The following is a 282,214-nucleotide window of genomic DNA, read 5'->3' as shown; positions in this document are numbered from 1 at the left end:
ACCAGTACAGTACAGTACAGTGGTAGGCTTGATTACCAACAATGACGAGACGGCCTACAGGGAGGAGGTGAGGGCCCTCAAAGTGTGGTGTCAGGAAAATAACCTCACACTCAACGTCAACAAAACAAAGGAGATGATTGTGGACAGCAGAGGGAGCACCCCCCTATCCACATCGACGGGACAGTAGTGGAGAGGGTAGTAAGTTTTAAGTTCCTCGGTGTACTCATCACGGACAAACTGAATTGGTCCACCCACACAGACAGCATCGTGAAGAAGGCGCAGCAGCGCCTCTTCAACCTCAGGAGGCTGAAGAAATTCGGCTTGTCACCAAAAGCACTGACAAACTTCTACAGATGCACAATCGAGAGCATCCTGTCGGGCTGTATCACCGCCTGGTACGGCAACTGCTCCGCCCACAACCGTAAGGCTCTCCAGAGGGTAGTGAGGTCTGCACAACGCATCACCGGGGGTGACACCACCCGACACCTACACCACCCAATGTCACAAGAAGGCCATAAAGATCATCAAGGACAACAACCACCCGAGCCACTGCCTGTTCACCCCGCTATCATCCAAAAGGCGAGGTCAGTACAGGTGCATCAAAGCAAGGACCGAGAGACTGGAAAAACAGCTTCTATCTCAAGGCCATCAGACTGTTAAACAGCCACCACTAACATTGAGCTGCTGCTGCCAACATACTGACTCAACTCCAGCCACTTTAATAATGGAAATTGATGGGAGAAAAAATGTATCACTAGCCACTTTAAACAATGCCACTTAATATAATGTTTACATATCCTACATTACTCATCTCATATGATATGTATATGTATATACTGTACTCTATATCATCTACTGCATCTTGCCATCTTTATGTAATACATGTATCACTAGCCACTTTAAACTATGCCACTTTATGCTTATATACCCTACATTACTCATCTCATATGTATATACTGTACTCTATACCATCTACTGCATCTTGCCTATGCCGTTCTGTACCATCACTCATTCATATATCTTTATGTACATATTCTTTATCCCTTTACAGTTGTGTGTATAAGGTGGTAGTTGTGGAATTGTTAAGTTAGATTACTCGTTACTTATTACTGCAATGTCGGAACTAGAAGCACATGCATTTCACTACACTCGCATTAACATCTGCTAACCATATGTATGTGACAAATACATTTGATTTGATTTGAGTAGGTGGTGGTGTATGCACCTAAAAGTTTGCAATCCGTCAACCAAATCCTAAAGACGAAATGTAATTTTAGTTCATTCGTAACACCATCAGAAGAGCAGCTAATGACGGGTCCATCTTGGCCCTACTCCAAGGAGGAGGGTTTTCAAGGGCAAAATAATCCCCAGCCGCTCGCGCTCGTAAAGGGAAGTAGAGCAGGCAACGGCCCAACCACATGAACAAACCACAGGGTAGAAACGGGACGAGGAAAACGCCTGAGAGTTATAGAGTTGGGAGTAACAGATAGCTGTCTGGGGCTCTGTTGAAAATATAAGAAATGAAATACCATTGTTGTGAAGGGTCGTGACACCCCTTACAGGACTCCAATTGCTTCCAATTACCCTAGGCCACACACCCCTTTCCACCACACCTGTTCCCCTCCCTAATCACCTCTCCTTTTTCACTCCTCTGTTTCCCATATGAGCAGCATGCTCCTTCTGCCACCCTAGTAATGGTTAATGCTTGGTGATGCCACATGCTGTTCCTTACTTTGGGCATGATATGCTGAAGTAAGAGCCCTTTGTTATAATACTGTTTGTAGAATGTAAGTCCAAAATAATATATACTTGTCCTATGTTATATCCCTTTGTATATTCATTCCCTCAGTTTGCTAATGATGTTAAGCCCATATTCATCTGGTACTACTTTATGATTCATGCACCTTTTATTGAACTATACTGAGTGATCTCAAGCTCGATGGAGAGGGTTCTTCATCAATTGAGTTGAGTTGCCTTTAGCTTGTCGACAGGGATGTGCAGTCAGGCTAGGCACTGCTTACCTTGTGAAAAAAAGCTGTTAAGAAAATTGTCATTAAAAAAATACTAATAAAAATCTCAATAATTCTGAACGTTTTTATGCTCTAAAACGGCATCAAAACCTCAGGAAAGGTCAGCAGCTAAAACAAGTGAACTTACGCAATGCTAAAAGGTAAAGGAAAACCCCTGAGATGTTGAAGGACATTATTAGAACAACGCGCTACCTAGGGAAACAAGATATCATTTTGCAGTAACGATGAGAGCACAAGCTCGTGTGATCGTGGCAACTATGTGGAGTTACTGTATGCCTTTGCTGAAAAAGACGAAAGGTTAGCTAGACACTTGGAGACTTCCACCAAGTGTCTAGTGTTTTCGGGTACATCAAACAGAATGGTTTGATTGAAGCCGTCAGTGACGTGATTAGAAAGGACATTGATGATTAATGCAGCCCCATTTGTTGCAGTAGAGGAGGCCATAGATGATACCGGTGGCGATATTAGCACGTAAATCTTACAAAATGGGATGCATGCCAGAAAAGCAACTAAACAATACTAAATAATATATTAATTGCACTATAATGGTGACAAATGGTGCCCACAAACTGTTAGGGCCTACATAAAGATGTCCCAACAGCAGAGCTTTCTCTTCAGCACCATGGAGTGAATCCTTACCACCACTACGCCTGGCTATCAGCGGAGCCTTGTCTGGCAGCGAAACAGTTCATTCAGCCTCATTTACTGCCTTTTTAAAAACAACTGATGTGGCTGACTTGCTTAATCAAATGTGGTTTCAACTGACAATTGAGGTGTACAAACTATGGCGAAGGAAATGATGATCTGATAAGAGGCAATCTGTAATTTCGATTAAGATATTAATGAGCAAGCTAGGACGAACGTAGTCAATTTAATTATGTGTTCAGCCCTTTTGAAATGTACAGCGACAGACTTCAGAACATGGACTGTTCTTACAGTATTCTCCCTGAACACCAAGTCCGAATCATAGGATGAATAAAGGGGGCATATAAGCAGACAATGAAAGCTCTTACAATATTTGATGATATACAATCTTTAAAACAGTCTATAGGCTACATGTGCACCACCAAGTCAGAACAGTAGGCTAAGTAATGAGGGGGAAAGGGACCAAATTATTAGGGTGAGGCACATGGGCTACTAACAGCTTACTACACATACACTTAGTATTAATTTCTTAGCTACAGTATATATATCTCCCTGACATGTTACATCATTTATGCAGCAGCATACAAGACATTTTTGGACTCACCTTGTTGTGCTGTGGTCACTTGAACGGGAAGGTGGCCCGGCGGTCCTTCTTGTGGGCAAATTTTGTCATCAAAGTCTGGCATTCTTAGGCCACCCGAGTGGCACAGTGGTCTTAGGCACTGCATCGCAGTGCTTCTTTTATTTATATATTATATTTAACCTTTATTTAACTAGGCAAGTCAGTTAAGAACAAATTCTTATTTACAATGACGTTCTGGCAAAAGGCCTCCTGCGGGGACAGGCCTGGGATTAGAAATAACAAATAAAATAAAAATATAGGACAAAACATCACGACAAGAGAGACAACACAACCCTACACAAAGAGAAACCTAAGACAAGAACATAGCATGGCAGCAACACAACATGACAACAACATGGCAGCAACACAACATGGCAGCAGCACAAAGTGCAAGAAAGTAGAGACAACAATACATCACGCAAAGCAGCCACAACTGTAAGATAAAACTGTCCAGTTTGAGAGTTTGTTTGCAGCTTGTTCCAGTTGCTAGCTGCAGCGAACTGAAAAGACGAGCGACCGGGGATGTGTGTGCTCTGTGGACCTTTTAACAGAATGTGACTGGCAGAACGGGTATTGAATGTGGAGGATGAGGGCTGCAGTAAATATCTCAGATAGGGGGGAGTGAGGCCTAAGAGGGTTTTATCAACCAGTGGGTCTTGTGACAGGTATACAAAGATGACCAGTTTACAGAGGTGTATAGAGTGCAGTGATTTGTCCTATAAGGAGCAAATCTGATGGCCGAATGGTAAAGAACATCTAGGTGCTCGAGAGCACCCCTTCCTGACGATCTATAAATTACATCTCTGTAATCTAGCATATGTAGGATGGTCAACTGAATCATGGTTAGTTTGGCAGCTGGGGTGAAAGTGGACCGGATTACGATATAGGAAACCAAGTCTAGATTTAACCTTAACCTGCAGCTTTGATATGTGCTGAGAGAAGGACAGTGTACCGTCTAGCCATACTCCCAGGTACTTATATGAGGAGACTACCTCAAACTCTAAACCCTCAGAGGTAGTAATCCCACTTGTGGGAAGGGGGGCATTCTTCTTACCTAACCACATGAACTTTGTTTTGGAGTTGTTCAGAACAGGGTTAAGTTCAGAGAAAGCTTGTTGGACACTAAGAAAGCTTTCTTGTAGAGCGTTTAACACAAAATCCAGGGAGGGGCCAGCTGAGTATAAGACTGTATAATCTGCAAATACATGGATGAGAGAGCTTCCTACTGCCTGTGCTATGTTGTTAATGTAAATCGAGAAGAGTGTGGGGCCTAGGATCGAGCCTTTCGGTACTCCCTTGGTGACAGGCAGTGGCTGAGACAGCAGATGTTCTGACTTTATAGACTGCACTCTTTGAGAGAGGTAGACAGCAAACCAGACCAAAGACCCCTCAGAGACATTAATACTTCTTAGCCGGCTCACAAGAATGGAATGGTCTACCGTATCAAGAGCTTTGGTCAAGTCAATAAAAACCAGAGATAATAATATAGACATCAAGAAAGCCACTCAGTTTATTATCAAAAGTGCTGGAAAAACTTGTCAATAAACATACAAAAAAGGCATATAACAGTTAGGATCAGCTTGATCTCCCCTTTAAATAAAGTATGCACCGTGGCTGCCTTCCAAGCCGGTGGTGTCACTACAGATCCCGGGCTGTGTCGCAGCCGGCCGCCACCAGGAGACCCATGAGCGGGCACACAGTTGACCCTGCTTTGTTTGGGTTAATTGGAGGGTTTGGTCAGCTGGGACGTCCTTGTCCCATCACGTTCTAGCGACTCCTTGTGGTGGCCAGGCACATGCACACTGACTTCGGTCGCCAGCTGTTCAGTGTTTCCTCCGACACATTGGTGCAGCTGTGTCAAGAGGCGTTCCCAGTTCCGAGTTTCCAGTTGTTTTGAACTCAACGTAAACTGGATTGACAGCATGGCCAATGTATTCAAACTTTTCTTGCCCATGGTGTTGCATTTGAATGTTTATCCTTTTAAGCTTGGAAAAGAGACCCTTAAACCCAGACTTGGACCACACACCCACTCCACTGAATAGCAGGCTAGTGATTGCTTTGCTTGTTCGGTCTTGAGTCTCTTTTCTACCATAGCACGGTGAGGTGTAACCGGTCAGTTTAGCCCCCAAAAAAAGTGAACGTTAGATGTAGTAAACAAGAGAGCAAGCTGGCAATTCCACCGTTGGTGGAAGAGTGTCACGTTCTGACCATCGTTCGTATGTGTTTTCCTTGTTTTAGTGTTGGTCAGGACGTGAGCTGGGTGGGCATTCTATGTTGGATGTCTTGTTTGTCTATTTCTATGTCTGGCCTGATATGGTTCTCAATCAGAGGCAGGTGTTAGTCATTGTCTCTGATTGGGAACCATATTTAGGTAGCCTGGGTTTGACTGTGTTTTTGTGGGTGATTGTTCCTGTCTCTGTGTTTGCACCAGATAGGACTGTTTAGGTTTTCATATTTCATTATTTTGTAGTTTATTCATGTATAGTTTTTCCTTTATTAAACAAACATGAATCATCACAACGCTGCATTTTGGTCCGACTCTCCTTCACCACAAGAGAACCGTTACAAAGAGCCTGTAGCAGCTGGCTTCCTAGCATCATTGAGCTGCCTACGTAAGAGCGAGGGGGTTTGAGTGCCTACCTCAGGTGGGGTAGCAGTGGCTATAATTTGATGAACCGGGGAGTCAGGTTGGGCCGTGGTCAAGCCACTGTTACCCTTTCTATGTCCCTAATTCATGGAAAAAGGCCTGCTAACCCAGTAGTGCCTGCTGCGAATTATCCTTGACAGGTGTGAGCTAGCTTATTAGATGCCTCGCAGCTAATGGCTAGCTGAAGTGAGCACTGTGTACAGTATAAACAATATAGCTGTGGGGCTAGTGTAGGTGTTAGCTAGCTTGCAACCAGCTCATGGGCAAATGTTGTTATAGCTAGTACAGTGGTAGCCAAAGGGAACTGCGTGGATACTCATCTTTGGGTAGAACATCTCCCACGACTGTAATAGTGAGAGGCTAAACCAGTCAGTCCAGTCTAGTCAATGAAAACAAGTGAACGTAGGTTGTATTACACAAGGGTGCTGGCAATGATACCATTCAAGGTAGAGAACTCGTTCCACATTAGGGAACTCAATCCGAATTAGCTAGCAATGCTTCTGCTACCGTATGGGCAGGTAAGGAGCTAGCCGAGTTAGCTTGGGCTTAGCAGTTTTAGCTAACCATGTCTATAGTAGACACTATCTACCACACAAGACTTACAGTAGAAAATCAATTCTGCTAGAATGAGTATGAGGCATCAATCAATCACTGAATCAATCATGATATACCATACCCTCACACCAATGGGCTGCTTCAGGCTCAGTACTTACTCTGCTACTGTAGCTGTAGCCAGCAGTACCTTGGCCAGACATCCAACTGGCTCCTAACGTCCCAGCAGGGAGTCTTGTTAAAACCAAATTTGAAAAAATCAATTTGCGCATTCCAGTGGCCTTGGTGGACCCGGCGCTAAAGAGATATTTAAATGAGAATTTGACTGTCTGTTCTCATTATAACAGCTGGATGCGATGCAAGTCCGACCACGATGTCTGGCGTCCTCGAAAAATCAACTCCCTCACTGCACACTCAGAGAAACAAAACACGACTCCCCTGTGCTCGTAAAGTGTGTTGATTTGCCTAAAAGCTGAATTTAGTATCTCTGAGTTGCACGCCAATAACTTTAACGGACTCACTAAATAGTCTGGAATTCGAGGCAAGCCATCATTCTGTGGCTTTTATTTGGTTCACCCCATTTAGTTTTGTCCCCAGCTGCTGAGTCAAGCTGTATCTGGAGTTTGAGAACGCATTTGACAACAATCCAACAAGCACAAGATTTGCAACTGCGAGACATTGATGTAGAACCTTTGATGACTCGACCTCCGTGACTGTTCTGTTCAGAATGGTGGATTATCGGCCACCTATTGTTCAGTTGTAGCTGAATGTGTTTTCAACCCAGTTCCCATTGTTGATAGGCCTATTAGATGCTTCAAGCTCGGACCCTGTTATTTAGGCAGCCTAGCCAGGGCATTGGATTCAGGTTGAGGTTGCTATGGTATCACAAACACAGGATTTGTTTTAGGGCTTGTCTTCAAGTCTTCCCTTTTGTATTTCCACCCAACATCAAACGACACTAATGGAACTGTAATTACACGTTTCGGTTTGTATTTGGTCAACTTTGCCTAATTTGATATGATTAAGCCCCCTGCCTTGAATAACACAATCTCAGTCTTCTCATCTCACATCTCACTCATCTCTTACCAAACACTACTTGTAAATGGATCTATCTGTATTCCTCCAACCAGGCCTGAACGGAAGTATGCACACACCTTATACTGCAGGTAAATTGCACAGTAAGGCACAGCTGTATTTGGTATGCAGCTTCCTCATCCCGTAGTCATTCAGTGTGTCACTTCTAGCTCTACAGTAAGCTTTAGAAAGCAAGTGGAATAAAACAGGAGTGGAATAAAACAGGAGTGGAATAAAACAGGAGTGGAATAAAACAGGAGGCATGACTTGATGAAATCAATGAAATCATGTCTGTTTTGAGTGTATGGAGATCTTGTGTTATTAATGGGATTCCTTTAGAATAATACAATATTTAAATGATGCATGAATAGAAGTGAGGATTATGCTCATTCAAAGCGAACCATGCAAAGGAATGTTGTTATTCCCTCAGATATCCGTTCTGTCAAGTGTGAGATGTACAATTTATATCCATGTGACTGTAATAGCATGCTTTTGTCCAGATTGAAATGGCCATGCCTGCAGACATTCTGTAGACATAGTCATTTACACCGATGATCGGATGCCCCCATTCTCAAGGCACAAGGCGAGACCCAAATGCAGACACAGGAGGCAGATGGTTGGAGTCTTACTATGTTTGTTAATCCAAAGGGGTAGGCAAGAGAATGGTCGTGGACAGGCAAAAAGGTCAAAACAAGATCAGATTCCAGGAGGTGCAGAGTGGCAGCCCGGCTCGTGGTCGAGGCAGGCAGAATGGTACAAAGTCCAGAAACAGGCAAGGGTCAAAACCCGGGAGGACTAGAAAAGGGAGAATGCAAAAAGCAGGAGAACGGGGAAAACGCTGGTTGACTTGGAAAACTGGCACCGAGAGATACACTGGGGAAAATAAGCAACACCTGGAGGGGGTGGAGACAATGACAAGGACAGGTGAAACAGATCAGGGTGTGACAACCATATATTTTTACTAACACTGTGGTTCATACAGAATGGATGCCAGGCATTTTAAACATAGTTCTAGAAAAAAGCAATGATTGTAGTTTTTAGCACGAGAATCGTACATTTAAAAGTTTCAAACTAGCTACCCACTAACCTCCGTCCTATCCCTGCATACACACACGTGTGCAGAGAGAGGGGGAACAAAGGACTGCAATACAATAAAAAGCAAGTTTGCTGTAGTAATGTCTCTATGACACTGGCACATGTTGTAATCAATGTTATTGTGTGAGTCAGTACATAATGAAATCATCCGAGGGCCCTTAGTTGGACAGTAATCAAAGGGTTAACATGTACAGTGCATTTGGAAAGTATTCAGACCCCTTCCCTTTTTCCACATTATGCCTTATTATAAAATGGATTCAATATTTTCAATCTACACACAATACCCCATAATGACAAAGCGAAAACTGTTTTTTTGTTTGCAAATTTATAAAAAATAAAAAAACAGAAATACCTAATTTACTTAAGAATTCAGACCCTTTGCTATGAGACTCGAAATTGAGCTCAGGTGCACCCTGTTTCCTTTGATCATCATTGAGATGTTTCTACAACTTGATTGGAGTCCAATTGTGGTAGATTAAATTGATTGGTCATGATTTGGAAAGGCACAAACCTGTCTATATAAGGTCCCACAGTTGACAGTGCATGTCAGAGCAAAAACCAAGCCATGAGATCGAAGGAATTGTCCGTAGAGCGCTGAGACAGGATTGTGTCGAAGCACAGTTCTGGGGAAGGATACCAAAACATGTCCGCAGCATTGAAGGTCCCCAAGAACACAGTGGCCTCCATCATTCCTAAATGAAAGAAGTTTGGAACCACCGAGACTCTTCCTAGAGCTGGCTGCCCAGCCAAACTGAGCAATCGGAGGAGAAGGGCCTTGGTCAGGGAGGTAACCAAGAACCAGATGGTAATTCTGACAGAGCTCCAGAGTTCCTCTGTGGAGATGGGAGAACCATCCAGAAGGACAACCATATCTACAGCACTCCACCAATCAGGCCTTTATGTTAGAGTGGCCAGACGGAAGACACGCCTCAGTAAAAGGGACCTGACAGTCGGCTTGGAGTTTGCCAAAAGGCACCTAAAGGACTCTCAGACCATGAGAAACAACATTCTCTCGTCTGATGAAACCAAGATTGAACTCTTTGGCCTGAATGCCAAGTCCATGTCTAAAGGAAACCTGGCACCCTACGGTGAAGCATGGCGGTGGCAGCATCATGCTGTGGGGATGTTTTTCAGTGGCAGGGACTGGGAGACTAGCCAGGATTGAGGGAGAGATGAACGGAGCAAAGTACAGAGAAATCATTGATTAAAAACTGCTCTAGAGTGCTCAGGACCTCAGACTGGGGCGAGGGTTCACCTTCCAACAGGACAACGACCCTAAGCACACAGCCAAAACAGCGCAGGAGTGGCTTCGGGACAAGTGTTTGAATGTCCTTGAGTGGCCCAGCCAGAGTCCGGACTTGAACCCGATCGAACATCTCTGGAGAGACCTGAAAATAGCTGTGCAGCGACGCTCTCCATCCAACTTGACAGAGCTTGAGAAGATCTGCATAGAAGAATGGGAGAAACTCCCCAAGCTTGTAGCATCATACCCAAGACTTGAGGCTGCAATTGCTGCCAAAGGTCCTTCAGCAAAGTACTGAGTAAAGGCTCTGAATTCTTATGTGAATGTGGTATTTCGTTGTATCTTTTTAAAATATATTTTCCAAAATAACTAAAAAACATTTTTTTGCTATGTCATTATTGGGTATTGTGTGTAGATTGATGAATGGGGAAAAAAACATATAATCCATTTTAGATTAAGGCTGTAACGTGACAAAAAGTCAATGGGTCTGAATACTTTCCAAATTCCCTGTATTTTCCTGGTAAGAGTCAGCCTTCTGCTTTTCAGAGGAATCTCTTCCTGGCATATGTGTTGATGACTATAACACTTAAGATACCGGGCCATGAATGAGTGACAGTGTTCCCTCTATCACCCGTGCATCAATCTGAATATGACATGATCAAACGACTTCAGAGTAGGTGAGGACCCATATATTGTATATAAGAAGGTCTCTTTCAGAGCCGTAGATGCAGCCTACTATGTATGGCATTTGTCTGTTTCTCCCCTGCACTCGAGTATTACAGTATGCCACCCTCTGGCCAGCTGACCTCAGACACAGGTTGGCATGGCGACAGGAGAGAGGTCTGCCTTTCGTGTGTGTGTGTAGTAGCTGGGCATGCTCTCTCTCTCTCTCTGTCTGTCTTTATACCGCTGACTGTGTTAGCGAGGTTACTTTGGCTGTTCCCAGGGCTGCAGATAGACTGTAGAGGAGAGGGTGTCTGTGAGATCAAACGGGAGGCCCTGACAGTGATGAGAAGCCAGGCAAATTAAGAGCGAGCTGTGCAGATCTATTACCAGAGAGAGGCAAGACGGCATGTAGAGTGTCTTATGCCGGTCTGCCTGCCGCAACTACAACAAGAAAAGGAAGCCGTTGCCTTTTAACTCCACTGACTGGGGCCAGGATTAGTAGCTGTGTTTTGGTGTGTCTACTCGGCCTTGTGTGACTCAGTGCTTTGAATCTTCTCACAGGTTCATCTCAAAGTGAGGGGTGTTGTTCACACAAGGTGGAATTGTGCACATAGCACTTTTACTGGAGCAACACGAACAGTTTAGGTGAATTTAGGTAACACCCACATTAAATAATATTACAGTTTACTATAGAAAGCTACAGTACTTAACGTGTAATTCTGTAGTTAACTGTGGTATACTTTAGAATACTGTACTACACAATGTAGTATCCTTCGATCATGTGTAGTACTTACTATGGAATTGTGTAGTGTATTGTAGAACACTGTAATAAATACTTCAGTACAGTCGTGGCCAAAAGTTTAGAGAATGACACAAATATTAATTTCCACAAAGTTTGCTCCTTCAGTGTCTTTAGATATTTTGGTCAGATGTTACTGTGGAATACTGAATTATAATTACAAGCATTTCATAAGTGTCAAAGGCTTTTATTGACAATTCCATGAGGTTGATGCAAAGACTCAATATTTGCAGTGTTGACCCTTCTTTTTCAAGACATCTGCAATCCGCCTTGGCATGCTGTCAATTAACTTCTGGGTCACATCCTGATGGCAGCCCATTCTTGCATAATTGATGCTTGGAGTTTGTCAGAATTTGTGGCTTTTTGTTTGTCCACCCGCCTTTTGAGGATTGACCACAAGTTCTCAATGGGATTAAGGTCTGGGGAGTTTCCTGGCCATGGACCAAAAATATTGATGTTTTGTTCCCCGAGCCACTTAGTTATCACTTTTGCCTTATGGCAAGGTGCTCCATCATGCTGGAAAAGGCATTGTTCATCACCAAACTGTTCCTGGATGGTTGGGAGAAGTTGCTCTCGGAGGATGTGTTGGTACCATTCTTTATTCATGGCTGTGTTCTTAGGCAAAATTGTGAGTGAGCCCACTCCCTTGGCTGAGAAGCAACCCATGAATGGTCTCAGGATGCTTTACTGTTGGCATGACACAGGACTGATGGTAGCGCTCACCTTGTCTTCTCCGGACAAGCATTTTTCCGGATGCCCCAAACAATCGGAAAGGGGATTCATCAGAGAAAATGACTTTACCGCAGTCCTCAGCAGTCCAATCCCTGTACCTTTTGCAGAATATCAGTCTGTCCCTGATGTTTTTCCTGGAGAGAAGTGGCTTCTTTACTGCCCTTCTTGACACCAGGCCATCCTCCAAAAGTCTTTGCCTCACTGCCTGCTGCCATTCCTGAGCAAGCTCTGTACTGGTGGTGCCCCGATCCTGCAGCTGAATCAACTTTAGGAGACGGTCCTGCCGCTTGCTGGACTTTCTTGGGCGCCCTGAAGCCTTCTTCACAACAATTGAACTGCTCTCCTTGAAGTTTTTGATTATCTGATAAATGGTTGATTTAGGTGCAATCTTACTGTCAGCAATATCCTTGCCTGTGAAGCCCTTTTTGAGCAAAGCAAGGATGACGGCACGTGTTTCCTTGCAGGTAACCATGGTTGACAGAGGAAGAACAGTGATTCCAAGCACCTCCCTCCTTTTGAAGCTTCCAGTCTGTTATTTGAACTCATTCAGCATGCCAGAGTGATCTCCAGCCTTGTCCTCATCAACACTCACACCTGTATTAACGAGAGAATCACTGACATGATGTCAGCTGGTCCTTTTGTGGCAGGACTGAAATGCAGTGGAAATATTTTGGGGGATTCAGTTCATTTGCATGGCAAAGAGGGACTTTGCAATTAATTGTAATTCATCTGATCACTCTTCATAACGTTCTGGAGTATATGGAAATTGCCATCATACAAACTGAGGCAGCAGACTTTGTGAAATTAATATTTGTGTCATTCTCTAAACGTTTGGCCACAACTGTATACTACTGTCCGCAAAAACACTAAAGTAATTAGTGTATTTAATTTACATATACCCTGCCCATTCTCCTCCCCCATATCCCAATTTGTGCCACCCATAAGTGAGAAGCCTACATGCCAAGTATAGATCATATATTGTTTTCAGACCTTAGTCATACCTACCTACCTACTGGCTATGAAAAAATGTATCTTTGAGTATTTTGTCCAGTAGGTTTTCTCAAGGAGACAGCCCCACTGCTATGCCAACTATAATAAAACAAAAAATATACAGTAAATACTACAGTAATGTCTGCAAAAATACTACAGTAAATACTACAGTATACTACAGTTCGCAACAACGGAAATAATGACTATAGAATATATTTTACAACAGTATTTATACTATAGTAAACTGTAAATACTACAGTCATGTCCACAATGCTATGAAGTATGCAAAAACACTACAGTGAAAACGATTATATTTATACCACGTGGGATAATTAATCCGAACTTTAGCTCCGTCTGAATAGAATAAACTTTATCTTTAAACCTTTCATTTCTCTCAGGGAAAAGAAGAATCCGCGATTTAGGGTCCACAGTTGGCTCCAGTGATGAAACCGTCATTTTACTTACACTTTGATGTTTCCTTCATTCATTGGCTTGGCTGCAGTCAGACTGACTGAAGTACACGATGCCATCTTTTTGTGTTGTCTAATTAACTGTAATTGCTTATTTTGTAGCCGGGCTTGTATCAACTGCATCGCCTTGTAATAAGATAAATTGTGTGGATGGTCTGAGGACTAGCGACGCCAGAGAGAAGACACTCCCGCTGTCACTCACAGCCTTAGCATGTACAACTGCCGCCGGCTGCCTTGTTATTACGCCCACCGCTCATTACTGGAGGAAGACTCCTCCAAGGAAGATGAAGTCATTTCTTTTACAGGAAGGAATTTGATCTCCACGCTGTCGGGCTGAAATATTTCAGTATTGTTTTGTTGATGTGTCTGTCTGCTGTGTAGACTACGCTTTGGTTCGAGGTTCTTGAGCGCTATGCATGTGATATGTTTAAAGGTCTTGGTACTAATACAGTATCTTCATACAGTCATACAGTTTTGACATATTTATTTGATAACGATTGGATTTCAAGTTCATATTAATAACTGACCATATCATGAGTGACGATGATCTAATTTATCTCGTTTATTTCTCCAGGGACTTGTGACATTATCTCAGAGGTTACGATTTCATTACCATGGAATATTCCAACCTTATTCTCCTGGAATTCTTTGAATGGCCCTCGGTCAGACCCCTCAGTGTGTTGTGGTGAATGGCAGGCAGCCTTTGACGATGGGCCAAAGGCAGATCTCTCTGGGAGAGGAGAGTAAATTACAGGCCAGAACAGGCCCTAATGAGACCCGGGGGGTCTGGGTGACCCCAGCAGGCGCGAGCCCAGCAAGGCTCAAGGTGTGTCGCTAGTACTCCCTCTTCTCTCTGTCCCGGGCAGCCAGGGCCGTGCAACACAGCGCCGCTCTTCTGGGTAATTAATCATACAGCTGATCTGGAGTCAGCCACTCTAATGACAGGCCTTGCCTCCAGCGCTGTTAGCATCTTCCCTCTCCGTGCAGCCTGGTGCCAGTAGGTCTACTCTGAACACTAGCTCGGATCAGGTTTCAGCCCAATGGGAGACACACTGACACTGCTACTGCCCTGTAACCTGAATCTGGCAGTCCACCACAGACTGATCAATGTAGAACATTACTACAGTACCCATAGAGGCATTGTCATTGTGATGCATTAGGGAGTCTGTATATTATATAACTGGTGAAAATGTTGTGGTCGGAGGAGGGGTACGCTAAATGAAGGATAAAGTTGTGGCTGCCTTTGCATTCCCCATGTAATGCACTACAATTTGACCAGAGCCCTACAGCCCTTTGTCTTGATAACAAATAAGCAGGCATACCATACTGATTTGGTCGTGCACTTCAGTCCATCTTTGACAGAGTTATTTATAACCTCTCAGATGTATTATGAGCAAAGTGACTTTCCATGTCAAATGGTATATGTATTAGTGAAGCCCTAATCCTCTTGTCCAGAGCCATGTCATTATCCAGCCATGAATCTCCATCTTGTCTCTTCAAACACTTGACGATGTCTGCTCTGCTTCCAACATTCCTGAAGTGGCTGCTGCAGTAAGGATTCAACCAATTACTCAACAAAAGCTGCTGTCTTTCCAGTACAAGTATGGCTGGATTGTCGAAGATAACACTCACCTTTAGATTTCAATGGAACTCGGGCGATCATTTGACCACTGTCAAACTGATAGGATATGTTGATTGTAGATGACTTGACCTAAATATGAATATGTATATATTTGTATATATATATATATGGTATATACAGTACCTGTCAAAGGTTTGGACACACCTACTCATTCAAGGGTTTCTACCTTGTAGAAAAAATAGTGAAGAGATCAAAACTATGAAATTACTCACTCTTACTTACTCACACTCTTGGCTTTCTCTCAACCAGCTTCATGAGGTAGTCACCTGGAATGCATTTCAATTAACAGGTGTGCCTTGATAAAAGTTAATTTGTGGAATTTCTTTCCTTCTTAATGTGTTTGAGCCAATGTTGTGATAAGGTAGGGTTGGTATACAGAAGATAACCCTATTTGGTAAAAAAAACAGGTTCATATTATGGCAAGAACAGCTCAAATAAGCAAAGAGAAACGACACTCCATTACTTTAAGACATGAAGTCAGTCAATTCTGAACATTTCAACGTTTAAAGTTTCTTCAAGTGCAGTCGCAAAAACCATTAAGTTCTATTATGAAACTGGCTCTCATGAGGACCGACACAGGAAAGGAATTACCCAGAGTTACCTCTGCCTCAGAGGGCAAGTTCATTAGAGTTACCAGGCTCTGAAATTGCTGCCAAAATAAATGCTTCACAGAGTTCAACTAACAGACACATGTCAACATCAACTTTGAGGAGACTGCGTGAATCTGGCCTTCATGGTCCAATTGCTGCAAAGAAACTACTACAAAATAACACCAATAAGAAGAAGATATTTACTTGGGCCAAGAAACACAAGCAATGGACATTAGACTGGTGGAAATATGTCCTTTAGTCTGATGAGTACAAATGTTTTATTTTTGGTTCCAACCACATGAACGGATTATCTCTGCATGTGTGGTTCCCACCGTGACGCATGGAGGAGGAGTTGTGATATGTGGGGGTGATTTTCTGGTGACACTGTCTGTGATTGATTTAGAATTCAAGGCACACTTAATCAGCATGGCTACCACAGCATTCTGTAGCGATACGCCATCTTATCTGGTTTGCGCTAGGACTATCATTTGTTTTTCAACAGGACAATGACCCAAAACACACCTCCAGGCTATGTAAAGGCTATTTGACCAAGAAGGAGAGTGATGGAGTGCTGCATCAGATGACCTGGCCTCCACAATCACCCAACCTCAACCCAATTGAGATGGTTTGGGATGAATTGGACGGCAGAGTGAAGGAAAAGTGTTCAGCATATCTGACAACTCTTTCAAGACTGTTGGATAAGCATTCCCGGTGAAGCTGGTTGAGATAATGCCAAGAGTGTGCAAAGCTGTCATCAAGGCTACTTTGAAGAATCTATTTAACACCTTTTTTGTTGGTTACTACATGATTCCATATGTGTTATTTCATCGTTTCGATGTCTTCACTATTATTCTACAATGTAGAAAATAGTAAAAAATAATAATAATTAGAACCTTGAATGAGTAGGTGTCCAAACTGTTGACTGGTACTGTATACATATAAACATTTAAATTAGTAAAGGCCTATGAGTCCAACTCACTTGAAGTGCCCACTCAAGTCTCTAGACGGACAAGGATTTGTGGCCTGTGAGAGTCACCATAGAGGATTAAAGGAAGCCCACACCTTGTCTTTTCTCTCTGCATTCCCCCTCAGGATTTCTCTTGTATTCATCATAAGAGGCCTTGAGAACCCCTGGCATTACTGGCAACCAGGAGTGGAGCCAGCAGGCCTAGTCTTTATGACGTTTCATTAGTCGTCCCATCCACACATCATAATCCCCGTTTATCAGAGAGGTTCTCTGGAGCCGAGTAGGGAACCCTACAAATTAGCAAGAGGCACCATTGAGGAAGTGCACTGGCAGACTGGAGATCAGGAGACTAATGTATAGCCTTTTTCCTCTAAGCTCCTGTCTTTGTCCTTTGATAGGGGAACATGTGATATCAATTATCATTACCATTGTAGGTTTTTTTTGTCAGGAGCCCTGTTCTAGGTCCTCCCATTATCATCCTCTCGCAATGTCTTTTAAGTATCACAGATTGCCTCCTCGGCTATCAGACGTGCAGTCATTGTTATCTTTCAAAGGAAGAGCTTTTCTCCTCTGAGTGAATCCAGTTGTCTCTCACAGCAACATTACTGCTAGTGTAGACTAGGAGGTTCATTAAAGGTTTAAAGGCATCAAAGACTTCCCCTTTGCAATCCTTTAAAAGGCCATGAAGACCCATTTTAAAACACGTTATTTTTTGTCTCATCCTAAATATCAAGCAGCTCCCAACATGGTTATATGACATGGAGATTTTTGGGGGGATTAAGTTTCCTTGGGTTCATACCAAAATAGGTTTAAATATTTTGTGGATTTACTTAGTAAATATTATAAAATAATTGTCATTGTATAGTATTAGTACATGTCATGTACATGTCATGCATGTGCATGTGAGTCAGCATTTGTTGCACTTAAATATGTGAGTAGAAGTTCTTACCCTGAGGGAATATACAGTAGTTCTACATTGTGTCTGTCCCCCTGGCTGTTAAGGCATAGTCTGAAGACCTTAGTCAACAGGGTCCAGTGCCCAGACTAAAACTTCATTTAGATGTCAGGTTTAATAAACAAACAGAAATGTTTGCACTAAATTAATGTCAGAAGGTACATTTACACAGGTGGATGTTTGCTGCAAACTGACAACTTTTACAGGGGTGTTTTCACCTTGGTGGAAACAAGAAAAACCATCTCGGCTACTGAAGACACTGCGCCAATTCAAATCAATCCACCTTTATTTAATCAGGTCCATTCATTGAGAAACAGCTCTCATTTTCAGTAACGACCTGGCAGAGCCAAGGCAAAAGAGACAGAGACAGACACGTCGACAGACTTCCAGTGGATAACATGGTGACCACAGGCTGCTGAGTAAGCGTGTAAATATCATTGGTTGGGTGACTGGGGTGGCTTTGGGGTCTGTGGATGGTGTTCTCTCTGCGGCTGCCACAAGTGTGACCCCCCCCCCCTTCTCTCCTCCCATCTACAGAGTCTCTCAAGTCTCTCTATTGCTCTCTAATTGCCACTTAAGCACTGTTCCCTGAAGTGATGATGCCCCCTTAAAATCCACAAAATGCATGGCTATGGCTCAAACCAGAGGGAATGTGTCTAGAGTTTTCTTGACACGCTGTGCATGGAAAGTTGAGGGGATTTGAGGGGACCTCTTCACAAATCCATTTTTTTTAGAATGAGCCCATGGCAATCCAAGTGTGAAGTTATAGTGAAATAAACTTTGCATGTCTTCAAATCTTCTATAATGTAAACCTTTAGGCCAAGGGGTTCGATGTTGGAGCCTGGCCCTACTGATGGAGTTAGTATGTTTGTTTACATCAGAGTCCAAACGCAAGCTGAGATCTACCGCTCAGTATTTTTGGTTGTTGAACATATCTTTAAAAAAACGTACGCTTATGCAGCATTAAACAAACAGTTCTGTAGCAATGAGGTTTGTGCAGTAGGCTATAGGCCCAATACATTAACACTGCATATTGGCTTGAATTGCCCGGCCAATATTGTTCTTCTCAGACCATTTAGAAATTATATTAAAAAAAAAAAAATTGTAGGTATATGATCACGCTGGTAATAGATAATTGGTTGTATTATTTGTGAGGCACAGCTGAGTGAGCATAATAATTAGCTTATTTATTTTTACTGGACTGATGAACTGCATTTGATGGTCAGTCTGGGGGGAGGGAGGGAACAGCGGTGAGACTGCCTCTCATCCGACTTACTGTCTCTCTGCTCATTCAGTCTTCTGGCTGATGGCGAAACTCAAGTCGCACTGCGTTATTTCTGCCTCATGCACCAATATATACAGTGCATTCGGGAAGTATTCAGACCCCTTGACTTTTTCCACATTTTGTTAAGTTACAGCCTTATTCTAAAATGGATTAAATTGTTTTTTCTCCTCATCAATCTGCACACAATACCCATAATGCCAAACAAAAACAGGTTTTTAGAAATGTTTGAAAATTCATAAAAAATAAATAACTGAAATATGACATTTACATAAGTATTCATACCCTTTACTCAGTACTTTGTTGAAGAACCTTTGGCAGCGATTACAGCTTTGAGTCTTCTTGGGTATGATGCTACGTATAAGTTTAGCACACGTTTTTGGGAAGTTAATCCCATTCTTCTCTGCAGTTCCACTCCAGTTCTGTCTGGTTGGATGGGTAGCATCAATGCACAGCTATTTTGATGTTCGATCGGGTTCAAGTCCGGGCTCTGGCTGGGCCACTCAAGGACGTTCAGAGACTTGTCCCGAAGCCACTCCTGCGTTGTCTTGGCTGTGTGCTTAGGGTCGTTGTCCTGTTGGAGCGTGAAACTTTGCCCCAGTCTGAGGTCTTGAGCACTCTGGAACAGGTTTTCATCAAAACACATTTTATTTGTCGCTTGAGCCGAATAAAACACCTTACTGAGAAATGCTTACTTACAACCCTTAAACAACAATGCAGTTTTAAGAAAAAATACATGTTAAGTAAAAAATAGATAAGTAAGAAATAAAAGTAACAAATAATTAAATAGCAGCAGTAAAATAACAATAGCGAGGATATATACAGTGAGTACCGTTACAGAGTCAATGTGCACAGGTTAGTCGAGGTAATTGAGGTAATATGTACATGTAGGTAGAATTAAAGTGACTATGCATAGATAATAAACCGAGAATATCAGCAGCGTAAAATAGGGGGGCAATGCAAATAGTCTGGGTAGCCATTTGATTAGCTGTTCAGGAGTCTTATGGCTTAGGGGTAGGAACCTAGACATGGCGTTCCGGTAGAACAGTCTATGACTAGGGTGGCTGGAGTCTTTGACAATTTTTAGGGCCTTCCTCTGACACAGCCTGGTGTATAGGTCCTGGATGGCAGGAAGCTTGGCCCCAGTGATGTACTGGGCCATACGCACTACCCTCTGAGGTGCCTTGCGGTCAGAAGCCGAGCAAATGCCGTACCAGGCAGTGATGCAACCCGTCAGGATGCTCTTGATGGTGCGGCTGTAGAACATTTTGAGGATCTGAGGACCCATGACAAATATTTTCAGTCTCCTGAGGGGGAATGGGTTTTGTCGTGCCCTCTTCACTACTGTCTTAGTGTGCTTGGACCATGTTAGTTTGTTGGTGATGTGGACACCAAGGAACTTGAAGCTCCACTTCAGCCCTGTCGATGACAATGGGGGTGTGCTCGGTTCTCCTTTTCCTATAGTCTACAATCATCTCCATTGTCTTGATCACGTTGAGGGAGAGGTTATTGTCCTGGCAGCACATGGCCAGGTCTCTGACCTCCTCCCTATAGGCTGTGTCATCATTGTCATGCAGTCATGAGAGAACGGGGAGTACAGGAGGGGACTGAGCACACACCCCTGAGGTGCCCCCATGTTGAGGATTAGCGTGGCAGATGTGTTGTTACCTACCCTTACCACCTGGGGGCGTTCCATCAGGAAGTCCAGGATCCAGTTGCAGAGGGAGGTGTTTCGTCCAAGGGTCCTTAGCTTAGTGATGAGCTTTGAGGGTACTATGGTGTTGAATGCTGAGCTGTAGTCAATGAATAGCATTCTCACATACAGTTGAAGTTGGAAGTTTACATACACTTAGGAAGTTTACATACACTTAACAAACTATAGTTTTGGCAAGTTGGTTAAGACATCTATTTTGTGCATGACACAAGTCATTTTTCCAACCATTTTTTACAGACAGATTATTTAACTTACAATGAGTTATATCACAATTCCTGTGGGTCAGACGTTTACATACACTAAGTTGACTGTGCCTTTAAACAGCTTGGAAAATTCCAGAAAATTATGTCATGGCTTTAGAAGCTTCTGATATGCTAATTGACATTATTTTAGTCAATTGGAGATACCTGTGGATGTATTTCAAGGCCTACCTTCAAACTCAGTGCCTCTTTGCTTGACATAATGGGAAAATCAAAAGAAATCAGCCAAGACCTCAGAAAAAATAATTGTAGACCTCCAAGTCTGGTTCATCCTTTGGGAGCAATTTACAAATGCCTGAAGGTACCACGTTAATCTGTACAAACAATAGTACGCAAGTATAAACACCTTGGGACCACGTAGCCGTTATACTGCTCAGGAAGGAGACGCGTTCTGTCTCCTAGAGATGAACGTACTTTGGTGCGAAATGTGCAAATCAATCCCAGAACAACAGCAAAGGACCTTGTGAAGATGCTGCAGGAAACTGGTAAAAAAGTATCTATATCCACAGTAAAATGAGTCCTATATCGACATAACCTGAAAGGCCGCTCAGCAAGGAAGAAGTCAATGCTCCAAAACCGCCATAAAAAATCTTGAATACGGTTTGCAACTGCACACGGGGACAAAGATCGTACATTTTGGAGAAATGTCCTCTGGTCTGATGAAACAAAAATAGAACTGTTTGGCTGTAATGACCATCATTATGTTTGGAGGAAAAAGGGGGAGGCCTCCAAACCGAAGAACACCATCTCAACAGTGAAGCACGTGGATCGCAGCATCATGTTGTGGGGCTGCTTCGCTGCAGGAGGGACTGGTGCACTTCACAAAATAGATGCCATCATGAGGGGGGAAATTATGTGGATATATTGAAGCAACATCTCAAGACATCAGTTAGGAAGTTAAAGCTTGGTCGCAAATGGGTTTTCCAAATGGGCAATCACCCCAAGCATACTTCCAAAGTTGTGGCAAAATGGCTTAAGGACAACAAAGTCAAGGTATTGGAGTGGCCATCACAAAGCCCTGACCTCAATCCTATAGAAAATGTGTGGGCAGAACTGAAATAGCGTGTGCGAGCAAGGATGCCTACAAACCTGACACCGTTACACCAGCTCTGTCAGGAGGAATGGGACAAAATTCACCCAGCTTATTGTGGGAAGCTTGTGGAAGGCTACCAAAAACATTTGACCCAAGTTAAACAATTTAAAGGCAATGCTACCAAATACTAATTAAGTGTATGTAAACTTCTGACCCACTGGGAATGTCATGAAAGCTGAAATAAATCTAACATTTCACATTCTTAAAATAAAGTGGTGATGCAAACTGACCAAAGACAGGGACTTTTTACTAGGATTAAATGTCTGGAATTGTGAAAAACTGTGTTTTTAAATGTATTTGGCTAAGGTGTATGTTAACTTCCGACTTCAAATGTAGGTGTTCCTTTTGTCCAGGTGGGAAATGGCAGAGTGGAGTGCAATAGAGATTGCATCATCTGTGGCCTTCTATTAGGACATTTAAACCAGTGGAGGCTGGTGGGAGGACCTATAGGAGTATGGGGTTGTTGTAATGGCTGGAATGGAATTCATTGAACGGAGTCAAACGTGGTTTCTATATATTTGAGGTCTTCGATATCATTCCATTAATTCCATGCCAGTCGTTACGCTGAGCTCGTCCTCCTATAGCTCCTTCCTCCAGCCTCCTCTGATGTAAAGGCCTTAATCAGAGTTACAGTGCTGTATTTGATCTGTGGATGTGCTAACACCAGCTTCCTTCTTTTGCACAAGTGGAGTGAGCTTGGAAAAACTGAACATTTGTCCGAACTCCGAATCAAATATGCTTCCCAAAAATAACATGGTCACTGTGGTAGAACGTTTATTTTGATCTTCTGCATTTATCAAAGTCCCATCAGGTTGCCTGATTTCAGATATGTCCATGTAAACTAGATTATTCGGGAAATTGTTATTTTTTGCAAAGCATGTTGCCATTTGAATCAAACTATTATATTAATCGGACTATTCACAATAATCATAATATTGTGTGCACGTAACGTACTCATTGTCAGTCAGCCATGGGAACAGGTATGGCTCAGTGTAAGAAGGTGTATAATGGCCATCTTCTCAAGGAACTGGTTTTGCCACTGTGCCGGATGGTAGCGAATGCTTACTGAAGCGGTACATCTTTCGACCATCTGGATGGTGGAATGCTAATAGTCGTCAGTATATCAGTTGGCGAGTGATCTCTTACTCATATCTCTGGAAAAAATAGCAAAGCAAGATGATGTTGATGTTTGTGGTCTTCCTCACGGAATAGTTTCTGTAAATAGCTTTGCTGGTTCTAATTTGGAATTCTCTGTCTGGACTGTATCTTCTCAGAAGTGTTTGTGTAAAACAAATGGCCCAATTACTAACTTGGCTCGGCACTGTTCGCAATAGACATTCCTGGTGTTTCTTGTCATCATCCCTCAGTAAGAAGCCTCTTAGTAAACAAGTTTATTTGGATGGGAAGCACCTGTGGGCCAGGGATGGGATTAGGAGTCATCTCCGACTCCAAAGATAGTTGTTCTTACCTGATAGGTAAATGCTCTGTGTTATTAAGAGGGCTTCCTTCACCTGCACACAGGCGCCACTCAACGTGTCAACGCTGCGCGGCGCGGCTAGCCATTCCTGTCCCGTTAATCAGTAGGGTCTCTACTCTCTGAGGGTTGTCATAGACATGGGCTTGCGCTGCACCTCTCATCATTCCATAGAGGCTGTGGGAAAGAAACGTCACGTTCTTCCACACGCTATTTTACTCGTCACGTTCTTTTTGGATTCAGCCCTCGTTGTGAAAACATGTACGTACGTGCCCTATCAAGAGAAATAACCGTTAAGGTTGTTTGCTATGCATGGTTTTCATCAAAACCACTCACATGCCACTTGGGAGATGTTTTTGAGCTGTTGCAAACCACACGCGTAAGGCTAAGCCACCACAAACGGAGCTGAAACCAAGGTATTGGCAGGAGAGGTATCGAGAGTGCCTTGTTTGTAATTGTGGAAAAAAAATACTGTCATTTAGTGTCACCGCAGGAAGGCATTTTTGTTGTTGTTGCATATATCAGCAGTGAGAGTAATGGTTGGGGGGTCTTGGCATCTTTACTCAGTGTTTTATTTTTATATAACAGTCATACTTGTTTTTGCAATGTAATGAGTCTTGTATGAGGTGACCACAGGCACAGTTTGTGAGGTTGTTATATATGCAGGAAGAAAAGACCACACACACTCTTAATCAGCAGTTGGGCATCTGGTTAGATATGTCAATATTTATCACCACAATGTCATCTTTATACAATTTTCAATTCTTCAATACAGTCATCTCCAGAATGCATGGTTATTCACTCTGGGCTTCTGCATTCATATCCACCTCTGTCACAGCCTCTGACTGCATTGTGACAGACACGTTCAGGTCTGCCTGACAAGTGTTTCCATATAGAGAGTTGAAACAGCACATTACTGTGATAATGAAAGCCAGTCCTTTAATCTCCGACATAATCAATCTATTTTATTTTATTTTTAAGGACAATAGTGGCGTGACGGAGATGGACAGGAAGATGGGTCATACGCGAAATGAGTGTCTTTTGTGGCCCTTTATTTTAAGTGGAAAATTGTGCACAATGGGGGGGGGGGGGGGGGGGGGGGGGGCTTGGGAAAAGCAACCCTCATGTCGAGTCAATGACTCGTGACTGATAGCCTAATTGTCACAGGCACCATCTATCATATGAAAAGGGAGAATCAAAACATTGTAAGAACAGAGCAATCTACGTGTTGGTGATAACACTGTGGAATAAGAGGATCTTTCCTCTTAATGGAGGCGATAAATCATCATTCTGGTTGTGATTCGACATCTCAAATGTATAATTGTTCTCATTCGCATCGGGAAGATTCTTATTCTAGTTTGACAGAAAATGAAAGGCATTCATTAAAGAACTTTGGACTATTTGGATTTCTGATGTAATTCAAAATGCCAAACCTTGAGGTTGTGACTCTTTTTTTAAACTTAATTTTTTTTTTTTTTTTACAGCAGACCCTGAGATTTCTGGGTTATCTTATCATTAGAGCTGCTGTGTGAGAGGGTATTTTCTCACAGCTCACCAGACTGTAAAACCGGAGGTTAATTGATATTGCCTTTGGGTGAAAGGGTCACTTCTTTTACCCAAAACATATCCCTTTTGGCAGTTTCGAGTTCTCAGAGATTTGTTTTGACCTCTTTCTCTTTTAGAGGAAGCGGGTGAGTGTCCTCAGGTAACGGTGAATGATCTTGCCCCAAGTCTTTTCACATGAATAGGCACCTTCAAAATAACCACACTACCGTAGCTGTTGGGGCAGAGAAGTTCTTTTGAAGTCCGGTAATGTACACCAACCCCTCCCAATTCCTCTCTGCTTTATTTATGGTATTTGTTTCAAGCACAGATGAGAAGAAAGTGTTTTTAGTTCATTCATATTCTGAGAGAAAAGGATGGTAGAGAAAACATTTGTATTTGTTCAAGGGGCAATCAGCAGTTGCTGCATCCATTATTTTATTTTTTACGGTAAAATGATATGTACACATTGATTCGTGATGAATATAACTTAGAAATGCCTCATGAGCTTAGTTTAACTATCGTACCCCATCAGAACCCAAATATAAGCTTGTAACAAGCTGCTTGTTCTACTCCAATGTTTGTTAACAAAGCACATGTAAACAAACACTATGGGCTCTATTCAATCCGCATCGGGAAAGTTCAGCTTTACAGCGTGGTTGAAATTTAAAGGCAATGTTCTTGCTTTAGTGGAGACTTCATTCCTAATAAATGTTGCCTATGTCGGCTCAATCGGAAATGGGCATCACGTTTCCACTGCAGAATCCGTAACCCTTCAGTTGTACAGATTGAATAGAGCCTTATAGCCTCAAAACGTGGTTAAAACTATCATTTTGATATCAAGGATGGTCAGTTGCTGCAGGCTCGGTTATTGTTTCAACTGCTGATTGGCCCTTTAAAGGGTTAGACAATGGCCCTGGGTGAACTGGGTTATGTTGGGTGGAGGAAGTATTGAGGTTTTCTATCAGCTCTTCGAGTCCTTTCTTCCCTCCCCATCTGACAGCTGGTTCATCATTGTTAATAGACACCAAAGTGCTACATGTTGTTTGTCTTCAGATAGCGGCAGACCTGTGACTGCACAACTTTTTGAAGTGTGTCATCGAACTTTAAAAGCTGCATACTGTTCCTGTTGGCAGACGAAGAGAGATAGTCATGTGTAAGTAATGGCCTGCATTAGATCCAGCGTTGTTTAACCCAATGGCTCACACTGCCGGACAACAGCCGCCGAGAGGAGAAAATCCAACACATTTACACCTCCCCGAGATGTCAAGTTGTCTCCTCTTTCTTGTGGATTTATAGGCTTAAGCGAATGAGCTTGTGTGTAGCCCCCTCTTTGTCTGGTGTAAGTCAGTCTTTAGCGTAGAAACAAATGGGAACATGATGTGTTTCACGGGGGAAGAGGTGGTATCAAAAGTAAGCAGCCCCCAGTCTATTAAGCCCTGTAAACTGTCCAAAGCACCATGGAGACGCACGGTAAATGGGTTTCTGCTGCTTCCTTTCAAAAAGCCACGAGGATGAATAGATGTGACATAATTGGCCAGAATATTGAACATCAGGAGATTTGAGTATTTAGTATTTATTAGGATTCCCCAAAGATGAGAAATTTGACTACTCCCCCCCCCCCCCCCCCCCCTTATTTATCGTATTTAATTTTGTCTGGCACAAAAGCCAGACATGACATTTGTATGCTTTTTAGTTGATGCTCTGAACTGAATGCATCTATCTAGAAAGGCTGGTATGTCGGGATGTCTAGGAGGCCCAGTTTGAAGCATTGCCTGCCTGAATCAGACCTGTCTGCAGCTGTAGAGGACTGGGCTTGGACACTCATTCATAGTCTATGAAATGGGCCTTCATTAGATTTCATTATTTTATGTTATAGGCCTATGTGATTGGTACGTAGGCCTATATTATTTGACGGGATCTGATATTTAGTGTATGACTATGCCAGGTGGTGTGGTTCTTTGCAACCTGGATGCATGTAGAGGTACGCTAGGCTTCATAATGACCTGTTTTGTATAAAAATTGTTTACAGACTGTTAAAAACCTTTGGCGACACCGACCTTGGCAGTTTTTGCATCATGAATAATTTTGGGGGTGTTGTAAAAAAGCCTGCGGACATTTTCTTGTTTTTTTTCTGGACATGAGGAATATGCTAATTATGTTGATGTTGTTGAAAATACAAGGTTGTCGGTAAAAGAGGACCGCGGGCTCATTTTCAACATTTTAACTAAGTCCAAATATATATATATATATAAATATAAAAATGTGGTTTGTTTAGGCTCTCGGTGCATGAATATTTGCCATTGCAGGTAACGTTGAAATCTCATTTGTAGTAGTTGGCTTGAGGTTATACCGAAACAACATTTTTTTTTTCAAACCAGGTAGGACTGAAGCACTGGAATTTGTTGAATCTGTAATTTGTTATGACACTTACCTGAGAGGCCTTCAGTGGGCTTAATCTGGACAGACTTTGAGGCAACATTGTGGTGGTTGTGTGTTTGCTGGGATAGCAGTCTGCTGTTAGTGGATTAGTTTGCATGTTCACAGGAAATTGACAAGAATAGTCTTCACATATAACTTTCCACCAGACATTAAATCATTAAAGCGAAATACTTTCCATTCTTTAATTACTGCTATCAAGGTAATCCGCTTCAGTAACACAAGAATCACATGAAATCCTGCTGTCATGTTAAATCAACATGCGTCTGAGTCAAGCTGAGATTCATCAAAGGAATATCTCTGTGACTGAGTGGCAGAAGTAACCTGTGGTTAATGCCAGGATAATATTTTGGAACATACAATATCACAGTCCTGCACTTGTGTGAATCATCAGCTCTTTCAAGCCAGCAAAACACGGTGTCGCGTTTTAGCGTTAAGAGTCTGAAGCAAAGCATCTATTTACCTTCCCTGGCTTACAAGGCTATAGTTGAGGTTAGGTTGGCTGTGGTGTCTTCCCACACGCGCGCAAACACACACACACACACACACACACACAGCTGGTTACAGTCCGGTGTGGCAGGCTCACCTTGGTTTGCCTTTCCTCCGCCCCCTTCACTGTAAATCAGAGGTTGGATTTACGACAGAGGCCAGTCACTCCGTTCATCATCACTTTCCTCTTTGTCTCTCTCTCCCGTATGTTACTATAGGGTACTCAAGGATATTCCCTTTTAATGTCCACCTTATTCTTTTATTATGTTGGAATATCAGGGCAGTCTAGTAATCTTATGATTACCCCCCCCCCCCCCAGCACAAAGTCTGTTGGACAACAATAGAAGTTCGATTTGAATGAATTGGAAAGAATTGGACGGAGGGAGTTTAAGCACACAGATTGTATTGATAGAGACAGCATGCTGCGTATCCTTGTCATTGCGGCTGTGACCAAATTCGTGTTTCCAGATGAGAAATCCATCCCCATATCTGTGGTAGGCTGTCAATTTCTGTCTGGCAAAGAGGCAAGCATCTTCTGAATGAGTCCAATAAAGATTTTAAATATTATGCTTTTGGCAGAGATCAAGATATTTGGTTAGATAATTAGGGGGGAAAATTCAAAATTCAAAATTCATTTTATATAGTCTGTCTATAATACATCTGCAGTTCCCAGGCAATGTGGTAAACTGCCTTGTAAGCAATGTATTGGAAATGGACATAATCACTATTAGACTACACATAAAGTCAAATAGATGTTGATCCTTAAGCTTTTACACTCATGGGAATTGGCCTATATGGCTAAATTGAAATGTTTCTTACAGAGGAAATTTGAACTGCATAAGCATGGTAGCAAATGAAAGGAAACCGTTTGGAGCTATGGGGGAAATGATTAGGACAAAGTTGAGGACAAAGCAGTTCACCTGAAACAAGACTAAATCCAAACATTATATCACTTTCTGCCGCATTTGTTGATAACGACATCTGAAAATACCCTGGGTACGTCCAATAACAAGATAACAGTATTCCTGGCAAATGTGGGGCAGATGCAACATATGACCAACAAAAAAAATGGTTTGAGTGAGAGGACTACCTGGTGTCTCCACAGTTCCTAAATCATTTCAATGCACTTTTATGACTCAAAGAAGAGTCTTCAACTATAAGGTGTTTTTTGAGCTCTCCAAGCTGTGCCGTTGAGGAACTAGAGCAGGCACACTTCCAGTTGTTTTGTTTGGAACACAACCCTGCATCCCTGCCATTACACAATAACTATTGTTGTTTACGCAATCCAAAAATTGACCATTATAAATCAGAATCTGGGTCAGGTGGGCATCATTTGAAAGCTTGTTCGATTGCCAATGCGACTAGCTAAGTTATACAATACAGTATTAGGCTTTCAAAAGGCAATTCAGAGAAACAGATCATTTTGGTGCGCATAGAATGGAGACATGAGTTAATTCAGGTGTGTGTGTTCTGCGGCAAATTTTCTTCACACTTAGACAAACAGGCTCATTCTGTTCAGAACAACCCAGGGTATGACGCCATGTCATCTTGTAACTGTACATCAAACATAGTGATTATTAAGGTTGACACTGTTTATGACACAAGTTTTATATGGAAATGTAAAGTGCACATTTGGCTTGCTAGTATGACATCAAAGCGGTATTTATTATAATCTTGAACGTCTCATATTTCCAAATACATCTAGTCCTCTTAATTTATAGCATTTCACTCAGACACCAAAACATTTGCAAAAGTTGCCTAATTAGCGGAGGGATGGGGGCATCTTCTTGTCGCGTGAGGTGCTCAAGTTCAGAACGGCCGCAGGTCAAAACCCATACAGCGCAGTGAAGCGCAGAGCTCTGACATCATTTATAGAATGTTACTGTACAGCCACTGTGTTCCAATTGATGTACTTATCAGTGCCCAAATCTGCCATTTTCAACACATACAGTACGGGTATTGGTGTAAAGACCTACGGTAAATGCTATCAGCTAGCTTTTACTTGAAGATTTAAATCATTTCTGTCTCTGACCAGCCTTTGGGTAAACCCACAACAGTAAAGATGTTTGACTGTTCCTGTCTGTTTGTGTGCTGACCCCGCAGACAGCCGTCTGCTCTTCAGACACCTATTCCTGTCTGTTTGTGTGCTGACCCCGCAGACAGCCGTCTGCTCTTCAGACGCCTGTTCCTGTCTGTTTGTGTGCTGACCCCGCAGACAGCCGTCTGCTCTTCAGACGCCTGTTCCTGTCTGTTTGTGTGCTGACCCCGCAGACAGCCGTCTGCTCTTCAGACGCCTGTTCCTGTCTGTTTGTGTGCTGACCCCGCAGACAGCCGTCTGCTCTTCAGACGCCTGTTCCTGTCTGCTTGTGTGCTGACCCCGCAGACAGCCGTCTGCTCTTCAGACGCCTGTTCCTGTCTGTTTGTGTGCTGACCCCGCAGACAGCCGTCTGCTCTTCAGACGCCTGTTCCTGTCTGTTTGTGTGCTGACCCCGCAGACAGCCGTCTGCTCTTCAGACACCTGTTCCTGTCTGCTTGTGTGCTGACCCCGCAGACAGCCGTCTGCTCTTCAGACACCTGTTCCTGTCTGTTTGTGTGCTGACCCCGCAGACAGCCGTCTGCTCTTCAGACGCCTGTTCCTGTCTGTTTGTGTGCTGACCCCGCAGACAGCCGTCTGCTCTTCAGACGCCTGTTCCTGTCTGTTTGTGTGCTGACCCCGCAGACAGCCGTCTGCTCTTCAGACGCCTGTTCCTCTGTGAGCCCCTGTGTGTGACACCGGACATCATTCCTGTTGGATCTTCACGTCTGTAATTTTCAAACGTGGCAGTCAGGCTGCTAGTAAAAATACACAGCTGCTAGTACCGGGTCATCTATGTTAATGCGGTAAACCACTTTTGCAATATCACTGACCCAAAAACAAAATGACCAGGATGTTATGTTAAAATGGTTATGCACTTATCGTACTTATTAACATCTTAACACATTGCTTGTCTTTTTGAAGTCTAAAAGCGGAAATATTGTTCTCGCACAAGTGCCATCTCCTGGAAGTGCAAAATCGTCACAGGTTATCTCTAATGAGTCACCACAGTTAATTTGCATCAGGGCACATTAATTGGTACATCCCATTCAGCCATATCAACAGGAAGTTGTTGTGTGACACACACACATTATATCCAATAAGGTTAAATCTCCTGAATTATTCCTGTTCACGGGACGGAGACCATATTTATTGTCACGCCACTAATGGACAGTGAGGAGGTGGAAGTGCAGTTTTAATTACTTATCATCTGTGCATCCTGTTTTCCCATCAAATCAACATCTTCAGTCCTTTGATGCCGACGTCAGAGGGCCAAAGATGGCAGTGTATCCACAGGTTGTGGGGCGACAATCTCCCTTCCTCGCCTCACCAGTTATGATCTTCATCGTTTAAATGAAAGAGATCTGTGGTGATGTCCTTATTCATACAGTAGTTTATATTACATACACTTATATTGCTTACAGGTGAGTACGTTCTTGGAAAAGAACAGCCTAGCAACATCCTCATTCAGTAATAGGTATGGTAATAGAGTAACCCCTACCCATAATATCTACATATGTTACACCTGCTTTGGGTGCAACCAAATGAAGTCATGAGAGACTGGGACTTTGTGCACTTGAACCCTTCAACTCCATTAAAGAGATGTGGGTTGCAGTTGAATGTTATTACAGTCGATGAACACGCCAAAGGCTCCATCAAGAAGAAAGGTTCTAGGTGAGCAAGTGGACTATGCTGATGGTTATCTTTAGGTTTCATACTGTAGATGTTTAATGATTTGCATTGCAATCGCTTGTGTGTGTGTGTGTGTGTGTGTGTGTGTGTGTGTGTGTGTGTGTGTGTGTGTGTGTGTGTGTGTGTGTGTGTGTGTGTGTGTGTGTGTGTGTGTGTGTGTGTGTGTGTGTGTGTGTGTGTGTGTGTGTGTGTGTGTGTGTGTGTGTGTGTGTGTGTGTGTGTGTGTGTGTGTGATCACAGATCCAATATCACTATCAACAGGTTTGTGTCGTGAATTACTCATCAGCATTATGAAGCTCTCTGCTTCTGAAAGACTACATCCCATAAAAAAAACATACAGTATATAGAACCACGTCTTGTCCTCAACATCCAGGTCAAGGAGAAACACAGGTTTGAGTGTGTGAGTTTAAAAGTACATACTTTACCAAACACAATGCCCATTTGACATAAACGTTTTGGTGTTTTTCTAACTCTGTTTGTTAGCAAACCTCCAGTTACTTAACTACTCTTCACGAGGGGGTATTTGAGGTAGTCTGCAAACATTCACACTGTTGAGTAGAGGCGAATTGCTATTTCATTGTATTGCACTGCAAAAGAGGATTCACGCTGAATGTTTGCAGATTCGTTATGAGTGTATACCAGCAATATGTACTAAAAAGGGTTCCCTTTTCCTTTAGAAATTTATATCAAATAGCAAGGCCCTTGTTTTGAAACTCTAAAGATGCCAACTCTTTCCCTCAAAGAATTAGCTGTTATACTGTATGTCTAGTGGGTCATTTAGAGTTTTCTCCTCACCATAATAATATGAGATTCCATCCACCGATGTTTTGGGTCTTCCCCACCACCGTTGATGGTCTCGACAAAAAGCAAGAGGAAGCCTCTCTAGTGCTAGCTGATGCACATGTATGGGAAGAGGACAATTGCAAACTGTATAGCCTGTGCTTTGAAATGCCTACCCCTCTGCTTTGTCACGCTTGACACCTTGAAGTAAATACTTAAACTCTGCAGTTCCTCGTTACCTATAAGGTGGGGGAACACAAAGAAAGTCGAATGCTTCATACCGAATCAACAAATACTTGACAGGGATGGATGTTTTGTGTACTATGAAATGGGAATGCTGAAGTATGTTAATGCAATGCCTCTTTAAAATGTAATTAATTTGTTCTAGCATCAGGCAAAGCTTGTACCCACGGTACACTTGTGGTCTGGACAGGCATGATGACACTATCACCACACATCACTCATACCTCCCTGCAAGTTCAGGGTTCAACATCAGAGTTCACTCGGCTATCTGACTAAGCTGGGAGTTTAGAACCAAGCCTCCATTTGTTAGTTAGGACATACAGTTCTTCTGCTCAAGATGACCAGGCCAAAGGGAGTGTGGTGAGGCTCTCAGGTCATCTACAAGTCCATGCTAGGTAAAGCTCCGCCTTATCTCAGTTCACTGGTCACGATGGCAACACCCACCCGTAGCACGCGCTCCAGCAGGTGTATCTCACTGATCATCCCTAAAGCCAACACCTCATTTGGCCGCCTTTCGTTCCAGTTCTCTGCTGCCTGTGACTGAAACGAATTGCAAAAATCGCTGAAGTTGGAGACTTTTATCTCCCTCACCAACTTCAAACATCTGATATCTGAGCAGCTAACCGATCGCTGCAACTGTACATAGTCTATCAGTAAATAGCCCACCCGTTTTTACCTACCTCATCCCCATACTGTTTTTATTTATTTACTTTTCTGCTCTTTTGCACACCAATATCTCTACCTGTACATGACCATCTGATCATTTATCATTCCAGTGTTAATCTGCAAAATTGTAATTCCTGTCTCAGCCTCCAGTATTTATGCTGCAGTAGTTTATGTGTCGGGGGGCTGGGGTCAGTTTGTTATATCTGGAGTACTTCTCCTGTCCTATTCGGTGTCCTGTGTGAATCTAAGTGTGCGTTCTCTAATTCTCTCCTTCTCTCTTTCTTTCTCTCTCTCGGAGGACCTGAGCCCTAGGACCATGCCCCAGGACTACCTGACATGATGACTCCTTGCTGTCCCCAGTCCACCTGGCCATGCTGCTGTTCCAGTTTCAACTGACCTGAGCCCTAGGACCATGCCCCAGGACTACCTGACATGATGACTCCTTGCTGTCCCCAGTCTACCTGGCCATGCTGCTGCTCCAGTTTCAACTTCCACCTGACTGTGCTGCTGCTCTAGTTTCAACTGTTCTGCCTTATTATTATTCGACCATGCTGGTCATTTATGAACATTGAACATCTTGACCATGTTCTGTTATAATCTCCACCCGGCACAGCCAGAAGAGGACTGGCCACCCCACATAGCCTGGTTCCTCTCTAGGTTTCTTCCTAGGTATTGGCCTTTCTAGGGAGTTTTTCCTAGCCACCGTGCTTCTACACCTGCATTGCTTGCTGTTTGGGGTTTTAGGCTGGGTTTCTGTACAGCACTTTGAGATATCAGCTGATGTACGAAGGGCTATATAAATAAATTTGATTTGATTTGATTAATTATCCGCCTACCTCCTCATGCCTTTTGCACACAATGTATATAGACTCTCTTTTTTTTCTTTTTCTACTGTGTTATTGACTTGTTAATTGTTTACTCCATGTGTAACTCTGTGTTGTCTGTTCACACTGCTATGCTTTATCTTGGCCAGGTCGCAGTTGCAAATGAGAACTTGTTCTCAACTAGCCTACCTGGTTAAATAAAGGTGAAATAAAATAAAATAAAAAAGTCACTCTCTAAAACAGCCACATGGAAGGCATGAGTAGCAACGGGGTGGGTTCTAGTGTACATCAAATTATACAGCTCACTACAGTGGTAGATGTTTGATGTTGGGATTTGTAACATTAAGGAACGTATCACAGTGATTCCCATATAGCCTAATACATTATTTCCATAATAAGTAGTGTTTTAGACCTGTAGCAATATGCATCGATAGTTATAAATGTGGTGTATACCTTGCGTCATGTACCTTGCAGTAGGTCATGTTTTGGAATTGGTCAGACTAACGGAACAGCCAATATCAATCATTTGACTGCATCATTTAAATTCCATTTTCCCTTGGTAGGTCACTAAACGAGGAAATGATTGCATGCAATTACAAACCATGTACTGTTATAATCTCCAACCTGCACAGCCAGAAGAGGACTGGCCACCCCTCAGAGCCTGGTTCCTCTCTAGGTTTCTCTATGGCACTTTGTGACATTGGCTGATGCAAAAAGGGCTTTATAGATACATTTGATTTGATGCAATATTGTGCAAATTATCTCATAAGACAATAAAATATTTTAACACTCTTTATTTCAAATAAAAATATAAATTTATATCAGAATCTATATAAAGTTGTATAAATCACAGTGTTAATACATTTACAATAATGTGATAACAGCATAGAGAGAGCACCTTCTCCTCGAATAGTTGTTGTGACCAAAAATAATTAAGTGCCATTATCTATAAGTTATGTACAATACAGTAATTTACCGTAACAATCATATATCTCAAGTTCCATAGAGAAACAATCACAACTACTCTGCTATTTTTGAGTGACAAAAATCAGAAGACCAAAACAAAACGGGTCTTGTCAGAAATCACATCAGTCCTCCAGTCAGACTTTTCTGAAAGGCTACCGAAACCCACGGATTGCCGCTGATTCAAAGTCTTTGGCAAGTGTGCAGACTTCGAGATGCCTTGCCGTTGTGCTCCCCTCTCTGTGTTCTGCAGGACAAGCCGTCTCCACAGTCACACCGTTGAAATATCTCCAAACCGTGTGTGCCTTTCCTTTGGTGTTTGGTGCAGACCTGACCATCTTTCAACACTGGCTTGCAGATCTTGGACCAGAAGTGACGCGCGCAGCAAAGTCCCTCTGTGCAATCCGAAGACCTCAGGCAGCGCTTTCCTTCCAGACCTGAACAAATAAGTAAACTACATGAGCATATTGTTGGCTTGGTGTATAACAAGACATATATCACCCGGAGTCCATTCACCACGGTAAACATCATAACTGATTTGTTTACATACTTTTTGGGGTTTGTGAAAGATATTGCGTGGGCAACTTGGAGTTCAGTTCCACTGTAGAGTTTTTCTCGGGTGTATTGCTGGGTGGCACTATGTCCTCCATTCGGATGTGCTGAACCATGTCAGGATCGCTGGGTAAACACACACCTAGGAAGGTAACAAGAAGATCAAACATGAGATGATGTGCTTGAAATTACACTAAGTCCTTTCAACAAGTGTGTTGAATTGCTTCAATTCAACTGACTACACTTCTCTTCAAAAGTTCAAAGCAGCGAGGAGTGGCTTCAGACACATCTTCTAAGGCTCTATTGAACAGATTTGACGGTGTAATTTAACATGAAAGAGCTGGGACTTGTAGGCTACTCACCATTGCTGCACTGGTTGCCCGGGCAGCACATAGTGTCCCGGATACAGCGCTTCCTGCGCCTCTTGCACGGGAGACATGCGCCTCGGGACACAAAGCATAAACCATGGTCACCGCACTCCTCGTCCGTGGAGCAACTCAAAGACTGAAAGAAGAGAGGTAGATGATTCATGTATGCATTTAACTTTTAGAATAGTATCCAATTTAAATAATAGGCATATTGACGATGGTAAACTGTTCATTTTAACGGAGGGAATCTATGGTCCATTTTTAAACCTCCAATTTCAACACAGTGTATAGCCTACTTTGATCAATATAAAATAGTTAACTTTTATGATAAATTGATGCTGGGCTTACCTGTATGGTATCAATTGCCATATTTTGGGTCCCGCTGTCAAATGAAAAGTCGGCTGGGCTCGCGCTTATCGGGTGACTCAGACCCGCCACTAAAGGTATGTTCTTGATGGCATTTGAGTTGAGAAGCACGGATCCAGCGCATGCAGAATCAAAGTATCCGACCAGCATGTAAAAGATAGCGGAATAACCGAATGGCAGCATCATTGCCATTGTAGAAATGGTTGTTGTATGTACAAATGGTACCAATTCCAAGATGCAATAGTAGCCTACAACTCGAGGGCAGATAGGTGTACTAGTAGGAGGAGTAAACTACCACTGTAATCCTAGGATTCCTGATGCAAGATTTATACATGCCGAGTTGTTTGCATCCCGCCCCCAGCCATGTGTAACAAAGGGGTGGATGACATTTCAAAGGGCTCTAATCATGATGCATCCCACAGCAAGTACCCATTGGCCGGGAATCCTATTCCAAAACATGTCAAGAATGTTTGTGTACAATGACTGTCAATGACTCGTCACGAGATGACAGACCGACACATTTTTCCTCAAATGGACACGTTACCCCTATTACCGTTATGCAGCTACAGTCTTTCATTTGACTCATATTTTGTTGCACATTATCAGCATCTGGTCACATTTACTGATAACACTGGTCATTTGCAGCCTATTTTATCCCAGAAAGGTGTCACTGGTTGCACTTAAATCGGTATTTCGAGATGATGAACATAATGGGGGCTACATTGTGTATATTGAGTAGTTTTTCGTTTTAAGCCTACTGTTAATAAATGTTTATACCTTTTTATAACGGAGGTCTATCAGGGGTCATCAAATGCCTCTGCAAATAGTGGCTCTTACTGACGCCAGGCGCCCCGTGGTTTTCTAATGGGTGATCATTAAAGACATTTACTCCCCATTAGCGGCATTTGATCCGTAATTGTAATGGCAGAACTTTGAAATGCACTTGATTTGAAAAAAAAGTGGCGGGGATCAAAGGGGAATATGCAAATCGTGGAGAATGAAAAGTTTACTGAATTACTTATAAATATGGGTTGATTGGCACCCCGCGATAAAGAATTCACATCGGTCTCTCTTTCACATCGGTCTCTCTGAATTTCTTATGTAGCCTGTAAAACAATTAGACACAGAAGTAGGCATATTCCCTTCCCCTCAGATAAAGCTGTTGTCAGCATAATTACCCCTACAGCAGCTCTCGTGATGATGTAGCCTATTGTGCAAATTCCAACATTGTGGCATGATAATTAAGTTTCAATACATCTGTAAAGAGTATTGTAAAAACTGTTGCTTGATATCGGGTTATGAAAGAAAGCCTGTCCAGTTTTTAAAACTAGCCTGCTCTTAAATTAGGAATAGTGGATTAGAAAAATATTTGCAATATCCCAAAACATCCCATTTGAAATAAGTTTAAAAAGGGGAAAATTAACAACATCTTTAAAATACTATAGGGACTTATATCATGATTGAATATAATAAAAACATTTATTAAATTTGTATTTTAAAGTGATTAAAATATTTTTCAAATCTTAACCATAGCCTAAATAACCGAACTAGATAATTGAGTGAAGTATTCAGGAACAAAATACGATTTAACCGTTTCAAAGTGCATGTTTGCCAAATAGCCTAGGCAAAGCCTCTGAAATAAATGTCTTTGATGTTGTTGACAAAGGTTAGTTAGGCTTTAATAGGCCACCAGAAGACAAACGTTCAATACACTTCATTTGACGTCAATTGGCAGCATTCATCCCGATTCGTTGGTCTTTAGGCTTTGTTTTAATTGTACATCCAAAGCCTACAGTGGTGTAAAATTAAGCTTGTGTGAAGGCCCCTTTGATGAGGACAGATCAAACAGTCCTGAACCCCCATGTCTTAATCAGACTCCGGCAGCTATGGCGTTTTTACAAACAGTCCGTTTGCTCGGCTTTTAGCGGGTTACTCAGCAAATTCATTTGGTAGGATGCCAGGTCTGTTTTGAAATACCTGGTTGCGGCCTTCATGCTACAATAGACCCTCACTAGTTAGCCCATGTCCCTAAAGTGTTAAACAAACGCATAATCAGTTTGTGTTCTATTTAAATAATAAACGGGCAGAAAATGTACTTTATAGTTTAGTTAGATAAGGTAATCTTTCGCCTGGAGGGTCAGGTGTTCAGAAAGCTCCCTCCTGTGGTCAGAGTGGTTATCAAAGGAAGTAATAACAGTCTACTGAACATGTAATTCTATCAAATAAGCTGCCTTGTAGTTACCGACCCAGTACAAAATACCAGCACAGATCGGGGAGTAAGTAACCAGAGAACAGCTTCACCAAATGAAATGAGGAGCATCATCTTTCATATTGATTGAAAGTGACATTTTATTGTAAGAAAACGGCATATAAATAGATGGACCATAAAAAAGCAGCAAGCCAAGTAATGACGACCGGTTAAGTTGTTTGATCTTGTCATGCAGCATGAAAACAAATATTGAAGATATCTTTTGGACGCCATCGATTTTAAGGCACTTTCAATAATGCCAAAAGCGATGTAATGATGTTCAGAACTGGGGTGAGCGACTTCAGTAATTCAGTGGATGATGGTGATAACATGAAAAGATCATTCAAGCTTGAGAAAATATGTCGAGATTTAATTTGACAAAACATATCCCAAATATTCAAATTAAATAATAAAAGTATAACCTATTTATACATATATATATTTTTTTTTTTAAATCAGCACTAAATATTGATGTACAGAAATATTTACTTCTGGTCCTAAAATAAATAATATTCATTTGTTTTCAAGCGCAATATAAAAGTTAGAAATTATGGTAATATATGTGAGGCCTGTAGAATATAGCAGCCATCTTGCCTTTCATTTAGAAATTCTAATGTTCTAAGGTCCATTTTGATGGGAAATTAATCATGTGAATAGCAGAATAATCTCTGTATGACAGACTGATTGTATTTAGCCATGTATCAAAGTCCACTTGCCGCCTCCCTTTAAATTGTCAGTGTATTGACATCATTTACATGGGATACAGCTTTTGTCAAGTTGACATCAAAAGTAGATTATTTAGCCTTTTAGCTAACCCTTATCCTAACCCTTTTCTTAACTTCAACCTAATTCTCCTAACCTGCTATGTTAATTATCCTAACATGCTGAGTTAGTTCTGCTAAACCTACAGCGAAAAGTACATTTTGACAAAAGCTGTGTCCCTTCTAGACAAAACCCCTGCTGTGTCCCTCTCTGGTAAGCCTGGTTTTGTACAAGTACCAGTTTGCCCTCTAGTGGTATAATCTGTTCTTTGCTGTTACCCCACTCAATGGTTGGATCCTTCCTTTGCACTCCCGAAGGTCAATCTCCGAGCCCCCGGGGAAATCTAATTAGCATAATTCTAAAATCCCCATAAAAAAATCTGTCATGTTTAAACTAGAGATATCTGGGTTTTTCTTTTTTTGCATCGGATGCGTCTCAATCCACCTCATCTGCTTCATCATGTGGATTGAGACGCATATGTCGCACTACCTCATCTGCTGAAAGGTCACAGAGCTAGAGCTATGTTTGTCAGACCATGAGACATCCCAAAAATCGCTCTGCTCACAAAATCGTCTGTAGGGTCCGAATGGTTTGGCCTACAAACTATTATAACCCCTCTATGGAAATATGAGACTCTCGAGGATGCCCACAGGAATCACAAGACTTGTCTGAAGGTCCCTGGTACCAGTAAAAAATAATAAATAATAATAATGGAAGTACTGTGTTTATGTAGACTGTTTAGTGCCAAAAATATGGGGTTAAATACATGTTTAAAGAACAATTATTGTATGTTTCCAGATCTCTCATATCTCTCAGATATTAGGATAGACACTTCAGAACAAACTTCCTTTAGAATTTTTATTTTTTGGGGGGCTATCTGTTGTTCCTGTAGTGAATCTGTTATTCAATGCGTTTGTAATGGGCTAATAGCAGTAAGGCCAAATAACATGTTTAATCAAATGATTATATATTTTTATATACTGCAAGGGGTCTTAAAATTCTAAATCAAATAGCTCCTATTGGTGATCCTTGGTGTGACCTTCTTAAAACAATTCCATATAGCTTAGTAGAATCCCCCCCCCCCCCTTTTTAAATATATATTTTCCGCACTATTAGGTTTAATAATACTGTGAAATTGTGAAAATGACGATAATGCCCTTTTAGTGTAAGAGCTGAAATTTCAGCCTGTTCTGGTGGGATGGAGTTTTGGCATGCCTGGTGACATCACTAGGTGGTAATTTAGTTAATAGGTTTGTAACTGTCTTATTGGTCTCTCTCCCAATATAAGCTAGTTTTCAGTTTTCCCCTCCCCACTCAGACCACTCCCAGACAGTCCTAGCTAAGTTCTTGCTTGAGAATGTGAGCTTTGCTAAGAAGCTATTTTTATAATTTTTTACAATTTTAATTTAAAACAACCAGAGTAAGGTACCTAATTGTTACCCAGAAATTATTTGATATTGAGATTTTAAAAAACGGCTGCATGTGACCTTTAATAAATAACTAAATGGTAATAAACTGAAAATTCCTATATGTCCTTGCAATTTCTTAACACTGTAGGGCTTTAGAAAATATTTGAATGGTGAAGGGAAGGCCCAAGTAGTTTTTATCAATCAAACAACTTTGCGCTTATAAATTGTGTAATTACATGTGTGTAATTGAAAGTGGCGTGTGTGTGTGTTTTTTTCCCAATGGAATACAGTATGCATAATAGACAATATATCATCTTTATGTGTTGTGATCATGTGTAACATCCAAATGTATAATATGATACAAAGGAACTTGTAAAAAATAACATTTTGATTATTGATGACAAGTGTTGAAAAGAGTCAACAACCCCCCCCTCCCCCGGTTGGAATTGTGGTCCATAAATGCTACAACAGTGAGCAGGAATCTCTCCCTCTCAGTCCCAATCCACTCGGTATCACAAGTAATCACTGAAAACACTGGTATTGTAAGTGCTAACAGCCACAACAAATACATAAACCTAAATATACAAATGTGTGACAAGAATAAATCAAAAACCTCTCCATGAGGGGATCCAGTGGGGGGGAATGGTTGACGATGATGCTGAGAGACTTTTGTCGTTCTAAAACATTAGTCCCAATGCCACCTCGGAGGAGAGTGGAGCAACATTGGTGAAGGCATCTTGGTGACCCAAAGCGGTACGACTGCCCCATTCACTGTCACTGTCCGTTCACAGCATCATCAACTGTCTGTCTCTCTGTTCTCTGCTGCCAAACCCTTGAAAGGCATCCCCAGAAAAGTCAATTATGAGGCAGGACTAGGGAGCTACTGGAGAGGCTACTACACATGGAGGGTGGCGTTAAAAATCTGTATCCCAGCCAGACATGTCATCTGGAGGAGGGTCATCGTTGTCCTCTGGGAAACTGTCAAAGTTGCTTGTGTCAGTTGAAGACGAGACCTGATAGAGAAGAGGAGGGGCTGGATTAATTGCATGTAATGGTTTAATAAAGGAAGTCATGCTAACACTGGCATGCTCTTCAGATGCATCATTTTAACATGAAACCAACACGTCTTTTTACTTACTTCAGGGATGATTGGAGGAGTCAGGGTTCCTTTCCTCAACCCTTCCCAGTTAAAGCCTTCAAACCATCTGAGTTTCAAAGAGAGAAACAGATAACTCTGTTTAAAAAAACATATTTGCTGTTGTTTTTTTCAGTCTAAAGTGCAATCATGGCCATTAGCCAGGCAGGGTAAAGTACTTAATTGACTTACTTGTGCTTTTGGATATCTTTGACTCCATTTTTCAAGTTTCCAAGTCTTTCTGAAGGATTGTCCCTGCATAGTTTCTTAATCAAATTGGCAGCATTTTTGGTGATCTTCTTTGGAAATTCAATCATGTCGATTCCTCTCAGAATTATGTTGTATGTCTTCATTGGATCTGGCCCTGAGAATGGTGGGCTGAAGAAGAAGCAGGAGCATTCATTTAAAACAAATATGTGGTACTTTAACCCTACATCTAGATGTGGGTGGGGTTGCAGGTATGAGAGACAGAGCAGGCATTCCCTCTGATCCCAGTCACTTATTCTATTGGATATACAATAAAATCTCCTACAGCCATATCCACAAACATCCTCCCTCACCTTCCAGTCAGGAGTTCGTACATGAGGATTCCCAATGACCAGTAGTCAGCGGAGATGTCATGCCCCTTGTTCAGGATGATCTCAGGTGCCACATACTCTGGGGTCCCGCAGAAAGTCCATGTCTTTTTCCCAAACCCAATCTTCTTGGCAAAGCCAAAGTCCACCTGTGAAGAGACAGGAGCGCGCCAATGAGATCTCATTGACCGAACACCCTTTCCAGCAGTTGCCGTGGGTCTTGAGCCATATTATTATACTGCAGGTGTGAAGGTGTCCTCAGGTCTCTGTCCACTCACCAGCTTGGCATAGCCTCTGTGATCCAGGATGAGGTTCTCGGGTTTGAGATCTCGGTAGATGATCCCTTTGGAATGCAGGTAAGCGAAGGCCTCCACCACACAGGCCGTGTAGAACCGCGCGGTCGGGTCTTCAAATGAACCTCTGCAATGTGGAAGACAACATTCACGCAAGTCAGAAGGATGAAGGCAGAGGGGAAAGCAAGGCGACATGGTATCATTTGAAAGTGAATTGGTTGAGAGATGCATTTCCCATACCTGTCCCTAAGTATGGTCCAGAGCTCTCCCCCAAGGCAAGCCTCCATCAACATGTAAAGATACTTGGCATCTTTGAATGTCCTATACAGCCTGAAACACACATCGAGAACATGTCAACTGTAAATTGGGTCCTTTTCTTGAGGATAATGAAGTAGTCTATCGGAAGAGATATCAGTAGAGACACCTGGCTGAGATATCTCTACATCTAGCTAGTATCGGACATCTCTACATATACAGTGCCTTCCAAAAGTATGCATACCTTCAGAAAGTATTCATACCCCTTGACTTATTCCATGTTTTGTTGTTACAGGCTGAATACTTTTTTAAAACACACAATACCCCATAATTATAAAGTGAACATTTTTGCAAATGTATTGAACCTGAAATACAGAAATAGCTCATTTACATAAGTATTCAAACCCCTGAGTCAATACATGTTAGAATCAACTTTGGCAGAGATTACAGCTGTGAGTATTTCTGGGTAAGTCTCTAAGAGCTTCGCACCCCTGGAGTGTACAATATTTACACGTGATTCTATTTAACATTCACATCGACGGGGATGTAGTGGAGTGGGTCGAGAGCTTCAAGTTCCCTCTGTGTCCACATCACTAAGGACCTGTCATGGTCCAAACACACCAACACAGTCATGAAGAGGGTATGACAATGCCTCTTCCCCCTCCGGAGGCTGAAAAGATTTGGCATGAGCCCTCAGATCCTCAAAAAGTTCTATAGTTGCACCATTGAGAGCTTGAATGGCTGCATCACCGCTTGGTATGGCAACTACAGAGGCGCTACAGAGGGTAATGCGTACGGCCCAGTGCATCACTGGGGGCAAGCTCCCTGCCATCCAAGACCTCTATACCAGGTGGTGTCAGAGAAAGGTCCTACAAATTGTAAAAGACTCCAGCCACCCAAGTCATAGACTGTTCTCTCTGCTTCTGCATGGCCAGCGGTACCGGAGCGCCAAGTCTGGGACCAGAAGGCTCCTGGACAGTTATACCCCAAAGCCATGAGACTGCTGAAGAAAGCTAATGTAATGGATACCCAGACTATTTACATTGGTGCTATTTTTTTGCACTGGCTCCATGCACACTCACTGGACTCTACTCACACACACTACACTGACACACACACACACACACACACACACACACACACACACACACACACACACACACACACACATACACACACACACACACACACACACACACACACACACACACACACACACACACACACACACACACACACACACACACACACACACACACACACACACACACACACACACACACACACACACACACACACACACACACACACACACACACACACACACACATACTACACTGACACACACACACACACACACACACACACACACACACACACACACACACACACACACACACACACACACACACACACACACACACACACACACACACACACACACACACACACACACACACACACATACTACACTGACACACACACACACACACACACACACACACACACACACACACACACACACACACACACACACACACACACACACACACACACACACACACACACACACACACACACACACACACACACACACACACACACACATTATTTATCCTGATTGCCTAGTCTCTTTTACAACCTACTTACAGTACACGTACATACTATATTACCTCAACTACCTCGTACCCCTGCACATTGACTTGGTACCGGTACTCCTTGTATATAGCCTTGTTATCATACTTTTTTTGTGTTACTATTGCCTTTAGTTTTTCTTATTTGCAAATTTGTATACATTTTTCATACTTTTTAACTGTATTGTTGGGAAAGGGCATGTGAGTAAGCATTTCACAGTAAAGTCTACACCTGTTGTATTCAGCACGTGACAGCACGTTTTAGGTTATTGTCCTGCGGAAAGGTGAATTTGTCTCCCAGGGTCTTGTGGAAAGCAGACTGAAATAAGTTTTCCTCTAGGATTTTGTCTGTGCTTAGCTTTATACTGTTTTATTTTCATCCCCCCAAAAAACTTGAGTCCCTGCCGATGACAAGCATACCTACAACATCATGCAGTCACCACCATGCGAAAACCTCCCTGATCTTTGTGGTTGAATCTGTCTTTGAAATACACTCCTCGATTGAGGAACTGTACAGATGTATTGTGTGGGGTACAGAGATTATGTTGTCATTCAAAAATCATGTTAAACACTATAATTGCACACACAGTGAGTCCATGCAACTTATTATGTGACTTGTTACCCAAATCTTTTCTCCTGAACATTATTTAGTCTTTCCATAACATACTTATTGACTGGCAATTTGTAAAAGAAAAAATCTAAAAACATAATTCCACTTTGACATGATGTATTTTGTGTAGGCAAGTGACACAAAATCTCAATCGAATCCATTTTTAATTCAGGATGTAACACAAGCAAATGTGGACAAAGTCAAGGGGTGTGAATCATTTCTGAAGGCACTGTATGTAGCTACCTGACGATGAAGTCTGAGTGGGCCTCCTGCATGATCTGCTTCTCGGAGCGGATGTGCTCCTGTTGCCGAGTGTCCACGATGTGCCTCTTCTTCAGGATCTTCATCGCAAACGTTTTGATCTCATCGCTTTTCAGCTGCACCTGCAGGACACAGACGACAAAAGATACAGAGCATCTCAAGGTCAACGACCACTAAAAGCGAAGATGTAAACATGTCCTGGCTTGTGCAGATCAAGTCGTAGTCGAGCCATTTTTAACACTTGTTCTGGGACCCAGTAATAGCAGATGAGTCATGGGTCTATTCGTAACTCCGGAGGACCTGAAAATAGTTTGACTGGGAGAAGACATTCTTCACATTGCCTATGTCAGGGAGCACCTACATTTCCAGGGTCATTTAATCCCTGGGATGTCTAGCAATGGATTGCACTACAGTGAACACGATGACTGGAGGCAGGCGAAAGGCCACTCGTTTCTACTGAGGATGCCGCAGTGCCGAAAATAGGACAGGGCAGGGGATTCCTCTTTAGGCCGAGTTGCTGGGCTTTTCCTTTGCCGCAACTCTTGAGACCCCACTGGTCCGCATTGCTCCATTCTAGCACTCACTTGATCAACCCTCACTTGCTTTGTCTATCTGTTTACATGCTTTCGAGTCTTTTATGTGTCAGTTTAAGTGTATATTCATTTTTATTGATACAATTCAAATTGTGCATTGCAATATACAGATAGCTGGAAACACTTTTGAGTAAATGAGGGATACAAATTATATTGAAGGCAGGTGCTTCCACACAGATGTGGTTCCTGAGTTAATTAAGGAATTAACATCCCATCTTGCTTAGGGTCATGTATAAAAATGGCCAGTTGCCCATTATTTTGGATACTATGGCTAGAAGAAGATATCTCAGTGACTTTGAAGAGGGGATTCAAATGAGCATAAGGGGGTGTTCTGGCAGCTCATGGTGGCACAGTGCTTTATGTTGGCGTTTCCTTTATTTTGGCAGTTACCTGTACAATGAGTCAAAAGTGTTTTCTATATTCATTCAACATATAAATGTGTGTTTTGTGTGTAATTATAAATCAATCAATGTTACAACTAGATATACTTGAAGTCTTGGCCTAGATTTGATGCAGTTAATCTCACAATTCTATTAGGCCTGTACTACAAGCAGACTAAAGTTGGAAAGTTTCAGAGAACTCCTATGCTATGTAACACTGTGGGTCACATGGCAGGGCTCCATTACCTCTTCTGCCCCTCATAGTGGAAAGTGACTTCAAATAGCCCAAAGACATTCTTGCTACCTGACCTGAGACCGCTCCGTTACAGGACAAGAAGACCACGGATCTTCCCTGTCCTTTATCTCCCAATTAAGTTCAACGTCTCTTTTACTCTTTATTCCCCGCCAATGGTTTATAATGAAATAGGACAATGTGTCTCGAGAACTGTCTGGAAATGTAGAGCGCCAAAAACAAGGTATTCGACGATACAACGATGTCTGCATCTAATGACCTTCCCTAGAGAATGAAATCACTCGACTACAGTAATCGTGTTCACTCTTGAGGACCTCCTAGCAATTTTACCACCATGGAAAAACGGACGTTGTCATCCATGGGCAACCTTGACTATTCAGTCTACCCAGTTGATACAGTATGCCTGGGGATTGGGAGTGAAACAGTGTACAAAAGAGAGAAAGATGTTATCAACATATAAGTACATACAGACATCAGTACATACTTTATTTAAACATCCTACCAGCTCCACACGTCCGAAGCCTCCGACCCCCAACGTGTCAATGATGTTGAAGTCCACCAGCTTCAGGTTGCAGAAGAAGGCATTTTCCGCTTCATATCTACATTTTTTGAAGTGGAAAAAGGGAAACTTCTTAGAAGTCTGGATGGAGTAGGAGGCGATAAGTAATGACAATGGCGGGGAGGGAGCCGGGAGACTGTTCTGGCGCTCCCTCTCTTTCCGCACTGGGATAGGTAAGATCAACTCACGCATCTTGTCCACACCGTGGTCTGACCAAGTAGTGAAAAACAATCAATCAACTGGAGCCCTCTGATAATAGTCAATAATATGGTCAATAGAACAGAATTATGTGCCTTGCAAGACACAGTTGTTGATCTGTTGCCTCACCAACACTTTCTACACAGCATCTGTAAGAGTTCTTTCTCGAAAGTGGAGTTAAGGCGCCATTTCCAGTTCACATTTCGAGGATTCGAATATAGTGTTATCTGGGTGTGGAAGATTGGTGAATTAGCCAGATCTTCAGATTTTGTCTGCGTGTATCGCAGTCCAAGTACGCTTTCTCAGAGTCCTCTGGGTGTGTTGAGTTCCGAGTCCAGCAATTACAACCCTCAAGGTAGAAATCCTTACTTTGAAGAAACCACCCAGAGTTTTTGCAAACAAAACATAGAAAATAAACAGGCATTCAGGTAGAGGTAACCTTCTAAAAGTTCAATCCAAGAAAGATCAATCCAACACTGGAACAACTCTGCAGATAGTCAATGAATTAACTTTACAGTACATCCACTTAGACCACAAGGTAGGGAGAGACTAAAGCTTTGAATCCAGACTGCAGGACAGCGACTAAGGTGGGTGTCCGTGTCAAAACAAAAAGCCAAGTGTACTCGGCTCCAAGTACCAGTGACTACAAATACTGCCTGGCTGATCCCACTGGTATTAATAGCATTTGGACATTGCTTGAGGTTCACCCAGTTAGCATAGCTCTCACACCCCTGCCATACTGCCAAACTGAGCCTCCATCATCTGCAAGGCCTTACACCTCACTTATAAACTTGGAATGCAGATCACACCTCCATATTAAAGAACCATTATGGACAGGATTTGGTCCCTCACTGAGCTGAAGTGGAGAGTGTCATTTTACTGATTCCCTGTTAACTACAGTCATGAAGGATGGTATTCAATTCAGCTAATTGGTGAATGAGTGAATATAATAATCCTGTATGGTTGTATGGAAAATCTGACAGATAAGCAGGCCTGAAAATATCCTGTGAACAAGGCTATCAGGTTGTTTCCCAGACATCTGAGCTACTGAGTGATCCCCCAGAATCTGTTTTGGGACATGTAACTGAGTGTCTGCATTATCTGTCCCATATGCTGAGAATTATCGGCCATCTTCAATGTGAGTTTGAGGTGAACAAAACAGGAAGCACCCATGTCATTTTAGTAGTACGAACTCACAGCACACCCTCTTTATCACAGATCTTACCCCACTGCATCAAACTATGCTGGTGGGATGTGAGTCTCCAAAGATGGGGAGAGGGGTGTTGCTACTAGCCATGTCTGTAACAAACTTAATGTTATCCATGGATATAGGTGTCACCTTAATGCTTTCTGGCAGTGCGTAGAAACTGACACCAGCCAATCAGAGAGGACCATTATGGGGGACTGTCAGGGAGCAAAGAACCGCATCGACTAAGCCTTGACTGAGGCCAAAGTCACATTACCAAACGCACATCAGCTGATCCCCCATCGGACTGAAGTCTGGTGGCCCACCGTTGAAGCCCTACGTATTAGGACGAACCATAGGTTCAGGGTTTATAGGTCTACTCTCAACTATGACTGTAGACGGGTGTAAAAACTTTACTAAACGCCACACAATAATTATAAACTTTTACAAGACCAAAGATCTAGTCAATGTCTATATAAATGCTCAACTCATGTAAATGGTATTTTTTTACAGTTTCTATGTGTCCTATTCGTAATTGTTGAGTGTATAGCCTAGTGTTTTTGTTTTCTGATTCTATAGTAACGGCTTAAACACACATCTCCCCCACCCCCTCATTTGTGGCCCTCGGACTTGTCGTGGAGTCCATTTCACCAATCAACTCTCCCGAGGCCTTAAGAGGAAAAGGTTTACAGATGGGGTGTCACATGATGTAATTGGTGAGCTGCTGACAGAAGCTATGCTGAATGATGCCTCCAGTAGACCAGACTGTCAGAGGCCTCAGCGGTGTGGTGATTTTCCACTAGGTCATTCTTCAATCCCATTCGTTTGTCCTAGGGTAGCCCATGACTCTGAGAAGCATTTGGGACGTTTAGGTTAACAGTGACCTTCTCATGAAGCAAGACTGTGAATGTAAAAATCAGATCGAGTTCTAGACACTTAAACCTTATGTATTTTGTTTCACAGCCCATATGAGGCATTAGTAGCCTCCTGACTTAAGTCAAGTGACTTTCTTATGTAAGTGTACAAGCCTATACACAACGCCATGTAGCCTACAATGCTTGTAGGCATTGTAGGCTAGAAAAGTACTAGAAAATATGTGTCTTCAAACCACAACATTCCACCGTATGGATAATGGATACTACAGCTACACAATGTCCTGTTATGAGACACACTTATATGAAAATTTGGGTGGAAAGAAAATCCTTACCATCCAATCAAATTTCTCTCGGCTACGCCCCCGGCCCCTCAAAATACCAGAGCTGCTGCTGAAAAGCGGGCTCACGGCAAAACATTCCTCCATTCTGACATGACTACTTCCAATATCTGCACTATTGCTGCCGTGGCAGCTGTCAAAATATCTGCTAAGTCCCAACCTGGGGCTGGATGAGGCCGCTCACCTCAGGGGTCAATGCACAACTAAGACCAACCCATAGGGGTTTGACCCCCCACCTGTTTCACAATACAGCCACCACAGGGGCAGAGATAACCAAAAAATATCCCGATAGAAGTGGGCTACCAGGTGTTAATGCACAATGCAGCAATTTGACACGATTATGTCCCCTTGACCTGAAGACCTGACAAGTCAAGCCTAGGTCAGTTCAACTTGGTGTTATCCTTGTCTCATTGTGTTTCCTTCATTTAGGCTACCTTGCATCTTATATTTTAATCGTGTATCCTTTGATGTTGTGAACTTCTGATGATCTTAAACTATTTGACTCGAACCATGTACTCGTAATTGTACCTTCAATTTAATTTGCCCAATTTTCTATTAAACTAATATTAAAGCTGCACTATGCAGAAATCGCTCCGCCATTCCCTGATTGCTAAAGTTCTAATCGTTTTAATTTCAGTTTATGTGACAAAACAAAGCACGAATAGTCTAGACTAGAGACTGTACCATCTAAACCACTGTGAAATATATTTTCCTTACCAAAAAATATAGTATTTTCAGCTGTTTGAAGCTGGTGTACAAAACTGAAAGTCAACGACGCAAAAAACAAAACTTAAGAACGGGAAGCATAGAAATACATAGAAGATCTACCGCTTCTTAGACTTGCTTTCAATGAGAATGACAGATCTATAGCTCATATTTCTATGTGAATTTGGTTGGGTCACCAAAAAGATACATGTTGCAGCTTTGCCACCATTAAATGACTACTGTACAGCTAATTGAGCTCCATATATGTGCAGTTCTGTTGTGATCGTGTAGCCGTAAATGTCATGGCCTTGGGATGCTTCTGGTTCCTGGTTCCATTCTCAGAGCTAAGCACGAGGTCTAACAGTCAAACATAAATGCTTTACTACAGCGCTGACCTGCCATCAATCTCATCTTTGTTCCCTGCCAGTCATATGGCAGTAATGGCAACTGGTGATCTGTGGGAGAGCTCACTTCCCATAACTCATGTCCACAAGAATAACCGGGATAACATTCAAGTATGGTTGTCTTTTAGGTTGAACACGGTCAATGTAGGAGTATCTAAAACCTAACATCTCGGACAAATCATGCATTGCACATTTTTTGTCTAATTGTTTTGCAATATAAATTCTGTTGATCCTCCAAAATGGGCCAAATGCTAACTTTTATGCAAAAGTATGAGCGACACATAATATTCAGCCTAATGAGAGGCCACACTATATCCATATAAAGTTGCCTATTCCTTATTTGGAAGTGCAGCATTTACAATATGTGGTTTCCTGTCATTGTTCCAAAGCATAATTAACCTTGTGAATGCACTGGTACTATTCTTGAGCTGTCAAAGAGACACTGCCTAGGCTAGAACTAAAGGCCAAACACAAAAATAAACTCCTCTTGCCTAAGTGTCTCTCAATATAGTCTTTCAGCAGTCAACAGGTCACAAACCCATTGGATTTACCAATAACATTACAGATACTTTATTGAAGACAATTGTACCGCTCTCTGAAAGAATGTAATTATAAAATAAGAAAACATCATGAAAAGTTTAATTAGGCTCATGAAAATCAAGAGACAGTAGGACACATCTCCACAACAAAACAGGGAGACTGAAAGGAGTTTAAGAACTCTCTATCCTTGAGAAGTCAATCACACACACAAGTGGAAACTGCAAGGTCAACGCTTCTGGCCTGGCTGCCCTGCACTCTTAAGACTGTGTCACACGAAGCAATTTGGACTAAATTTCTGTTACAAATGCAAATCGAAAATGACATAATCTCACGCAAATTTGCTGATACATGAAGCAATTCAAACACAATTGAAATTGCATGCAACATCCAATCCTGTCATACATCATATCATGGTTTTATAAATAATTTTTTTATCAAACCGGTTGGTAATTGTAACAGTATTGATATAGACAACATGCTGGATGTACAATTTAGCTAGCTAGCCAAAACGTTGCCTATTTGAATTTCTTTTTTTTCTCAAGCTAGCTGGCTAGCGTTAGTTTCCCATGCTAGCAACGAGATAAGCTAGCTAGCTAGTGCAGTTCATGTTGGACAATTTCAGTTGAACTGTACAGCGAAAGGTCTGGGTTCACTTGTAAAATGCCAGACCATGTACATAAACCATGACTAGACATGATGTCTAGAATTTTTTATTTACGTTTCCCATGTCTCGTCTGTCACAGTTTATATCAGCACTGACAGCTGTGTTGACATGACTACAGAACGATATGACGAGTCATGTCAACTTTCTTCTGCTCATTGATTGGACAATGCATTCAGTCAGTTGCAGGAAATAGGATAGATTTGTATCTCTTGCGGTCCAATACAACTAGGTTGCAGGCATTTTTGTGAGGGTGACACCGAAGCAACCCAGATGCAACTTCGTTTCAAGCAACATCAATTGCATCCAGATTGCTTTGTGTGACATCAGATTTAGATTTTTTTTTTCCAAAATGGTTCTTCGGCTGTCCCCATAGGATAACCCTTTTTGGTTCCATGTATAACCCTTTGGGGTCCATGTAAAACCCAAAAGGGTTCTACCTGCAACCAAAAAGGGTTCTTCAAAGGGTTCTCCTACGGGGATAGCCGAACCTTTAAGGTTCTAGATGGAACCTTTTTTTCTACCGACTGTCTTCCACTGACTGTCCACAGAGAAAATAAACGTGTTTACAGGGACCTAGCTGTAACAGCTGGCCCGGAGTTCTCCCACCCTCTAAGGTTTATAAACATAGGCCCTGTTTCGCCGAGGTAGGCAGAAAAATAAGAAAGGAGACCAGGGAGAAGGCACAGTAGCCTACAGCCAGGGAACATAGGGAACCCTAGGGGCACGGAGGAGGCAGGTAGTGGGGCAGGGGATACCAGCCTGAACCCAAGTCCTACAGCCCTCCCAGTCCCCCTTGTGGTGCCACCTTTGGTGTGAGAGACCCTTGGGGTGTAAGATACTGTACAGTTTCAGCCTCTGGGCACATTGTGTCCCCATGGTGGGGGATATAGTCTTCCCTTTGCATAGAGTAAGCCCTTCTGGCTTGATCTGCGGGCTGGATCTGATCTGCGGGCTAACTGATGGAATTGCTGGAGCTGGAGTAGGAGCGAGTGTATTACTCTACAAGGAACATCTGTCAACCCGCAGCTTGACATCAGTTTGTTGACATATTCATGTTTCTACTGTAGATGTCAATGTTACCAAGACAGCATAATACATCATTGAGAACTACACTTATTTAACATGGGAAGCGCTTGCTACCACGACTGCAAATTGTAACTCCAGACCCCAAAAGGAGGAAATTAAAGATTTCCTCTCCTGTTGTTTCCTTCAGATAAGGCTTTATTTTTAGGCGTTTTTGCGTGCTCCTCATAAATCAGAAAACCTAAAATAGAGTTTGTTTTCCCAGAAACAACACAAAGCCCATTTTAACAACTACAGGTCTCTTAGTAACTAATGAACGTCAGTAGACCCCATGGACACAAATAGAGTCTGGTCTCTATCCTTGAAAAGTCAATCATACACAAGTGGAAACCACAAGATCAACGCACAAAGCTTATTGTGAGTTCTGTATATTTCATTGACCCAACCGAACCGTGAATTACATGCTCTCTATACTCCAGCCCATTGATATGCAAGAGGACTGATGAAGGCATGAGAGGCCTGTCTGTCTCTATTGTGAATACATTGTGCATCAAGATGCACACAAAGGTAAAAGTGACTGTTGTTACTATACCATGACAACAACAGTTGCTAGTGATAGAGGGATCACAAAAGGATATTGACGGGTAAGCACATTGATATATCTCCTTAGTTACTAGTCTATGGACTGTTTCATTGTCAATAAAAATATATCTCAATTCAAGAGTTGTCCATGTGTGACTGTGAACAGGCTCAAACATCAATGAAGCATTTCCTGTAGTAAGGATCACTAAACATTAGAGGGGGCTCTTGCAACATTTTCAAATGACAGTAGAAAGGCAATACAGAGAGTGCTTTAGCCTACAATACAAATTAATTGTACATTCATAATGAATCCTGTTGTGATGTTATGCAGAAGATGGCAGAGGAATAAGGCATGTGATACAATACACTAGGATCTACAGTACATCCACATTACAGATTTAGTCAAACACACACACACACACACACACACACACACACACACACACACACACACACACACACACACACACACACACACACACACACACACACACAGACCCCTGGAGATGGAGGGCATGACACATACAGATGTCGAATCACAATTTGACCCGATTCGTCGCCGTAGGAAAATAATCCTGCAGGAGGATTTGAATATCTGAATAAAAATGTTGAATCACCACCAGGGGGCAGCTGGAAGCGGTGTTAGTGTACAATGCACACCGTACCTAAACACAGCACAAAATAAACTTCCCTTTTTCAAGACCCTGTCTTTCAAAGATAATTCAATAAAAAATAATAATAACTTCACAGATCTTCATTGCAGAGGGTTTAAACACTGTTTCCCATGCTTGTTCAACGAACCATAAACCAATGAACATGCACCTGTGGAACGGTCGTTAAGACACTAACAGCAATTAAGGTCACAGTTAGGACACTAAAAGAGCCCTTTCTACTGACTCTGAAAAACACCAAAAGAAAGATGGCTAGGGTCCCTGCTCATATGCGTGAACGTGCCTTAGGCATGCTGTAAGGAGGCATGAGGACTGCAGATGTGGCCAGGGTAATAAATTGCAATGTCCGTACTGTTGAACACTTTTTTGGTTACTACATGATTCCATATGTGTTAATTCATAGTTTTGATGTCTTCTCTATTATTCTATGTATGTAGAAAATAGTAAAAATAATGAAAAACCCTTGAATGAGTAGGTGTGTCCAAGCTTTTGACTGGTACTGTACTTCAGCAGCAAAAACCAGACAGTGGAATGTTTACAAACTCCATTATGCGAATAATATGTGACCCGATTCAGGAAACTAGGCGTATGTCGCAAGTCATTATCTTTATTAAAATGCATTTTTTTACAGAAATGCCTTCTCAAACATTTGAACTTTCATGTGCCTTAATAGCAAATGTGTATGCCATCTGTAAATACGAATAAAATGGTTAAATTGCGAGCCTTGGTTAAGCCACAGAAAAAGTGAGCAACCTTCCCACTAGCCATGATTGGCTGAGATAATGAGTGGGCTGGACATGCCGAGGGAGGAGTTCAGATTGGTCTGCCATATAGATGGCTTCTGTCTATTTGAGCTTGTCAGTCTGTGTTGGTAATCCTGATGAATGTGGCTTTAAAACAATGTATTGTGCTGTGGAGCTGCATAAGTGCTGCTCTCCACTTTCTGGAGGATCAAGTTTTGAAATCAGAGGAATTAGAGTATTATAGCTAAAGAGATTACATCTTCAAATTAAGGGCAACCGTGGTATGACATTCCTGACAGGGAGAAACATCCATCATGCATGATGATGTATACAGGTAAGATAGTCCATATCTACATTTTCAGATATTACCCATTTCTAATTTTGATAGAAAGTGGTTTAATTTCAAGCTAAAGTGTACTATTAGCTAGCTAGCTAAAGTTAGCTGGCTGGCTCCCTAACTGAGATTATTATATGTTTACCAGAGCCATTTGCTTTTCTAGTTAGAGCCTAATGTTAGCTAGCTAACATTGAACCTGGTTGGTTAGCTACCAGCACTGTGGCATTGTTGGCACCGTTCATTGTTGTTTAACTAACTAACGTTAGCTGGCTGGCTCGTTAGCTAACGTTACGTGACGTGTGCACAACAACCGTTGAATATGGCCAGTGTCAGTAAACGGCTGCAAAAAAGCGTAATGAAATTGTTGCCAGCAGAGCTGGTTAGGCTGTTTTCATGTTATCCAGAGGTAAACAAATCATCGGCCAGAGCGTCAAGTGTGCGCTCCGAGAGCAAAACAGGGTGGGGCTAAATCTTAAGAGGGTGTGAATGATGCTGAATGGTGTAGACAAATAAGAGCTCTTCATTAGATACCGAATCATTCAAAGGCCATTTTCTCGAAAGTGAGTTTATAAGTTGATCAACTTTCAAAGCATAATTACTTTCCCATTGTTCCTCAAATGCAGTGTATGATATACCATTTTGTAGCTCTTAGTCTATACCTTTTTCCAATGTAAAAAACACAATTACAAATGTTGTTACATAAGACTGAATCCAGGTGGTGAGTCACATATGTGCTGGTACAAGGATCAGTTTTCAAGATCAGTATGTATTATGATCCTACTTACTAACAAGCTACGAGGTGTTTTATTCCACAATTGTAAATATGTTCTAAGGTCAGTGAAATACAAACCAATGTGTATTTTCGAATTAAATATGTAAGCTAAAGAAGAATAACTAAAACTGAATTACTATTATCAGATGGATTATTCACATTCCTCATATTCCCACCAATCAGTAAATCATGAAAGCATTCTAAACCCCAGAGCTCAGTAATTGTAGTGGGGACTAGGGTAGGATTCAATATGTAACAAAGCCATTGGGTTGGATAAAGTTTCTCTTTCCTGAAAGCCGGTGCAGCTGAGATCAAATGAGCAGATCAAATGAGACACTAATTAATTTTATGCATAGACTAAAACCTCATCAAGCAGAACATATCCACAACAATCAAGAAAAAAACAGGTTTTGCAATGGCTAGTGGTGTTCAGCGTTAATGAGGGGTGTAGTGTGTGTGTGTGTGGAGGAAAGCAGGGGTAGTTTGGTACTACTGTAATGACGTGTGTTTGAAACATTTGTGTGTGTGTGTGTGTGTGTGCGTGTGCGCGTGTGTGTGTGTGTGCATTCATGTACTTTGAGAGAGGTGTAAGGAGTGTTTAGAGCAATTGAGGTGTGTGCACGCATGCGTGCATGTGTGTGCACGACTACATGTGTGATGCATACATCAATACAAAGGAGTGATATAGTTCATAATGAAATTCAGTTATGAATTTGAGTTGTACAGTACTTTATAAAGAGTATAAAGAGTAAGATACTTACTTGGCTTTGGCCCCTGCATCCTCATAGCCTTTGTTTGAGACATCTTCCAGGCCCCCAATCAAGTGTTTAAATGAGCTGCGAGAGATCAGAGTAACACTAATCATTAACTTGCTCAATACCTTGAACACCAGGTCACATATGCTGTTATTGTCACAGATCCGCATTGAGTTCAGTATTGTTAATGCACGGAACATAGGGGGGGCAGCAAATCACCTAAAACAACTGTCACAAAAATCTATCTAGGAAAAGTGCCTTGAGAAGAGTGAGTTAACATTAACACGATGATGTTGAGACAATGTTTAAGAATCAGTGAACATCATTCAGCCTTGTGCTGTGAGACCAGTGCAAATCAAGAGCATTACGTTAGGGTGGCTTCCATTTCGGTTTCAAATTAATCACACCATACGTTCAGTTGAAAATGTAAAAGAAAATACTAAGTATTACGACTGAGAAGATACTGTTCTTGAATGGTGCTTACCCTCCCCATCAGCTAAAGTGTTGATTATAATCTGAGAAAAGACTCTACAGACTAGATTGTTATTATTATGAGACTATGGATCGAGTCTAAGACGGCGCTTCAATGGATAGCAGCCGTCTTACGGACTCCTGACCAATTCTGCTATTTTATGTAATTTTTATCGCTCATCTTAACGTTTTTTTTTGTACATAATGTCTCTGCCATAATTTCCTATGACCAAAAATAGCGTCTGGACATCAGAACACTAACTTCGATATGGACGTAATTTTGTACTTCAACAAGTCGGCAGCTATGGACTTTCTGCATACTCTGGGCCAGGCCCTAATCCCCAGGACACGAAAGAGGAAGCGGCAGCGAAAGAGATGCAGGCGAACCAGCATCCTGACCAGAGTACATTAGCGAGCAAATCGACTGCCATTTCCCTCTGCTCTGTTGGTGAACATGCAATCCCTTGAGAACAAATTGCATGAGCTCCATTTCTAGTCTATCCTATCGATCCGACACTCCCAAAAAATCCAATGTTTCTCAGTCGTGGCTGAACAAAAACATACATCTTTCTGTTTTTTTTCTATGCATTGTCAAGACCCGGAACGGTAGACTCGGGTAGGACGAAGGGAAGAGTGGCGTGTCTCTAATGTTAAGGAACTCTTGAGATCTTGCTCGCCTGAGGTAGAGTACCTCATGATAAGCTGCAGACCACACTATTTACCAACAGTTTTCATCTACATTTCTCATAGCTGTCTATTTACCACCACAAACCGATGCTGGCACTAATACCTCACTCAACAAGTTGTATAGGGCCATAAGAAAATAAACATTCAGAGGTGGCATTTCTGGTGGCCAAATATATTTTTTATGAGCATGTCACCTGTGCAACTAGAAGCAACGTGCACAGAAATGCATTGAAAGCCCTCCCTCGCCCTTTCTTTGACAAATCAGACCATAACTCTATCTTCCTGCTTCCTGCTTACAAGCAAAAACTCATACTGGAAGTACAAGCTCAATAAGGAAGTGGTCCAATGAAGCAGATGCTAAGCTACAGGATTGTTTCGGTCATACAGACTGGAATATGTTCCGGGACTCATCCAATAACATTGAGGAGTTTACCACATAATTCAATGGCTTCAGTAGCCTTTTTCTGCAGTCAATGACCAAAAGTGCCCTCTTTGGCTTCATGGGTGGAATGTTATTAATATTTTTCATAATTTCATAATTTATAAAGATTTTTTTTTTTTACGAAAATCCGGTGTTTCTATGTTAAAAAGTTTGGTTATATTTCAATCTTCTGTGATGTATAGAAAGTGTACTATTGAGATGCAAACTCAAAATATTATACATTTTAACTCTATATCTGACATGGTACAGATGTCTTACTTTTTTAAGCCCATAACCATGTGTGTGAGTTGTATACCTTTGTTTCAAAGTAGATTTGTTAAAGACTACCAATTACATGCAGCATCCGCACTGAGCTAATGGCTAAAGCTGCCTATTTGAAGGAGTGGGACACTAATCCAGACACTTATAAGAAATCCCGCTATGACCTCTGACAAGCCATCAAACAGGCAAAGCAGGACTAAGATCAGGACTAAGATCAAATCCTACTACACCGTTTCTTATGCTCGATGGATGTGACAGGGCTTATAAACTATCACGGATTACAAAGGGAAACCCAACTGCGAGCTGCCCAGCCACGAGAGCCAAGCAGACAAGCTAAATGCCTTCCACGCACACTTCGAGGCAAGGAACACTGAACCATGCATGAGAACCCCAGCAGTTCCAGACAACTGTATGATTTCGATCTCTGTAAACAGGTCAACATTCCCAAGGCCGAGGGGCCAGACGGAATACCAGGACGCGTACTCTGAGCATGCGCTGACAAACTGACAAGTGTCTGCAATTACATTTTCAATCAATCCCTGACATGGTCTGTAATAACGACTTGTTTCAAACAGACCACCAAAGTCCCTGGGCCCAAGATGGCAGGTAACCTGCCTAAATGCTTTGAAAGGCTGGTCATGGCTCACATTAATTAGATTATCGGATACCCTCGACCGACTCCAATTTGCTTACCACCCCAACAGATCCACAGATGACACAATCTCTACTGCACTCCACACTGCCTTCACCCACCCGGACAAAAGGAATACCTATGTAAGAATGCTGTTCATTGACTACAGCTCAGCATTCAACACCATAGTCCCCTCCAAGCTAATTTCCAAGCTCAGGACCATTGGGACTGAACAGCTCCCTCTGCAACTGTATCGTGGACTTCCTGATGTTCCCGCCCGCAGGCAGTGATGGTAGAAAAAAACACATCCGCCACACTGGCCATCAATAGGGGGGCCACTTAGGGGTTTGTGCTTAGTCCCCTACTGTACTCCCTGTTCACCCACAACTTTGTGGCTGTGCAGGACTCCAACACCATCATCAAGTTTGCTGACAACACAGCAGTGGTAGGTCTGATCACTGACAACGATGAGGTAGCCTATAGGGAGGCAGTGGTGGAAAAAGTACCCAATTGTCATACTTGAGCAAAAGTATAGATACCTTTAATAGAAAGTTACTCAAGTAAAAGTGAAAGTCACCCAGTAAAATATCACATGAGTAAAATACTAAAATGATTTTGCTCTAAATATACATGCAAGTAAAAGTATGAATAATTAAAATTTCCTTATATTAAGTAAAGTAGACGGCACAATTTTATTGTTTATAAAATTAACAGATAACCAGGGGCACACACAAACATCATGTACAAAAGATACATTTGTGTTTAGTGAGTCCGCCAGATCAGAGGCTGCAGGGATGACGACGTGTTCTCTTGATAAATCTGTGAATTGGACCATTTTCCTGTCCTGCTAAGCATTCAAAATACAGCGAGTACTTTTGGGTGTCAGGTAAAATGTATGGAGTAAAAAGTACATTATTTTCTTTAGGAATGTAGTGACATAAAAGTAAAAGCTGTCAAAAACATAAATAGTAAAAGAAAGTATAGATACCCCCAAAACCTACTTAAGTTGTATTTTAAAGCATTTTAACTTAAGTACTTTACACCACTGTAGGTAGGTTAGAGACCTGTCCCTCAACATCAACAAGACGAAAGAGCTGATTGTGGATTACAGGAAATGGAGGGGCGAGCACACCCCCATCCACATCGATGGGACTGTAGTGGAACGGGTCGATTGCTTCAAGTTCTTCTGTGTTTCCATCACTAAGGAATTAACATGGCCCACACACACACCCAGTTGTGTGTGTGGGCCAAACCATAAGACTGCTAAACAAGCTAATCAAATGGCTAGCCGGACTACCTGCATTTTGCTTTTTTTTTACTAAGTCTCTTTCACTGACTCTATGCACACACACAGGACTCATACTTACACTGACACGGCGACACGTAAAGTAGCAGTCAAAAGTTTGGATAGACTACTGGGGTTTGTTTTTGTTAAACCATTTTTTACATTGTAGAATAATACTGGACACATCAAAACTACGAAATAACACATATGGAATCATATAGTAACCAAAAAGTGTAATATTTGAGATTCTTCAAAGTAGCCACCCTTTGCCTTGATGACAGCTTGGCATACTGTTGTCATTCTCTCAACCAGCTTCATGAGGTAGTCACCTGGAATGCATTTCAATTAACAGGTGTGCCTTCTTTTTTTGGGGGGGGGATTTTACCCCTTTTTCTCCACAATTTCATGGTATCCAATTGTTGTAGTAGCTACTATCTTGTCTCATCGCTACAACTCCCGTACGGGCTCGGGAGAGACGAAGGTTGAAAGTCATGCGTCCACCGATACACAACCCAACCAGCCGTACTGCTTCTTAACACAGCGCGCATCCAACGCGATGAGACAAGGACATCCCTACCGACCAAGCCCTCCCTAACCCGGACGACGCTAGGCCAATTGTGCGTCGCCCCACAGACCTCCCGGTCGCGGCCAGTTGCGACAGAGCCTGGGCGCGAACCCAGGGACTCTGATGGCACAGCTGGCGCTGCAGTACAGCGCCCTTAACCACTGCGCCACCCGGGAGGCCACAGGTGTGCCTTCTTAAAAGTTAATTGTGGGAATTCTTTCCTTCTTAATGTGTTTGAGCCAATCAGTTGTGTTGTGACAAGGTAGGGGTGGTGTACAGAAGATAGCCCTATTTGGTAAAAGACCAAGTCCATATTATGGCAAGAACAGCTCAAATAAGCAAAGAGAAACGACAGCCCATCATTACTTTAAGACATGAAGGTCAGTCAATCCGTAACTTGAAAGTTTCTTCAAGTCATGTCGCAAAAAAAATCAAGCGCTGTGATGAAACTGGCTCTCATGAGGCCCGCCACAGGAAAGGAAAACCCAGAGTTACCTCTGCTGCAGAGGACAAGTTCATTAGAATTACCAGCCTCAGCAATTGCAGCCCAAATAAATGTTCATGTGACATACACATCTCAACATCAATTGTTCAGAGGAGACTACGTGAATCAGGCCTTCATGGTCAAATTGCTGCAAAGAAACCACTACTAAATGACACCAATAAGAAGAAGAGACTGAGTTGGGCCAAGAAACACGAGCAATGGACATTAGACCGGTGGAAATCTGTCCTTTGGTCTGATGAGTCCAAGTTTTTGATTTTTGGTTCCAACCGCCGAGTCTTTGTGAGACGCAGAGTAGGTGAACGGATGATCTCCGCATGTGTGGTTCCCACCATGAAGCATGGAGGAGGAGATATGATGGTGTGGGGGTGCTTTGCTGGTGACACTGTCTATGATTTATTTAGAATTCAAGGCACACTTAACTAGCATGGCTACCACAGCATTTTGCAGCAATACGTCATCCCATCTGGTTTGCCTTTCGTGGGACCTATCGTTTGTTTTTCAACAGGACAAAGACCCGAAACACACCTCAAGGCTGTGTGAGGGCTCTTTGACCAAGAAGGAGAGTGATGGAGTGCTGCATCAGATGACCTGGCCTCCACAATCACCCGACCTCAACCAAATTGAGATGGTTTTGGATGAGTTGGACCGCAGAGTGAAGGAAAAGCAGCCAGCAAGTGGTCCGCATACAGTATGTGGGAACTCCCTCAAGACTTTTGGAAAAGTATTCCTCATGTGTCACGCCTTGGTCATTGTATTTTCGTTATATATTTGGTCAGGCCAGGGTGTGACAGGGGTTTATGTTATTGTATTTCGTATTGGGGTTTGTAGTATTTGGGATCGCGGCTGATTAGGGGTGTTGTATAGGCTTGGCTGCCTGAGGCGGTTCTCAATCAGAGTCAGGTGATTCACGTTGTCTCTGATTGGGAACCGTATTTAGGTAGCCTGAGTTCGCTTTGTATTTCGTGGGTGATTGTTCCTGTCTCTGTGTAGTTTCACCAGATAGGCTGTAGTTAGGTTTCACGTTCCGTTTGTTGTTTTGTATTTAATAGTTATTTCATGTATCGTCATTTTTCTCATTAAAATATCATGATTAACCACCACGCTGCATTTCGGTCCGACTCTCCTTCAACAAACGAAGAAAGCCGTTACATCATGAAGCTGGTTGAGAGAATGCCAAGAGTGTGCAAAGCTGTCATCAAGGCAACGCGTGGCTACTTTGAGGAATCTCAAATATAAAATATATTTGGATTTGTTTAACTATTTTTTTGGTTACTACATGATTCCATATGTGTTATATCATAGTTTTGATGTCTTCACTGTTATTCTACAATATAGATTGTTAAAATAGTAAAAATAAAGAAAAACTCTTGAATGAGAAGCTGTGTCAAAAGTTTGACTGGTACTGTACGTACACCCACATAACATGCGCACACATGCATACAGTATTGACGCCACACACACACACACACACACACACACACACACACACACACACACACACACACACACACACACACACACACACACACACACACACACACACACACACACACACACGCACACGCACACACACTGCTGCTACAGCTGTCTATTATATATCCTGTTGCCTAGTCACTTTACCCCTACCTATATTTAGATAGATACCTCAATTACCTTGAGCTAATGCACATCGACTCGGTACTGGTACACCCTGTTATATTTCTTCAAAATCAATGTTTAAAAAATCTTAAATTGTACTCGGTCACATGCTTTGTAAACAACAGGTGTAGACTAACAGTGAAATGCTTACTTACGGGCCCTTCCCAACAATGCAGAGAGAAAGAAAATGGAGAAATAATAGAAAAGTCAAACACGTAATAATAAACACAATGAGTAACGATAACTTGACTATATACACAGGGTACCAGTACCGGGTCCATGTGCAGGTGTACGAGGTCATTGAGATAGATATGTCCATACAGTATAACTAGGAATAAAGTGACAGAAAACAAACAGTAGCAGTAGCATATGTGATGAGACAAAACAAGTCAGTATAAAAAGGGTCAATGCAGATAATCCGGTGCAGATAGTACTGGTTATTGTTATTTGTTATTCACTGTGTATTTATTCCTCGTGTCACTACTTCTATTATTCTACTTTTAAAAAAATATACATCATCTTTGCATTGTTGAAAAAGGACCAGTAAGTAAGAGTTTCACTCTCAGTCTACATCTGTTGTTTACGAAGCACGTGACAAATAATATATGATTTTTGGTTGATTTTATTCTATGCAATCGAGAATCTCTACTGCACTCCACACTGCCTTCACCCACCCGGACAAAAGGAATACCTATGTAAGAATGCTGTTCATTGACTACAGCTCAGCATTCAACACCATAGTCCCCTCCAAGCTAATTTCCAAGCTCAGGACCATTGGGACTGAACAGCTCCCTCTGCAACTGTATCGTGGACTTCCTGATGTTCCCGCCCGCAGGCAGTGATGGTAGAAAAAAACACATCCGCCACACTGGCCATCAATAGGGGGGCCACTTAGGGGTTTGTGCTTAGTCCCCTACTGTACTCCCTGTTCACCCACAACTTTGTGGCTGTGCAGGACTCCAACACCATCATCAAGTTTGCTGACAACACAGCAGTGGTAGGTCTGATCACTGACAACGATGAGGTAGCCTATAGGGAGGCAGTGGTGGAAAAAGTACCCAATTGTCATACTTGAGCAAAAGTATAGATACCTTTAATAGAAAGTTACTCAAGTAAAAGTGAAAGTCACCCAGTAAAATATCACATGAGTAAAATACTAAAATGATTTTGCTCTAAATATACATGCAAGTAAAAGTATGAATAATTAAAATTTCCTTATATTAAGTAAAGTAGACGGCACAATTTTATTGTTTATAAAATTAACAGATAACCAGGGGCACACACAAACATCATGTACAAAAGATACATTTGTGTTTAGTGAGTCCGCCAGATCAGAGGCTGCAGGGATGACGATGTGTTCTCTTGATAAATCTGTGAATTGGACCATTTTCCTGTCCTGCTAAGCATTCAAAATACAGCGAGTACTTTTGGGTGTCAGGTAAAATGTATGGAGTAAAAAGTACATTATTTTCTTTAGGAATGTAGTGACATAAAAGTAAAAGCTGTCAAAAACATAAATAGTAAAAGAAAGTATAGATACCCCCAAAACCTACTTAAGTTGTATTTTAAAGCATTTTAACTTAAGTACTTTACACCACTGTAGGTAGGTTAGAGACCTGTCCCTCAACATCAACAAGACGAAAGAGCTGATTGTGGATTACAGGAAATGGAGGGGCGAGCACACCCCCATCCACATCGATGGGACTGTAGTGGAACGGGTCGATTGCTTCAAGTTCTTCTGTGTTTCCATCACTAAGGAATTAACATGGCCCACACACACACCCAGTTGTGTGTGTGGGCCAAACCATAAGACTGCTAAACAAGCTAATCAAATGGCTAGCCGGACTACCTGCATTTTGCTTTTTTTTTACTAAGTCTCTTTCACTGACTCTATGCACACACACAGGACTCATACTTACACTGACACGGCGACACGTAAAGTAGCAGTCAAAAGTTTGGATAGACTACTGGGGTTTGTTTTTGTTAAACCATTTTTTACATTGTAGAATAATACTGGACACATCAAAACTACGAAATAACACATATGGAATCATATAGTAACCAAAAAGTGTAATATTTGAGATTCTTCAAAGTAGCCACCCTTTGCCTTGATGACAGCTTGGCATACTGTTGTCATTCTCTCAACCAGCTTCATGAGGTAGTCACCTGGAATGCATTTCAATTAACAGGTGTGCCTTCTTTTTTTGGGGGGGGGATTTTACCCCTTTTTCTCCACAATTTCATGGTATCCAATTGTTGTAGTAGCTACTATCTTGTCTCATCGCTACAACTCCCGTACGGGCTCGGGAGAGACGAAGGTTGAAAGTCATGCGTCCACCGATACACAACCCAACCAGCCGTACTGCTTCTTAACACAGCGCGCATCCAACGCGATGAGACAAGGACATCCCTACCGACCAAGCCCTCCCTAACCCGGACGACGCTAGGCCAATTGTGCGTCGCCCCACAGACCTCCCGGTCGCGGCCAGTTGCGACAGAGCCTGGGCGCGAACCCAGGGACTCTGATGGCACAGCTGGCGCTGCAGTACAGCGCCCTTAACCACTGCGCCACCCGGGAGGCCACAGGTGTGCCTTCTTAAAAGTTAATTGTGGGAATTCTTTCCTTCTTAATGTGTTTGAGCCAATCAGTTGTGTTGTGACAAGGTAGGGGTGGTGTACAGAAGATAGCCCTATTTGGTAAAAGACCAAGTCCATATTATGGCAAGAACAGCTCAAATAAGCAAAGAGAAACGACAGCCCATCATTACTTTAAGACATGAAGGTCAGTCAATCCGTAACTTGAAAGTTTCTTCAAGTCATGTCGCAAAAAAAATCAAGCGCTGTGATGAAACTGGCTCTCATGAGGCCCGCCACAGGAAAGGAAAACCCAGAGTTACCTCTGCTGCAGAGGACAAGTTCATTAGAATTACCAGCCTCAGCAATTGCAGCCCAAATAAATGTTCATGTGACATACACATCTCAACATCAATTGTTCAGAGGAGACTACGTGAATCAGGCCTTCATGGTCAAATTGCTGCAAAGAAACCACTACTAAATGACACCAATAAGAAGAAGAGACTGAGTTGGGCCAAGAAACACGAGCAATGGACATTAGACCGGTGGAAATCTGTCCTTTGGTCTGATGAGTCCAAGTTTTTGATTTTTGGTTCCAACCGCCGAGTCTTTGTGAGACGCAGAGTAGGTGAACGGATGATCTCCGCATGTGTGGTTCCCACCATGAAGCATGGAGGAGGAGATATGATGGTGTGGGGGTGCTTTGCTGGTGACACTGTCTATGATTTATTTAGAATTCAAGGCACACTTAACTAGCATGGCTACCACAGCATTTTGCAGCAATACGTCATCCCATCTGGTTTGCCTTTCGTGGGACCTATCGTTTGTTTTTCAACAGGACAAAGACCCGAAACACACCTCAAGGCTGTGTGAGGGCTCTTTGACCAAGAAGGAGAGTGATGGAGTGCTGCATCAGATGACCTGGCCTCCACAATCACCCGACCTCAACCAAATTGAGATGGTTTTGGATGAGTTGGACCGCAGAGTGAAGGAAAAGCAGCCAGCAAGTGGTCCGCATACAGTATGTGGGAACTCCCTCAAGACTTTTGGAAAAGTATTCCTCATGTGTCACGCCTTGGTCATTGTATTTTCGTTATATATTTGGTCAGGCCAGGGTGTGACAGGGGTTTATGTTATTGTATTTCGTATTGGGGTTTGTAGTATTTGGGATCGCGGCTGATTAGGGGTGTTGTATAGGCTTGGCTGCCTGAGGCGGTTCTCAATCAGAGTCAGGTGATTCACGTTGTCTCTGATTGGGAACCGTATTTAGGTAGCCTGAGTTCGCTTTGTATTTCGTGGGTGATTGTTCCTGTCTCTGTGTAGTTTCACCAGATAGGCTGTAGTTAGGTTTCACGTTCCGTTTGTTGTTTTGTATTTAATAGTTATTTCATGTATCGTCATTTTTCTCATTAAAATATCATGATTAACCACCACGCTGCATTTCGGTCCGACTCTCCTTCAACAAACGAAGAAAGCCGTTACATCATGAAGCTGGTTGAGAGAATGCCAAGAGTGTGCAAAGCTGTCATCAAGGCAACGCGTGGCTACTTTGAGGAATCTCAAATATAAAATATATTTGGATTTGTTTAACTATTTTTTTGGTTACTACATGATTCCATATGTGTTATATCATAGTTTTGATGTCTTCACTGTTATTCTACAATATAGATTGTTAAAATAGTAAAAATAAAGAAAAACTCTTGAATGAGAAGCTGTGTCAAAAGTTTGACTGGTACTGTACGTACACCCACATAACATGCGCACACATGCATACAGTATTGACGCCACACACACACACACACACACACACACACACACACACACACACACACGCACACGCACACACACTGCTGCTACAGCTGTCTATTATATATCCTGTTGCCTAGTCACTTTACCCCTACCTATATTTAGATAGATACCTCAATTACCTTGAGCTAATGCACATCGACTCGGTACTGGTACACCCTGTTATATTTCTTCAAAATCAATGTTTAAAAAATCTTAAATTGTACTCGGTCACATGCTTTGTAAACAACAGGTGTAGACTAACAGTGAAATGCTTACTTACGGGCCCTTCCCAACAATGCAGAGAGAAAGAAAATGGAGAAATAATAGAAAAGTCAAACACGTAATAATAAACACAATGAGTAACGATAACTTGACTATATACACAGGGTACCAGTACCGGGTCCATGTGCAGGTGTACGAGGTCATTGAGATAGATATGTCCATACAGTATAACTAGGAATAAAGTGACAGAAAACAAACAGTAGCAGTAGCATATGTGATGAGACAAAACAAGTCAGTATAAAAAGGGTCAATGCAGATAATCCGGTGCAGATAGTACTGGTTATTGTTATTTGTTATTCACTGTGTATTTATTCCTCGTGTCACTACTTCTATTATTCTACTTAAAAAAATATATACATCATCTTTGCATTGTTGAAAAAGGACCAGTAAGTAAGAGTTTCACTCTCAGTCTACATCTGTTGTTTACGAAGCACGTGACAAATAATATATGATTTTTGGTTGATTTTATTCTATGCAATCGAGAATTCATTTTGATGAAAGCATTTTGATGAAACCTCTCACACGGATGAGATGCATAGGAGGAGAGCAGACGTGCTTGTCTTAGATTGATTGAGGAAATGCATTAGAACAATCAACAGATCTGACTGTCCAAAACTAGATTGAATTGACGTTTCATTTCTTTTCTTTACGAAATCAAGAACATATGTCCGCTGGCATGCTTTGAACATTCAAAAGACAATCCTAAATGTACTGTCACGCACAAGATATGATGGATGTTAGCTGTTCTGGAGAATAAATATTGTCATCAATGATACTGTCAAGATTAACCAGGCAGACGGGTTGTCTGCAATCACATTTGTTTCCCTGACAAGGTATGGTAAATCATTGTCTTTTTAGAGATGCAATCTTCTATTGTTTATTTGAGTTTGTACATAAACCGTAAGCTCTAAAAACACTATTGACTTACAATTTAGTATGGAGTTGGCAATTTTAAAGTAATGACACATTACTGTCAAAATGTGATAATAGAATACATTTAAACATGATAAAAATAGAAACGACTGACAGATAAACCCTGATATCATAGCTGAGACTTTCTCTTATCTCTTATAGACGAAAAACAAGCTAAAGAAGTATACAAATGTCTGGTTATGTAAAAAATTACCAGATTATGATGGAGCGTCATCAAAATTGATCATTTTTCCCATTTAGCATATTCAGGTTTTTGTCATTAAGGGTCCTTCTGTGCTGTTTTTAGCCATCTGTTTCAAAGCGCCTGAAACCATTAGAGGGGCTAAGAGGGGTCAGATTACCACCCTGCATTTCAGTGAGAGGGGGCAGGTTGGAGGAGCGGCCATTTAAATGTGACACATCTGAGCTCTGTCTGTGGAGAGTTGCTTCTGGGTCATTTTCTCCCAGCAGGCAACAATGCTGAAAAGCGCCTGTCTGGGCCCTCGGGCACTGAGAGGCAGCCTCATGTTCCAGAGCAGAATAGAATGTGCACAGAATGTGCCCCCAATCACTACACATATAGATCGGTATACTGTATACCTCAGGAGTTATTTCCGAGGTTTATAAGTCTGCTCTCACCGGGGTTAGATTCAGGTGTCAGACTGGTACAGCTCTTTACAAGGATCTTTGATTGATCGTTTCACACAATCAACATTATGTACGGTAAGTGGTAGAGAATAACCGACGTCCAGTGAGGTTAGCCAAGAACTGTCACAACCTCCTGACAGTCGTGACCTCATTATGTGTCTAGGCGGAAGGAATTTATTATCATTTCATGACTGGAAAAACAAATATGACCCACGATAGCCAATGGCAGCGCATTTTGAAGTGTGAACTGCGTTGCTCTAACTATAGAGTTCACACCCACTTAAAGTTGCATTCTTAGTGTGCCTCTCCTACAAAAGCCCATATATAAGTTGTCCACTTGCACTGGATAAGGCCGACTTGCCATAATAAATGTGTTTGATATTAGTAATGCAGAAGAGATAAAAAAAGTTTATAGCCTAGACTTATCGTAAAGTTTATAGACTACGCCAGATAGCTATATGTAGCAGCCCGAGCAAATCCAACTCCTAAACTACACTACTAACAGACGCCACTGTGAAGAGCCAGACAGAGGAGTAAAAAAAGTAGGCTAGTTTCATTAAGCCTGATATACAGTATGTTCCTCCATTAGCACATCTGAGGAGACTGAATCAACTCAGTTGACTCTCCCTGACCACCCTGTCCAAGTGTATGTTTGGTACCAGGTCGGCATCTCTATATAGTGCACTACCCTATGGGCACTGGTCAAAAGTAGTGCACTATATAGGGAATCGGGTGCTATTTCAGACAACCTCCCAGAATCCCAATCCACAACAGTGGTCATGTCATTACATGCACGACAACGGCATGATGGCGGAGGGAGCACAGCGTGGCAGCCAAAACAAGCCCTCTTTAACAGACTCAGCCATAAAGCTTTCAGGCGGCCAACATGATCAAATGAATGGTGGATCTCCCGCAGAGAGCGAATAGAAAATGTTCCTCTCTTGCCTCCAGCGTTTGTGTGCTGCGTTCGCCTTTTTTTAGCCCTGCCTCTGGTTCTGACAGAGACACACAGAGACCCAGACCCACACAGCGCTCATGAGGTCTATGGGGAGTGGAAGAGAACAGGCTTTCTACCATGCAGTGCACAGTGCTCTATCCCCAGTCCCACTGTTTTACCATGCTGCTTGTCATTCAAAACAGGAACTATTCTCTATGTTCTTTGTATGGTGTTATGTCATGATATAGTTGTAAAAACGTTTGAAATGTGGGGAAGATATTTGTTTTTGGATTCAGAATAAATTGCATAATACTGATGAGTGATGAATGATCTATTATCAATGATATGGATCAACACAACAAACCTTTGTTAAAACATACCAATCCTATAATAGTCATGCTACTGTGATGTGGTTCATGCTCTGCACTACAATTGCTTTTTTTTATGGCAGTAAAAGGTTAATCAACTTACAACAAACTGCACACATTTAAAAGTAAACCTTTAGACGACACAGGGTAATACTCACTCTCTGTCAATGACCAGGCAGGTGACGGCATCAGCAGCAATGACATTAGCCGTCCTGATGTCCTCTCTGTGGGGACACAAATTGAAAACAAATCAGTCAAACACATCCCCCAAAGAAACTAATGTAGGACACTAAACGTACGTTTTAATATATACGCCATTTAGCAGACGCCTTTATCCAAAGCAACCTACAATCATCCATGCATATATATTACATACACTACCAGTCAAAAGTTTGGGGTCATTAAGAAAAGTCCTTGTTTTTGAAAGAAAAGCAGATTTTTTTTGTCTGTTAAAATAACATCAAATTGATCAGAAATACAGTGTAGACATTGTTAATGTTGTAAATGACTATTGAAGCTGGAAACCACAGATTTTTAATGGAATATCTATATAGGCGTACAGAGGCCCATTATCAGCAACCATCACTCCTGTGTTCCAATTGCACGTTGTTAACTAATCCAAATTTATAATTTTAAAAGGCTAATTGATCATAGAAATCCCCTTTGCAATTATGTTAGCAAAACTGAAAACTGTTGTCCTGATTAAAAAAGCAATAAAACTGGCCTTCTTTAGACTTGTTGAGCAGAAACAAAGAACTTTCTTCCGAAACTCATCAATCTATTCTCATTCTTAGAAATTAAGGCTATTCCATGCGATAAATTGCCAAGAAACTGAAGATCTCGTACAACGCTGAGAACTACTCCCTTCACAGCACAGCGCAAACTGGCTCTAACCAGAATAGAAAGAGGAGTGGGAGGCCCAATTGCACAATGTCACATTCTGATTTAATTAACTTTTCCATCACACAATCCTTTCTAACACAGAAACAAATCAAGAATAAGAGATGATAGTAACAACCATACTCTCTACAGCTGTCTACATCATCATCAAATCCCCGTCACTGCAACCTGAAGAAGTGTCTTCCAAATCACTTGAATCTGCAAACGACTCTGAATCAGTGGTTTCCATAATGACCTGCGATCATTCTGTGAAAACGTCCACACACACACTCTCTCTCTCACTAATGCACGGCGTTAGTGGCTTTGTAGAGACAAAGAGAACAATGGGACCACTTCCCTAGACTATTAGATCAAGTTCCCATTAGTAGATTCATGTAACGTATATCACAGCAATGAATGGTGGATGACCAGATGATTTCATCATGAAATAAAATAGCACAACAGTAGCCGGTCACCTTGATAGTAATGCCATACAGTATACTGCATCTCTATGTGTTACAGGCATCCCTGTAAATGACATGAATTCAGTATGATTGTGTAACAGCAGTATCTACAATGCATTATGGAATAAACTGTCCTCCATGTGTCGTAGGTTACTCAGACACCCCATCCGATACCCCATCTTCCATGAAATCAGCTGCCTGCCCTGAGCTGTCCAGTCCAGGCTGTCTCCATGGGCCATGCCAGTGAGACCAGGTGTGTGCTTTTAGAGTAGAGGGGATGGGCATCATCTAATTTGACAGAACTATCTGGTGACAGGAGGAGCAAGTGTGAGGGGAGAGGGACGGGTAGATGAATACGATAGGAAATCTATCCATCCAGCCCAACTATTACATTTGAGCCCCCTAATAGACAGACCAGGGAAAACAGCTGTGATTTTCACCCCTGCTCATGGATGAAGCAACAGTTCCCTGGATATCACAAGAACACCTGGGGATTCTGAAGATGCAGGCTGAGCTGTCCATTTCACACGGATATGTCACTTACAGCAATACAGCATTAATTCCAGTTGCTACTATTGGACCACCCAACTAGCCGTATACTTTCATTTCAGTGTTTTGTTACACAGCTGACACGTGTAAGCAGATATCTCCCGTTGAGGGAGCAGGATGCCATTCTTCAAGCCAATTAGCACATATTATGGCAGGGAGATGGAAACATCTACGGCAGACTATGGACCTGCTATATCACTAGATATCTCCCAGTAAAATGAAAGGAGAGCTTTCTAGACATGCCACTCTTCAAACCAATTGCCACATATCATGGCAGGGACAGATAAACATGGAAGGTAGCCACACTGGGACTGTTATCGCACCACATATACTGCATCAAATAACTACTATATATATGAGAGAGAGAGAGAGAGAGAGAGAGAGAGAGAGAGAGAGAGAGAGAGAGAGAGAGAGAGAGAGAGAGAGAGAGAGAGAGAGAGAGAGAGATGGAATGAATATTGAGCCAGGCACAGCATCAGTAGACCATGCCTCCATCAATGCCAATCACAACCAGTGAGAGAGCAGCTTGGAGAAAAGGTTATGGTTGTCAGTCTCAATGGAAACGTGTGCACAGTACAAAGACTTGGGGGAAATAAAATGCCATAGGCATTTAACACCTCGGTTTATCACAAACCAGCCAAGATCATCCATGTGTGGCTCTGTTGGTATAGCATGGTGCTTGCAATGCCAGGGTTGTGGGTTCAATTCCCATGAGGGACGAGTGTGAAAAAAATGTATGCAGTTGCTCTGGATAAGAGTGTCTGCTATATTACTGAAATGTAGATTAGGAGAGATGGCAGACTTCTGGGGGGGGCTTTGTTAAGCAGCAGAGAGCTGCCTAACCCTGGTGACATTTACAGCTCGGCAGCTAAAAGGCTCTTATAATGAATTGAGCACTGCTTGGTGTACAACATCTTTGGGCAAAGTTCAGGCATGTGTGCGTACCCATGTATGGCTGAGAGAGAGAAAGAAAGATGTTTGTGGGTGTGTGTGTCGCGAGAGAGAACGGTATTTACGTGACAATTATTCCTGAGTCCTGACATCTCCCTAATAGCCAATAATTAGCCTTAATGTGAGGGAACAAGGTGTTTTGTGTTGGGCAGATATGAAAGTGCACTTAGCATACAGCCTCCTTCACATCAAAGCCAGTAAGCCACTCAAACCTTTTTAACCACAAGGACTATTGTGCTGTCCTGTCTGTAGTCAATTCTTCACGGCTCCATCATCTCCTCCCCCAAAACCATGCTAACAGGGCTAGCATGCAAATATCGCTTGGGTAAACAGCGGCACCAACTTTTTTTTAAAGCCGTGATTGATTTGCTTGACATAGTAATGGAGAAGATGTGTATTTATTAGGGACCCCTTTACGAGTTTCATTATTTTATTGTCTACATTATTCAGTAGAACAACATGAAACTGTTTACACCTTCGGGTCTCATCTTTATCACCCTTTAGTTGGACTTTTTATCATTCATGTTTTATTCATTACGGAGAAAACAACAGGAGCGTGCTAATTAGGACAGAGGAGAGGGGGACAGATCACACAGAGAGAGAGAGAGAGAGAGAGAGGCAGATGAGGAACACACATTTTGGAGATGTGGCGCCGTTCAAAGTCTAACTAATACACCGCCATAGCTTGTTAAAGCCTAGCTCTTCATGGTTGTGACACCGGTGAGCATCAAAGCAGAGTATAACAAGATCCCTCTTCCTTTGTTTGCTGTGGAAAACAGAAGCAAGAATTTGAATGCTATTAACTCAGGAGAGGAAACTCCAGTGAGATGCAAGACATCTATTGCGTTTCCAATTATATGAACAATATTTCAATGATGAGTCGAGCAACAAAACAAATCTAGCTTTTAAAAAAATATATTTTGCTGTTTTTTGCTGTTTATTATCCATGATCTATTTATTTTTAACCTTTATTTAACTAGGCAAGTCAGTTAAGAACAAATTCTTATTTTCAATGACGGCCTAGGAACAGTGGGTTAACTGCCTGTTCAGGGGCAGTACCTTGTCAGCTCAGGGGTTTGAACTTGCAACATTCCGGTTACTAGTCCAACGCTCTAACCACTAGGCTACCCTGATTCATAAAAAATAAAAATAAATCCTTTATGAGATTCATTATTTTATTACCCACATTATTCAGTAGAACAATAAGAAACTGTTACACCTCCGGGTCTTATCTTTATCACCTATTAGTTTAACTTGTTTTTTTTCTTCGTGTTTTATTCATTATGAAAAACAACAGGATGTGTACCATTGATATACAGTACCACTGTACCACCACCATACAGTTTACAGTGCCTTCAGAAAGTATTCACACCCCTTGACTTTTTCCACATTTTATTGTGTCACAGCTTGAATTTAAAATGGATTGAATTGAGATGTTGCGTCATTGGCCTATACACAATACCCCTTAATGTTAGTGGAACTGTTTACCATTTTTATTTATTTATTATAAATTAGTAAAAAATGAAAGCTGAAATGGCTTGAGTCAATAAGTATTCAACCCCTTTGTTATGGCAAGCCTAAATAAGTTCAGAAGTAAAAATGTGCTTAACAAGTCACATAATAAGTTGCATGGACTAACTTTGTGGGCAGTAATAGTGTTTAACATGATTTTTGAATGACAACCTCATCTCTGTACCTCCCATTTACAATGCAATCGGAAAGTATACAGACCCCTTGACTTTTTCCACATTTTACAGCCTATTTTCAGGTCTCTCCCGAGATGTTCGATCTGGTTCAAGTCCAGGCTCTGGCTGGGCCACTCAAGGACATACAGAGACTTGTCCCGGAGCCACTCCTTCATTGTCTTGGCTTTGGGTCGTTCTCATCAAGGATCTCCCTGTACTTTGCCCCGTTCATCTTTCCCTCGATCCTGACTAGTCTCGCAGTCCCTGCCGCTGAAAAACATCCCCACAGCATGATTCTGCCACCACCATGCTTCACCGTAGGGATGGTGCCAGGTTTCCTCCAGACGTGACGCTAGGTATTCAAGCCAAAGAGTGGCCTAGTTACAGTTTTGACTTAAATCGGCTTGAAATCTATGGCAAGACTGGAAAATGGCTGTCTAGCAACAACCAACTTGATAGAGCTTGAAGAATTAAAAAAATTATAATGTGGAAATATTGTACAATGCAGGTGTGCAAAGCTCTTAGAGACTTACATAGCTGTAATCGCTGACAAAGTTGATTTTAACATGTATTGACTAAGTGGTGTGAATACTTGTGTAAATGAGATATTTCTGTATTTCATTCTCAATACATTTGCAAAAATGTCTAAAAACACGAGAGAACACCAGGAGGCACTGTCACTCTCAATCATAGCCTGACACTGTCACCTTTCTCTCCTCTCTCGTCTCCTCTAATTTGAGCTGGGAGCAGGTCACTGTGCCACAAAGCCACTGTGCCGATCTCTGACTGCCTCCAGTCAGCCAATCAGAACAGCCCCTAGACTCACTACTGACTTTGCCCTGACTACCTCTCTCCCAATGGGCTACGCGACTCCAAGAATCAAAACGCTCCGTCAGTGGTCATAGCCTCCTCTAAACCCATCATATAGCTTAATCCCTGATGTATTTCATTATTGAATTTGGCCAGTTGAGAACAAATTTTAATTTACAACTGCGACCTGGCAAAGATAAAGCAAAGTAGTGCAACAAAAACAACAACACATAGTTACTCATAAACAAACGTACAGTCAATAACACAATAGAAAAATCTATGTACAGGGTGTGCAAATGTAGAAGATTAGGGAGGTAAGGCAATAAATAGGCAATAGAGGCAAAATAATCACAAATTAGCATTAACACTGGAGTGACAGTTGTGCAGATGATAATGTGCAAGTAGAGATACTGGGGTGCAAAAGAGCACGAAGATAAATCACAATATGGGGATGAGGTAGTTGGGTGTGCTATTTACAGATTGGCTGTGTACAGGTACAGTGATCGGTAAACTGCTCTGACAGGTGATGCTTAAAGTTAGAGAGGGAGATATAAGCCTCAGTGATTTTTGCAATTCGTTCCAGTCATTGGCAGCAGAGAACTGGAAGGAAAGTCGTCAATGTAAGCATTGGCTTTGGGGATGACCAGTGAAATATATGGTACCTGCCGGAGCGCGTACTTCGGGTGGGTGCTGCTATGGTGACCAGTGAGCTGAGATAAGGCGGGGCTTTACCTAGCAAAGACTTATAGATGACCTGGAGCCAGTGGGTTTGGCGACGAATATGTAGCAAGGGCCAGCCAACGAGAGCATACAGGTCGCAGTGGTGTGTAGTATATGGGCTTTGGTGACAAACCGGATGGCACTGTGATAGACTACATCCAGTTTGCTGAATAGAGTGTTGGAGGCTATTTTGTAAGTGACATCGCCATGGATCAGAAAGATATTCCGTTTTACGAGGGTATGTTTGGCAGCATGAGTGAAGGAAACTTTGTTGCAAAATAGGAAGCCGATTCTAGATTAAATTTTTTGATTGGCGATGCTTAATGTGAGTCTAGAAGGAGAGTTTACAGTCTAACCAGACACCTAGGTATTTGTAGTTGTCCACATATTCGAAGTCAAAACCAGAGTAGTGATGCTCATCAGGCGAGGGAGTGCGGGGCAGCAATTGGTTCAAGAGCATGTATTTAGTTTTACTTGCATTTATAAGCAGTTTGAGGCCAGGGAAGGAGTGTTGAATGGCATTGAAGCTCGTTTGGAGGTTAGTTAACACAGTGTCCAAAGAATGGCAAGATATATACAGAATGGTGTCATCTGCGTAGAGGTGGATCACAGAACCACCAGCACCCTGTGGCACCCCCATAGAGACTGTCAGAGGTCCGGACAACAGGTCCTCTGATTTGACACACTGAACTCTATCAGAGAAGCAGTTGGTGAACCAGGAAAGGCAGTCATTTAAGAAGGCCATTGAGTCTGCCGATAAGAATGCGGTGATTGACAGAGTCGAAAGCCTTGGCCAGGTCGATGAAGATGGCTGCACAGTACTGTCTTTTATCGATGGCGGTTATGATATCGTTTAGGACCTTGAGCGTGGCTCAGGTGCACCTATGACCAGCTCCGAAACCAGACTGCATAGTGGAGAAGATATGGTGGGATTCTAAATGGTCGGTGATCTGTTTGTTACCTTGGCTTTCGAAGATTTTTAGAAAGGCAGGGCAGGATGGATATAGGTCGATAACAGTTTGGGTGTAGAGTGTCTCCCACTTTGAAGAGGGGGATGACTGCGGTAGCTTTTCAATCTTTGGGGATCTCAGACGATATGAAAGAGAGGTTGAACAGGCTAGTAATAGGGGTTGCAACAATTTTGCCTGATAATTTTTAGAAAGACAGGGTCCAGATTGTCTTGCCCAGCTGATTTGTAGGGCTTGGGCAAGTTGCTGCAGGGGTGCAGGGCTGTTGGCCAGGGTAAGGGTAGCCGGTGCAAAGCATGGCCAGCCGTAGAAAAATGCTTATTGAAATGATCGATTATCATATATTTATTGGTGGTGACAGTGTTAACTATCGTCAGTGCAGTGGGCAGCTGGGAGGAAGTGCTCCTACTCCATGAACTTACAGTGTCCCAAAACGTTTTGGAATTAGTGCTACAGATTGCAAATTTCTGTTTGAAAAAGCTAGCCTTTGTTTTCCTAACTGACTGTGTATATTGGTTCCTGACTTCCCTGAAAGGTTGCATATTGCGGGGGCTATTCAATGCTAATGCAGAACACCACAGGATGTTTTTGTCCTGGGCAAGGGCAGTCAAGTCTGGGGTGAACCAAGGGCTATATCTGTTCTTAGTTCTACATTTTTTAATGTGGCATGCTTATTTAAGATGGTGAGGAAAGCACTTTGAAAGAACAACCAGGCATCCTCTACTGACAGGATGATGTCAATATCCTTCCAGGATACCTGGTCCAGGTCGATTAGAAAGGCCTGCTCACTGAAGTGTTTTAGGGAGCATTTGACAGTGATGAGGTGGTCGTTTGTACGCAGACCCATTACGGACCCAGGCAATGAGGCAGTGATTGCTGAAATCCTGGTTGAAGACAGCAGAGGTGCATTTTGAGGGCAAGTTGGTCAGGATGATATCTAAGAGGGTGCCCATGGTTACGGATTTAGGGGTGTACCTGGTAGGTTAATTGATCATTTGTGTGAGATTGAGGGCATCTATCTTAGATTGTAGGATGGCCGGGCTGTTAAGAATATCCCAGTTGAGGTCACCTAACAGGACAAACTCTGAAGATAGATGGGGGGGCAATCAATTCACATATGGTGTCCAGGGCACAGCTGGGGTCTGAGTAGGGTCTATAACACGTGGCAACAGTGAGAGACTTGTTTCTGGAATGGTGGATTGGTAGGAGCTCAAATTGTTTGGGCACAGACCTGGATAGTATGACAGAACTCTGCAGGCTATCTCTGCAATAGATTGCAACTCCACCCCCTTTGGCAGTTCTATCTTGTCGGAAAATGTTGTAGTTGGTGATGGAAATTTCAGGATTTTTGGTGGTCTTCCTAAGCCAGGATACAGACACAGCTAGGACATCAGGGTTGGCGGAGTGTGCTAAAGCAGTGAATAAAACAAACTTAGGGAGCAGGCTTCTGATGTTAACATGCATGAAACCAAGGCTTACAGTTACAGAAGTCAACTAATGAGAGCGCCTGGGGAATGGGAGTGGTGCTGGGGGCTGCAGGGCCAGGGTTAACCTCTACATCACCAGAGGAACAGAGGAGGAGTAGGATAAGGGTATGGCTAAAGGCTATAAGAACTGTCCGTCTAGTGCGTTCGGAACAGAGAGTAAACGATTTCAGATTTCTGGGCGTGGAAGAATAGATTCAAGGCATAATGTACAGACAAGGGTATGGTAGGATGTGAGTACAGTGGAGGTAAACCTAGGCATTGAGTGACGATGAGAGAGGTTTTGTCTCTAGAGGCACCAGTGGAACAAAAGGGCTATCTAAGGGAGACACGGCAATTCAGACAGCTAGCGGGCCGAGGCTAGCAGAAGGGCCTTCAGCGATGTCACAACGGAAGAGCCTGTTGAAACCACCTCAGACGGTTACGTCAGCAGACCAGTCGTGATGGATCGGGGGGGCTCTGTGTCGGAAGTAAAGGGTCCAGGTCAAATGGGAAAAGAGGTATTGTAGCCCAAGAATTAGCTGGTAGACCTCTTTGGCTAGCCGGGAGATGGGCTTTACTGGAGGCTAGCTCAAGGCTAACTGGTGCTTCGGGACAGAGACGTTAGCCAGGAGTAGCCATTCGGATAGCAGCTAGCTAGATGCGATGATCCGGTGTAAAGGTTCAGGACTTGCAGTAGGAATCCGGAGATATGGTAGAGAAAAAGGATATCGCGCTATCGCTCTGTGCAGAATGGCAGGTTGAGGCTGGCTGGTGTCCGAGTTAATGGTGAAGAACACTAGCAGTGGCTAACTAGTAGCTAGTAGCTGGTTAGCTGCTGATGGGGGTTCCGGTTCTAAAGTATAAAAATAGCAGATCCGTACCACATTGGGTGAGGCGGGTTGCAGGAGAGTATATTCAGTCCGTACATGGAAAGTGAGATTAAAATATACACAAGAAAAAAAAGAGGAAAATGATATTTACAAGGGAGAAGACAAAACACATGTCCGACTGCTACGCCATCTTGTATAACTGTCCTCACACCACACTGACTCAATGACTGACTGACTGAGTGAAAGAAGGAGCCCCAGGTCTTCATTGATAGACTGTTCTAATCAGTGTGATAGCTGCTGCTTTCTACACCTTAGGACCAATGACCTAAATAGCATTGTTCCACAGCTATAAAAGTACAGAGAAGAATGGCTGGACAACAAGTAGCTGTCATGCTAAGGGAAAAGCTTTTCTTAGGTTAACACAGTGAGATGAAACCATTACAAACAAAGAGTATAAACACAATTTGAGGAAGCATTTTTCCTTTTGTCTTTCATCTGTACATCTCACATAAAGTAGGCACTCCCAGTTAGGGGGAGTGATGAGCTCTACAGCAGTCTCACAACTAAATCGCTGGTTGAAAACTGTTTTCTGCCCCTCCCAAAAGATAGAATTTGTAGATAATTGGCCCTCTTTCTGGGATTCACCCACAAACAGGACCAAGCCTGGCTTGCTGAGGAGTGACGGACTCCATCCTAGCTGGAGGGGTGCTCTCATCGTATCTACCAACATAGACAGGGCTCTAACTCCTCTAGCTCCACAATGAAATAGGGTGCAGGCCAGGCTACAGGCTGTTAGCCAGCCTGCCAGCTTAGTGGAGTCTGCCACTAGCACAGTCAGTGTAGTCAGCTCAGCTATCCCCATCGAGACCGTATCTGTGCCTCGACCTGGGTTGGGCAAAACTAAACATGGCGGTGTTTGCCTTAGCAATCTCACTAGGATAAAGACCTCCTCCATTCCGGTCATTATTGAAAGAGATCGTGATACCTCACATCTCAAAATAGGGCTACTTAATGTTAGATCCCTTACTTTAAAGGCAATTATAGTCAATGAACTAATCACTGATCATAATCTTGATGTGATTGGCCGGACTGAAACATGGCTTAAGCCTGATGAATTTACTGTGTTAAATGAGGCCTCACCTCCTGGTTACACTAGTGACCATATCCCACGTGCATTCCGCAAAGGCGGAGGTGTTGCCAACATGTACGATAGCAAATTTCAATTTACAAAAAAAAAAATGACGTTTTCGTCTTTTGAGCTTCTAGTCATGAAATCTATGCAGCCTCAATCACTTTTTATAGCTACTGTTTACAGGCCTCCGGACCATATACAGCGTTCCCCATTGAGTTCCCCGAATTCCTATCAGAGCTTGTAGTCATAGCAGATAATATTCAAATTTTTGGTGACTATAATATTCACATGGAAAAGTCCACAGACCCACTCCAAAAGGCTTTCGGAGCATCAAAAGTCGTGCTATAAATTCACAGACAACACAAAGATTCCTTGATGCCCTTCCAGACTCCCTCTGCCTACCCAAGGACGTCAGAGGACAAAAATAGGTTAACCACCTAACTGAGGAACACAATTTAACCTTGCCCAATACCCTAGATGCAGTTGCACCCCTAAAAACTAAAAACATTTCTCATAAGAAACTAGCTCCCCGGTATACAGAAAATACCTGAGCTCTGTAGCAAGCTTCCAGAAAATTGGAACGGAAATGGCACCACACCAAACTGGAACTCTTCCGACTAGCTTGGAAAGACAGTACCGTGCAGTATCGATGAGCCCTTACTGCTGCTCGATCATCCTATTTTTCCAACTTAATTGTTAGCAAAGCTAACTAAAAATCAGCATTCCACAAGTGAGGATGGCTTTCACTTCAGCAGTAATAAATTCATGAACTTCTTTGAGGAAAAGCTGATTATTAGAAAGCAAATTACGGATTCCTCTTTAAATCTGCGAATTCCTTCAAAGCCCAGTTGTCCTGAGTCTGCACAACTCTGCCAGGACCTAGGATCAAGAGAGACACTCAAGTGTTTTATTGACACAATGATGAAAATAATCATGGCCTCTAAACATTCAAGCTACATACTGGACCCTATTCCAACTAAACTACTGAAAGAGCTGCTTCCTGTGCTTGGCCCTCCTATGTTGAACATAGGACGGTTCTCTATCCACTGGATGTGTACCAAACTCACTAAAAGTGGCAGTAATAAAGCCTCTCTTGAAAAAGCCAAACCTTGACCCAGAAAATATTTAAAACTATCGGCCTATATTGAATCTTCCATTCCTCTCAACATTTTTAGAAAAGGCTATTGCGCAGCAACTCACTGCCTTCCTGAAGATAAACAATGTATACGAAATGGCTTCAGTCTGGATTTAGACCCCATCAAAGCACTGAGACTGCACTTGTGAAGGTGGTAAATGGCAACAGACCGAGGTTCTGCATCTGTCCTCGTGCTCCTAGACCTTAGTGCTGCTTTTGATACCATCAATCACCACATTCTTTTGGAGAGATTGGAAACCCAAATTGGTCTACATGGACAAGTTCTGGCCTGGTTTAGATCTTATCTGTCAGAAATATATCAGTTTGTCTCTGTGAATGGTTTGTCCTCTGACAAATCAACTGTAAATTTCGGTGTTCCTCGAGGGTCCGTTTTAGGACCACTATTGTTTTCAATATATATTTTACCTCTTGGGGATGTCATTCGAAAACATAATGTTAACTTTCACTGCTATGCGGATGACACACAGCTGTACATTTCAATGAAACGTGGTGAAGCCCCAAAATTGCCCTCGCTTAGAAGCCTGTGTTTCAGACATAAGGAAGTGGATGGCTGCAAACTTTCTACTTTTAAACTCGGACAAAACAGAGATGCTTATTCTAGATCCCAAGAAACAAAGAGATCTTCTGTTTTGAATCTGACAATTAATCTTAATGGTTGTACAGTCGTCTCAAATAAAACTGTGAAGGACCTCGGTGTTACTCTGGACCCTGATCTCTCTTTTGATGTACATATCAAGACTGTTTCAAGGACAGCTTTTTACCATATACGTAACATTGCAAAAATCAGAAATTTTCTGTCCAAAAATGATGCAGAAAAATTAATCCATGCTTTTGTTACTTCTAGGTTAGACTACTGCAATGTTCTACTTTCCGGCTAACTGGATAAAGCACTAAATAAACTTCAGTTAGTGCTAAATACGGCTGCTAGAATCCTGACTAGAACCAAAACATTTGATCATATTACTCCAGTGCTAGCCTCCCTACACTTGCTTCCTGTCAAGGCAAGGGCTGATTTCAAGGTTTTACTGCTAACCTACAAAGCATTACATGGGCTTGCTCCTACCTTTCTCTCTGATTTGGTCCTGCCGTACATACCTACACGTACGCTACGGTCACAAGACACAGGCCTCCTAATTGTCCCTAGAATTTCTAAGCAAACAGCTGGAGGCAGGGCTTTCTCCTATGGAGCTCCATTTTTATGGAATGGTCTGCCTACCCATGTGAGAGACGCAAACTCCGCAACAAAGCCTCCTTCACTCACGCCGCCAAGCTTACCCTAGTAAAACTGACTATCCTACCGATCCTCGACTTCGGCGATGTCATCTACAAAATGGCTTCCAACACTCTACTCAGCAAACTGGATGCAGTCTATCACAGTGCCATCTGTTTTGTCACTAAAGCATCTTATACCACCCACCACTGCGACTTGTATGCTCTAGTCGGCTGGCCCTCGCTACATATTCGTCGCCAGACCCACTGGCTCCAGGTCATCTACAAGTCCATGCTAGGTAAAGCTCCGCCTTATCTCAGCTCACTGGTCACGATGGCAACACCCATCCGTAGCACGCGCTCCAGCAGGTGTATCTCACTGATCATCCCTAAAGCCAGTACTCTGCTGCCTGTGACTGGAACGAATTGCAAAAATCGCTGAAGTTGGAGACTTTTATCTCCCTCACCAACTTCAAACATCAGCTATCTGAGCAGCTAACCAATCGCTGCAGCTGTACATAGTCTATTGGTAAATAGCCCACCCATTTTCACCTACCTCATCCCCATACTGTTTTTATTTATTTACTTTTCTGCTCTTTTGCACACCAATATCTCTACCTGTACATGACCATCTGATCATTTATCACTCCAGTGTTAATCTGCAAAATTGTAATTATTTGCCTACCTCCTCATGCCTTTTGCACACATTGTATATAGACCCTCCTTTGTTTTCTACTGTGTTATTGACTTGTTAATTGTTTACTCCATGTGTAACTCTTTGTTGTATGCTCACACTGCTATGCTTTATCTTGGCCAGGTCGCAGTTGCAAATGAGAACTTGTTCTCAACTAGCCTACCTGGTTAAATAAAGGTGTTCTCAACTAGCCTACCTGGTTAAATAAAGGTGAAATAAAAAAATATAAAAAAAATAAACCTTTAAGTCTTTACTGAAGACTCTTCTCTTCAGTGGGTCATTTGATTGAGTGTAGTCTGGCCCAGGAGTGTGACGGTGAACGGAAAGCCTCTGGAGCAACGAACCGCCCTTGCGGTCTCTGCCTGGTCAGTTCCCCTCTTTCCACTGGGATTCTCTGCCTCTAACCCTATTACAGGGGCTGAGTCACTGGCTTACTGGTGCACTTTATGTCGTCCCTAGGAGGGGTGTGTCACTTCAGTGGGTTGAGTCACTGATGTGATCTTCCTGTCTGGGTTGGTGCCCCCCTTGGGTTGTGCCGTGGTGGAAATCTTTGTGGGCTATACTCGGCCTTGTCTCAGGATGGTAAGTTGGTGGTTGAAGATATCCCTCTAGTGGGTGGGGTTATATCCTTCCTGTTTGGCCATGTCCGGGGGTATCATCGGATGGGGCCACATTGTCTCCTGACCCCTCCTGTCTCAGCCTCCAGTATTTATGCTGCAGTAGTTTGTGTGTCGGAGTACTTCTCCTGTCTTATCCGGTGTCCTGTGTGAATTTAAGTATGCTCTCTCTAATTTTCTCTTTCTCTCTTTCTTTCTCTCTCTCGGAGGAGCCCTAGGACCATGCCTCAGGACTACCTGGCATGATGACTGTCCCCAGTCCACCTGGCCGTGCTGCTGCTCCAGTTTCAACTGTTCTGCCTGCGGCTATGAAATCCTGACCTGTTCACCGGACGTGCTACCTGTCCCAGACCTATTATTTGACCAGGCTTGTCATTTATGAACATTTGAACATCTGGGCCATGTTCTGCCAGAAGAGGACTGGCCACCCCTCATAGCCTGGTTACTCTCTAGAAAGGTTTTGGCCTTTCTAGGGAGTTTTTCCTAGCCAACGTGCTTCAACACCTGCATTGCTTGCTGTTTGGGGTTTTAGGCTGGGTTTCTGTACAGCACTTTGAGATATCAGCTGATGTACGAAGGGCTATATAAATAAATTTGATCTTGATTTGATGATACCTGCATAACTTTACATCAAATGTGATGCAGTACTTCATAATACACACCACTTGATCAACTGATCTGACTTTTTCCATACGACCTCTCTTCCACAATACAATCTCTCCAGCAATAGTGCCTCCCTCCATGGCCTCTAACAGGTTAACAATATGCAACAGCGGGGGAATTGTAATATGTGAAAAGCTGAACTTTGGGGTGACTTTCCCTTAAGTGTGATCTGAGAGAGGCTGCTGACTGTTCGGACACGGTGGGGCTCTTCACTATGATAGACACACAGTGTGGTGGCCTGATCACCTCTTCACTCTTATCCGAACCCTCTTTCTCAAACCCTCCCTCTCTCTCTCTTTTACTCTCTACCTTCCACTTGGTCCCGATGAAGTGATCTTGGACTGAATGTGCAGAATGGGGTGTTACATACCGGTATGACATATTCCAATCACTTACATACTATATCTGGAGGAGATTGGAAAGAAGTAGGTTTCACTCAGTATTGAACAATTTTATGGCCTTTTCAGAAATGAATCAACATACCCCTGCAGGGCTTTCTCCCCAAACCAGTCTCCTTTGCCCAGGGCTCGCAGGTACACAGGCATGTCATTGGGCAAATCCTCCCTGGTGACATTAACCTGTCAGAAAAGAGATCAGCAGTCATTCAATGCTTTAATAGAGGGGCCTCATTCCGAAACCCACACGGAAGGGGAAAGACAGCTTAAAATAGCAACAATTCCGATTTAACGGCAGGGAGTTCCATCACAAATTGAGCATATACCCTCAGGAGGATAAGATCACCTCTTAATGACATTGAACTAACCTCTACTGTAATCACCATTGCAGACATTCCTTGGCTAGCCCCACTGACGCCATGCACCTCTGCCGTTAATACATGCACCTCTCTTCATAAAATGGAATGGTTGGTCTACATGATGTTGATGGTGTCCTCCCTCACCTTGCCCTTGCTGATGATGAAGAAGGTGTCTCCTCTGGCTCCTTGTCTGACGATGTACTCCCCGTCCCCGTAGTGCGTCTGTAAGGAGAGGAAGAGAAGTGTCACTCAGCACCGCCCTGAACTGGACGAAGAGGTCTGGCTGAGGACAGGCCTCTGTCAGGCACGCAACTACCATGTTGAATCACCGCCAGTTGCCCCAATGCAGAATAGCAGTTAGGAAAATCAAATCACTGTGTACACAGACCATGTGCTGACAAATGAGACCAAAGAAGACAAGAATGACATCAATATCAGTTTGTGATGTTAAAAATGATACATTCTCTTTTTTCTGACTGAAACAGCCTGCATTTATCAGACTGGGACTGAAACATAGATATAGGGCTGCTGCTGCATCACATCAGACCTTGGCAGCAGGGCTCCTATGTGAAGTGTTTCCCTTTCAAGCAGTGACATGTTTCTGATCATTACCCCCCCCCCCCCCCCTTCCCTCTGCTCAGATGTGTTCAGATGAAGAAGGAAGGAGAGACATTTTAACATCTACTGCTGGGTGATAAGTAAAATCAACTATGAGCCTTTTCATTTCATGTTCTGTTAACATATCATTTATGTTGTCATTCATTCTCCCCCTGACGGGTACTATTGTGTATCACTGAGCAGTTCTAAAAGACCAATCAGGGACTACCCTCAGAGTTCCCTTCCGGACATTTCATTTGGGTTATTTTAATCTCGCACCTTGAAAGTACATCTTGGAGAACGTAAATCTGCTCTTAGACGTCAAGGTTTCACCTCGCCAGCTGCGAGACGCTTCATAGAACAGTAGAACATTCTATGAATGAATTGCGTTGCGTCTTGATTGAAAAAGTATACCCACCACTTAGGGGAGGTAACTATGACAACAAATGACTCCAAAGAGAAGTGTGGATATATACATTACATTCTGTATCTCCACACGGTTTGAATGAAGAATAGATCCTATAAGCCACATTTAGACTGTTATAAGAACACTGTCCATATCAGATGTTGCATAACGTTTATGAGTTGGCCCCACATATTTATGAATGGCTTTGTCTGATGTACATTGTGGGGGCTATCTCATGAATTGATGTGAGGTATTTAGATGAGCGAACACCTGCGCCGATTGATTTGTGAGTTGGCCTTCGTGCACCGCTCCCCTACCCTATGTTTCTGTATCTCTTCGCGACTAATTTGTATACAGATAGACCAGAAAAGCCACGTCCCTGATTGGCCGATGAGTGGCCACCCTGATTAGAAGCACCTGCTGCTCAACTGTATTGCTTTACAAATGCTGTTTTGAATGAAAATAAATTGTACCTAGACACTGAAGAAGGCTGTAAAGGCGAAACGTCTGCGTGATCGATCCATGACGCAGTAAAAAAGAAAAGAAAAAAAGAAAGTAATGAATAATGAAGTAAGCTTTATGCAATATATTTCCGGAGTGCGAACTCATTACACCTCTTTGTAGGCCGGGGAGGAAGAAAAGCACACAGCAACAGCTCAGAGTCAGGTCCCCCAGGCTATAGGACTCCAGACATGGCTTAGCTGCTCTTTTCCCACTGTTCGGTTGTGGCAGGAAGTCAACTGAGCTCCTATACAGGTAGCACTAGATTAAGCAGACTTTGGTGGAAGGTATAATGAAACACAGTAGGGATGATTGTGTTCAAATAAAAGTACATTAGCCCTGATAGATAAATAGGTCTGAGGTTAAGAGTAGATAATAGCAGGTTTTTATGGATTGGTAATAACCAGTAACTTTGACTTTTCATGCATCAAGAAGAAAGAGATCAACTGGAGCTCGAAGCCTCCATATTCATTTAAAATAGACAGCAGAACCATTTCAATAAAGGAAGGGAAGGGTCATAAATCGGAAATGAGATTCCTTGGTATAATGGGCAGGCTTATCAAGGGGAAATCATGGCCTGTAGTTTATGTATCATCACTATGCATAAAATAATTTATGTAAATAATAAATAGATTGCATTATTTCCAATCTTTTGTATTCAATGATGATTGACAGGTTGTGGTAACATTCCTTTTTCATTCCTCTTTAGTTTAGCATGTGACCCGTCTGCCACCCATCGATTGGTGATACAGGTGTAGCATCTTAATTTGAGCCAGTTTGCTAAAGCAGGAAAATAATCCCGCAGCAAAAGGAAATGTGAATTATTGTGTGGATTAATGGACTTTCACAAGCCTTCTTAAACATCAAATACACCACAAGTTTTACATTTCCTGCAATGCAAGAAAGTTCTCCTGCAACCGTGCGATCAAATGTTGATTCTACATCTGTAGCTGCTTAATTACCCTCACACATCAGATGGAAAACAGTGAACTATTGACATGCTCTGCTCTGTATGGGCCAGAACAGAACAGTGTGGGAACGGGGAATGGCCGCCCACTCCCCTAGCTGACCAAGCCCAGATGTCTGGAATTAAAAATAAACCTCTACTCCCAATTCAACTGCTGCCTGCTTGGACACACATCCATCGTATGATTCTGGGGGGTTTGATACCACCATGATTCATATCTGCATTGTTAACATTCTTGATACTGTACAGTTTCTTCATACCAGGCACCATGGTACTGTGTATACTATATGTTCCTACATACCAGGCACCATGGTACTGTGTATACTATATGTTTCTTCATACCAGGCACCATGGTACTGTGTATACTATATGTTCCTACATACCAGGCACCATGGTACTGTGTATACTATATGTTTCTTCATACCAGGCACCATGGTACTGTGTATACTATATGTTTCTTCATACCAGGCACCATGGTACTGTGTATACTATATGTTTCTTCATACCAGGCACCATGGTACTGTGTATACTATATGTTCCTACATACCAGGCACCATGGTACTGTGTATACTATATGTTTCTTCATACCAGGCACCATGGTACTGTGTATACTATATGTTCCTACATACCAGGCACCATGGTACTGTGTATACTATATGTTCCTACATACCAGGCACCATGGTACTGTGTATACTATATGTTTCTCCAGCTCTGGAATGACTGTACAGTAAACGATGTTAAACAAACACAGCTCACCAATTTATTTTTTAGAGTAAAGAGTGTTTATCCTAGTCAGTATTTATTTACCAGTTAGAGTAGGTCGAGAGGATCAGTCATCAGCAGTGACAAAGGGGAACTGTCTTTCAACAGCGCTTTCTAGTTTATTTCTCTGCTTTAGTATATTTTTAGGCTTGGAAGAAAATGGCAACAGAATTCATTGAAACTGCATGGGAAAAATCCATGAAGACGGAGAAGAACAAAAATCAATAGCTAATTTAAAGGGAACATTACTTTTTGGGCTGACCCAGACTTTGTTTTTCTTTCTCCCAAATTGAAATAAACCCCCTGTGTCTAGAGCGGTTTCTGCTAAGGAATGGGCATTCCAATGAGTAGTAAACTCAGCAAAAAAAGAAACGTCCTCTCACTGTCAACTGCATTTATTTTCAGCAACCTTAACATGTGCAAATATTTGTATGAACATAACAAGATTCAACAACTGAGACAAAAACTGAACAAGTTCCACAGACGTGTGACTAACAGAAACTGAATAATGTGTCCCTGAACAAAGGGGGGGTCAAAATCAAAAGTTACAGTCAGTATCTGGTGTGGCCACCAGCTGCATTAAGTACTGCAGTGCATCTCCTCCTCATGGACTGCATCAGATTTGGCAGTTCTTGCTGTGAGATGTTACCCCACTCTTCCACCAAGGCACCTGCAAGTTCCCGGACATTTCTGGGGGGAATGGCCCTAGCCCTCTCCCTCCGATCCAACAGGTCCCAGACGTGCTCAATGGGATTGAGATCCGGGCTCTTCGCTGGCCATAGCAGAACACTGACATTCCTGTCTCGCAGAAAATCATGCACAGAACGAGCAGTACGACCATCACCCCTGGTGAGACAAAACCGTGACTCGTCAGTGAAGAGCACTTTTTGCCAGTCCTGTCTGGTCCAGCGACGGTGGGTTTGTGCCCGTAGGCGACGTTGTTGCCGGTGATGTCTGGTGAGGACCTGCCTTACAACAGGCCTACAAGCCCTCAGTCCAGCCTCTCTCAGCCTATTGTAGTATTTTCCTTATCCTACACTGCAAGGCTCTAGGAGCTTGTTCCATAATCCAGCCCCCATGTCACAAAGAAGCCTCCACATCACATCTTTTGGAGGAAAACATTACCACTTGAATTAGTTGCCTCCACGCACTGACACACGCTACAACACTCCTCTGGATTCACATAGATAGATCTTTGCAGATTTCCGACTGAAATGATGAGTGACAGCAAGTAATGAGAAACATCTCAGAGTCTTCAATGAAATGCCACGCATCACAGATGTTGTTGGTAAGTGGGTTTGCCTGAGGTTCCCGAATGTTCTCATTTGTAACCTTCACCACTGAGTTTCCTCGTGTAAATGGAAGGTAAATAAAGGAAGGCAATTAGCAATATGCCAGCAATATGCCATTTTTACAATCACATTTTCAAGTCTAGGCAAATCACCATGACAACAAACAAACTGGGCAAGGAGATTGTCTGCATTGTATTGTTCCATGCTGAATACCATTCTTTGATCGTTCTGCAGGTGCATTAGGTCTGATTGATTCTAGCGTATTCTGGGGATGTGTCCACTCTTTAACTAATCGCACCCGCACACACATGCAAGCACACATACACACACATTCGCAGGCGTGGGTTATCTGCAGAGACCGAGCAGGCAGGATTACTGTAGAGGAAGGGGGATCAGAGAGGATGCCTGAGGGGAGAGGTTGGCCTGCCCTGGGCACTTCATGCCTGGGAAGAGCCCCCGCTCCCACTCCTACAGGGTAACCCAACTCCACCACGCTGCATGGCCGCACATTTATCATCAGCCCCCTTTGGAGCTCAATGCTCTCAACTGGTTGAACATTCTGGGTTCTCCTCGTGTTTTATTTCAGTCAGTCGGAGGGATAGTGTCTTGGTAACCAATAGAGCATTCTGTGTCTGAACATAGAAACAGAATATACATTCAAGTTGTATGCATCTGAAACACCTAGGGAACTATGGAGTGGATTGTACGATTGTGATATGACTGCAACCCCAAATACTGTTTCATCATATGAAGTATGTCATTCCTTTGTGGTTCTTTAAGGGCTGAGGAAGTCAGGGTGACTCAGAAGCAGCAGTTGGTGCCAATGAAAAACACTTTAACGAACAAAACATGGCAAGATACATTCTATTGGTTGGTTTAGAAATAAGGCTGTGTGTTCGTAATGGAGCCAATCCTCTATTGATCCAATACACTAAGATAACCATGACATGTATTTGATTCCAGGTTGCATCACATCCGGCTGTGATTGGGAGTCCCATAGGGCAGCGCACAATTGGCCCAGTGTTGTCTGGGTTTGGCCGGGGTAAGCCGTCATTGTAAATAAGAATTTGTTCTTAATTGACTTGCCTAGTTACATAAAAGGTAAAAAAAAATTAAATACAAAAAAGGAAGAAATCCCCTGTGATATTTGTGCTAATACTTCATTTGACTTTGATAGAGAAAGCATGCCGTAATTGTATTTATGTGGTTTTCATTACCAAATGTTCTTTGGAAACTTTGGAAACAAGATACTGGAGGTCAAGTCATCCAATTAAAAACGAACATCAGAGAGCTCATTTGCTTGTTCTGAAATTAACTAGCTTAAAAATTGGAGGCGAAAGACTGTAGAGATACAATTTTTGCATACCTAATGTAATATGTCTGAGATGCTCGAGTGGTCCTGATGACCACTTACCACAGTTTTGGGAACCATCAGCATGCCAGTAAATAATAAGAGGCTTAGCGATCTGCTCGGAGGTTGGGATTACAACTATAATTGTTCTCTGTTACTCATAGATCTAAGGCAAGAGGTCATTTAGAGTTAACAACAATAAACTAGACACACTGTTGATAGCATTCTGATTTTCTGATCAGAGGGACCTGACCATGTGACCTGACTAGGAAAACTGTAAATCTGGGCTCTGGTTATAGTCTAATTGGGATATTCTTCCTGGTCATGTCACGTGGTCTCCTAATTATACACAGATATTATTGCAGTCAGAGTCAGACCAGAGGTTGTCAGACCAGAGGTTAGAAGTTGTCAGTGAGTTTTTACCTCAGGTTGTGTCTGGTGAGCTACTGTCTACAGATGAGACCTCAAATCAATTAAAATGGCTCTGTCAGCCCAGGACAGGAGACCTGAAAATCCCTGTCACTAGTATGAACATTGCAATGACTACAAATTGCAGTTTAGTTACATTTCCAGATAAACCTATTTTAAAGTGTGAATATCCACAGTATAATAATCCTTAGGAGTTTTCCAGGCCATCAATTCTTCATTATGTAATGATGTGGTTCATAAAATAATTGCTCAATTACACAGTCAATGAAATAGACGTAAATCACCATTGCCACGAACACAGTTCAAACAGGACACCTTGGAAACTCACCTCTTCCATAACATCGGCTAGCTTGCTGAGTATTTCTTCTGAAAGGCCTTGGAATGTTGGAACACTGTTGGGGAGAGGGAGTGAGAGTTAGCTATTATGGAGAGTTCAGCCAGAAGGTGAAGCCAACAGGTCATGCTGTTCTCGGCCTGGTGAACAACACTAGGTGCTGTGGTGCTTTATGACTCACAAAGCATCGGTCACAACTGATACATACGGTTTATTCACGAGGTTCTCATCATCAATACTCCCTCTGTTGTCTATCTATCTCTTTAAGTAAACCAAAAGACCAATGCACTAGCAGAGCATGTATGCAGAATCCATGTAAAAGCCAGCACAGCAGATTGCATGAAAGAGTGGAATCTGTATGACTGACTGAAGAGAGAGAAGATAAAACAAGTACATCACAGGTGTATGTATATAGGCACAGCTGTGGCGGCATACCAATTCTCGCACGTGCTTTAACCCTCCCTTAAGACCAGCATCGTCTGAAGTGGGGCGAGGTTTGTGCAGAATCACCACAGCCGTAAGCCACAGCTCAATGTTCACATGTGGACAGGGTTTTAGTTTAAGGTTGAGCCTGAGAGCAGCTTCCAATTATACTAAGCCTTCCCAGGAAGCTCAAGAAGGCTTTCTTGGCAGATTCAAAGATATTTACATACCTCTGGCATGCTCTCTCCTCAACGAGAGAGACTTCACTCACACGTGGGCGGTCACATGCATGGGCGCACACACACACACACACACACACACACAAAAAAAAAAAACATGCGGGAACGCATACGAGGGCACAAACAAACACACACAATCTGGCAGTTTGACAACTTCCGAGTCTCTTCTAAACATTGTTGCTTGTTACCACGGAAACTATTCCTTCAGAAATGGATGCGTTTGATGCGTTTGATATTTGACATTCTACATTGAAGAGATGCACTGACAGAAGCTACCTCACAAATATTGTGACACAAAAGGTATCTTTTCTTACAAATTGAGTGCATCTTCAGAGATCACATGACATGAGCCATTAAAAGTCAAACGACTTTATTGATTGTTTGAGACTTCCTCCCCTATGCACCAGTCGGCTGTAGCTGCCAATGCGTGGGGAGAAAGGCATCTTATTTTACCACTAAAAGCCAACTTCATCCAAATCAATTTCCTCTTTCCCTGCATGTGATATCATCGGGTCCAGAACATCCAGTAAAAAGCACAGCTGGGATGAGAGATAGGTGCAACATTCTTCCTCAATTACCTATTTCATCACTGGAGGAAAAGGGGGATTTCATCATCTACTGTATTGTGTATGTCTACTGAGAGTAAGTATATTGGTCTGAGAGGGACGTCAATGCTGTTTGTTATAGAGCAGAAAACCCATTGGTAAGCCCACTATATATTAAACACAAAAAAAATGATTTTTAAAGTTAAAAGAAGGCAGGTCTGAAGCTGAGAAAGTAGGAAATGTGAAATCAATATGTAAAGTCTCAGCCAATGGGTTAGCATGGATTAGACTCAGCTGTGTGAACAGAAAGAGGACAGTGATATCAAACATAGTATGATAATGATCAATAAACTGGTGTTTTAACAGTTCCAAGTGGTAACACATAGATTTAGTGTAAAAGACCTGAAGTGCACAATCACCTGATGCTCATTTGAACATGCATCCAGCAAGTGTCTTTGTTGAACAGTGCACCCAGACATCAGTGACAGGAAATGGGAAGAGGGGGAAGGTGATTCTGTGACTGTCAGGGACAGTCCTCGCTCGAATGGCATCTCAGGGGAGGTGGAGGACAGAGAAAGAGAGGGAGAGAAAGAGAGGGAGAGAAAGAGAGGGAGCAAAAGAGAGGGAAAGAGCGAGAGAGAGTGAGAGAGGAGCCCACCTCTTTAGAAACTCCATGTATTCGGCATGTTTGATGAGGCCCGTCCTCATCATAATGGTCTGGAAACACTGGCGGTCGATGGCCCATAGCTTCACATTAGTGAGGGCTGAGAAAGAGACAGCAAAAAGACATTAGATAGAGAAAATAACAAGCTTTAAATGTCAGGATGGAATACCTCTCTTGGGTTGCCACACAAACAGTCTCATATAATGACAGAATATCAACAATATCGACAATATTCCATTTGCTCATTAACATTAAAATGTGAGCCTAATTAAAAACCCTGTATCACTTTATTACCGAATCTACTATATCTGCTAAACAAGATCATTAGACATACAGTGTCCAAGTCCAGCCATTTGGAACCTGCAGCAATAATCAAATCATACCACCTATCACTGATGTCTACTGATGATTACCATTCCCATGTACATTTTCCATGGCTAAGCATTGTCCAGTGAGTCATCAGGTAGCCTAGCGGTTAAGAGCGTTGGCCCAGTATCCGAAAGATTGCTGGTTCGAATCCCCGAGCCAGCTAGGTGACCAAATCTGTTGATGTGCACTTGAGTAAGACACTTAAACCTAATTGCCCCTGTAAGTTAACCTGGATAAGAGCATCTGCTAAAATGTAAAACATGGGTATACTCTCAAGTCCTCATCATGATTTAACACTGAGCACACAGAGAGATACCAAACTCCTAGACACCAACAGAAAGTGTCCGTTGACTGCTGTGTTAAATTGTATCAGTGAAGCCAAATTGATTTCCCTTAATGGATCATTATCTACGGTACACAGATTAAGGAGTCGTGGACTGGTTGACGGAGAAGGACTAGAATAGCTGACAATCTGTATCATTATTCATTACTCCGGTACAGGGATGGGAATATATAATGGGAAAGTTCGATGCATTTAGGGGGGGATATCCCAAGTCCCCTTGGACCCTTGCAGTATGACAAGACAAGGCATTTGCATGATGCTCCATCAGACTTATCGAATTGTTCATGTGACTGGTTGCTGGTAGCAAAATCCCCATTAATGTCTTAAGTTCATCATCTATCTTTATTAGTTACATATCTATTACGGCATATCTTGAGTTACAACAAATATGGTCATATTAAAACATTTGAATAAAGTGAGTGAGTAAAAGTCCTGCTTATACGAATTGTGTAAAAAAAAAAACAATAAAAAAAAACAGGACAGCCTACTTCACCATTGATTTATGAGTGCTCTGTGCAGTTTGCTTTATATCAAGGCCAGAAATACCACACGGGAGTACTTGTATCTTACTATAGATGAGAGAGAGAAGTAGTGTCCTAGTTAAGAAAAGTGTCAGTGATTCCCACCGCGTGAATGTTTCCCTCTCTCCGACTACAGTAGTTTTGCATCTCTGTATCAGGAGGAAAACATTTAAACGTGTTAACCCTTGCAAGGCTGCAGGCCCAGACGGCATCCCCAGCCGCGCCCTCAGAGCATGCGCAGACCAGCTGGCTGGTGTGTTTACGGACATATTCAATCAATCCCTATCCCAGTCTGCTGTTCCCACATGCTTCAAGAGGACCACCATTGTTCCTGTTCCCAAGAAAGCTAAGGAAACTGAGCTAACCGACTACCGCCCCGTAGCACTCACTTCCGTCATCATGAGGTGCTTTGAGAGACTAGTCAAGGACCATCTGCTAACCATGTGTATGTGACAAATAAAATTTGATTTGATTTCTAGCTATATTATAATATGCATGTACTGTATACTATGTACCTTTACTCAGACATCTCCCCATCTCCATGGATCAATTATTGGGTAGGTGGAAGATTACTCACATTATGTAAATATGTCTTCATCCCAGGTTTGAACAATTGTGTTATAGCTTTAACCCCAATGATCCTGACGCTTACAGTATAGGCATTGTGCCTCAGAGACACACCATCAACTACTGACAGGCAATTCATTCACTTGTTTATTTCAGTTCACAGAACGCCCGTGGCCTCCCCCCGTTTCACATTCCTAACACAGTAAAAACCTGATAAAACACAGGCGCGATGTAACATCAGTAAAGGTGGGATGCAAGGTGCCATCTCTGACAGTATGTTTGAAACTCTCCCAATGAAACAAACAAACAAACAAACCCCCTTCCAATTTTTACGTTTCACATTACCCATCAAGGCAATGGAATATGTTGCTTATAATACTAGTGCATAAAATAGAGAGACAACGGCGTATGCAGCTTAGCCCCTGATGATTATCAAATGGCAGGTTTATAAATAGACCACAGCTACATGAAGACCTCCATAGAAAATAACAACTCCTGACAGAGACCAACAAATGCCAGCAATTTGGCATGAAACGATTTACCCCACGGTTCGCTCTCATCTGTAGTTTCAATTAGGTTTTCAGACATTATAGAGCTGGGGAGTTCTGAAGTGCACAACCTGACCCTGACAGTGCCAATTAAAATGTCCAATTATCATGCACCAAATAGCACAAAGACCAAGCGAACTTACTCAAAATATCACAGCGTTATTGAAATAAACCATACACAAACACACAATCAGCTCGTTCAGTGCAAAGTGAAAACCTTGTGTTAAGACTGGTGTTTCATCTGTAGGGGAGTTGGCAAATTCAAAGTCAACTCATTTGTCAGGATCAGAACAGGAAGCGTTCTGTCAGCAAAGTCTCTCTCTCTCTCCCTCTCTCATATATGAATGGGAGACAGAATTTTAAATATTCAAAGACGAAGGGAACAGGTTGCCTACTCTTCATCCCTACAAGGTTTCTGTCAGGGACTGATTCACCTCTCCACCTTTCATCCCCAACTCTGCTTCATCCAGCATCCTCTGCAACAGACGCGATGAGGTCACAATTAAATATACTAAAATGTACCTTTTCTTCCTGTAGTCAGCCTCCACTGCAATTAGTAAAGAATTACAAAATAGTAAATTCTGCTGAGTAGGAGAGGATTAAAAACAGAAGAATAAAAGACCGGAACCAAGGCGTAACAAAAGGTTTGGGCCACAGAGAGGTAAACTATTACAATAATTATGGGGGGAAAAATTGCTAATGGATGGTAATCACTATGTGCTTTGACTTGAGGTCCTATTCAAACACTCTTCTCTCCGCCCAGCTATTGGAGAAAGTGCCTTCATTCTGAGAGGTTATCATTGTACTAACAAAGAACTTCATCAGCAATCAGCGTGTAACTCCACCCGGTTTGTTTGTAGTAGTTGGCAGTTTATTATCCGTACTAAGAAAAATATACAAATACCCAGGCCCCTGACAAACAAAACAAACTTAAGCGAACAAAAAAACAATGCAAGCACAAACTGTAGCTTTAGTGCCCTCATTTTGAGTATGGAAATGAGACAAAATCAAAACGAGTCAAAATATAATAGAACTCTTCCAGTAGACTTAAGCCAAATACGGATATTGCTAAGACTTGTGGAACGAACAAGAAGGACATTTAAATTTCAATGAGACATAGAAGCAACAACTAAAATTGGGACTTTGGCAGGAGTAGCTGTCTGCATGATAGGGGTCAAACACCATCCACTGCTGAGGTCCATCTCACTGCAGCTCCCTATCCCGGGCCACCACTGTCAGGCCCGGGATAAGGAGCTAGGGGTTATCCACTACACATGTGGCCTAAGCATCGTACTCTAAACCCCTGACTTGGCACGTGAACCTTGTTTTTGTCCCTTGGTGTCAGAGAGGAATGATGGAGAGGAGGAGGGGTCAGAGCAGGGTCAATGACTCTCATCTGGATGTGATGGGCTGCTCTCAGAACTCTCAGAAGAACTCTCAGAACCGCAGATGCTCCATAGAGGAATGTTTGGAAACTCTCACAATCTTCCATGCAGAGTCCTGTCCTGGGAAGACTGCTTCTTCTGAGAGGGGGAAAGCTGGTCTCACAAACAGTAATACGGGGAAGGGATGTGTGAGTGTGATGAAAGGGGTGCTGGCCAGGAGATATGGCCTTCCAAACAGCACCAGTAGAGGGTAGGATATTGAACCACTGCATGTCCCTCTGGCTGGTCCACTATAAACAGAAGGACCAGAAACATTCCATAGACTAACCTTTTTAGCGGCAATAAAGTTGTATTTTTGGGAATAGTTTAAGAATGTAAAAAAAATATATAATAATAATCTGTGTATGCTCATCAAATGAATGACAAACATTACACAATCTAACAACCTAACCAGCTGTAATTAAAATTCAGCCAATTCCTCAAGGAGAGAATGATGATTGACATTGCCTTGTGTTGGTAATAACAAAAGCCTTGTGCATGTTTCCATGTTTTACCTTCAAATCTCCATACGTCTCTACAACAATCTCTCAGATGACGGATAAAGAGACTGATTATGCGTGAGCAGGGTGGGTGCGTCCGTGTTTTCATACAAGGTATTCACTCTGGCAGTAATTACAACTGTCTCATTACATTTTCCTGCTATGATAGACACGCTCTCTTACCATAATAACACTGCTGGCTAAGAGCGAGCACGAAGTAAATGTGCATATAATCATTATCATCTGTACCGATCCAGCTCATGAATATTTTACAGTGGGGGATCATAAAAACTGAGGTAATCTTGCAGATTCTAAGCCTCACAAAAAAAATGACACCCAAACAGGCAACTTTTGATGTTGCTGACATCTGACATTAAACTTTTTTTTGGTAGTTTAGGGAACTACAATGTTTACCCAGATAAGCACCACATTCCCATGGTAGTACCAGCACACTTAAAAAACACACGCAATCTTAAATTATGCTTCCAGTATACCTCATTATGTATCATCTCCATGCTCATAGGCTACGACATGCTGGAAGAGAGTAGCAGACAGTGGTACAACACTAAATGATTCAACCGACTTAACATTTAAAGCACCTCATTTCAGACCAGGCGTCTAAAAGTCGGAGTACAAACCACAAGCAAACCTAGCGACAGAGAGAAGAAGAGAAAGACAGGGAGTGATCAGTCAAGTTATATCAGTAATGTTATTCTTGGCTGAATACAACAAATTGCTGCAGGACCCCTGGCAGTCAGATAGCCAATTCGTCATCCTTATTAAAATAGGACGTCAATTAAACTGTGAGCATTTAACTACCCGGACTGTTCTATTAGCCATTTCTATTAGCTGGACAACATTTGTGAAAACAAGTAGCTCAAACTTCAGGTTTAACAATCAAGCACTCTCAATGAAACGGGTCTGAAACAATTCAAGCCTATGAGCAGGAAAGAGATGTGACGTACAGTAGCAGTCATAAGGTTGGACACGCCGACTTATTCAAGGGTTTTTCTTTATTTTGGACTATTTCTACGTTGTAGAATAATAGTGGAGACATCAACGCTATGAAATAACACATGGAATCATGTAGTAACCAAAAAAGGGTTAAACAAATCAAAATATATAATATATTTGAGATTCTTCAAAGTAGCTGCCGTTTGCCTTGATGACAGCTTTGCACACGCTTGGCATTCTCTCAACCAGCCTCAAGAGGTTGGAGTCACCTGGAATGCATTTCAATTAACAGGTGTGCCTTGTTAAAAGTTCATTTGTGGAATTTCTTTCTTTCTTAATGCGTTTGAGCCAGTTGCGTTGTGACAAGGTAGGGGTGGTATACAGAAGATAGCCCTATTTGGTAAAAGACCAAGTCTATATTATAGTAAGAACAGCTCAAATAAGCAAAGAGAAATGAAAGTCCATCATTACTTTAAGACATACATGAAGGTCAGTCTATGCGGTAAATTTCAAGAACTTGTAAAGTTTCTTCAAGTGCAGTCACAAAAACCATCAAGCGCTATGATGAAACTGGCTCTCATGAGGACTGCCACAGGAAAGGAAGACCTAGAGTTACCTCTGTTGCAGAGAATAAGTTCATTAGAGTTAACTGCACCTCAGATTGCAGCCCAAATAAATGCTTCACAGAGTTCAAGTAACATACACATCTCAACATCAACTGTTCAGAGGAGACTGTGTGAATCAGGCCTTCATGGTCAAATTGCTGCAAAGAAACCACTACTAAAAGACACCAATAAGAAGAGACTTGCTTGGGCCAAGAAACACGAGTAATGGACATTAGACCGGTGGAAATCTGTCCTTTGGTCTGATGAGTTCAAATGTGAGACTTTTTGATCCAATCGCCGTGTCTTTGTGTAGGTGTCTTTGAGTAGGTGAACGGATGTTCTCTGCATGTGTGGTTCCCACCGTGAAGCATGGAGGAGGAGGTGTGATGGTGTGGGGGTGCTTTTCTGGTGACACTGTCTGTGATTTATTTAGAATTCAAGGCATACTTAACCAACATTGCTACCACAGCATTCTGCAGCGATACGCCATCCCATCTGGTTTGCATTTAGTGGGACTATCATTTGTTTTTCAACAGGACAATGACCCAACACACCTTCAGGCTGACTTCAGGCTTGACAAAGAAGGAGAGTGATGGAGTGCTGCATCAGATGACCTGGCCTCCACAATCACCCAACCTTAAACCAATTGAGATGGTTTGGGATGAGTTGGAACGCAGTGAAGAAGCATTCCAGGTGAAACTGGTTGAGAGAATGCCAAAAGTGTGCAAGGTGTCATCAAGGCAAAGGGTAGAATCTCAAATATAAAATATATTTGTATTTGTTTGACAGTTTTTGGTTACTACATGCATTATTTCATAGTTTCGAAGTCTTCACTATTATTCTATAAGGTAGAAAAAAAAAAAAAAAAAAAACCTTGAATGAGTAGGTAAGTCCAAAATTTTTACTGGTACTGTATATGATACACTAAGTCAAGAACACACCTTTGAACTTTTATTTATGGTTTAAGAGCTACAGATAACATTCTCACAGTCTAGGGATTATACTTGAGCAAAGGCGAATATAATCCCCGGTCCCGGTAGGCCGTCATAAATAAGAATTTGTTCTTAACTGACTTAAATAAAAGGTTACATTTAAAAATATATACATACAAAAAAAGACATACATGAAGGGACAGGGATATGCATCTCCCAGTCTGAGAGGAATGTCAAGGTGAGAGTCACAGCGACATCTGGAGCAGTTTGTTTACTGTCACTGAGGGACCACGGGCACGACAACCTGGGACGTCTGTCCGTCTGTCCTGGTAGATAGGGTCTCTTACTGTCACTCGGTGTCACACCTCACAGTGCTCTCGAATTTAATAGTCATGTTAAGTTAATGGTGCTGCTTGGAATATCCATAAGCCACAGCATAGACACGGGCGGAAGAACTCACACACGTGCACACAGACAGACAAACAGACACAGATGAAAATTATTGGAGAAGCTTGTGATGGGCTTACCTTAAAGGAAAATTCCTCCCAAATGTTTTGGTATTTGTTTCATTAGTCCAATGTTGATATAGTCCCAAAATATTTTGAGCAGAGTTGCTTTGATTTGATTTGAGTTGCACCCACGTTTGACCTCAGAACAGCCTCAATTCGTCGTGGCATGGACTCTACAATGTGTGAAAGGCATTCCACAGGGATGCTGGCCCATGTTGACTCCAATGCTTCCCACAGTTGTGCCAAGTTGGCTGGATGCCCTTTGGGTGGTGGACCATTCTTGATACACACGGGAAAATGTTGAGCTTGAAAAACCCAGCTCTTACCATTCTCAAACCGGTGCGCCTGTCTTACCCTCTGAATGGCACTCATACACAATTCATGTCTCAATTGTATCAAGGTTTAAGAATCCTTCTTTAACCTGTCTCCTCTCCTTCATCTACACTGATTGAAGTGGATTTAAAAGTGACATCAATCAGGGATCATGTCTTTCACCTGGTCAGTCTATGACATGGAAAAAGCAGGTGTTCCTAATATTGTGTACACCTTTCAGTATAAAAAAATACAGCTGTATTTTAAAGGTATATATCTTGACAACTTGATTGCTGACATGGAAAAACATTTAGGGACTATATCAACAATGGACTACTGAAACAAATGGCAAAATATAGTTTTTTGGGAGGAGTTTTCATTTATCTCAATAGCAAAAGTTTACCTTAATAGACAAAAGTTTGATTTCTTTGTAAAGGGAGCTCATCCAATCATCACCGCGCACTGAGATTGAACCTCACTGTGGCGAAATGTACCGAGCTTCACAATAAGCCTCAACATACACATCAGAGAGAGTACATGTCAATTTAGTCCAACAGTCATATCAGATCAATATGTCCTCAAATAATCATTTCCACAGAGCCGCGGAATATTATAGAAACATCTCAAAACGGCTGTTTCATTCCATTCACTTTCTAATGAATGTTATTTTTCAATTAAAAAGAGAATACCAGACCAAAGCTATCACTTTGAGAGCAGACGGTGCAGAACAGAGGGAGAGAGCGAGAGGGAGAGAACTGGGGACTATACTCAATTCAGAGGGAATTACTCTTCCCCCAAAGACAGATTGTGCTTCTGTGGGTGACGTGCTCCTCGTCTCTGAACACAAGCAAATAGGTGACACAGACACAGCAGAAGACACAGCAGAAGACAAAAACATTAAACAAACAGTATCTCCGACGAGCATGTGGAAGGAAGTGATACTTTATGTCCTGTGGTGAAACAGAAAAACAAAGAACTGGAAACATAGAAATGTGGAGTATAGACTGGGGAACATACTGCATCTATGGAACTCCTGTATAAAAAGGACTTTGTAAAGACGATTGTAAAGGAATTTCAAAATGTGTCAAATGAAGAGGTGTAAATGAAAAGGATAGTATACACATTTGTTTTTAAGGACAACCAAGGCCCTCTATCTGTACGGAACATCACCCATTTCCTTGCTTTCGAAGAAGTCATTGAAAAGCTTTGGGTGAAATGTCTTGTGACAGGTGTGACGATAAGATGGAGCTTTTCATCAAATGATCATTGGTCAGGGTTGATGTCTCTTGAAAAGGTCAATGACGAGTAGGTAAATGTAAGGTGCTTATATGAAGGAGTACTAAGTACTAAGCAACCAAATCCCCTTACATAACATGACTGGCTTTTTAAAAAACAAATTCCATGCCTTCCTTCAGGCCTGTATGCCCTTATTCTATAAGCAGTCAAACATGGCCTCTTAACTGAGTCCCGTTCTCTTAATTCCTTAAAAGACATCTAATCTGCGTAGGCCACCCACATACCACTGGCAAATCACTTGGCAGCAACATCAGTAGCTAGCCTTGGCTAGAAAGGAGGCCATGCTTCTATGCCAGGAGTCTGTAGTGTATATTATAATGTGGTGTGCAGCAATGGAGTAAAGTTCAGAACGTTACTCAAGAGGTGAGATGACTGACGCTATTAATAATCCAACTAGCATACTGTGAATGTACAGTACTTTAGAGCACATTTTCAACCCTGTCACATACTTCTTACTTTTTCCACACCTATTCCCTCAGTCTCCCTCAATTTGTCTCTCGAGCTCTGCCTTTCCTCTCAATGTGTTCTGTCTCCAACACGCACATGTGAGCGAGTGAGTGCACGCGCGCACGACTTGCGACTCCAACCAGACTTGCGACTCCAACCCCAATTAGGGACTGTCAGTCTTCTCAGGCAGAGGCATCGGCTCTCTTCCCACATGTGACTCCCCACAGTACGGAAGATGCTGCAGCCTGGATATTTTCAGGCTCAGGCATTCCTGGATAGGAACTCATTGAATTGTGATGAGCGCTGCCTGACAACTCTCTGTTCTGACTGTGAGAAAACTATAATCAGACTATAATCAGAGTTATTCTGACCAATCCCACGTGGCCACTCATTAACCCCTGACAGGCTAGGATCCAATGGCTTCTCGTGGTTAGAGAAAGGAATCATCCATAGAAATAAATGTTTTTAATAAGGGAGAAATGCCTTAATTCCCACAGGAGACGACACTTCCACAGGAGACGACACTTCCACAGGAGACGACACTTCCACAGGAGACGACACTTCCACAGGAGACGACACTTCCACAGGAGACGACACTTCTCTGAGATGTTTTATTTAAAGTTACAGGCACAGAAATATTCAAATCATTTCGGATATTTCTAAGGTAAAAAAAAAATGCACTACCTGATTAGGGGTTATGTCTTTGTGGACTGTTGTGACTGTATGTATCCACTGAATTGCTGGAATAAGGAGGTCTGAACTAAAGTATTGTCATTCTGCCACAGATAAGGAACTGACATAAACTTAACACAACTTTCCTCAACCTACAGAGTACACTGTACAAAATGCTGGGTTGTTTGGTTGACCCAACTGCTGGGTTGTTTGGTTGACCCAACTGCTGGGTTGTTTGGTTGACCCAACTGCTGGGTTGCAGGCGTTGGGTCACTTAGTTGAGTTGTTTTCTTTAAAAAACTGTTGAGTTAATGATGCTGGTTTACTGAGATATGACAGAACGGGTCAGATCAGAAGACTGGAGGTGTAGTTTTGTAGGGGCGTAGCTTTCAGAGAGTTATTTCTAGCCAGCCATGAGAGTAAATGTCATTCCTGTTCATCTGTTCTGTTGTATAGCTATCACATGTTAAGGTCGAACATTGACATGTTTGTAGCTTCTATTAAGCTTACAGAAGTGTATGAGTTCCATAAAAGCCTATGTAAATCCATTGTGGGATACAATAAGATGGTATTCCTTATTATAATATGTCATTAATAATCTTAGTATTGTAGAAGAATGTGTAAAGTACAAGAAAAACATAAGGAAACTTTGAATTTGCAATATGTATAAACTTAACATGATTAAACAAGAACGACATGTATTACTCGCGGGTGGCCAGCAAGATATATATATACGAACCCTAATAAAACACACCTCCTTGAAAATAACTTACGGATGACGTTAAAAAAGACCCAGTTGCTAGGTCCATCCAACATGAGAGTAAGACATATGCAACCGATGATTAAATTAACCCATGTTTAGGTAATCCCAACAACCCAACATGTTGGGTTAGTCACACTGGCTGGATCAGAACACACAGAGTACAGACCATTCTGTCAGAAGGACTGAAGCAGAAGAACAGTCTTGCCATAGATATTTTCCTTATTTAATTAATGCTGTGCATTAAGTGGATCAAAGGACTCTGCAACCAGGTAACCCCTTCAAAAAATCCAAGGAAAGGAGAGCTATAAACCCTCTACATGTTAAAGAGAAATTTCCATCTGATTTCATCACTCACAGCTCTTCTAAAATCACATATTCATGACAACATATTCACCGCTATCCCCCGCCCACACTAACCTGGCTTAAATGAGCACTTGAACGGGTTCCTCCCCAGAGGGGGAAGGGTTAATGACACATATTCACACATCCATCCATTTATCAGCCCCCCACCACCACCACCTCGCAAAATACGCCACAGCTTCCCCCACCTCACTCGACACAAGCATCCAAGCTGTCAAGAGACACAGCCTAACCACGATCCTCGCCTTTCTTTGGCACCTGTGGCCTGACGAGTCAGCCTGAAATAACTAACAATCACTGTTCTTCCATTAGCTGGGGATTGGGCCTGTTCTTATCTGTGGTTGAAAATAACCTGAGAGGGTCTGTGACTGTGTGTGTAATGTCTGTGGCTACGGGGCCATCTCAGCAGAGGTGTGTGTTTGACAGTGTGTAATGCAGAATCTGTGACTGTGTTACTCCTAAGCCTGCGGCTAAAGGGCCATCTGTGTGTGCTGAAAGTCAGTGTGTGCTCCATCTCCTGCTTGTCAATCCTTTCATCCCGAACGAACACATGTGTGCTCTGGGGCCTTCCTGAGGATCTCCATGGCAACTAATTGAAATGTTTCAGCACACCTCAAAAATCACAATGAAAAAGGATTTCATAATGTGCTAAAATTATTTCTGTGTTTAGAAACAGATACGAATAGCATTCCTGCAACATTATTTTGTTGAAATATAATTTGATCTCTAAGAAATTAAGCTAATCGATTGCACCCAAATTGGCCATTTTAATGTGTAGGGTCAATAGTTAGGTTTCCATTGAACTGGCGACATATTTTCATGTGAATATTCTAAAATTCTAAAAATATGCTCATTTTCCACCAAACTAAGTTGTTGCAGTTAAAAATCATTGTGTGATGACGTAGTGCAAACTTAATGTACTATTTCACTTAGGTTTTAATGTACCAAATAAAAACCTAAAGTTCAATGTGTTTTCATCGCATTTTCAAATCTACCAATAGTTTTGTCACAAAAAAGTTGCATTAAATAGCAAATGTGTCCATAAACTGCTTACAGGGAAAGGAAACCATGCAATTCTGTAATTTGAGGGAACTATCCCTTTTTTTAATTTTATCCCCTAACAGCAGGAACAGCACCATCTAGTGGTCAGAACCTGGTAATATCAGCATGTAGGATGGGACATAAACCTAACAACTTCAATGACTAATTTCTCTGAAGAAGGACAAAAAAAAAGCATCACCAAATTCACTGAGAATACATTACATAGGATGAAGAAGCAATACTGGGAGCAGCAGCTCCATACTACTTGTCAGACATAGAGAACTGATACTGTATACTCGTTGTGGCTTTTGACAATTTCGTTGGATTCCTCAGGTCTTAAAGTTTGGTCCAAATCGGATGTTAGGTAAAAAAATGTATGGAATATTTGATGAATCCCATCAATTAAAATGGCCAATTTGGGTGCAATCAATTAGCTTGATTTCTCAGAGATCAAAATATATTTAAACACAATAATGTTGCAGTAATTCTAATGTGATCTGTTTCTAACTACAGAAACCATTTCAGAACAATCTGAGTTGGTGGGTGTCATGGTTTGCCGAAATGACATGGAATGAAGACTGGAGAAAAAACAAGGAATATCTACCTATTCACTCCACTGCGGGTAGATATTACATTATCTCATTCAGAGCACTTAACAGATAAACATAGTCATGTAGCTAAAAGGATCGGTGTTGCGAGGAAAGAGGCAAAGGGGGGGAGTGAGTTCAACAGGGAGATACAGTGATGCAAAGGAAATCATCATCTAATCTGAGCCTTGAGGGTGTACTAGCTAATGTACTAGCCTTGAGGGTGTACTAGCTAATGTACTAGCCTTGAGGGTGTACTAGCTAATGTACTAGCCTTGAGGGTGTACTAGCCTTGAGGGTGTACCAGCTAATGTACTAGCCTTGAGGGTGTACTAGCTAATGTACTAGCCTTGAGCATTCACAGTGATGTGGTACACTGTATGAAGCAAAAGCCAGTTGGATGGATACATGAACAGTAACATTTTCAACAGCTGTAAAGTGCAAACATGTTCAAACTTCTTACACCTGGACAGAAAGTAACGTTCTGAAGGAGGGAGAGTAAAACAAATGGAAATTTTAGCCCAGATGTTACGTCTGACCTCTCATCCAGGCAGTATCCACTGAGCACAGGCATCAATTCAACGTCTATTCGACAACGTTGGTTAAACGTAATTTAATTGAAATGTGGAAACAACGTTGATTCAACTCGTGGCCGTGTCCGAATACTCACATACTATTTAGCACGCACCATAATGCAGCATGCCACAGCCGCAACTCAGTCGCAGCTCCTGATCGGCTGAGTAGGTGGGGTGGGGCCGAGTGCAGGTGGATTTTTTCAAATTCAACAGACATGCATCGCATTAACCAGCCTGATAATAGCTCATTTCCAATTTAATTAATTTCTCTAAACTCTGAATAGAACAGGAATGGAGTTATAGGCCTAAGGCTGGTTATAGACAGACTATCACATTCAACCTTACCTTAGTAGACCATAGAGCCATAGAGCCCATCTATCCAATTTAAAAATGACTGAAGACAGAAACAGATTATTTGGTTCCATTTCAACATATTTATTAGTCAAACCAGTGCTGTAGCATATATACTGTACCAGTCTATCTTCTGTATACCACCCCTACCTTGTCACAACACAACTGATTGGCTCAAACGCATTAAGAAGGAAAGAAATTCCACAAATTAACTTTTAACAAGGCACACCTGTTAATTGAAATGCATTCCAGGTGACTACCTCATGAAGCTGTTTGAGAGAATGCCAAGAGTGTGCAAAGCTGTCATCAAGGCAAAGGGTGGCAACTTTGAAGAATCTCAAATATAAAATATATTTGGATTTGTTGAACACTTTTTTGGTTACTACATGATTCCATGTGTTATTTCATAGTTTTGATGTCTTCACTATTATTCTACAATGTAGAAAATAGTCCAAATAAAGGAAAACCCTTGAAATAGTAGGTGTGTCCAAACTTTTGACTGGTACTGTCCATGAAATAAAATAGCCTAGAACACAAAACAAAAACTTTTCAAATGTTCAAATCAAAAGGCTATTGCACAGAAAAACGTCGACAGTCTGATGCACCGGCTATTCAATACCGCTGGACAGCAACATTATAAATCAAATCAAATTGTATTTGTCACATACACATGGTTAGCAGATGTTAATGCGAGTGTAGCGAAATGCTTGTGCTTCTAGTTCCGACAATGCAGTAATAACCAACAAGTAATCTAACTAACAATTCCAAAACTACTGTCTTATACACAGTGTAAGGGGATAAAGAATATGTACATAAGGATATATGAATGAGTGATGGTACAGAGCAGCATAGGCAAGATACAGTAGATGATATCGAGTACAGTATATACATATGAGATGAGTATGTAAACAAAGTGGCATAGTTAAAGTGGCTAGTGATAAATGTATTACATAAGGATGCAGTCGATGATATAGAGTACAGTATATACGTATGCATATGAGATGAATAATGTAGGGTAAGTAACATTATATAAGGTAGCATTGTTTAAAGTGGCTAGTGATATATTTACATAATTTCCCATCAATTCCCATTATTAAAGTGGCTGGAGTTGAGTCAGTGTCATTGTCAGTGTGTTGGCAGCAGCCACTCAATGTTAGTGGTGGCTGTTTAACAGTCTGATGGCCTTGAGATAGAAGCTGTTTTTCAGTCTCTCGGTCCCAGCTTTGATGCACCTGTACTGACCTCGCCTTCTGGATGATAGCGGGGTGAACAGGCAGTGGCTCGGGTGGTTGATGTCCTTGATGATCTTTATGGCCTTCCTGTAACATCGGGTGGTGTAGGTGTCCTGGAGGGCAGGTAGTTTGCCCCCGGTGATGCGTTGTGCAGACCTCACTACCCTCTGGAGAGCCTTACGGTTGAGGGCGGAGCAGTTGCCGTACCAGGCGGTGATACAGCCCGCCAGGATGCTCTCGATTGTGCATCTGTAGAAGTTTGTGAGTGCTTTTGGTGACAAGCTGAATTTCTTCAGCCTCCTGAGGTTGAAGAGGCGCTGCTGCGCCTTCTTCACGATGCTGTCTGTGTGAGTGGACCAATTCAGTTTGTCTGTGATGTGTATGCCGAGGAACTTAAAACTCGCTACCCTCTCCACTACTGTTCCATCGATGTGGATAGGGGGGTGTTCCCTCTGCTGTTTCCTGAAGTCCACAATCATCTCCTTAGTTTTGTTGACGTTGAGTGTGAGGTTATTTTCCTGACACCACACTCCGAGGGCCCTCACCTCCTCCCTGTAGGCCTTTTCGTCGTTGTTGGTAATCAAGCCTACCACTGTTGTGTCTTCCGCAAACTTGATGATTGAGTTGGAGGCGTGCGTGGCCACGCAGTCGTGGGTGAACAGGGAGTACAGGAGAGGGCTCAGAACGCACCCTTGTGGGGCCCCAGTGTTGAGGATCAGCGGGGAGGAGATGTTGTTTCCTACCCTCACCACCTGGGGGCGGCCCGTCAGGAAGTCCAGTACCCAGTTGCACAGGGCGGGGTCGAGACCCAGGGTCTCGAGCTTGATGACGAGCTTGGAGGGTACTATGGTGTTGAATGCCGAGCTGTAGTCGATGAACAGCATTCTCACATAGGTATTCCTCTTGTCCAGATGGGTTAGGGCAGTGTGCAGTGTGGTTGAGATTGCATCGTCTGTGGACCTATTTGGGCGGTAAGCAAATTGGAGTGGGTCTAGGGTGTCAGGTAGGGTGGAGGTGATATGGTCCTTGACTAGTCTCTCAAAGCACTTCATGATGACGGATGTGAGTGTTACGGGGCGGTAGTCGTTTAGCTCAGTTACCTTAGCTTTCTTGGGAACAGGAACAATGGTGGCCCTCTTGAAGCATGTGGGAACAGCAGACTGGTATAGGGATTGATTGAATATGTCCGTAAACACACCGGCCAGCTGGTCTGCGCATGCTCTGAGGGCGTGGCTGGGGATGCCGTCTGGGCCTGCAGCCTTGCGAGGGTTAACACGTTTAAATGTCTTACTCACCTCGGCTGCAGTGAAGGAGAGACCGCATGTTTTCGTTGCAGGCCGTGTCAGTGGCACTGTATTGTCCTCAAAGCGGGCAAAAAAGTTATTTAGTCTGCCTGGGAGCAAGACATCCTGGTCCGTGACTGGGCTGGATTTCTTCCTGTAGTCCGTGATTGACTGTAGACCCTGCCACATGCCTCTTGTGTCTGAGCCGTTGAATTCAGATTCTACTTTGTCTCTGTACTGACGCTTAGTTGTTTGAAAGCCTTGCGGAGGGAATAGCTGCACTGTTTGTATTCGGTCATGTTACCAGACACCTTGCCCTGATTAAAAGCAGTGGTTCGCGCTTTCAGTTTCACACGAATGCTGCCATCAATCCACGGTTTCTGGTTAGGGAATGTTTTAATCGTTGCTATGGGAACGACATCTTCAACGCACGTTCTAATGAACTCGCACACCGAATCAGCGTATTCGTCAATATTGTTATCTGACGCAATACGAAACATGTCCCAGTCCACGTGATGGAAGCAGTCTTGGAGTGTGGAGTCAGCTTGGTCGGACCAGCGTTGGACAGACCTCAGCGTGGGAGCCTCTTGTTTTAGTTTCTGTCTGTAGGCAGGGATCAACAAAATGGAGTCGTGGTCAGCTTTTCCGAAAGGGAGGTGGGGCAGGGCCTTATATGCGTCGCGGAAGTTAGAGTAACAATGATCCAAGGTCTTTCCACCCCTGGTCGCGCAATCGATATGCTGATAAAATTTAGGGAGTCTTGTTTTCAGATTAGCCTTGTTAAAATCCCCAGCTACAATGAATGCAGCCTCCGGATAAATCGTTTCCAGTTTGCAGAGAGTTAAATAAAGTTCGTTCAGAGCCATCGATGTGTCTGCTTGGGGGGGGATATATACGGCTGTGATTATAATCGAAGAGAATTCTCTTGGTAGATAATGCGGTCTACATTTGATTGTGAGGAATTCTAAATCAGGTGAACAGAAGGATTTGAGTTCCTGTATGTTTCTTTCATCACACCATGTCACGTTAGCCATAAGGCATACGCCCCCGCCCCTCTTCTTACCAGAAAGATGTTTGTTTCTGTCGGCGCGATGCGTGGAGAAACCCGTTGGCTGCACCGCCTCGGATAGGGTCTCTCCAGTGAGCCATGTTTCCGTGAAGCAAAGAACGTTACAGTCTCTGATGTCCCTCTGGAATGCTACCCTTGCTCGGATTTCATCAACCTTGTTGTCAAGAGACTGGACATTGGGCAAGAAGAATGCTAGGGAGTGGTGCACGGTGTGCCCGTCTCCAGAGTCTGACCAGAAGACCGCCTCGTTTCCCTCTTTTTCTGAGTCGTTTTTTTGGGTCGCTGCATGTGATCCACTCCGTTGTCCTGTTTGTAAGGCAGAACACAGGATCCGCGTCGCGAAAAACATATTCTTGGTCGTACTGATGGTGAGTTGACGCTGATCTTATATTTAGTAGTTCTTCTCGACTGTATGTAATGAAACCTAAGATGACCTGGGGTACTAATGTAAGAAATAACACGTAAAAAAAACAAAAAAACTGCATAGTTTCCTAGGAACGCAAAGCGAGGCGGCCATCTCTGTCGGAAGAGTGAGAATGAGAATTACAAACTATAGCATTGATCATTGGGAACGAGATCAGAATGGCTGCTAAAGCTTGATACATAAATGAAATCATTAAATAGGTAGCCTAGCATACAAAACTAAAACAGTCCATGTGTTAAAATCAAAAGGCCTGATTAACTTAACATTAATATCGCAGCCACCTCCCAAGGCCCCGGTGCCTTACACATTGAAAAATCAAACGATGGTTTAGTATTTAGTTAAAACGCTGTGACGAAGGCCAAAGAGAACAAGAAACCATTTTCAGTGAGAAAACCATTTAGCGAAAAGAAATAAACCAAAAACTACATTTGTTTAAAAAAATGTAGCCTAATGCAATATTCTTGATCATATTAAGGAGAACAAAAACTACTTTTTGAAAACACCACAGCAGAAGCTTCGGGTATCTTCCCAATTAAGTTGCCTAATTTTGTTGTTTGGCTACTTGAAGAGAACCAGGGCCTATCACCCGCAGCCCACCTCTTCCAATACATTGTGGAGAAGTGCACATCGAATTTGAATAGATGAAAAAGCAAAATGAGTATTTGTTGATTTCGGTAGCTCATCCCCATAGCTAATTGATCAGCTGTTGTCAAAGCCTAAATGTGAGTATGGTATCCGGGCATTTAAAGTACACTTGATTTTCGAAATGTTGGAGATGAATAAACTTTATTTTTTCGCATACTGAAACAGCCTATCATTTAGGACGGAAGTACGGGTATTCGGACACAGCCAGTGGGTAGTATGTGCTGAAGAGGTCCCTAGTGTGGGCTAAACCAGTCGTGTGTGATTTAACCACATATATCTTTCACTGGACAATAAAAATCCTTTACCATGACCATCAGGTCATGTCCTCATGTGATTGCCACCTGAGATGCCATAGATTGTGAAATAACAATCTACATGTTCTCAGACATTGATCAATCTTTTCTGAACTCTCTACTGCCGAGAACCTCTACATTTCCACTCTGCATCGCCACACTGTTTTATGCAGGTTTTACGAGGGCATCAAAGAAATCAAGCAGCTAATGTGACCTGATGATCATTACGCATTGGAGCAGTTCCAGGTCAGAAACAGGTTAGATGGACGTCTCCAACGTCTTCACCTGTCATAACCGCCATCGATAAGAGACATTACTGTGCAGCTGTATTCATCGACCTGGCCAAGGCTTTCGACTTTGTCAAACACCACATTCTTATCGGCTGACTAAACAGCCTTGGTTTCTCAAATGACTGCCTCGCCTGGTTCACCAACTACAGTACTTCTCCGATAGAGTTCAGTGTGTTAAATCGGAGGGCTTGTTGTCTGAACCTCGGCTTCCTATTTCGCAACAAAGCATCCTTCACTCGTGCTGCCAAATATGACCATCCTACCGATCCTCGACTTCAGCGATGTCATTTACAAAATAGCCTCCAACACTCCACTCAACCAATTGGATGCAGTCTATCACAGTGCCATCCATTTTGTCACCAAAGCCCCATATACTACCCACCATTGCGACCTGTACGCTCTCGTTGGCTGGCCCTCGCTTCATACTCGTCGCCAAACCCACTGGCTCCAGGTCATCTACAAGTCTCTGCTAGGTAAAACCCAGCCTTATCTCAGCTCACTGGTCACCATAGCAGCACCAACCCGTAGCACGAGCTCCAGCAGGTATATCTCACTAGTCACCCCCAAAGCCAATTCCTCCTTTGGCCACCTTTCCTTCCAGTTCTCTGCTGCCAATGACTGGAACGAACTGCAAAAATCACTGAAGCAGGAGACTCATATCTTCCTCACTAACTTTAAGCACCAGCTGTCAGCACAGCTCACAGATCACTGCACCTGTACATAGCCCATCTGTAAATAGCCCATCCAACTACCTCATCACCATACTGTATTTATTTATTTATCTTGCTCCTTTGCACCCCAGTATCTCTACTTGCACATTAATCTTCTGCACATCATTCACTCCAGTGTTTATTGGTATATTGTAATTACTTCTCCACCATGGCCTATTTATTTCCTTACCTCCCTTATCTTACCTCATTTGCACACACTGTATTATAGACTGTATTATTGACTGTATGTTTGTTTATTCCATGTGTGTATTCCAACTGTGTTGCTGTATGTGTCGAACTGCTTTGCTTTATTCTTGGCCAGGTCGCAGTTGTAAATGAGAACTTGTTCTCAACTAGCCTACCTGGTTAAATAAAGGTGAAATATATACTTTTTTTTAAACACGGGGGAAAGTGTTGCTCTGAATCTAAATAATGTAACTTAAAGAGGGAAAAACAAAGTACACACAAACATACACACACTCACACTCACTCACACATCCACACACGCATGCAAGCACACCAGAATGGATTTCAGAAAGTCCATCTGTTTGTGCAATTTTTATCAACAGTCTAATTTGCCACACTTTTCCAAGTTTGTGACATCTGAGAAGATCAGTCGCCAAATAATGGTACATTTTTTGTGACGCACCACCATGGCATTCTCACTTCAAACTGCTGAAATAGTTTGGCACATTCATGAATATTATTTTCTCTTCCTTTTGACTCATCCACAACATCAGGTTTCTCCATTTAACATTTCTCTGGCTGCAGAAAGATAAACATTTCTATAACAGAATCAGATTAGTACAGCTTCCCTTGGTTCCTCGCTCGGATGACCTCGCTGGGAACCCTAAGCTAAAAATTGGTGTACTATATAGGGAATAGGGTACCATTTGGGACGCAACCCCCAGCACAGCAGAGCACAGGAGAGAAAAATAGGCCTGCGGGGTAAGGTCATGATATTTCACACAATGAACTTTCCAGCTGTGTTTTTGCTATATCAATATCAATAATGTATCATGGTGCTGAATAGCCACTGTTATACTGTAACCATCCAAACTTTTGTAAACTATTGTGCAAAGGAAATAGCACATTTATAAGTAATGGGATATGGGTGTTACAATGAGTTAGCCTATCCATCGTCAAAAGGGAAATATTCATGGCCTTATACGTACAATTGCTGCTGTTCCATCCAAATTGGGTGGATGGCAAAGATCAAATGGTGCGTATTTCTGGGTCTCCTATACAAATCAAATAATACATTTCCTGGAGACTATTACTCATTTTGGACCAACATTACTGGAAGTAGGTTACGCCCTCCTTGTGGGATGAGGGGAGGAGAGGACTGACTGTAGAATGGAAGTCATATATGCCCTACTTCTTGTTTCTCCTCTGTATGCCTGCCTGCTGTCATAATGAAATGGAGATCTCCACAGTATGATACGTGACCTGCTAACTGGGTTCATTTGAATCATTTGTATTCCTGACTAAATGGACATTCTTTCTTATACACTGAACAAAACTATAACCTCAACATGCAACCATTTTAAAGATTTTACTGAGTTAATGTTCAAATAAGGAAATCAGTCAATTGAAATAAATAAATGAGGCCCTAATCTATGGATTTCACATAACTGGGAATACTGATACGCATCTTTTGGTCACAGAAACCTTTTTAAAAAAGTAGGGGGGTGGATCAGAACACCAATCAGTATCTATTGTGACCACAAATTGCTTTATGCAGCATGACACATCTCCTTCACATAGAGGATCAGGCTGTGGAATGTTGTCCCACTTCTCTTCAATGACTGTGCAAAGTTGCTGGATATTGGCAGGAACTGGAACACGCTGTCATACCCATCAATCCAGAGCATCCCAAACATGCTCAATGGGTGACATGTCTGGTGAGTATGCAGGCATGAAAGAACTAGGGCATATTCAGCTTCCAGTAACTGTGTACAGATCCTTGCGACATGGGGCCGTGCAGTATCATGCTGGAACATGAGGTGATGGCACAACAATGGGCTTCAAAATTTCGTCACGGTATCTCTATGCATTCAAATGGACAATTATAAAATGCAATTGTGTTCGTTGTCCGTGGCTTATGCCTACCCATACCATAACCCCACCTCCACCATGGGGCAGACTGCTCGCCGACATGACGCCATCTGCCCGGTACAGTTGAAACCGGGATTCATCCGTGAAGAACACACTTGTCCAGCATGTCAGTGGCCATTGAAGGTGAGCATCTGCCCACTGAAGTCGGTTATGACGCCGTACTGCAGTCAAGTCAAGACACTGGTGAGGACAATGAGCTTCCCTGAGACGGTTTCTGACAGTGTGTGCAGATATTATTTGGTTGTGCTAACCCACAGTTTCGTCAGCTGTCTGGGTGGCTGGTCTCAGACCATCCCGCAGGTGAAGATGTCAGATGTGGAGGTCTTGGGCTGGCGTGGTTACACGTGGTCTGCGGTTGTGAGGCAGGTTGGACATTCTGACAAATTCAATAAAATGACGTTGGAGGCGGCTTATGGTAGAGAAATTAATTTCTCTGGCAACAGTTCTGGTGGATATTCCTGCAGTCAGCATGCCAATTGCACGCTCCCTCAAACCTTGAGGTGTTGTGTGACAAATTCCACATTTTAGTGGCCTTTTATTGTCCCCAGCGCAAGGTGCACATGTGTAATGATCATGCTGTTTAATCAGCTTCTTGATATGCCACACCTGTCAGGTGGATGGATTATCTTTGTAAAGGAGAAATGCTCACTAACAGGGATATAAACAAATTTGTGCACAAAATGTTGGATAAATAAGCTATTTGTGCGTATGGAACATTTCTAGGATCTTTTATTTCAGCTCATTAAACATGGGACCAACACTTCACATGGTGCATTTAGATTTTTTTCAGTATACATAGGCTACAGTATAATGAATGAGGCACCAATCAGTCACTGGAAAGCCGACATCTGGAAGCAGAATAAAAACACATTAACTCCAAAGAATTACAATCCTCCCTGCCTGCAGCTACTGGCTGTTTGATTTGTTTGACTTCTTTAGTACATAATTAAATTGCCCCAGGCAGTAATAAAAACATGCCACAGAAAATCAGTATATTTCTTTTAAGAGCAACAGAACTATATACTGTAGTATAGTCAGCTTCCATTGTTTGGTTGTGTCTGAGGAATGCTGGGAACATTTCCTGTTCGAAGAATAAGGAAGATCTCTTATATGTCTGGAGTCTTGGTGACCCCAGACAGACCAATAGAGCTTCCCGGTTGGCCAGCAATCCCATGTCTCTTAAGAGCCTTGTAAACAGCTCTTCAGACGTCACCGCAGCCCATTTAAAAGATCCAGGTGGTCCAGGAGAGGAACAGCAGTGACTAGTGAGTCCATTCTCAGTACACTTCTGTGGGTTTTTACAAAAGGGTATTACCAGCCTCACGTGAAATCCTACTGACACTTCACTTGCCCCATTTTACGTCACACTCCCAGTGAGTAACTCCAGTGGGTGACATTCCACTCGCAGATCATTCGTTTAGGTTGGTTTCTTTATCAAATGCTCTTCAATTCTGGACGGCTGCTATACACACAGAGGATGTCATCACTCACTATATTGTTTTTGGGGGGATTGTGGGTGTGATGTGTGACGTGACAATCCAGTTATGTGCTGCGGCAGGGAACGGTCTGTTAATTAAAGTATTGGAGTATGGGTGAGGAGGAAACGGTATGAAGAGCAATCTGTTTTGGAAAGCTCCCGGTGCGTTCATGCAGACCAGGCAGGTTATTACAGCCATGTCCTGCAGATATTACTCAGCATGAGACGAAAAAGCTTTTAAAGCTCTTCAATTGAGAAATGTCACTTTTGGGCACAGAGGGCTTTTTTAAGTGATTTTTTTGGGGGTGTGGAAAACATTCCAACTTTAGATACCAATGCAAGTTTGATTAGTTATAAGGCTTCCGTTTCGTACTTTGTGTAACTAACACAATCATCTCATTTGACTGGGTCCTGGCAGCATATGGCCAATATGTAATTTGTGTAAATAAAATAGTCCACCAAAAACAGATGTTATGACTCGGTCTTACAGATGTTGTCCTGTAGCTCCGGACGCACCATGTACAGCATTTACCATTGAATTCCTATAGGGTTGGGAGCCTCAAATATTGACACCACCTGACACTCCCATTTTGAAGTGTCGTCACCAGAGCAAACAGATCATTTTCACAACATCCATCGAAAAAAGACCTTCCGGCACCTTCTCTTCCTGGGCCCGTATTCATAAAGCCTCTCAGAGCAGGAGTGCTGGTCAGTTTGGCATTTTAGATCATAATGAGTAACATTACATGGGCAACAGGGACCTGATCCTAGATAAGCACTCTTACTAGGTGTCACTATGGTGGAAAACGCACAGAAAGATTTATGCAAAGAACTGTATACTCAGCAGTATAGGTGAGTGTCTGTTTACATTACGGAATGCTGCAGTTAACCTAAGACAAGGCAGTGGCGGATAAACAGTGTTAGTTAATAACTTTAAAATAGGCCAAATTACACATTGCTAACATCTGACTCCAGAGTGATCTGTTCTTGCAATTTGTAGTCTATGACATTTCAGATTTAAATATGATAATTTTAACAAAGTAGTTTCAATGTTGTGAACTACTTTTTCAAAGTAAATTTAGTTAAGTGAACAATATTATTCTTAAGGGGAGTTGTTACTGTAGTTTAACTTCCTCCAGTGTGACGTAATTGGTAGCTTGGTAAATTATATTTTCAGAGTAGCTTCCCCAACACTACCTGTAACCTTGGAGACAAGACATTCCTCCTGAATGAGAGGGTAGCTGGTAGCTCCATCTATACCAATTAGCCAAAAATGTGTCAGGTCAATGTTTTCCTTTAGAAGGGGAAACCATGGTAAAGTGCTATCTGTCTGTCAGGGGAGGGTAAAGGGGTCCTCTTTGTATGCTCCATATAACACTATCATTTCACAGGGGCCTGGCCTGGGCAGGTTGAGGTGACATGTGGGGCTCTGGTTTGTGTGAGTTTAGTCTGGCAGGAGGGAAGGGGGGGGAGCGAGAGGGGAGAGAAAGTGAGAGACAGAGAGAGAGAGAGAGACAGAGAGAGAGAGAGAGAGAGAGAGAGACAGAGAGAGAGAGAGACAGAGAGAGAGAGAGACAGAGAGAGAGAGAGACAGAGAGAGAGAGAGAGAGAGACAGAGAGAGAGAGAGAGAGACAGAGAGAGAGAGAGAGAGACAGAGAGAGAGAGAGAGAGAGACAGAGAGAGACAGAGAGAGAGAGAGAGAGAGAGAGACAGAGAGAGACAGAGAGAGAGAGAGAGAGAGAGAGAGAGAGAGAGAGAGAGAGAGACAGAGAGAGAGAGAGAGAGAGAGACAGAGAGAGACAGAGAGAGAGAGAGAGAGACAGAGAGAGAGAGAGAGAGAGAGAGACAGAGAGAGAAGAGAGAGAGAGAGACAGAGAGAGACAGAGAGAGAGACAGAGAGAGACAGAGAGAGAGACAGAGAGAGACAGAGAGAGACAGAGAGAGACAGAGAGAGACAGAGAGAGACAGAGAGAGACAGAGAGAGACAGAGAGAGACAGAGAGAGACAGAGAGACAGAGAGAGAGAGAGAGAGAGAGAGAGAGAGAGAGAGTGGGAGACCGTGAGAGTGATAGAAAAACAGAGAGAGAGAGAGGCCGCCGTAGGCAGACATGGCTCTCAAGAGAAGACAGGCTATGTGCTCACTGCCCACAAAATGAGGTGGAAACTGAGTTGCACTTCCAAACCTCCTGCCCAATGTATGACCATATTAGAGAGACATATTTCCCTCAGATTACACAGATCCACAAAGAATTCGAAAACAAATCCAATTTTGATAAACTCCCAATGTTAACACATGTTTCCCATGCCAATAAAGCCCTTGAATTTAAATGAATTGAGAGAGAGATAGAGAGCGAGATCTGTATAAAGCCTGGAGAGAGAGAGAGAGAGAGAGAGAGAGAGAGAGAGAGAGAGAGAGAGAGAGAGGAGACCTCTTTAGAAAGTACATATATTCGGCATGTTTGATGAGGCCAGAGAGAGAGGGAGGAGAGAGAGGGGGAGGAGAGAGACAGAGAGAGTGAGAGAGTGAGTGAGTGAGTGAGTGAGTGAGTGAGTGAGTGAGTGAGTGAGTGAGAGACCTCTTTAGAAAGTACATATATTCGGCATGTTTGATGAGGCCAGAGAGGGGGAGGAGAGAGACAGAGAGAGAGAGAGAGAGAGAGAGAGAGAGAGAGAGAGAGAGAGAGGGGAGACCTCTTTAGAAAGTACATATATTCGGCATGTTTGATGAGGCCAGAGAGAGAGGGAGGAGAGAGAGGTATATTTATATTTAGCACAGCAGTCAGTCTTTTGACTTGAGGCTACAGCATGGTGAGGGCTACATTTGTTTTGAAGAGATCTCAGGCCTGAAAACACATGTATTTATATTTGACTTCTTTCTTCTTCTTTATAAGCAGAACAACTTAATACACTACCCTAAAATGTCTATCTTCTTGTACTGATGGACTCCAGCTGTTAGGAAAGTCTCTACAGTGTGGAGTGGAGTGACTGAATGGTGCTTTAGTAGCGAGTGGCATGCAGACTCGCCCGCACTACCCGACTCGCCCGGCCCCTGTTAGCTGTGGCCATTCATTGTGTTCATTAGATTCAATCCGATTCTTTGAGGCTTTTTATTATTTGTTGTATTTATATAACAAACATGAGTTTGGAAGGTGAACACGCTTAAATATTAAGGCGTTGAACCTCTCACTTAAAGCCTCCAACATATTGGTGGCAATTATATCTAATTGCAGGTAGTGCTGAGCGATTAATGCTTATTGAGGTTGGTTCGGTTTCGGTCCAATTATTGAAAAAATGATCACAGGTTTTTGATTTCGATAATTTAAAAAAAGTATATGAAATGCATTATGAAATAATGCCATTACAATGATTAGAGAGCTTTTTAATAGAAATTCCAAAAGTCCAAAATAGTGAACATTTCAATTGGCAAAACATTGTAATTATTACGATGTCTCTGTCAGGTCCACATTGGCTAGACATCAATAAAAAAATATTATTATTATGAAATACAACATTTCAGCTGTGTTTTATTACTTGGTTTGATGACTTTAATTCCTTTAAAGTGCTCATATCATCTCTGCTCAGCCAATAGCAGTCAGCCAGCCAGACCATCGAAGGTTATCTATATGCCGCAGAGCTGTCTGACAGAATCATAATTTTACTAGTTCCTCAAAGTACATAAGGCATACTTTCACGAACGGTCTCTGTCCCTCTTGACGTGGGGTGTACATTCCTCTCTCATGTGGTCTATGCAGTCTGTGTGTGTATGTATCTAACCCAGGGTTTCCCAAACTCGGTCCTCGGGGGCCCCAAAGGGTGCACGTTTAGTTTTTTGCACTAGCACTATACAGCTGATTAAAATGATCGGCTAATCATCTAGCTTTGCTAATTTGAATCAGCTGTAGAGTGTTAGGACAACAAAACGTTCACCCCTTTGGGTCCCGAGGACCGAGTTTGGGAAACGTGGATCTAACCGAACCTAGCAGGCTGTCCAGAGATCTGTATCTATCCGACCCTAAACATTTTTTTTTTTTTAAAGGATTATGGTCATTGTAGTTTATTGTAGAGTTCAAAAAGTACTCACACTCAAAACCATGAAAAGGAATAACCCAAGGAGGCTGAGATGCAAAAAAATAATATAATGAATTGAATCCATGCTCGAAAGAATACAAAGAGTGAAAGTGCAAGGTGCTATATAAAAATGAGTTTCGGGCCTTATGCCTTCATCAGTGCTGTACAAACAAATGAAGAAGACATGTACTTAAGACACACCTGCTGTGCGTAACAGGCGCAAGCAGATAGTTGATTAGAGACTGTTGAATAGGGAGTCAATGCATATTAACAAGGAATACATAGAAGAGTATAAAAAATGGACAATTCAAATGTCACATATAATTGGAAAGGGGGGGGGTGGACTGCTGGTACGTGTGGACAACACAACAAGGAACATACACGGTCAAATTCCTCATTAAGCCCTTGGCGGTGTAGAGTTTTTAATTAGACGATCCATCGGTCTTCACACTGGAGAAGGCGCTCATCCGTACTGCGGCGTCTGCAGCTTGAGAAACAACGGTCAATGGCACAGATCAGTCACAGAATGATTGTAGTTATTTTCCACGTTTCTGTGCTGAACTAGGTTGAATATTTGCTCAATGAAAACTACAACTCCCCTTAGCCCAGCATCCCACATAGTTCCTTACTTGATTTCTCTCTAGAGAAACTGCATGTTAAGCTCAAATTAATTAAACTGACGACGTCGGTCAAGGAGTTGTTTAATAACTGGGGAAAAAACTAAATGACGGTTAACCGCTCAGTACTACCAACAGTCTACTAAGAGAGTCATATCCAATGTTCAAAAAGAGTTCTCTTACACAGATTAAAACCAACCATTTAATTTACCGTGGATGGAAAATGGAACCCTGTTTAAAGAATCCTCCTTTCCAAATGAAGCCATACAGAGTTGGTTACAATTCACAATTTTATCCTCCAGAAGTATATTACAGCAAATAATGTGGCCAAACTTCAACGTGCTGATAGACTTAAGACCAGTTTTCTTTGAAAACATTTTAACGTAAGGTATCATGTGTATGAATGACATTGCAAATAAGGAGAGTCAAATGTTGAATCGCTCTACACGCTCTTAAGGAAATCACGAATGTCATGGATATATTGGAGCTAATGAATATATGGAGGCTTAAATATCATGACCTAGTGAGATATACATGGCGGAGGCTCAATCAAGCTAGTCGTCTTGACTACTTTCTTATGTCATCTTCGTTGGCACAGAAAGGTAAAAAAAAAGTGTTGATAGGGGACTGAATTTCCACATGGGTGAGGATATTGGAAAGTTTATAAAAACCTATTGTACGATAACTAGTTTTTAACTAGTACAGAGGAATTTATAATGGCCTTTTTCTGACATAACATAGGTACAGCCGATCCCGTTGTTGTATGGGACACTTTTAAAAATGTGGCTTTAGAGGCCATGCAATTCGGCACTCAGCTCTTAAACAAAAGCAATTTAGGTCAAGAGTCCATATTAACAAAGGAAATAGCAATAAAAAACTGTACCATTGAGGCTCAGAATAAGTTGGAGGAAAAACAAAAAGAAATGGAGGAACTTATTCAAGAAAGATCAAGTGTAATATATTATAAAAAATGTACCAAACTGGATGGAATATCAGGTGAAATGCACCAAATTACTTTTTAAATGCTACGAAAAGGAATTTACTGAATCTGGTTACAAATGAGTCAACCATGATTCATAAAAATAATATTTTTAAAGAGGAAACAAAGTACTTTAAAGCATATGTTTTCGTTTGTCTCCTCCATCTTCTCTAGTTCTTGGACACTGTGCTATCTAACCTCTAAACGAGCTTCAATGCCATACAACACTCCTTCCGTGGCCTCCAACTGCTCTTAAACGCTAGTAAAACCAAATGCATGCTTTTCAACCATTCGCTGCCTGCACCCGCACGCCTGACCAGCATCACCACCCTGGATGGTTCCGACCTTGAATATGTGGACATCTATAAGTACCTAGGTGTCTGGCTAGACTGTAAACTCTCCTTCCAGACTCATATCAAACATCTCCAATCGAAAATCAAATCAAGAGTCGGCTTTCTATTCCGCAACAAAGCCTCCTTCACTCACGCCGCCAAACTTACCCTAGTAAAACTGACTATCCTACCGATCCTCGACTTTGGCGATGTCATCTACAAAATTGCTTCCAACACTCTACTCAGCAAACTGGATGCAGTTTATCACAGTGCCATCTGTTTTGGCACTAAAGCACCTTATACCACCCACCACTGCGACTTGTATGCTCTAGTCGGCTGGCCCTCGCTACATATTCGTCGCCAGACCCACTGGCTCCAGGTCATATACAAGTCCATGCTAGGTAAAGCTCCGCCTTATCTCAGTTCACTGGTCACGATGGCAACACCCATCCGTAGCACGCGCTCCAGCAGGTGTATCTCACTGATCATCCCTAAAGCCAACACCTCATTTGGCCGCCTTTCGTTCCAGTACTCTGCTGCCTGTGACTGGAACGAATTGCAAAAATCGCTGAAGTTGGAGACTTTTATCTCCCTCACCAACTTCAAACATCTGCTATCTGAGCAGCTAACCGATCGCTGCAGCTGTACATAGTCTATTGGTAAACAGCCCACCCATTTTCACCTACCTCATCCCCATACTGTTTTTATTTATTTACTTTTCTGCTCTTTTGCACACCAATATCTCTACCTGTACATGTCCATCTGATCATTTATCACTCCAGTGTTAATCTGCAAAATTGTAATTATTCGCCTACCTCCTCATGCCTTTTGCACACAATGTATATAGACTCCCCTTTTTTTTCTAATGTGTTATTGACTTGTTAATTGTTTACTCCATGTGTAACTCTGTGTTGTCTGTTCACACTGCTATGCTTTATCTTGGCCAGGTCGCAGTTGCAAATGAGAACTTGTTCTCAACTAGCCTACCTGGTTAAATAAAGGTGAAATAAAAAAAATCTTCTCTAACCGAAGCTAATTGTATGGATTTTTTTTCTATTAATAAAATAAAATGAACAGCTGTACAGAAAGACTCATGTGAAGGCGAAATTACAGAGGAGGAACTTCTTGATTCAATTAAAGTCCTCAAGTCCGGGAAAACTCCAGTGCTGGATGGCATACCAGTTGAGGTATATCAAAGTCTTTTGATATACTCAGAGGACCATTATTAGCATGTTTTAACCACTCCTATGTAAATGGTAGATTATCAGACATCCTAACAAGAAGGTCTGATTTCATTATTACTGAAACAGGATACAAGTGGTAAACATAAAGATCCAGTCCATTAAAAAAAAGATAATATGTACATCTATATAGGGGTAAAGTGACTATGCATAGATAATAAATAGAGAGTAGCAGCAGCGTAAATAAAGGGTCAATGCAAATAGTCAGGGTGGCCATTTGATGAACTATTCAGCACTTATGGCTTGGGGGTAGAAGCAGTTAAGGAACTTTTTGGACCTAAACTTGGTTCTTGGGTACCTCGTGCTCACCCCTCGTTTCCTGTAGTCCACGATCAGCTCCTTGGTCTTGCTGACCTTGAAGGAAAGATTGTTGCGCCGGCATCACACGGCCAGGTCACTGACCTCATCATTGCCGGTGATCAGGTCTACCCCCGTCGTGTCGTCAATGAACTTGATAATGGTGTTGGAGTTGTGTGTGGCCACACCGTCTTGGGTGAACAGGGAGTACAAGAGGGGACTAAGCACACACCCCTGTGGGGCCCCTGTGTTAGGGGTCAGCGTGGTGGAGGTGGTATTGCCTACCCTCACCACCTGGGGTCAGTAAGTCCAGAATCCAGTTGCAGCGGGAGGTGTTTAGACCCAGAGTACTAAGCTTGGTGGCAAGATTGGAAGGGATAATGGTGTTGAACAACATTCGCATATAGGTATTCCTCTTATCTAGGAGGGTGAGGGTATGGAGAGCAATTGAGATTGCGTCATCTATGGATCTGTTGGGGCGGTATGCAAATTGGAGTGGGTCTAGGGTGGCTGGATGGTGGAGTTAATGTGTGCCATAACCAGCCTCTCAAAGCACTTCATGATTACAGAAGAGAGTGCTACAGGGCAGAAATCATTGTGGCATGAAGCCTTATAGTTCTTAGGAACAGGGATGATTGTGGGGATTACAGACTGGGACAAGGAGAGGTTGAAAATTACTGTGAATATGCCTTCCAGCTGTTCTCTGAGCATGCTCTGAGAACGCGCCCTGGAATACCATTGCAGCCCGCGGCCTTGCAGGTGTTGACCTGATTAAAGAACCTTCTCACGTCGACCTCGGGGATCGAGATCACCCAGTCCTATGGGTCAGTGATGGCCCTCACACCCGGCTTGATGTTGTTGTCATCGTCAAAGCATGCATAAAATGCATTGAGTTCGTCTGGTTGGGCAGATCACGGTTGTGTCTTCCTTTAAAATCCGTAATTAGACTGAAGCCCCTGCCACATGCGGCGGGTGGTGGAGCCTGTGTAATATGATTCCACCTTATTCCTATATTGTCCTTTTGCTCATTTGGTGACTCTGCGGAGGTCATAGCGGGCCTTCTTGTACTTATTCCTGTCTTCGGCCGTAGCATCAGCTCTGTGTGCGGTAGCCCTGCTCTTTAGTTTAGCACGAACCTCAGTGTTAATCCAGGGCTTTTGATTGGGGAAGCAGTGAACTCACTGTGGGTACAACGTCAAATAAAAAAAAGCAGTCTTGAAGCATGCCCTCTGATTCTGTTGAACATTTCTGAATTGCGGGTACTTCCTGTTTTAGTTTCTGCTTGTAAACAGGAAGAGAGAGTACGGAGTTGTGACCCGATTTGCCCAAATAGCGGATGAGGGAGGGTCTTGTATGCTTGCTTTTGGGTAGAATAGCAGTGGTCTAGGACTTTAACGCCCTTAGTGGCGTTGTAAACTTGTTGATGGAAGTTGGGCATCACGTGTCTTAGTGACAGCAAATTAAAATTGCCGGCAACCAGAAAGGCAGCCTCTGGGTGTAGGGTTTCCCGCTTGTTGATTGTACAGTTTGTTATGCACCAGCTTGTTATTCTTATTGTCCTGAGGTGTATACAGCAGTCACCATAACAGCTGGAAACTCCCTCGGGAGGTAGAAGGTTCAGCATTTGGCCATAAGGTATTCTAAGACTGGTGAACAGTGGGTCGACACTTCCACCACGCTGGAATTAGCACACCAGTTGGAGTTGATGAAGAGGCAAACCCCTCCCCCCTTCGAATTCTCCAACTCCATTGTCCCGTACGCTTGGTGAATGGAGAATACATCGAGTTGGATAGCCGTTGGGGGTATCATGTCTGAGAGCCATGTTTCTGAAAAGTAAAGAATATTGCAATTCCAAGTGTTCCCGTTGGTATCGAATCCGTGACTGTAGATTCACCAGTAGATTTGAGGGAAGAGGTGGCCAGTTTATCCTTCGCCTTAATCTCACCAGGATCCTCCCTCTCTTGTTAGCGTTTCCTCTTGGGTAGCCTGAAAATTGGGTTGGAATTACAGAGAAAGCCTAGGACAGATGAGTGGAAGTAAAAGCAGGAATTGGGGTAAGTAACTGCCGATCTGATGTTCAAGAGATATTGTCGGTTGTAAGAAATAATAGCGGATACATTACGTGAAAATATACTCAAAATAAAAGAGAAAATAATCACAAAATAGCAAATTGCGTCGGAGCTTGCAAAAAGGTGGCCATCCTGTACGGCGCAATCTTGATCACGTTGAGGAAGAGGTTGTTTTTCTGACCTCCACCCTATAGGCTGTCTCGTTGTTGGTGATCAGGCCTACCACAGTTGTGTCGTCGGCAAACTTAATGATGGTGTTGGAGTAGTGCTTGGCCACGCAGTCATGGGTGAACAAGGAGTACAGGAGGGGACTAAGCAGGCATCCCTGAGGGGCCCCCGTGTTGAGGATCACCATGGCAGATGTGGCAGATCCAGTTGCAGAGGGAGGTGCTTAGTCCCAGGGTCCTTAGCTTAGTGATGAACTTTGAGGGCCCTATGTTGTTGAACGCTGAGCTGTAGTAAATGGACAGCATTTAGGTTTTCCTTCTATCCAGATGGGAAAGAGCAGTGTGGAGTGCAATAGAGATCGGATCTGTTGGGGGCGGTATGAGAATTGGTGTGGGTGTAGGGTTTCTGGGATGATGGTGTTGATGTGAGCCATGCATGACCAGCCTTTCAAAGCACTTCATGGCTACATACGTGAGTGCTACGGGTCAGTGTGCAAGTTTTGAGGGAGTGTGCAATTGGCATGCTGACTGCAGGAATGTCCACCAGAGCTGTTGCCAGAGAATTTAATGTTGTTTTCTCCACCATTAGCTGCCACCAATGTTGTTTTAGAGAATTTGGCAGTGTGTTCAACCAGTTTCACAACCGTAGACCACAGCCCAGGACCTCCACATCTGGCTTCTTCACCTGTGGGATCAGCTGGCTGAGGGGGGGGGGGGGGGGGTGCTGAGGTGTATTTCTCTCTGTAATAAAGCCCTTTTGTGGGGAAAAACTAAGTCTGATTGGCTGGGCCTGGCTCCCCAGTGGGTGGGCCTGGCTCCCCAGTGGGTGCAGCTATGCCCTCCCAGGCCCTCCTATGGCTGGGACCCTGCCCAGTCATGTGAAATCAATACATTAGGGCCGAATGAATTCATTTCAATTGACTGATTTCCTTCTATGAACTGTAACTCAGTAAAATCGTAGAAAATGTTGCATGTTGTGTTTATATTTTTGTTCAGTATATATTATAGTTAGAAGAATATAATTGAGCTTAGCTGAATAAAATGGAAAATTAATTTTTCCCCATTCTCGAGCGAGAGTGCACGCATATAACGTGGCTATGTTGATCGTAAAAAATGTAATTTGAAACAGGACCTATACACTAGATTTAGGGTCATTCGGCAACTTTAGTTGTGATGATACAAACCTTAGAATCAAAACTTATATGGGCTGCATGATGCGACTATAGGCTATTGATGATTTGAGAAAGCCTGGAGAAAAAAAGCTTGCACTCTGTACCTTGTCTCAGGCTATATTTAAGCTGTTCTCTCATCAAGTGATCATATTTTCACCCATCAGACTATTCTCAATTTAATCTCGTCTTTACTAATATGTAACATTTTTCACTCACGTCAGGTAGGCTACTCCGGGTAATTTCACTGTGCAGGTGAGTCTTAAAAATACATACTGTTTTGATGATAAGTGTTTGATGCGATTTGAGTACCAAACCATTAGCAACCTGATGATCGTCAGTGAGTTGGTACAACTAACGCATGCCCAGAGTGCAGATCACCGTAACTCAATGGTCATGTAGAATTTTACTCAGGTCATGACTCATGACTGCTGGTGTGGCGGTAACAACCGCAACAGCCCCAGCCATTAAGCTTATAGTACATAACTGCCAGTCTCACAAGCTCACAGAAAGCCAATAGTAAGTCCACTATGTCCACAGCATGCTACAAAGCTAAACAATCCACGGAAGTACATCTAAACCATGGCAACAACATAAACGCAGATAGCGACGTGTCTATCAACCTTCAACTTCAGGAGAAATATGAAGCATCAGATGAGTGGTTTATTATATTTCCCTGCAGCAACCGTTTACCTTGAGTTACAGGCAGGAGTCCTAGGGTAGTTTTAATGAAGCAATAGGATTGGCTGTGCCTGCTCTTTGTGGTTATTAGCGGCATACAAGGGGGTGAAATGCATTTTCTCCTGGGACTCAGTATAAATAGTCAGGATAGAAATGTCTCTATGGCAACAAGCTATTCAGCCAACATAACACCTGAATGAAAACGAGAGAGGGACAACACAGCACCCTCCAAAAAACAGACAGCCCCTCTTAATACTGGTAATGACTTTATGTGTGAAAATATACAGGGGTGCAACTTTGGTTTTAAGTGGGGAGGACATTTATTATAAAACATGTAAAAATCCAGTGGGATAAACACTCCAAACAGCCTACCCGACCGCTCGGAAGCGTCCACATGGTCCTAAAGCACACTGTTGCATCGTTTTGTATCACATTCCAATAATAAAACTGTGGGGGACAAAAATGCCATTTCAGAATGTGAGGGGGGGGGGGACTTATCCCCCTTTCCCCAGTGAAAGTTGCGCCCCTGAAAATATATAACAGAAAGAGAGAAGGGGGGGGGGGGATCATCACCTTATGCTAACAGTCCAACAACACAGCAGAAGAGAGTGGACAGACATGTTGCTGGTGAAAAATGTTGAACGGCTGCCATGTCAACTGGCTGCCAATACCTATAGACGTGGGTGTGCCATTACTTTGAAACACATTACTGTTTCACTGCATGAAAATAATCCCGTGAAAATATAAGTATACTAACAGATGGCTGATACATTGGAGGAGAGTGATATAGAGAGGTCTGTCATTGACTCCTTAGGGGTTCTTCTTTCTGTACATTCAAGGAAAAGTGTTTCAGGCTCTGGCCAGTCCAGCTTTGAAAGTACAAGAAAGCTCTTTCTCCAATAGCAGCCCTTTTCAGTAACAAACTATATCACTTTTTTGTTTTCTTTGACGCTGTATAGGACCTGTCATATTTCCAAAGACATCGGTGACAACTGTTATCGTGAAGGACTGAGATCGTCCCACAAACTGCAGCTAGATTTGTCCCAGAAGGATCCTAGACATCAGAACTCTTATGACCCCCATTACATTGTTGCAATCCTAATGAAGTGCTGCTTCTACTACCACAGTCAGTGAATGAAAGAGGGAATCTAAGTCTAAGCAAGTACCATCACGCCGCAATTCTTTTTTTAAATGCAGTAAACAAATGAATTGATAACGCTGCTTCATTTTACAGTAATTGATTGTTTAATTAATCTCTTCATTTATTTTAGAAAAACACAGTAATGGTGTTTTGCGTGACTCTCTGTAGAGACAACCACTAGTTCAGAGCGAATGCTCATTACACCTGTAGCTGTAACCAGGCACACTTTTGGTGGCAGACTCATCAAAGCTGCATGTGAGGGAAGCTTTTGATGTGTTTCAGAGGAAAAGAAACAAAGTGATTTTTTGTGGCTAAAGAAACACAATGCATAATCTGTGTCATTTGAAGGAATCAATGTAGCTAGAATCAATTCAAGCTAAAACAGTGAGGATTTTAGCAGATTTTGACATGTTGTTTCAGCTAGACTGACTCATTGGGCTATTTACACAATGAAATCATCTTCTCTTTTTGAAAGTATGAACAACGTCTAGAAAAACATGTTGAAGTCTTTGTGATGATCTGTGTGTGTGTGCGCGTGTGCAGGTGGGTTGTGTGGTTACACAGACCTAAATGAACGCGTGGGAGTGCTTGAGTGGGTGCATTCACTGCGCTCTAAACCTTCCCTGAAAAACTAGATTTGATATATAAAAACAATTGAAATGGATGCTGTGCATGAAATAGCCTAATCAGATTTGTTTTCATCAACAGCTGCTACTCTTACCATTTACATTGGCTTCAGAGCAACAGAAATATACAGCTGTCACTACAAGGAACTATGGACATGAAAAGATAATGGCTACATTTGATTTCAGTTATGTTTCCATACTAATCTGACTTTAGTTATGACAAAAGAAATTGATTTGCCTAAAAGGTGCTCTATAAACATTAATATGCCGAACAGCAATTCCAGGGACACCCTCCTTTTTAAATGATTAATCAATGATTAATCAAGTGTAAAAATAGAACGTGAATCTCCTCAAGATAGACATGTTAATCTGTGTGTGTGCTTAAATTCTCTCTCTGTGTTTGACAAAAGCAGAAATGTAACCTTCAAAGCACAACAAATTACTCAGAGGCTGTTATCAGTATCTCAGAGGTGGGATTAGTCAAATCGACCAGTGTGTTTACCTGGCATTAATTCATAAGAGGGGGAATCATTTGTCCGATTCCATGCCGGGTGGATATTCATAATTGATTCAAAACAAACAACTTTACATGTTAATCGCCTCGGCTCAACTCACTGCTGCTGAAAGGCCCGTAGGTTTGATTTACTAAGCTTGGATAGGGATTTCTTTCTTACCTTCTGAAAATAACATGTGCAAATGCTTAGTATATCAGGTCCAGGGAGTATATGGCAGATAAGCCTGTGGACAGTTATGGTCAAGCTTATATTCCTGAACTCAACTATGGTGTAGAGTGCTTGGGCGACCCACTGTCTCCATTATACTGGTCACACTTACTCTTGACGGTGGCCGTCCTGGTGCAGTTGTAGAGGATGGCCAGCTCCCCAAACACCTTCCCAGGACCCATGGTGCACAGCTTCATGCTCTCCTTTGTCACCTCCACCTTCCCATCTGCAAGGACAAAACGACAGAGCAGAGCACACTTTCTCATTTCCCCCGCTGATGCACGGTCCGTGAAAGTGAGCATGACAAGCTGGAAATGTCACCGTGCTGCTGTTGCCCAGATTGGGGAGAAGTCAAAGCTAATGCACTACAATAACATTCTAAATTCATTACTTAAATGGGACATGAGAGAGGGATCACAGCAGAATGGTATGCAGACTCCACAATAATGGGCTCAGGGGGGAAATGGGACACTGGCTAGGAAAAAAATATAGGGGAAAGGGAATAGCAAAACAGACATTAGTTTTAAATCATTACGAAGTGACAGATGGGGGAGATTGAAAGTATTGCTGGAACGTGAGGGAATGAATGTCGCTGAATGTCCAGCAGAAACCTGCAGGCTCCAAAATCCCCATCTCTGCATTGATGTATCTGATTCTGGCAAGTGGGCATTTCACCAAGCAGCAACAACTCACAGTTTACAGACTGGCGCCAGATGAAGGACTGCCATTCTCTAATCAGAACAGATGGGTCATTCCAATCCCTCATTGGTCATTGGCCACTCATTGGTCATGAGTGTTTGAACAATACATTGTTTCTCCTAACGGCCGGAGGTGCAACATGCATTTACCAAAATGCCACGTAAGTGAGAACATTTTATAAGTGCGTCATTGGAGCATATGTCAATACTGATACACTTTTAGAAATAAGGGTACGGTTAGGGTACGGTATGGTTCCCTGGGGTACAAAAATATTAAAATACACAAAATGGACCTTCAATAGGTACACATAATTATCTCACATAGTACTGTTCAGTACCTTATAGGGTACATGTGCGGATAAAGAATATAATGGTACATTTTCTTACCCAATACTTTGGGTAGCCTAGTTGTTAGAGCATTGGACTAGTAACCGAAAGGTTGCAAGTTCAAATCCCCAAGCTGACAAGGTACATATCTGTTGTTCTGCCCCTGGACTGGCAGTTAACCCACTGTTCCTAGGCCGTCATTGAAAATAAGAATTTGTCCTTAACTGACTTGCCTAGTTAAATAAAGATATAAACAATAATTTCATTCAAAACAAGGGGTAAGGTGTGAAGGTACATTTTTTGTGTACCCTCAATACCCACCATAAGGTACAATGATGAATTTTTGCACCTAAAAATGGAACTAACGGCTTTATCACTGGGGTGGTACCCTAAAAAGGCATATTTCCCAGCATGCTCTACTTTAGGTTTTAAAAAATCTAATTGCATTTCATAGTTGTGTTTTTGCATGTACATAGAATGATTGATTAATCTTATGCACCACAAAGATAAATAACATAAATGTTTCTAAACTAATCCAATCAATGAGTTATATTTGTTGTACCCATAACGGTTGTTCCAGTTTAAACGGCTTAGATAGTGTCATCACAAAGTTCCTTGCCCTGGCAGTAATTATGAATAAATACAAATTCCAAATGTTGAATATCTTAATTCTGTCTGGATTCCAATAGGAATTACACATCACTTTGCAAGCCAGCATAATGTGACATGTTTGTAGGGTTGCAAAATCATTTTTGGAAGATTCTTGGAAATGGGAGGGTAACTTTGACATTGGGGGGTATTGTAGACCAGTGACAAAATATCTCAATTTAATCCAAGTCAAGGGGTGAGAATACTTTCTGAAGGCACTGTAATTCATACCATTCCACCAATTCCGATCCATTCTTTACCACGAGCCCATCCTCCCAAATTAAGGTATCACCAACCTCCTGTGGATTAAGCTACATATTTTCTTACCTCTACTCCCTCTTATCTCTTGTTTTACACCTTCTTAATTTTACAATCCTGGTTCCATTGTGTTCACTGAACACCATACATTTGCGAAATAACTTGAGCCTTTCCTTCCAAAAGCACACCTCTGGTGTTTTTGATTTGAGGCCAGGGCAGATAAAAACAAAGGCAAAACACTGTTGATGTGGTTTGATGGCACCCTGTGGTGCACTGACTACAGCTGTGTGAAATTGATCTAAACATTGGATCTAGGCAAACGCAGTGCGGAACTGACCCAAATGGTGACAGCATCAACAGCCTCTCTTCCATCTAAGGCTTCTGGAGGGAGAAATCTTCTCCAGCACTGTTGGCAGCTCCTTTATCAGCTGGAGAATGAAATGTACACAGATCTACTCCCTTCAAACAAGTTCTGATATTATCTTGACTGTTCCGTAATTCACCTTCAAAAAACAAAATGTGAAAATGGGCCATAAGAATTTACTGGGGTTTTAAAATGACAGCACAACACCTGCGCCTGCAAAAAGTAATGGTCTTCACACACGGAGCGAGTTATCTCACTCTGCCAGCCCACCTTCCTCCCCAACACTTGTATTAGATATCCATCATCCCCTGACAGCTTTATCTGTGATGGAGTGGCAGCACACTAAGATAAACGGGATGGAGGACACGGAGGACAATCGGATACAGTGTTTATCTCAGAGTCACGTTTGCATTTAAGTCCACGCTGCATGATGGCAGGGCATCACAATGTTCTGTATCAGTCATCGTTGTATTTCCTGCCAGAAAAGCATGGGATTCATTTCCATTTCAGGAATGTCTGTTTAACTGTGTAACATCATGAAGGGCGTGAATAAGAGCAGACAAAATCTGCCTCTAGTAGACAATAGTCAAATCGACTAGATAGGTATTTTAATCAAACTGGTCTTCTGTCACTGAATCCTCCAAATAATACACTCATATGAATCAACTCGCTACTACACTAGAGGGGACAACTGGCGTAATAACCCCATGGGTATAGAAACTAGGCATTTACAATGGGTACAATGGGTGTTAGTTGTTTAAAAGGAACTTGTCTAACTCATTCTCCATGATCACTAATGGGATTAATACTGTATCAGTAGCAAAGTACCGCTATTCAGTACCTCTACTGTAAGTCCAAAAACACAGAGTGAGAACACATTTAGTAGAGAGTCACTCATAAACAACCCTGGCAGCAATCTCAGTGAGAGTCTGAAGATGCTTTCACACAGGGGAAATATTGCTCAGGGCATCCCGTGGCGCTGCAGTAAGAGGAACCCCAGATAGAGTCACACATGAAAGTGCCTGTCTGCTATATCTGGAGAGAGTTAATCTAGGAGCAACCATTGGATCGATGGCCCAGCCATTCATACTCTCAGTGTGCACTGCAGTCAGGCATATTGTACTCCTCCCGCCGCTCCTCACTCCCCCATCGCCACAGACTAGATCTCTAGACGATATAGACCAATCACAGAGGAGATACTGGTGGTTGGGTTATGGGGGACCACATTCTATTACCCCACAATACAATGCAGGCTTCATCTTGAAGGCTTTTATCAGTGGACTAACAGAGGCTCGGGGAGGGAGCCCTGGTAGTTACGAGAGAAAATGAAACTGTCTTTGTGGTGTTGCTTTAGTGTGCCATCCATTGTGGTTACGCTTATAGACTACCTATTCATGTGGGACAGTTAGCTAATAGGACCCCTGACTTCAGTCTGATTGAGAAATTAATCACTGTGGGTGGTCAGACTATAGCAGCTAGGCCTAATGGTTTTATCCACCAAGGAAAGGCTCACATCGACCAAGCAGGAACCATTTCATGTTCTTAGAACCTTGGATTTTTGATGAGATCCCAAATATAGGACTATGACAAGAAACATTTTACAACTCAGGAAGACAAAGCCATAAATAGATAGAATCTGTTAACCAGAATTTGTTGGTCTGAATCCTCTCTGACACATTGTTGAGGTGTTGCGTGAAACAAAAAAGGGAAAGCTGAAATACACAGCAGAGTGAGATAATATCTGGATCTGTGCCTGTTTTGCACACATGCAAACGACATCCAGCTCGATTCAAATGACGAACGCAGCAACAATGACCTTGTAGAAGAGACAGCTATTGTATAGCAGGCATCCAACAGCCCTGCTAAACGGGGTCAGTCTCCTGCCTGCCGCTATGTGACTGCCAGGCGTCATGACACACATTGGCAGCACTTACACACCTTCACAAGGCTTGTCAACTCTTTGCTCCGGCTGTAATGAAGATGTAAGACCTCTGACAGCCAGTGCCACTCGCAGGTGTCACCATGCAAGGCCATGGAAGCCACGCCAATGGTGTGTACACTGTTGAATTTAATTCAGTTCAATACACTTTAGATTACAAATCGGCAGACTCGATAGACTCGATCCTCATCGGCAGACTCGATAGCCTTGGTTTCTCAAATGATTGCCTCGTCTGGTTCACCAACTACTTCTCTGATAGAGTTCAAGGTGTCAAATCGGAGGACCTGTTGTCCGGGCCTCTGGCAGTCTCTATGGACGTGCCACAGGGATCAATTCTCGGGCCGACTCTCTTCTCTGTATACATAAATGATGTCGCTCTTGCTGCTGGTGAGTCTCTGATCCACCTCTACGCAAACAACACCATTCTGTATACTTCTGGCCCTTCTTTGGACACTGTGTTAACAACCCTCCAGACGAGCTTCGATGCCATACAACTCTCCTTCCGTGGCCTCCAACTGCTCTTAAATACAAGTAAAACTAAATGCATGCTCTTCAACCGATTGCTGTCTGCACCTGCCCGCCCGTCCAGCATCACTACTCTGGACGGTTCTGACTTAGAATATGAGGACAACTACAAATTCTAGGTGTCTGGTTAGACTGTAAACTCTCCTTCCAGACTCACATCAAACATCTCCAATCCAAAGTTAAATCTAGAATTGGCTTCCTATTTCGCAACAAAGCATCCTTCACTCATGCTGCCAAAAATACCCTTGTAAAACTGACCATCCTACCGATTTTCGACTTTTGCGATGTCATTTACAAAATAGCCTCCAATACCCTACTCAATAAATTGGATGCAGTCAATCACAGTGCCATCCGTTTTGTCACCAAAGCCCCATATACTACCCACCACTGCGACCTGTACGCTCTCTTTGGCTGGCCCTCGCTTCATACTCGTCGCCAAACCCACTGGCTCCAGGTCCTCTACAAGACCCTGCTAGGTAAAGTCCCCGCCTTATCTCAGCTCGCTGGTCACCATAGCAGCACCCACCTGTAGCACGCGCTCCAGCAGGTATATCTCGCTGATCACCCGCAAAACCAATTATTCCTTTGGCCGCCTCTCCTTCCAGTTCTCTGCTGCCAATGACTGGAACGAACTACAAAAATCTCTGAAACTGGAAACACTTATCTCCCTCACTAGCTTTAAGCACCAACTGTCAGAGCAGCTCACAGATTACTGCACCTGTACATATCCCACCTATAATTTAGCCCAAACAACTACCTATTCCCCTACAGTATTTATTTATTTATTTTGCTCCTTTGCACCCCATTATTTCTATTTCTACTTTGCACATTCTTCCACTGCAAATCTACCCTTCCAGTGTTTTACTTGCTATATTGTATTTACTTCGCCACCATGGCCTTTTTTTGCCTTTACCTCCCTTTATCTCACCTCATTTGCTCACATCGTATATAGACTTATTTTTCTACTGTATTATTGACTGTATGTTTGTTTTACTCCATGTGTAACTCTGTTGTTGTACGTGTCAAACTGCTTTGCTTATCTTGGCAAGGTCGCAATTGTAAAATGAGAACTTGTTCTCAACTTGCCTACCTGGTTAAATAAAGGTGAAATAATGAAAAAATAAACAATGCGATTACAGAGCAATCAAAGAAATAGAATGTAACTACCTGTTAATTACATGTCAATAAGATGTTTCTCCTGAGTGTTACAGTGTTATTACATGGGTGGTAAAGCAACTTCAAGCGTTACCATGGTAATTGTTGAAGAGAAAACACACACCAGGGCCCAACCACTCACTATGTGAGCAGTAAAAATAAGCCAGCTCCCATGTGCCCTCTGACCTCTGTGTATTACAATCAGCTTACATTATGGTCAACGTTTAATCAACCATGTAATAACCACCATGACAACACTCTCGTTTATTATCAGCTGATTTGTTTGCTGTAGTGGTTGTAAATACCTAATATTGATTTGTTGGCGACATCCACCATGCTCTTTTTTTATCTATTGCATCAATCAACATAATAGACTGTTGGTGTCGAAAAACCAACAAATCAACCGGAGTACGATCATGTTGTTGAGGCGACCCACAGAGCGATAGTGTATTTGGGGATGTCACCTGCAAATAAATCCTATGTGAGTAATGTTACCATAATTGCTCAGTCACTGACTGCAGCTGCCACAAACTCACACATCTAGAATTTTTCTAGTAATTCCAACACTGACGCCAATGTCCCTGATTTCCATTTCAAGACCTTCATAGATATTGGCAGTGAAATGTCATCTGCATATTCACTCTGCATGTATCCTCATTGCCATTGGTGCAATATCTGCCAATAATCTGCCAATTACGTAAGTGAATGGGCTTGTTATTAATACACTTAATTACAGCATAATTTCCTCAACAGAAAAGAAGATAGTCACAGTTACACTACATGGCCAAATGTATGTGGACACCCTTCAAATAAGTGGATCCGGCAATTTCAGAGACACCCGTTGCTGACAGGTCAGTTCGCCAACGTTCTGCCTGCTAGAGCCAACCCGGTCAACTGTAAGTGATGTTATTATGAAGTAGAAACATCTAGGAGCAACAACGGCTCAGCCGTGAAGTGGTAGGCCACACAAGCTCACAGAACGGGACCGCTGAAGCGTGTAACACGTAAAAATCGTCTGTCCTCGGTTGCAACACTCACTACCGAGTTCCAAACTGCCTCTGGAAGCAACGTCAGCACAAGAACTGTTCGCCGGGAGCTTCATGAAATGGGTTTCCATAGCCGAGTAGCCGCACACAAGCCTAAGATCCTCATGCACAATGCCAAGCTTCGGCTGGAGTGGTGTAAAGCTCACCGCCATTGAACTTTGGAGCAGTAGAAACCTGTTCTCTGGAGTGATGAATCACGCATCATCATCTGGCAGTTCGATGGACGAATCTGGAATTGGCGGATGCCAGGAGAACGCTACCTGCCCGAATGCATAGTGCAAACAGTAAAGTTTGGTGGAGGTGGAATAATGATCTAGGGCTGTTTTTCATGGTTCGAGCTAAGCCCCTTAGTTCCAATGAAGGGAAATCTTACAATGACTTTCTAGATGATTCTGTGCTTCCAACTTTGTGGCAACAGGTTCGGGTGAAGGCCCTTTCCCGTTTCAGCATGACAATGCCACCATGCACAAAGCGAGGTCCACACAGAAATTGTTTGTCGAGATCGATGTGGAAGAATTTGACTGGCCTCCACAGAGCCTTGACATCTTTGGGAGGATTTGGAATGCTGACTGCGAGCCAGGCCTAATCGCCCTACATCAGTGCCCAACCTCACTAATGATCTTGTAGCTGAATGGAAGCAAGTCCCCGCAGCAATATTCCATCATATAGTGGAAAGCCTTCCAAGAAGAGTGGAGGCTGTTACAGCAGCAAAGGGGGACCAACTCCATATTAATGCCCATGATTTTGGAATAAGATATTCGACGAGCAGGTGTCCACATACTTTTGGTCATGTAGTGCTTTTTTTTGTGTGCAAATAAGCCTGGTGGCAAGGCTTATATGCCAGATGTTCAAAAGCCAAACATTTCAAATGCCACGTTCATCCCTTATTGTGAATGAGCCAAGTCAATAGTAAATTACCTTTGAGGATGATGGCATATATTCAAGCACAAATAACCAACGACAGGGAGGCAAAAGAGCTCATTCTGGACAATTGTGTGTTTGCATACACCAGAAGCTACAATGAAATCAATTTACTGAACTCCCTCTCTGCAGTCAATAGGCCATTAAATCCACTCACAAAGCCTCCCTTATGGGGGGGCGTCTTCATTTACTGATTGTGACTTGCCAACGGGCAAAAAAAAGAAGAAGAAGAAGCAAGTCAAGTAAACCTCCTGCTGTCAGGTAACTGGCTTCTTTCTCTATGTACCAAAGAGAAGAGCCATTTACAAAAGCTCTTCTTTGATGCTTTTGCTGTACAAATACATTTGTTTTCCTCTGTATCCACCTGTCTCTCCTTTAACCTCCGTCAGTAGCAGTGAGTGGGTAAAGTCCATGGGAAAACCAAATTGGGAAGAAAAGCCATATTACAACCTATGTGTTGTGATAATTGCATTGTTTGCTATATAACCTGTTAGTTCATATGACTTGACACCGTGATACTGTATACAGTGCCTTTGTAAAGTATTCAGACCCCTTGACTTTTTCTAAATTTTGTTAGGTTACAGCCTTATTCTAAAATTGATTGAATTGTTTTATTTGCTCATCTATCTACACACAATATCCCATAATGACAATGCAAAAACAGGTTTTTAGAAAATGTTGCTAATTGATTAGAAAAACAAACAGAAATATCACATTTACATAAGCATTCAGACCCTTTACTCTGCACTTTGTTGAAGCACCTTTGGCAGAAATTACAACCTTAAGTCTTCTTGGGTATGACGTTACAAGCTTGGCACACCTGTATTTGAGGATTTTCTACCATTCTTCTCTGCAGATCCTCTCAAGCTCTGTTAAGTTGGAAGGGGGAGCGTTGCTGCACGGCTATTTTCAGGTCTCTCCAGAGATGTTTGATTGGGTGCAAGTCTGACCTCTGGCCGGGCCGCTCAAGGACATTCAGAGACTCGTCCTGAAGCCACTCCTGCTTTGTCTTGGCTATGTGCTTAGGGTCGTTGTCCTGTTGGAAGGTGAACCTTCGCCCCAGTCTGAAGTCCTGAGTGCTCTGGAGCAGGTTTTCAACAAGTATGTCTCTGTACTTTGCTCCGTTCATCTCTCCCAGTTCCTGCCACTGAAAAACATCCCCACAGAATTATGCTGCCACCACCATATTACACCGTAGGGATGGGGCCAGGTTTCCTCCAGACGTGACACTTGGCATTCAGGCCAAAGAGTTCAATCTTGGTTTCATCAGATCAGAGAATCTTGTTTGGTCTGTACCTTTCCAAATCATGTCCAATCAATTTACCACAGGTGGACTCCAGTAAAGTTGTAGAAACATTTCAAGGATGATCAATGGAACAGTATGCACCTGAGCTTAATTGTGAGTCTCATAGCAAAGGCTCTGAATACCCACAGTTTGGACACACTTACTCATTCCAGGGCTTTCCTTTAATTTGACTATTTTCTACATTGTAGAATAATAGTGAAGACACCAAAACTAAGAAATAACACATATCGTGAAGTAACCAAAAAAAAGAGTTAAACAAATCAAAATATATTTTAGATTTTAGATTATTCAAAGTAACCACCCTTTGCCCTTTGCCTGTCGTCTCTGTGACTCATCAAATGTGAAGACTTATTTTATCAAATCAATTCTCTATGTGTAATTATTATTACGTGATTAAACTAATCATATAAACTTTAATTAATTAGGAAGTCGAGGCACCACGGGAAAATGTTGATAGTAGGGACGCACGATATATCGGTGAACATATCGGAATCGGCCGATATTAGCTAAAAATGCCAACATCGGTATCGGCCCAATGTCTAGTTTAACGGTGATGTTCAAAACTGATGTCAAAGCTGACGTGGATACCTACTGTATATAACTAAGTACATGAAGTAATGATGCCACATAAAATGTTGCACTACACGTGCAACACAGCATTCCTAGCCTAGCCCACAATGTCTGCTGTGTGGATCGAGTAGTCAACAAGTCGAGCAGTCATTTGAAAGAGTAAGAACATTTTCAGCAAGACAACTCAGGAGCCAAATCCATTAACGCCAAGATAATGGAATTCATTGCCGTTGCCAATCAACAGTTCTCTGTCATGGCTGATGTTGGCTTTCGCCAACTGGTCGAGCACGGATACACACATCCCGCTCTCCCCTCTACGAGAGCGAGTACGCTGTAGAGCAGACCCACTGTAACCTGATCCTTCAGATCGTCACAGGAGAGTCATGACACAGCTTGGCACACTCTTGGCATTCACTCAACCAGGTTCATGAGGTAGTCACCTGGAATCCATTTCAACTAACAGGTGTGCCTTTCTTTCCTTCTTAATGCGTTTGAGACAATCCGTGGTGTTGTGACAAGGTAGGGGTGGTATACAGAAGATAGCCCTATTTGGTAAAAGATCAAGTCCATATTATGGAAATAACAGCTCAAATAAGTAAAGAGAAACGACAGTCCATCATTACTTTAAGACATGAATGTCAGTCAATCCAGAAAATGTCAAGAACTTTGAAAGTTTCTTCAAGTGCAGTCGCAAAAAACATCAAGCCCTTTGATGAAACTGGCTCTCATGAGGACCGTCAAATGAAAGGAAGACCCAGTGAGACCTCAGACTGCACCTCAGATTGCAGCCCAAATAAATGCTTCAGAGTTCAAGTAACAGACACATCTTAACACCAACTGTTCAGAGGAGACTGCATGAATCAGGCCTTCATTTTATTTTTTATTTCACCTTTATTTAACCAGGTAGGCCAGTTGAGAACAAGTTCTCATTTACAATTGTGGCCTGGCCAAGATAAAGTAAAGCAGTTCGACACATACAACAACAGAGTTACACATCGAATAAACAGACATACAGTCAATATTACAGTAGAAAAGTCTACATACATTGTGTGCAAATGAGGTAAGATAAGGGAGGTAAGGCAATAAATAGGCCATGGTGGCGAAGTAATTACAATATAGCAATTAAACACTGGAGTGATAGATGTGCAAAAGGTGAATGTGCAAGTAGAGATACTTGGATGCAAAGGAGCAAGATAAATAAATAAATACATTATGGGGTTGAGGTAGTTGGATGGGTTATTTACAGATGGGCTATGTACAGGTGCAGTGATCTGTGAGCTGCTCTGACAGCTGGTGCTTAAAGTTAGTGAGGGAGATATGAGTCTCCAGCTTCAGTGATTTTTGCAGTTTGTTCCAGTCATTGGCAGCAGAGGACTGGAAGGAAAGGCGGCCAATGCAGGTGTTGGCTTTGGGGATGACCAGTGAAATATACTGGAGCGCATGCTACGGGAGCTGCTATGGTGATCAGTGAGCTGAGATAAGGCGGGGCTTTACCTAGCAGGGTCTTGTCAATGACCTGGAGCCAGTGGGTTTGGCGACGAATATGAAGTGAGGGCCAGCCAACGAGAGCGTACAGGTGCAGTGGTGGGTAGTATATGGGGCTTTGGTGACAAAATGGATGACATTGTGATAGACTGCATTCAGTTTGTTGAGGAGAGTGTTGGAAGCTATTTTGTAAATGACATTGCCAAAATCGAGGATCGGTAGGATGGTCAGTTTACGAGGGTATGTTTGGCAGCATGAGTGAAGGATGCTTTGTTGCGAAATAGGAAGCCGATTCTAGATTTAATTTTGGATTGGAGATGCTTAATGTGAGTCTGGAAGGAGAGTTTACAGTCTAACCAGACACCTAGCTCTTTGTAGTTGTCCACATATTCTAAGCCAAAACCGTCCAGAGTAGTGATGCTGGACGGGCGGGCAGGTGCAGGCAGCGATCGGTTGAAGAGCATGCATTTAGTTTTACTTGCATTTAAAAGCAGTTGGAGGCCACGGAAGGAGAGTTGTATGGCATTGAAGCTCGTCTGGAGGTTAGTTACCACTGTGTCCAAAGAAGGGCGGTGGAGGTGGATCGGAGAATCACCAGCAGCAAGAGCAACATCATTGATGTATACAGAGAAGAGAGTCAGCCCGAGAATTGACCGCGGCAGCTTTCCAATCTTTGGGAATCTCAGACGACACGAAAGAGAGGTTGAGCAGGCTAGTAATAAGGGTTGCAACAATTTCTGCAGATCATTTTAGAAAGAGAGGGTCCAGATCTTCTAGCCCGGATGATTTGTAGGGGTCCAGATTTTGCAGCTCTTCCAGATCAGCTATCTGGATTTGGGTGAAGGAGAAATGGGTGAGGCTTGCGCGACTTGCTGTGGGGGGTGTAGGGTTGTTGACCGGGGTAGGGGTAGTCAGGTGGAAAGCATGGCCAGCCGTAGAAAAATGCTTATTGAAATGCTCAATTACAGTGGATTTATTGGTGGTGACATTGTTTCCTAGCCTCAGTGCAGTGGGCAGGTGGGAGGAGGTGCTCTTATTCTCCATGGACGTAACAGTGTCCAAAAATTTTGAGTTTGTGCTACAGGGTGCAAATTTCTGCTTGGAAAAGCTAGCCTTTGCTTTCCTAACTGCCTGTGTATATTGGTTCCTAACTTCCCTGAAAAGTTGCATATCACGGGGGCTACAGGATGTTTTTGTGCTGGTCAAGGGCAGTCAGGTCTGGAATGAACCAAGGGCTATGTCTGTTCTTGGTTAAAATAAATTGAATGGGGCATGCTTATTTACTTTTAAAGAATAACCAGGCATCCTCTACTGACAGAATGAGGTCAATATCCTTCCAGGACACCCGGTCCAGGTTGATTAGAAAGGCCTGCTCGCTGAAGTGTTTTAGGGAGCGTTTGACAGTGATGAGGGGTGGTCGTTTGACAGCAGACCCATTACGGATGCAGGCAATGAGGCAGTGATCATTGAGAAGACAGCAGTTGTGGTTGAAGACAGCAGAAGTGTATTTGGAGGGCAAGTTGGTTAGGATGATATCTATGAGGGTGCCCGTGTTTACGGATTTGGGGTTTACATGGTACAGTAGGTTCATTGATAATTTGTGTGAGATTGAGGGCATCAAGCTTAGATTGTAGGGCGGCCGGGGTGTTAAGTTTAGGTCACCTAGCAACACGAGCTCTGAAGATAGATGGGGGAAATCAATTCACATATGGTGTCTAGGGCACAGCTGGGGGCAGAGGGTGGTCTATAGCAAGCGGCAAGAGACTTGTTTCTGGAAAGGTGAATTTTTTAAAGTAGAAGCTCGAATTGTTTGGGTACAGACCTGGATAGTAAGACAAAACTCTGCAGGCTCTCTCTGGAGTAGATTGCAACTCTGCTCCCTTTGCAACTTGTCAGAAAATGTTATAGTTAGGGATGTACATTTCAGGGGTTTTGCTGGTCTTCCTAAGCCAGGATTCAGACACGGCTAGGACATCCGGGTTGGCAGAGTGTGCTAAAGCAGTGAATAAAACAAATTTAGGGAGGAGGCTTCTAATGTTAACATTCATGAAACCAAAGGTTTTACGGTTACAGAAGTCAACAAATGAGAGCACCTGGGGAATAGTAGTCGAGCTAGGCACTGCAGGGCCTGGATTAACCTCTATATCACCAGAGGAACAGAGAAGGAGTAGATAAGGGTATGGCTAAAGGCTATAAGAACTGGTCGTCTAGTACGTTCGGAACAGAGAGTAAAAGGAGCAGGTTTCTGGGCGCGATAGAATAGATTCAAGGCATAATGTACAGACAAAGGTATGGTAGGATGTGAATACAGTGGAAGTAAACCTAGGCATTGAGTGATGATGAGAGAGATATTGTCTCTAGAAACATCATTTAAACCAGGGGATGTCACCGCATGTGTGGGAGGTGGAACTAAAGGGTTAGCTAAGGCATATTGAGCAGGGCTAGAGGCTCTACAGTGAAATAAGACAATAATCACTAACCAGAACAGCAATGGATAAGGCATATTGACATTAGGGAGAGGCATGCCGAGTGATCATAGGGGTCCAGTGAGTAGTTAGGCTGGCTAGAGACACGGCGATTCAGACAGCTAGTGGTCCGGGGCTAGCAAGCTAGCAGAAGGGCCTTTCATTGTGGAATTCCTGCAAAGAAACCACTACTAAAGGATGCCAATAATAAGAAGAGACTTGCTTGGGCCAAGAAACAAGAGCAATGGACTTTCGACAGTTGGAAATTGGCCAAAATTTGAGATTTTGTTTCCAACCGTTGAGTCTTTGTGAGATGCAAAGTAGGTGAACGGATGATCTCCACATGTGTGGTTTCCACTGTGAAGCATGGAGGAGGTGTGATGTTTTGGGGGTGCTTTGCTGGTGACACTCTCTGTGATTTATTTAGAATTCAAGGCACACTTGACCAGCATGGCTACCACAGCATTCTGCACCATCTGGTTTGTGCTTAGTGGGACTATCATTTGTTTTTCAACATGACAATGACGCAAAACACACCTCCAGGCTGTATAAGGGCTATTTGACCAAGGAGATCGATGGAGCGCTGCATCAGATGAACTGGCCTTCATAATCACCCGATTGGGATGGTTTAGGCTGAGTTGGACCGCAGAGTGAAGGAAAAGCAGCAAACAAGTGCTCAGCATATGTGGGAACGCCTTCAAGATTTTTGGAAAAGCATTCCAGGTGAAAGTGTTTGAGAGAATGCCAAGCGTGTGCAATGCTATCATCAAGGCAAAGGGTGGCTACTTTGAAGAATCTCAAATATAAAATATATTTTGATTTGTTTAACACTTACTTTCTCCCATATCTGTTATTTCATAGTTTTGATGTCTTCACTATTATTCTACAATGTAGAAAATAGTAAAAATAAAGAAAACCCCTTGAATGAGTAGGTGTGTCCAAACTTTTGACTGGTACTGTATGTAAATAAGGTATTTCTGTTTTTATTTGTAATACATTTGTAAAAATTTCATAAAACCTGTTCTCGCTTTGTCATTATGGGGTGTTGTGTGTAGATAGCTGAGGATTTTAAAATATATATATTTTAGAATAAGACTGGAACATAACAAAATGTGGAAAAGGAGTCTGAATACTTTCCAAAGGCACTGTATAGGCCCAAGGCCTAGACAATAAGAAGACACATTGTAAGAATGTGAAATGTCAGAATAATTGTAGCGAGAATTATTTATTTCAGCTTTAATTTCTAGCAACACATTCCCAGTGGGTCAGAAGTATACATACACTCAATTCATATTTGGTAACATTGCCTTTAAATTGTTTTAGGTCAAATGTTTTGGGTAGCCTTCCACAAGCTTCACACAATAAGTTGGGTGAATTCTGGCCCATTCCTCCTGACAGAGCTAACTGAGTCAGGTTTGTAGGCCTCCTTGCTCGCACACACTTTTTCAGTTCTGCCAACAAATTTTCTATAGGATTGAGGTCAGGGCTTTGTGATGGCCACTCCAATACCCTGACTTTGTTATCCTTAAGCCATTTTGCCACAACTTTGGAAGTATGCTTGGGGTCATTGTCCATTTGGAAGACCCATTTGCGACCAAGCTTTAACTTGAGATGTTGCTTCATTATATCCACATACATTTTCTTCCTCATGAAGCCATCTATTTTGTGAATTGCACCAGTCCCTCCTGCAGCGAAGCACCCCCACAACATGATGCTGCCACCCCAGTGCTTCACGGTTGGGATGGTGTTCTTCGGCTTGCAAGCCTGTCTACAATTGTTTTTTTTTATGTCTTGGCTGATTTATTTTGGTTTTCCCATGATGTCAAGCAAAGAGGCACTGAGTTTGAAGGTAGGCCTTGAAAGACATCCACAGCTACACCTCCAATTGACTTAAATTATGTCAATTACCCTATCAGAAGCTTCTAAAGCCAAGACAATATTTTCTGGAAATTTCCATGCTGTTTAAAGGCACAGTCAATTTAGTGTATGTAAACTTCTGACCCACTGGAATTGTGATACAGTGAATTATAAGTGAAATAATCTGTCTGTAAACAATTGTTAGAAAAAGGACTTGTGTCATGCACAAAGTAAATCCTAACTGACTTCCAAAACTGTAGTTTGTTAACTAGGATGCTAGGATGCTTTCTCCGGTGAGATACATTCATGAGATACATTCAGCAGCCTCTTGCATATTTTGCATCCAAGTAGCCTACCCATTTCAAGATAATTTCATGTTTGTATATGTACAAGATTATCTGAAATACAGCAGCTCTCTCAATGGCCTCTTTGTAAACATATCTCAGCAGCAGCCAGCAACATGTAAAGTGTGTTAACAACTAAATAGTAACAGCTGTACATTTTATTTAGCATTCATTTACATATGGTGCCTAGAAGGAGAAAAGGACAATTGAGGACAGACATGAGGTCATTACTTATCTACTGATGTCTGATGACTGTGGCCTCAGTCTAAGAAAATGCTAAACATGGAGTTTAGCTATTTAACACCTGCCAGAGGCAAGTAGATGACTGAAAAATAATAAGGAGAAAAACACAAATCATATCCAGCAGGCTAGGGATAATTATCTGTAATTACTCATTCATCTAACGGATTAACTACTTTTGCACCTGTCAAACAGATAATATAATACCTCTATATATACTGAGTGTAGAGTAAGAATAAACAGATCTGAAGCACGTAGTGCGTAAAAATCATCTGTCCTCTGTTGCAACAGTCACTACCGAGTTCCAAACTGCCTCTGGAAGCAATGTCAGCACAATAACTGTTCGTTGAGAGCTTCATGAAATGAGTTTCCATGGCCGAGCATCTGCCCCAAAAGCCTAAGATCACCATGCGCAATGTCAAGCATCGGCTGGTGTGGTGTAAAGCTCACCTCCATTGGACTCTGGAGCAGTGGAAATGCGTTCTCTGGAGTGATGAATCACAATTCACCTTCTGGCAGTCCGATGGACGAGTCTGGGTTTGGCGAATGCCAGGAGAACGCTACCTGCACGAATGCATAGTGTCAACTGTAAAGTTTGGTGAAGGAGGAATAAGGGTCTGGGGCTGTTTATATGGTTCAGGCTAGGCCCCTTAGTTCCAGTGAAGGGAACTCTTAACTCTACAGCGTACAATGGCATTCTAGACGATTCTGTGCTTCCAACTTTGTTTCAACAGTTTAGGGAAGGCTGTTTCAGCATGACAATGCCGTGTGTGCAAAGCGAGGTCCATACAGAAATGGTTTGTCAAGATCGATGTGGAAGAACTTGACTGGCCTACACAGAGCCCTGACCTCAACCCCATCAAACACCTTTGGGATGAATTGGAACGCGAGCCAGGCCTAATCGCCCGACATCAGTGACCGACCTCACTAATCCTAGTGGCTGAATGGAAGCAAGTCCCCGCAGCAATGTTCCAACATCTAGTGAAAAGCCTTCCAGAAGAGTAGAGGCTGTTATTGTAGCAAAGGGGAGACCAACTCCATATTAATGCCCATGATTTTCGAATTAGATGTTCAACGAATAGGTTTCCACATACTTTTGGTCATGTAGTGTACTTCTCAGTCTGTTGTGGGATGTGTCAAGCAAAGTCTTTAAAACCCCTGTAAGTCTAAGCACTTGGATCACAATATCTACTAAGCTAACATATGGATTTGTTTTAAGATGGTCATAAAATGTATAATTTAACCATTTGATTCGAATTTTAGTACCCGTGTAGGTATGAAAATATATATTAAAAATGTGTTTGATGAAACATTAAATTTGGCTTTTACTGCTAAAGCCAATAGAAATGCATTGAATAACATTTGTACATGGCAAAACAGACAGTCAAACAGACAAGGTTTTGAAGTATCTGCCCTATATCTGAGCGATATCATTTTAGTCACGTTATTCGTGGCACTATGCACCTTTTCAATTTTTACAGTATGGTACTGGTTTACCTTCAGACAACTCCCCTGAAGCTTGTGAGAGTGAGTCTCCTCTTTCGATATTGGTGACATATTTTTGTTAGACTTCGGTGTGGCTATTGACATTATCGGTCATTGTCTTCTGATGGAAAAACATGTGTTATAGCTTTACACCCTGTTATATTGTGGAAAAAGAGCTACCTGTCTAACAGAACACAGTGTTCCTTAATGGAAACCTATCCAACGCAATCCAGGTAGAATCAGGAATTCCCCAGGACAGCTGTTTAGGCCCCTTACTTTTTTCAATCTTTACTTATGACTTGCCACTGGCTTGTGGATGTGTGAATGACTCAACACTATACACGTCTGCTACTACAGCAACTGAAATTACTGCAACACTTAACAAAGAGCTGCAGTTACTTTCAAAATGGGTGAAAAGGAATACATTTATTCCTACATTTTTCAAAAACTGAAGCATTGTATTTGGGACAAATCATTCAACAAACCCTAAACCTCAACTAAATATTGTGGAAATTGAGGGGACTAAACTGCTTGGAGTAACCCTGAATTGTAAAGACATGTTGATCCAACAGTACCTAAGACAGGGAGAAGTCTGTCCATAATGGGAATCAAACTCAAAACCCTGGTGTTGCAGGCGCCATGTTCTACCAACTGAGCTACCAGGGATATGTGGTGATGTGACAGTGTTATATCATGTATCTTTTTTTAATGTGTAACATAAGTGTCTTAATGTGTTTGGACCCCAGGAAATGTAGCTGCTTCCTTGGCAGTAGCTAATGGGGATCTTTAATAAAATACAAAAATGAGTTTGTAGCTCATCTGGCTCAGTATGGGCAGTCGGTTTTCTGAAAAGACAGACAGAAAGTTCAGGCGACTAACTTAAAGCTAGTGGATGTCGTAGAGCCAAACAACCGACATTATTGTGTTTGTGAGTATCATCTTTCAAATTAATAGTTTGTAGCTCACACAGTTCAGGTTTTACAGATGATTTAGTGACAATTTTCTTTGTTCGGATGAGTAGACAGTGTTTTGACAGTGTTTTGAAGCATAGCATTAATAAGAAACTCTTAACCCGTCTGGGCACGTTTCTCAATTAGGAAGGTTGTAACAGTCTCTGTATTTGGAATCAATCTTTACATGAGTGCTGATGCCTAAAGTTGGCTAGATCCACTTAATTGACACTTGAGTTTGGAGTACTGGGGATGACACCTTCCAATTAAAATGGAGCCTCAGAGCTAACAGCAGCTAGCAGCAGTCTGTCTTGGAGCCAGGGAGGTTAAAAACAGCTAGGACCCCAACAACTAAAATCACCAGATGCAAAACACAGCCCAGATTTACAGTTGGCCCACATTTTTCAATGATATTTGCACTTTAAAACAGGGCTCAGAGTGAAACGTCTGGGCAACATTTATTGAAATGGACCCAATTAGGATCAGATGTGGCAGCTTGGTAAAGTACATGCCGTCCAAATGCGAAAATACCAGCATCTCATTTGATTAAAATGCAGGCATGTGGAATACAAATAACAAAACATCCCTTTCACAATCCCATTTAGCTAATCAACTATTAGAACATCCAAAAATGAACAGTGAGACACATCTCAGTGGTATTTGAAGCCCTAGATAAGTTCTCATTCCACGTTCCATTTCTACCCTACCTTTTACCAGCCCCAGCCTGGCCTTGTCATGTATATGCTTTATGGTAGCATTCGCTTTCGGCCTCCACCTCAATTTTATTTTGAACGCTATTATTTTCCCAGGGGAGTCAAGACTCTCACTGTAACTGTAGGTCAGACCTTGATATTTCAATGACCCTCAAACAGAAAGCCATTGGGTTACAACTAGATACAGTGTACATTCTTTTCTGTCCCATAATACCTTGTTTCTATTGTAGGCTACATTATATTATCTTGCTAGATAATAGGTTAAAATGGTCAGCTTGTACACCTGAGAGAGAAGGTGGTATGAAGGAACATTAATATATTAATATCCTTGCTCTATTAACTTGCTTGCTGAATGCACTAACCCTAATTTTAAAATGTGGGGAGAGATTTGGTCAGCTGAGTATTATGTGCTTTATAGGTCAAATATTTTCATATTTTGTTTTCTAAATGGAGAATATGCATTGACTAATATAATATGCATTGTAATCTCTGCTCACTGTCCCTAAGATTTCTGCATTCTCATAGTTGTTTTTAGCACTCAGCTATATATATATTTACCTCACCAGCTTCTGTTTACAGTTACTCAACCAGAGGGAGTCCCTACCCACTGGGCACACCATGTCATTTCAACACGGAACTTTGGGTAATATTTGGTTGAGACGGTGATCAATGAGATTTCAACCTTTATTTACCAACTCAAAAAGACAAGCCAGAGGTTTGTTGAACTCCCAAAGTCTTATCACTATGCTGTATTCAACGATCTAAATGAACAACCAAATTCCAATGGAAAAAAACATCTCGGATTTTTGGCTAACCTGTCATCTACATGTGCTATCACTGTGCTTTATCTAATAGCACAACCAAATGGCCTGGATTGCAGTTGAGATGACATTAGAAGTACATCGTGCAAGTGATCAATGCTGTTCAAGATTCTGCGCAGATTATTACAGCAATTGTAATAATAGACCCCTGACCTATGCATGCTATCTTGAACATACACACTCTCTATGGTTACATAAAAAGACATTTAAAGTTACAATAGGCTAACCTCAAAATGTGGCCATGGATGTGTTCCTCTTTTTAAATAAATACGTTTACATTAGTTTGTAAGATGGCCTTAACTTTAGGCTATTTTACTGTACTACAAAAATATTATTGAATTGTGTTTGGTTGACAACGCAACCAAATCAACATTTAAAGAATATCTAATGCTTGGAAAGTTTCATCTGAGCCCCTGGCTTAATCCCATTCTTTAACTTGTATTTTTAGTTTAGTTGGAGGCATAAATTGTTGGAGACATAGTTGGAGACATAAATCCCAAATATTAAGTTAATAGGCTTGCATTAAAGTAAGTAATGCAAAAGTGATATTGAATTGTGTTTGGTTGTTCACAAATTCCAGTTAAAGCCAGACTACGTTATTGTCACAGATCGAACTATCCAAACAGAAGATACATCTCCTTCAAATGTTGATTTGGCTGTTTTGACAACCAAAAACAATTAAACATCCAGTTTGTTTACAAATTAATAATTGATATGTTGGATTCAAGTATCCATCTCAACCAAAAATCTAACTTAAAGAATAGGACTAAATCTAAACTAATATCTGAAGTATTAGTAGATTCTTCAGTATCTTAAGTATCAGTTTTATCTGTAGTATCCGTAGTACCAGTAGTATATGTAGTATGTGAAATCAACCAAAGCTTGAAACCCTAGGCTTATATGTACTGTCTATTTTTCGTTGAACTCTGGGTTGAAACAATAGCTGTTGATGACTTTGCAAATGCTATATAGACCTAAATAGTATCATTGATGATATATCCTACCGATCCTCGACTTCAGCGATGTCATCTACAAAATAGCCTCCAACACTCTACTCTGCAAACTGGATGAGTCTAATACAGTGCCATCCGTTTTGTCACCAAGCCCCATACACCACCCACCACTGCGACCTGTATGCTCTCGTCGGTTGGCACTCGCTACATATTCGTCGCCAGACCCACTGGCTCCAGGTCATCTATAAGTCTTTGCTAGGTAAAGCTCCACCTTATCTCAGCTCACTGGTCATGATAACAACACCCACCCATAGCACGCGCTCCAGCAGGTATATCTCCCTGGTCATCCCCAAAGCCAACACCTCTTTTGGCCGCCTTTCCTTCCAGTTCTCTGCTGCCAATGACTGGAATGAATTGCAAAAATCGCTGAAGCTGGAGACTTATATTTCCCTCACTAACTTTAAACATCAGCTATCTGAGCAGCTAACCGATGGCTGCATCTGTACATCGCCCATCTGTAAATAGCCCATCCAATCTACCTACCTCATCCCCAAATTGTTTTTTATTTACTTTTCTGCTCTTTTGCACACCAGTATTTCTACTTGCACATCATCATCTGCATATGTATTATTCCAGTGTTAATTTACTAAATTGTAATTACTTCATGTAATTTGCACCCACTGTATATAGACTTAATTTTTTCTATTGTGTTTTTGACTGTACGCTTGTTTATTCCATGTGTAACTCTGTGTTGTTTGTGTCACACTACTATGCTTTATCTTGGCCAGGTCGCAGTTGTAAATGAGAACTTGTTCTCAAGTGGCCTACCTGGTTAAATAAAGGTGAAATAAATAAATAAATATGACTAATAAAGTATGGTTACATTTGCTCTATTAACGTACCCTTTCGAATGACTTTGATAGCAACAGTGAATACATTTTGTTATTAAGAGATCTTTCAATAATCATTCTCACAATGGCATATTGGTAGTAGTCAGTGACAAATATAAAAGCTAAACAGGGCTGAGTTTGGTTAAAGCCCTCGATGGGAGACAAATTAATAGCTGTAGATCAACTCTCCAGTAGGAGGTGCTGCCCAGTCTATAGTTTTTTTTATAGTGGATGTAATGTTGAATATCTGACATTATTTCAAAGGTACAAATTCACTATATTTTATACAAGATTTGGCTATTGAAAATTGGCTACTATGATTACATAATCCAGTGGTTGAAATTTCACCCTAAAAACAAGTTTATATTGATAACTTTATTTCAAATTATTATCCACAGGTTCCACGTCACAATATGTTGACAAATTACATTGAAACAACATCGATTCAACCAGTTTGTGCCCAGTGGGACTCTCTCCTTCCCTCAGCATCAGCTTTCTCCAAGCTCTGTAGGCTACCTTGACTCTAACAATCTTTCACCTATTGCGATATCGTGAAGTAAAGACTAGGATGTAAAAATGTATTACGTGCTAATGCAAGATGTTCAAATGGTAGAACCAACGTGCAGGAACAACAATCAATAAGAACTAGAGAATCTAAATGAAAAGATCCTTTGCATGCTAATGCATGCTAATACAGCGGAGACGATGACAGGCATACAGTGCATCCGGAAAGTATTCAGACACCTTGATTTTTCCACAATTTGTTACGTTACAGCCTTATTCCAATTTTTTTTAAATGTTATGTCCCTCATCAATCTACACACAATACCCCATGATGACGAGACATTTTAGCAAAGGTTTAAAAAAAAACACACACATTTACACAAGCATTCAGGCCCTTTACTCAGTACTTGTAGTTGGATATGGAGCATCACTGCACAGCTATGTTCAGGTCTCTCCAGAGATGTTCGATCGGGATCAAGTCCGAATTCTGGCTGGGCCACTCAAGGACATTCAGAGACTTGTCCCGAAGCCACTCTTGCGTTGTCTTGGCTGTGTGCTTAGGGTCACGGTGCTGTTGGAAGGTGAACCTTCGCCCTGGTCTGAGGTCCTGAGCACTCTGGAACAGGTTTTCATTAAGGATCTCTCTGTACTTTGCTCCGTTCATCTTTCCCTCGATACTGGCTAGTCTCCCAGTGCCTGCTGCTGAAAAACATCCCCACAGCATGATACTGCCACCACCATGCTTCACCATAGGGATGGTGCCAGGTTTCTTCCAGACGTAACGCTTGGCATTCAGGCTAAAGAGTTCAATCTTTGTTCTCATGGTCTGAGAGTCTTTAGGTACCTTTTGGGAAACTCCAAGCGGAATGTCATTTGCCTTTTACTGAGTGGCTTCCGTCTGGCCACTCTACCATAAAGGCATAATTGGTGGAGTGCTGCAGAGATGGGTTGTGCTTCTGGAAGGTTCTCCCATCTCCACAGCGGAACTCTGGAGCTTTGTCAGAGTGACCATTGGGTTCTTGGTCACCTCCCTGACCAAGGCCCTTCTCCCCCGATTTCTCAGTTTGGCCAGGCAGCCAGCTCTAGGAAGAGTCTTGGCGGTTCCAAACTTCTTCCATTTAAGAATGACGGAGGCCACTGTGTTCTTTGCGACCTTCAATGTTACAGAAATATTTTGGTACCCTTCCACAGATCTGTGCCTCGACACAATACTGTCTCGGAGCTCTACAGACAATTTCTTTGACTTCCTGGCTTGGTTTTTGCTCTGACATGCACTGTCAAATGTGGGACCTTATATAAGGTCCCACATTAGCATTTCGCTACACTCGCATTAACATCTGCTAACCATGTGTATGTGACAAATACAATTTGATTTGATTTGATTTGATTTAGGTGTGTGCCTTTCCAAATCATGTCCAATCAGTTGAATTTACCACAGGTGGACTCCAATCAAGTTTTAGTGACATCTTAACAATGATCAATGGAAACAGGATGCACCTGAGCTCAATTTCGAGTGTCACAGCAAAGGGTCTGGATACCTACATAAATAAAGTAGTTCTGTTCTGTATTTTTAATACCTTTGCTAATTTTCTAAAAACCTGTGTTCGCTTTGTCATTGTAGAAAAATATTAATTGAATCAATTTTAGAATAATGCTGTAACAACAAAATGTGGAAAAAGTCAATGGGTCTGAATACATTCCAAATGCACTTTATATTTATTTTATTTTTTATTTAACCTTTATTTAACTAGGCAAGTAAATTAAGAACAAATTCTTATTTACAATGACGGCCTACCCAGGACAAATTCTAACATGGATGACGCTGGGCCAATTGTGTGCCGCCCTATGGGACTCCCAATCAAGGCCAATTGCTATACAGCCTGGAATTGAACTGTAGTTGTAATTGTCTGTAGTTCACCGCTGCGCCACTCAGGAGCCCAAAAATATAAAGTATATCCATTAACTGAGCTATTCACATCTGCGCACATAATGTGTGCAGTCTTCTATGTCTTCTCTCCTGGATAGGGCTAATTTGCACATAAATGACCAAATATTCTAACTTGTATGCAATGGTACAGTGTGAGTTGGGCAATGGCAGAACATTGTAATTTATATGGTAATAGTTGCCAATTACTAGGCAGGGATGGAATTCTTAAGAGTGGAACTGTTTACTTCAAAGAGAACATATTAGTGGGTTTTGCCTCTCTAAAAACCCCTTTCATTTTCACTGTACTACAGGCCAGGGAACCAGGGTGTCTTCATCCAAGCTGTCTTTCTAAGGAATTCAAGGTCACATGTCGTCTATGGTAAGTTGATAAAGTAAGGTGGATGTCCCCTTTGATATGTCACCTGTTGCTAATACGATGGTACTCCCAATGTCATGCTCTTGCGACATGCCCCATTTTGGGAATCAGCACACATCGATCAAGTCATTATTATTCTGAAAAGTCCCCCTCCAGGAGCTGCTCTCTACTTAACGAAAGAGACAAAGGACAGGCATCTAAGACAAGGAATACAACATGAGACTTAGCAGACAGTCAAGCAGCATGTCATGAAGACTGGAGAGGAGAGGGAGTTGGAGAGGAGAAGAGAGGCGAAGGTAGAGAAGGGGTAGAGTGGAGGGTAAGGTAAGGGAGGAGTGCTTTTCTTGTTTAAGCCCCTGTGCAATCTTTTTATTTTTAAGTCATCACTGTATGTCTAATAAATCACTGTGTGTGTTTATTTCATGACAATAACTCCAACTATATGTTTAACCATTTATTTCCCTGAGCCTCATTTTACCATTGAAAGGCTCGGTCTGATCTGATTGGCGAATAGGATCGTCTAGTAGGAGGATACTACATTATGCAAATAAAAGCTGACTGGTCATTGCTCAGAATAATCAACTCAGATTGTGATGTCTTGCTGTAGGTCAAAACAGGCTGAAATTCAAGTATGAAAGAAAAAGCTCTTACACTAAAAGGGCAGTATCATAATTTGCACGATTTCAGAGTGTTATTTAGAGCTAATAGTGTGGAAATATCAGAAATAAATTGCCCCTTTAAGGCAAAATACGTTTCTCTCTGGCTTACATCAGATTGCAAAAGTCAAGTCTCGCATGCCTGCTCCAATGCCAATGATTCATTAAAAGTAACAACCTGCTTTTGTCAGTTGACAAGCTGACAAGCTGCATTTGTCACACACTGTTTCTTTATCAGCTAACTGCCAAAACACCATTGGCTGTAAACTTTTAATGAATCATTTGCATTGGAGCAGATGTGTGCAACTGCCAACCTGCATATAGCACCTGGCCAATTCAGGTGTGTGTGGTCCTCAGTCTAGAAAATTGCATCACCTGGCAGCTGTCCTAGTAGTCACTACTCTAATAGCAAATACTTTATACGGGTAACTGATGTGACATGTTAATAACAATAAACATCTTTTTACAGCACATGTCTACATGTTCTCCCCCGTTTGGCACCCTTTCAATTTATCACAAAGCATTACACATTTTTACACTTTTGACCTGTCAAAACAGGTTGATTTTTCAATTTCAGTCAAGGGGAGGGTTTAGTATTTGTTTAATCTAGTCCAGGGGAGGCTCATGTAATTTGTAATTGATAAAAAGTCAATATTTCTGTGTTCTAGAATTACTTTCTTATTAGGCTATATATCGATGTGTGCCCGATGCCACCCCTCATCTCTGATTCTCTGTGGGTGTGCAATATCAAGTGTGTCTATAGGCTATTTAGCATGGTCACAATAAAATGATCCATAGTCTTTAAGCTATAGGCTACGAAGTGCTCAGAGAAGCACAGAGCGAAGTTATATTTCCAAGATATACTAAACAAATACTAAACCCTATACAACAGGTGTAGACCTTACAGTGAAATGCTGAATACAACAGGTGTAGACCTTACAGTGAAATGCTGAATACAACAGGTGTAGACCTTACAGTGAAATGCTTACTTGTGAGCCTTTAACCAACAATGCAGTTAAGAAAAAAATAGATAAGTAAAAAAATGTAATAACAAATAATTAAAGAGCAGCAGTAAAATAACAGTAGCGAAGCTATATACAGGGGGTACCGGTACAGAGTCAATGTGCGGGGGCAAAAGTTAGTTGAGTAATTGAGGTCAAATGTACATGTAGGTAGAGTTAAAGTGCCGTGCGGTAGCAGAGAGAACAGTCTATGACTAGGGTGGCTGGAGTCTGACACTTTTTAGGGCCTTCCTCTGACACCTTCTGGTATAGAGGTTCTGGATGGCAGGAAGCTTGGCCCCAGTGATCTACTGGGCCATACGCACTACCCTCTGTAGTGCCTTGTGGTCGGAGGCCGAGCAGTTGCCATACCAGGCAGTGATGCAACCAGCTCTCGATGGTGCGGCTGTAGAACATTTTGAGGATCTGAAGACCCATGCTAAATATTTTCAGTCTCCTGAGGGGGAAATAGGCTTTGTCGTGCCCTCTTCACAACTGTCTTGGACCTTGTTAGTTTGTTGGCGATGTGGATGCCAAGGAACTTGAAGCTCTCAACCTGCTCCACTACAGCCCTGTCGATGAGAATAGGGGTGTGCTCGGTCCTCATTTTCCTGTAGTCCACAATCATCTCCTTTGTCTTGATCACGTTGAGGGAGAGGTTGTTATCCTGGCACCACACGGCCAGGTCTCTGACCTCTTCCCTATAGTCTCATCGTTGTTGGTGATCAGGCCTACCACTGTTTTGTCATCGGCAAACTTAATGATGGTGTTGGAGTCATGCCTGGTCATGCAGTCATGAATGAACAGTGAGTACAGGAGGGGACCGAGCACGCACCCCCGAGGGGCCCCTGTGTTGAGGATCAGCGTGGCAGATGTGTTGTTAACTACCCTTACCACCTGGGGGGCGGCACATCAAGAAGTTCAGGATCCAGTTGCAGAGGGAGGTCTTTAGTCCCAGGGTTCTTAGCTCAGTGATGAGCTTTGAAGGCACTTTGGTGTTGAGCTAGTCAATGAATAGCATTCTCACGTAGGTGTTCCTTTTGTCCAGATGGGAAAGGGCAGTGTGGAGTGCAATAGAGATTGCATCATCTGTGGATCTGTTAGGGGGGTAATGCAAATTGGAGTGGGTCTAGGGTTTCTGGGATAATGGTGCAATGTGAGCCATGACCAGCCGCTCAAAGCACTTCATGGCTACAGCCGTGAGTACTACAGGTCGGTAGTCATTTAGGTAGGTTTCCTTAGCGTTCTTGGGCACAGGGACTTTGGTGGTCTGCTTGAAACATGATGGTATTACAGACTCAGTCAAGGATAGTTTAAAAATGTCAGTGAAGACACTTGCCAGTACACTACCTGGTAATCTGTCTGGACCTGCGGCCTTGTGAATGTTGACCTGTTTAAAAGGTCTTACTCACATTGGCTACGGAGAGTGTGATCACACAGTCGCCCGGAACAGCTGGTGCTCTCATGCATGCTTCAGTGTTGCATGCCTCGAAGCGAGCATAAAAGGCATTTAGCTCATCTGGTAGGCTCTCGTCACTGGGCAGCTTGTGGCTGGGTTTTCCTTTGTAGGCCGTAATAGTTTTCAAGCCCTGCCACATCCGAAAACAGTCAGAGCCGGTGTAGTAGAATTCAATCTTAATCCTGTATTGACCCTTTGCTTGTTAGATGGTTCGTCTGATGGCATAGTGGGATTTCTTATTAGCGTCCGGATTAGTGTCCAGCTCATTGAAAGCGGCAGCTCTAGCCTTTAGCTCAATACGGATGTTGCCTGTAATCCATGGCTTCTGGTTGGGATATGTACATACGGTCACTGTGGGGACGATGTCGTCGATGCACTTATTGATGAAGCCGATGACTGAGGTGGTATACTCCTCAATGCCATTTGATGAATCCTGGAACATATTCCTGCCTGTGCAAGCAGTCCTGCAGTTGACCACTTCCGTATTGAGCGAGTCACTGGTACTTCCTGCTTTAGTTTTAGCTTGTAGGCAGGAATCAGGATAGAGGATAGAATTATGCTCAGATTTGCCAAATGGAGGGCGGGGGAGAGCTTTGTATGCATCTCTGTGTGGAGTAAAGGTGGTCTAGAGATTTTTTTTCTTTGGTGACATGCTGGTAGAAATTAGTTAAAACGGATTTAAGTTTGCCTGCATTAAAGTCCCTGGCCACTAGGAGCGCTGCTTCTGGATGAACATTTTCTTGTTGGAGACAGGCGCAGGAATACTAATAGCTGGTTTTAATACTCCACCCAAAATACAACATTTCACGAAAGGCTCAGGGACAAAGCCCAAAACAATCACATATACAAAAACATAGGGATGTAACCCAAACAAAGGAGCGAGGTTAAACATCTAATAAATACACGGGACGAGATCCGTAATAACAATACATGGGATGAGATCTGTAATAATGAGTACACAATACACGCAGCACGAAAGCCGAAACCACAAAGCACAGGCACTCACAAGACCAACGGACATGGGAACAATAACCGACCAGACAATGGTGAACAGAGGGCACATGTATACAATTACTAATCAGGGGGAATGGGAACCAGGTGTGCGTAATAAAACAGTTCAGTGACGCCTAGAGGCCGGTGACGTATACCTCCGGAGCTGGTTCACGGAATGAGCAGCAGTACCGGGGGAATCCATGACACCTATACAGCTGGTTGAGTGAGGTCTTAGTGCCTGCATCGGTTTGTGGTGGTAAATAGACGGCTACGAATAATATAGATGAGAACTCTTTTGGTAGATAGTGTGGTCTACAGCTTATCATATGGTACTCTACCTCAGGCGAGCAATACCGCGAGACTTATTTAATATTAGACATCGTGCACCAGCTGTTATTGACAAATAGACACACAACCCTTCGCCCCCCCCAAGACCTTCACCCCTTTTTCTCCATCTCTTTTTCACGCAAATGACAGGTATTTGGGCCCGTTCTCGAGAAAGCAGTATATCCTTCGCATCGGACTCGTTAAAGAAACATTTTTCATCCAGTTCAAGGTGGGTAATCGCGGTTCTGATGTCCAGAAATGATTTTCGGTCATAAGAGACGGTAGCAGCAACATTATGTACAAAATCAGTTAAAAAATATAAGTTACAAAAAACATGAAAGAACTAACAAAATTGCAGTTTGTTAGGAGCACGTAAAACGTCAGTCATCCCCTCCAACGTCATTCTATTAACATAGCCATTAGTTGACAAGTTCAATCAGGTATGCTTGTCTGGGGCTCCAATACAAATGCGTACTGTTGAGGGTACTCCAGGCCTGGAGTTGAAAACTTTGCCTTAAGATCTGCTTCAATAGCTTTCAAAGTTTGCCCTCTGGAATTAAAAAGGTCATCTGAGATTGGTACAAAACATGATATCATGATTTTCACGGATGATCATTGTGTCCATAGTTCTGTTGATGGATTTGAGAGTGGTTACCTTTCTCCAGCTCCAGCCCATAGCTGTTGACCAGAAAAAGTGGAGGAGGGTCTGCTTTGTTGTTGTTTGAATCCTAGATTCCCTCTTTAAACCTTGTTTCATAGCATTTCAGTCAACATGGTATAACTTCGATTGTAAACTGGGTGGTTCCTTAATGCTGATTGGTATATACCAAGGGTATGACAAAACATGTATTTTTACTGCTCTAGGAACATTGGTAACCATTTAATAATAGCAATAAGGCACCTCGGGGTTTGTGGTATATGGCCAATATACCACGGCTAAGGGCTGTGTCCAGGCAATCAGTGATACGTCGTTGTGTATAAGAACAGCCCTTGGCTGTGGTATTTTGGCCATATACCACACCCCCTAGTGCCTTATTGCTTAATTAGCCATTCCCAAATGCAATATAGTTTTGTCCCCCCCAAAAATACAATAATGATCTCATTTATTTTTGTGTTTTTATTTTTTTACAGAAACTTCTATATAGACAGTTCCCAAAACGGAGTGTTGCCAAGTGAGAATCACAATATGGCTGCTTGCAATATATCATTAATTAGCATTTATTCTGAAATAGTTTCTAAATTATAATATGACATATTTTGTGAGACGTTTACAGAAATAATAAATATAGAAAATTATAGTGGTCACACCACATGGCATTTACAGGACTTTACATGGGGATCTTAAATTAAACACATTATTTCACTTTTAAACAGTCAAACTCAAAGACAACACATTTTTTTCCCAATGTTAATTCATTAACTTTTTCACTCTTCAAAACCCGTGATTGGGAGTCCCATAGGGCAGCGCACAATGGCCCAGCGTCATCTCGGTTTGGCCGGCGTAGGCTGTCATTGTAAATAAGAATTTGTTCTTAACTGACTTGCCTAGTTATATAAATGTTACATTTGTCAGTTGCCCATACAATATATTCATTCATTGCATTAGCCTTAGTTGTTTACCTCAAACCCTCTCAGATCATTGGATCTATAGCACGAAATCCCAGGTCTGAGACCTGGAATCTTGTATATTAATGTAGATGTATATAAACAACATACGCACTGTAGTGTTTTTGCAGACTTTACTGTTGTATTCACTATAGTATTTACTGTAGTGCATACTGTAGTATTTACAGAACTATAGTAAAAATGCTATACTAAAAGGAAATGGTATCATATACTACAGTAATTCATGTAGTGTTTTGTGGATTGTAGTACACTGTCGTTTTTCTGTGGACTGTACTACGCTGTAGGATTTACTGTAGTGTTTTCGCAGGCTGTAGTATTGAAAAATATAGTCATTTCTATCATTTAAAAATGGTAATGTTTTTGCGGACTGTATTGTTTTAGCGTATATTACTGTAGTATTTACTAGAGTATTGTACAGTATACGACAACATTCTATAGTAAGTACTACTCATAATTAAGGGATACTACAGTATGTAGTATAGTATTTCATGTGGGTTGCCAAAGGGTGAGAATCTAGCAGGTTGCTATGCAACCAAATCCATGTTGAGACAGCTTGGGTGCATTTTGGTTTATGACTGTAAAGTCTAACTTGTTGGCTGACGGAGCCAATTTCCATCTGTGCCCATTTCAAAAACAGAATTGATGAGTTTTTCACGGTCGTATCCTCTTTTTAAAAAAACACCCAAGTACAGTATAGCGCTCTGTCATCATCAGAATCTCATTCGGGTCATTTTCTCTTCCCGTTTACATCTCACATTATATTTGGAGTCCATCTGTGGGTTTAACGGGGTGATGGAGAAGACTGGGAAATGTTGGAAAAGACTGGGAAATGTTTATCCCTGCCCAAAAGTGTCAAACACTCACACACATAAATTCTCTCTATTCACATTTCGCTCCTCAGTGAAGCCATCACGTACTTAGCTATCTGTGCTGTGTTAGAATATCAATGGGTTTCTCAATTCTGCCTGGTTATTTATTTGTGTCCAGAGCCAGATAGCAGTTGTTGGGAGAGCAGGCACATTAGCCAGGGTATTTCTTCCCATTAACGTTCAGCAATAGCGACAAGGTCATTATTAATTGACAGCAGCAGTGATGCTGAATCTTGTTCTCTGCTCCATAGAGTCTAATGAAGAGACTGCATGCGTTAAACCATGACCCTTGTCATCTCTAGGAAGATGTCAGAGGTGGTGTGTGTCCATGGTAAATACATCATTAATCAAGGATGTATGTGATAGGTTGAGTATTCCAGAGAGACCCTTCAATCCCCACACAATGAGTTATACAACATTAACCTCATTAATGAGTTCAATAAATGATGGAAAGCGAATTAGGGTTTTGACATTATGCAGATGTCAATGAGATCATGTTAGGTTGGTGACTGTGCTGTGTGAGAGGAGATACAGAAAATGACTTTCTAGTGTTGTCACTAAACCTATATTATCTCAAAGGGTCCTTAACAGCTTCTACTCCCAAGCCATAAGTCTGCTGAACAATTAATCAAATGGCCCCTATTACATTGACCACACTCCATTTGTTTTGTACACCGCTGTTTATTATCTTTATTATCATCACGTCACCCCTACCTACATGTACAACTTACCTCGACTAACCTGTACCCCCCCGCACACTGACTCGGTACCGGTACCCCCTGTATATAGCCTCGCTATTGTTATGTTATTGTGCTACTTTTTATTTTAAAAAGTATAACTTTTTTTAAACTTTTGTTTATTTGGTAAATATTCGACATGCTCTCATTGCTAGTTTATTATGCTTGTTTTTAGTCACCTAGACTTAATATGTAATCTCCAGGCCTCCCGGGTGGCACAGTGGTCTAAGGCACTGCAGTGCTAGCTGTGCCACAAGCATTCTGGGTTCGAGTCCAGGCACTGTCGCAGCTGGCCGTGACTGGGAGACCCATGGGGCGACGCACAATTGGCCCTGTGTTGCCCGGGTTAGGGGAGGGTTTGGCCAGCAGGGATGTCCTTGTCCCATCGAGCACTAGCGACTCCTGTGGCGGACAGGGCGCAGCGCACGCTGACATGGTCGCCAGGTGTTTCCTCCGACACATTGGTGTGGCTGGCTTCTGGGTTAAGTGGGCATTGTGTCAAGAAGCAGTGCAGCTTGGTTGGATTGTGTTTTGGGGGTCGCACAGCTCTCAACCTTTGCCTCTCTTGAGTCCATACGGGAGTTGCAGCGATGAGACAAGACTGTAACTACCAATTGGATACCACAAATTTGGGGAGAAAAAACATCTCAGACCATTTTATTTTAAAGACAGTTGTATTTAATGGACTACATCAATTGGAACCGAAGAAAATAATAAGGAGGGGCAGGTAGCCTAAACACACACACACACACACACACACACACACACACAATCTAAATGAGTTTTGTCTGGTAATTGCCACAGAAAACGAGGAAATACTTTGTTTCAGTTGTACGGAACGATTGTCAAATAGATAAATAGATAGTCCTCCTTTATGAGCAGACTAAGTTGTTCCGATGATAATACCAACCAGAGGGCGAAATAGTCTTGAAAAATGTTGGCTGTAATGGTTGGAACCGGTTCAGGGAACAGAACAGAAAACAATATTTGAAGAACAGAACCGGAAACTAAGTGATCTATACTGTTCTGGGACAGAACCGTTATTTTAAGACATAGGAACCGGATAATAATGTTATTTTACATTACAGGCATATTTTTTTCCAGTCCCACAAAATCCTAACAAAGTGCATATACAAAGCCCTCACTCTTGTCACTCAGAAACCTATTCCAGTGTCTGCCTGACAGCTGGAAATCTTATCCAGTGTGTGTGTGTGTGTGTGTGTGAGTGTTTAGGCTACCTGCCCCTCCCCTCTGAAGCATAGGTTACTGTAGCTTACTGATGAAGTTACAAGCATGATTCAGAAATTAGGGAGAGATGTTTAAAAGAATGGATTCACTTTTTCAATGCTAGTTAGGATATTACAGTTATCACGTTTCACAAGTCGCTCTTTCTAAATATAATTCAGTGGGTCCAATTCAGATAATGCATGTCATAACAAGCTGCCCAGTGCTAAAAGCCAAGTGTCCTCCATCTTCTCCCGCTATCTTATCACCCGCAAAAGTTCAGTTGCATCTCGCTCCCTACACTGTGGCTGGCATTATGATTAAACCATGTTGTTACGACAAAATTGAATTTGTTCTTAATGACTTTCTTACAGATTAAATCGCTTTCTCCATAGCGAGCTGCTCTATTCACATTGATTGGTGTAGTAATTTAATGTTGAGCTAAATGAAGGGAAAAAATGGATTTCAGAGGTTTAAGAAGGAACAGAAAGAACTATATAAACCAGTACTTTTTGGGGGTTCAAACCGGTTCAGAACCTTTTGCTGGTCGGAACAGTGAAACGGGACAACAACAAAAAAACGAAACGATTGGAAAATGATTTCTGTTCCAACCCCTGGTTGGCTGCAATCAAGACAAAAAGATAACCTCGACATCCGCGTAAGGGAGTGGTAAATTGCTGGCTAATGTTTGTTGCAATTGAGATCAGCTGTGCCTGTGATTTAATCATGTATTGATGGTTTAATGAGAAATCAGCTGGCGATAATCTGTTGGCTTTTGATGGTTGCAATTGACTCATAAACAACCAGACAAGAAAAGTAAAAATGCACAAACTAGAAAAGCTCTTCTTGTGGATGATTATAGTTATTACTTAATGTGTATTCAACTTATATAGGCCCTTACAAACTATAAATACAGTATGTTGCCAGAAGGTATCTCACAGTGAAGTGGGTCTTCTGTACGGAGCCTGTCGATACAAAACACATCTCATGCAGAGAGAGACCGCCTGGTGGGAAACAAGTAAGTCCATCAGTAGTAAATGAACCAGTCTGTAACACAGCAAGACACTCTCAACAAGTCAACGCCTACACCGAACCCTCACACGAATGCAATATTCCTACAAATTTGTTTTTTTATCATTTTAATTTAACTTTTAAGAAATTCACTTTTGTCAGCGAACTTGTCCTCAGACTTCACCATTGTGTACATTCAGAATAGAGTAGAGGTAAGGGGCACATTCAAGGTGGATGCCATCAGACGGGAGAATAACTTCTCTAAGAATAAAATGTTCCTCCCATTACCAGATCCTTCATGGCTCCATCGACGAGGACACCTTGAACCACATCGAGGCAGCATCCCTACGTGCTAATCTCTCGCTCGGCCGTGGTGGGCACCTGTGCTCAGATTAGGGAATTTGTCTTGCTTACTCATAATCAATGGCAGAGTGTGGCTCAATGACAGCTCAAGCCAAGACTGAAATCAGCTTGAGCATCTTCCTCGGGACCACTCTGAACCACCCGACAGCACAGTAGAATACAGAGCCACAGTAACAGAGTGACACAGAACCACTCATGGCATTCAGTAGACCTGGAGATGAATTTTCAGTCATTTCTGTCAAGTACATAAAGCATGTTATCAGATTAAAATAAAAGTGGAGTGCTCCTTGTGGTATCAAATTAGGCTACAAGGAAATGACAAGGAGCTGGGAAGAAACTGGTGTAAACAGGCTTTTTAAGTCTTGTTTTCAACGGCAAGACAGTGACAGCATGTCCTGCCAAAAAAAATGACCCAGGTCCTCTGAGAACAGGATCTTTCAGTCAAGTTCCTGACAATGTTCTATAACTACTGAACCCTTTAATATTGGGACAAAAGCAATTTGGAACAAAAACACACACACTGCTTGTGGCTAAAGTCAACATTGACCAGAAGTGCAAACGGAAGTTGCTCTTAATAACTGTTTCAGTTCAGTTTAGACATTTGGCTAAACATAGACATGGACACGAAAAAAAAGCTTTCAATAACACACTTCACAAATCCCTCTCCATTCTCCATGTTTTGTTCTGGTTCTGCGGAACTAGCACCACATAAGATAACATCACATTTCAGAGTGGTTATGAGACTGTGTTGCAACAAACAGGACAGGAACAGCTGACATCAATCGTGGAAAATGCTACTCTATTCCATCTGGCATCAACGGATTCACTCCATTCCTTCATGAATGTCTTATTTCTCATAGGGAGTCAAAGTTGTGGACAACAGCCCAGCAGAGGAAAATTTATTCACGTTCCTGGAAATGCATCTATGGGTCAAGCAGGGCGATCACTGTTTCCAGATCTGCTCCTAACTAAACCGGTGATGAATGACAGGGATGAGAACAGAAGGGTCTTAACCATGAAGATCCCACAGTAGACACACCACATGGCTTTCCTGTTGGGTTAATTCCGCTCTTTCTTTAACTAGACATCAGGTACAACAGAGGGTCGATACATAGGGGGAAAGTGCAGAACTACAGAACAAGGGGTCACGTCTATTGTTAAGCGAGTGAAGTCATGAGCACACAAAAAGGTTTCCTCTGCGAGATGTGAGAGTACTCCAACTCTACATGCTCGAGTTGTCTTCAACATGGGAGGTTAACATGACATTTGCACAAATGCCTTACCTTCCATCACGTACACCAAGGAGCCCACATCTCCTTCTTTGATAATGCAGCTGTCTTTGCCATATTCTACTGGGTACATGGAGTCAACGATCTCCTGGATCTGAGAAAGCTCGAGGTTCTTCATGAAGTCGTTGTCAAGAATGGCCTCCTTGATTAGGTCCTTGGACCTGTGAATTGAATGGAGAGAGATGTGTTTAACGTTCTGTCCCTGAAGCTAGAATGAAGTGTGTGTGTGTGTGGGGGGGGGGGGGGGGGGGGGAGTCACTGAATTGAGAACGATTAGCAAATGGAACCGTTCACATGAACTAATCTCGTCAAGAATGAGTGGCTCAACGTCTGTTCTGTTTTGACAGACTGCTTTCGCGTGTTGAAGCGTTTTCTATATTTCCATTTGAGAAAAAAAAGGCCCACAAACTTCAATCAATAAATAACGCTATGTGAGCATCCAGTCAACGGTTTGGAAAAGAAAAGGCACTTAAAGGCCAGATTGGAGAGAAGTGCTGCATAACCAGTAATTTGAGGCAAAAATCACCATACTGTTTCTCCCCACCTTACGGCCTGTGAATAGAATCAGTTGTTATCTGTCACACCAGCCCTCCTTTTTAGGCTGGGAAGCTGGATTATAAGGCCTTTCTACTACCTTGCATTTTTACTTCAGAAGCCTTGTTATGACTACCCAGAAGTGCCTCATCCAACAATTTGCTGTAAAAAAACAGCTTCAGAAGTACTTTGGCTTCACTATACCATATGCATCATATTGTGCTGATCATAGAGAGAGTGGGCACTTTAAAAATCATATGGCCTTATTCTTTGGGATTGGAAATTATATTATGTTGTCTCATGTGGGAGGATGGTTCGCGATAGGGCATCGTTTCCAGCTAATCCTAGCGGAGCTGGTAGATTGGTGCTGTTGCCCTTCGGAGGTACAGAGAGCTGAGAGATGACACTCAGATACAAGGCATTAGCACTGTGCCACTGGCACCACTTGAACATGGGTATTGTGATTCAAAATAAGCCCCCTTGTACTCAGTCTGTCCTAACAATGATATAACAAGTTCATAGCCGGTTCTGAAATCCTATTCACTTTTGATAGCTTTGTTTTTCTACGAAGCCCAGACGAGAGAGACACACAGCACAGTGTCAGTCAGATAGGACATTCAGGGCACAGAGTTTAAATGTGTTATTTTTAAATTCTATGATTCTGCTGTAGCCTACTGTATACATTCACATGCGTAGATTTTAGCTAGAAGTGGAGGTGGGTGGTGGATACATCAACCAAAATCCACCTAGCTCTGTACCTGTCAAATCTGGCTCTGAAATGCAGGTTGGCATTAATTGCATTGACTTGTGTACTGTAGGCAGCTCTGCAGTGGTCACTAGCTCGCACAGCCACAAAGTAATACAATCGTTATTTTAACTCTAACCACACTGCTAATCCTAATGCCTAACCCTAACCTTAAATTAATTTTTACGATATAGCCAATTTTGACTTTGCAGCTGGCCTATCTAGCGGAAACCGCTTAGTTCTGTCTCCAGGACAAGAGTCATGACAATAAACGTGTAAGCTATCTCATGCTATTCTACACATTTTACCATGGGGCTGAGAGAAAATGCTGCCATTTTAAAGCAAAAATCCATGCAATTCTACACATATTGCCATGGGGCAGAGAGAAACATATGCAGTTATATAGTTATCCTCATGCCATTTTACACATTTTGTAATGAGGCTGAGAGAATTATCGATTTTGAAAGCTAATTTCTGGTAATTCTAAACATTTTCACCATGGCTTGTGACAGGGTGTTGAACTAATTTTGCCCCGGGGGATGCATTCGGTGATGTGTTCATATGCTATCTGGGGAAGGGACCCGACCTTGAGGGGGCCCACAAAAGCCCCCCCCCCCAGATGTGGTATGCCATGGTCAATGGCATCATGAAGCAAGTACAAGGACATTTTAGACAAAAACCTGGTTGCCTTTGCCAGGAAAGAAATGGTTAATTGCCAGCAAAATCAGCCATCTCTGTCTCCAGACTTGAACCCCATTGAAAAGCTGGGGTTTGAATGGAAGAGGGCAGTCCATAAGCACAGACCAAGGACATCAAGGATCTGGAAAGATTCTGTATGGTGGAATGGTCTAAGAACCCTTCCAATGTGTTCTCCAATATCATAAAACATTTTAGAAAAAGGCTCAGTGTCGTTATCCTCGCAAGGAGAAAGTGACGGATTATTGAAAATAGGAGATACACCCCCATCTTTTTGAGATAATATTTTATTACTTGTTAAACTAAATCTATATTAGTATAAAATAATGTTGCATACAATATAAATATAAGCTCAGCAATTGTATTATTCATTTATTTTTGTCTTTTTTCCTTATCTTTATCAAGGGATCCAATCATTCTGGACCCCACGGTATATCCTTCCTCAAATCATCAAGGAATGTCAAAATTCAAAGTCTCTACAACAACTTTCTTTAATGAACAAATCAGCGGATAGAAAAGTCTAATGTTTCTTTAAGAAACCAAATAGACCCAGCAAATCCATGGAGTATACTTCTTTCAACTACAATGACTCATCTCCAACAAGTCAAAAAATTATTCTGAGAAAAAGCATAAAAGGAGAGAGCGAAACCATTAGTTCCTTTGGAGGTATTGAACTCCAGGTGGTCGCTAGTGTCAGAGGACCGACCCCCCTTGGTGGCCTGCCAGCCTGTCCTTTTGAAGAGGGTTTGGGGAGAAGGGACAGAAATACCACTCATAAGGCTGCTTCAAATTAATCAGAGCCTTTGATATTCTGCATTAATAGGGTGTCCTGGCATGCTTTTCAGGGGAATACTGATGCGATATATTGCCAGATGGAGACAAGAGGGGCTTTGGTTGGAGTCTTTTAAATAACATAACTTAGACAAACCTGGATGGACATTACAGGGCTTCGGAGTGGTCCAGTGGTCTAAGGCACTGCATCTCCGTGCAAGAGGTGTCACTACAGTCCCTGGTTCGATTCCAGGCTGTATCATGTCCGGCTGTGATTGGGAGTTGCATAGGGCGGAGCACAATTGGCCCAGCGTCGTCCAGGTTTGGCCATCATTGTAAATAAGAATTTGTTCTTAACTGCCTTGCCTAGTTAAATTAAAATTACAGGACTATGGTAACTGGTGTCACATGTAATATTTGAACTGAAAGTCAATAGATTCCAGTTTGTGTGTCTTCGTTTCGCTTTTCATTTCCTTTGCTTCAGAAAGCGTGTCCCTGTCAGAGCCCAGAGGTAAACTTTGCGGTTCCCATAAAAGGATAAAGCATGCTCCTTTAGGAGCACAGCCAGATGGATAGACAGCATTACTACAGACTTTATAGGACCCTCGGACGGCGGGTGCAGGAATCAAACTCTTGTCCTCAATGCCCCCCCTGTACCATGCCGTCCAACCGCAGTTTCATTTAGGAGCTCGGACAGAAAAGTGTTTCCACAATGGATAGCATGTTTCTCCAGACTGAAGCAGGACATTTCCATGTAAAAGGACGCATGACCAGCAACATGTGAGGTTCATAAGAGCAAATCAAACTGGGTGTCAAAGGAAAGCTAAGAGCCTATATTTTGAGGAAACATTTGAACCGTTTTACATCTTAGAAATTAGGCATAAATTACGGCTTTGATCTCTGGTTAAACGGATGGAAACGGGCTCTTAGAAAACATTTCCCATAAACAGTCTTAAAAGGTATTAGAAATACATCAAAACATAATAATGTTGAAGTAAAGATGCCTGCCAACCAATATCAACACTTACATTTAGTTTTGGAGAAGTTCTGTAAAGTTCTGTAAAGTTCTGTAAAGAAATATTGTTCTAATCCCTTCATGAGGGAGGACAATGAAAGTTCACAGAAGTAAAAAGAAAAGGTAGACCTACCAATTTAGTTTATTCATTATTAACCAAATCGGTAACAGAAATACAAAAAAAACATAAATAAAAATTGGTAAAAGGAATTACTGCAATTGAATTGGCTACAATGGGAAAACATAGCAGCAACAAAGGACCTCCCACTGGCATACTGTTATGTTCAGCACATAACTATTTTCTTTCTCTTTCCGTTGTCTGGTAGTCAAGGTGAGTGTGAAAACAGTCTGCCCTAGTGTTGCACGGTATACCAAAACGTCTGTACTTTTTCGATACTAGAACATAAAACAAGGTTCGGTACTGGAATTTTTGTTTATTTTGGTACTTCTGTAAAATGTGTCTTACAAATCAAGTCTGTCTATCAGTGCAGCCGATGTCCCCCTTATAGCGCGAGTGCAGCGTGCCTGCTCCACTCAGCCTGCACTGGGAGTCTGGGCTGCATCATGCTGCACACAAGTTAACACACTTGAATAATGCAACACGGCATGTAGATTTTTTTTTTTTACTGTTAATTACCGTTTACAAAACACTGTCCATGAATGATTTAAAAAAACTTTACAATGCAAGAGGATACTGGTAGCTTCCAGCTTTGTTAGGCTACCTTTCCTTGCTAGTTTAAAACAATTATTGACCTTTGTTTAACTAAGCAAGTCAGTTAAGAACAAATTCTTATTTCTCTGTCACGTTCGTCGTTTTTGTGAAGTTTCACTTTTTAATAAAGTATGTGGAACTTGGTCCGCTCCTTTTGACGAATGTGACATTATAATGATGGCCTAGGAACAGTGGGTTATGTTATTATAATGATGGCCTAGGAACAGTGGGTTAACAAGGTTACTGCCTTGTTCAGGAGCAGAACAACATATTTTTACCTTGTCAGTTTAGGGATTTGATCTAGCAACCTTTCGGTTACTGGCCCAACGCTCTTACCACTAGGCTACCTGCCGCCCCGGTTAGAGCATTAGCTTTAGTTTACTACAGCTGAAGCTTACATCAATTCACTAGTCTAGTACTTTGTTTGTGGTAACATGCAAACCATAGCGCAAAATATGCTGATTTCAAAGCTGCCAACAAAACAGTCTTTCTATTACCCCTCTCACAAAGATGATCTATTACCTCAGTGAACGGACTGTGTGTGTGAATAGGGCTCCAATGGGCTGCCCCCCTCTTGCCTTGTGAATAACGTCATCACTGGTTAAAGCACGCACCTTTATAAAAATAAGCCACTTCTATGCAAATGTTGTTGATCCGTAAAATAAGTCCCAAATGGAAGGGATTTGTCTGTCATCTGTAGCCCTGTGAAATCAGCCAAAACAAGCTCAATAACTCAATGCACGCACACACTCCTATTGAAGATGCATCCACCTGTATTGTGAATAGGCCTAGGTTACATATTGAGTAACCTAGTTTCTAAATAGATTTTCCATTTAAATAAATGATTAACATTATGTTGTTATGTAGTTAGATTGTTTTTACCAAAGTCAAATTGATTCATTAAAAAGTGACTGCCCTAAAAACCAACTAATCCCCTTGAAAAGTCCTGTGTGGCATTAATAGGAGTCAGAAACATTTATTCTAGTGTCAAAATGAACTGCAAAAATTGTAAATAAGATAATTTTGGTCATAAAGTCAGTCTCCTCTAAAACAGAGTTTTGAACCTGAGTACATCACAACAAGTAAATGAAGGTTGGGTTTGGATTACAATTATGTTAACAAATCATGCCCACTTTTGCCAAAGACCACGTGCAAATCACCCCTCTGCCCACTTCGCTTCCCTTCATTGAATGGTGCTCCATTGTAGTGATGGGTATTCCAGCTCTTTTCAGTGAGCCAGCTCTTTTAGCTCCCAAATGGCTCTTTAAAAAATGATTTTGTATTTTTTCAAGTCAAACAGTTTGCGATAGTTTGACTATGATTGGTGTTAAATCAATTCTAATTCAATTATTCAATGAAATCATACTCTACCTTAACCACAACGTATTTAAAAATGCATTGGTTTGTTATGAAAAAGAATGCTATTAAACATTTGCATTTAAAGTTGAACTTTTTAATGTATGTAAACAAAGTGCATATATAAATCTAACCGTTCAAAACGAATACCATCTGAACAGCATATCAAAGAAAAATAAATCACAATGTGCAAAACTGCAGCATCTCACTTAAAACATGAAACTGGTCCTTCTTTTCTCTGTCTTCTTTATTGCCATGTTATAACCAGCAGTACACAGCAATGCTGACCATATTTTGCTTTTATGAGAGATTTGCATTCAGAAATGCAAGCTGCCTCACTTGAGGGGCTGATGCGATTTCTTCTCTCAGTAATTATTTGTCCCGTTTTCGAGAAGACCCTCTCAGAGGGAACGGATGTGGCCACTATGTAGAGTCTCTCGATCGTGACTTTAGTAAGTCGTGGGTAGACAGAGGCCTTGTTCTTCCACCAGCTCAGAGGATCTGCAGGATCGGACCTCCATTATGGCATCTGCTGAGGGATTCCTTCGTGTTACATCCCCAGTTGCTCTCTCGTCAAACAGCATCCAAACAGCAGATGTTTGTGACACTACTGCTGGTGCTTCTGCTCCATTTGATCCCTCTTCTTCTTGTTGCCCTGGTGCCTGAGCCAGCTAACTGCTGGGTCTGTCCCTCCCTGCTGCTGAGGTTATTCTTTGAAAAGCCTCATCAATCGCTCTGGCATCACTGAAGGCTAACTTCTTAAACCTGGGGTCAAGTGCAGCAGTTTCTGATAGCATGTGATTATATTCCATTCTGTAGAACTTTCTGTCCATTGATGAACATAGGGTTTCCATCAACTCTGTCACATGTCCTGCGGTTACATTTGCTTCTCTCTGGTGTGACTGTGAGTGAGTTGGCTCGACGCATCTTTGGTTCATTGGTTGACACTGCGTGTCTGATTGACAGGAACAACAGGTGAGGCTGTTAGTCGGAGCAGATAGTCAGAAAGAATGCGTGTGTGCTTGAGAATTTAGGCCTATATTATTTTATTTATTTTTTCGTTCTTTGAAATAGTTAATTCTATTCATTTAAATCTTTAGATTTTTCATATCTTAATACTTTTGTATATTTTAATAAATAGATTTAGCTCTTCTGATATGTGAGCCGGCTCCCAACGTTCACCTACAACTCGTTCGCGAACGATCACTACTCCTCACTACTCCATTGTTTCATCGCCCCCAACCAAAGCGTTCAAAGGATCATGGCTATTTGAGATTGAAAAGCCATATACCGATTGACCATGCAATGCATGCTTCCAACACGATGCACAACCAACAACTATGGTTTGCATGCCCTGCCAAATGACCCTATCATGCAGAATAAGTGGTTGGAGTTCATTGGTCCCCAGTGGTTGTGCGTATACCGGTAGCTAGACCATAGATTGCTAGTTATGTATCTGGTTATGTATATTTTGATCATCATTATCATCGCTAGCATAGCTGATGCTAGCTAGCTACCTAACTAGCTACCTAGCCAGCTGGCTAATGTTAGCCTACCTTAATACAACTCAGATTTGGATTGCTTGACTTTAAATGAAACTTTAGCCAGCTAACTAAGCGGGGGACCACCATATTTTAGCTAGCTAACATTAGCATTGCTAGCTATATTTTAGAACTGTGTTAGTAACAGTAATGGCAACATTGCCATCTCACTTAAGTATATTTGACGACATCATAATATGGTAAAGTTGTTTCCTTCTAATTATTTGCCTACTTTAGCAATGTCATCGTATTTCCATGCCACTCTAAGTTAGTGTCATTTAGATGAAACATTAGCATTAGCCTCCGAGATGCAACCCATGTCTAGGGCGCAAATATATATTGGATGCAGATATGGTGGTACGAGCTAACGCATGTCTGACTACAAACAGTGTACTAAGTAGTGGCAACAAACTCAAACCAACCCAGGGCTGTAACCATAACATGTTGCATAGTGTAACTTCGTCACCGGCCTGAATCTAATCCAATCTAGAGCCAGTCAGTCAACATCTGTAAAGAATAGAATTTAGCTTCCAAACAAGATTACGTTCTCTAAAGCTATGTTTATAATTGAGGGATGATGACAATCCTTGACCCTGTTTTTCTGTTAGACAAAGTGCACAGTTGGGTGCCAGACTGATCCCCTGGTCTTGAACAGATGCCAGGACCTACCACAAGGAGAAGGTGGGTATCATAACATGTTCAGCAAAGTTTTATGTGAAAAGTTGTATTAAAGATACCTGGCTTGATAAATAGTAGGCTAATTCCCCAGCCATGCAGATACAACAAATAGAGTAATTTTGGTTGTGACGTGCAGAAATGTTTGTCCTTTCTTTAAAACAAAATGTAAATGACCACTGCTGTCTATTACACTGTACATACCCCTACTACAGGCCCTTCCAGTAAACACCACCTCATAAGATAACCTGCTGCAGTTGTTCAAGATGTCCCGTTTGCAGCCAAACATGCAGCATAGAGAGGACCAGCAAGGGGGCGCTCATCAGAATCGTGCAGACATGCCTTCACCGTGAGCATTACTATGAATGGAACAGTCAGCCTCATGTTGGCAAGTATCCGGCCAGCAACCTTCACTCGTCACAGTCTCATTACATGTACCAATACAGAAGGGTAACCCACTTCGTTACTTTGATACATTTCGTAACCCAATTGTGAAACATCGTTTATGTAAACTGACATTATTCGTTGCTTATTTTCTACTTATTAGATGCATTGAAAGTCCAGGACATAACGTAGCCTGGTGGAACCAGCCTGATCGACATTCTATTTCACTTCACATATCATGATATCTGAAGTGAAATAAAAAGGTGAACGCAGCGATCAGCTTGGTTCCACCATGCTAATCATAAGCGCCATGGAGGGATAACGCGCTTGTGCGTTCATGTGTGTGTGTGTGTGTGTGTGTGTGACAGACCAGTGTCTTTGATGAGGGGCCAGGATCTGATCTACGCAGCCATGCCATCAATGGGGCTCTGACAAAGACCTCACCTCTTGCCTGCTCACCAACAGTCGTCGATGGGGAGAATAGAATTAGGTAGGTTCAGTCTGACTTGTTCAAACTTCAACATAGTTAGCTGTTTGTGTGTCAGATATCACCTATCCTAACTGCCATTGGTTATAAAACAGTGACTATGTGTGTATGTGTTCACAGAAACATGTATGGAGTCAGCACATGGAGACTTGCAAGATGATGTGATGAAGTCCAGACTGACAGAATGGCTTGATACGGATGCATCTGAATGGAGAGACCTGGCACTCAGCATAAACATTTTACTAGACACAACTTTGACTTGTGCTGTCAATTATTGAATTAAATGCTATTAGTCAATATGGGGAGGGAGAAAATCTGTGTTTTTTGCACCAGGATCAGGGAACTCCTGTTGTATACGGGACACCACACAGGAAGGTATGACCACTCTGACATGTTTGCCAAGGTAGCCCCATTACCACCAGACAAAATGCCAATAGGCACAGTATCCTTTTATCCCCCATGGTATCGTTTTGGCATCGATTTGGTATTGAGTATTTTTTATTTATTTTTATTTATTTCACCTTTATTTAACCAGGTAGGCTAGTTGAGAACAAGTTCTCATTTGCAACTGCGACCTGGCCAAGATAAAGCATAGCAGTGTGAACAGACAACACAGAGTTACACATGGAGTAAACAATTAACAAGTCAATAACACAGTAGAAAAAAGAAAAAAAAGGGGAGTCTATATACATTGTGTGCAAAAGGCATGAGGAGGTAGCCGAATAATTACAATTTTGCAGATTAACACTGGAGTGATAAATGATCAGATGGTCATGTACAGGTAGAGATATTGGTGTGCAAAAGAGCAGAAAAGTAAATAAATAAAAACAGTATGGGGATGAGGTAGGTGAAAATGGGTGGGCTATTTACCAATAGACTATGTACAGCTGCAGCGATCGGTTAGCTGCTCAGATAGCAGATGTTTGAAGTTGGTGAGGGAGATAAAAGTCTCCAACTTCAGCGATTTTTGCAATTCGTTCCAGTCACAGGCAGCAGAGTACTGGAACGAAAGGCGGCCAAATGAGGTGTTGGCTTTAGGGATGATCAGTGAGATACACCTGCTGGAGCGCGTGCTACGGATGGGTGTTGCCATCATGACCAGTGAACTGAGATAAGGCGGAGCTTTACCTAGCATGGACTTGTAGATGACCTGGAGCCAGTGGGTCTGGCGACGAATATGTAGCGAGGGCCAGCCAACTAGAGCGCACAAGTCGCAGTGGTGGGTGGTATAAGGTGCTTTAGTGACAAAACGGATAGCACTGTGATAAACTGCATCCAGTTTGCTGAGTAGAGTGTTGGAAGCAATTTTGTAGATGACATCGCCAAAGTCGAGGATCGGTAGGATAGTCAGTTTTACTAGGGTAAGTTTGGCGGCGTGAGTGAAGGAGGCTTTGTTGCGGAATAGAAAGCCGACTCTTGATTTGATTTTCGATTGGAGATGTTTGATATGAGTCTGGAAGGAGAGTTTACAGTCTAGCCAGACACCTAGGTACTTATAGATGTCCACATATTCGAGGTCGGAACCATCCAGGGTGGTGATGCTGGTCAGGCGTGCGGGTGCAGGCAGCGAACAGTTGAAAAGCATGCATTTGGTTTTACTAGCGTTTAAGAGCATTTGGAGGCCACGGAAGGAGTGTTGTATGGCATTGAAGCTCGTTTGGAGGTTAGATAGCAGCAGTGTCCATGGACGGGCCGGAAGTATATAGAATGGTGTCGTCTGCGTAGAGGTGGATCAGGGAATCGCCCGCAGCAAGAGCAACATCATTGATATATACAGAGAAAAGAGTCGGCCCGAGAATTGAACCCTGTGGCACCCCCACAGAGACTGCCAGAGGACCGGACAGCATGCCCTCCGATTTGACACACTGAACTCTGTCTGCAAAGTAATTGGTGAACCAGGCAAGGCAGTCATCCGAAAAAAAAACGAGGCTACTGAGTCTGCCGATAAGAATATGGTGATTGACAGAGTCGAAAGCCTTGGCAAGGTCGATGAAGACGGCTGCACAGTACTGTCTTTTATCGATGGCGGTTATGATATCGTTTAGTACCTTGAGCGTGGCTGAGGTGCACCCGTGACCGGCTCGGAAACCAGATTGCACAGCGGAGAAGGTACGGTGGGATTCGAGATGGTCAGTGACCTGTTTGTTGACTTGGCTTTCGAAGACCTTAGATAGGCAGGGCAGGATGGATATAGGTCTGTAACAGTTTGGGTCCAGGGTGTCTCCCCCTTTGAAGAGGGGGATGACTGCGGCAGCTTTCCAATCCTTGGGGAACTCAGACGATATGAAAGAGAGGTTGAACAGGCTGGTAATAGGGGTTGCGACAATGGCGGCGGATAGTTTCAGAAATAGAGGGTCCAGATTGTCAAGCCCAGCTGATTTGTACGGGTCCAGGTTTTGCAGCTCTTTCAGAACATCTGCTATCTGGATTTGGGTAAAGGAGAACCTGGAGAGGCTTGGGCGAGTATCTGCGGGGGGGGGGCGGAGCTGTTGGCCGAGGTTGGAGTAGCCAGGCGGAAGGCATGGCCAGCCGTTGAGAAATGCTTGTTGAAGTTTTCGATAATCATGGATTTATCGGTGGTGACCGTGTTACCTAGCCTCAGTGCAGTGGGCAGCTGGGAGGAGGTGCTCTTGTTCTCCATGGACTTTACTTCACAGTGTCCCAGAACCTTTTGGAGTTGGAGCTACAGGATGCAAACTTCTGCCTGAAGAAGCTGGCCTTAGCTTTCCTGACTGACTGCGAACAGTTGCATATCGCGGGGACTATTCGATGCTATTGCAGTCCGCCACAGGATGTTTTTGTGCTGGTCGAGGGCAGTCAGGTCTGGAGTGAACCAAGGGCTGTATCTGTTCTTAGTTCTGCATTTTTTGAATGGAGCATGCTTATCTAAAATGGTGAGGAAGTTACTTTTAAAGAATGACCAGGCATCCTCAACTGACGGGATGAGGTCAATGTCCTTCCAGGATACCCGGGCCAGGTCGATTAGAAAGGCCTGCTCACAGAAGTGTTTTAGGGAGCGTTTGACAGTGATGAGGGGTGGTCGTTTGACTGCGGCTCCGTAGCGGATACAGGCAATGAGGCAGTGATCGCTGAGATCCTGGTTGAAGACAGCGGAGGTGTATTTGGAGGGCCAGTTGGTCAGGATGACGTCTATGAGGGTGCCCTTGTTTACAGAGTTAGGGTTTTACCTGGTGGGTTCCTTGATGATTTGTGTGAGATTGAGGGCATCTAGCTTAGATTGTAGGACTGCCGGGGTGTTAAGCATATCCCAGTTTAGGTCACCTAACAGAACAAACTCTGAAGCTAGATGGGGGGCGATCAATTCACAAATGGTGTCCAGGGCACAGCTGGGAGCTGAGGGGGGTCGGTAGCAGGCGGCAACAGTGAGAGACTTATTTCTGGAGAGAGTAATTTTCAAAATTAGTAGTTCGAACTGTTTGGGTATGGACCTGGAAAGTATGACATTACTTTGCAGGCTATCTCTGCAGTAGACTGCAACTCCTCCCCCTTTGGCAGTTCTATCTTGACGGAAGATGTTATAGTTGGGTATGGAAATCTCAGAATTTTTGGTGGCCTTCCTGAGCCAGGATTCAGACACGTCAAGGACATCAGGGTTAGCAGAGTGTGCTAAAGCAGTGAGTAAAACTTAGGGAGGAGGCTTCTGATGTTGACATGCATGAAACCAAGGCTTTTTCGATCACAGAAGTCAACAAATGAGGGTGCCTGGGGACATGCAGGGACTGGGTTTACCTCCACATCACCCGCGGAACAGAGAAGGAGTAGTATGAGGGTGCGGCCAAAGGCTATCAAAACTGGTCGCCTAGAGTATCATGATGGTATCGAGTTACACAATACTAAACCTGGTATCAAAGTAAAAATTCTGGTATCGTGACGACACTAGTCTGGACAACCCCTCTCTCTCTCTCTGCTTTTCTCTTCTCTCTCTCCAGGGATACCTCTCCCGGCTCTTACTGACACCTCCCGAAGAGCCCACTCTCTTTCCATTTACTGTAACCAGCATCCGCACCCACTGAGCACCAACCAACATTGGACGTCGGACGTCCATAGATGTTGAAATGTGGTCAGTCCACCATGGCCTTGATTTCAACGTCCACAGACATAGTTTTCTTGGCTGGTTCAGACCGGCCTTAATGTCTAGCGACTTAGATTGTTGGGGGTATTGATTTGGCCTAAGCATAAACGTCCATGATTGGTGACCAGACCAAATCTGAACCAATCATAGACGTCCAAACTTGAGAAACAGACAGCACAGTACAGTGCAGTGAAGCACCGTAGCGCAGTGTTTCGCAACCAGGGGTACTTGGCCTATCCACAGGGGGTACTTGAGAAGAGACCATAGACTTACTGGTAAAATGCACATGAGGGGGTACTCTGGGCAGAGCAAAATGTACTTGGTAGTACATTAACCGAAAAAGGTTGGGAACCACTGCAGTAGAGTACAGTACAGTAGAGCACTCTAGAGTACATTACAATGTATTGTACTCTACTATAATGAACTATACTTTACTCTTCTGTACTGTACTGAACTATACTATGCTCTACTGTGATGTCCAAACTTGTGAAACATAGACATCTATGATTGGTTCAGACTGACCAAATGTGGTCTTGTTTGGGGCGGAGATCATTAGAATAATAGCCAGCGTGTATAATAATACCCATATGCAAAGATTGATATAGCATATTTCTACCTTTGTCTACCGATTCAGGATACATGCATTGATGGGAAGGGCTTATAAGTAAGAATTTCACGGTAAAGTCTACAACTGTTGTAATTGGCGCATGTGACAAATAAAATTAAGAGAATGACATATCTATAATTATTCATTTCTGTGTAGGGACCCATGATGTAATTTTGTTACCGGGTGTAAATCCACTTAACTTACTGAAGTTAAATAACCAAATTAGATTTTTTTTAAACTAAAGATGTCATATCAAACTGACACCCCCTATGAGAACAAGATGGAGATTTGACCTTAATTCTGCTACCAAACTTTTCATCTGCACATTTCTTCCAGTAAAACTTTTTGGGTCAAATGTTCTGTGTAAAGTCATTAAAAGTAGTCCATGAGCATAGATTTGTATGGTTTGTTTTTGTTTGGCATACATTTTAAAGTGAAAAATAGTAGTCTTAGCGTAATTCCATTATCGTGGAATTAGTCAGAAGTAGCTCGTTCTAATGGCAAGTATTGGGGTTTTAGTTTCAGAAATATAGTTTCCAAGGCATGCATGAGATGTAATTGAAATAATGTCACATCAGTGCCCACATGGAGTTCCTAACAATTATAACATTGCTGCTGTGATCAAAACACTGGATAAAAGTGGTGATGGAAGAAGTATGACCGTAGATCCACTAGTGAGATAAAGCTTTTAGAGGCCAAACAGGAGGCAGGCAACCATTCGGTAAAATAACACAACATTGTTTCATAGATATGAACATCCTCACAAAAATCCATTCCATGGGAATATCCCCCTACCACCCACCCCCACACACACACACAATATTGGCGAGAGGGAGAGAACCTATTCGTTTGGCTAAAACAAACCGTCTATCTTGACAGTGGATTACATAGGCCTTAGATTGTATCAAAATGCAAAGCCAGCTGGGAGACACAAAATGACTGACTCCACATAAGAAATCTTTCTCCTTTGACTGAGCTTTGACAAATAAAGTGGTGTAATAGAAAGTAATGTTCTGTACTCTGAAGGGATTAACAGATATATATTTAAAAAATACATGTATTTTTTTTACAATACTCTACTTCCTAACCTAATGTTTCCACATGTTTTTGTTTTATGCAGATATTGTATCTCTTACACTGAAACTGTGCAAAAGGAATTGCAATGGGATGTTCTGGTAGACATCTATGATTAGTTCAGATTTGGTCCGGACTGACCAAATGTGGTCTTGTTTGGGGCGGAGATCATTAGAATAATATATATATATATATACATACATACATACATACATACATACATACATACACACATTTACATACACACACACACACACACTCACAACCATTCAAAAGTTTGGAGTCACTTAGAAATGTCCTTGTTTTTGAAAGAAAAGCACATTTTTTGTCTTTTAAAATAACATCAAATTGATCAGAAGTACAGTGTAGACATTGTTAAAAATTGTACCTGGAAACGGCAGATTGTAGCTGGAAACGGCAGATTTTTTATGGAATATCTACAGAGGCCCATTATCAGCAACCATCACTCCTGTGTTCCAATTGCACGTTGTGTTAGCTAATACAAATGTATCATTTTAAAAGGCTAATTGATCATTAGAAAACTCTTCTGGAATCATGTTAGCACAGCTGGAAACTGTTGTCCTGATTAAAGAAGCAATAAAACTGGCCTTCTTTAGACACGTTGAGTATCTGGAGCATCAGTATTTCTGGGTTTGATTACAGGCTCAAAGTGGCCAGAAACAAATAACTTTTTTTCTGAAACTTGTCAGTCTGTTCTTGTTCTGAGAAATGAAGGCTATTCCATGCGAGAAATTGCCAAGAAACTGAAGATCTCGTACAACGCCGTGTACTACTCCCTTCACAGAACAGCGCAAACTGGCTCTAACCAGAATAGAAAGAGGAGTGGGAGGCCACAGTGCACATCTGAGCAAGAGGACAAGTACATTAGTGTGTCTAGATTCAGAAACAGACGCCTCACAAGTCCTCAACTGGCAGCTTCATTAAATAGTACCGGCAAAACATTATTCTCAACATCAACAGGGAAGAGGCGACTCCGGGATGCTGGCCTTCTAGGCAGAGTTCCTCAGTCCAGTGTCTTTGTTCTTTTGCCCATCTTAATCTTTTGTTTTTATTGGCCAGTCTCGGATATGGCTTTTTCTTTGCAACTCTGCCTAGAAGGCCAGCATCCCGGAGTCGCTTCTTCACTGTTGACGTTGAGACTGGTGTTTTGCGGGTACTAGTTGAGGACTTGTGAGGCGTCTGTTTCGGTTTCCAGATACTTGTCCTTTTGCTCAGTTGTGCCCCTGGCCTCCCACTCCTCTTTATTATTAAAGTAGAAAGTTTAGTGTTTGGTACCATAGTCTTAGCAAGTAATGACTACATCAAGTTTGTGACTACAAACTTGTTGGATGCATTTACAGTTTGTTTTAATTGTTTCAGATTATTTTGTTCCCAATAAAAATGAATCATAATTAATAATGTATTGTGTCATTTTGGAGTCACTTTTATTGTAAATGAGAATAGTTTATGTTTCTAAACACTTCTGGATTAATGTGGGTTTGAGCAACAAGTAAATTAGAAATGTCAGGTGTATGCTGTCAGAGGCTGATTATTACTGCAACATGTAAAATGTTGAATGGATGTGAATGAGTGGAGTTTCCTGACTCTCCATAATGGTGTCAAACTCAAGTAAAACAAATGTTTATGTTGAGGCTTGAGGGGAGGCTAGTGTTATCATATATACTCAGCCAGGTGTATGCACAAACCATGCTGTCACTGCACAACTAGCATAGTGGCTACCTGATATCATTTTGCCATAAGACACACACAAACACACACACAAACGTACCTCATTGCAAATGCAAACACAGGCAAATCTAAAGCCATGGTGTTGACATTCAATTAGCTTACTAGACATCAATGTTGCTTTCATGGGATTCACTTTTGGTAACAGTTGACTCATACTCTAACAGGGACATGGTGATATAAATTCTGACGCACAGTCGTAAGCACACAAGTAAAGGACGAATGAACAATGAACAAAGATGGACATATGACACCTACTGTGGCAGTCGTAAGCACACAAGTAAAGGACGAATGAACAATGAACAAAGATGGACATATGACACCTACTGTGGGCTCTTGGGGTAGAATGGAAGAGTGACGTGACTGAGTTCATGAATGTCAAAGGCAGTGGGCTCTCCTGATATCGCCTGTCTCTTGGTCCTGTGCTGCTCCTGTAGTACGCTTGCCTTGTGGACTTGTTGCGTCGCCGGTTTGATAACGGATCGGTATTTATCCAGTTCATTTTGAAGCTTTTGTATCAATTCGTCCTTTTGATCTAATTCCAGTTCCAGTTCGTCAATTAGCGCGTCTCGTTGTCGCAACTCCTCAATCTTCTCTTGTAGTGCGTATTGGAGATCGCGTAGAGTCCCCATAGTTTCCAGAGAAGTCAGGATCACAAGAGCGCAGCAAACTTTGCGAATGATATGAATGATGCACAGATATGGAAGGCAACCTCCCGGTTCAGTGCCACTACACAAATTGAATACTTGCTCCAGATTTCGGACAGAACAATTCTTGCGCTTGATTTGAAGCTCTCAGGTGAGTTTCAAATTAAAGGTTGGTCAAATGTGACGAGCAATACGTTTCATTTTATTGCTCACATACGTCAGTACCCAGAGTGAGCGTCAGCGCTCGCAGGATGCCGAAGCACAATCATCCATCCCACGAGTGTAATAACCCAGTATGCACGGACCGACGCAGATGTCTCTTGGACGTTTTTTTTTTGTCCTGTCCAGACCGGATGTCTTTTTTCAATCTTTTTTTGGTGCAGTCCAGACCGGCTTTGAGTTCAACGTCTGTAATTGGTTCAGATTGTTTCTGGTCCGACCAGCCTTGGATTTAGCCCAAACATAGACTTCTATGTTTGTTTCAGATTTTAATCAATCATACACATCTATGTTTCACAAGTTTGGCCAGCACTGTACAGTTTAGAACAGCAGAGTACAGTACAGTAAGAGCACAGTAGAGTAAAGTATAGTTCAGTACAGTAGAGTACAGCACAGTATAGTTAAGTGATAATGCCGGAGAAGCAGTGTTTGGAGGATATATTGGCACGGATGTTGTTAGGCCCAAAATGAAGTCGAGGGCCAGAAAACTGTGTCAATATATCCTCCAAACACAGGCTTCGAAGGCATTATCACTTTTCTACAATAGGTTACCAACATATTAAAATAATGATTTAAACATTTGAATTAAAAACGTTATTTTGATGAATTTATTCATACTACTTCATCATTTCACAAGATATAGTCACCACACAAATCTAGGGTTCTATCGGTTCAGTTGCCAGAGACGCAACCCAAGTCTCTTTGTTCTGTATCTATGGACGTTCCTTCGTTCTAAATGTTCTATTGCCATACTGGCTGGCAACGTTCTTATCCCTTGCTTGCTAGCTAGCCAACTACGGCTAACTTACAGTCACATCAAACAGTGCAGCCAGAATAAGAACAAAGTATTTTCATTTGTTTAAGCCGTTTTCTAGTGACATTTATGTGGATACATCCATAACAATGAGCTAATGATGCGCAATTTCACCTGGCATAGAAAATGTGCTCTCTCGTCAGGACACTGATGTTCCGATGAGCTAGCCAACAACACAGCTAACACAATAACTTCAAACTGATGCTGCTAAGACTGCAAACTAGCTTTTTTTTGACCTGTTTTCTATTGATATTTCTTTGTATCTGTCCCTAAAAATGATTCATAATTTCTACTGGCTGAGAAAACCTTCATTACTATGCGACAGCTGGAGATCAAATTTGAATATTGAAACAATGTTTGCAAATGTCAGAGACAGACAGCAAGATGTATACAAATCTCCGCTGTTTAAAACTACATGTTAGTCTAAAAGAAATACAAGATAATGTAATGGAGACCATGTTTATAAATTGCCTGGCTGGGCTAATGAGACAGTGGATTGTGCAGTCAGATGGAACAGAGTTAATAGTAATTTTAATGTAATAAATTTAGCCGGTGGTAACTTGTGGAATAGAGGCCAGCTGGAACGTGGTTTTAACCAATCAATATTCAAGATTAGACCCATCTGCTGTATAATACATAATAATGTATTTTATACCACAGCTTTGTTGAATAGTCGTTTCTGATTTCTAGAGATGCCCTTCTAGACATGGACATTAAAACCGGATAAATGAACAGTTGGGAATGATATCGGAACAGTTGTAAAAGATAACGGCACACCTTGCAATCATGACCCAGTATGTGCCTACACATGATAACCGTACTTGTTACACTAAATCAACAACTACACAAACCGAAATTGGATACATTATAAATGTAGGACCAATGAGGAAAAACCTAGCTAGCTACCTAGCATTGACTTATTTTTTTGGAGCATCTGCTGACCTAACGTGGTGAGTGATGAAACATACATTTTTCTGATCCCTACTGTTGCAGTCATGACGAAAGTGGAGCAATGATGTCAAATCCTCTCACATGTTTCTTGTTTGATCAGCTGTTTTCAGCAACTGGTATTTTTTTATTCAGTTTTGTGATGTTGGCAGGTTTACTGGCAACAAACTATTTAGCTAGTTTCTAGCTTAGTGTTTAATATGCAATGTGATCTCCTCGTAATGAACAGCATCGAGGGTTCTGACAAGAACACAATTTTCTTATCTATGCCAGGCAAAATTGGGCATTATCAGCTCAATGTTATGGATGTATCCAAATGAATGTCAATAGAAAACAGCTGAAAGAAGAAGAGTAAGCGGCCGGTACGTTGCAATAAACTTTAGAAAACAGCTTAAACAAACACAAATGAAACTACTTTGCTGTTATTCTGTCTGCAGATGTTGACTGTGTTAGCTGTAGTTAGTTGACTAGCTAGCAAGTGACAAGAACATTAGCAGCAAGCATGGCAACGGAACATATAGAACAAACAACTGGGTCTCTTCCATAAATATTGAACTAATCGAATTAATGACTGGGTCGAGTAGCAACCAAAAGATGAGAAAGTGTGAATTATCTTATAAAAATGAAAATATCAACAATAAAATGTTATTTATACGGTAAGTGTGTGCTTTAGTAGTGTTTTGTTTGGCAACTGTGTTACAAGCAGGATAAATGCCTCCATTTTGTACATTACTTTGGAAAAAGGCTCCACCTCATTCCGCTGCGTCATCCATTTCCAAGGTCCAAGGTGTTTATGCTTTACGTATTTGTAACTTGGTTTACATTAATGTATTCTACTCTTCTGAACTGAACTGTACTCTGGTCTACTGTGCTCTACTGCAGTGTTTCCCAAACTCGGTCCTAGGGCCCCACCTGGGTGCACGTTTTGGTTTTTGCCCTAGAACTACAAAACTGATTCAAATGCTCAAAGCTTGATGATGAGTTGGTTATTTGGATCAGCTGTGAAGTGCTAGGGTAAAAAACAAAACGTGCACCCATGCGGGAGCCCCAGGACCAAGTTTGGGAAGCCCTGCTTTACTGTACTGAACTCTGCCATACTGTACTATGCAGTTCATACAGTTCAGACATCTATGAATCGTTCAGATTTGGTCTTTTCCAGACCGATCAAATTTGTACTTGTTTGGGCCTGGGAACATTAGAAAAGTTCCCAGCATGCTTTGTAAGTGTTTGTTTTATATTTACATTCTGTTTACTCAGCAGATGCTCTTACCCTGAGTGACATACAGTCCGTGCATTCAAGTAAGGTAGATAAACAACCACACATCACAGTCATAGCAAGAAAAACGTGTTGTAACCGTTATTGAGAATGTTTCTGTAATTTTATTCTATAGGTCTGGATAATAAAATATTCCTTACTGCGAACTTTAGTTTGCTCCATTTTTTAAATTTTATTTTAAATTCATAATATTGAATGTGATATCATGCTTTCTTCATTGACATGTCGATATACACCGAGTATACAAAACATTAAGAACACCTGGTCTTTGACATGAACATAGACTGACCAGGTGAATCCAGGTGAAAGTTATGATCCCTTACTGACGTAACGTGTTAAATCCACTTCAAAATCAGTGTAGATGAAGGGGAGGAGACAGTTAAAGAAGGATTTTTAAGCCTCGAGACAATTGAGTCCTGGATTGTGTATGTGTGCCATTCAGATGGTGAATTGGCAAGACAAAGTATTTAAGTGCCTTTGAACTGGGTATGGTAGTAGGTGCCAGGCGCACTGGTTTGTGTCAAGAACTGCAACCAACGCTGCTGTTTTTTTCATGCTCAACACCTTTCCATGTGTATCAAGAACGGTCCATCACCCATGCCAACTTGACATAATTGACAGAAGCATTGGAGTCAACAGGGGCCAGCATCCATGTGGAATGCTTTCGACACCTTGTAGAGTCCACCCCCCGAAGAATTGAGGCTGTTCTGAGGGGTGCAACTCAATGTTAAGGTGTTCCTAATGTTTGGTATGCTCAGTGGAAGTGAATGCATGTATGTATGGTTGCAATTTGGCCATAGAAACAATGATGTCCATAAAGACGTCTTTCCAACACCCAGAAAATAAGTATTTTCAACATCCAGAAATTAGAAGAAAAAAATAACTATATTTTTCAAAAATGAGGTATTTTCAACTTTCATGCAGAGCCAAAAATTAAACAATTTCAACTTCTGGAGGAAACCATGATGTAAGGTTGAGCACCTGTCGGTTCCAAGTGGAAAAACATCTACTATTTCCGATATAAATAAACACCATTATCCATGCACTGTAATGTGTAATTGATAAGAGCTAGGTCAATGAGTAATCTGTTTGGAGAATGGGACTGTAATAACAAATATAATTTTGTTTCATTTTTTCCTTATGATCGCTGGAGACTAAAGTGAAACCAGTCATAGAGATTGAAAACTGAATCATGTCAACATGACGGATAGGCTACGAGTGCCCTTTTTTCACAGTGAAGTATATGAAATGCTGTGTGGTTAAGCAGAATACAAATTGTATGGCCTTATGACTTTCAGGGATGAGTCTTGGAGATGCAATACGTGCAGCGTGACAGTCGAGACAACCTTTGTGCACGCTAGAACGTGTTCATTTCAACGCAGACTTTTTAAACTATTTTTATCGTGTTGAATATTAGCCACTATCGGTAGCCACCATCTGTAATCAGTCCCTTCGGGATTCTGCGAATGTACAATTTTTTGCTAAAATCAACTATTCCTGCATATTATATGTACAAGAGCTTGCAAATTTGACTAATCACTGCACTATTTCCGCATAAAACAAACAAATCATCGGAATATTAATCACATTAAACTGACCCAATGCAAAAAGAGGGCTCGTATTTTCAACCAATCACCACACATTTACTGCATAATATGGTTCAATCAAGCCACAAATATCACAACAAATCTTTAACTGTCACTTTTTCAATTTGTTGCTAACATTTGGCATCCTTCCATTCCATTATTAGTTTCCTTATCTTTCCTTTGTCACATCCATGTGGTTGATCCTGAGGTTCGCTAGTAAGTGGATAATATTTAACATATTACAAGTTCAATCATTTGGGACATGTAGCCCACTTCATCCCTTACGAAAAAAGATTTGCAGTTAGAGTGCAGTATAACTGCAGTACATTGCAGTATACTACACTTACTGGGTCCAAAATACCACAGCTGTCACATCTGCTCCTGCTCTTCCCCCCTCTGGCGCTTGGGGGTGCCAGGCTGCCCCGCATCACTCACTCCTATTATCGATTACGCACACCTGCCTTCCCTCGTCACGCGCATCAGCGATATTGGACTCACCTGGACTCACTCATCATCTGTTTATTGTCTCCCCTATATTTGTCAGTTCCCTTGCTCTGTTCCCCGCAGCTGCATTAATTTGTCTGTGTTATTAGTTTGCTGACGCTGTTCCTGTCTCGTTCTATATTAAAATGTTTGACTCTCCGTACCTGCTTCGTCTCTCCAGTGTCATTCCATGTGACAACAGTCGACTGCAGTTACTGCATTTTTACTGCAGTTGCAAAACTGCAATCTTTTTTTTTTGTAAGGGATGGTATGTATCATCATGGAATTATTGAACGCAGACCAAGGCTGGCAGTATAACGGAATAATGGTATTGCAAACACTGATTAATAGTTTGGATAGATCATTGCGTTTGAGCTAATGTCTGTGACAAGTCCCAGAAACTGAGAAAGTACAAATCAAAATAACAATCTCTTCCAACAGGTTCTCTCTCTTATGGCTCTATTTGACATCAATGAGACCATTCTTTCTGTGTTATCATTGTTCCCATCTTTTTTAACCCGAGCTTCATTTGGTAGCTTATCTTACTTATTGTAATGGTGATGCCAAATAAGGACACGATTCTGACTAGGGTCTACAGCTCCATCCTGTGACCAACTCATAGCACACACAGCCCAGAATCCTATTTAGGCCTTATTACAAAGCCAGACAAGAAGCAGTAATAGATCATTAACAAATGTTTCAGATTTATATACATTTGGGATTACATTTCCCCCCCCCCCCAATCACTTTGTTGCAATTTAACAGTACAGTATGTGGTACATTTTAATCCCACTTAGTACAAACCTCAAAACAGATCATCAAAAAGGCAGTTGTTTCAAAACTCTAAGCACATTTTTTATTGACTAAGTATAACACAAAATCCTACAGTCACTTATTCACCAAACTTAATGAGTGTTTCACTTTGCAATACATGTTCATATAACGTCATTGCTTTTCACAATGCAATTGTCACAGTACTTTAGACATGATTGTCTTCTCATCTGTTAAAATACATTTTACTATTACTTGATCCGACTGCTCTAAATTGATAATCAGTTAACCGTTTGGTATCCCTATAGATGTTAAACTGGTTTGATGAGGACTATTATGAAAAGTAAAGTACTTTATATAAAAAAGTAAAGTACTCTAACAAATACTGTATACAACAAATGCATCCTTTGTAAAGTAAACATGTATCCAAAATGAAGTTCCTGGAGTCACACTGCTTTACTGAAATTGCAGGTGCTTTTATCCAAAGTGACAACAGTATCCACACATTTTTGTATGTGACCCCCAGTATGAATCGGACCCACAACTTGCTAATGACATGCTCTCAGAAACTGTGTTGCTAGTCTCACCAAAGTGAGAAAAAAGAACTGTAAATGCACTCCAGTTGACAATTATCTCCAGCATTGAAACAAGGCACGATAAACAGTTCTCTAACTTTTCCGTGTGGATACAGACTTCAGAGCATTCAGTGGGATGCATTTTGAGCCTCTGCTCATTTTACATCATCTGTATGTCACAGACACAGTGGTCCAATTAGTCTTAATGCGACTGACATAAGTGCATGCGGTCCAAATGTGTGACCAATGTGCATTATGTGTGTGTGTGTGTGTGTGTGTGGGGGGGGGGGGGGGGTCACTGGTAACCCAGGGGCCTTTTTGTCTGTCTCAGCAAGATAACACACTTTCCATTCTGGAGTGCTTTTGAAGGAGCTTGTTGATTTTATATATATATATATATATATATATATATATATATATATATATATATATATATATATATATATATATATGGAGTTTTAAATGAGAAACATTGGGTGTGCAGACAGTGTAAGCCATGCACAACAACCTATCGAATTGGGCCTCTCATCCCTTATGCGTTTGCATGTACAGTATAGTGTCCATACTGGATCGAGACAGCTTAAGTGAATCCATTAACTACTCGCCTTGTTATTCTGGATTGTCACAGTGTATACACAGTGAACTAAAACATGGTTACAACCATAGCTGCAGGAAGGAGGGGTTCTGCGGCATCCCCCCCCCCCAGAAAAATCAACATCAACGACAGAAAAATAACTGAAGTCGTGCACCTGGCCTTTACCATCCCTTTAGAGGACTAGTCCCTTAACTAAATTCTCAGCATTCCCATTCATATGCTGCCATATCGTAGACTGAGAAGCTGAAAAAAAGAACACTAGTCATTTGACTCCCAGTCTGCCTCGTGCTTATGTTTGCAATGATGTAATCTTCGAAGATAGGCTGACAATATAGCTGCATGCAACTCCCAAACCTGGAGAAAAGAAAGTTACATTAAATCGCTACTTAGACCGCTTGTCTGTGTCCTGCTTACGTTTGTAATACTGCAATATGTCATCATAGTTACAACAGACAAAGGCATTTATTTGTAGGCCACCTACGTGTTAATCATGTCGTGTATCAGTTACAACAGAGGTTTGTAGGCTAAATCATGTCAATGTTATAGTTACCGCAGACATCGTTTGTGTAACGTTCCTTTCGCCAAAAAGTAACACATGCACAGGAGGTACAATTGTTTACCTATTGGGAATAGGCAACAAGAGAATCCGGTCACACAGCCACCCCCATTCACAAATGGATCCTAACCATGAAAAAGCATTTTGCTGCCATCATGTGGCTATTGTTATTACCTGCAACTAGAGGAGAATATCTGGGACAGTGGTCACTTGTTATGTCTGCGCGTGTCTGTGGAAAAACTGGGTCGGTATTTATAATTATCACACATGGCTCACAGTGCACAGTGCTCACATTGACATCTTTAGGAGTTTCAAACTGTGTCGTGTTAACACTTGCAATGAGAGCTGAGGATAACTAGGTTTAATAAAAGGGAATGGCATGCTAGTCAGACGCAGATCCTGTGAACAAATTTGAGCGTCACATCTTTAAAACCATTGAACCAAAAAGCAGAGAGCGCGAGAGAGAGCAGGTGATGACTGACTGAGACCAGTGAATCCATTAACGATTCAGAGAAAGGTGCCGATCCACCCTATCAGAACTGTGAATCAAGCTCCTCTGTGACATCTCCCACTCACGTGGAATTCTGCATCTCAGAAGATCAAAACATGGCACGTTCTGAGCCAACAGTGAGCACAGACAAAACATTAGTATCTGTAGAGTGAGAATCGTATCGGCTCCGATGCACACTCATAGTAAGTATACTCTGAGTCAGGGCACTCAATATTGTATTGGAGTGTGTGTAAGTACCCAACAGTGCTCTCGTTATATCAATCAGTGATAAAAATACACTTTCACAAGAGTCAATATCAGTGGACCTCTCAGTCAGTGCACTCAATGCAGGCATATATGTTAGTGTGAGTGCCATGTAATGATCAAAAGTGGGTTCAGTTCCACAAAGCTAGTTTACAACTTCAGGCGATGCCTTGGTGCTCGTTAGCAATGCATCAGGACACATCTGTCATCAATGGTGCCCAAAAACAACAAGAGCTGAGAGGACATTATGTACAGTTGAAGTTGGAAGTTTACATACACTTAGGTTGGAGTCATTAAAACTCGTTTTTCAACCACTCCACAAATTTCTTGTTAACAAACTATAGTATTGGCAAGTCAGTCACATCTATTTGTGCATGGCACAAGTAATTTTTCCAACAATTGTTTACAGAAAGATTATTTCACTTATAATTCACTGTATGACAATTCCAGTGGGTCAGACGTTTACATACACAAAGTTGACTGTGCCTTTAAACAGCTTGGAACATTCCAGAAAATGATATCATGGCTTTAGAAGCTTCTGATAGGCTAATTGACATCATTTGAGTCAATTGGAGATGTACCTGTGGATGTATTTCAAGGCCTACCTTCAAACTCAGTGTCCCTTTGCTTGACATCATGGGAAAATCAAAATAAATCAGCCAAGACCTCAAAAAAAGAAATGTAGACCTCCACAAGTCTGGTTCATCCTTGGGAGCAATTTCCAAATGCCTGAAGGTACCAAATTCATCTGTACAAACAATAGTACGCAAGTATAATCACCATGGGACCACGCAGCCGTCATACTACTCAGGAAGGAGACGCATTCTGTTCGAACGTACTTTGGGGCGAAAAGTGCAAATCAATCCCAGAACAACAGCAAAGGACCTTGTGAAGATGCTGGAGGAAACAGGTACAAAAGTATCTATATCCACAGTAAAACGAGTCCTATATCGACATAACCTGAAAGGCCGCTCAGCAAGGAAGAAGCAACTGCTCCAAAACCAAAATGTCCAAAATGTCCTCTGGTCTGATGAAACAAATATAGAACTGTTCTGGCCATAATTACCATCATTGTGTTTGGAGGAAAAAGGGGGAGGCTTGCAAGCCGAAGAACACCATCTCAACAGTGAAGCACGGGGGTGGCAGCATCTTCTTGTGGGGGTGCTTTGCTGCAGGAAGGACTGGTGCACTTCACAAAATAGATGGCATCACGAGGGAGAAAAATTCCGTGGATATATTGAAGCAACATCTCAATACATCAGTTAAAGCTTGGTCACAAATGTGTCTTCCAAATGGACAATGACCCCAAGCATACTTCCAAAGTTGTGGCCAAATGGCTTAAGGACAACAAAGTCAAGGTATTGGAGTGGCCATCACAAAGCCCTGACCTATAGAAAATGTGTGGGCAGAACTGAAAAAGTGTGTGCGAGCAAGGAGGCCTACAAACCGGACTCAGTTACACCAGCTCTGTCAGGAGGAATGGGACAAAATTCACCCAACTTATTGTGGGAAGCTTGTGGAAGGCTACCTGAAACATTTGACCCAAGTTAAACAATTTAAAAGGCAATGCTACCAAATACTAATTGAGCATATGTAAACTTCTGACCCACTGAGAATGTGATGAAATAAATAAAAGCTGAAATAAATAACTACTATTATTCTGACATTTCACATTCTTAAAATAAAGTGGTGTTCCTAACTGACCTAAAACAGGGAATTTTTACTAGGATTAAACATCAGGAATTGTGAACATTCTATCAAATCATTCTATCAAATCAAATCACAGTTTAGCAGATGTAATAGCGGCTGCAGCGAAAATGCTTGTGTCACTATCTCCTAACAATGCCGTACAAATGTCAAACAAGTTCACAAATAATAATCAAAAACAAGAAATCATAAAGGTCAGGAACGTATCCAGTTAACTACCCAAATAACACTATCAGTAATCCAAAAGCAATCTATGCATATATATACCAAAAATACATACTTTATCTTAGTATGTGGACACCCCTTCAAATGAGTGTATTCGGATATTTCAGCGAGAGATGTATCAAATCGAGCACGCAGCCATGCATTCTCTTTATACAAACATTGGCAGTAGAATGGCCCATTCTAAACATCTCAGTGACTTTCAACGTAGCACCGTCATAGAATGCAACCTTTCCAACAAGTCAGTTCATCAAATTTCTGCCCTACTAGAGCTGCCCCAGTCAACTGTAAGTTCTGTTATTGTGAATTGGAAATGTCTTAGTGCAACAACAGCTCAGCCGCGAAGTGGTAGGCCACACCAGCTCACAGAACGGGACTGCCGAGTGCTGAAACGCGTCTATCCTCGGATGCAACTACCGTGTTCCAAACTGCCTCCGGAAGCAACATCCGCACAAGAACTGTTCGTCGGGAGCTTCATGAAATGGGTTTCCATGGCCAAGAAGCCTCACACAAGCCTTAGATCACCATGTGCAATGCCACGTTTTGGCTAGAGTGGTGTAAAGCTCACTGCTATTGGACTCTGGAGAAGTGGAAATGGGTTCTCTGGAGTGATGAATCCCACTTTACCATCTGGCAGTCCAACGGATGAATCTGGGTTTGGCACATTCCAAGAGAACGCTACCTGCCTGAATGCATAGTGCCAACTGTAAAGTTTGGTGGAGGAGGAATAGTTTGGGGCTGTTTTCATGGTTCGGGCTAGGACCCTTAGTTCCAGTGAAGGGAATTCTTAACGCAATAGCATACAATGACATTCTAGATGATTCTGTGCTTCCAACTTTGTGGCAAGAGTTTGGGGAAAGCCCTTTCCGGTTTCAGCATGACAATGCCCCCGTGTACAAAGCAAGGTCCATACAGAAATGGTTTGTCGAGATCATTGTGGAAGAACTTGACTGGCCTGCACAAAGCCCTAACCTTAACCCCATCGAACATCTTTGGGATGAATTGAAATGCCGACTGCGAGCCAGGACTAATCGCCCAACATCAGTACCCGACCTCACCATTGTTCTTGTGGCTAAATGGAAGCAAGTCCCTGCAGTAATGTTCGAACATCTAACATCTCATTCCAATATTACCCATCATTTTGGAATGAGATGTTCCAGTATATACACTACCATTCAAAAGTTTGGGGTCACTTAGAAATGTTCTTGTTTTTAAGAAAAGCACATTTTTTGTCCATTAAAATAACATCAAATTGATCAGAAATACAATGCAGACATGGTTAATGTTGTAAATGACCATTGTAGCTGGAAACAGGAGATTTTTTTTATGGAATATCTATATAGGCGTACAGAGGCCCATTATCAGCAACCATCACTCCTGTGTCAACAGTGAAGAGGCGACTCTGGGATGCTGGCCTTCTAGGCAGAGTGATAAAGAGAAAGCCATATCTCAGCCTGGCCAATAAAAAGAAAAGATTAAGATGGGCAAAAAAAAAACACTGGACAGAGGAACTCTGCCTAGAAGGCCAGCATCCCAGAGTCATCTCTTCACTGTTGACGTTGAGACGTGTGTTTTGCGGGTACTATTTAATGAAGCTGCCATTGAGGACTTGTGAGGCATCTGTTTCTGAAACTAGACACTCTAATGTACTTGTCCTCTTGCTCAGTTGTACACCGGGGCCTCCCACTCATCTTTCTATTCTGGTTAGGGCCTGTTTGCTCTGTTCTGTGAAGGGACTAGTACACAGCGTTGTATGAGATCTTCAGTTTCTTGGCAATTTCTCGCATGGAATAGCCTTAATTTCTCAGAACAAGAATAGACTGATGTGTTTCATAAGAAAGTTATTTGTTTCTGGCCATTTTGAGCCTGTAATCGAACCCACAAATGCTGATGCTCCAGATACTCAACTAGTCTAAAGCCAGTTTTATTGCTTCTTTAATCAGCACAGCTACTTCTTTTAACAGTTTTCAGCTGTGCTAACATAATTGCAAAAGGGTTTTCCAATGATCAATTTGCCTCTTCAAATTATAAACTTGGATTAGATAACACAACGTGCCATTGGAACACAGGAGTGATGGTTGCTGATAATGGGCCTCTGTTTGCCTATGTAGATATTCCATTTATAACATTAACAATGTCTACATTGTATTTCTGATCAATTTCATGTTAATTTCATGGACGGAAAAATTTCAAAAACAAGGACATTTCTAAGTGACCACAAACTTTTGAATGGTAGTGTACATACAGGCAGTGAATATAAACAGTGCAACAAAAATGCAATGCAATGCAGTAGTGGATATATTCAAAAGAGCTATGTGAAGAATACAGTATATGAATAAGAATCCGGTATATAATCAATTATATAATTAGGAATCCTGTATATAAATATGCAGTGTTTACAAACAGTGTAACTAAAAGTATATGAATAAACCAATCATAGGGGCCACTCATTGTTGCACAACAGAGTTAGGTGAACATGTCTAATGAATAAGTTACAGATCACAGCAGACATAACAGTATCCCCTCACTTCTCTCCAGGTTACATCCCCATGGTGACTGTCTGCATAAAATGACAACCACAGCTTTTAGCTGAACAGCACTGAATGAGGCTAGAGTAACAGGCTATTAGCAGTACCCAGTGGAAATTGCTCTGAAGCAATTGAGGGACATGAAAAGTGACATCTGAAAAGCAAAGCACAGATTTGATGTTTTATGGAGTTGCCTGTATTTGGCTAAATATGCATAAATAGGCCTATGCATTGGACTCTTTACATAAAACAGTATTTGCATTTTTAAAAATCTGCTGGTGTTATGGACATCCTTTGTGCGTAATTCCCCTTAGGAGTTTGAAGATGGAGCCAATCAATTAAAATCACTAGACTGCTATCCTTCCATCTAAAAGTTGCCACATCCCTCAATGATGAAATTGCTAATTGATTTGTGACCACATCCTTCTTTCTTTTTTGGATGTCTGGTTTATTGGCTTATCCCACATCCAGGAACTACGCACAATATAATTAGTTAACCAAAGGCATTATTTGTTAGGCTAAACGTAGGGGAGACTGGGTTTTTTTGTCACACTTTTTAACTATTTCTCAGCACCAGTGTATCTTACAAGATATAGAAAGACCAAGGTGTTGGGTTGAAATAGGGCACATTTGTATCCTCATATCTTATTCCGACATGGAGTCATAAGCCTTCTTGTCACAACTAGCCCCAATGCAGGGTTGGTTGCCACAATGTTTGATAGTAGCTTATTCCTTTTGTAAAAAGGAAATTAAGCAATATGGCATATACACTCTTAGAAAAAAGTGTTCTGAAAGGATTCTTCGGGTGTCAACATAGGTGAACCCTTTTTGGTTCCAGGTAGAACCCTCTGTGGAAAGGGTTTTTACATGGAATCGAAAATGGTTCTACCTGGAACCAAAAAGGGTTCTTCTAAGGGTTCTCCTATGGGGACAACCAAAGAACCGTTTAAGGTTCTAGATAATACCTTTTATTCTAAGTGTGTAGGGCCGGGACAATACCAGTATCGCAATATTTTTTCCATGGCAAAAATGAAAACACAAGCAGACCACACTCTTTGGTCCTTTAAAAACCTCAATATGTAAAATATTGTGTGCTAAAGAAGTTACATTTGGGCCTCCCGGGTGGCGCAGTGGTCTAAGGCACAATTGGCCTAGTGTCGTCCGGGTTAGGGGAGGGTTTGGCCGGTAGGGATATCCTTGTCTCATCGCGCACTAGCGACTCCTGTGGCGGGCCGGGCGCAGTGAATGCTGACCAGGTCACTAGGTGTACGGTGTTTCCTCCGACACATTGGTGCGGCTGGCGCGCTGTGTTGGTGGGGTTGTGTTTCGGAGGACGCATGGCTCTCAACCTTCGTCTCTCCCGAGCCCGTACGGGAGTTGTAGAAATGAGATAAGACAGTAACAACTAACAATTGGATACCACGAAAAAGGAGGTAAAGAAAAAAATAAAGAGTTAAATTTGCTTTGCGACACTGGTGTGGTCCCAGTCCTAATAGCATAGAGTCTTAGAAATAGCCACGCTTAATATTGATTGAATGATATTTGTAACAAAATTCAGCATTTCATGCCTTGAAAACAACACTGACATTTCGAGTATGTTTTCGCGTGTGCTTATGGTTGCTCACCCACATATGTACATGTGTGGGTGTGTGACCGAAAAAATGTGTGAGAGAGAGGCAACAAACCCAGATAGCACAGATACCTCTGTCCAACGGATGTATACATGATGCGTCGGGAAGATGAAGTTTAGACATTGTTTGCTAATTGGCCAGACGTCTTACAGAGGTGTTAGGAATACCTATTCTAAATGCTACAGTTCTACATCATTTATACGTTGGCCAGGCATCAGCATTCTATTCTGATGTCTCGGTAACATCTTCCCAATGTGCAAACGATCTCCACACTACATATTCCCAACACATTTTGATATGTTGACCAAAGGTGTTTGCGTCTACTGAGAAGAGAGTTCTTTATAGCAACAGCAGATAAGAGCTTGGGATTTATTGTATACTGGTAGTGACAATGTCCCTGAAAAATATGGTTAACACAAATAAATAACACAAATAGTAACACAATCACCCGACCTCAACCCAATTGAGATGGTTTGGGATGAGTTGGACCGCAGAGTGAAGGAAAAGCAGCCTACAAGTGCTCAGCATATGTGGGAACTCCTTCAAGAAAAGCATTCCTCATGAAGCTGGTTGAGAGAATGCCCAGAGTGTGCAAAGATGCCATCAAGGCAAAGGGTGGCTACTTTGAAGAATCTCAAATATAAAATATATTTTGATTTGTTTAACACTATTTTGGTTACTACATGGTTCCATATGTGTTTTTTCATAGTTTTGATGTCTTCACTATTATTCTACAATGTAGAAAATAGTAAAAAATAAAGAGAAACTCTGGAATGAGTAGATTTGTCCAAACTTTTGACTGGTACTGTATATCCATTGATTCTTAATGAATATAACTTACAAATGCCTCATGAGCTTAGTTCAACTGTCACACTCAAAATATAAGCTTGTTTTTCTCCAATGTTTCTAAACATTGTAAATGTAAACAAACACTGTATGGCCTCATAACATGGCTAAAACTATAATTGTGATATCATGGATGGTCAGTCCTGGCATCCATAGCTCTATCTATTAATCTGAGAGTGGTTACATTTCTTCAGGCCCATCCCTCAGCTTTTTACCAAAACAGAGGCAACCATTTTGTTATTGTTTCATCTGTGTACTTGCCCTTTAAAACAGCTGCATATCGTGTTTGATATCAAGATATCAAAGTGTCGCCAACAAAAACGCAAACAATAGGCCTATTGCAAATGCAGTATATGGCATTCATTTTTCACATGCATTTAGCACTTTTCAGGAGTGCTCAAAGCATCCCATTCCATGAGCACAGCATTTATTTATTTTTACTCAAATCAATGAGCCCAATCAGTCCTCCATGACAACAAAATCATAAACAACAGAGTAGGGCTGGCTTATAAATCCTTAGTTTTGGGGTCATGCTCAGGTAAAACAATTTGGCTAATCTATACTTCCATATTTCTAAGTCCTATTCTTGAAGATCAAGGGGTATAACATGTATTGGAATGACTGGAATTCTGATAGACTTTGTTTTTTAATGTAAAGATATAATTTAATCATATTATTATATGTAGTCGAAAGCGATGGTTTGGAAGAAGCCTACATAACCAACCCATATAGTAACATTTTACATCCATATATGGCCAGCTTTATAAACTTTAACATGTATTTATCCTGCAATAGACGTCGTTCAATTGGTGACATACATTTTTGTCTTCTTCTAATGCCTCTAAAGGGGAAAGTAATCTTAAAAGTAACGGAATGTAATCAGATTACGTTACTGAGTTTGGGTAATCCAAATGTTTCGTTACCGATAACATTTTTGGACAGGTAACTGTACCGGATTACATTTAGGAGTAACGTAAAGTAACCTACCCAACCCTGGTGCCCAGTGGATAAACAGTAATTGGAAACAGGAAATGAAGGAACAGGAAATACATGAATTATGTTGAATTAGCAATAATAAACTATGTGGGTACCTGTCAGACTTGGAATGTTTCCGAAATGCTTCACTGTTCAACTCCTGGAAGGTTCGGTAAGCTTGAGGTTCTGCTGAGATGCCTTGAGCACGCCTGGTTCTAGGTCCAATTATCTGCGCGCTGGGAAGAACGGATTGACATTTGTGCAGTTTTCGTCTTAATTCGTGTATCTCTTCTTCCTTCTCGACGAGACGCCTCTCCATGTCCTTAATTCTCTCCTCTTTTATCAATAGGATATTTTTGAAGTCTTCTTCCAAATCACTCATGTTTGAATCTGCACAAACTTTCTCTAGGCGGGAATGAAAGATGTTTTACGGTCCAATGCGATCCGCTACTAAAACGAAAAAAAATATTTAGTAGAAATATGGAGATCAAATCGTGTCGAGGCTCCTTGGCACTCCAAAAGGTTCTGTTCACAGTAGATGGTGGACAGTTGAGTAACGGCGATTGGGAATGCTGGGTGCTGCTTTTCCTCAGTCCCTCCCGTGGTGGGACTAATGGTTATATTTCATTGAGAAACCAATTAGGGTCTGCTGCCCTTTCTCTCCAGAGAGTTTGCGGTATGCAGAGGAAACAGCCGGCCAACGTTGAACAACAGCAACTAAACACAGGACAATATTTCTAAAATCATGCTCACTCTCAACCTAAACTATTTGCCTGAAGTAGCACAAATGACCATACGAGCCGGTGGATGACGTAGTTTCATGTAACTTGATCCAGCACTTGAAAACAATAGAGCAAGTGCAATAAGTTACGTTTCCTGGAGATCTTATATGCAAAATTGTCTGAGGCTATTATTTACCCCTCAGTCTGATTGACTGCTTGAAACCATAGAGCCAATGTAAGTAGCCCCAATGTCTGTGTGTGAGAGAGAGAAAAATAAAGAGAGAAATAGAGAGATGAACTGATGAAAATGGTCATTGGATCAGAGACGTGATTTCTCAAACTCCATTTGCTGAAATGATTCAATCGTTTTACTCTCTTTAAAATGCACCTATATTTAATATATTCCAATCCACACACTGTGGAGCCAAAATAATTGCAAAAAAGGGAGGTGTCATGTGATATGGGTGGTGAGTCACAGGGTAGTGATTATTTTTCTAGCCCGCTGTGTTTATGGTTTATTGATCCATCACTTCTATCAATTATCACCTTGTGTTGTTATTTAGCAAAGGACATAAATGTCACTGTTTTCTGTAAAATTGCACCACCAGACGATTTCACTTAGAGGCACCTTTTGAATATGCAGGAATGTCCAGTAGCATCTCAGCATGACCAAAAGTTAATATTTTATTTGCAAAACAACAGATGCAGAGCCTGTAGGATTTTGTAACACAGTGATCCGTAAAACTTTGTATAGGCCTACTATATATATAAAGAGGTGTGCGCACGGATGCACGCGCACACACACCCAACCTGAGTTCAAAGGCTATTTAGGGGATTTCATTTACTTTCAAAGACATTGACAAGTAAGTATTTGGATATTGTTTCTTTGAAAATACACGTGGTTGAACATTGAAATGGATTTGTGTGTGAGTGTGTGAGAGAGAGAGAGAAATAGAGAGATTAACTGATGAAAATAATTTTGGTTATTGGATACTCAAATACACAAAAGTGTATTTTTAAATAGAAGTAATTGAATACTCCATGCATTTGAACCCAGGTCTGTTTGGTCCAAGGGGTATTTGAAATCATGTATTTGGAAAAAAACTATTTGAAAATAGTGTCAAATAGGAGCCTATGTTTATAGTAAATTGTTTGAAAATACTTTCATATTCTTTAAATAGAAGTAGTGGATTCTGACAAATTATTTTAAAATACTCACATACACAGAAAATAAGTATTTCAAATAGAAATATCCAAATACACATGTATACTGAGCAAACATATAAATGCAACAATTTCAAGGACTTTACAGAGTTACAGTTCATAGAAGGAAATCAGTCAATTGTAATAAATTCATTAAGCCCTTATATATGGATCTCACGTGACTGGGCAGGGGCTCAGCCATGGGTGGGCCTGGAAGGGCATAGCTGCACCCACTTGGGAGCCAGGCCCACCCACTGGGGAGCCAGACCCAGACAATCAGAATTAGTTTTGTCCTCACAAAAGGGCTTTATTACAGACAGAAATACTCCTCAGTTTCATCAGCTGTCCGGGTGGCTGGTCTCAGACGATCCCCGAGGTGAAGAAGCCGGATGAGGAGGTCGTGGGCTGGCGTGGCTACATGTGGTCTGAGGTTGTGAAGCCTTTTATTGTCCCCAGCACAAGGTGCACCTGTGTAATGATCATGCCATTTAATCAGATTGTTGATATGTCACATCTGTCAGGTGGATGGATTATCTTGGCAAAGGAGAAATGCTTACTAACAGGAATGTAAACAAATTTGTGCAGAAAATCTGAGAGAAATAAGCTTTTTGTGCGTATGGAACATTTCTGGATTTTCTTCCCCCAGCTCGTTAAACATGAGACCAACACTTTACATGTTGCGTTTATATTTTTGTTCAGTATATTTGATCCCAGGTTTGAAACACACATTATCTCCCCAACATTGCTCAAATGTAAATATCCACTGCTAACAGTGCCATCACCGGTTGCAAAATGTCCTTTCATAGGATATCCGGAGGCAAAGGCATTAATATTCATGAGTTACATTGGGTGATTGGTTAAGCCTTTTTGGGTGTGTGACATCAGACAGACGTGCTACACAGCTGTCTGTTTAGCTTGCTCGCTGGCATGAGCAGAAAGCACGGAACGACTTGGGAAACCCAGTTTCAGCTTAATCAGAAAGGAAAAGGCGAAGCGAAAGGGTTTATTTACTCCACCCAAAATCTGTCCACGAAAATAAGACCACGAAGTAAGGAATTTTTTTGGGAGGTCAATGAGAGCGTGCCGAATTTGATTAACAAAAATGGAATTGCTCATTTGCTACATGAGGCTTATTTGATCCAATAGAAGTTTCGTAGTAGTTAGGTTGTTACGAATGCACTGATATAAGTGGACACACATTTTGGCAACTTCAAATGTTTTACTTTATATCAGAGTTGTTCACATGTGCATCTGCACTCTCATTGGCTAGCAATGGTCCCACCTGATCTCGCTTCCTCCTGCCTGACTTCCATCTTTGAGGACGTATTTCCATTGTTAGAGAGGTCACTTAGGCTTAATTAATTGTGAAATAAATTAAAGCCTCACCAGCTAACTACCAATCTATTTAGTTTCACTGTCCAATCATTCAGAAAACGAGTCTCTAATTCTTATTTTTACCTTTCCACAAATCTGTTGCTTGATATGTGCAAATTGACACAAATGTATCAAAGAACAGGAAATTCACGATTAGTTAGCTAGTAGTGACAAGTGCTGAGCGGTTCAATTTAGGTTCGATAATTTTTTAATAATCACGGTTTTACATTAAATGCACAATGCATTATGTGGGTTGACTGATGTAACAACACGGAATAAAATAAGTAATAAAAGTCCCATTATGGTAATGACTGCCCATACTACTTATTACTTATCAAGCATAATTTATTCACTTTACTTTACTTCAATAAAATATTTAAGTTGTGTATATTACATTTGTTTTATTTGATTACTTTTTTTTATTTCATTCCAAGACATCATCTCTACTCATATCAACCGAGCTGCTGCCTATGCTGTGTGACAAAATCACTATTTTAGTAGTTCTTCAAAGTAAATAAGGCATACTTTTATGACTGTTGAATATGAACTATCAATCACTTAGATCATGTATTTTCAGATAGAGATACCTCGTGAAGCAACTGCTCACTATCACTCTCGATCCTGCATTTTTCTGTCTCTTCTCTTCCTCTCCATGTCTGTGTGCTCTGCATAGACCAGACAAGTAGGCGAGCAATGGATTATGGTCATTGTAGTTCATTAGCACGTTTTCTGCGCTAAACTAAATATCCCTAAAACATTGCACAATTTGGGCTTGATCTGATTTATCTCTAGAGAAACTGCGCATTGAGCTGAGAAGAAAATTAACTAAATGGAATTCTAATTATTGAACCGATTTCAGTCAATTAGTTGTTTCTAAAAAACACATTTTGGTTAATCATGCAGCACTAGTCATGGCCACGCTACATTTAAGTAATTTAGCTAGCCTTCTAAATGCGGTAGTCAGTGGATAACTAACTATTAGTTGAACATATTTGTCTGAAAATGAACTAGTTGCCAGTTATTGTTGCCCATGGCTATTTTTGCCCAGAGTCTAGCTAGTGGCGTCATTTGGCGTCCACAGTTAGCTAACTGTTAGCTTGCTAGTTGGCTACTGCCTGGCCAGTGTGAGACAGCATGCTGGCTAGCTACATTTCAGTCAGTAGCTATCTTTCTCAATAATGTGGTGGTCACTGGATAAACTAGCTATGAGTTGAAAATATTTTGGGAAAAACAAACTAGTAGCCAATTGTTGTTGTCTGTGGTGGAAATGTATCTCACCAGCTGGATCCTGAAGCCTATGTGACATGTCTATGTATGTGCCCATGAGCCTCCGAATCTAGATGGAGTCTAGCTAACATTGCTAGCATTGCTAGCTGAGCTGTTTTATAAGAAAACGTCTGAGGTGCCTAGATTCCTGTAGCTAGCTAACAAACCCTCCTCTGCAACAATGTTATTGGGATATTATGTCTTTTCATTTTAAGATAACTGTCATTGATGTTGGTGGTTACTACTGGTTTTAGATCCGAGGGGAGAGAAATAGGCTGTCATTGTTTTGTGTTTTGAAGTGCTCAGAAGGATGCCATGCCCCCAATAAGGCTCAAACAATCACCTGAAGGATAATAATGACTTTTCCTCTGGGTATCCTGCTGAAGAAAATGTCATTCACCGGTCAACCTGACTTTGTCATTCAGCACATCTAACAAAGGGGATCCTACTATGATTGACAAAATGGGAGCATAAGGCAGTTATCACTCCAGAATAGATCATCTGGTCCATCCTTATCTCCACTGGGAGTATTGTGTTTCAGAGGAGTCAGGCAGGGCAGACATTAGTCACCTCCTTCCTGTAATGCATACAGATTCTCTCATTGAAACCAGAGATGGTCTCTAAGGGAACACAGGATGTTTCAAAATCAATATTGTTTGCCTCAATCGCCTGGCCAGCAGAAATTATGGACCGATGGACTGCAGAGCAGAGCACTCACGCCAAGGCCCCATACTGTTGGACAGACAAAGGGGCAAAGAGGTTAAAGTTGTGGTACAGGTCAATTGTTTTAAGGGAGCAATGGACAGGACAAAAATAGTATACACACAATACAGGACAAAGCAATGTACACCAATACAGTACATACAGAGACAATAGAGTAAAGTGATGGACACACATGGATCATTCCACCAATTAAGTGTCTTTTGGGAAGTGTAATTATTATTTATTCTTTTATTTCACAAAATGTTTACATTCTGTCATAAAGAGCACATGTTCAACTTCATAAAAAAACTTGTGTCTATCTGCCAATTAAGTACCAAGGTTGACCCTAACAAGGTTGACGATTTCATCTTAAATCAGCCATAAATCCCCTTGTAACATGGGAATAGTTTCACCATATTAAAACAAGAGTTCAGTTCAGGTACAGGGTTGACCTTAAAATGAGGGACAGACAAAAATGTAGCACTTAAATAAAATAAATACAAATCTCCAGAAATGACTATGTTAACGCAATAGCATAATTAGGGCTTTACAATGATGCTGAAAACTTGCAGACATAGTGGTCAAATGGACGGAAAAGGCACTATGTGGAATAACCCACATATTATCGGTACATACACAATTCACTTTACACATTTTGAGGAAATTGTTCAGAGTTTATTGGAAGGTGTTTATTTTTAGGACTGTTCTCTCACTTTGTCCTCTGAGCTGTAAGAGATTTACCTGGTATAATTACAGGACCAAGGGATGAAACAGATGCCTCTTCATCACAGCTCCCCATATTGCTAAAGCTCTTGAAAAACTTGATGTTATTCATGCCTGGATGTCTGCTATTCTCACAAGGCTTTGAAGAGAGTAGAGACAGAAGCCTGGAGATTCAAAGCCACAGCCAGACATTGTCCAGATTACTGAAATGTGGCTCTAATGCCTTTTTAACTAAACTTGGCGTACATTACTAAACATTTTTCTAGGCATTTCAAGCATAACTATTAGAGTAGCTTGGCGTTCTTTAGATTATGAGAGGAATTATTCTCTGTCAACGCTGTGCAGTGACTGATGGGCACTGAAGGAGATCTCTCAAGGCAAATGCTTAAAGGTCCAATGCAGCCATTTTTATCTCAATATCAAATCAGTTCTGGGTAACAATTAAGTACCTTAATGTGATTGTTTTCAACAATAGCTTCTGAGCAAAGAGCCATTTCTCAAGCAAGAATTTTGCTATGAATGTCTGGTTGTGGTCTGAGTGGGGAGGGGGAAAATGAAGACGAGTTGGTATTGGCAGAGAGGTTTGGAACTCTCTTTCTTATTGGTCAATTCACTATTTTACCGTCTGATGATTTCACCAGGCAGGCCAAAACTCCATCACACCAAAACAGGCAGAAATTTCAGGCAGACTTTTCAAACAGCTCTTGCATTTTTACAGTATTATTCCAACCTCGCAATGTGGAAATATATCTTAAACACAGGAAAATCACGTTTTTGACGACAAACTGTGCCTGAAACCCTCAGCAACCTATCCCGTTGATGGGTTTTTGGATCAAATTAGATCCTCCCTCCCTTAGTTCTCCTTCTCCATCTACCACTGTCTTTCTGCCTCAATTTCTCAATCTCCGTTTATTTTTCCCTTCCTTATCTGGCTCTTATCTCTCTCACCCTCTATCTTTCTCTTTCTTGTGTCTTATACCCTTCTCACTTTCTCTCTCCTCTCTGTCTCTCATTCTTTCTCCCTCTTTCTGTGTCCCTGTCTCTCTCACTCTCTCTTTTCTTCGTCCCTCTCGCTCTTTCTGTCTGCGGGTAAGGAGTAGGGCACAGCTGAAAAGGTCAGAGCACTTGTATCATATTATTTTAGATGTGGCCATAAGAAACTGTCAGGGAGGATAAGCTGCAGTGTGTAGCTCTCTAGGAGAGAGGGGTGGGGGTGGGGTGAATAAAATAAGAATAGTGGGCAGGCAGCCATAAAATGTAAGATGAATTTGGAGAAATTCAGAGGGAGAAATTATTATCGGTTGAAAAATAGAGAACAGCTCTTGGAGAAGCTGTGAATCAGGAGTGTTTTCAGATTTTTTTTTTAAATAATAAAAGATATACATATTGAATACTTGAATATAGGTTCCTGATATCCTTGCTGATTCATGTAATACAGTGTTATTATGCAGAGTCATGTTTCCCCTTTCAATATTGGTCATCGTAATTGTATGCATAAATTATTATTATGACTTTAATTTTAGCACCCACCAACCTTATAAAGATTAAGCTCTATTCTATATTATGTACGGCGTCCCTGTTGAATTATCAACGGGAAGAGATGAATCACAAAACTGACACAATATGTGCAATACATACTGTATTTGCATTGTTGCATACAGTAATACATTGTCCATCTGTGTGTGTGATAAAGAAGGGTGTGCCACCCTGAGCCCAGACTCACATCACAGTGTTCAGTCAGGCAGAGCTCAATAATGGTGCCACCCTGTCTTGCCTTCCTATAATATACTCGCCACACGCTCTATTGAGAGGAAGGGCTGGGCGGCCTGCCATGTGATCTATTCCACTACGGCCCATTCAACAGTGCTGCAGCTACTTTGAAGTCATTAGGACCCTACTCAGCCTACAATTGACTTTTTGTCTGAGAAGTGCATCAAGAAAGAACAACCCCATAGTTTGTACTGTACACATTAAGGCTTTTTGAGGAGAGATGCTCAACACTTTTTCCATACTACTAATAGGCTACTACCTTGCTTTCTATATTTTTGATCATGCTTCTTTTTTCAGTCTGCTTTTGAGTCATTCGTTTTTTTCGTTATTGATTTTAACTCCATTGATAGGTCTTCAGCACAAAATATTTGTGTTTGTAGATAATATCTTATGATTAGATAATATCTCATGTTTATGTCTGCGTAGAGCTCTCTACCAGTAGGTATGATAATATCAATAGAGTTAGACAGATTTCCAAGCACACGGTTTGTCTCACCCCCGTCAAAGAACCATTATAGGATAGATAAGTAGTAGCCAGCCATTATGTCATGTATAATTTATTTACTTAAATGACAGCCCTTCTGGTGTGCAATGTACTCACACACTATCACCTATGACCCATTAATACTCATGTTGTTTTACTGCAGTAATTGAGAACCAGACTTCTGGTGCAATTAGCCACCATCCCCTCCTCTACCACTGCTTCAGCTGCTCACCAGTGAGATACTGCCTAAGGCAGCAAATGCATTTCATCATCCTCCTATTTCACTGACTCACTCTGAGAGGCAGGCATAGGATATGAAGTTTCCTTTGGCAGATTCACCCCAATAAATCAAAAGAGTTGTTTTGTAGCTTACAGTATGCTTGTCTCCTCTTTCTCAGAGGACAGGGATGACAGAGAGAGAGAGAGGAGAACTGCTTCACATCACTACAGGGGCCTCCTCCAGTCAATAAACATCAGATAAAAGACCAGCCTTCCTCTCACTGCCTTTTCAGAAGAGCACATTAATATTCAGAGATGCCTCAAGGTGCAGAAATCGAAAGACGCGGAGGGAGATCAATACAGGAAAGCTACCTCGGTGTCCCTATATTGCTGAGCACAGCGGGGGACTGATTGGTTGCTGATACTTTTAGACAAGTTGTTGTGACATTTGATGCCTTGAACCTACGCTCGAAGCACTGTACCAAGCATGGCACTCTGTTACATTTTGAATAGAATTCTAGATGTTTTGTAGGCATTATCTAGCATAAATAGGTAGCAAGATTATAACGCATGTCCGTGAGATTGAAACCTTGTATGAAAACTGAAATAAGTGTACGTCTTGATTACGTCTGCTCTGTACAGACACTCGCATACACACACAAACGCCAGTACACGCACGCTACACCCACGTACATTGTAATATTGTTGTATAGTGGCATTACACATGTTGTATTGTAGATATGTAGTGGTGTAATAATGTTATACGATGTGCTGTTTTATCTTTTGTTTTATGTGTGATGTACTGTAAGTGCCTTAATGTGTTTGGACCCCAGGAAGAGTAGCTGCTGCCTTGGTAGCAGCTAATGGTTATTTCTAATAAATACACATTTCCTCTACCTTTGAGTTCAAACGAATGTAATTGTCTCAAACTAACCTCATTATTTTACCAAATTACAACAAAGATGCTTCACCACATCATAACAAATGTTTATCCTGAGTTATTTAATCCCGTCGGTCTGCTTTCTGACCCAAAGTCATCAGTATGTTCCACACAGCATGGGCTTGGCTTTAAAAACCTCATTTAACAAGCGGTCTTTGGCCAAAGAGGATAGAGCTGACTGAGAGAATGTGGCAAATTGCTCCATTCGGCCACGGTGGGTTTCTCCATGTCAGTGTTTTAGCGCGAGGTTGTCCTTCCAGCTATCACCCAGAGCAGCTGAGACCAGTCGAGGGACACCCTACAACAACCCCCTCAGACTGGACACCACAAATGGTTGACCTTGTGAATGCAACGTGTCAAAATGCATTTAACTGTCGCACAAAGTGCAACAACACAGCAGTGCTTTATGTTATGAGATAAGTGATGAATGAAAGTTAAAAAATAAAAAAAACTAAGGTCTGAGCACATGCTGGACAAACTTTATTAAATACACCTTACCCTTGTTTGTCTCAGAGTTTCCTCTCAGGTTGATTAATGTGACCTGGGTTCCTCACCCCCTAAATCAGATAACAGTGATTAAGTGTCCATCAGATAAGTGATTGGCTATCACTGCCAGAGAGTCACACTGCAAGCCAACCCGGTTTCTTATCTATAATGTTCATATGCAGGACAACATTTTCCAAGGTAGAGACATTCTAGAATGACTGATTTGTTTCTTTAGCATTTTCCATGTGTCAGAGCTGAGATGCCCAGTAGATTTTCTTTACTGGGACATACAGACACGAAGTGTTCTGATGTATTGTGACAGGCCAGGAGGGAACCATTACCAGCCATCTGTCACACAGTACCTTAATAAACAGGAAGCTGTCATCTAACATCCTGTTGACTTCCTCCCATGCCACTTCCTTTTGATATCAGCTCTGCCCTGTGATGGAGGGCTCCATTTTGGTATATATCTTTGGGTAACATCAAACAAAATATGGATTAAACACACATGGCCTTTTTTTCTGAGGACTTTAACTGTATGCAGAATTCATTGTAGCTCAATGTCAATGTTTTCCTGAGTGTCTGAAATGTTGAGATGTACACAGCATTCGTGGATGTTATATGTCTAACTACACGGTTGAGTTGATAAACAACGCCTGGTCAGGGATGTCCTTGTGGTGGTCTTCTGTTTGAATGAGCATGGTGCCAGAGGAGGTCACCCAGAATAATAATACCACAACCCTACAGAGACAAATGCACAGTAACACCAAGTGGAAAACAACAGACACTCCAAAGGACAGATGGGATCTGGGATCTACAGAAGGGGCCGAATTTCTCGCACGGCTTCCTCATTATTACGTCATTCAGATTAATGAGGTAATGCTGAGGACATTTTTAAGGCAGTTTTCTCACTTTTTGGTTCAAGTGAGCCACCAGTAAAGGTACCTCCACTCACTACTTATGGGCGTATCTGTTCAGCCGCACGGGGGCGCTAGAGAGTCAATAAGACGTGACAGACTGCTGGAGGTCTGGACAAACAATGTGACATGCAATGTTTTTAAATGTCTACAGGATAACACTGACATGCACAATTTATTGAATGCATCAGTAATGGAATGAGTGGCACACAGCCTTGGGAGACACAAACCAATTATTTGTGCGGAAATGAAAAAATTGAAAAATGTCTGCCAGTGGAAAGAAATAGGCAAAAGCAATTATGAACCAAACATAGATCAAAGACACTGCCAATGTTTCATTATATTCACAATTGTTGAGGCCAAATATGGATACCAATGTTTGGCACGAATAATAGGTTTCTTATAATTACATATTGTTTACCAAAACCTGGGTTATGTGACATGATATTAGGGGAGACCGGGGTTGGTTGCAATACAATATTTGTCAATTCCTCAGAGATTGTTTGAGCTACTTCCTTCAAAATGTGATAGGAACAACTTCCATCTGTCTGCTACAAATTGGTGTTTGGTATTATCACTAAATCCAACAGACAAGGTGTGACTTTGTCTCAAATGCAAGGAGAGTTCAATTGTAACAGGGCTTGGGGTGAAATGTAACACTTTGAAAAAATGCTTGAATCATGACATGCAACAAGATATTGAAAGCCTTTATTGAGAACTTAAGAACAACATTGCCATGTTAAGCATTTTGTGTGACAGAAATAATCATCTGAGCTGTTCAAACTTTAGCATTGCTAACTTACACCAAGTACTGTATATCTAGACAAACTGGTTATATACCTGAAATAAGTTTGGTGAATCTAACTACAAAGCAGGTGATGCCATCACACACAAAAAAAGACTTTGTTACTTCAAAATGTTCTTTTTGTCAATCAAATTTGCAGAGTTTATCACAGGGTATTGCTTCGTCACATGAGGGTTGCGGACTAAACTGAGCATGTGCAGTGAGTCACATGATTTTAGCTTGTTACTGACTGGAGATTTTGAGAGTGTTACAACTATCCGTGTTACAGTCATTCCCGGTCTCACCTACCTCTTATTCATCCCAGCTAGGAGGCCAACTCTGGTTAGGGGTGTGGATGTGAACAGCTAGACAGAGAAACACCTGGTTAAACCCTGAGAGGGTAAAAGCGTACTAAGCAGGGCGACCCTGCCTATGTAATCTAGGTGATATGTCACTCAAACAAACAAGATGAAACATCAAACATTGTGGCACGACAACACGGCAGTTCAGTAGCTTGTTTACCTACAGTCTATCACTGACAAATGGTGGATAATGTGTTACACTGCGACTTTGGTGTTATTATTGTTACTGAATAGAATAATAGAATATATAGCTCTCGCTATCAAAGTACTACACAGTAATTTCATTTACTTTATACCCATGTAATTGTGGCCCTATCTCTTAAACAGAAAAACACATACAGTACCAGTCAACAGTTTGGACACCTACTCATTCAAGGGTATTTCTTTGTTTTTTTTACTATTTTCTACATTGTAGAATATTAGTGAAGACATCAAAACTATGAAATAACACATATTATGGAATCATGTCAGAACAAAAAAAGTTTTAAACAAATCAAAATATATTTTATATTTGAGATTCTTCAAAGTAGCCACCCTTTGCCTTGATGACAGCTTTGCACACTCTTGGCATTCTCTCAACCAGCTTCATGAGGTAGTCACCTGGAATGCATTTCAATTAACAGGTGTGCTTTGTTAAAAGCTCATTTGTGGAATGTCTTTCCTTGTTATTGCGTTTGAGCCAATAAGTTGTGCTGTGACAAGGTAAGGGTGGTATACAGAAGATAGACCTATTTGGTAAAAGACCAAGTCGATATTATCTCAACAGCTCAAATAAGCTAAGAGAATTGACAGTCCATCATTACTTTAAAACATGGTCAGTCTTATACGGGAAAAAATTACTTTGAATGTTTCTTCAAGTGTAGTCACAAAACCATCAAGCGCTATGATGAAACTGGCTTTCATGAGGACCGCCACAGGAAAGGAAGACCCAAGTTCATTAGCGTGACCAGCATCAGATATAAGTTCATGTAACAGACACATCACAACATCAACTGTTTAGAGGAGACTGCGTGAATCAGGCCTTCATGGTCGAAATGCTGCAAAGAAACCACCACCACACCAATAAGAAGAAGAGACTTTCTTGGGCCAAGAAACACGAACAATGGACATTAGACCAGTGAAAATCTGTCCTTTGGTCTGATGAGTCCAAATTTGAGATTTTTTATAAAAAAGCATTCCAGGTGTAGCTGGTTGAGAGAATGCCAAGAGTGTGCAAAGTTGTCATCAAGGCAAAGGGTGACTACTTTGAAGAATCTCAAATGTTAAATATATTTGGATTTGATTAAATGTTTTTTGGGCTATTAAATGATTCCATAATATATGTTATTTCATAATTTAGATGTCTTCACTAGTATTATACAATGTAGAAAATAATACAAATGTTTAAAAAACTTTGAATGAGTAGGCGTGTCCAAACTTTTGACTGCTACTGCATTCTTGAGTCAAAAGTTATGGTTAATACCCTGATTTAATATGACTAAAAATAGTCATGTTGAATTAAGAGTATATAATGTGGTGTTTTAGTTAAGTGAGCAGTGAGTCTGTGTCTGTCTGAGAGCACCATGATCTTGTTGTCCTTGGTCAAAGGGCTCCTCTCTCTGCAGGCAGAGAGGCAGAGAGAGAGATAGGGCTGGTTAAAGTTTAACCCTGCAGGCTCATAAAGCAGCTGGGGGACAGTGAACCTTTGGAGTTTGATATGATGTGATGACAGAATCACCCCAGTGACACGTTGCTAAATTCCCCAGAATGAAGGACTGAGTCTTCCGGGTGTTGATCTCTGGAATTGCTCAGGTAAGCTTAGCTCCCTAACTCTTCCTGGTTGTGTGTCTGCTGCTTTGGAGTCTTGTAAAAAAAAGAAAAAGCTCCCCTTGGAGATCTGCTCTCTTAGCACTGAGGATATTTTTCATGTGACAGATCTAACTGATCAACTGTGGTCAAATGTTGTGTTGGGTGACTCGTATGGTTCTGAGGACACGGTCGAGGTAAGAAAGCAGGAGGCAGGCATGGTTAGATGGTTTCATGTAGATGTTTGGAAACAACTTTGATTCAACCAGTGGGGTGTCATTTTCTGTTAATCTTGTTGATGTTGAAGGTGTCACATGTGTGACATGCCTGGCGGGGAAAAGCCACGTTTGAAATAGTCATTTTAATTCAGTCGTTTATACTTTTGTAGCCGGTCTACCATTTTTATTTGTCAATTGATTCTAGGACAGTAAGGGCATAGTATTCACAGTAGGGCACTTACAGTTTCAGATAAGACAAACGGATTAACAGTAGCTCTTTCAACTGAAATGTAATCCTATTAAATACACCTACCACTTCCTACCACATACCGTAAGGTATGGTATGTAGGCCAGATTCCAATGAACATATGGGACCTTAGTCATAGCTCCATTTTAAATTTGACATCCAGTAGAAACAACACATAATAACCCAGTAAACATTAAAGGAGACTTATCTCAAAAGGAAAGATCATTCATAAAACGTGTGACTAATGACTCCAAAAGGGAAATGAGTCTGAACTATTTGATATCATTTGTATTATAAATCTTTTTGGACTCATTTCTCCAGCAGCAACAGCGGCCAACCCAGTGGCCTTCAGCCCTGTGTGTATTTAGTCTCAGTCAACAAAGCTACTAAAAGCAGGTACTGATCACTGCCAGATAAGCCTCCGTCTAGTTATCTTGTTTACGCAAACGGTAACCAGGCTATCGTGAAGAGAGCCCCAGACAGAGTGAGAATAAGAGAGAGAGTGAGAGAGAGAGATTGTAATGGAGTTCTGTGGTATTATGCCCACTCAGGGCCTACCCTCATAACAACGCCTTCTCTCCAAGCCACCCAGAACAGAAATAGAACCTAAAGACCGTTTTCCTCCCCAGGTGTTTACCTAGGCTTAAAGTGGCACCCGCGTAACCCAATACCTCATATTTGACAGTAGAGATTCATTGAAGGTGTTTCTTGGTCAGGGAATAGAAGAGTGATGTTGCCGTGGCTGGCTGCCTACGCTAATGTTGTGCTAGTGAATGATTAGGCAATAACTCATCTCTCTAGACACCGGCCTGGAGAGTATCATAATGGCAGCTAATACTGAATTCACAGATTCAAATAAATGACCTGGGTCCCAGTATTGTTACTGATGACAGTGTGAACAAACAATCTGAAATCTGAAATGAGAGAGTGAAACCATATCACCTCTGGCTTGACTGTCGTGAATGACGGTGCTCGACTCAAGAGCAGGTCTACTGCAAGTATTTCATATTTTGCCTGGTGTCTTGACATTTACAACAAAGCCTTCCAGACAGCCGTTGAGGAGAGTGATGAGGAGTGAACTGTGAAAACAAAGACATCTGTGGGCTTGTGTGTGTTGGCAGAATTCACTTTCTTAAAGGAGAGATTGGCTTGACTGTATTTGGAAACATTTCAAGGTGAAAAAGACAGTGTGTGCATGATATCATAATTTCCATCACGATTGGCACTTGAGAACGTTTGAAGATCGTTTGAGCGGCCGTCACCCCTCACGTACCCTTTGACCCCTTCTGAGTGGAGCCTTGTCGTCACTAGCAGGCCTCTCTTTGATCCATACGTGTAGAAAGAAACAGAGACAATCAGGATGGAAATGATTGCAACACTCAGAGTTGCCTGTTTACTGTATCTTCCTGATGAGTTAATCAACCTCTTACCAACAAAAGGGGATTATCTTGAAGTAGCCTATAGTATGTTAGTGTTGGGCGTCTTGTGTCTTGTGATTGGCCATTGAAAATCAAAAGGCTTGATTAAGGGACCCTTATTCAAAGCTGTTGCATAAATACTTAATGTATGTCTTATGTGACAGTACATGAGTGTGAGAGAGTGGGGTGGAATAGATTGAGACAAAAGGGGCCTCAGTGGGGGTCTGCTGTTCCTGTGTTTGGCTGAGTTTCGTTAATAATTACATAGCTGTCCTTGACAGGGAACTGAATGAAATAGGCTTCTCTTTACATGTCGTCATGACATGGAGCAATGGCATTAGTGCACAACAGCTGAGTACATGTTGGAGGTGCTATTCAGCCAAAATCAGACTTGATCATTCTGTAAAGGCAAGCATTATGTAAAGGCAATCATTCTGTAAAAGCAATCATTCTGTAAAGGCAATCATTATGTAAAGGCAATCATTCTGTAAAGGCTAAAGTGTACTTATGAGCAAATGTATCTCACAATACAGAGCACAATTGTCTTGCTATATGTGGAATACATTACCGAAGGGCTGAACCAGTTCAAGAGTTTATGCCTAAAAAGTGAAAATAGTAACAAAAGAAGGCTCAGGCATGGTAACAGTGTGATTTGGTGACCTACTGAGCTCCAGTTCAGTCAGGTAACTGTATGGGTTGTTCAGCGATGTCACTGATGTGTTCTGCATTGTGATTTAATTTCAGTGAGCACCCCTAATTTTGCTGATTTATTGCTGACAATCGCTCTCAATGGAATCTAATCAAAAATCCGGGGATGGACTGACGGGCATGCAGAAAGAGGTGCCGCTGCGTGCACTCATTCAGCGCACGGGATACCAGTTATTGCAGGTAGGAACCAGACCCCAATCATTTAGGGCTTTCACCCAGTATATGACCAATGCAAAAAAGTCATCCTTCTTTATGGAGTTTGTGTGTAATGTGAGGAAGTGGGGCTCTGATCAAATCTGTCGCCTATCCATCAGCTTCAAACCTATTTTCGATAGGCCTCGGTCATGACAAGTGATAATGGGGCACCACCCTGTGGTGGAAAAGACAAATGACTGGATCCCTTTGGCCGTTATTGCTGCAGTCTGGCCCCTGGCAATTGAATTTGATTGGTGCTTCTACAGCTCATACTTTATTGCTATGTGGATTGTCTGGGCAATTTGTGCACAACTACAAGATCATACCAAATGAAGATATCAGGGAGATTTCTATATGAATGCTCAAATCTCTCATTTGGAATTAAACCTGGTTTACAAAAGGGCTTTGAAGTGGTAGGAAATCCTCACAAACCCTGTGCTATTGGTTACTCATTCCAGTTGTGTCCACAGGAGAATGGTCAGAGGAGGTACGGCGGGCCCCCTCCAGGCTGGGAAGGCCCTCCCCCAGAGAGGGGCAGTGAAATCTTTGTGGGGAAGCTACCCAGGGACCTCTTCGAGGATGAGCTGGTCCCCCTGTGTGAGAGAGTAAGAGATGTTTGCCCACGTAAAACAGTTGCCAAAGTGTAACCTGTTGTATGTCCTTGTTTTAAAACATAAATCCCCTTTCTATTCACAGTTTGGGAAGATCTATGAGGTTCGGATGATGATGGACTTCAACGGCAATAATAGGGGATATGCATTTGTTACCTTCACCACCAAAAATGAAGCTAAGACCGCCATGAAACAGCTCAATAACTATGAAATCAGGTAAGCAATCACATGACACAGGGAAATTAAATGGAGAAAAAGCCCTGTGTCGCCTAATGGTCAGCTACCAGAAACATATGCCTGAGTCATGGAAAACTCATTGCAGGACTACGAACACTCTCTTCATCAGCATACAGCAACGATATCGGATTTCATTGTGTACATCGTTGACAAACTAAATCAATCTTCCCATTCAATTCAATCTGTTTACTCTCCAGGAACGGAAGACTCCTAGGAGTGTGTGCCAGTGTGGACAACTGTCGTCTGTTTGTGGGGGGTATCCCCAAATCCAAGAAGAGAGAGGAGATCCTGATGGAGATGAAGAAAGTGACAGATGGGGTGTTGGAGGTGATTGTTTACCCCAGTGCTGCGGACAAGACCAAGAACAGGGGCTTCGCCTTTGTGGAGTACGACAGTCACCGCGCTGCAGCCATGGCCAGAAGGAAACTATTACCAGGTACTGGACCCTTATTTCATACAATTAACAGTCATAGTACTGAGAATCAGTCAGTCAGTCTAATCGGTCAGTCAGTCTAAAAACAGCATCATTGTCACATAATCCTATGGAAGGATATAGTGTATCATATTGGATCGTGATAACTTTGAGACTTTTGACTGTGAAAACCAATTTGGGTCTTATGACTCTGGGTGGAATGTTGAACTTCCTGATCTTCTTCCCCAGGGAGGATCCAGCTGTGGGGACACGCCATCGCCGTGGACTGGGCGGAGCCTGAAGTGGAAGTGGACGAGGACACCATGGCAACGGTGAAGATTCTCTATGTGAGGAACTTGATGCTGGCTACTACAGAAGAGACCATCGAGAAGGAGTTCAACAGTATCAAACCAGGCAGGTTCAGTTACAGTACAGCCAGAGAGTGTGTCACGTTCAACAACGAGTTTCTGTATGTGACTGTGTGTTGTAATGGGGTCGATAAGCGGATGCATGTTAACGATCCACAGGTGCTGTAGAGAGAGTGAAGAAGATCAGAGACTACGCCTTTGTCCATTTCACCCAGAGAGAGGACGCGATAAGCGCCATGGACGCAGTGAACGGAAAGGTATAATCTCTCACACTTTCTCTCTTGCTGGCCTCTCTCTCGCACTGGTCCATCCCAGGACATGTAATGTTATAACGACACGTGCTTTTATCTAAAGTGACTCCCAGTTAACCATACACGCAATATCAATATATGCAACACATGTGGGAATCAAACTCACATCAGAATCAGGCTCCAGCCACCAGAACCAAGCAGTATCACACAACAATGCACAATCCAGCCACACAACCGTCCTCTACACTGAACAGTTCCTAAATGTCAACTCCTCCTCTAGCTGGTGGATGGCTCTCCCGTGGAGGTGACCCTGGCCAAGCCGGTGGATAAGGACAACTACGTGCGCTATACCCGGGGTACAGGTGGCCGCGGTGGGGCCCTGCTCCAGGGGGAGTACACCTACACACTTGGCCAGGTGTATGATCCCTCAGCAGCCTACCTGGGTGCCCCAGTGTTCTACGCCCCACAGGCATATGCTGCTATTCCTAATCAGTTCCGCTTCCCCAGTGCCAAGGGGCATGTGGGTGGCCGTGGCCTGGTGCGCACACCCTCGGTTAGAGGTGGGTACCCTCTCTCTGCTTCTTCTCCACAGACAATCAGTGAGACACAAATATATGTGGCAATTTATCTACCAATCTTTGTCTTTGAGTACCTGACTTGATCAATGGTATCTGCTATAATCACTTGAGAGATCCAAATCCAACCAGCCTCGATGGGTAGATTCCAACATCAGCACTTCACTGAAAGATTCAACTGAAATGACTTTGGTCTAAATTGCAATGAATGGTTTTAATCAACAGCATGTTCTAAAATACTTCATTCAAATGTTAAACAAGGCTGGAGCCAAATACACATTTTGCAATGATACAGTATATTTTCTTTCATTTATGTCTTTGTTTGATCTCCTAATAGAGATAAGTTACCCATTTTCATTGCATTTAGCACTTTGCTGTACTGCTTTATTTATAGTAGTAAGAGATTTGGGATGTCTGACTGTCATTCAAAATGTGCTCTCCATGGCTGCATATTACAGTCTAGTATGACAAGTGCGATCATTCAATTAAGTTGGATTTGGGGGGAATTGAACATGTTGAAAATGGAATCATTGAAATGAATGACGACCAACCCCCCCAAAAAATTGAAATAACGCCACAGCTTTAAGTGGTGAAAATGAGAATCGCTGTACTGTGCCGGCCTGGATGACACCATAATCAGTGTTTACATCGTCTTGATGGCCCCCAGGTGATTTCTGGTGATTTTGATTGGATTTAATGCCTTCTTGCATTCCTAGAAATTTACATGAATGTACCTGTAGGGGCAGCGGGTGTGCGCGGAATGGGTGGTCGCGGATACCTTGCCTACGCAGGTGTAGGCCGAGGCTGTGCCACCTACCAACTAAAGACAGACAAGCACCCCGACGACAAGCTCTTTGACCTGCTGCCGGGCATGGAGCTCACGCCCATGAACCCTGTGTCTATGAAGCCTCCCGGTATCAAACATGCGCCACAGGTACACACCTCCCGGATGAGGCAATGAACTGCATGATGAGGAACAACAACAAACACACACACGCACCCACACACTTACTTATTATCCCTAAATAAGCTATTCAGAATTCTGCTCACTCAATAATTGAATGTTGCAGAAAAACAATGTCATATCATTGATTGATCTATGGATATGTGTTGATTCGTATACCATCTTCCAGATCTTGGAGGATGTGTGTCAGAAGAACAACTGGGGGCAGCCAGTTTATCAGCTTCACTCTGCCATTGGACTTGATCAAAGGCAACTGTTCCTCTACAAAGTGACCATTCCGGCTCTGGCCACCCAATACCCTAATGTGTAAGAAACACAGCCATACTTTGGAGTCTACTGTACACATCAGTTATGTTTTCAGTAGTGGCTTCCTATATCGAAGGACCCCTTTGGATAACATAACCTTATAAAGAAGTTCACTTAAAAAATAAAAAAAACATTTACCAAATCTGTGTTTTGGATGTAAATGGCATGTTACAGAAGATACCACTTGGTTTTGAGAAACGCAATCCAACAGCAATAAAACTCTTCGTGCTCGTTAAGAAGTTGCAAGGGCACAGATAATACAGGACCAAAGACTCCAAAAACACCCAAACATTGTCATTTTAGAAACGGCAACGCTGTCAGTATAACGATGCAGGTCTTTAGATGTCGTACACATGAAATTGTGTCATTCCCAACTTTATCCGCAACTTTATATTCCATGTCAGGCATGTGTGCGTGCGCGTGCGACACGAGCGATACTTCTTCCGTGTAGCTCACGCATGAGCACACAGAAAGGTAGGCTCTAGCTCCTGGGAGGGCAACTCCAGTCCTCCAGGGCCTGATTGGTGTCACACTTTTTCTCCATCCCTAGCAAACACAGCTGATTAATCAGATTGCATTCTAAACTGAAGATCATGATTAGGTGATTATTGGAGTCAGGTGTGTTAGCTGGAGCTGGGGTAAAACTGTGACACCATATCAGGCCCTCGAAGGACTGGAATTGCCCACCCCTGCTATAGCTCGAGTCACACAACATGTAATATAACGTTGTGGATAAAGATAGTAATGACACATCCGCTGAATAAGCATGAGGAAGTCTATCGCTAGTGGGGTCAATTTCTAAAGCCAAGTGAAATCGCAAAAAGAGCAAGTGTCTGGGCTCTTCTATTACATACCATTTACACACATACAACATCAACTTCTTTAACCTTCTCTCCCTTCTTTCCTCCAGGCATCCGTTCACCCCAGCCAAGCTGTGTACTGCTGTGGATGAGGCCAAGGTTCATGCTGCGGAGCATGCCCTGCAGACCCTAGGGCTGCAGACAGAGGGCGCTGAGGCCTCATCTGCAGCAGTAGCTGCATTCCCAGGTATGTTGTAATTTACTTATTTATTTTTTTACCTTTATTTAACAAGCCAAGTCAGTTAAGAACAAATTCTTATTTACAATGACGGCCTAGGAACAGTGGGATAATTGCCTTGTTCAGGGGCAGAAGGGCCAATTTGTACCTTGTCAGCTCGGGGATTCCATCTAGAAACCTTTCGGTTACAGGCCCAACACTCTAACCACTAGGCTACCTGCCTCCCCCAAAGGTCAGTAAGACTAACATTCATCCAACCCTCTCTCTAGAGTAGGTCGCTAGCCTAGAACCACATAATGGTATACACTACAAATACTAACCAAACCAAAAGGCTATCCGGCCTTCACTGTGGCAACCCGTGGAGACGGTTATGGAGTGTTCTAAGTTCTAGTGCCATCCTGGAACCTCATTAATGGCATATTCTGGCAAGTGCTAGTTTGTGATAGGTTCTAGAAAAAAACGTATCATACAGACACAATAACAGTAAGATATGAGATTAAACCATTTAAATGTACGTCATTTCTCCTGATCTGCAGGTTACACAATAGCGAACACCTCAGCCTCAGTAGCTGCCTCCCAGCTCAAACAGGCTGTCACCCTGGGCCAGGACCTGACAGCATACGCTACCTACGAGGGCTATCCGGCCTTCGCCGTGGCAACCCGTGGAGACGGTTATGGAGTGTTCTAAATTCTTAGTATATACATTCTCAGTCTGTGTAAAACTTATGTAGTATCCATTATGTCAATTTCATTTGATTGTGTTGATCTATTTAGTGGTAGAGGACCAGAATTAGATGTTGTAGAGTTAGCAAATTGTCAGAAGTAGATTGTTTATGATGCATTTTATCATTATTTTGACAGCCAATAATTTTTTCCCAAATCACCTTTTATATGACACGGTTGCTGGTTCATAGTGACGGACTAGTGACTTCCTTTGACCCAATAGAGGTTGTAGTGTCCCTTTCAAGTTTGTTCAATTGTCCCTAAAAGTCTTTATAGTTCCTCATAAAATCATTGATAGAAGTAGAGTTTGCAAATGTCAGGGATACCATTTCTGCCATGGTTTCAATGGTGACCTTTACTTTCTACCTAAATCTCCTGCGGGTGCCTTTTGATGTTGTTGCACAGTTGTACATTGTTAGACTGAAAACACTGGTGTAGTTCAGCCACTTTTGATGGTGAGATGTGTGAAAAAAGGTTTTTTTCTTTCCTGCTATTTGTGTCTCAGTATTTACAAATGCATACACAGAATGTGTTTCCCTCTCTTTTCCGATGTTATAGTGTGCAGAAAGCGAAAACCATCCACAAGCTGTGAAGCTGAACTGCCTATTTTAATATTTGAAGGTTTTGTTGTCTATGGAAGTCTGTGCAAACGTGTCTGTTTTATCCATGGGATATTTATTGTCAAAATGTCTGATTTTACATTGGAGTGTTAGCTATGGACGATCATCTTGAACAGAGATCGACGTCATTCTGTTTTGCTTATTTCCCTTATTACCTTACCCGACCTAGGCTTGTGAACATGGACGTTGGGAGTGTTAACACACTTATCAGGGCACGAAACGACACTGATAAATATGATAATGCCTAAGCAGTGACAGTATTAAAGTGTGTATAGCACTTAGAACGTATTTTTATACCAGAAATCCAACACTATTTGTATAGTTATATTGTTTTTGGATATTTCAAATTCTCTGTGCCTCAATAATTTATCTGAAATCCCATAAAAGCAAATGATAAAGGGTTGAAATAAAAATGCAAATCTGAAATTTAAGGAGAAATAGGTACATTTTTTGCGAAACTACATGTGGTACTGCTTGGGTAATTAGAAAGTGTCATGAACTGCAATTGCCCATGATGAATAAACCAACTGCATTTTGAAAACTGCTTTCTTCACTTTACTACAACTTTTTCTCTCTACATATGACTAAGAAATGCGTCACAATACTTCAAATCCTTTAATTCTATTAAAGAATCAGGACTGCACATAATGACATACTAAAAACATGTGAATAAACGGATCATAGACAAATGATCTTAAACTTCCATGGGAGATGAAATATAGACGAGCACTGAAGCAGCTCTCATTCAAAACCACACGTATTTTCCCTTCACACCTTGTAGAGTGTAGTCCCCGTTTGGCACATGGGCTATTTGCACGTCAACCCAAAGGCCGGTTTTGTTTTTTAAGCATGGGTCTCGTGTAATTCTTTAGCATGGGTCTCGTGTAATTAAAACTTTAGTACTGTACATGCATTGTGTTACATTGAAATAGAGAACATACCATATTTATCATATCAGGGCCACTAGAAGTGTACACTATCGTCTGCCTTATTTCCACTGCTGGTCTAGTCGTATTCAAATGATCAGTGGTTAGTAATTCGACTTTATTTTGGAGACTCTGAAGACATCCGATACACCCTCATACGCCATGATCACAGTCTCTAGGAATCCCTTCCGCTGTTTGTAGTGTCCAAAGTGTCGGATCCTGTAGGAGCCAGCCTGGGCTGACAGAGGGATGTGCCACTCAATGGTAGCATTGCTCTCCGCTCCATTCTTCACCCAGTGAAACCTATTGGGAAAGGAGACAAGAGGAGAGGAGAGGAGAGGAGACAAGAGAAGACAAGAAAACAAGAACACGGGGGACATGAGGGGTCAGTGTCACCCTCCATTCACACCCTCCATTCGAACCCCCCCCCCCCCACCTCCACCCCTGATGTCGTCCGGATTATGTTGTCTGAGCTGCTCAAAGAGACTGTGACCTCGTTACTGTCACACAGATATATATCAGGCTTTAGACTCATCATGACCACACCATGGAGGTCAGTGGACCAATGCGGACCCCATTAAACTAGGGTTGAATCTAACCCTAATTGGGCTATACCACCTCTAAAGACCACCCCCAAGCAATCATCCTGCCCAACCTACCAATGCTCCTCTCAAAATACCTGTTATGCTTGCAATTAACGTCGCAGCCAAACTCTGCCAATGAACGACCAACTCGGCCATCAACAATCAAAATTACACTACATCCTTATGATTACTTTAGACACATCTTGTGCGTCATTGTGAACCTGGATTTGAGCCTGTGTTTAAAGGGATACTGTGAGATTACCCAGAGTCAGATGAACTGGTGGAACCATTTTTATGTCTCTGAGTGCAGTATGAAGGAAGATAGTGGTAGTTTTGTGAGACAACTAAGCCAACGCTAACTAGCATTAGCACAATGAATGGAAGTCTACAGGTACAGTAGCAATGCCAGCGTACCAGTAGACTTCCAGTCGTTGCGCTAACACTAGTTAGCATTGGCTCGGAAACTACCGCCAACTTCCTTCATACTGCTCAAGTTCATCTGACTGGGTAAGTAGAATAGCCTGTGTGTTAAGCTGTGGTGATAATCAGATACAAGGTGCTGACTCAGCACAACATTATCAACGAGTGGTCCTTGAAAGATAAGGCCCGATGTGAATAATGCCCAAGATAAAATAATCAAACCGAACCGTGCCGTTAATTATTACAGAGGCCATTAAAAATGGATTGGGTCTGATAGAGTGTTTATGAAATAAGGAATTTGAATGAACAGTGCTCTACCTTGTCTCCCAAGAGGCATCTGTGTGAACGACGTCCCAGTGTGCTGTGCTGTTATGATACTTTTCCACGGTAACAAAAGTCTTATCCCTCTGAAATGACATGGTATCAGTGATGTGCTACACACTATACAACCAAGGTATCTAAAGAAGCATAATGCCATCAATGATACTAGTTAAGTGTAAGATTGCGGCCTCACAATGTCTCCTGAGTGTCTTGGATTCCCTGCAACAAATGTGACAGAAGCAACATCCCCCTACAGGAATACATTAACATCGCTTGAACTGCATTCATATGCTGAGGAGATTCAGTATTGATCTTGTAAACACATTTATTTTAAACATCAGCTCATAGCATTTTGACCAAGTCAGACTTACAACCGTGTACTCTGAGTCCACTCGCTCTAAAACCTCTCCAAACGTGGTGTTGATTGGCTTTTTGTCTACAGCCGCAGCAGGAAGCAAGCTGAACAGCTGACTGTCCTTGAAGAAAGGGGGCTCGGGACCCTTGGGCAGCTCCTGCTCTTTACCCTGTAAGCATAGGAGAAGTTGAAATACAGTAGGCTGGAATAGGACATTCACTGGAACAGGAGCCGGTACGTGTACTGTACAGTATGTGGTCCTCACCTCTGCAATGGCCTTGGCCAGGCCCCTAAACTTCTGAATGTATGCAGAAAGTGTATGAGGCCCGTAGATGGTGGAAGCTCCTTCATAACGCTGGATCTGTAGAAAAAAAATACTCCTCAGTGTCTATGGGCCCTTTTGTGATCAGTGATTTGATACCGCTCAAAATCGCTTGTTCTCTCGTACCTGGTACTCCTCATAGGTGGTGATGTAATGAGTGTAGATGTTGCACAGGCCAGCGACGACCACCTCAGCGTTACTGAATGTTCCCTGGGCCTCCAATTCCTGATCAACAGACACATACACAAGGATCATGTAGTTCACAACGATGGGGCTGAAGTGGAGTAGGTTGAGAGCTTCAAGTTCCTCGGTATCCACATCACTAAGGATTTAACATGGTCCAAACACACCAACACAATTGTGACGAGGGTACGACAACTCCTCTCCCCCTCAGGAGGCTGAAAATATTTGTCAAGGGCCCTCCGATCTTTAGGACCTCTATACCAGGCAGTGTCAGAGTATGGCCCTAAAAATTGTCAAAGACTCCAGCCATCCAAGTCATAGACTGTTCTGTCTGCTATCGCATGGCAAGCAGTACCAACAGGACCCTGAACAGCTTCTACCCCCTAGCCATAAGACTGTTAAATAGTCAGTTAAATAGTTAACCAAATAGATACTTGGACTATCTGCATTGATCCTTTTTGCACCAACTTTTTGGACTCATCAGTGTCACATACACTGCTGCTACTGTTTACCAGTGGAGGCTCCTCAGAGGAGCAAGGGGAGGACCATCCTCCTCTGTGATTTTAATACAAATTAAAATTATTAAAAACATTAAAAATGTCCTTTTTAGATACAACTATAGTAAATACATTCATGTCACCAAATAATTGATTAAAACACACTGTTTTGCAATGGCATACAGTAGCCTCAACAGCACTCTGTAGCGTATCACCATGGTGTAGCCAGAGGACAGCTAGCTTCCGTCCTCCTCTGGATACATTGGCTTCAATACGAAACCTAGGAGACACATTGTTCTCACCCCATTCCATAGACTTACACAGTAATTATGACAACTTCTAGAGGACGTCCTCCAACCTATCAGAGCTCTTGCAGCATGAACTGACATGTTGTCCACCCAATCAAAGTATAAGAAAATGAATCTAGTATAGAAAGAATAAGCCAGTAGCTGTAGCTAAAAGCTTAAATAAATCATTCTCTCTACTATTATTCTGACATTTGAAGTCGGAAGTTTACATACACCTTAGCCAAGTACATTTAAACTTTTCACAATTCCTGACATTTAATCAGAGTAAAAATTCCCTGTAATAGGTTAGTTAGGATCACCACTTTATTTAAAGAATGTTCAATTTCAGAATAATAGTAGAGAATGATTTATTTCAGCTTTTATTTCTTTCATCACAATCCCAGTGGGTCAGAAGTATACATACATTCAAATAGTATTTGGTAGCATTGCCTTGAAATTGTTTAACTTGGGTCAAACATTGCGGGTAGCCTTCCAAAAGCTTCCCACAATAAGTTGGGTAAATTTTGGCCCATTCCTCGTGACAGAGCCGGTGTAACTGAGTCAGGTTGTAGGCCTCCTTGCTCGCACATGCTTTTTCAGTTCTGCCCACACATGTTCTATATGATTGAGGTCAGGGCTTTGTGATGGCCACTCCAATACCTTGACTTTGTTGTCCTTAAGCCATTTTGCCACAACTTTGGAAGTATGCTTGTGGTCATTGTCCATTTGGAAGACCCATTTGCGACCAAGCTTCAACTGATGTCTTGAGATGTTGCTTCATTATATCCACATCATTTTTCTACCTCATGATGCCATCTATTTTGTGAAGTGCACCAGTACCTCCTGCAGCAAAGCACCCCCACAACATGATGCTGCCAACCCCGTGCTTCACGGTTAGAATGGTGTTCTTCGGCTTGCAAGCATCCCCCTTTTTCCTCCAAACATAACAATGGTCATTATGACCAAACTGTTCTATTTTTATTTCATGAGACAGAGGACATTTCTCCAAAAAGTACGACCTTTGTCCCCATGTGCAGTTGCAAACCATAGTCTGGCTTTTTTATGGCGGTTTTGGGGCAGTGGCTTCTGAGAGGCCTTTCAGGTTATGTTGATATAGGACTCATTTTACTGTGGATATAGATACTTTTGTACCTGTTTCCTCCATCATCTTCACAAGGTCCTTTGCTGTTGTTCTGGGATTGATTTGCACTTTTCGACCAAATACTTATTTTCCACCATAATTTGCAAATAAATTCATTAAAAATCCTACAATGTGATTTCTGGATTTATTTCTGGATTTATTTTCTTCTCATTTTGTCTGTCATAGTTGAAGTGTACCTATGATGAACATTTCAGGCCTCTCTCATCTTTTTAAGTGGGAGAACTTGCACAATTGGTGGCTGACTAAATACTTTTTTGCCCCACTGTATGTACACATTCACCTCAATTACCCCGTACCCCTGCACACGGACCCGGTACTGGTACCCCTTGTATAGCCAAGTTATTGTCACTCAGTGTGTATCTATTATTACATGTTTTTCTTTTCTATTATTTCCCTATTTTATTTCTCTCTGCATTGGTGGGGAGGGCCTTAAGTAAGCAATTCACTGTCAGTCCAAACCTGTTGTATACAAAGCATGTGATTTGATAAAATGTGATTTGCATGACATACATTCATATTTAAAACATAAAGAATGCTAACAGAATATTTGCCTTAATTAGTGGGTGTGCATGCATGTGGTGTGTGTGCACGTGCATGTGTGTGTGTGCCTACATTTGTATGTGTGTGATATTTGATTCTCACCTGCTTGACTGCCTCTCTTATCCTCCTTCCTGACATCGTGCTGCAACACAACGGGTCAACAGAATTCAATCAATGTCTTTTAACATGTCAGCTAAACAAACACTGTGGACTGTCTGTTTTGTGTTGTGTGTTCTCTCTAAAGGTTGACTTGCATTGTTCTTTCAATGTGCACCTGAATGCGTGACCAGCAACCACAGAGTCACAACCTGTTCCATCTCAAGTCCAACTCTAACTCATTGTTGCTTAATCACATTTTCCATGGCAGCATTGTGAGGAGAATCTAATTAGGGTCTATTAGGGTAAAAAAAAAAAAAAAAACTACAGACTGGAGTGGAAACTCACGTCATTTCTCCAGGGATAGCCACAATGGCCACAGGTCCTATGGTGATGATCTGAACGTCCACAATGCTTGGGTGCCAGGGGAGGGGCCAGGTCATCTAAGGCAGAGAACGACACGGTTACCGTCACATCTCACCGATGGTGACATCATGTACCGTATGTTTCCCTACTGTACCGCCACAGTTCAAGCCCATGGAAAGTCTCTGGCCGCACTTGGACCACAATGGAAAAAGGCAGAAAGAGAACAGTGCCCACCTCTCCAGTGCTAAAGAGAATAGGTTTGGGTTGGTGGCAGTCCTGCGTCTCATTGGAGGGAGCTCCAAGCAGTGCATCTCTAATTCCGTCCCAAAATGGGTCACCCTCAACAGCCCCTGGATACATACATTTCAGAACAGTTCAGGACATTGAGGGGTGATTATCTCAGTGACAGTTATCTTAATATAGTACAATAATATACATTGAGTGTTCAAAACATTAGGAACACCTTCCAAATATTGAGTTGCACCTCAATAACGTCGGGGCATTCCCCAGGGATGCTGGCCCATGATGACTCCAATGCCACAGTCGTGTCAAGTTGGCTGGATGTCCCTTGGGTGGTGGACCATTCTTGATACACACGGGAAACTGTTGAGCGTGAAAAACCCAGTAGCGGTGCCGTTCTTGACACTCAAACTGCACTTAAATACCAATACCAAATGCCAATATCAAAGTCCAATCTACACTGATTGAAGTGGATTTAACAAGTGACATCAATAAGGGATCATAGCTTTCACCTGGATTTACCTGGTCAGTCTATGTCATGGGAGGCGCATGTGTTACTAATGTTTTGTACACTCAGTGTATAATGGACAATAAAAAGCAGAGAAGGGTTTCTAACCTTGTGTGAAATTGAGGTCGCCTCCTCCGTCTGTAGTCCCTGCGGCGAAGCTGTGGCCCAGGGCTGGTTTACAGGTTCTGCCCTGATTGTGAGAGACAAGCGTGGTCAGAATCACAAAATTCAATACATATTGTATCAAAATGAACTGGGTCAAACTTCTGTAGTTATAATAATTAGAAAAATAATAATAAGGTGGGTGCTTATATTTGTCCTATTTCATGTACAAGAGTGTATTAATACGCATGTGTCAATTGTAAATGTGTTTTTTTGCACATCCCAACTCTTCCTGAGACACCCTTAGAGAGTGGGATCACGGCCAGTGTCTGCCATAATCAACGGCGACCCTGGAGCAATTAGGATTAAGTGTCTTGCTCAAGGGCACATTGGCAGATTTTTCAGTTATATCACACTGCAGTTGACATCAGGGAATTTATTATCCTTGAAAGTACTTCCAGCATTATCTCTGATGTTGATAAAGCAAGGCACCATAAAAGTCAATACCTAGAACATCCTCTTAGTGTTTCAAGATAAAGAGTGAGGCAGAGGTGAGAAGTTGAATCGAGGGCATTCTTTGTTACTTGCGACACACTTTTTGGTTTGGCTCCCTGTGTGCTCTCAGGTTTAGAGGTCAGGTTTAGAGTTAAGGTTAGGGTTTCTCACTGTGTGTGTAGAGTTTAGCTGGACGGTCACGTCAGTCATATTCACCCACTGATGGGCTGCATGGAGGGGCCCACGAACCTCCTGTCTGGCCTTACCATACAGATCCTTTTGGGGGCAGACAACAATATAACAGGCATTTACAGTTTAGTCATTTAGCAGACACTCTTATCCAGAGCTAATTAATGCGAACTTAATTAGCATTGAGTGCCTTGCTGAAGGGCTGATCGACATGTTTCGCCTAGTCTGCTCGGGGATTCGAACCAGCAACCTTTCGGGTTACTGGCCAACGTTCTTGACCCTTAGATTACCTAGATATGAATCACCAACTCAACTAATCTCTTGATTGAGAAGATAAACATCTATCCACGTAATTGGTTTCTCAGCAAGGCAAAGTTGTTTCACAGATCATGGACTTAAAATAGGTATATCACTCATAGTGACCGGTAAGATGTCTTACCTTTGCCCTTTTGAAAATGTTCTCTCCTATGATCTTGGTGTTGTTGAACATGTCAGATCCTGCCGGACCCAGTGCAACACACATTTTTAGCTGGAAAAAAATCACACAAGAGGTGGTGTACACAGGTTGGAGTGGTAGTGTTTTTTTTTTTGCTATGGATTCTATGCGAACATAAACTCTGAATTTGCACTGAACGTAAACATGCTGATGCTGTTCAGTAAACGTCTGATACAGTATTCCATGGAGTACTCCTATTGTTTTGTGTCTGCCGTACACACCCCTCCGATGGGACAGGAGCTGTTGAGGTAATCACAGGGGAGTCCAGTGTTGGCACAGAATGGCCCTCTGATGTTTGGGCTGGCGTCTCCCAGGTTAGAAGAGGCAAAGGCTGCCACAAACGGCCCCTGGAACAAGACACAGTGTCACACATACAAATGGAGTAAGGCGTCCTTCACATACAGTACCAGTCAAAAGTTTGGACACACCTACTCATTCAAGGTTTTTTAATGAAAAAAAACAACATTGTAGAATATTAGTGAAGACATCAAAACTATGAAATAATCACATATGGAATCATGTAGTAACCAAAAAAGTGTTAAACAAATCAAAATATATTTTTGATTTTTCAAAGTAGCCACCCTTTGTCTTGATGACAGCTTTGCACACTTTTGATATTCTCTAAATCAGCTTCACCTGAAATGCTTTTCCAACAGCCTTGAAGGAGTTCCCACATATGCTGAGCACTTGTTGGCTGCTTTTCCTTTCACTCTGCGGACCAACTCATCCCAAACTATCTCAATTGGGTTGAGGTCAGGTGATTGTGGAGTTCAGGTCATCTGACACAGCACTCCATCACTCTCCGTCTTGGTCAAATAGCCCTTACACAGCCTGGAAATGTGTTGGGTCAATTTCCTGTTGCACCCCCACATCATCACACCTCCTCCTCCATGCTTCATGTTGGGAACCACACATGCAGAGATCTTCTGTTCACCTACTCTGCATCTCACAACGACACTGCAGTTGGAACCAAAATTCTCCAATTTGGACTCTAGACCAAAGGACACACTTCCACCGGTCTAATGTCCATTGCTCGTGTTTCTTGACCTAAGCAAGTCTCTTTTTCTTATTGGTGAACTTTAGTAGTGGTTTCTTTGCAGCAATTCAACCATGAAGGCCTGATTCATGCAGTCTCCTCTGAACAGTTGATGTTGAGATGTGTCTGTTACTTGAACTCTGTGAAGCATTTATTTGGGCTGCATTTTCTGAGGCCGGTAACTCTAATGAACATATCCTCTGCAGCAGAGGTGACTTTGGGTCTTCCTTTCCTGTGGCGGGCCTCATGAGAGCCAGTTTCATCATAGCGCTTGATGGTTTTTGCAACTGCACTTGAAAAAACGTTCAAAGTTCTTGAAATTTTCCAGATTGACTGACCTTCATTCATCTTAAAGTAATGATGGACTGTCGTTTCTCTTTGCTTATTTGAGCTGTTCTTGCCATAATATCGACTTGGTCTTTCAACAAATTGGGCTATCTTCTGTATACCACCCCTACATTGTCAAAACACAACTGATTGTTTCAAATGCATTAAGGAAAGAAATTCCACAAATTAGCAAGACACACCTGTTAATTGAAATGCATTCAAATCAAATCAAATTTTATTTGTCACATACACATGGTTAGCAGATGTTAATGCGAGTGTAGCGAAATGCTTGTGGAAGTTAGAGTAACAATGGTCCAAGGTCTTTCCACCCCTGGTTGCGCAATCGATATGCTGATAAAATTTAGGGAGTCTTGTTTTCAGATTAGCCTTGTTAAAATCCCCAGCTACAATGAATGCAGCCTCCGGATAAATGGTTTCCAGTTTGCAAAGAGTTAAATAAAGTTCGTTCAGAGCCATCGATGTTCCAGGTGACTACCTCATGAAGCTGGTTGAAAGTATGCCAAGAGTGTGCAAAGCTGTCATCAAGACAAAGGGTGGCTACTTTGAAGTATCTAAAATCTAAAATATATTTGGATTTGTTTAACACTTTTCTGGTTACTACATGATTCCATAATATTTGTTATTTCATCGTGTTGATATCTTCACTATTATTTTTCAATGTAGAAAATAGTCAAAATAAAAGAGTGGGTGTGTCCAAACTTTTGCCTGGTACTCTATATATTCCATATATTACACAATGTGTCACGTCCTGACCTTAGTTTCTTTTTTATGTCTCTATTTTAGTTTGGTCAGGGCGTGAGTTGTGGTGGGCATTCTATGTTTTGTTCTGTGTTTATATTTCTATGTGTTTGGCCTGGTATGGTTCCCAATATGAGGCAGCTGTCAAATTTAGTCTCTGATTGAGAACCATACTTAGGTAGCCTGTTTTCCCACTTTTGTTTGTGGGTGGTTATTTTCTGTTTAGTGTGTGTTGCACCTGACAGAGCTGTTTCGGTTGTTCTCTTTTGTTACTTTGTATTTAGTGTTCAGTTTATTAAAATGATGAACACTTACCACGCTGCACCTTGGTCCTCACCTTCTTCTCCCGACGACAATCGTTACACAATGTAATATATTTAATATACATATTTATTTTGTTTTCCTGTCCCATGAATGTAAGTTCCCAACATCACTTTATTAATCAATACTTGAAATGTTCCCAGCTCTAATGAACTCATACCCCGATTTAGCCAAGTTTTGCATATGTAAACAGTCTGAAAGTTTTGATTTTGTTAAAGTAAGAAAGAAATCAAAGCTCAGCTCTCGAATGATTGTGGAGAGCTAGGTTTAATCAACTTGCTTAACGGAGAACTGCATTAACATGATTTAATTACAGAAGTTAAGTTTATTACACATTCAGCCCAAAAGTGCAGAAAAATAACATTTAGATTGGCTCTGTTTATTTGTTCCACACAGGCTCTCAACAGACTCGAGTCACTCTCCCAACACACACATTCAATCATTCTGTAGTTGCAATGGGGAAACGGCCAACAGCCACCACGTCTCTATTATACTAAATATGAAAATGTTGACTGGACAAGGATAATGAAACCTCACCTCTCCAGGCAAGAAGCCAATGTTTTTCTCCTGCTCCAGTAGGTAAGAGGCATAGCCCATGTTATCACTGCTGACCATCTGATTGGTGTAGTTCATACTGACGGCATGGACAGCGAACCAGCTGAAAGTGACAGTGCCATATGTCAATGGGTCTGATAAATGTGAACCAGCGGGTCAGAGGGCCTCAAAGACATCTCACTGACATTCTCATAAGTCATTATAGACAGATTTTGACCACAACAGGCCACAGGTTGGGTTTGTATGATGCGCATAAGAGGTGGAAACGTGTTTCTTTTTTACCTGAGCATGCCCATACCATCTCCATCCAGGTCTGTGAACTTCAGAAGTGTGACCTGCTTGTCTGTGTTGGATTTATACCTGTAAAAGGTTGTATGATTGAGAGTCTACAATACAAATCAATTTCTGAAACATTCATTAATATGAACAAGCCTGGTCTACAAGCTATATCCTGTATTTATACTTTGTGAGCTACTGTATGAAAAAAATGGTACAAACATACTTGTTCCTCTCCTCTGCAGGGTTGTTGAGGTAGGAGTGAGGACTTCTGTTTAGGTTGCTCTCCTCAAGCTCTCCTTTGCTCATGTAGATTCTCCCAGGTTTTATACTCCTGTGTGCTATATCAATGCTCTAAGTGGACACATAAGGTTTTATTGTCAAACCGCAAACTCCAACAGCATTTTCACTAGTTCATCCATTTTATTGTATTAGATACCATACAGTGGGGCAAAAAAGTATTTAGTCAGCCACCAATTGTGCAAGTTCTCCCACTTAAAAAGATGAGAGGCCTGTAATTTTCATCATAGGTACACTTCAACTATGACAGACAAAATGAGAAGAAAAAAATCCAGAAAATCACATTGTAGGATTTTTTTATGAATTTATTTGCAAATTATGGTGGAAAATAAGTATTTGGTCAATAACAAAAGTTTATCTCAATACCCTTTGTTGGCAATGACAGAGGTCAAATGTTTTCTGTAAGTCTTCACAAGCTTTTCACACACTGTTGCTGGTATTTTGGCCCATTCCTCCATGCAGATCTCCTCTAGAGCAGTGATGTTTTGGGGCTATTCCTGGGCAACACGGACTTTCAACTCCCTCCAAAGACTTTCTATGGGGTTGAGATCTGGAGACTGGCTAGGCCACTCCAGGACCTTGAAATGCTTCTTACGAAGCCACTCCTTCGTTGCCCGGGCGGTGTGTTTGGGATCATTGTCATGCTGAAAGACCCAGCCACGTTTCATCTTCAATGGCCTTGCTGATAGAAGGAGGTTTTCACTCAAAATCCCACGATACATGGCCCCATTCATTCTTTCCTTTACACGGATCAGTCGTCCTGGTCCCTTTGCAGAAAAACAGCCCCAAAGCATGATGTTTCCACCCCCATGCTTCACAGTAGGTATGGTGTTCTTTGGATGCAACTCAGCATTCTTTGTCCTCCAAACACGACGAGTTGAGTTTTTACCAAAAAGTTATATTTTGGTTTCATCTGACCATATGACATTCTCCCAATCTTCTTCTGGATCATCCAAATGCTCTCTAGCAAACTTCAGACGGGCCTGGACATGTACTGGCTTTAGCAGGGGGACACGTCTGGCACTGCAGGATTTGAGTCCCTGGCGGCGTAGTGTGTTACTGATGGTAGGATTTGTTACTTTGGTCCCAGCTCTCTGCAGGCTCACCGTTCTTGTGATCATTTTGACCCCACGGGGTGAGATCTTGCGTGGAGTCCCAGATCGAGGGAGATTATCAGTGGTCTTGTATGTCTTCCATTTCCTAATAATTACTCCCACAGTTGATTTTTTCAAACCAAGCTGCTTACCTATTGCAGATTCAGTCTTCCCAGCCTGGTGCAGGTCTTACAATTTTGTTTCTGGTGTCCTTTGACAGCTCTTAGTTCTTGGCCATAGTGGAGTTTGGAGTGTGACTGTTTGAGGTTGTGGACAGGTGTCTTTTATACTGATAAGTTCAAACAGGTGCCATTAATACAGGTAACGAGTGGAGGGCAGAGGAGCCTCTTAAAAAAGGTCTGTGAGAGCCAGAAATCTTGCTTGTTTGTAGGTGACCAAATACTTATTTTCCACCATAATTTGCAAATAAATTAATTAAAAATCCTACAATGTGGTGTTTGATGGATCACGGGAAACGAGCAGGAATAGGCTTTTGTAGGCTACAGTCCAAACTATGTCTTCCAATAGTGCGAATGTTGTTGGCATCCAAAGATTATTCAACTTGAATTAACGCTTGGAGATGACTGCTCTCTGTATGTTTTGGTGGCTGAAGACTTTCACTGCTAGTGAGGATGACCACACTACTTCAGTCCGCCAGTGTCTATCAGGCCACAAGCGTCGGGCCAAGTGCTATCCTGCCCCGACCTTTGCAGAGCGCCCAGGGCTATCCCATCTGCACCAGCATCTGCTGGTCCTTATCCACAGAGTTAGTCTCCCACACTAAGCCCTGTGGGTAGGGCAACAAGAGAAGGCAGGATGACATTGATGAAGAGAAGCAGCAAACCTGGGTTGAGGCTCTCACTCAGGAGCTAGTGGAGGATGAGGACCCTTTTGTTGATCCTGACTATGAGGCGGGTTCTCTTGCTATGGGTTGCTTGACTGGGCCCAACCCTTCTCTTCTCACATTGGTAGTGTAAATGCATGCAATAAACCAATTTCTTCACACACACACACACACACACAAAAAATCCTACAATGTGATTTTCTGGATTTATTTTCTTCTCATTTTGTCTGTCATAGTTGAAGTGTACCTATGATGAAAATTACAGGCCTCTCTCATCTTTTTAAGTGGGAGAACTTGCACAATTGGTGGCTGACTAAATACTGTTCTGGCCCACTATATATAGTGAAGTAATGCAACTCAAGTACTGTAATGCATAAAACGTGATCAATATAGTCAACTTGAGGCAGTAAGATAAATGGATTTATACAGTATATTGCAGTCAGGAATGACATAGGGACAGGCACCTTGACAATTCCATTGACGATGGCTTTGATGGAGGGTTTGATGTAACCTTTACTAGTGATCATGAAGAGGGTGTATTGGAAGTACCCACCCAGACCAGAGTGTGTGTGAGTGCCGCTCAGAATCACGTTGTCCTGTCTGTATAGGATACCATATTTCACCTCAAGTTCCTTCAGCACCTAAAACGCATTGCATTGGATGAGACAACACTGACTACTAATTCAAACGTATGCATTTTTTGAGTGTGTTTTATAGTGCATTTGCATTCTCCATTTCCGTCAGCCTCCTCCTTGATTCTGAAAGTTGATAGAGCTTAACGTGTGTGTGTGTGTGTGTGTGTTTGTGTGTGTGTGTGTGTGTGTGTGTGTGTGTGTGTGTGTGTGTGTGTGTGTGTGTGTGTGTGTGTGTGTGTGTGTGTGTGTGTGTGTGTGTGTGGTTCGGTATACTGTAGCTCACCTCCAGCCGTAGCCTCTGAGAGACCATGCCGATGTCAGCTGTCACAAACACCACCCTCTTGCTCCCATTATCCACAATAAAGGCCCTGCTGAAGAGGCGTGTGTGGATACCCGCAGCAGTCTGCTCCAAGTTCGCATAGCCCATCTGGAATGAAGATATACCATTAACTTCCCTGGTTTATGGCATTGTAGGTGCAAACTGTAAACAAATAAAAAATGAGGACTTCTTATCACAGATCTTATCTTGTTGTCTCGTCATAAATGCTATCACAGATTCTTATCAGGTTCTTCTCAATGTGGGTGGGTCAATCTCGGGCCACATCTCCATGACAATGATTTGTGAGCATACAAAAGACGCCACTAGTGTAATGCAAGAAGCATGCGTGACGTTTTGTGAAATAGTCAAGAAAGTAAAAAAATCGATCAAACTTCAGTTTCGGAGTCCTGAAGGACCGCTGCCACTCACCAGGGGGACATCCCCAGGGGGTCCTGTGCAGTCTGCTCTGCCCACCCCTATGAGGTATGGGTTCTCATGTGGTCCTGCAGTAGGATTTACTGTAGGCTCTGGTTCCTCTGTAGTCAAAAAACATTGCACATCAGTTGTTCATACCGTCAAAAATAAACACGTTTCTGAATTAGACTTTTAGAAATAAAAGGAATTAAGATTTCAATTTTTGACAGTCATGTGGTCAAGGAACGTTTACTCGTATTCGTAAATAAACAACATGATAAACCCCCTGCTATCTCGCACTGAAATAACAAACTGCCCACATGAGCAAAATCAGACAAGCGGACATGAACTCTTACGCAATCGGTCTTCCCAGTGGACGGCCATGACTGAGATGAGCCCCACAGACACTGCGGTCATGACCACAAACAGGACCATGAGGGTGACTTCGAGGGTGCTCAGGCCACCGCACACTGTTTTCCCCCGAGCCATGGTCCAACGCTAAGCATAACAGACATGGTGGTAAGAATGTTAATAGAGGCACTTCTTAAAAATGTGAGAAGTGTTTCATGAAAGAAAGTCATTCAGCTTAAATCTTGATATAAGCACACTAATGATACGAAATGTATTAGAAAATGATTGCAAATAGAAGAACGAAACGGTTACTGACAAACTTAATAAAATCTGTTTATGCTGCATCGTTTCATTCTGTTTTTTTGCATGGATTTATTTTGCAACTGGACAGAAAAGTGTAACCTGTCTAAGTTGACTATATTCCACAAGCAATCACAACTGTTGAAGCTCCAATTCTTTCTAATATTGAATGACATTCCAAGATAACAACGGTCAATAGCAGAATCATTTCTAGTTCACTGCAGAACGACACGTCATAGCACACCACGAGAGCATAACGGGTGTTTGTCATGGAGTAGAAAATGCCATTACCCATACATAAGAATTCCATTTCAACGTAGCAAAGCAACATGGTAAAAGCATGTCATACTCACGTATTGTTTACACGCTCCTTGAGCGACGGATCAATATCTTCAGGAGAAAAAGACAACACGGATGGAATTGTGTCTAATAGACCGACAAGGTTATAGTGTACAGTCCTGAAACAGAGGTAATATGACTTGACTGATATTTTTTTTTTTACAGCCTGTAATTGAAAACAACCCAACAGTACAATAAAATAAATCTCCACCTTGTCCAAAGGTGGCTTTTGTTACATAACTATTAGATTTCACATAGTATTTTCACTCCAAAAGGTCATAGATGTGTATGGTTGATTACAGAGTGATATAATATTATACACGTGACCAAACTGAGCAGAGAAAGATCACTTCTTCCTTACATAAATACAACAATCACAGATTAAGTGTGCTAAATATGATTTATTTCCTATCGATACATTTTTCCCATGGTTACACCACAATCAGCTCTTCCCATTGGGTGGTTAACAGGACAGTTCTGAGGTATACATTTCATTTGAGGAGAGGGGCATTTGGTTCAGCCTTCATCAGTAAGCAGAGACATTGTCATGACCCCTCAATAAAACCTCACTGTGTTAACCTCTCTCCATCACACTGACCTACAATTTGGTCAAGGGACAGTCCACACAATGCAGCTATTTGGCATAATAGGCAAGAAATTACATGACATAGAGAGTCTAATATTCCCCTAACAGAGAAAAACAAGAGCAATATTATGTAATAAATAAATCAATAGAAAATAAGAAGTGAGTCCGGATTTATTTTTTCAAACATGATTGCCTTGGAAAGACACTGACAGGATTCAAAGAATTACATGATTCTTTACATTCAGAAACAAGGAGAAAATGTAATGGAGTCATAATTGTTCAAGTGTGTGTGTGCTATATCGGTGATCAGCGGCAGCATCATTCAAGCATCGTCCTATCTGTTCCAGTCTAAATACTGATGTGTAACTTTAAAACGGTAATTCAATTCAACATGAACACATTAGTGAGGACACTGCTACACTTACTATGCAATCATAACAAGAAAGGCACTGAGGAACATTGTTACTAATTCTTATCTCCTTTTCACTCTCTTTCGTCTCCCAACTGTAGCAATCTAAAGCATTCATTTGAAAAGTAAATCTGTTATATTAGACTAGTCTCATAGACTAGACGTAACATAGTAAATGTAAATCTGGGACACTGAAATTAGTGGTTGCTTGACGGAAAAACGAAAAGAGGGTGGTTGGTCGGGGTGGATGGATGGGCTTTTAACGTGAACATCTAGCATTACGTGTTTTAGTCTCATCACGGACAACTTTAGCATTCTAGCTAATTAGCAACTTTGCAAATACTTACTACTTTTTAGCTACTTTGCATGTTAGCTAATCTTTCCCCTAACACTTTAACCTAACTCCTAACCCTATCCCAAACCTTAACCTCTAGCTTAGCTAACGTTAGCCAGCTAGATAACTGTAGCGTTAGCAACCTTGCCACCTAGCTAACGTTATCCACAACTAACTTGGAATTCGTAACATATTCACATATGTAACACATCACATATTTAGCAAATTCGTAACATATTGTACGAATTGCAATTTGTAACATATCATACGAAATGTAATTTCTAGCATATCATACAAATTGTAATTCATAACATAATACGAAATGGATGACGAACATCCACAAAATAATTGCATACCATATGAAACGTAAAAAAGCAAACTAAATGGAGGGTCTTGGATTTACATACAGAATAATACGAAATGCTCTGAGACCACGTTGTTCATATACTTAGAAAATGGTTTGCACTACAAAAAGCGCCTCTTGCTTCATGACTGGTCAGTTCTCAACGCTACAGCACGTCTTTGAACCAAAACCTGGTAAAACATTTGAGCATGAAAGACTAAACATTTGGGTCAGCCCAAATGCTGTGACAAACATGATTGTTTTGTTTTCAGCAACAGAGTATCTGTTTCAGCAACAGAGTATCTGTAACAATTACAGAGAGAGATATTGGCGTTGACCAACATAATTACATGTCCTATTGTTAACTGAACTAGATCTGGACCTGCCAATGAAAATGCTTGCGATCCACTCACTGGAAACCCTTGTGAAATGTTTTGGCTGAAACGATGGTTGGTCACAGTGCTAGCCAGTTGGACTGGAGTGGGCGTTACAGGAGAAAAGGGAAATGGAACAGCTACGGAGCTTGACTGATATAGCATCTTCTTGTGATTAGATATGGCACTTTCAGGAGTGTAGGGGGGGGGGGTCACTTCCTCCTGTCATGGGCACGCAGTCTCGATCCGGCTCTACTTCACTTGACTCCACTGGGCCGGTCGCCATGACAGCGGCATCTGGTAGTTCCGAGGGACGATGCCTGTGACATTCTGTTCAAGGTACTGGAAAAATCGGTACCACCACACCCTTGAGAAAAAGTTGCTCTGCGATGATTCCTTTAGCTTCTGTGAAACAAATAAAAATGTTCATGAATAACACCATTCCATAATTGTTGAACATACAAGTGACATTAGTCCATTATAGGGTAATCCCATTGGTTATTCCACTAGTAAGTGTGACCAAATATAGACTTACTTGCTGGTTGGCCATGGTGTGGTACCACCAGAATAGGCGTGTGGTGATGAAGTAAGCCACCGCCACGTCTATAGAGTAGTGGTCATGAGCCAGGAGAATGCAGAAGAGTCCCACAGCACAGAGCAGCCAGCAGATCCAGCGGTACCACCATAACTTTTTGGGGGAATCTGTGAGAAACAGAAAATACCTTTTATTTCATGCGACCAATCAAACATGTGTTTTTTCAACAGTCAGATATCAGATTGAATCGTTCTTACAATATGCCACCAGGTGTCTCTGTTGCTCCAAAATAAACATTATAGACAGGTTTTTACTAAGAGAGGCTATGCAGTAGTTTTGTGTAGCCTACTTACACTCTTTAATGAAGAGATAGATGAGTGTCAGCATGACTGTGTGGCCACTGTAAAGGTAGTCCCCACACATGTGGTGAGAGCCAGTGATGGTCAGGCCTCCTCCTGCAATCATCTTCATCACTCGGCTCATTTGGGATGCCCAGTCACCAAACAGCTACAACAGGAAGGAAACATCACAAAAGTGTGTGAAGTTAGTGTGCTCCAGAAAAGCACAAGCACATGAACTTAGACTTACTCAACAACAATACAGTAACATTTGTATCTGTGTAAGGGGCCAAAGGGGAAGTGTTAGCCTACTATTTAGGAGTGTGAACTGAACTAATTATGTTAAACCTGTTCTGACGATTAGAAGCTGATCATATATGATGAGACTAAGTTAAAAGAAGGCCTCCAGTCAGTGACACTGGCCCCTAGCCAAACGGTTTCAACAGTATCGCTAATTATAGTTAGATTCACAGGAAACTATAGTTAGACTCACCCCTACCATGTTCTCTAGGCTTATACACTATGACTCACACTAACTTTAGGGGGGGAACTCTCACGAGGAACATACTGATTCACCACTGCTTCGTGATATCACTGAACAGACGTGCTAACGGTCGGGAGCATTGAGGTTAGCCACAGTAGGCGAAGTTATCATGTGCAGTCCCCCCAAAAAATTCCAGCCGTTGAGTCTCGAAACCGTTCCAAACGTTGGCTGCAGATATATTGAAGTCTTAAATGGGAGGGCATACAGTAGATCAGCTTTTACTACAGCATGGCTGAGGCGAAACTGCTGAAGAAATGGGTCTACAGTCATATTGACAAATGCCGTCTACTATCCATTCAAATGTGACCAACGTTGCCACAAACAAAAATAAACCCTCCAAAGAGGCATACATCGTCTGTTTTCGTTTAATGTGAGAACATCTCCAGTTCTTTTTTAACCGACACTAGCTACGTTTCCATTAACTTGTCCAGTGAATTTGTTGTCGACATTTAGAAAGTTTGCATAGAAAATAAACGTGACAATTTCATTTCATTTCCATTTAACTAGCTTTTGTCGATAAAAATGGCTAGATGTAACAAAAGAAACAAACAAATGAACCTAGTGTCTAATAAAAAATAAGTGGTTGAAGTGTTTCCATTACCCATTTAGGCAAATTGCGCATTAGGCCTAATAAAAGGGCGACAGCCTGAAGCCTAATGCCATCCCACCTATTTGTTTCATGTCTCAGGTAGTTTGCGAAAGCCAGCATGGATAGAATGCAATAATTGACTAATATTTGCCATATTCTAATAATTATCATGTGTCAACATATCGCTACAGTCGTGCCATGGTGAAACTTGCTCTCCTATTGATCTAAAATAATTGGATGGTGAAACTTGACAGCCAACCAGAAAAGCAAGGTGAAGCCATTCAGGCATTATTGAAAGTCAGGACAATCCTTGTCCTACAAAAAAACATACTTTTTTATAGTTGGAAAAAACCAACATATTTTCCAAGCAGTAGTCACTTAGAATGATTCTATGGTATATTGGCATTCGCACAATTTAGTGTGGGATGTACTGTGTGGGATGTACAAACCAAAAAATTAATTAATTAATAAACCAAACAACTGTTCTGTTAAAAATCTAAATAGATCTGATCCCTACACAGACTCAAGCCTGGGAGGGCAGGCCATCTTCCGGCGCCAGTACCGCTTGCAAGTCTTCAGATTCAAAATCCTTGAGTCCCCCCCAAAAAATCTGCTGGAGCCACAATAATGTCCAGTTTCTTTGACTTCTTTGAGACGTAAAGTTTATAACTGTGGCAATGCACCCCACAAATCCACCCTTTTAACACAGAGTATCTTTTGACTGGCAGCAAACATTTACTACAGGCTGTGGTGAATCCACTACTATATCTTAACTAGCATCACTTGTTTTCTCAACTCATTTAAATCACGTCCGCATAGGATGTGATTTGATTGACCAATAACTTTGCTCTAAACTTGTTTCTGAACAATTCACCATGCAGCCAACATGACCGAGTGGCGCAGATTACTGTTCAATTTGAGAAGGGCGGTCCTACCTCACATCTTTTCATACCATTCACGTCACGGCAAAGGTGGAAAAAGTACCCAACTGTCATACTTGAGAAAAAGTAAAGATACCTTAATAGAAAATGACTCAAGTAAAAGTCAACCAGTAAAATTCTCCTTGAATAAAAGTCTAAAAGTATTTTGTTTAAAATATACTTAAGTATCAAAAGTATAAATAATGTCTAATTCCTTATATTAAGCACCATTTCTTTTTTTTCTTTTTTTACGGGAAAGCCAGGGACACACTCCAACATCATTTACAAACAAAGCATTTGAGGTTAGTGAGTCCGCCATATCAGAGGCAATAGGGATGACCAAGGATGTTCGGTTGATAAGTGCGTGTTTTTTGATAAGTGCGATTTTCCTGTCCTGCTAAGCATTCAAAATGTAACAGGTACTTTTGGGTGTCGAGGAAAATGTATGGAGTAAAAAGTACAATATTTTCTTAAGGAATGGAGTGAAGTAAAAGTAGTCAAAAATATAAATAACAAAGTGAAGTACAGAGACTGAAAAATAACTACTTGAGTAGTACTTTAAAGTATTTTTTACTTACAGTTGAAGTCGGAAGTTTACATAGACCTTAGCCAAAAACATTTAAACTCAGTTTTTCACCATTCCTGACATTTAATCCTAGTAAAAATTCCCTGTCTTAGGTCGGTTAGGATCACCACTTTATTTTAAGAATGTGAAATGTCAGAATAAGAGTAGAGAGAATGATTTATTTCAGCTTTTATTTCTTTCAGAAGTTTACATACACTCAGTTAGTATTTGGTAGCATTGCCTTTAAATTGTTTAACTTGGGTCAAACATTTAGGGTAGCCTTCCAAAAGCATCCCACAATAAGTTGGGTGGATTTTGGCCCATTCCTCCTGACAGAGCTGGTGTAACTGAGTCAGGTTTGTAGGCCTCCTTGCTCGCACACGCTTTTTCAGTTCTGCCCACACATTTTCTATAGGATCCAGGTCAGGGCATGGTGATTGCCACTCCAATACCTTGACATTGTTGTCCTTAAGCCATTTTGCCACAACTTTGGAAGTATGCTTGGGGTCATTGTCCATTTGGAAGACTCAGTTGCGACCAAGCTTTAACTTCCTGACTGATTTTGATATGTTGCTTCAATATATCCACAAACGTTTCCTCCCTCATGATTTCATCTATTTTGTGAAGTACTTCCTCCTGCAGCAAAGCACCCCCACAACATGATGCTGCCACCCCCATGCTTCACGTTTGGGATGGTGTTCTTCGGTGTTCCCTCCAAACATAACGATGGTCATTATATCCAGTTCAATTCAATTTTTGTTTCATCAGACCAGAGAACATTTCTCCAAAAAGTACAATCTTTGTCCCCGTGTGCAGTTGCAAACCGTAGTCTGTCTTTTTTATGGCAGTTTTGGAGCAGTGGCTTCTTCCTTGCTGAGCGGCCTTTCAGGTTATGTCGATAAAGGACTCGATTTACTGTGGATAGAGATACTTTTGTACCTGTTTCCTCCAGCATCTTCACAAGCTCCTTTGCTGTTGTTCTTGGATTGATTTGCACTTTTCGCACCAAAGTACGTTCATCTCTAGGAGACAGAACGCGTCTCCTTCCTGAGTGGTATGACGGCTGCGTGGTCCCATGGTGTTTATACTTGCGTGCTATTGTTTGTAGAGATGAACGTGGTACCTTTAGGCACTTGGGAATTGCTCCCAAGGATGAACCAGACTTGTGGAGGTCTACACAATTTTTTTCTGAGGTCTTGGCTGATTTATTTTGATTTTCCCATGATGTCAAGCAAAGAGGCATTGAGTTTGAAGGGAGACCTTGAAATACATCCACAGGTACACCTCCTATTGACTCAAATGATCTCAATTAGTCTATCAGACGCTTCTAAAGCCATGGCATAGCTTGGAAAATTCCAGAAAATTATTTAAAGGCACAGTCAACTTAGTGTATGTAAACTTCTGACCCACTGGAATTGTGATACAGTGAATAAGTGAAATAATCTGTCTGTAAACATTTTGGGAAAAATGACTTGTGTCATGCACAAAGTAGATGTCCTAACCGACTTGCCAAAACTATAGTTTTTGTGGAGCGGTTGAAAAACGGTATAGTTTGTGTGGAGCGGTTGAAAAACGTGTTTTAATGACTCCAACCTAAGTGTATGTAAATTTCTGACTTCAACCGTAGGTACTTTATGCCACTACGTCATGGGCCATAGAACGGTCCCAGCATGATCGAATCCACCCTTTGAATGGGGCTCCGGTGTATAACGACCAGTGGTGGTGAGTATAACCAGATATTGGAATATAAATTACTTAGGTTTTAGATTTAGGTTTCTCCCTACAAAAGGGCTTTAGTAGACAGAAATACTCCTGAGCACCCCAGTCCAACTAGGGCAAAACAAAATAATGGCTGCAGGTATGGTAGTAGCCAACTAATATCTGAGTCTGACTAATACAGTGAACTAGAATCAAGAACTGTAATGGCATTGCCAGCTTGAATCTAATCCAATCTGGAGCTACAGTCAGTCTAATGCATCTGTAAAGCATAAAATTAGGGTTTCCATTAGTTACCACAGTTAAAAAGTCTAAAATGTATTTAAACAAAAATGTGCTTTTTGGTCTTAATTTAAGGTTAGGCATAAGATTAGCGGTGTGGTTAAGGGTTAGGGTTTATCACATTTTAAGAAGAAACATTTTAGAAATAGGGGGCCTGTATGACTTTGTAGCTTGACCCGAGTTGCTTCCTTGATGACACAGACAGCTTCATCAAAAGTAATGAGAGTTCTGTGAAAAGTTTTTTTTTAAATACCCAGTTTGATAAATTAATTTCCCAGCCAAGCAGATACATGTAGTAATAATTTTGGATGTGAATTGGATTATCAAAAAGCTTTGTCCTTTCTTATAACAAAATGCAATTTACCACACCACCTCATAAGATGAGGAAGTACATTGTTTGTAAGGATTGCCTGCTGTAATTGTTTCGGAGATATCCAGTTTGCAGCCTAACATGCAACATAGAGAAGACCAGCAAGAGAACCCTCAGCATCACGCAGACATGCCCTCTCTGTGAGCATTCCTATAAATGGAACAGGGAGGACACTTGAATCAGGTTGGTGACATTTGACCTAGTCAAAGGTCAAAACAGTTTCGAGTTTTGTCCCAAATCCCCTTCATAACCTATCCTGGTGGAACCACCCTGATCATGATATCTGAAATGAAATAGAAAGGTGATTTCAGCGATCAGGTTGGTTCCACCATGCTAATCATAACCACCATTGATAACGTACTCAGTGCTGTGTGTGTGTGTGTGACCGACCAGTGTCTTTGATGAGGGGCCAGGAGCTGACCTACGCTGTCATGGGCCAGGAGCTGATCTACGCTATCATGGGCCAGGAGCTGATCTACACTGTCATGGGCCAGGAGCTGATCTACGCTGTCATGGGCCAGGAGCTGATCTACGCTGTCATGGGCCAAGAGCTGACCTACGCTGTCATGGGCCAGGAGCTGACCTACGCTGTCATGGGCCAGGAGCTGACCTACGCTGTCATGGGCCAGGAGCTGACCTACGCTGTCATGGGCCAGGAGCTGACCTACGCTGTCATGCCCATTAATGGGGCACCAGAATTAGGTAGGTTTAGTCTGACCTGTTCAAACTTCAACATAGTATATGTTTGTGTGTCAGATATCACCTATCCTAACTGCCATTGGTTATAAAACAGTGACTATGTGTGTATGTGTTCACAGAAACATGTATGGAGTCAGCACATGGAGACTTGCAAGATGATGTGATGAAGTCCAGACTGACAGAATGGCTTGATACGGATGCCTCTGAATGGAGAGGCACTTGTATTGTCTTTTTATTGTTGAATTGATGATATCAGCCAATATGGGGAAGGAAAAACCCTGAGTATTCTGTACCAGGATCAGGGAACTCCTGTTGTATACGGGACACCACACAGAAAGGTATGACCACTCTGACATGTTGGCCAAGGTAGCTCCATTACCACCAGACAATCTGTATCAGCTGGGAATGACAATGAAAGGTGCACATTGATATATTAGCAAAACACTGCTTCTATGGTATTACTACATTTGAAAGTTATCAAAACACTTAGTTTAGAACATCTACATAAATTCAGCAAGTCACCATACATCTATCTACCTGTAGTTATTGAACTCAAACTGCAGGAGATTAGTTTGTTGTGATTGAGTGGGGGAAAACGGATACGGGCAAGGTTCTGACATATGGGTGTGTCTTGGTGGTGGCAAGGACACACCCAAGAAACACCCACATCAAACCACATCCTCAACACAACACGCGTTTGGCTTCTGTCACTTCTGCAAGCATTTCCTGAGGAGCAAGTCATGAGAAATGAGGCCAAATCAACGGGTGCAGTTCCTCTCTCTAAGACATAAGACACAGTCATGTAACTTAGTATGCTATGTTTTTGCATCATGGAAAAATGCAACAAATATGGTATGTTTCTGAGCCCAGGGAGAGGTGGTAAGTACCTTAGGAGAGCACTTGAAATGCATCCCTGGCACGGGGAGTGTGGTGATGTACATGGTGATACACCTGTAGAGGTAGAGTGTGCCAATGATGAAAAAGAACCGCCGACCAACGATGGACCTGAGGATGAGAACGTTGCACATAAAGAATCAAGACCTGCTGGAGTGCTTAACCAGCACACTACTAGGGGCTGTTGCGGTGACTGTATTACCGCCACACCGGCAGTCAAGAGTCATGACCGCAGTAAAATTCCACATGACCGTTGAGTCATGGCAACATCCTATTATGCTCTCTGGACATGCGTTGGTACTACCCAAATGTAACTCAGTGCTCTGTTGTCCCTCTAACCACTCTGAAATCAAAAATCGCATCAAACACTTACAATCAAAACAGTATTGTGATTTTAAAACTCACCTCACTATGATTAATCCATTTGATGAAGTTCAACAACAGGTTGGAACTGAGTGGAAAACATGGTTGTTGTGTATGTTGTTTTAAAGCCTAACACAACTAAATTGACAACGCATTCGAAGGTGAATGCTTATGAAGGTATAACTTGTGAATATGCTTAGGCCTTATATGAGCCCAAGCCCGAAAAAACCCGGAATAATTCAAATGATGATCGTGCCATTATACAATACATAGCCTAATATCCTACTGCATACTTAAGATGTCTTTGGTACATAATTGGTCTAGTCTATACTCCAAAATCTTCCTCTTTGAGTGTGGACTGTATTATTTTGCATACTGGATGGACTGGTTACCTTATGCTACACTCAAAACATTCTATCCATATGTCTGGGAGAGAACATATAGGCCTAGGCGATGCTGTTGGTTCATTGATTGTGCAGGGCGGCTTACAGAGTTAGCCTACAATTATAGTGAATTTGTATTTGATTTTGAATAGCCTAGTAATAGGCTGCCGACATTACCTTTAGCTACAGAATCTCACCACCATGCATTTCCATCTCATTTCTCGAGCGCACAGAGAGTTGAAGTTAATGTTTAGTTTTTACCACTAAAAGAGGAGGATCCCAGCTGCTACTATATATATATATATTTCTGCTAATATTAAGCACATTCTCCATGCTCCCCTATAAAACCGGAGTAGCCTACCCGGCATGATTGAAAAACGAACTGCGGGAAAGCTGCCTCCATTCGCTATTCGAGTGCATACAGATGATATGTCTTTTTTCCCCTGACCTGAACTCATTTTACATATTAGTAAAGACAAGATTAAATTGAGAATAGTCTGATGGGTGAAAATATGATCACTTGATGAGAGAACAGCGTGTGCAGCCTGAGGCAAGCTTTTGTTGCAACTTTCTCACATCATCAATAGCCTAAAGTCACATTACACAGCCCATATATGTATGATTTCTAAGACATTGTAAGGTTTGTCTCATTCACAAGCTGCTAAATAACTCAAAATCAAGCATATAGGACCTGTTTCAAATGATCACTTATACGCTCAACATAGGAACTTCATATGCGCACTCGATCCAGAACGGGAGAGATATCATTTCTATTTTATTCAGCTAAGTTCAAATATATTCTCCTTACTATAAAATCACATCATGTAAAAGAATGGCACGGGACTTATGAGCATATCTTGTCTGCTAAATGAACTAGCTTAAAGCCTATGGCATGAAGCATAGCCAGACAACAGAGTAGGCCATCTCATATTCAGTTTTTCTGGAGAGAAACAAATCTTCATATCATGTTTCTTTAGACCTGCCTAAAATAAATAATGGATTTATTGTGATGGTGTATATTAAATTGATGTATTATACTTTTTTAGAAATGTAGATGTTCCAAAGGCAAGCTTGTATGAGGCTTGTAGGCCTATGCGTGGATGCCTGGAGATGCTAAACGTGTTGATGTTAATTAACAGGTAATTACTATGAGACCGGCAGTCATTTGCATGACAATAACCCGCCTGGCAAAACGTAATGACCGCCACAGCCTTAAACATTACAGAACATCCTTTAACATGGAGTGGATCATTCAATAAGTTATGGATGTTCTAATTCAAGTCATTATGAATTACTGTAGCATATCTTGGTCATTTACCTATATTTTAACAGTGCCCACTGTAGAAGCCACAGGACGATCAGTATCATGCCGTTGATTTCGCATATAGAAAAAGCCCAGTCTACTCGCCCGAAAAAGTCAAAGAACTTGTCTGGTAGGGGTGGAGTGGCCTCCTTGGCAGGCACACGTTCGTGGACCACGGAGATCATAATGGTGGTGAAGATGAAGCAGATCGTGGCGTAGACAAAAGCCACGCCCGTCTTCCCCCACTCCTCAGGAAACGGAGAGCGGGTGATCTCAGGCATGGGGATCTGGATCCGCTCCTTGTGGAACTCATTGACCACACCATTCCTCTTGGGCTTGTTCCCATTAACCTCACTGTTGACGGCCAAGATGGCGTATCCGTTGGCATGCCTGTTTTTATGCGTTTCAATGTGGTGCTCTATCCTGAGAGTCTCCATCTTGTCCAGGAGCTGTCTGCCTCCGTCCAAGGTGACAAGGGCCAGAGGAGCCGTCTGGAAGTCCGCTTTAGAGAGCTGCATGAGGCCCTTGCCGTTCAGGTGACGTAAGGCCACAGGAGCACGTCCTTCGTTGACCAATGGACCACTTTCTTTATGTCAAACCCTGTGGCGTACACATTGCAAACAGAAGGAGAAACAATGGAGGGAGAGTCCAGAGATGTTCACAACTAACAAATCCTGAGCCCTCCTGAAGTCACACATCATGTGGTAAGCACATTGGGTGCTGCCGACAAATGGAGTATCCAGTCAGGTTTATCTAGAGTTTAACCCAACAAGGTGGGATTGCATTTTCAGATGTTCGATGCAGTGACTTTTTGTACTAAAATGGGAGAAAAATAAAAAAACATTTTAATAGATATTCAAAATAAATTTGCATCACTTTGACATATTAGGCTTTATGTTCCCCTCAACCAATCACGTCTATCCTAGACTGTATGCAAACTATTAAATAGTGTGATGACTCAAAGAAGAAAATAATTGTAACTATACAAAATGTATAGTATTATAATATTCTTACATAAAAAAAACTTTATAATGGTAAAAGTAAAATATTCATAATGAGCGGACTAAAATTCGTCACCCATTCAACATATTTCGAAATGTATGCACACAAACAGGACCACCGAATGTTGACACTTATGCACGCGCTCTCGTTCAGGAGGGCATGAGACTTCTATGTGGGAAGACAAAGCCACAAGTATCCCTTAAAATACCCGTTAAAGGGCATTCAGGCTAGGAAGTAGCCCACAGCTACGTACCACAGTTATTTCATAAACACACCACGTCAAAGCCACAGTTATCCGTTAAAATATCCGTTAAAGGGCATTCAGGTGAGGAAGTAGCCCACAGCTACGTACAAGAGTTATTTCATAAACACACCGAGTCAACGACTAACTACTTCAACCATGTCTGATATTGTTCTTGTATCAATACAGTACAGCAGAGAAAGAAAATTCCGTTATGAGAGTCAAATATGTTTAAAATGTTTCACGTTCTGTGGAATAATTTTAAACAAAAAACATGTTACCTTGTTGCTACTGTGTCTATTTTGCCGAATGATCCCCGACACGAAAATAGTTACGCTACACTATTCCTCGTAGGAAATGAACAAACATGCAAATTGAGGCAACTTTGTGTTAAGCGCGGGAGCGGTAACTTCCATGCAAGACATTCGAAGAACACGGGAGGGTAATTCTTACAGGGTGTGGCTCTCTCTTTCACCTCATGTGCTTTACATTAGCAAAGGGATCCATCGCCCATCGGCGCCACTTCTTTAGATAGAATAAGTGCGTCTTTTGACGTAATTCTAGTTACTGCTACCCGGAATCCTTGGGACGTCCCCAACCTAAGAGGGGGCTCCCGAGTGGCGCAGCGGTCTAAGGCACTGCATCTCAGTGCTAGAGGCGTCACTACAGAACCTGATTGAGAGTCCCATGAGGGGCGCACAATTGGCCCAGCGCCATCCGGGTTAGGTTTGGCCGGGTTAGGCCGTTATTGATATAATAATTAGTTTTTAACTGACTTGCCTAATTAGATTAAGGTTAGGTTTAGGGTAAACTAAAATTGTCCCCGACGCAAGTCGAGCATATTTAGCTACAACCAGGCGTTCCCTGAGAACAGTCTTCGTTTCTACGAAGGCGACTCAAGCGCGTTACCACAGGAAACAATGGTATTTCAAATGTGAGCAGCTCTCTTGTGGTTAGGGTTAGTGGTGCACGACTTAGTGGCGAGTCGACTCTGACTCCTGTGATTGGAATCGAAAGGAGTCTACTCAGACTCTTGCTCGACTCCCAAAACGGATGCTATATTTGATGTATTTAACTAGGCAAGTCAGTTAAGAACAAATACTTATTTTACAATGACGGCCTACCCATTATTGGAAGACTACATTTGCATTCTAGAGGACTGACATGAGCATAATGCTGCTCATTTGCCTATAAAAGGCCTATTTTGTTTGAATATAGAAGGTGATGTGTAGTAACTATAATATTTCAGTGATATTTCTGTAAACTAAAATTGTCCCCGACGCAAGTCGAGCATATTTAGCTACAACCAGGCGTTCCCTGAGAACAGTCTTCGTTTCTACGAAGGCGACTCAAGCGCGTTACCACAGGAAACAATGGTATTTCAAATGTGAGCAGCTCTCTTGTGGTTAGGGTTAGTGGTGCACGACTTAGTGGCGAGTCGACTCTGACTCCTGTGATTGGAATCGAAAGGAGTCTACTCAGACTCTTGCTCGACTCCCAAAACGGATGCTATATTTGATGTATTTAACTAGGCAAGTCAGTTAAGAACAAATACTTATTTTACAATGACGGCCTACCCATTATTGGAAGACTACATTTGCATTCTAGAGGACTGACATGAGCATAATGCTGCTCATTTGCCTATAAAAGGCCTATTTTGTTTGAATATAGAAGGTGATGTGTAGTAACTATAATATTTCAGTGATATTTCTGCTGTGTGCAGCCTTGACGAATCCCATGGGATGACGCAGTGCACTCTACGCTGATAAGCCTATTCTTTTCCATGTTATAGCCTTATTCGGATGGGTATTACTAGAGATTATGGTTTTGACATTATTATCCAAGCATGTGCGATATTCCAGGGGAAGATTCACAAAGGATTACTTTTTCCAAACTGCCTCCTCTAATTCACCTTTTTAATCATAACAGCACAATTAATAGGCCTATGCTACAAATTAAACACATTTTTTTTTTACATCTGGTTAGTAGGCTATATAAAATCAGTTCAATGTCAATAACATAGCCTAATATTTTACATCTGATTACATTGAAAACATCCCCAATGCCCTGGACATTCTGTCGCCCTAGGTGAGACAAAAATAATTACATCTTAGACATCCTTATGAATCTAAGCATATGGCACTTTCAAAGGTTACCTTTCCACCCAGACAGAGGCTCTACTGACACAGAAAACTGTAAGCTTCAACTGCTTACTCCGTTGTATAACCCAACAACAGAAGTGCTTCCCTTTTTTTAATCTCCTCGAATATTATAGGCTGCAGTTTAGCTTCAGTTTGACATAGAGAGGAATCAATATATCCCCATATGCATCGGAGTCACGTCTTTCGCGGGCATTTTAAGGCATCACTGAGTTGAGCATTGTTATAGAACGCTTGATATAATCTGGATACATTTTAAGTATATATATTTTTTTAAATAAAGCAAACAATAGATATCCTTTTAGTCCTTTTCTTTAAATTCTACAGGATCTGTGGGTCCCCTGCAGGACGTTGAGCTAACATATGCTAATCACATTAGCCTGTTGTAAGTAACAAGAACATTTCCCAGGACATAGACATATCTGATATTGGCAGAAAGCTTAAATTCTTGTTAATCTAACAGCACTGTCCAATTTACAGTAGCTATTATAGTGAAAGAATACCATGCTATTGTTGAGGAGAGTGCACAGTTTTGAACATGAAAAGTTATTAATAAACAAATTAGGCACATTTGGGGAGTCTTGATACAACATTTTGAACAGAGATTCAATGGTTCATTGGATCAGTCTAAAACTTTAATAACACTGCTGCCATCTAGTGGCCAAAATCTAAATGGATCTGGGCTGGAATAATACATTATGGCATTTCTCTTGCATTTCAAAGATGGTAAAAAAAAAAGTTGGTTTGTTCTTTGTACTATCTTTTATCAGATCTAATGTGTTATATTATCCTACATTCCTTTCACATTTCCACAAACGTCAAAGTGTTTCCTTTGATGGTACCAAGAATATGCATATCCTTGCTTCAGGGCCTGAGCTACAGGCAGTTAGATTTGGGTATGTAATTTTAGGCGAAAATTGAAAAAAGGGGAGTATCCATAATTGCTATCTATAATTGTATCCTGCAGCAACTCTATGAGCTGTGGCTGGGGTACCGCGGGCGGTATAGTAGCCAATCAGTGGCACCAGCCAATTGTCAAAATGCCGCCCCAAATTCAAGTGCCGCGGCCAAATCTTGCCTAATGGTAGGGCCGACCCTGCTCATGACGGAAGCCTGGATGTTTTTATTGTAGGCGTGAATATACTGTATTTCAACGTCATATCTAGACGATAATAGGCTACACTGATAACTCGTGCTTGGCTGCCAAATGTATAGGTCTCCCCATAATATTTAAATTGATGAAGTGTGAACCTAATCATTATTTTAGCGATCCATCCATGATAGACGTCCTTCCTAATAACAATGCCCCACATCCTGCTGATTTGAGCTGCTTAACCGTATTTGCACTTGACTGTGTTTATGGATGAGAAAGTGAACTTGCCATTTCCAAAACGTTTAGCGGGGATGGTGCTTTGCAATGTATTGTCTAGGACAGGGCTCTCCCTGATTTAGCGCATCTGATTCCATAATTAGCTGGTTGATAAACTGAAACAGGTTAGTTACAACTGGGGTTGGAGTGAAACCCTACTGGAAGGTAGCTCTCCGGGAACAAGGTTGGAGAGCCCTGACCTAGGACATCAACAGCCAGCCAGGGTTTCATTAAATAAGCTATAGACAATACTTTTTTTATTGCATATTTAGTCCTAATTAAACTGATACATTTGGCAATGTTCAACGTCAATTCACTGGCACTATGAAGAATAGCTTAGCAATACTCATTGATAGCCTAATATATACTGTCACACACTGATCTGAGAGCCTTTTTATGTCTCTATTTTGGTTTGGTCAGGGTGTGATTTGGGTGGGCATTCTATGTTTTGTTTTCTATGTTTCTTTATTTCTATGTTTTGGCCGGGTATGGTTCTCAATCAGGGACAGCTGTCTATCGTTGTCTCTGATTGGGAATCATACTTAGGTAGCCCTTTTCCCTCCTTCATGGTGGGTAGTTAACTTTGTTAGAGGCATTCATAGCCCTGTTAAGCGTCACGGTCGTTTTGTATTGGTTTTGTTGGCGACATTTCTAATAAAGAGGAATATGTACGCTCATCACGCTGCACCATGGTCCGTTTCTTATGACGCCCGTGACATATACTTTATTATAAACTGGGTGGTTCGAGCCCTAAATGCTGATTGGCTGACAGCTGTGGTATATCAGACTGTATGACAAAACATTTCTTGCATGTAGGACCTGCCTTGTTGATAGTGTTGTTAAGAAGGCAGAGCAGAGCTTTATTATGGACATACTTCTCCCCATCTTAGCTACTGTTGTTTCAATGTTTTGCCATGATAGTTTACAATCCAGGGCTACTCCAAGCAGTTTAGTCATTTCAACTTGCTCAATTTCCACATGATTTATTAGATGATTTGTTTGAGATTTAGGTTTTAGTGAATGATTTGTCCCAAATACAATGCTTATAGTTTTAGAAATATTTAGGGCTAACTTATTCCTTGCCACCCAACTTGAAACTATCTGCAACTCTTTGTTAAGTGTTCCAGTCATTGCAGTCGCTGTACATCATGTATAGTGTCGAGTCATCCGCAAACATAGACACTCTGGCTTTACTCAAAGCCAGTGGCATGTCATTAGTAAAGATTGAAAAAAGCAAGTGGCCTAAACAGCTACCCTGGGGAATTCCTGATTCTACCTGGATTATGTTTGAGAGGCTTCCATTAAAGAACACCCTCTGTGTTCTGTTACACAAGTAACTCTTTATCCACATTATAGCAGGGGGTGTAAAGCCATAACACATACGTTTTTCCAGCAGCAGACTATGATCAATAATGTCACTGAAGTCTAACAAGATAGCCCCCACAATCATTTTATCATCAATTTCTCTCAGCCAATCATTTGTGTAAGGGCTGTCCTTGTTGAGTGTCTTTCCCTATAAGTGTGCTGAAAGTCTGTTTGAAAGTCAATTTGTTTACTGTGAAATAGTATTGTATCTGGTCAAACACAATTTATTCAAGAAGTTTACTAAGGGTTGGTAACAGGCTGATTGGTCGGCTATTTGAGCCAGTAAAAGGGACTTACTATTGTTAGGTAGCGGAATTACTTTTGCTTCCTTCCAGGCCTAAGGGTACACCCTTTCTAGTAGGCTTAAATTGAAGATATGGCAAATAGGAGTAGCAATATCGTCTGCTATTATCCTCAGTAATTTTCCATCCAGATTGTCATTGTTGATAGACAACACAATTATTTTGATCTCTTCCACACTGACTTTTTGGAATTCCAAATTCCAATACTTGTCTTTCATAGTTTGGTCTGATATACTTGGATGTGTAGTGTCAGCGTTTGTTGCTTGAATGTCATCCCTAAGTTTGCTCATCTTGCCAATGAAAAAGTCATTGAACTAATTGGCAATATCAGTGGGCTTTGTGATGAATGAGCCATGTGATTCAATGACTGATGGAGCCGAGTTGGATTTTTCCCCCAAAATGTAATTTAAGGTGTCCCAAAGCTTTTTACTATCATTCATCTTTGTTTCACAGTATAGCTGCTTTTTATTTTTATCTAGTTTAGTTACATGATTTCTTAATTTGCAGTACATTTGCCAATCAGTTGGGCTGCCAGACTTACTTTCCATACCTTTTGTCTCATTCCTCTCAACCATACCGTTTTTCAATTCCTCATCAATCCACAGGGATTTCACAGTTTTTACAGTAATTTCATTAATGGGTGCATGCATATTAATAACTGGAATAAGCAATGCAGCGTATGGTTGCTCCTCATTACACACCAGCAAATATTCTTTACATCAACATATGAATCACTACAAAAAGTATTGTATGACCTCTTATATACTATATTAGGTCAAGTCTTTGGAACTTTGGTTTTCCTAGATATGGCTATTATATTGTGATCACTACATCCTATAGATTTGGATACTGCTTTAAAGCAAATTTCTGCAGCATTGGTAAAGATGTAATCAATACATATTGATTATTTAATTCCTGTGCTGTTTGTAACTACCCTGGTAGGTTGACTGACAACCTGAACCAGGTTGCAGGCATTGGTTACAGTTTGACGTTTTTTTATTGAGTGGGCAGCTTGATGAGGGCCAGTTAATATTTAAATCACCCAGAAAAGATACCTCTATTGTTTTCACATACATTATCAAGCATTTCACACATATTATCCAGATACTGACACATGGTGGTCTATAGCAGCTTCCCACAAGAATGGGCTTTAGGTGAGGCAGATAAACCTGGAGCCATATTTCTTCAACAGTATGTAACATTAGATCGTCTCTAAGCTTTACAGGAATATGGTTCTGAATATAGACCGCAATACCGCCCCCGTTGGAATTTCTGTATGTTCGGAAGATGTTATAACCATCTATTGCTACCACTGTATCATCAAAGGTATTATCTAAGTTTCAGAGATAGTCAGAATATGAATGTCATCTGTTACAAGCAAGTTATTGACTTCATGGACCTTGTTTCTCAGGCTGCATATGTTAATATGAGCCATTTTTTAGCACTTTTATGGGTTGCTTGATTGTTTTTAATACTTTACTGGGAAGCTTATCAGAAGTAGACTTGCTCATGTGAGTGAGCTGCACAGAGTGGTCTTCCTACTAGGTCACACCGCCTCAGTGCTAACAGTGTAACTCTGGTTCATAGGCTCATGATTACTGCATACACTAGCTGTAGGATAAACAGAGGTATTCAGTGCAATTAGGGGGACATAAATTAAGTTACTTACATTGTGTTTGCCAATGCCCCTAGGATCATGTACATTTGATGCTGGATTATGACGACTCATTGTCACAATGGTAGGGATTAACTGAGCTGTTCTTGAATCATTGAAAAGTAATTGTTTCAACGTAGCCTTGAAATGCGTGGACAGTCCAGGAGCCAAGATGATTTGGCTGGACTCCATCATTCCTGTAGAGTATCTTCGGTTTCCAGAAGGTGTCAAAGTTATCTACAAAAGTGACTCCAGCAGAGCTAAAGTAATCTTTTAGCCAGGTGTGTAATTCCAGTAGTCTTCAGAATCTTTCACATCCACGGACCAACGATGGTACTGGACCTGAAACGATTGGCCATTTTCTTTTGTCTTTTAATGCTAAAATCAGTTCTTTAAAATCCATTTCCAAATGTTCTGAGCTAGCCGTCGTGATGTCATTTGACCCCACATGGACTACAACAGAGTCAGCTCCTGGCATCTGTCGTAGAACAGTCGGAAGCAGCCTTGTGATGTCATGTACTCATGCTCCTGGGTAGCACAGGGTTTTTGCCTTGAGAATCGAGATGTTTCTCACCATAGAGCTGCCTATGATGACAGCTGATAATGTTGAATGGGCCGGTCTCTCAGGCAGCCTTCCGGTCTGATGAGGGTGGGAGTTCCAAGAATTTGAACCCGAGGTAGAAGCCACCATAGAGGACGAAGACGCAGGTACCTCCGGATCCGATCTTGAATGGGAAGCCCTCAAGGAAGAGTGCGCCAGAACCTCTGGATCTAGGGCGGCAAAGCTGTTTCTGGTCTGTGTCAAATCCGGGCTCAACATCTCCTCAACATCTCCATGGAGACCCCAGTTGCCAGAGGACGCTTTCTTCGACTTAATTCGGCAAGTGACGTACCACCATGGCTGGTTAGTTGGGTCGAGAACAACTCTGTTCTCCAGGGAAGGGCGAGACCCCTTCAGGGATGGAACCCTGCTGAGCACCGGCCAGTCGGATGTGGAGAGCTGGCATGCCAGCAAAACTTCCACCAGACCAGAGCGGCGTCCGGCTACTGGGGTGGAAGAAAAATAAAAAGTAGGCTGGCATGGATTCCCCAGTAGCTTGTGTAGGTTTGCTACTTGCTTGCTAAGAGTAGCCACTTCGCTCCTGTAGCAAGCCATTACTACATTGAAAGTCAGCGCGGTCCACATTGTCCTGGAACAAAGCAAAGTCAACACAGCTCCTGCAGCACTGGAAACGTTCAATAGCGACCTCCATTTGAGACCGCCGAGCCAGCTAGGCTAGCTGGGCTTTAGTGTCTCTCCCCCTATGCGGAATCTGGCAGGATCCCAGGACAGACAGCAGTGCTCACAGCAACTAAGCCAAACAGAGCCGCCGGATCTGTTATAAGTATATAAAAACACTGTCAACTTTTAAACAGAGGTCTCTAGTTCAGGTTTCAGCGCTCAACAGCATTCAACAACAAACATTGATTCTCAATTGCGATCCAGTTCTAGAAAGAAAGCCATTTACTTTCATATCAGATCAAAATAATTTCACAAATGAAAAATGGTACATTTACTGTATACACTGTTATAACTGGCTTTGTCACAGTTGCAGCCGAAAGCATTTGACAGTTACGACGTGTTTCTGGCGGCCTTCTTCCATTACATATTGGTGTTTGGAGCATGCTAGATACTAATTAGCACAGGTGGTTGCCTCGGTTTTCCATCTAACTTTCGTAAACACGCGCTGTAACATGGAAAAATGGCCGTGTGGGAACACTAACCCCAACCCTATAAAAAGCATTGTAATGTAACCCCCCCCCCCCTCGCTGATATGAAAGATACCTTACTTATGTTTCCAAAGCCGTACCACAAGCAATGAGTGTTCACGTTCAGACCGTCCATCGGAGCTCTTAAAGTCCCCCGGGAAGAAGAGTAGCCAAGAGCACGAATCAACAAAATGTGTCTAATTTAGAACATCATTATAAAGCAGAATATAAATTGTGGGCCTATTGTGACCATGACGTGGCCTATTCAAAATTGTACGTGCCACAACGTAGAAGTGCTCTCAAATCAGTGTGAATGACAGAGCCACAGAGAGGAACCGTGGGAAAGAAACCTGAATGCCAAAAGAGTCTGACTTAGCGACGTCCACCACCATTGAAATTAGTAATAACATATAGGCCTACAACAGGGAAAGTAGTTATCTTTCTAAACATTAGGGGTGGCCCAAGTGTCCTGTCATCCATTGACAGATTTTAAGTCTTCAACCCTGTAGGCCAGTGCATTGGACCGTATAACAAATGAGGATATCAAAGAACGAAGTCACACCCCTTGTTGAATAGTTATGAATAGTTATGTGAGGCAAAAGTGATTGATTTGGGATATCTAGGAGGCTAATTCTTGCAATTTAGTGATTACAGCATCAGTCTGAGCCACAGTCTATATTGAACATCTAAAAGATTTAACACGGTCAAGCAGTTTCACAACATCATTCAAGATAACAGTCAAAAATCACATGATGAGCACTGATTGTGTCATATGATGAATCAGTCGTTACAGGAAGCCTAAGCCTAACGGTACAGACACACTGAGGATTTTGACTGCCGATAGGTACTTAGCACAGTAAGAGGCCGTTCCTTCTCTTGCTAGAACAAAATACGTCCCTGCTGTGAACTGACCTGGTACCGACAAACCTGTAGTTTCTATTGTAGAATCGCAATGCTCATCAGTGGCCGAGAACTTGACTTTGAGACAATCAGAGTTAGGTTCAGTTTGCTTGCTAGCTATCGTTAACAAAACGGTTAGTGTCGCCATTTAGGACAACATAGCTACCCACTGGGCACAGATGTCAATTCAACATCAATTGCACGTTGGTTCAACGTCATTTCATTCAAAACAACATTGATTCAACCAGTGTGTGCCCAGTGGGTAGCTAGCTAATCCATGACTCTTGATAGGTAACATGCAGCTGCTTCATTAAAAAAAAATCCATTGTGATGTAATTATGTTGCTAGCTACGCTAGTTATCTAGTTGTGGCCATCTGGTTATTATCTAGCTAGCTAGCAACAACATTAGCACAGCTTCCTAGTTAGCTTACATTAGCTACAGTAGGCACAAGCCAAAAAAATCTACTGCCACCTTGTGGCCTGGAGTATTTAAATGAATCAGATTCTTTGAACAACAAAACGTTAACTGCCGACACTGTGCAGAGGTGCAAAGTAGTCTACCTATCGGCAGTCAGATTTCTCAGTGCGTCTGATCCATAAAACTAAAAACTAGCCTCAGAACAAAGTTAAAGTACTACCCCCTACAAACGTCAGTTTATTTCCTACTCAGGTCTCTTCAAACCATAATAGAAACACTGAACGTGTATTGCATACAGCGTATTCTCAGTAACCTCACATGGCCAGACAACTATTGATGACAGAGTGGAAAATCAGTGAGGAATCCATCCTTCGTACTAAAACAGGTGTGTGTGTGTGTAATAAAAACACTACTTGTGATATCCAGGGTTTGCTCTGCTTGCCATGGTCCCCCCCCCCCCCCCCCCCCCCCACACACACACACACACACACCATCTCTATCAGAAGCGCTGAAAAAAAAGCTCTGAGAAAAAGCTCTGTCCTTACCAGCCAGAAAATGTTAATCACTCACTCCCCTGAATTTTCCCTGGCTGTGATGGCCTACTAGGCTAAGCAGAGCACTTCAGCGAGTCCTGCCCATCCACTGCGGACTAGGGTGTTTTTGCTGAACAGTCACCATCCTAAGTGTTGTACGTTTTTTTCTCAAGTTACCTATGTCCAAACAAAAAAAACAGTTCAGTGTAAACTTTAAACAACTAAAACCAGATATAAAAGTATGTAGATAAGATAATGGACACAACCAAAAAAAGTGTTAAACAACTTAAAATACTTTTATATTTGAGATTTTTCAAAGTAGCCACCCTTTGCCTTGTTGACAGCTTTGCACACTCTTGGCATTCTCTCAACCAGCTTCACCTAGAATACTTTTCCAACAGTGTTGAAGGAGTTCCTACATATGCTGAGCACTTGTTGGCTGCTTTTCCTTCACTCTGCAGTCCAACTCATTCCAAACCATCTCAATTGGTTTGAGGTCGGGTCATCTCCTTCTTGATCAAATAGCTCTTACACAGCCTGGAAGGTGCCCAAAAAGTGAATTGCTTTGCCACATTTTTTGCAGTATTACTTTAGTGCCTCGTTGCAAATAAGGATGCATGTTTTGGAATTATTTTATTTTGTACAGGCTTCCTTCTTTTCACTTTGCCATTTAGGTTAGTATTGTGGAGTAAATACAATGTTGTTGGTCCATCATCAGTTCTCCTATGACAGCCATTAAACTCTGTACCTGTTTTAAAGTCACCATGGCCTGGTGTAATCCCGGAGCGGTTTCCTTCCTCTCTGGTAACCGAGTTAGGAAAGAAGCCTGTATCTTTGTAGTGACTGGGTGTATTGATACAGCATCCAAAGTGTAATTAATAACTTCCCATGCTCAAAATGATATTCAATGTCTTTGTTTCTCTCTTCTTTTTTACCCATCTACCAATAGGTTCTCTTCTTTGCGAGGCATTGGAAAACCTACTTGGTCTTTTCTGAAAACATAACTCCACTTTGACATTAAAAATGGGTATTGTGTGGAGGCCAGTGACAAACCATTTTTAATTCAGGCTACAACACAAAAAAATGTGGAAAAAGTCAGTGGATGTGAATACTTTTTGAATGTGTAATAAGCAACTGCTTTGTAAGAATGAAGTAGGAATACAATCAGAAGACCAAGAAACAAAGCGATATGACACGTAGGCTGTAGGTGTACATTTCAACTAGAGGTCAACCGATTAATCGGAATGGCCAATTAATTAGGGCCAATTTCAAGTTTTCATAACAATCGGAAATCGGTATTTTTGGGCGCCGATTTAAAGAAATATATATATTTATTTACACCTTTATTTAATCTTTATTTAAATAGGCAAGTCAGTAAGAACACATTCTTATTTTCAATGACGGCCTAGGAACGAGGCAAAACGACAGATTTTTACCTTGTTAGCTCGGGGGATCCAATCCCGCAACCTTACAGTTAACTAGTCCAACGCTCTAACCACCTGCCTCACGAGGAGCTGTTACGCAAATGCAGTAAGCCAAGGTAAATTGCTAGCATTAAACTTATCTTATAAAAAACAATCAATCAACGACTGTCGTTGCTCCAATGTGTACTTAATCATAAACATCAATGCCTTTATTAAAATCAATACACACGTATATATTTTTAAACCTGCATATTTAGCTAAAGGAAATCCAGGTTAGCAGGCAATATTAACCAGGTGAAATTGTGTCACTTCTCTTGCGTTAATTGCACGCAGAGTCAGGCTATATGCAACAGTTTGGGCCGCCTGGCTCTTTGCAAACTAATTTGCCAGAATTTTACGTAATTATGACATAACATTGAAGGTTGTGCAATGTAACAGGAATATTTGAGACTCATGGATGCCACCCGTTAGATAAAATACGGAACGGAATAAACGTTTGTTTTCGAAGTGATAGTTTCCGGTTTTGACCTAAGGCTCGTATTTCTGTGTGTTTATTATAGTTAAGTCTATGATTTGATATTTGATAGAGCAGTCTGACTGAGGGGTGGTAGGCAGCAGCAGGCTCGTAATAGTCAAAGGTATATGGTTTAGAGAGAAATTGTAGACTCGTTTAATTCCTGTAATAACTTGCGGCTGAACTTGAAATGGGTTCCTTCGTTATTTTACCGTTCATGTCTTCCATAGAGAATGTACTGATCTACTTCAAATAAGTTCTGTGTTCCGTGCAGGCTTAAACCGCCTCGGCGTTTTGATACCCGTGTAAATCTCACTAGGATAAGGTAACGTTTGTCAAAATATTTTCATAAATCCACTCCACAAAAGAAAATGCTCTTCGCTTATATTTAGCCAATATTGATCAGAGTTACCTTGTCCTATGGATATCTACACAGTTATAAAATTGGCAAGGTGGTGTAAGCCTACGCGAAACACAGACCTTATTTTAAGTTAATCTAAAAATATCCTATGGAATAAATTAATGAAGGAACCGCTTTTCAGATTTTGCTAGGTGTCATGGGAATTATTACTCACACTTTGGTAGTCAATTCTTACCATGTCCATTATTAAAATAGGATTTCCTGCATATAGAAATTACGGTTTTTGTTTTCAACATTCATCACAGGTAACTTAAACTCTATTTTTATTCAAACAGTTGAGAGTATTTGTCTCCTAAGTGTAACAGTATAACTTTAGACTGTCCCCTCGCCCATACCCAGGCGCGAACCAGTTACCCTCTGCACACATCAACAACAGTCACCCACGAAGCATCGATACCCATCGCCCTTGCAGAGCAAGGGGAACTACTACTTCAAGGTCTCAGAGCAAGTGACGTCACCGATTGAAACACTATTTAGCGCACACCACTGCTAACTAAGCTAGCGTTTCACATCCGTTACACTCACCCCCATTTTGACCTTCCTCCTTTTCCGCAGCAACCAGTGATCCTGGTCAAGGCACCAATGTAACAGTATAACTTTAGGCCGTCCCCTCGCCCATACCCAGGCGCGAACCAGGGACCCTCTGCACACATCAACAACAGTCACCCACGAAGCATCGTTACCCATCACTCCACAAAAGCCACGGCCCTTGCAGAGCAAGGGGAACTACTACTTCAAGGTCTCAGAGCAAGTGACGTCACCGATTGAAACACTATTTAGTGCGCACCACCGCTATCTAAGCTAGCGTTTCAAATCCAGAGCTGTGTGTGTGTTTTACAGATGGCAGAGAAAAGCAGAGCACCAGTGTGGGACTATTACATGGAATTGGCACCAGGGAAAGCAAGGTGTCTTATTTGTGATAAAGATGTAAGCATGGGGTCAGCAACGGCTAAATCAAAAAATACCACCAACCTGTGGAATCACCTGAAGAACACCCATCCAAAAGCCCATATGTATTATATTAAGTTAAAATATAAGTGTTCATTCAGTATTGTTGCAATTGTCATTATTACAAAAATGTGTATATATATATATATATATATATATATATATATATATATATATTATATATATAATATATATATATATACACACATTTTACAAAATCGGCCGATTAATCGGTATCGGCTTTTTTTGGTCCTCCAATAAATCGGTATCGGCGTTGAAAAATCATAATCGGTCGACCTCTAATTTCAACCCTCCTCTCTATTCACATTCAATGGAAATAGGCCTATGTGCATTCAAAGCATTTGCCTCCAGCCACCTAACAGGTGACATTTACTCACTTGGACCAAATCATTTTTGGAGGAAAAAGTCAGACTACAGAGTCCACAGAGAGACAGCAAGTTACTTTAGAGAATGAGTCATTTTCTCCTCGAAATGTGATGAGAAGTTTCCACTGTGGTGTCTATTGGAGCAGCACATTCTATTTCACGGCAGCTTCTGGTGACTCAACTCAATCTAGATATACTAAAATCATTGAGGCAGGAGTGTTAGACCATTTTGCGCCAATTCAAAAACTCAAGAAACTGCCCTCTTCAACTACCCTCATACCCGACTGGTGATCTCTTTTACTCACGAAAGACAACGTGGGCCAATCCTCTAAATTTGTCCACAGTATCAACTCATTGCTGTCAGACAGCCACACGATTCGGCTTTAGTAAAGCCATGTCGAAGGAGAAGCAGTGGGAGAGGATTAGAACAGGGGACATGGGGTTGTACGGTCTAGGTGTGGTGACCAGCTGGCATCATTTATTGCTTGATGATAACTTCCTTCCCCACTGATCTGATAACACCACCGCAACCAAGCTGGAGCGAGAAGAACCAGAGCACTTTTGGCTCAGGCCAAAAGGTTGTTGACTGGTTTGGACCATTCAGCAGTGGCGCTGGTGCACCAAAACACTGGCTTTAAAAAACTTGAATATGAGACATCCCCTTTAAAAGTATGAGACAGATGTAGAGGATCTACACCTCTACATACTTCGGAACAGATCGGCTAATACCTAGAAATAATTATTGACAACGTTCTTCGCAGAGAAGATATTAAAGAGAAATGGAGCAGCCGTAAAAATCATTATGCAACTTCAAGGTCTACAAATGATCTGCTCTCTCTGATACAGTACATTACTAACGTTGGGATTGGGAATGAAATTATGCTGTGAGATAAAAAGTTGCCCATCTCTGCAGTGGCCTTGCCAGTTGAACGGTGGAGGATCATTGCATACTTTTCAGACAGTATGGAAAGCTGCCCGTGCACTTCACACGGGCATTTATTTGTAAGCGAACAACTGAACATTTGACTTCGGGACAAACTTTTTTTTTTACCACATTTTTGTTTGTTTTGTTATTTTTTTGTTGGGGGGGGGGGGGGGGGGATTATCCATTTCAAATGATACGTTTATAAAACATGTACCAGTAGGCTGCCACTCAAAATAAATTAAAAAAACAGTAAGAAACAGTTTAATTGGTAGTAAATTCAATATATATAAAAAATAAATGGGCCTGCACCCCCAGCTTCTCATCCCATTCCCCCAACCCCACCCAGCCAAAATGTCTTTCTCCAGAAAACCTCCCTGGTCTTTGTGGTTGAATCTATGTTTGAAATTCACTGCTCGACTGAGGGACCTTAGAGATAATTGTATGCGTGGGGTACAGAGATGAGATAGTCATTCAAATATCACGTTAAACACTATTTTTGCACACAGAGTGAGTCCATGCAACTTATTATACGACTTGCTAAGCACATTTTTACTCCTGAAGTTATTTTGCCTTGCCATAACAAAGGGGTTGAATACTTATTGACTCAAGACACTTCAGCTTGTAATTTTTAATTAATATATCAAAATGTCAAAAAACATAATTCCACTGACATTATGGGGTATTGTGTGTAGGCCAGTGACAAATCTGAACTTCATCCATTTTAAATTCAGTCGGTAACACATTAAAAAGTGGGAAAAGGGGTGTGAATACTTTCTGAAGGCACTGTGAAGTACATATACTGTATATTGTTTATTTGTATGTGTTGGGCTTAACTGATATGCTTTACAGAGTTAAGTATATTTGTCCAATTGTTGGAAAACTCTAATGTTAAAAGATTTAATAGTAACTGTATCCACTGGCGAATTGGGAGAGTGAGATGATTGCTATCTAAGAGAAATTGCTTTTTTTTGCAGCAGTGCTGCCTGCCAGTAATAGTCTGATTCAGAGAGTCAAGGATTCAAGAGCTACAGTGGGGCAAAAAAGTATTTAGTCAGCCACCAATTGTGCAAGTTCTCCCACTTAAAAAGATGAGAGAGGCCTGTAATTTTCATCATAGGTACACTTCAACTATGACAGACAAAATGAAGGGAAAAAAATCCAGAAAATCACATTGTAGGATTTTTAATGAATTTATTTGCAAATTATGGTGGAAAATAAGTATTTGGTCACCTACAAACAAGCAAGATTTCTGGCTCTCACAGACCTGTAACTTCTTCTTTAAGAGGCTCCTCTGTCCTCCACTCGTTACCTGTATTAATGGCACCTGTTTGAAATTGTTATCAGTATAAAAGACACACAAAAATACATATTTTTCCATACTCTGTTCCAGTTAAAGGGTTGTTCAGATTCAATTAGATCTGTGGACCACACCTTTTTAATGGCTAGCTTAGCATATGAGCTTTCCAAAAGTTTTTTTATATATTATAGAGATTAGTTCAAACTTGTCTCGACTTCGGTCCACACTCGTCTCAGTTTTGACCCCTGGTTTCAGGCCACAAATGAGTCATGACATTATTGCAATACAAATTGGTGAATTAAAACTTTTCTTAAATTTCTTCAAATCAAATCAAATCAAATTTATTTATATAGCCCTTCGTACATCAGCTGATATCTCAAAGTGCTGTACAGAAACCCAGCCTAAAACCCCAAACAGCAAGCAATGCAGGTGTAGAAGCACGGTGGCTAGGAAAAACTCCCTAGAAAGGCCAATACCTAGGAAGAAACCTAGAGAGGAACCAGGCTATGTGGGGTGGCCAGTCCTCTTCTGGCTGTGCCGGGTGGAGATTATAACAGAACATGGCCAAGATGTTCAAATGTTCATAAATGACCAGCATGGTCGAATAATAATAAGGCAGAACAGTTGAAACTGGAGCAGCAGCACAGTCAGGTGGAAGTTGAAACTGGAGCAGCAGCATGGCCAGGTGGACTGGGGACAGCAAGGAGTCATCATGTCAGGTAGTCCTGGGGCATGGTCCTAGGGCTCAGGTCAGTTGAAACTGGAACAGCAGCATGGCCAGGTGGACTGGGGACAGCAAGGAGTCATCATGTCAGGTAGTCCTGGGGCATGGTCCTAGGGCTCAGGTCCTCCGAGAGAGAGAAAGAAAGAGAGAAGGAGATAATTAGAGAACGCACACTTAGATTCACACAGGACACCGAATAGGACAGTAGAAGTACTCCAGATATAACAAACTGACCCCAGCCCCCCGACACATAAACTACTGCAGCATAAATACTGGAGGCTTCAACAAACCGTGATGGTTTAGGCACTACTGTTGCATAGATGGAAATTAAAACAATGACTCAACGGGACCAAGATCAAGTTATTTCCATCCACTTTACAAATATATTTGTTTCGTGCGTCAAACAGGACAGATCCTGCTAGTGTGCTTCATAGGATAACTACCAACAGACACGAACTGTGTGTTTCAGGAATTCTCTCAGTCCATTCCCCCTATTTGCACTAACCAGTGCTTCATCAGCAACAAAATCAGTTAAATATCAGCTAGATGAGCCAGGACAACGATTGGAGACATTGTAAGAACCTGAAAAGTGCTAAATCTAAAATCTAAAGCCCAAAAGTGCGACCTCTATCTTAAAACAGCCACGGTAATTTATCAGTGCTCACTTTCTAATCGACCTGGCCGGGGTATCCTGGAAGGATATTGATCTCATCCCGTCAGTAGAGGATGCCTGGATATTTTTTTAAAATGCCTTCCTAACCATCTTAAATAAGCATGCCCCATTCAAGAAATTTAGAACCAGGAACAGATATAGCCCTTGGTTCTCCTCAGACCTGACTGCCCTTAACCAACACAAAAACATCCTATGGCGTTCTGCATTAGTATCTAAAACACTTCTGTGAGCAGGCCTTTCTAATCGACCTGGCCCGGGTATCCTGGAAGGACATTGACCTCATCCCGTCAGTTGAGGATGCCTGGTCATTCTTTAAAAGTAACTTCCTCACCATTTTAGATAAGCATGCTCCGTTCAAAAAATGCAGAACTAAGAACAGATATAGCCCTTGGTTCACTCCAGACCTGACTGCCCTCGACCAGCACAAAAACATCCTGTGGCGGACTGCAATAGCATCGAATAGTCCCCGCGATATGCAACTGTTCATGGAAGTCAGGAACCAATACACGCAGTCAGTCAGGAAAGCTAAGGCCAGCTTCTTCAGGCAGAAGTTTGCATCCTGTAGCTCCAACTCCAAAAAGTTCTGGGACACTGTGAAGTCCATGGAGAACAAGAGCACCTCCTCCCAGCTGCCCACTGCACTGAGGCTAGGAAACACGGTCACCACCGATAAATCCATGATTATCGAAAACTTCAACAAGCATTTCTCAACGGCTGGCCATGCCTTCCGCCTGGCTACTCCAACCTCGGCCAACAGCTCCGCCCCCCCCCCCGCAGCTACTCGCCCAAGCCTCTCCAGGTTCTCCTTTACCCAAATCCAGATAGCAGATGTTCTGAAAGAGCTGCAAAACCTGGACCCGTACATATCAGCTGGGCTTGACAATCTGGACCATCTATTTCTGAAACTATCCGCCGCCATTGTCGCAACCCCTATTACCAGCCTGTTCAACCTCTCTTTCATATCGTCTGAGATCCCCAAGGATTGGAAAGCTGCCGCAGTCATCCCCCTCTTCAATGGGGGAGACACCCTGGACCCAAACTGTTACAGACCTATATCCATCCTGCCCTGCCTATCTAAGGTCTTCGAAAGCCAAGTCAACAAACAGGTCAGTGACCATCTCGAATCCCACCGTACCTTCTCCACTGTGCAATCTGGTTTCCGAGCCGGTCATGGGTGCACCTCAGCCACGCTCAAGGTACTAAACGATATCATAACCGCCATCGATAAAAGACAGTGCTGTGCAGCTGTCTTCATCGACCTTGCCAAGGCTTTCGACTCTGTCAATCACCATATTCTTATCGGCAGACTCAGTAGCCTCGGTTTTTCGGATGACTGCCTTGCCTGGTTCACCAATTACTTTGCAGACAGAGTTCAGTGTGTCAAATCGGAGGGCATGCTGTCCGGTCCTCTGGCAGTCTCTATGGGGGTGCCACAGGGTTCAATCCTCGGGCCGACTCTTTTCTCTGTATATATCAATGATGTTGCTCTTGCTGCGTGTCACGCCTTGGTCAGGCCAGGGTGTGACATGGGTTTATTTTGTGGTGTGTTTTTGTATTAGGGTTTTAGTAGGTATTGGGATTGTGGCTGAGTAGGGTTGTCTAGGAAAGTCTATGGCTGCCTGAGGCGGTTCTCAATCAGAGTCAGGTGATTATAGTTGTCTCTGATTGGGAACCATATTTAGGTAGCCCGGGTTTCACTGTGTGTTTGTGGGTGATTGTTCCTGTCTCTGTGTTTGTTGTCACAAGATAGGCTGTATAGGTTTTCACGTTCCGTTTGTTGTTTTGTAGATTTAGTTATTTCATGTATCGTTCATTTTTACATTTAAGAACATGAGTAACCACCACGCTGCATTTTGGTCCGCTTCTCCTTCGACAGACGAACGCCGTTAAACTGCGGGCGATTCCCTGATCCACCTCTACGCAGACGACACCATTCTATATACTTCCGGCCCGTCCTTGGACACTGTGCTATCTAACCTCCAAACGAGCTTCAATGCCATACAACACTCCTTCCGTGGCCTCCAACTGCTCTTAAACGCTAGTAAAACCAAATGCATGCTTTTCAACCGTTCGCTGCCTGCACCCGCACGCCTGACCAGCATCACCACCCTGGATGGTTCCGACCTTGAATATGTGGACATCTATAAGTACCTAGGTGTCTGGCTAGACTGTAAACTCTCCTTCCAGACTCATATCAAACATTTCCAATCGAAAATCAAATCAAGAGTCAGCTTTCTATTCCGCAACAAAGCCTCCTTCACTCACGCCGCCAAACTTACCCTAGTAAAACTGACTATCCTACCGATCCTCGACTTCGGCGATGTCATCTACAAAATTGCTTCCACCACTCTACTCAGCAAACTGGATGCAGTTTATCACCGTGCCATCCGTTTTTTCACTAAAGCACCTTATACCACCCACCACTGCGACTTGTATGCTCTAGTCGGCTGGCCCTCGCTACATATTCGTTGCCAGACCCACTGGCTCCAGGTCATCTACAAGTCCATGCTAGGTAAAGCTCCACCTTATCTCAGTTCACTGGTCACGATGGCAACACCCATCCGTAGCACGCGCTCCAGCAGGTGTATCTCACTGATCATCCCTAAAGCCAACACTTCATTTGGCCGCCTTTCGTTCCAGTTCTCTGCTGCCTGTGACTGGAACGAATTGCAAAAATCGCTGAAGTTGGAGACTTTTATCTCCCTCACCAACTTCAAACATCTGCTATCTGAGCAGCTAACCGATCACTGCAGCTGTACATAGTCTATCGGTAAATAGCCCACCCATTTTTACCTACCTCATCCCCATACTGTTTTAATTTATTTACTTTTCTGCTCTTTTGCACACCAATATCTCTACCTGTACATGACCATCTGATCATTTATCACTCCAGTGTTACTCTGCAAAATTGTAATTATTCGCCTACATCCTCATGCCTTTTGCACACAATGTATATAGACTCCCCTTTTTTTCCTACTGTGTTATTGACTTGTTAATTGTTTACTCCATGTGTAACTCTGTGTTGTCTGTTCACACTGCTATGCTTTATCTTGGCCAGGTCGCAGTTGCAAATGAGAACTTGTTCTCAACTAGCCTACCTGGTTAAATAAAGGTAAAATAAAAATCTAACAGCCCCTGTGATATGCAGCTGTTCGGGGAAGCTAGAAACCATTATACACAGGCAGTTAGAAAAGCCAGGCTAGCTTTTTCAAGCAGAAATTTGCTTCCTTGCAACACTTACTCAAAAAAGTTCTGGGACACTGTAAAGTCCATGGAGAATAAGAACTCCTCCTCCCAGCTGCCCACTGCACTGAAGATAGGAAACACTGTCACCACTGATGAATCCACCATAATTGATCATTTCAATAAGCATTTTTCTACGGCTGGCCATGCTTTCCACCTGGCTACTCCTACCCCGGTCAACAGCACTGCACCCCCCACGGCAACTCGCCCAAGCCTTCCCCATTTCTCCTTCTCCCAAATCCAGTCAGCTGATGTTCTGAAAGAGCTGCAAAATCTGGACCCCCTACAAATCATCCGGGCTAGACAATCTGGACCCTTTCTTTCTAAAATCATCTACTGAAATTGTTGCCACCCCTATTACTAGCCTGTTCAACCTCTCTTTCGTGTCGTCTGAGATTCCCGAAGATTGGAAAGCAGCTGCGGTCATCCCCCTCTTCAAAGGGGGACACACTCTTGAACCAAACTGCTACAGACCTATATCTATCCTACCAGGCCTTTCTAAGGTCTTCGAAAGCCAAGTCAACAAACAGATTACTGACCATTTCGAATCTCACCATACCTTCTCTGCTATGCAATCTGGTTTCAGAGCTGGTCATGGGTGCACCTTAGCCACGCTCAAGGTCCTAAACAATATCTTAACCGCCATCAATAAGAAACATTACTGTGCAGCCGTATTCATTGATCTGGCCAAGGCTTTCGACTCTGTCAATCACCACATCCTCATCGGCAGACTCGACAGCCTTGGTTTCTCAAATGATTGCCCCGCCTGGTTCACCAACTACTTCTCTGATAGAGTTCAGTGTGTTAAATTGGAGGGTCTGCTGTCCGGACCTCTGGCAGTCTCTATGGGGGTGCCACAGGGTTCAATTCTTGGACCAACTCTCTTCTCTGTATACATCAATGATGTCGCTCTTGCTGCTGGTGAGTCTCTGATCCACCTCCACGCAGACGACACCATTCTGTATACTTCTGGCCCTTCTTTGGACACTGTGTTAACAACCCTCCAGGCAAGCTTCAATGCCATACAACTCTCCTTCCGTGGCCTCCAATTGCTCTTAAATACAAGTAAAACTAAATGCATGCTCTTCAACCGATCGCTACCTGCACCTGCCCGCCTGTCCAACATCACTACTCTGGACGGCTCTGACTTAGAATACGTGGACAACTACAAATACTTAGGTGTCTGGTTAGACTGTAAACTCTCCTTCCAGACCCATATCAAACATCTCCAATCCAAAGTTAAATCTAGAATTGGCCTCCTATTTCGCAACAAAGCATCCTTCACTCATGCTGCCAAACATACCCTTGTAAAACTGACCATCCTACCAATCCTCGACTTCGGCGATGTCATTTACAAAATAGACTCCAATACCCTACTCAACACATTGGATGCAGTCTATCACAGTGCAGTCCGTTTTGTCACCAAAGCCCCATATACTACCCACCATTGCAACCTGTACGCTCTCGTTGGCTAGCCCTCGCTTCATACTCGTCGCCAAACCCACTGGCTCCATGTCATCTACAAGACCCTGCTAGATAAAGTCCCCCCTTATCTCAGCTCGCTGGTCACCATAGCATCTCCCACCTGTAGCACACGCTCCAGCAGGTATATCTCTCTAGTCACCCCCAAAACCAATTCTTTCTTTGGTCGCCTCTCCTTCCAGTTCTCTGCTGCCAATGACTGGAACGAACTACAAAAATCTCTGAAACTGGAAACACTTATCTCCCTCACTAGCTTTAAGCACCAACTGTCAGAGCAGCTCACAGATTACTGCACCTGTACATAGCCCACCTATAATTTAGCCCAAACAACTACCTCTTTCCCTACTGTATTTATTTTATTTATTTATTTTGCACCCCATTATTTTTATTTCTACTTTGCACATTCTTCCACTGCAAATCTACCATTCCAGTGTTTTACTTGCTATATTGTATTTGTTTTGCCACCATGGCCTTTACCTCCATTATCTCACCTCATTTGCTCTCATCGTATATAGACTTGTTTATACTGTATTATTGACTGTATGTTTGTTTTACTCCATGTGTAACTTTGTGTCGTTGCATGTGTCAAACTGCTTTGCTTTATCTTGGCCAGGTCGCAATTGTAAATGAGGACTTGTTCTCAACTTGCCTACCTGGTTAAATAAAGGTAAAATAAATTTGGTCATGAAAAAAACATCTTGATGCCTACAACACAGCAGTGTGTGCTTTGGCCTTTGACTGACTGTGAAAAACCACATCCAAACCACATCCATCTGAAAGGCAAACCAGCCTGTGGTGGATGAGAAAGTTGAGGAAATTAAACATTATATCAAGCTTGTTTGGTTAAATTTACCGTAGGCTAAATTGTGAAAAAGATTGGGCCATTTTCAGTCAATGGAAGGAATTAAGACCATATTACTGACGCCAGGGAAAGCCACGCACAGCTACAATCAAATCCAACCCTCATCACTGTGTATACATTTCAAAGCATATTAGCCTACCTACCAAAGGCATTGCCTTTCAGCCAGTCTCTTAGTAGGCATTATCATTGAGAAAAACGAATTGCAGAACAGCCACAGGTAATGAGAAACTCCTTCGCCCATGAGTGCAGTCTACTCAAACCAACACAGGGATAAATTACCACAATTTATAACCTCTCTCTCGCTCTCAAAAGTGGCACTGAGGTTTTCCTAACGAGGCCCGTGAATAATTCAGGAACACAATGGGAACTTCTGCCAGACAGACACCACCTCTATTTACAGATAGTCTGTACCCAACCAGGGACATCGAGTTCAACCTTCACTGTCATGCAGGTCTTGTGTTTATCCATCAGTCAAGCCTAAGAGACCCAATGGTACGTGTTATTGGCACAATAGAAATACAATAGGCCGTTTACGTATGCAGGTATCATTTACCCATTCAAACTGGGATTAACCACCAAGAGAAAGAAAAAAAAATATATGGTTAGGCCTAAACCTACCAAGTACAGGACAACAGCCTACCTGGCCTACCGAAGCTGTGTCCTTTTGAACCATGTCCAAGGTCAAATTTTCCATCCAAGGTGTCAGACTCTGGTGGCTTGTCATTGTTGATAGACAACAACAAATGTTTCACCTCTTCCACACTAACTTTAAGATGTAAAATTACATAAAAAGGACTTAAATCACGGACATTAATTGTTCACCAATTCCCATACGCAATAGATTAGGCCATAAATATTTCCCTCCCTAGGCAGTTAAAAGCTTTTTCTTAAAAACAAGTTTTCAATTGTAAAGAATTTGAAAGGCAATGCAAGTAATGTATATCTAGGGTTACACTATACACCTTTACTATTAAATAATATATATATCACGTGATATGCATATCATTGCATGATTCATTCTTTATAAAACAAGAACAATATAGAAGTGCAAGCTTCCATTAGAATTTAACTGCACCTGTGCCATTTATCTCTGGAGATGGACACAGCTGCACCGGGGATTTTTTTGCCTAAAAAATTAAGGTAAGGAGTGGTTGATGAAAGGTGTCCTCTCTATTAAGTACACCTGGGATATTTCTAATTAGCTATGGATAGCCACAGGCTCCTGCATAATGATAGCGTATTCAAGTAGACAGTAAATGTACTTAAACATTACACCATCTATTAACGAAGCTGTCTGCACGCAACACAGATTTGGAATTTAGCTTGCAACTGAGTAGTCAAACAGACCAAAAAAATCGCGTGTGTGGCGTCCGATAGGGAAGTCTTTGCCTCCGAAAGATGGAATGTGCACGGCACTTGAAATTCTTTCAGCCATTTCACTAATGCAAAGCCCATTTCTCGTTTTCTTACTGCTCTGCTGATGAATAGCTACGGAACTATTACAATCCTGGCATTTCGCAAATCTCGGGAAATAAGAGAAAATATGTGTCTCGTGCTCAGGCACATAAAAAGCACTGTGATAAACCTTTTATTGTATAGCAGTCGTCCTCTGGTGGGAAGAAGTGGTATTTTCCTGATAGAAACCAAATGATGTTGAATCCACTGGGTCTAGCTGCGTTTGGGATATTTGATTGATTTTGATATCCCACAGCCCTGAACACTGTTTGTTTTATTATCTTGATTTATGTCCAATTTCTACACCGATTACAACTAAGTCATGCAGTTTAGTGTGGGTCCCTTGCCACACGAAAACGCAGGGATTTAATACGGTTGGCCGGCTTGTGGAGCTCCATTTTTTTGTTGTTGCCAAGTTCAAAGTTCGCAGCGAAAGAACAACAAACAAAGCAGACAGCAATGTACTAGCTAACTTAGTTTAGTAGTTTGTAAGTATCAATTGCTTCTACCTCAACTAATTTGACGAAATGACATCAGCGTTATCTAAACACACGTTGTTGTTCACGACATTTAGTCTAGCTTTGACCCGGGTATCATACTGCTCAGTTGCAAATGCTAACGTTAATTCAAGCATACCTGCGATTGCAAATTATTTCGGAACGAAAGGCAGATATGAGGAAGTAAACCCCTATCTCATTAATGACATCCTCTCGGTAAACAAATCCCTTTTAAAACCGGGATGTACCGATTGCACTGCTGTTCATGTGACCGCCATAATTCGGCACGGAACACGATATCCAACGATCAAAAATATCAAAAGGATGCAACGGCTTCACGACCTTGTTCTAAACGACGCAATGAACACTGATAAATGGCTAACTGACATAAAAACCAAGTGGGAAATGTGGTACACTGAAGACATGGATGGCAAGCTTGTGGAAAAGGGGCGAGATGACCATAGGCATCTGGCTGTCAGGTTGGCAACATTCTTTCCATCTTTGATGTCAGAGGAAAACCTCAGGAGCCATCGTATCCGTTTCATCACTAGCTCCAAACACAGATGCGTGGACAGCATTGTCGCTTTTCAAGAAGGCCTACTCAACCTTTGGAAAGTAACAGGTGAGTTTGTAGAGTAAACCTAGTTTAGTCTTTTTCCTATTATCTGAATTATAAATAGGCCTGGGGGTATCACACTCAGTCACAAACACGGATCACCAGTGCTTTTTTCCCTCCCGCTCCCAGAAAGACGTTAATGTAAAAGCGCGGTGATCCTTCAGCCTATCCTGCCACACTGATTCTAAATCAAATTTTAATGGTCACGTACACATATTTAGCAGACGTAATTTCGCATGCTTGTGATAAATAATCCACACAAAAAAACAAATACTTAAAAGGTTGCTTATGAGCCTGAAGCAGAGCTGCCATGTCTGTCGTCGCCATAAACCTGAGCTGTGTTCGAAAACTACCATTTGTGATGTACATTTAGTATGTAGTATGCTTAATGGTCATTTAAGTAATAATGCCCGAGAAGCTGGTGTTTGGTGGATATATTGGCAAAGGTGTTGTTAGGCCCCTGTAAATGTTAGTCTAAAAGAAATGTGAGAATGTCTAGATGTTTTTTATTGTTACGTTTATAAATTGCCTGGCTGGGCTGATGAGAACAGAGTAAATAGGCATTTTTGTCATAGCAGGTGGTAACTTGTGGAATAGACACTGTCTGGAATGCAGTTTTAACCAATCAGCATTCAGGATAATACCCAGCCATTGTATAAAGTTAGTATACGAAAAGCTCTGGATGTCTTACTACAGTCGCCAAAATTCGAAGTATACAACAGTGGACACTTTCTGTGCTTTTAGGGCCCATAATGCAAATATTCAGAAATTAGCGTGGCTTCACAACATTTTCAGATTTTAAGAAAATGGTGGAAAATATGCAGCCGAAGTCTGACGAGAGCAGATACAAATGTAAGTACAAAAAGTTCACAAGTTAAATTAGTTAACTATAATTATGATAAATGTTGAGCAATGTAATACATTTTTTAAATTACTTTTCAAATAAGTTACGTGACACGTGATGTTGGCTGACAATTTGTTTTGCTACGCTAGCCGTACGAACCGCATAGCATATCATTACAGCAGTTGCTTGTATGTACCGGTATGTTAGCTAGCTACCTAATGTTACTTGGCTACTAATAAATCAACAGTTTATTGACAGTTTATTAATTATATGCTATCTAACTAACTACCCAACGTTTATTGAATTGATTATTAATGTCATGCTTAGCTAAGTGGTATTGTCATTGTTCGTTCTCAATGGACATTGTTAATGAAGTCGTACGATGTCTAGCTAGTCATTTGTTATGCTAACATGGTGGCAAGAAGTTGCATAGCAACAGCATCAACTTCCGGTAGACAGGCGGAGCGTAAGTACACTTAACTGAAAGGATGCCGTTAGTTTACAGTATACTAAAATGAACTTCTACTACATACTTAATGAGTATATACTACAAACTATGTTAGTATGGGTATTCAAACACAGCTCTGCTCTCTTATTTGTACATAGGTTATGGGGAGGGCCGGTAGGGTAAGTAACTGATCTTGACACAGATCTTGGTAGTGGTGGTCAGCTAGTGAAGAGTTCCCTACGTAATTACATCACATAGCCAAGGCTAGTCATCTCCCTACTGAATTTGAAACGTGGGAAAGGCAAAACATTTTTTTAAATGGATAAGTAAAGGCAAATTGAGTTTGAGGACATTTAAATCCAGAAATCTAGAGAAAGATGGTGAATCAAACCCAGAACCAGCCAGAGGACTATCAGTGTCGGAGGAGAGGAGTGAGGGGCAAACTGTTCCCGATGGCGATGCCTTAGCTAGCAGCACTGCTAATCCTGCAGTGCATCCACTGACAAGGTGCTCGGAGCAGGTGCAATTTGGAGTTCAAGAACACGCAAACGTATAACCTGCTGTAGCCTACATTGATTTATTTTATTTGGAGTTCTATTCCGATATTATGATATTTGATCTACTGCTACATTGATGTCTTGAAAATTATAAGGCTATAAGAAATTCCGACTTGTAGAAGCCCCGCAGCTTTACTCAAGTATGTGGCCATAAAATGCGTTGAATTAATCAGCACCTTGGAGAGTGCTGTCCATTTCACCACCATGTAACAGTAGCCTGCTATATGTTTTCTCTGTCTGCTGCGCTGCTACATTGTGTTTGAAACTTTTTCTCTCAATGTAATCCGGTACCTCAGAGCCCCCCACATAACTCCCCCTCTCTCACACTCGCACTGTGTTCCGGGACCTATCGATTTACAAATGAAGCACTGCTGATCACCATTAGTACAGTCTGGTGGGGCCGAGATCAGCAACAATAATACACAATGTTTGGACTTATTGTATTCTCTTTTTGTCTTGTTACAGAAGTTGGACCCAGCCACGAAATCAATGATGAGTTGAT

At 42.0% G+C, this 282,214-nt stretch overlaps 6 protein-coding genes and 1 long non-coding RNA gene across 15 annotated transcripts in view; 3 read left to right on the top strand and 4 right to left on the bottom strand.

The window, feature by feature from the left end:
• Positions 1-35,070: 35,070 nt before the first annotated feature.
• On the bottom strand, positions 35,071-36,859 carry LOC109870390 (dickkopf-related protein 1-like). Its single transcript, XM_020460879.2, has 4 exons — positions 36,523-36,859; positions 36,169-36,310; positions 35,805-35,948; positions 35,071-35,691 (listed from the first exon to the last, which is right to left on the bottom strand). The coding sequence occupies exons 1-4, from the start codon at positions 36,730-36,732 to the stop codon at positions 35,438-35,440; spliced, it is 750 nt and encodes a 249-aa protein (XP_020316468.1). The 5' UTR covers positions 36,733-36,859; the 3' UTR covers positions 35,071-35,437.
• A 2,012-nt stretch (positions 36,860-38,871) lies between these two features.
• prkg1b (protein kinase cGMP-dependent 1b) lies at positions 38,872-203,386 on the bottom strand. 7 transcript variants are annotated; one of them, XM_031804930.1, is made up of 17 exons: positions 202,686-203,386; positions 168,995-169,161; positions 132,791-132,904; positions 95,346-95,451; positions 93,475-93,538; positions 86,986-87,063; positions 86,571-86,665; positions 71,453-71,518; positions 57,307-57,381; positions 47,433-47,547; positions 45,705-45,844; positions 43,203-43,292; positions 42,948-43,089; positions 42,655-42,818; positions 42,287-42,472; positions 42,098-42,164; positions 38,872-41,972 (listed from the first exon to the last, which is right to left on the bottom strand). In XM_031804930.1, the coding sequence occupies exons 1-17, from the start codon at positions 202,949-202,951 to the stop codon at positions 41,874-41,876; spliced, it is 2,034 nt and encodes a 677-aa protein (XP_031660790.1). In that variant the 5' UTR covers positions 202,952-203,386; the 3' UTR covers positions 38,872-41,873. The 7 variants fall into 7 exon arrangements, with proteins under 7 accessions (XP_031660790.1, XP_020316244.1, XP_031660789.1 ...); XM_020460655.2 differs by having other exon boundaries at positions 47,451-47,547; XM_031804929.1 differs by lacking the exon at positions 202,686-203,386 and adding an exon at positions 185,764-186,365.
• On the top strand, positions 176,971-178,213 carry LOC109870243 (uncharacterized). The gene is made up of 4 exons (XR_002252114.2): positions 176,971-177,051; positions 177,261-177,394; positions 177,798-177,919; positions 178,037-178,213. It is a non-coding gene; the product is annotated as an uncharacterized LOC109870243 (long non-coding RNA).
• A 12,795-nt stretch (positions 203,387-216,181) lies between the features above and the next one.
• Positions 216,182-225,628, top strand: a1cf (apobec1 complementation factor). Of its 3 annotated transcripts, none has more exons than XM_020460488.2 (12): positions 216,182-216,312; positions 218,934-219,077; positions 219,563-219,697; positions 219,789-219,919; positions 220,138-220,376; positions 220,602-220,766; positions 220,880-220,977; positions 221,252-221,531; positions 222,263-222,480; positions 222,680-222,816; positions 223,727-223,863; positions 224,391-225,628. In XM_020460488.2, exons 2-12 carry the CDS (start codon positions 218,979-218,981, stop codon positions 224,540-224,542), a joined length of 1,791 nt encoding a protein of 596 aa, XP_020316077.1. In that variant the 5' UTR covers positions 216,182-216,312; positions 218,934-218,978; the 3' UTR covers positions 224,543-225,628. The 3 variants fall into 3 exon arrangements, with proteins under 3 accessions (XP_020316077.1, XP_020316079.1, XP_020316078.1); XM_020460490.2 differs by having other exon boundaries at positions 216,197-216,312; positions 222,287-222,480; XM_020460489.2 differs by having other exon boundaries at positions 216,306-216,503.
• Positions 225,629-225,796: 168 nt separating this feature from the next.
• Positions 225,797-241,319, bottom strand: asah2 (N-acylsphingosine amidohydrolase 2). Its single transcript, XM_020460487.2, has 21 exons — positions 241,171-241,319; positions 240,523-240,664; positions 240,182-240,288; positions 239,717-239,860; positions 239,263-239,439; positions 236,787-236,914; positions 236,567-236,644; positions 236,267-236,387; positions 233,508-233,633; positions 233,230-233,319; positions 232,773-232,877; positions 232,113-232,194; positions 231,491-231,606; positions 231,239-231,333; positions 230,897-230,936; positions 228,252-228,350; positions 228,069-228,164; positions 227,820-227,972; positions 227,642-227,698; positions 227,446-227,534; positions 225,797-226,426 (listed from the first exon to the last, which is right to left on the bottom strand). The coding sequence occupies exons 2-21, from the start codon at positions 240,653-240,655 to the stop codon at positions 226,228-226,230; spliced, it is 2,235 nt and encodes a 744-aa protein (XP_020316076.2). The 5' UTR covers positions 240,656-240,664; positions 241,171-241,319; the 3' UTR covers positions 225,797-226,227.
• Positions 241,320-241,537: 218 nt separating this feature from the next.
• LOC109870398 (phosphatidylcholine:ceramide cholinephosphotransferase 1) lies at positions 241,538-254,833 on the bottom strand. The gene is made up of 6 exons (XM_020460888.2): positions 254,228-254,833; positions 252,719-253,519; positions 250,648-250,765; positions 244,091-244,244; positions 243,738-243,904; positions 241,538-243,607 (listed from the first exon to the last, which is right to left on the bottom strand). The coding sequence occupies exons 2-6, from the start codon at positions 253,219-253,221 to the stop codon at positions 243,455-243,457; spliced, it is 1,095 nt and encodes a 364-aa protein (XP_020316477.1). The 5' UTR covers positions 253,222-253,519; positions 254,228-254,833; the 3' UTR covers positions 241,538-243,454.
• Positions 254,834-278,410: 23,577 nt separating this feature from the next.
• The window catches only part of LOC109870352 (multiple inositol polyphosphate phosphatase 1), a 6,131-nt gene continuing 2,327 nt past the window's right edge, over positions 278,411-282,214 (top strand). Inside the window, exons 1-2 of the mRNA XM_020460838.2 lie at positions 278,411-279,869; positions 282,178-282,214. The exon at positions 282,178-282,214 is cut by the window's right edge and continues 158 nt beyond it. Of these exons, the coding sequence (XP_020316427.1) occupies positions 279,278-279,869; positions 282,178-282,214 (629 nt within the window). The 5' untranslated portion in view covers positions 278,411-279,277. The remainder of the gene's footprint in view (positions 279,870-282,177) is intronic.

Source organism: Oncorhynchus kisutch, linkage group LG25, assembly GCF_002021735.2.
Source record: "Oncorhynchus kisutch isolate 150728-3 linkage group LG25, Okis_V2, whole genome shotgun sequence".
Taxonomy (NCBI): Eukaryota; Metazoa; Chordata; class Actinopteri; order Salmoniformes; family Salmonidae; genus Oncorhynchus; species Oncorhynchus kisutch.
This window is presented reverse-complemented; position numbering and strand designations above follow the sequence as displayed.

Coding starts and splice junctions, on each gene's coding strand:
- LOC109870390 (XM_020460879.2), bottom strand. CDS start 36,732: ATGGCAATGATGCTGCCATTCGGTTATTCCGCTATCTTTTACATGCTG. Junction 36,311..36,522: donor TGGCAATTGATACCATACAG/GTAAGCCCAGCA, acceptor CTCTTCTTTCAG/TCTTTGAGTTGCTCCACGGA. Junction 35,692..35,804: donor TCTTTCACAAACCCCAAAAA/GTATGTAAACAA, acceptor TTATTTGTTCAG/GTCTGGAAGGAAAGCGCTGC.
- prkg1b (XM_031804929.1), bottom strand. CDS start 186,068: ATGGGGACTCTACGCGATCTCCAATACGCACTACAAGAGAAGATTGAG. Junction 87,064..93,474: donor TAGCCGATGTTATGGAAGAG/GTGAGTTTCCAA, acceptor CTCTCCTTACAG/ACGCACTACGGGGACGGGGA. Junction 42,473..42,654: donor TACGAACTCCTGACTGGAAG/GTGAGGGAGGAT, acceptor CTTCTTCTTCAG/CCCACCATTCTCAGGGCCAG.
- a1cf (XM_020460488.2), top strand. CDS start 218,979: ATGGAATCTAATCAAAAATCCGGGGATGGACTGACGGGCATGCAGAAA. Junction 219,698..219,788: donor TGGTCCCCCTGTGTGAGAGA/GTAAGAGATGTT, acceptor TTCTATTCACAG/TTTGGGAAGATCTATGAGGT. Junction 220,767..220,879: donor GTTCAACAGTATCAAACCAG/GCAGGTTCAGTT, acceptor AACGATCCACAG/GTGCTGTAGAGAGAGTGAAG.
- asah2 (XM_020460487.2), bottom strand. CDS start 240,655: ATGGCTCGGGGGAAAACAGTGTGCGGTGGCCTGAGCACCCTCGAAGTC. Junction 236,388..236,566: donor GATGGTATGGGCATGCTCAG/GTAAAAAAGAAA, acceptor TGTCACTTTCAG/CTGGTTCGCTGTCCATGCCG. Junction 232,195..232,772: donor AGCTAAACTCTACACACACA/GTGAGAAACCCT, acceptor TCTCACAATCAG/GGCAGAACCTGTAAACCAGC.
- LOC109870398 (XM_020460888.2), bottom strand. CDS start 253,221: ATGCAGCTCTCTAAAGCGGACTTCCAGACGGCTCCTCTGGCCCTTGTC. Junction 244,245..250,647: donor ATTTCAAGTGCTCTCCTAAG/GTACTTACCACC, acceptor TTCCTGTTGTAG/CTGTTTGGTGACTGGGCATC. Junction 243,905..244,090: donor CTATCTCTTCATTAAAGAGT/GTAAGTAGGCTA, acceptor TGTTTCTCACAG/ATTCCCCCAAAAAGTTATGG.